This window comes from Anguilla rostrata, chromosome 3 (assembly GCF_018555375.3).
Source record: "Anguilla rostrata isolate EN2019 chromosome 3, ASM1855537v3, whole genome shotgun sequence".
NCBI lineage: Eukaryota > Metazoa > Chordata > Actinopteri > Anguilliformes > Anguillidae > Anguilla > Anguilla rostrata.
The window spans coordinates 19,879,058-20,167,415 of record NC_057935.1 but is presented as its reverse complement, the minus strand read 5'-3'; the positions used below and the strand labels follow the sequence as shown (position 1 = coordinate 20,167,415).

The window sequence follows — 288,358 nt, the reverse complement described above, 5'->3', positions numbered from 1 at the left end:
CAAAGCCCCCCCCCCCAAAATAAAAACATAACTCCACTCAATCTCTTACTCTCAATTTTTGCAGCGATAAGTGTAAAACAGGGAGAGCATCGACTGAACTGTCCTCTTTGTCGGGTGTGCTCTTGAAAAAGGAGGCTGCAGATGCGATCGTACAGTCTTTAAAGAAGGGAGAGAGTAAACGGCCAAGGGAAAAGAACGCCCATTTTCCTCCTTGTCGCTACGCACCACCCCCCAAAGCACCCTTCCTCCAGCCGCCCCCCATCAATCGCTGTCTGCCAGGGGGGAAGCCCGCCCCTCCCCACGGCGTGCCGGCGCGAGATTAAATGCCGAGTCGGCGACAGGAAAGAGACGGAGAGGAAGTGAGGAGCACCGGCGCGGACGTAGGTATCTCCGCGGCGACAGAAAGCCGTCCTTCAGTCTCCGTGCCGTTTCGCAGAGACCGAGTCAGGCCTTTCGTTTTAACAACGCGGTCCTCCAATGGGAGGTAGCGATCAAAGCTAGCAATGCAGTGGCCTGTTGGCTTCATCGCCTTCTGTTTAAGAGAGGGATTTGTTTCATTTATCTCTGACGCTGCTCAAAAGGAATAGCATCTGCGCTCAATGCTAATCAAACAGCCACATTGCTTTGAAGTCCAGTGTGTAGAAAAAAAGAAAAGCTTTCTGGAGGCACTTCAGGAGTTAACGGAGCAACTGGAAGTCTTTCCTCGGTCTCCATTTCCTTCAGTTTACATTGTACAAGCCATTTAGCCTGAGAGAGCCCTAACCTGACCGGCGGAATAAATATGACTTCCGGTTTAGATGATGATTTGATACGCGCGCGGTCGCTGGGGATCCCTTAAGCCGAGAGGGGAGGCCTCCGGAGCGGCTCTGAGGAAGCGGGGAGAACAATGCTCTTCGGCTTTCGCCGGAGCGGAGCCCTTAATCGCCCGCCGCGCGGAAACACTAGCCCGCGGGCGGAGTCGCGAGGCGGGAGGGGAAAGCGCGGGGGTTTCCGCCGAGGCCCTCGGCTCGTAAAACGCGGGCCGACGGATCAGGAGGACCCGCTTTCTTTCCCGCTCTCGTTTCCGTCCGTCACCGCTCCCTCCCGGGCCGAAGGTTTCGGCTGCGTTAACGGTAGCGGGCCCTCGCGGAACGCGACGGGTCGAACGAGATCGGACCCAACGAACGCAGTCCGCACGACTAAACCGTTTTCCCTCAGACAAAAGACTAGAAGAAACAACAGGAGGACGAGGGCCCTTCGCAGACATTTCCGGAACACTTCAGCCTTTAGCAGCTGCTCTTGCAGACTGCATACATGATGCAATTTCAGATTTAGTGTTTCCACACTCGTTTTTCGAAAGTCGCACACTTTCTGTCCTCTATAAAGCCTTTTTCAATTATGTGGTCCGGTAGGGGAGGGGAGTCATAATATTGGCACCAGCGGGAGATTGTCAACGCCCCCTCCCTGCCCCTTTATGGAGCTGAACTAGGCAGGTAAATGATTGCATAAATGAGCTGCGGTCGGGAGGGGGGGGGTGAGGCTGGGGGGAATCGGAAGGCAGAGAAGAGAGGAAGAGAGGAGAACAAACAGGCCGGAGCACCTATCTGCACGTCTGTTACCCCGCCGCTGTCAGGCTCCGAATCACAGGGGGGGTCGAGTGCAGGGAACTCTGGGAGGGGGGCTGACAGAGGGGTGCTCGGATCAAAATGTCTTTCACGTACCGGTGCCGCTCTCAGGACTTAAGGAAATACTTTGTAAGACACAAGCACAAACACACACAAACACACACACACACACACAAACACACACGCACTGTATTCACATTCATACACACACATACACACAGTGCATATACATTCATACACACAAACACATACAAACAGTGCATACACATTCGTACACACAAACACATACACACATACACACAGTGCATACACATTCATACACACACACATACACACAGTGCATATACATTCATACACACAAACACATACACACAGTGCATACACATTCATACATGCAAACACACAGTGCATATACATTCATACACACAAACACATACACACATACACACAGTGCATACACATTCATACACACAAACACATACACACATACACACAGTGCATACACATTCACACACACACACACACCCTGCAGTTTCACGCGGTGAATGCTTAATGCTTATTCATCTGTGTGATTAACAGGGGAATTGCCCCGCGCATACAGTAATGCAAAGCGCCCTTTTTTTTCGTCGAAAAATATGCATTATACGGCTCTCCCATCCTACGGTGATTTCATGAACAATTTCGCATTTGTGTAGCCGCGTTCGCTCGCTCCTCTTTCGGTGAGGAGGGGGGGGGGGGGGGTTAGCGGTTTAGGGGGGGCGCGCGAAGCGACAGCGGGCAAGACGAAAGCGAGGCAGGTCGCCAGCTGCCGTCCCTTTATAAAGTGTACATCAGTCCTCCCCGTGGAGGTCTAAGACAGATTTGTGGGATGCGGCCCTGTTTGGGGGCTTTGTTATGCTAAGTTATTTTGCTACACGGTGACCCCAGGCGAGGCGGTGCTGTTTTGTTTAACAGCTCCAGTTAAAGATTAGGTGTTAAAGAAAGGTGACTTCAGGCCATCAGAAGGCCCCCAGGACTCTGGGTTTTAGTGAGAGGTCCTGTCAGCCAGTGAGGAGGGATGAAAGGGTTCTCAGAGCCCCGCCCCCACCCCCCACCAAGGTGAAGCACATGCACTGATACACACATTCCCAGACTCTCTCTCTCTCTCACACACACACACGCGCACGCACGCACACACTCACATACACTCTCGCACACACACTCTCTCTCTCAGACAGACATACGCACACACAAATTCTATCTCTCTCTCACACACACACACCCACGCTCGCATACACTCTCGCACACACTCTCTCTCTCAGACAGACAGACACACACACAAACTCACTCTATCTCTAAGACAGAGACACAAACACACAGAAACTCTCTCTCTCTCTCTCTGACACACACACACCCACTCTATCTCCAAGACAGAGACAGACACACACAAACTCACTCTATCTTTAAGACAGAGACACAAGCACACACACACTCGTGTGACTCAGCAGACTCGCGACTTTGAGATGTTCATTTTCAGAGCAGAGCTCTTTGATATGTGTGCTACGTGTTTCCTGTTCACCTGTGGGCTCACACACAACGCCGCGTCGTTCCGTGCACAGTAACTGTGGCTGGACCTGCCATGGTGTAGGCAGCAGATTAGGGCCCTGAAGAGGGCCGTGTGGGCTGGCAGGGAGGGGTTTAGCGGGGGGAGGGGGGGGGTCCCTGCTTTGCTGTGATTAATTGGGGGCCGGTTACAGCGCAGGCGTAGTGACAGCGAGGCCCGGGGGTGTTCTCGCGGGCGGGGGGGGACAGCCGTCCCGCATCGGAGGAGGGCCGAAGGGATGAGGATGGGATGAAAAGGGGTGGGGGGGGGGGGCTGTTTCCTGCGGCTCGTTTCGTACCTGGCGGGGGGGCCATTCAGGTGACAAACGTCCCGGCGCGGAGAGGGGAACAGATGCGACTCGCGCCCTCATTAGCATGTGAAAGGGGCCTGATCAGATTTGGATACAGACTCGGGGAGGGGGGGCGGTCCTCACCTGGACACCAGCCCTCTGTTCTCTGATCTGGGTCCCATCTGAAGGCTCCACCCCCCCCCCGGACAGTTTTATGACAGTAAGTGCTGTTCTTCCTTCCTTCGCAAAGTTTTTTTACCTCTGCTGTGTTTTTTAAAGAAGCACCAGGAAAACACTCCCCTGCTTAGCTCCCCCCCCCCACCCCCATTACATGGAATCTAAACTCCGCTCTTTGGCTTGGAAGTCTTCCAGCACGCTGCCTTTGCCAGCGAGACCCCCCCACCCCCTCGGTTAGCCACATGGACACATTTCAGACTGAAGCTGCTTTTAAAAAAAATGTATTTATTTGATTATTTTCTATTTGCGCGTTGAAAAAATGATAATACCTCTTGCCGAGAAGGGCGTGAATTAAGCGTCGGTGTTGTTTAGGCTGCCAGCGGGCCGTTTACAGGGGAATTTGAGAGAGAGAATTCGACGGCTGCCCCTCCTGCGTACCCAGTGCCCTCACACCGTAGTTTTATTGCAGTTTGTATTTTGACGCGATTAATTTGCATCGTCGAAATCGGGAATCGGAGGTTCTCAGAAGAAAAAAACAAAAAACGCGAACGTGATCGCTGCTTTTTGAACGGTGCTCGGTTTGAGTAGACGGTTGTGTTTTTTTTACGCGGTCTCTCTGCGGTCCTCGTTCAAACGCTGCTTTGGGCAGATTTTAGAGCCGATTTTCGCATCACTCGATCACTAAGTCTGTCTGGTAGTTTTGGCTAGTTTGTCTTTTTTTTTTTTTTACAGTCCCGTTTGCAGAAGTAGAAGACATCGCCATCAAATTACTTTGTTACAGCGTGTAATTACGGTCCTGGTTCTGCTTAACTGTTATTAACAAAAATGTACAGTAATCTGTTCTGCTGCCGCAATATGTTATTGTAGCATTCTAATTAATCTTACAGGAAGTGTAATAAATTTACAAAGTCAGATTGAAGCAGTACAGTATATAGATTTATTAATGCTTTTAATCAGTTGTGGCAAAATTAATTTTGCATTGATTGCTTACATTTGAATTTGCATACACTTAGCGCGAGTAATTCATTTTTATGGATTCCCTTTTTATTAAAATAGGGGTATTTGGCCCTTCAGCAACAAAACATTGCTGATTTCTGCAATGAAAAACCTGAATGTTTTTTTCTGGAATTTTCCGGAATATGCAGACTGTGAAAGAAATTTCATTCACGGTGTTCACAGGAAAGCTGTGTAACAGAGTTAGAGAAGCTGTGTAACAGAGCTGGCAGAAGACGCACGGTGCAGTGCGGCCTTCTTGCACAGTTTCAGGAGCAGCCCTTCTCCCCGCTCGCCGTAACTGAAAACGGATTTCGGCGGACGAGCGGCGAGGGAGCGGAGGGAATTCCGCGTTTCCCCCGGGGCCTCCGCGTCGGCCGAGACGGGATGAAATCGCCCCTTCACGCCGCGCAGGTTTGGTACGTGTTGCTCAGATGGCGGGATCGCCGTCACGGCGATGTCCCGTCAGCGCTCCCTGACTAATGCGACCGCCGTCTGACTTACGCGCTCGATGCGCCGAAGAAAAGCAGGATCACCAGAGAGCGCCTGTTCTCTTCTGCCCCCCCACCCCCCAACCCCCTGCCTCCCACCCCCCTCAGACGTCGCTGAAAGTGCTCTTCTGCGCTGGTAGTGGAGCGTAATTGATAAAAGCGGAAGGTGAGCAAATAGAAGTACAAAGTTCGGTGTAAATAAAAATATAGTGATTGAGGTTAGCGGTAAGTAAAATTATGAGGATTGAGGTTAGCGGTAAATAAAAGTATGAGGGGGGCGTGATGGAAGTGAGAGGGGGGGCGGTGGTCACACGGGGGCAGGGCCGGCGCATGAAACGCGTTGGCGATGACGTCGTGCTGCGATCGCGTCCTAGCCGACAGCAAGGCCTCGGCCGACTCAAACCTGAATAGGGCGTGTGCGGTACTGGGGAAGGGAGGGGCTGTCCCTCAGTGGCTCATTCTGGGGTGGCCAAACTTGGAATGGAGTTCAGAGAAAGAAAGAAAGAAAGAAATAAATAAAGAGAGAGAGAGAGAGAGAGAGAGCATTCACTGATAAGTGTCTGCTTACAGTGTTATCCTCTCAGGCATGAAGAGGTTGTTGCAGACATGTACAGTACATGATCCTGCTCCAGGGAGCAAGCACACAAGTACAGGCAGAATACTCTCTCAAGCATACTGCAAATCTGAACAATCACCTGACTATATTGTGTGTATATAATTAAGAATATGATTTGTCAAAGTCATAACTAAGTTCAGATGCAGCCTGCCTGTGATGAATCCATAATTTAATTACTAGCTGCACACAGTCTTTTTACTCTCAATCCTTATTCAGATGTTTTGGGACAATAAAAATCTTTTTTTTGTATTATTATTTTAGGATTTAAGACTTGGTGAAAAAATGAATCGTTTCAAGGTATAAGAAATTGCATTGTAAACCGGGACTTTTATAGAAACTTGGGTGATATACAGTATTTTTTTTATTGCGTGTCTGACATTTATACCTGATGTAAAATGTTTACAATGAGATTTAAATCAGCGCCGTGACACAAAACAGTTTTGGAAGTCACATGAATGTTTGATGCGTGCGCTTAATTCCTGATTGTTAAGCAGCGGTTTCAAAACCTCTCCGATCCCTCATTTGAAGATGGCAGATTATCCATCTGGACTGTTCAGAAAGTTGCAGATTGTGTTTGGCAACTCGCCACGTGAAAATAGATTAGAAAAACGTCACCGGAGTCCAAATAGAAACTCTGATTTGCAGGTGCTCTTCTCTCTTTTGTGTGGTATTTTCCTTTTCAGTGTATTCAGCGCTGCTTGGGTTATGTTTTGAAGAGCGCACAAAAGGGTGTTTAACTGAAATAGTTCATTGCGTTCGCTGGAAGGAAGGAAGTTTAAAAAAACATAAAAATTAGCCTTTTATTGTCGCAGAAAATTTGAAATTGTCCTCCCTTTTGTGCGAGAGAAACGGCAGTTAGATCAAGACTCGAACTGAAGCCGTTTCGACCTCCAAAAATGTTTTATGTTTATTCGGTTAGTTACAGTAATTACAGCCAATAAGTGACAGCCAGAATCACTCAAGAGAAAGTGAAGGCTGTTTTCTCTCACCAGGCCCTCGCTGAAGAACATCTGCTGAGAGATTTGCATATTAATTAACCCATATTAACTCTAATTATTCGGGGAAATGATCAAATAAATTACATTTTCTAATTTTAACCTTTCTTTCGGTTTAACGCCGGCGAGAGCGGCGTGAATCGGGGACGCGGGCCTCACCTGAGCCGCGGTCTCCGGAGGTTAACCTTTTATTGTCGGCGTGGCGGGCGCCCTGTTGTTTCTCTCCCCGCGCGGGTCCCGGGCACTGCCTAGGGAGCTCTTGTGTGTCTTTTCTGCGTGTGCAGGGAGGAGGGGAGGAGGGGGAGGAGGAGGAGGAGGGGGCTGCGAACATTCGCAGAGAGCAGGGGAACATGTGTGCAGGGAGGCACAGATGGCGGACCCGTCCGGGGCGAATAGAGGCGGACCCGCGGAGCGGTCGAGCAAACCTTGGAGCTCTCTTTTTCCAGCCTGTTGCACTGGCCTCCTGCAAGTAAAAGGGAGTTTAATTCAATTAGAGTCCGGCTACTGTGAGGGACTCATGGCTGGAGTTATTGAACATAACCCCCCCATGACACATAACCCCCTTCCAGACACACACACACACATACACAGTATACACACAGGCACACACACACACACACACACACACACATCTCTTTTAGCATAAGATTCTGTGTTCACTTTTAGTGAAGTGCATTTAAACAGCGATAATTAGGCTATGTCCAGTGATATCAATAAAGATTAAACTTATGAAATTAAGTCTAAACTCTTTTTTTTAACAACTTAAAGATTTTAAGAATGCTATGATTTATTTGAATAGTTGCTTTTATGTAAAAAGGGTTATTTTTGCTCTCCCTATCTCTAATAATGAAAGTGGACCAAACCCACCCTGATACAAGCCAGATTATTCTTCGAACCAGGGGGGACACAGCTGCTGTGAAAATAAATAAAAGGTCATTGTTAGACTTCCACCAGTCTGTGGCCACAAGCCAGTGACCTCATTTCCACCTTAGGGCACCCACCAACCTCACCCCGCCCCAACCCTCCACCCTCACCCCGTCCAGCCGCTCAGGTGATCCGCTGGCGTCAGCAACACAGGACAGAGAGAGAGAGAGAGAGAGAGAGGATCCGTCGTCCTCCAATAGGGACAGTGCCCCTCCTCGCCGCGAACACCGCGCGTCACCTGGAGGAAAAAAACAACCTGCCGCCGCTAGCGCCGCTCACCTCCGCCAGAGCCCGCTCGGGAAGCCCAGAAACCGCGCTCAGGGAGGGAGGGGGGGAGCCTTTGGATGTTTGCCGTTTTCCGGGCACACCTTTATCCATTTTCTGGGTACCCCCCCCCCCCCCCTTTTTAAACAAAAAAAATCGGTCTGGTTGTTTTGGACGGGGTTCTGAGGGGAGCGAGGACGCACCGTAGCCCTGACCGGGATGCCTAGGAGGCTGCGGGGAAGCGCCTTGTGAGCGCTGCGTTTCGTCTGCGCGCCCCTGAAAGGTACGTCCCTGTCAGCGCGTCGGACGGTGCAGGAACGCATTCCGCACGTTCGCTTTTGTTTGGACCCGTGTTTCTGTCTGCGAGGATTTAGTTACGTATTCAGAAAACTTGACCGAATCTTTAAAGTTGGTCGGACTTTTCAGAGTCCGGCAACTGTTGACATAGGCAGTGATGGGAACAAAAGAGGCTCCTAGAGAGATTTCTCAGTGACTCTAAAAAGAGTTGGTTGTTTCTGTTTTCTACCTCGCTCTATTTTCTATACATTTACATTTTCTACAGGGATAAACAAGAGCCATTCATCCATGTACCCATTCATTCATTTGCTTTATTTTGTTTATGCGTTTATTTGCTTGCGGGCACTTTTGTGTAGTCCACAAACAAATTCGGTCTCATTTGGCTCTTGTCCGGGAGACATATTCTACAGATTCAAAGGGCTCGGCATTCAAAGGCTTTTACTGTTAAAGAAATCAAATGTGGGGAACAGTAACACTGCCCATTATTGGAAGACAGAACTACTTTCAGGGGCTATTAAGGCTTTTTTTCCCCCCTTTCAGCCACAAATGATTGTAAGATAGTCTTCATTAGCTTTCGAAGACAAGACCTAGTGTAACAGGAGAAGCATTGTCCAAAGGAGTTTCTTTTCTTTGTTTTTTTTTTTTTTTTTTTGAGGACAAAAAGTACTTAATCGGCCTCCTGTTCTTATCGTGCGAACATCAAAAAGATGACTCACACACCCTCGTGCACAGGCTGCCATTTTGGAAGGTGCCAAAGTCATTGTAATCAATACAGTGTCTGTTATTATCAGCTACCCTCTTTAGTCTGATATCTGACAATGTAATGCAAAAGTCATCAAAGTCTTAACTAAGGAAGGTCTATGCCTGACATTAAGCAGGACAGCAGCAATTATAAATGTCACACTAATTATCTATAGCATTCAAATGAAACAAGGCGCCTTTTATTTACTGGAAATCCGGGAGTGAAAGGGAAGAGAAGAAAAATCAAACAGGTAACATCAGTCAGAAAATGTCAGAAGTAATTGCCTTTGTTGGATGTGACACTTAAACTAAGGGAAGAAAAATGGAAAGTGTCAGATGTAGGGAACTTAAGAGAATCCCGAGAAGTAAACATTAACATCTCTTTGTCTGTCGCCCCCTCAGACGAACACAAAAGATTGACTAGAGCAGAGGTAAGGAACAGAATAGCGTCCCGGGCGACATTAGCAGGTTGGAATTACTGCGATGGGGCAGCACAATGGAACGTGGGAAGGCTCCGCTCTCGGCGTCTGTCAGAGACGTCACTGAAACAATGGCGGCTTTTTCTACTTTGTGCTGCGCGATTGTGCTGGAGAAGTTGTACTTGACTTCTTTCTTTTTTTAAAAGCTGATTTTGAATTAAAGCAGTCCCTGTCGCTTCAAAGCGCACAACAAAAAAAACTTGACCCGTTCAGTAGTACCTGAAGATTTTTTTTTTTTCAAGTTTATTCCCTTGATGTTACTGTTGTCAACCAGAACCTCGTGCGAGCATTAACTGGGATTTCTTTAAACATCATTTTCTGTATTTTAAATCTGAACAATATTTCATGGCAACACCGCTGAATTTTTAGCGTTCCCGCAAGACCATGCGCTACTGGGCTCGTCTAAAAAAGAACAGAATAATATTTGGTTGGTGCATGCTAAAGGTGAGGCATATTACAAAAATAAGCGCTGGAATCCTGTGGGCCCGCGCGTGAAACCTACTGATGGTGGACCGGCGTCTGGCTGCGGCCTCCTTTAAATGAAAATGGACTCGGGCTGTGGTTCCAGTCGCGTTTGTCTGGTAAAATGGAGATGTGCTGCTTGACCCTGGCGACCCGCGGATAAACAGCGCTAGGCGCGGCTTTTGAGCGAGAGGTCACGGTCTCTCTCTCCGCGTTTTTTTTTTTTTTTTTGCAACTGCAGCAGCACTACAAAAGAGCACATGCAAGAAGCGAGAATGCCCACGGAACCTCAACCCCCGTCCAGCTCTCCCCCCCCCCCACATACACACACACACAAACCAGAATAAATCAATACGTGTTTCACAAACTCGGACCTTTTCCAAATTCTAAATATCAGATGCGCACCAGCTCAACATGATGCAGTCTTCAGGCATGTATTTCTGTTTAAAAGCTGCCATATTTATTTATTTATTTATTTGTTTATTTATTTATTTATTTATTATGAACCTTTTATATCCTTGAGAAATTAGTATCATGCCAAGACAAACTTTAATGTTCTTACAAATAGAAGTCTGTTTCTATTTTTATAGCTGCAAAGTGATTCCAACAGGATGGAGGCTGTTTCCACATCTTTATTAGTTTAGGTATACTGGATAATCAAAAAATCTATTCTAATCTGGCAGTAGGTTGATGTTGTTGCTGCACAGATTTTCTCACAGGTTTTGGTAGTTGATGATTGATTGGACCACTGAGCGACTTATTTAATTTGCTGTGATTGGGAGAGAATGTTTGGGGAGAGTAAGGGGAAAGTGACATGTGTTAACTCTAGGCGTTGTCGCTGTTATGAGGCACAAGTTTATTTCTTGGTCAGACTGTTTCGATACTCGGAACCCCAGCAGTAGCCTCTGATCCATCGTCCGTCCTCTCTTCCTTTCTCTCTCTCCTATCCCTCCACCCCTTTCTGTTCCTTACATCCCTTATTCTTTTCAGGACCCCCTAATACTGAAGTCAAAGCTGGTGTGGACGGTCATGTTTTATTCCGAACGGCATACTGCTAAACCCAAAAAGGCCAAAAAGGCCTTTTTTTTTTTTTTTTTTTAAACAAAAACTTATTTTCATTCTCTCCTCCTGGACCCGTCTTTATGTGCATTTTCCTCTACTGATCCGTTTTTTCAGGAGCGGGACCGTCCATTCTCTGGCCTCCCTTTGTTGCCTGAAGCCCCCCCCCCCCTCCCCCAATACACCTCCCCCCCCCCAACTCCCCAGAAACCATAGCAAAAAAAGGAGTCACCCACACGTTGCTAAGAAATGGTTAAACCTCCGTTACTACTGGAGGAAGGGGGGGCGGCAAGAACACAAAGGGAAATAATATAGAAGCGCATTATCAATTGTGCTAAGGTATACGTGGACCACACAGCAAGTTTGAACGTCTCACTTTCTTTGGATTTCTTTTCTCTTTCTTTTTTTTTTTTCTATCTCAGAGGGCATTACCCAGCCTGAACTTGCCTAAACCCTTGTGGTCACACCTCTTGAATAGGTTTTGTTTCCCTCGTCAATTGGTATTCAGTCCAGGTCAGCGGATTCGGCTCGCTCCATCTCCACAGCCGTTTTCATTTTAATTTGCACCTGTTCCGCAGTTGTTGGGAAAAGGCAAGTGCAGACAGTGGATTATACAAAGATCATATTATCAACACATATATGCAGCGTAATCTTTGTGTCCCTGGAATAACTTGTCCAAAGATATAGCCTTTGTTTTTTTTTGTTTTTTTGTTCTTTCTTGCCTTCTTCTCAGAAAAAAAATGAAGATATGACTAAAAGTTCAGCAGTGAACCCGTCAAGAAAAGAAAAACAAAAAAAAAAACAAAAAAACAATTTGAACATAAACGCACCTAACATTTTTAGCTATCTTCCTCTGCACCCAGGGCTGGCTACAGGCTCTAGAGGTATTGCATTTGTTAGCGCCGAAAACAATTGCTTTATTAGGCGTACCTACAGCTTGAAATGACCCTTAAAATTGCCTGTTCTTTCTTTCCCACCGCTCAGTCTTGAGAGTAGTTCCCATGATGTCATTGCTCCAGGTTTTTTTTTCTCTCTCTCTCTGTCTCTCTCTCTCTCCCCCCGCTCTCTCTCTCCACGTACGTGTCTCTTAAGTGCGGCGCTAGCGCGCTCGGCGGTGCGGCACGCCCGTGCGCCGAGCCGCGTCCCCCCCCCGCGGCCGCGCGAGCGTCCCCGTGTTTATTGCTTTAATCTCTCCGGCGGCTCGCTTAGAGCGGACAATTTACGTCCCGGCCCTGGAGGCTGGAGAGTCCGGGGGAGGGACGCTGGCTAATTCACAAACAGCCGCCTTCGCCCCGCGCTCACGGGCTAATTTACGGGGGCCTCCCGTTTTAAGAAGAGCTGCCGTGCGCCAGCGAACCGGTCCGGTTGCGACCCGAGTTGGTCATGACCCCATTTCGCGCTGGCCTCCGTGGCGCGATACTTTGATTTCCGCAGCTTTTCCGAAGCGCTTGAGGGGCACGGTCTCGGAAAGCGGCGGTAAACATGCGGTCGATGTGGGAGAAATTGAAATAAACGGGGTGTAGGTGTCTCAGATTTTCTTGTTTCTCGGTCATCGTCCCTTAAAATCTTTGAAGGCGGGTGTGCTCTGTAGGTCTAAAGACACGGTAGTTATGGCGTAACTCTTCACCTCTACCAGCGATAGGTGCCTGATTGTCTGGAAAAGTTGAGTAGTGCCCTTTGGAATTCACTTAATGTCCTATAATGTTAATTAATGGCTATATGTGGCGAGGCTTTTTTTAGTCATGTGAGTTATGCGCAAAGCACTGTGAGCAAATATCAAAACTGCAGGGCATGCTAGACATCGGAAGCCTGCTCTTGATCCAGATTCCCTGAAAGGTGCAGCTTGTCGGCATCTGAGACAATTTACTGCAGCTGACAATTAGAGGCTATTTCTGTGCGTCTGCATTGTAGCGGACCCGGCATCGCCGCAATGGCGAAACTACAGATCCCAGTTGGGTTTCGGGTCAAACATACAGTGGGGTCTGAAATGGCAGTGGGAAGGGGGGAGCAAGAAAAGACGGTAACACGATGGCTTCTGGGACGCTGATGGTGGTTTTTTTTTCTCTCTGGCAGTGCTGAATTACGAGAATGTGGTGGACGCGGGTTCGGAGACCGACGAGGACGACAGGCCGCTGGTCTCGGAGGAAGAGCAGTGCCTGCTCAACGGCGAGAGGGGGGCGGAGGGCAGCCCGGCGAGCGTGCCCAACCTGGAGGCGTCGCCGCGGGCGGGCCAGGCGCCCGTGATGAAGGAGGAGGACGACGAGGAGGACCTGAGGGACGGCCGAGCGGACCACCTCTGGCACAACGGCGACGCGCTGCGGGCGTCGCTGGACGGCAACGGTGAGTGGCAGCCGCTTGCCGCCTTGGCCCCGCCCCCCTCCCCGGTATCGTTCACAGATTAGAGCTCTGGATGGATTTCATTTTTCAGAGAGATCTGCACGAATCTAATAAAGTAGACCAGGGTCTGTGTGGAGACGTATGGTGATGTGACAGGTAAGGATGGGCCATTAAAAGGCTATCAGTGGTCTATTGCATTCTCTCACTCTCTCTCTCTCTCTCTCTCTCTCTCTCTCTCACCCACACACACACAGTCACACACGCACACACCCTACATGTGCTGGCCAGCCTCAGAAAGACAAGCATTTCAATGCTTCCTGGTGATTTCAATCAGGAAATGGCCAATTGGAAAATGTGTAACTCATTTCAAATGAAATTCTGGGGAACTGCGTAACAAAATAGTGGTACTCCAAGTGCACATTGTTGAGAGGTACAAGAGGTTTCTACTTCATCCAAGCATGACTGACTTCCCACATCTCTTCAATAATGATTTATTGCTGATGGTAATGGGCAGGTGTTATTGGCCTCTGTTTTGTATGTTGCTGCCCTCCCCCTCCCCACACCCCAGGATTAAAAAAAAAAAAACCTGTGCTACATGCAGCAGGAGGAAGGGAAGCTCACTAAGGCAGTCGTGGGTGCTTGAAAGATAAATACTTTTAATTAGGGGCAGAGGATAATCATTAAAACAGGCCAAGCAGCTGCAAGAGTCATTAACAATCTTAAATGAAATTTTTATTTTTATGATGGCCATTTGCATGTATAATACGATTCGATGATTCTCGGAGTCCTGTGACAGAAACAGAATGTGGCGGGTGAGTTCCTGTGAACCCCCCCCCCCCCCCATTTAAACCAGCCAATTCATTTCTACTAATGAACTAGCTAGGCGCTATGCTGAAAGGGGAAATGGTATACCATTTTAATATGAAGAAAGAAAGTACATTTAGTGGAGAGTTTGATTTGGATTATCGTCATCGTCATGGAGGTCCTTTGAACGTAGCCAGTGCTGGACACATCTGCCATGTTTGCTCATAATTAAAATCATAAAAACAACAATTTGGAAATTCGGGCATGTTCTTTGACATTGAAGAAGTGTTGAGCATGTTGAGTATTGATACTGTAATAGCCTATAAAACACACACATACACACACACACACAAAGTGAGGACCAACGTATTCCTCAGGTGCTGAGGCATCCAGCGCAGTTCTGGCCGCTCGCAGCGCGGCCTGATTGACGACGTTGAGAACGGAACCGTGAAGCTTGTAGCCGCTTTTTATTTATTTTTTCAACATGGTGCCTCCCTGTCTACACCGATGCCTCCAGCACATAGCTTTGGCCTGAGATAAGCGTGTGCTTTTCTCCCGCGCTGGATTCGGGGTTTTATGTCAGGAATCGTCCCTACGTTCACTTCTCCCCCGCCGCGGGGCGGAGCGCACCGGCGCTGGGCGCCCCGCTACGTTGTAAAAAAAAAAAAAAAAACGAGGAATTTTTATACCGGTCACCTGTGTTCTTCCTTAGCCGCGGCGCTGTTTTCCTTTCCTTTTTTTCCCATTCGAATATTCCTGAAGGAGTAAGAAATCGGGAGGGACCGCTTGTTTTTACTGCCCTCTGCTCCAGAGGTAATGGGGTATGAAAAATAGGAACGCTTTCAAAACAAACTGGATGGATGACGTTAAGTAAACAGGCAGCGGCGAAGCAGACGAAAGGTATTCTGGACTCCTACCGAGCCAAAGCAGAAAGGGGAATATTTCCCTTTGGTGGGCGGGGGCCTCCTTTATATACCAGTCTGATTTATCAGGTACAGACAGGGAGAGCCGACATTCGGATCTCACCAGGCTTTCGCTAGGAAAACAACGTTCCTCAGACCCATGGGAGCCAGCGTGCCGGACAAAGAGCTTTAAAAAAAATGACCTAAACTTTTACTCGGGCCCCAAAAAGTGAAGAGAGATATCGGGCTTAGTCCACCGCCTAGTGGACGGATTCTCACCAGTCCCTTTACCAAGGAAAAGCAGAAGCGTCCTTTCGAGTTTAAAGTAAATAAATAAAAAAAATATTTAAAAAGGGAAGAGCGAGAGGACGTTGCGGCCCGCCGAACGGAACGGAAACAGAAACCCGCTGGTACCGTTTTTACGGTCATTCTGTTTTCTAGGAAAAGAAGCGAAAGATCCCTTAGCAAGCAGAAAAGCAGAGCGACGGCAGTCTGTGTGTGTGTGTGCTGCGCGTACCGGTGTTGGGGAGAAAATGGAGCGATATTTACAGCGCGCGGGTGACGTGTGACTGCCTGCATTCCACCAGTGTGACTGGTGCTGCGTTGCTAACGGGCCGTTTCCTTAGAGCGCGGCCCGGGGCTGATGTCATCGCCGAGAGACGGCCGGCGCTCCAAAGCCTCCGCATAATCGAATGCAAAATGGCTGCCGAGCTGCCTCTTCCCGCGCAGCTCGGCGTCGGGGGGAACGCGTTGTGCTTCTCGCTCCACCTCTGCCACAGGGCCTGCCCTTTTATCAGCTCGGTGCAGAGGGAAACCGAGCCCTCGCAGAATAATTAAAATGTTTCCAAGGAACCGTGAAAACAACAAGAACAGAAACCTCAGACAAAGTCTTTCAGTTTTTCTTTGCATAAATTGAAACTTTATTCATCGACAGGACCAAAGTGCATTTGAGTATCACAATGTTAAGTTTGCTTTTAGTCAAATCTCACGTTGCTTTGGAGGGCATAGTTTGTAAAGTTTGATGATTTTGTACAAATTTATGCTTTGAACATGTGTAATATTTGTTCAAGTTAAAAGGATTGGCTTGTTACCCATTTTATCCGCCGTGCAGACTCAAAAGAACAAAAAACCCGAGTAGTTCCTTCTCTTGCAACTGGTGGTGAGACGGAAGGAAGCCTGGTGGTGTTACTCAAACAAGGAGGAAGAAAGACAGGGCCGCACGCGGTCATTCTCTTCCTCCCCGCGCACACAGGGGTGGTGGGGTGGGGGGGGACAGCTCGTTACACTTGTGACTGCCGAGCGGGAATCACATGAGGGCCAAGAGAGAGCCAGGACGGCCAAATTTACGGCAAGCCGCAGCCTTCACGGAAATACCTTTATTTAATTTCCAAAGCCGGGCGGAAGGAGCAGCGGAGGCGGGGAGGGGGGGAGCCCCCTTAAGTGAATTGTCTGCGCGCACCGCCGACAGTGCCCTCTTGTTAGCCGCGCCCGGAGAATTCCCCCGGTTGTCACAGGCTGTTGTGTCTCCGTGTTTTACGAGGCGGGCCTGTCGGGAGGCTCTCGTTCCTCTCGGGGGTCTTACCTACGCCGGGCGCGGGGATGGAAAGGGCCGCGGCGTCCCCCCGCCGCGCGCGTGGCTGTGACTGACAACAAACAGCGCGGCGCTCGAGAGATAAAGCCCGCCGTTGTGAATTTGAGTCACGTGATTGCCCCCCCCCCCGCTGTGTGTGTCTGAGTGTGTGTTCAAGTGTTCAGTATGTGCATGTAGAAATAGGTGTACAGGTTTGTGTGTGCGTGTGTGTGCGTGCATGTGGGTGTATGTGTATAGCTGTGCGCGTGTGTGTGTGCGTGTGGGTGTTTGTGTATAGCTGTGTGTGTGTGTGTGTGTGTGTGTGTATGTGTAGCGTGTGTGTGTGTGCGTGCGTGCGTTTGGGTGTATTTGTATTGGGGTCTGTGTGAGTGTGTGTGCGCACCCTCCCCTGTCAGTCCCAGATTGCTGCATTGTGTCAGAGGGGGAAAAGCCAGGCCCCTTTGTGCCGTCTCTCAGCTTTGATTGCTCAGGTGGACAGGCTGTGTTGAATTAATTTGTCCATTCGGGGAGGCCTGCTCCCAGGAGTGAGAGACAGAGCCTTTCTCAGCGCTTTTTCTCTGCTGTTTAAGGCAAATAAGTCTCTTTCTGGTGTAGACGATAGCATTCATTAAGGACGGCAAACAAAAGCAGGCCAAGCTGGGGCCAACCAGTCCCTTCATTTCCCCCATCTTCTCTCAAGGCCTCATTGTAAAGCCAGTTTGCTTGGTACACTCCGGCACTGACCAACCCCCCTTCTCTCTGTCTCTCTCCCTCTCCCTCTCTCTCCCTCCCTCCCTCTGTACTTTCTGTTTTTGTCCTCAGATGAAATGAAAGATGGGTATGACACCATGGGTTCTGAAGCCACTCTTGAGTCAATTGGAAATGGTACAGGTAAGCCAACTCCAAGTGTGGTACTGTGTGTATGCATTCATGTTTGTGTTTGTGTGTTTGTATTTGTGTTCCTGTGTGTATGTGTACACTTATTTTTAGTCGTGGTCCTGTTTGAAACGGAGGAACAAAGTCATACCTGCCATCTTTAATTAAGCGAACTCAGCTAATACCCACCTACCAGCCCTTTTGGGGATACTTCCCTGTGCAATGATGTCATCACTGGGGCCGCTGATTGGCTGTGGCGCCTCTGAAGTCACTGGCATACCCGTCTCTCCTCTGTGACTGCTTGATCCCTCGCCCCTCAAAATTGCCACATCTTTTTTTGGAGACTGTTTGGTTTCCATAGAAATAAATATCAGTTAGCTCTCTGTCCAGGATCTGAAAACCCTGGGAAAGGAAGCAGGGTTCTTGTTCTGTTTCTGAGGGGGTTTTGTTTTGGAAACGGATCGTTAGCACAGCTTTGCCGCGACGCCCAGGTGCGGTTTCATCAAGGTAATTTCCCTAAAGTTTCATTTTGTGCTAAATTTGACCTGTTTTGTTCATGTGCCATCAGATTTTACTACAGCGCATTATTGAAGTTTTTGCTCTGAATCACAAGCACGGCCCCTCTGTGTCTCCGTCTGCATGGGCCTGAAAACTGCTCTGTGCAAGAGCGCAAAGATTTTAAGTTCAGTTCCTTTTAATGAGAATGAAGGAAGTGGCCCAGCTCTGGTTTGCTGGTGCGCCGTACAGCGTTGAAGATCCGCTGACAGACTGACATTTTCGAGCCTTTTTTTTTTTTTTTGCCGGTGACACAATCCACCGGTTTGACCTTTAACAAATTGGAACATAAAATGTTAACAACCGTACAAAAACGCAAATCCTCTAGTTTACCTTTGCTCCTCTGTGAGGAAACAATCAAATTAAAAGGTAGCTTGTAAATATAAGTCAAAATCGTATAGAATGTAGCTCGTAATATTTCGATTAATTGAATGAAAGAATGGCAGCCCGACGCACGGGAGGCGGGGGGAAATATCCATGGCGGCGACATTACAGTATGATGAAAGCAGAAGCAAAGTTTGGCAGGAGGGGGAGTTTTGGGGACCGTAATCTGCATGTGCCAACGAGGGCCCGTAATTTCCTGGCTGACGGTTGTGGGTTTTTATTAGCGTTGTTTCGGGCGCGGAGTAGCTATCTCCCTTTTGCACCTTTGGGTTCCGTGGAGAAAAGCAACTGTACAGTACATTCTGAGGCACACAATGGGTGTTTTCCGCAGTTAAAAAAAAAAAGAATTTTTGTTCTTCCTGTAGATTTCACATTCGGTAGCGCAGAGCATTTGTGCGGCACGCGTTCTATGTCAAGCTCCATTTCTTAATTTAAATATTCTTTAAGCAAATAGAGAAGGAAGTTAGATGGATAGACAGAACACAGGTTTTTTTTTTTTTTTTTAAATAGAATAGCTTGGCTTGAATAAGTGCTTGGCTGCCAGGCTGAACCTAAAGATTCAGAATTTAAGTAGCTTTGTCATCAAATTCCAGTTCATTTAACCTATGACAAGGGAAATAAGGGACAATATCGGCTACCCAGGCAAAGCTGATTCCGCACCACTTTTTTAGTGTAACTGATAATATTTTTATTGTAAAAATGTTTATCTTTAAAAGCTTTTTCCACCATTTCTGACGGTGTTCTGCCAAAATGAAATCGTATTTCTCGGTTTAGCGGCCATTATGTGACAAGGCAACACATTAACTCAGATGTATACTTCCCAAACTACTACCATAATGGTTTTCTCAGCATGCTTTCTCACGTTTAGAGCAACCTGTTTTCTGTGTTTGTTATGCCACCATCTTATGGTGTTGGGAAACAGCCATATTTCATCCTCTCTCTCTCTCTCTCTCTCTCTCTCTTACACCCTCCCTCTTTCTTACATGCTCCTACTCCCTCTCTCTCTTTCCTCTCTCCATGTTTTCAGTCAAGAATGTTGATTGCGCTTCAGAGCTGGAGGAGTTCTTCAGCAAGCGGAAGCTGGAGGAGAGGGAGAACCACGCCGTCAGCATCGAGGAGTACCTGCAACGCAGCGACACCGCCATCATTTACCCAGAAGCCCCTGAGGAGCTGGGCTCTCGGCTGGGCACGCCCGAGGCCAACGGCCAGGAAGAGAATGGTAAGAATTTTGGGGGGGGGGGGTGCGTGAGGGAGAGGGGAGGGTGGGGGGCAGCTGTTGGGTTTGCGGATTCGCCGGATGCCTCTGAATTTACCTTTGGACTCGAGCAGCAACAGCTGTGCGGGAATGAAATCGGATAGTCCTCCTCCGTCTTTCACCCAGGAAGAGAGCAAAAGGAAATGAGATGATATTGGGTGGAATGGGATAGGATTTACGAAACATACTTTGGGAAAGTGTGATTAACGTGGCTCCGGAAGCCAAGCAAAGGCGAAATGAAACCCTCTGGAGGCATTTAAGAGTGATGAGGCTTTTATAACAATGATTCCTGGGGTTATGCTAACAACCATCACATGCCCTCCTTGAAAAAACTGTTTTGACCATGAAGTCAAGTGAGTTGAATATTACCATCTTCCTGCTTAAGAATGGGAATGCACTTGCCATTAACCCACAGTCTATTTGTGCCATTATAAACCCCGCCTCTTTCCCTGCTATGAAAATAGCTTGTACACTCACAACCTAATGAGTTCTGCTGACTCAGACTTGTACTGACTTGTCCTGCGAGCGTGGGCACGCGTGTGTGTGTGAGTGTGTGTGTGTGTGTGCCCGTGTGTGTGTGTGTGTGTGCGTGTGCGTTTGTAGACAGGCACTTGTGCCAGGCCTCTACATGACGGCACTCGGCAACACGGATCGCGGAGATGCCTCCCGAACCAGCCCGGGCCGCTTGCCCGCTCGCTGCCGTCGATCTGCCAATCATTTGACACACGGTCCCCCCCCCATCCCCCCCACCCCCCTTTCACAGACCTGCAGCCTGGAACCCCCGACGCGTTCGCCCAGCTGCTCACGTGCCCCTACTGCGACCGGGGCTACAAGCGCCTGACGTCCCTCAAGGAGCACATCAAGTACCGCCACGAGAAGAACGAGGAGAACTTCACCTGCTCGCTCTGCAGCTTCTCCTTCGCCCACCGCGCGCAGCTGGAGCGGCACGTGGCCACGCACAAGCCGGACCGCGAGCAGGTGAGATGCTACACCCTCTCTCTTTCCTACACCCTCTCATTCTGAGCCTCAGTGCACCCCAGCGTCAAAACCTGGAGGTGCGCATATCCCTGTAATGGTGATTGATCTGACTGAGGTGTAAAGTGATGTTTGATGGCAGCCCTGAGAAAGTAGAGCCTGTCTCAGGATTAAATGATCGTGGTAATTTCCTATATCAAAATTAAATCCTTTAACTGCCATTTAGCCTTCCTTAAAATCAGGCTTGCTTCTCAGAAACTGCTCCTCCTTATTCATCCAGTCTACAAACTCATATTCCAAAGAGTTTTAAAAGTTTTTTTTTTTTTTTGCATTCATGTGAAAAAAGGTTTACATCACAAGGTTTACATCATAACAGCTTTGAAGGTAAAGGATAAAAAGTAATGCTATTCCTCACTTCTGCAAATGTAGATACCAATTTGTATTAAGTCAAACATAGCCTACTTCATCGGTACCTCACACGTTTTGTAGAATGCGGTGCTTCATCTCCCCTTCTCTCTGTTGTAAATTACGTTTGCAAATCAAGTTGTTGCTCACAGTTTAAAAACAATCTAAATCACTTAACATGTAAATACAGACTTCAAACCCCTTAACCAAGCCATAAATACAGTGTGCTCTTTGTATCCTTAGCTGGTTTATGTCTTCCTGAATGGAATTGGATTTTACATCTATTTTGGCTGTGTTCTAGCGTCTTGCTAACAAGCCGCTTCACACTGCATTCAGACGAAATGAGATGGGAGTGAAAATGTTTAAGAAAATCTTTTATGAAAAAAAAGCAGGGGCTTTGATGTTTCTGGGCAGCTGCCAATAAAAGCTTTGAAGACACTTATGAAGATAAGAAAATTACCTGAGTGAGTTAATGAGTTACGAGTTAGAAGTCATTGGCTTTCATTTCCTATGCATTACAGAGGGACTACAGCACTTTCTGACATCATAGTGCAAGGCAGTAGGTAAATTGTAAAGATTTCATGATACATTCCATCATTTACAGGGACAGCCAGACACAGATATTAAGCCGCGTTGCTTTAAGTGACATAACAGCCCTTCTCTGAATGCAGGGGTGAATCCCACATTCACAGAAGGACCCTTTTGCATGCTAGTGGCTTTCCCGGTTTGCTAGTCGCATTGAAAATGTTATCGCATTAGTGGCACCATGAATGAAGGTTTCCAGCAGTACTTGCAGGGGTGCAGGGGCGAGGGACAAATAAGGGGGTAGGGGGGAGGTCGAGGGAGAGGGGCTAAACTGGGGGCAGAGGGGTGGGTAAAGCAGCTGTTGCTGGTTGTTTATGCAACTCGACAGCACACAAACGACGGGGTCCCGTCCCCGGTCCCTTTCGCCTGATCTTTGAAGGTGGCTGCTGCTGTTTGAACAAACCCTCCCTCTGTCTGGAGAAACACCATCTGTCTCTCCAGGAATGTGGGCTGAGCCAGCGCACCCCAGCAGTTGTCAGCCTCGGATGGGGGGGGGGCTGGCATCTACGCCGCTGAGAGATCTTTTGTGTTTTCCTAACCGTTTAACATGCTCACCTCCCACTCTGAATTAATCGCGTACGCCTGGAGTGCAGGGCGTTCGCTCGCTGTGCTGCCACTGTTATTTGTCGCCGTCCCCTCTGCCATTGCCGTCGTAATGTTTTGATTGCGGGGCCTTGTTTGAATAGCACATGTGGGGACAGGTACCTCTGAAGAGTGTATCTAGACCCAGTCTACATGGTGTAGTCCAGATTTATCAAAGCGACCATTCGGAGATTTGAATACGCTTTCAACTTGCTACTTGTTAGGGAATTTTTAAGAATCGTGTATACATTACTTGTCTTGCTTACATCCTAGTTCTATTTGTCTTTCCAAAGCTGGGAGTGCCTTTAAAATTTTGTGAAATTTATCGTAGACCTGGCTTATGATAAGTGAATTCAAGTTGGTCGGCTTGTTATTCCTAAAGAGCGGGACATTCTTTTTGGGTTTTATTATTGCTACTTGTCAAATGCCCTGGTCTTCTGCTCCAGGAAGAATGAAAAAGGTGTGCGATTGGCTGTATTATCATCACCACTCACCACTGTTCTTTCTCACTTGCCATTTTTTGTTCAAAGACGAAAGACAAGGTGTTCTAAAACAATTTGCACAATTTGAACAGCTCTTTCACAGTGGGGCGATGGTAGATATTTGCTGTGAGATGTTTGCACAGAGTTCACACAAACACTGTTTCTTTCCGCAGCACCAACTGCTGACCCAAGGGGCTGGCAACCGCAAGTTCAAATGCACAGAATGTGGCAAGGCCTTCAAGTACAAACACCATCTGAAGGAACACCTGCGGATTCACAGCGGTGGGTAGCAAGAGGGCTGGTGTGCTCCTTTTGAATATTCATCACCTCAATTTGAATGTAGGGTGTACAAAATCGATCGGATTAGCATTTCTTTATAAATTCCACCCACTGTCAATCAGTGAGTCACTCTGCTGATTCTTTGTCACGGTACCAGAATCTCTCTTGTACTTAGTTAAATTAGGGGAATATTGTCACAGAAGATTGCCTTTTTTTTTTTTTTTACTTTAGTTCTTACTTGAGTTAGTTACTCATGTATTCATTATTCTGTATATTTTTGCTAACTACCCCAAAGAATCTGCTTACATCGAATATCAAATTAATAAACAGTTCTTGTTTTCTGTTCCTCCTCAGGTGAAAAGCCATACGAATGCCCAAACTGCAAGAAGCGCTTCTCCCACTCGGGCTCGTACAGCTCTCACATCAGCAGTAAGAAGTGCATAGGCCTGATCGCGGTAAACGGAAGGATGCGCGGCGGTGTGAAACCAGGGTCCTCGCCCACCTCAGCCTCCTCCTCCCCCACTAACTCCGCCATCACCCAGCTCCGGCACAAGCTGGAAAACGGCCGGCCCCCAAGCCTCCTCGACCAGGCCGGCCACCTTGACATCAAGACCGAGCCGCTAGACTTCAACGACTATAAGCTCATGATGGCCTCCCATGGGTTTGGAGGGATGTCGGGACCTTACGCCAACGGGATGGGGAGCAGAAGTCCACTGGGCATCCATGGTACAGCCCAGAGCCCCATGTCCCACCTGAGGATGGGTATGGACTCACCCCTGCTGGGCTACCCAGCTCTGGGGAACAACCTGAGTGAGGTACAGAAGGTCCTTCAGATTGTGGACAACACCGTGTGCCGGCAGAAAATGGACTGCAAGCCGGAGGACATCTCCAAGCTCAAGGCCTACATGAAAGAGCTCGGATCCCAAATGGAGGAACAGAAGCAGGAGCTGATGTCCTCTGGGGGTCCTCCAGGTGCACTTCCAGTGGTCAGCCCCAATGGCACCACCAAAAGCATCATCGACTACACGCTAGAGAAGGTGAACGAAGCCAAAGCCTGCCTCCAGAGCTTGACCGCCGACTCCAAGAGACAGATAAGCAACATTAAAAAGGAAAAGCCCAATCACGCGCTAGACTTCGGCATGGAGGACAAGGGGCACGAGAGCAGCATGATGTTCACGCCTTTTTCTTGCCAGTATTGCAAAGAAACCTTCCCAGGTCCAATTCCCCTCCACCAGCACGAAAGGTACCTGTGCAACATGAATGAGGAGATCAAGGCAGTTCTGCAGCCAAACGAACCCGCCATGCCCAATAAACTGGGGGGTATTGGCGAGAAGCGCCCCTTTCTGCTCTCTTCCATGCTATCCGAAAAGGGGCCGGCAAGCCCCCTGCACCCCTACAGGGACCACATGTCCGTGCTCAAAGCTTACTTCGCCATGAACATGGAGCCCAATTCAGAGGAACTACTGAAGATTTCCATAGCAGTCGGCCTCCCTCAGGAATTTGTGAAAGAGTGGTTCGAGCAGCAGAAAGTCTACCAGTACACCACCGCCAGGACCCCGCCATTGGAGCGGAGCAGCGCAGAGGTGATCCTGGCTGCTGCCAACTACACCCCTAGTAAAGACTCCATGGCGGCCAGGTCACCCGTGTCTTTGGTCAAGCCAGCCGACCGCATCACTTCACCTTCCATAGCGGAGCTCCACAACAACGTCAACAACTGCGATGCACCCCTCAGGCTCTCCAGAACCACCCAGCTGGCCATCAGCAAAGTGGCAGGTGATAAATTGGACCACTCCAGGAGTAACACTCCATCCCCTTTGAACCTTTCCTCCACGTCTTCGAAAAACTCCCACAGCAGCTCGTACACTCCTAACAGCTTCACCTCGGAGGACCTTCAGGCTGAGCCCCTGGACCTGTCATTGCCAAAACACCTCCGGGAGCACCGGCACCTCCCGTCCTTGAAGAGCAGGCCCAAACCCAACAGCGTCTCTGTCGACCACAACAGCGTGCCCTCCTCTCGAGAGGAGCCTTTGAACTTGGCCTATCTCAAGAAAGAGTTCGCTGGCTCTGTCAACGGCGGCGGCAACGGTCATGGCCACAACCTGGACAAAAGCACTAGCCCCATGTTCGGCATTAACCCCTTCAGCGGGAAACCTCTGTACACGTCTCTCCCGCCGCAGGGCGCCTTCGCTCCGGCCGCTTTCATGCCCCCGGTCCAAGCCAGCATCCCGGGACTGAGGCCGTACCCAGGGCTGGATCAGATGAGCTTCCTACCACACATGGCCTACACTTACGCGGCCGGCGCTACTTTCGCTGAGATGCAGCACAGAAGGAAGTACCAGCGGAAACCAGGTTTCCAGGTAAATGAGACGCTTTTGGATTGAAATCTTGAAGCCTCTGTTTTGTTTCTTTTTTTGGTTGTTCAGTTACCTGCTGGTAATTATAACACACTCACAGTATGAAGCATCATGTACAGGTAAGCATTCAACTGTAGTATAGTGAGTGAAGAGGTACACTTGAAGGAGGTATCTGAGTGTTCTGTGATGATGACATGAGACATGGGTTCCGCCAGATCTGTTGGGCTCGACAACATCAATTCGTGAGCCAGTCTTTTTTCTCCTTCTGTAGAATGAAGGAAAGGGTCCCCCCCCACTGTCATTTTCAGTCCGGTTTGGTTTCTCTCAGGTGTCAATTAGTGAAAACCGAGTGGGTGACAGCAGTCGTTTGTTAACCAGCATAAGGGGTCTGTGCCTAAAGAGTGGAAGATCATACCGTCACCACATCTCTGTGGCGTGCTTCTTTCTTCTTCTTTTTTTAAAAAGAGGGAACAGCCAAAGTGAGTTTCAATATGCAGATGAATAATGCACAGGCTCCAGTGTTCATTACTGTTAAGTGCTGAAGGCTGTTTAACATAGTGGAAACCATTTCTTTAAAAATAAAAAAATTAAAAAATATTAATAATGTTTCCAATGCTAAGCTATTAAATTAGATTTTAAAATACAGCTACAGGCGTTCGGCTCAAATTGATTGTGGAATTACAGTGTTCTGTTCTTAAAACCAGAATCATTCTGAGGCTGGGGCAAGTGCTTCTAATGAGGGCATTGGTGCTTTTCAATTTTGGCAATTTAGTGTAACTCTTGATTTAATCACTCCGAGTTGAAGGAAATGAGAAGACTGTGGAAATATGCATGGCCAAGACCTGTTTTCATTATTGTGACCTTACAGTAATATAATGTTTCCCCCACCCGTTAATTTACCTTAGCCTCTTGTGTTAATCTTTTTTTTTTGTGTGTGTGTAAGAGGAACCAATAAACATATAATTAACACTGGTATAAAATTCAACCAAATTTGAATGCAAATAAATGGAATATGGAAATATTAATGATATTCTGAATAAGGCCTCATTCATAATGAGAGCTGGAGTTTTCATATAGCCTACTTATTTCTTAATTGGAGAACATAAAATGTTTTTGTTTTTTTATCTGGTAACCTAGCAAACTTAAAAAAAAAAAAAAAAATCTGAACATATATGTGTGCGTATGTGCATGTATGTGTGATTACGTGTGTGTGTGTGTGTGTGTATCTGCTTGTGTTTTTTCATTATTCTGTGCATGTAATTATTCTTAAAACATATCATACTTTGGAAACCACAACTCCTATTCAGAAGAGCACACACTTTTAAAAAAGATATTTCCCAAATAATAAGCTTTTTTGAGCTTCATAATGAGACCAGAGTTGTATTTCATGAACACTGTATTGTAATATTTGAATATAAACTACAGGATATCTTATTGGTTACTTTTATTTAATGCATACTAATTGGCAAGTAAATGAAAAATGTGGTCTTCTGTAGTTTCATTAATGGAATAGCACACCCCTAATTAACATAAGGTGCCTAAATGTAGGTGGCAGGTGTGTATTGAAAAAAAAAACAAACAAAAAACGATCTGGTTATCTTATAGGGGGAGCTGCTTGATGCAACAGCAGAATATATATCAGGCTTGGAAGATCTGACGGACCCTGAGTCCTGTCTGTCCCGGAAGAAGATTAAGAAGACAGAAAGTGGTATGTACGCGTGTGACTTGTGCGACAAAACTTTCCAGAAGAGCAGTTCCCTTCTAAGACACAAATATGAACACACAGGTATATACTGTTCCAGACACTTTATTTTACCCCATGCTTTTTCTCTCTCTTTGTGTTTTGTGTTACGTGGCCCTTTTTTCATTTTGAATTCTTTTTCCGACTTCTTTTGCTGTTTCTTTACATTCTTTTTCAGTTGTTTGTTCCCTTAAAGGGCACCGAGGGTATTTCTCTGAAAAAAATTGAATAATCACTCATTAATGTATCCATTCATTAATCAGCATGCACTATTGAAATATATATTATTGCCTTGAGAAATTAACTGCAACTTATAAAATTGGTTTTTAAAAAATAAGCATTGATGCGGCTCGGTAAGTTAAGCAGTTTTTTCAAGGCTAAATTAATATTTTTGAAACATCTAACCGAATATTTTTTAATACTTAGCTATTTTTAAAATCCCGAGTGATTATCATCTTTAGCATTTAGCTGTGTATCTTTTCAGAGAAGTCTCCAAGGTGCTTTTTAAACCCAGAGTTCTAACATGTTTCTTTCCTGGTGACAGGGATAATCTGATATGCTTTAAATCAGGTAGCAGCAAAAGAGTGAAAGTGGAATATAAGGTGATACAGTGAATAGACCCGGAGGTCCAGTTTGGCCACAGAACATACCCGTACTTATTCTACACTGACTCTCTTACCCAGAGCAGAACAGCCCATTTCACTTACAGCTCTGAGAGGAAGCAGAGAAAGAATTCAGAGATGATATTCATATATTCTGCTGTTGTATCTCAAATTTTCACCATCAAATATCTATGCATGTACAGCATGCCCATCCAGTATTCCCATCTCATCTATGTAGAAAATATTTTTCATTATTATTGGTAGTGGTATTATTATTATCTTTTTTTAAATACAGTTAAGGTTAACGGTTTGAAATTATAGGAATGTATGTCCGAAGAGACAAAGATGTGGTTGGTATGTAGTAATTCAGTGGGAGGGTGGAGAAAGTCTTTCGCTGTGCATTTTCAGCCTGTTCCCTCAGGTGCTGTTTTTTTGACCCCTTAATAAGCCTTAATAAGATAAGATTTATCTTCCTTATAAAGATCTGTGTGTATGGAGAGAGGCCTCCATCTTTCCCCCATAATAGATGATCAGTTATTCAGTTATGCGCCACTCCCGTGGAGGTGAGGTGAGGCTGTGAAGTTTGTCGCCACACGCCAAGCGACTGGAATTTTGGATCGGAACGCAATAGTCCCCACCTTTTTATTTTTAAATGTGCAGCTATGTGTTTCATAGGGTTGCATCATCTCTCAGTTGCATCTTCACTATGCGCCCGACTGATGGCCAGGGAAGAATCTGCTGTCTCCTGTATTTTTACTTTTTTTTTTTTTTTAGGGGGGGTGAGGGGTTGAGCATTTGAGGATGGCAGCTACAGAAGGTGTGGAGGGCATTCCAGGGCTATTTGCAGACGGGGATTGGCCAGATGTGTGTGTATGTGCGCGCGATTGAGTGTGAGTGTGTGTGTGTGTGTGTGTCAGGGGGAGTTCTATCACAAGCTGTTTGAAATGCCAGCAGAGACACACTGGCCTGTTATGTGTGTCAGGCTGGTTGCTGTATTTCCGGATGTGCTGAGCTGTAGTAAATCTGAAGGGGGGCGGGGGGGTGTGTGTGGGGGGAGGGGGGGCGTGGTGAGGGGTAGCTCCTGCTTGGGCATGCTTTGCAGCCACGGCCAACACCCTCGTAGGGGGGGACTTTTACTCAGTAAGTTAATTCAGAGGCATGATGTAATGAGCTCATGCTCCAACGACGAGGCCCATCCCTGGTTTCACCTCGCATGTCACGGCATCCAAAGCATCTCAGCCGCTGTGAACGGTGCTCAGACAGCCCAGAATGAAAATGAGCTTTTCTATCAGCGAGTAGCTTTTGAAGTTGCTGTAGTAGTTATCAGATTCCATTTATTGTATATTTTTATTTTCCTCTCATAGCTTTTCTGTTAGTTTTTATTTCGTTTAATACCTTTTTTTGGGTTACATTCTTACAGTGTCACACCTGTGCTTAAAATACTTGTCGGTGACTTGATACATCCTTACATAAAGACTAGAGGGAAGTTGAAAGTATGGACACAGTATACCAGCTGTGCACTTTGGTTTTGTGTGTAGTCTGTTGAAGAAGCAAAAATCTGAATTTTGTTTCTCGATGCAAATGGAAACAAAATGTAACTTGAGATGTCGCATGCTGCTTATTTTTATTTTGTTTTATTTTTATCGTTTCCCTATTGTGTTTGTCCTTTGTTTTCTTCTTTCTTCCTCCTGACATTTTCATTTTAATTTTACAATTGAATTATAAAGGAGCGGATAGTTCTAATGTCTTTTTTCCTGTTTGTTTCCCTTTTTCTTTCCCCCCCGCCAGGTAAACGGCCACATCAGTGTCAGATATGCAAGAAGGCGTTCAAACACAAGCACCACCTTATAGAGCATTCGAGACTGCACTCTGGGGAGAAGCCGTATCAGTGCGATAAGTGCGGGAAACGCTTCTCCCACTCCGGCTCCTACTCCCAGCACATGAACCACCGCTACTCCTACTGCAAGAGGGAGGCGGAGGAGAGGGAGGCGGCGGAGAGGGAGGCGCGAGAGAAGGGCCATCTGGAGCCCACGGAGCTACTGATTAACAGGGCCTTCTTACAGGGCATCAATCCTCAGGGCTTCTCCGACCTGGAGGACCGGAGCGACATTATGAGGGGCGGGACCGAGGGCGGGGCCAGAGAGCGTCAGACGGAAGTGGACGGAACGTACGCCAAGATGGGCGGCGGGCGGGACGAGGAGTTTGAGTTTGAGGAAGAAGAGAGCGAAATCAAAAGCATGGACACGGACCCGGACACGCTGAGGGACGAGGAAGACAACGCCGAGCACTCCATGGACGATAGCTCGGTGGACGGGAAAACGGAAACCAAATCAGACCACGAGGACAATGTGGAGGACGGCGTGTGATTTAACTACTGCGTTCGAAAGCTTCCCACCTTTCTTTTCCTTTTCGTTTGTTGGTTTATTTGTTTGTTTGTTTTTGTTTCTTACTGTTGTTGTTATTTCAGTTTTTTCCAGTAGTATTTGTTACCTGCTTGGTTTCAAAAACACGCTGCTGTGTTTAAGCTGTACGTGCACGTGCCTGAAGCTTCTGAGAAGCTTGTATTGACGGACCGGGTTTTGGGGGGTGGAGATTCTGCCAAGAGAGATATTGATTGAAGTTTGGGTTGTTTTGGGAAGGGGTGGAAGTGGCGGGGAGTGTTTTAAGAAGCTGCGATATGCAACAGAAGGAAAAAAAAAAAGGAAAAAAGAAAGAAATTAATTTTAAAAATTGTACAGTATTAAGGCCTAAAATATGTGTGGTGCTAACATTCTAAAACCATGTGTTTCATCGTATCTATAGCACAAACTAGCCACTTGTACAAATTGCACTCTGCTTCTATTATCACTACAAAAGTTTAAAAAAAAGTATTGCTTATGTATATTTATACAGCTTTTTTTAAAAATGCAGTAGTGTTTGCACTACAGTTTGTCAGTATTATTACTTATCTACAACTTAATGTGTTGTCTAGTTTGCCCTTTTTTCAGGCCAACTAACCACACTGTTCTAGGCCTCAGAATTTGTATAAATGAAGTTAAACTTATATAATACCAGTGTGATTTTAAGATATTGAAGTCTTAAAATGGCTGTGAAATGAAGGAGTGAAATGGCATGAAGACTCAGAGGGGAGAGCAGTGTGTACAATGAAGGAGAAAGCCTTTGTAAGGTGGTTTTTCAATAAGAAAAAGCCTTATATGCAAACCTTTTAATCTGTGTGTTTCTGCAAGTGCCATCCCTGTACAGTGTAATGGAAGGTGACGTGTGTTACCTGAACACCAGCTCCAGTATTACGAAATAGTTCACCTTGTTCTTTGATGCACCCTTGTCAGTATTAGACAAATAGGCAGCAGTTTCTTAGTTTACATGTTTGTGCAATTTTCTGTATTTTTTTCTTTAACTTTTGTCAGTATTACACCAAACTTTTTTTTCTTTTTTTTAAATTTTATTTTGGAACAGCAAAAATTGCATTCATTTTATTTGTAGGTTAAATAACATTTTATTTATGTGGCTCATTTTGTATTTCCTAATTTTATTTATTTCATACTGTAGTGTACAGTATAATAGTTCTTCAATATATAGATATATTTTAGTAAAAAGGAACATGGCGTTGACGATTGGAGCAGATTTTACGTAAAGAGAACATTTATTGTGTTTTGAAACATTAATTGTGAAATGCAAATTTTCAATTTTGTTATATTAATTGTTCTGTTTCTTTTATTTTCCAGTTACTGGAAATTCCAAATTTGGGATCTTTTGATACAATATTGTGAAAACACTGTATTTTCAACTGAAAAAAAAATGAAAAAAATTCCACTTTCTTCATTTTTTAGCTAAAAATGAAGAGGGACTGTTAAAATACAATGTATGTTGCCATGAAAGAAAAAAAAAATGTTTCCTGATATGTCTTTGTAAAAGTATTATTGAATTTTTAATTTGTAATTCTTTCTTGGAAATGACCATGCTCGAATAAAATTAGCCAAATTTAACATTGTGTTTTTGGTGATTTATTTAAAAATATAAATTACTTGAATCTGAGTGGATACATAAATAGAAATTCAAAGTTTATTCTATAACTGTTATTAGCAGTTTCAACATAAGAATGCACACCTTGATTAGAAACACACTGATTGTAAAAAGGAATTTATTCAAAATAAATCATTACATCAAACCTGTTTCAGATTAATGATTGAAACATGCCTTGTTTTCTATTTGGATTACATCTCTCTGGCTGCTCATGCTATTGAACATCTACAATCAACAAGTATTTTCATTTTCACATTTCAGATAAGAAATATTTATTAAAATGTTATCAAATAACATAAATCCAACACAACATTATGGATAAACTCGTACTTGAACATTAAAAAGGCGTCCAGTACACGTGTACCGAATTTGCTAGACGTTTGAATTAAGAAAATCAAGTATTTTGATATAAAATTTCGTATAAAAACAGGAATAAAATTGGAGCATATAAAGAAATGTATTAGTTGCAAAGAAACTTTCATTAAACTGCATAATTAAGACAGAAAAGCGCGTTTATTGGAGGTTTATAATTAACTATTAAATGGTTATACTGAAGGTGCAGATTAAACACCATCAAAAGGCAGAGATAAAAGGCTTGCGAGATTCCAAGCAACACGAGCTTTGCACGTTTCTATTTTACATCCTAAAGCCATTTGAAGTCTTAACCTTATCGCTGATAATTTTAGCTGATAGAAGGATATGCAGACATTAAAGTATTTAAGGTAAACGCTGAGAAAAAAAAATAGAAATAACACGTTTTCACAACCAAACTTTAAACGATGTAAAAGTCTGTTATTCTAAAAATACATTTACATACAGACATGGTGTTCTGCAGTAAAATTAATATGTTATCTAATTTTTAATTTAAAAAAAAAAAAAACAATAGCAAAGGTGGGCGGACACAGAAGAACTATGCCAACAATAATATAATTTTGGTGCAATTGGTGCAAGCCACAATCCGTTGTGCGTACACGTGGGTGTTGTATTGCGATTAAGGTTTTCTGGGATTTCTCTCAAGATCATTGGAGTAGTCTGGATAAACCCACGAAGTCATTAGCGGGACAAGTGGTGAAGTTGTCACGTGTTCGTTCCCTTGCGTAAACGGTGTAAGATTGAATGCAATCCGCGCCATGTAAGATGCTACTCTATTATCAGACAGATGTCCATATTCGGCAATGGCCTCCCAGGTAAACGACAACCCAGACACATAACATTGAGGAAACAGCGCAGTGGAGATACAAATACTGAGAAGAGGTAGAAACACACACAAGAGACAGTAGCAAATGACACATTGGTAATGAAACTAATTACTGTCGGTAATTATTTAAATGTCATACTTCTTCCGGTGGAGAAAATAAAACCAGCAATTATGAAAAAAGATCGATATCTTATAAAAGCGGATGAAGTTTTATTTTGGTCCTCCAGATGGGAAAAAGCTCACAGTAGTACACAGTTTTGTTTATTAAAACTGTTAATGATATGCTGTCAACAAATAACACAGTGCCTGTGGTTCATAATAATCATGGGGCAGTGTAAATTAACATTATTTATGTATTTGTTTGTTGATGGTACTAGACATGTGAAGCAAAAGGGGAATGCATAGAAGTCATTTTCAATTGCATTTTCAGAAAAACTTAATATTTGAAGTAATCAAACGTTAAACGTTTATAAAGATTGTGATAGGCCTGTTCATTTTCGCACTGCTCCGCGGATTGTTTTTGGCTACTTTGCCGGCCAAATGTTGCGATTTCAAGACTCATAGTAGCCTATTCTGGCTGATGATCGCATTTATCAGCATATTGTTCCATTGTCTCAACTTCCAATAACATTAGCCTCCCAACCCATGCACATACAAATAACTTAATGTTTTCATCCTCATACCATTTTTGATAAGTTTAAGGAAACCTTTCCGCCTTTGCCACATTCATTCAGTCTTCCTGTGAAACGAAAACAGCGCAATCATTGCTTCTCCGCACTGCATGGATTTAATAACCCAGTGGTTGCTGTTTGGATTGAAAAAAATACCTGCTGCACAGATGTGAATCTGTGGAGGTTAGTCTCTACTGCGGCACTCATTTACAAAACCTTGAAATATTTGCAGCCTAAACTGGGCCAAGTATTTAATTAAAAGGACTGGCTGCATTCAGCTAAAACAGACTTTGAAATGGTTACAGGTCTGCGCTGCAGAAAGTGTCAGTGCTGCTGGGTTAGGCTGAGTGAGGGTTGGGTTTGGTGGGGAATGATGGAGGAGCAAGGGAAAGGGTAGACTTTTGACCCCATTAAATTATTTATATATCCCCATATGCTCCACACATTATTCTCCGGGCACATGAAGGACGGCCCCTGTGTTGGAGGCACAATCCTGGCACTAATTGAGAGAATGTTCATTGACAGGCAGGGAGAATGAGCACAAGTGACCAGCAGGGATTAGCCAATCAGAGCCTCAGAAGAGTGGCCAGCTGTTCCGTCTGGCGGTAGCAGAAAGATCCCTGGAGCAGGTGGTTCACTCGGGTGCCAATGGAGAAACTGAAAAAAAGAAGAGAAAAAAAAGATAGCCTGACCTCGCCAGAAGTGCCTCTCTCTATGTGTTCCTGAGACATCTTTTTTTCTCTCTAAAAGTAAAGGTGGACTTTCAGATTTGTGCTGATTGTTCAAGTGAGGGACTTGTTCTATAGCATGGGGGGAGGTGTGCACTTCTTATAATGAGGGCAATCTCTTTTTAGGCCCAAATACATATGCCAGTAAATAGAACAAATTATATACCTTGATTATTTTCTTAATTGTCTTGAAATGCTTATGTATAAATGAATGAGACATTTCCCCCAGTTTTCAACAGCAGCGAGGATCAGAAGGATTTTATTAAGTAAATTAGCATGAAACCTCCCCCACAAGGACATGTCAGCAGCCTTTACTTTCACATAAAAAAATTTAAAAAAAAACATAAGATGCGCAGAATAATCACTCCTTATTAAATAAATATTCACTTTTTATGTTTTGCGGTATGCCCATTTGAAGGGATAATATCCAGGCCCAAATTAGTTAGAACTTGCCTGTTTTATATAAAGGTTTTAATTAGACTGCAGTCCTCTCTTTGAAGATGGCATTTTTGGCTCACCACTAATAATTGCAATCAGCTGCTGATACTGTCTTGGCCAGGCTGGTTTAAACAATATTTTCACAAACTCTGCAGCCTTACTGAAGACTTGTGGCTTAAACAAAGATAAAGCTAATAGGTCTACTAACTACTACAGGTCTACTACATACATTGTACTTTTATAACTTTATTTGATTGTAGGCTATTGCTATTATCAGGGATTATGGACTGGGAAATATATGCTACAGAGATGAGATGACAAACAGCAACGAGTCAGTCGCCGAATGCCACCACCCCCATAATCAGCTGCCGAATCGGAGGCTTGCTTGACCTTCTGCATATGAATGCGGCAGGTGCGCGGCGGGACTACAGGCCACCAGCGGAACGACACAAAGACAACAATACTGTGTAAAATCTACGCGGGTTAGAGGTAGTGTGGGAAGGGTCTGCTAAGCTTTTTCTTCACCCTGATGCTTTTATTCATTTAAATTTGATCCAGTACCGTTGCACGCGGTTGACAAATAGCCTATTACATGATTCGAGTGTTTATCCTTTAACTGTTTGCTCGACAAAATGACAGACCACACTAGACTTAAAAGCGATATAGTTGAAAAACTTCTGGGTTACTTTTAATGGTTTTGTTCAAAATGCAAGAAAACCAGAAACTCTGAACCCCAAATAAAACAATTAGGCTATCATAGCTCCACTGTCCAACAGTGAGGAAAAAACGTAACCAGGCTACATCCAACATACGCCATATCTGGTGCATAGTGGTACAGTAAGGTGATACAATTTATATTATGTAAATTTAAATATTACAAAACCGCCTCGTATTAACAAATTAGGGTATTTATTTGCCGATACCGAGCCGCCCCCTCTTCCCCGCTGGTAAGGAAAACGGGACAGCACACTAGCTGCATGAGTAGGATGTCGTCATCACGTACGAAGTCTTGTCCACCTCGCGACAGTGACGACACAGCTCCCGGAAGAGGTGAGTTCTTGAATTGTTGACCATGTGAGAAAGTCGATGGTGGTCTTATCAGAATGGGAAGGATGGATAGAATTTGCGATATTTATTCTGGTGTTTTATTTTTCAGTATTACATTTAGACAGGAGGAAGTATAACATACTTAAATTAGTAGTTTTTAAAGCGTGCGCGATGTGCACATGGTGGATTGACTTGGTAGCTGGCTAGCTAGTTTAGCTAACCGTTAACAAGCTTGTTACTTCTGGACGCGAAATCGACTAATTAATCACCTGTTAGCTGACTATCAACCGAAAAAAAAATAGAATAGAAAACTATTCGCGGATTGTGTGGAGGACACGTTCGTTTATTTAGCCAATAATTATACGCCAGTAATCGCAGAGCTGTCCGATATATTGTCCGATACAGTAGCTAACGGGACAATTCAGTATGATTCGTATATTGGCAAGTAGCCTGGAATTCTGTCCACAATGTCACCCAAAGCAAACAAAGGGGAAATGCACATTGCATGGTGTGTTGGCCTAATGAACCAGTGCTTCAGTTCGTGGCATGCTAATATTCGCCATTTATTACTACAACTTTATGAATGCAGTTGCTATTTTGTTCAGGGCTTTCCAACCGGCGGTACCAAGGCAGGTAGCGTCCCGTAGGTTTTCAGTCCAGCCCTAAGGCACGTGTGATTCGAAATCAAGAGATCTCCTCGAGTTGCTAATTAGAATGAGGTGTGCCAAGATTATTTAAAAGAATATTGGTGCAGCAGACAACACCAAGAAGCTTGCAGTTAGGCAGTCCCTTGATTTGTACTTGACCAAAACTAAAGCCTTTCAGGATTGCTATTTAACAGGGTAGATGGCTATTTATTCATGTGCTTGTTTGTTTATTTGTTTGCTTGCTTCTGTTGTTGCTAAGCATCTTCCTTTAGTTTCTTAGACTGCCCTACTTGTAAAAATCTTCAAAGATGACAAATTCCCAAAACTATGACTTTTGAGTAGAGATGGTGTCTAGAGTTGCCATAGCGGACTCTTCTGAACATTGCTCTGCACAGACCTGTCATCACTGAACTCCATTCAAGAGGCCGCTTGTAATAGTTTGCTGTATACCAGTGCTATTAAATGCCACATCAGGGCAGACTTTTGTTAGAGAGAGCATGCATTTTCTGCATCTGCTGACTGAAAGGAAGTGTGGAATTCACATATGACTCATATTTTTCAGAAAGTAATTTTCAAGCAGTCGTACGTTTAAAAACATGAAGCTGTTAACTTAGCCAGTACAAATGGATAACTCTCAAACAGCCTCCACTCTTTCAGTTTGTAATAGTTTTCAGATATGGTTCAGTGCAGTTACATTTAAAAATGCCTCTGGTCAGAGCAATTCTGGAAATGATACATTACTCTCTGGCCAAACGATGACTGTATCGCTTTCAAAGAATAAGGGTTCATTCATTTTCTTCTTTGGATTAAAGCAGTTGTAACAAACCCTGTTCCTGGAGATCTACCATCCTGTAGGTTTTCATTCCAGCCCTAACAGCACACCTTATTCAACAGCTACAGATCTTGTTGAGCTTCTGACTAATAGAATCCGGTGTACCAAATTAGGGTTAAAATGAAAAGCTACAGGATGTAAGATTTCCAGGAACAGGGTTGGTTACCACTGGATTAACGGATATCTTTTAAGTCAAATAAATATTAGCCGCAAATTGGGGTCATGGAATGAAATGTCCCTACTAAATTTTCCTTATAACTTACTCTGCCTCTAGGCCAAAGGGTTGATTACAGTTCTTGCTCATCGGAAAACAATCTACTGTACATAGCCTTTTACCTTCCTTGCAATTTTTAAAGTTTTATTTAGGTGTGGGGAAGGGGGTGGAGTAAATGGTGTTTAAAAATGACTCCGGATAGGGATGTGCTAAATTTCATTTGCCAGTCATGCACTATGTGAGTGGTTCTAACAAAGTTGAGTCACACAAGGACATTCTCGGGCTGTATTGCCTGACATTTAGCACTTGCTGCTTTGAGCAGAACATTGTATGAGTGCTGATCCTAAACACCATAACAGGGCCTCAATTAGGCCTTATATCCAGGTGCCAGAATCACAGACACGCATCTAAAATTAATTTTGGATTAAAATATAGCTTTGTGTACATGAAGCATAGTGTTACCAAATGCTGTGATTCAATATTTGATTTAGTATGCAACAATAAGTGTGACTATGGTCAGATTTAGAGATCTATATTTAGAGATTGGAGAGTTTTGCTTTCTGTCTGGAGAGATTTGGTAATGGTACTGTATTCAGCCAGGTAACTCTGCGGTCATGGATTTATATTAGCCATAAAACGAGGGGCAGCAGGTTGGGGAACAAGACATGTAACCTAGAGGTTGCATTTTCAGGTAAGAAGCTGTTGTTGTCCCCTTAGATACCTAACCTGTGTTACTTCAGTAAATATCCAGGTCTATAAACGGATCATATGAGAATATATAAGCTGTGTGAATTGCTTTGGCTAAGGGTGTTTGCTAAAATGCAACATTATGTTACATTACATTACAGGCATTATGTCACAATGGAGCTGTTTTGATCACTGGAGTGGGGGTGAATTAAAAGTACACTTCCAAAAGCAATGAGTTATTTATTTTTTTCTAATCGACAAGACAATGCCCTCACTTGTGTAGCAGTGGGTAATTTATACTTGAATAAAATAGCTTTAAACTCCATTATAACACTCGATGAGTTTCTAATTTAATGCAAAAAAAAAAAAAAAAAAACCATAGTACCACGATCAGAAAACTGGTAGGCTTGTGCGATTTTTCATTAATACGAGTAATGTGGACATTTACTGTGCTCCAATCCCTAAACTAGAGAGATTACCACACACTTTTGGATACGAATAATTAGTTGTATTTCTTTCAGAGGGAACTTCTGAAATGATTAGCCTTAATACAAAGCCAATACTTTGTGATGAACGAGGACACTTGACTCGCTCAATTAAAAAAAGTCAGTTCTCAGTCACTGCTGCTTTGAAACGGTAATCTGGAAATTTCGGTTTCCTCCCCTTTTGAACGGGAGATCAAAGACCTCGCGGAAAGTATTATTCTACCACAGCCCTTTTAATGTAAAACCGCTGAAAGTGGCATTGTTGAACCGTTAGCGCTTTCATACAAAAAGACGGTTTTGAGCTTTTATTACCCACTTATTCACGGGCAGAATATTATGTGCATACTAATTTGCATGTCATTTCAGGTGGTAAGAACTGTGTTGAAGCGGAGGAATGTCTTTTGTAATCCGCCTGCTAAGACGTTTATAAAATCGGTAACTGCCGTGTTTTCTGCGCCATTTATTTGTATATGTAGTGCATGGCATTATGCCATTAATAGGATGTAAATGTATGTGCGGTTCCACCCCACCAGTGTACTGTTATGCTACTCTAAGCATCTTCTTTGAAATTGTTTTCTCTCTCGCTTTCTGGATATTTTAATTCTACAACTGTACCATCAAATCAGTTTGAAGTTATTCCTCTATTTACGTTTGCTTTTTTTGTTTTGGAGACAGAAAGTATAACCCATGTTTATTTGAATGCATGAAGGAGGCACTGTCTGAGTCCAGTGGAACATTCCAGACTGATTAAGATACGCATGGATGTGGACATCCAGCACCTTTCCACTGAGTTTTAGTTGCTCATAGAACTTAATTCCATTTGGAATCATAACCTGTATCTGGAAGATTTTACATATATTGCCAAAAAAAAAAAAAGAAAAAAAAATTAAACGTTACAGAAATGAATTCTGCTGTCTTAATTCATACCAAACTCTCAGTGACACTAGAAATGAATGGTGAGAGGTTTGTGGGAGACTGGCAAGTTTAAAACCTGGAAACCAGAAGAAAAATAAATGTTTGTTGATTGAAAATGAGCTCTGCCTTTCCTTTAATGACTCCCCACTCCTGTTTACCTTACTGGCATCTTCAAGCCTCCATTTGGGCATCGGTCTTTCAAGTTCATTAAAAATTGGCTTGGATAACAGGAAATTTATGGGACCGCTGGCATTTGAGGTTTGATTCCACATCATTCTCCACTGAAATGCACGCTCATTTGTCATTCCCCTGTGTAAGGAGTGTAGAGCGAGAGAGGGATTCTTAGGAACGGTTGTAACCTGGAGGTTGCAGGTTTGATTTCCTAATACAGAACTGTTGTCGCACCCTTGAGCATGGCACTTAAATTGTAATGTAAATTTAAGCTAGATATGAGTATGGGCCATTTAACATAGCTCGTCTCACTGTAAATTTCCCCATTGCGTCCTGTGTAATGTGAGACATGTCTTTACAGGAAACGCACAGGATCCATATTCCTGTGGTGCTCTGTAATCCCCTTTTGTGCATGTAACTATAGATGCATGTATCAGCACCCACACATTTAAGAAAATATCAGAATATCATATGTAATATTGGTATGCGGTATTGGCAACCTAATTTCAGCAGGTAACATCGAGTGTGTTTCTTGTCTTGAAATTTCCATTCAAAAAACGTATAAACTTGTAAAATTGGTAAAATATGTACAATCATGGTCGGTGTGTTTTCTACCTAGACTGTAGGTAAGCCCCTTCATTCACTGGGTGAATCTGTTCGCAGTGTTTTTGATAAATGTTTGCCATCAAGGTCTGATACATATTTTTTGCTTCTGCTTTTAGAACGCTTAACAGCCCAAAGATTCTTCACATAATTTCTGAAATGTTTTTCATTGCCAGCCTTTGTTTTCAGCAGTTTCATAGCACAGCTGTAGATTAAATAAACAAATAAATAAATAAAACTTTTATATAACAAATTAAACTGCTTGTGTGGCAGAACATACAGCCATCTTAATGGCTGTTGCAATTCAAGAGATCCAATCACATTTGGCAGGCTTCCTAGCACTTTGGTATACATGAAACACTGATTTAAAAGTAGTCAAACACTTCTCAAATGCAGATTCCATTACCGAAAAAAAAGAAAAAAAGTTGATGTCGGGTCTGACTGATTGAATAATCAATTGAAACAGATATGAATTGCCTTGGTCTCCCCATCAGAGGAACAGAACCTGGCCTTAACTGAATACAAAAAAGGATGAGGCTTAAGTACAGGGTGGGACAGGGCACCCGGAGGGTCAAAATCCAGCAGGTTTTCAAGTTCTCCTTAAAATGCTAACACATCCAGAAGTGGGGAGCGGGGTTGAATGGGTTTCGTGAAGACAGTGATTACTTGAATGAGGCGGTTGAAGTGGATGGCTTGAGTGCAAGCCCGCGGATGCTGCATCCTCCAGCTTCAGCAGTAAGGGTATATAACAGTATAAGGATCGGACATGATATAGGAAATGATTGCACCGCCTTTCTAATTACTTAGGAGACGCCCTCTTCCAGGGGAGTTGCCCACGGCAGCGCATAATTGAGATGTCATGTTTGCGCTGCTGGGTATTCACTGATGTAATTCAAGTTAAGTACCTTGTTCATTGTAATTAAGGTCAAGTACCTTGCTCAGAGGTACAGCAGCTGCCCTCTGCTAAGGATCCGATTGGCTTTATGTAGCAGTGCGTTGAATCTGTTCCAGCTACTGAAAGGCTTTGCCCTTGAACTGAGTGCTCAGGTAGGAGGTGAACATTTCCATTAGTCTGACATAGATTTGTGTTGCGTGGTATTAATATGCTAGGAGTGGGTCTTTCCCTGTTGCAGACCCGCTGTAATTCAGACACTGTACAGCACTTGTAAATTGCTCCAGTTATAAATTCAGTGGTCCTCTTGGCTTGGCAATCTGTAACAGCATTTGGAAGGTTTTTGTTCTTGCGAGATACACCTATGATGCAAAATTCAAGAGAAATATTATTCAAGGCAATATAACTCAATGTACAGTTTATTTTTAATTGTATGCAGAATTTAATCCAAGGAAAATATAGTTCTATCAGCCAAAAATCATACATTGTAAGTTCAGTCTTACATTTTCGGGCACATTTTTTTTTCTCAAAATATCTTCACAGACGCTCTGTAGACCACACATGGATTAATGTGAAATATGAAAATTGTGCAAATGACACAATCACATATTTTGTAGTTGCTGAAGACACTTAAGATGTTAATGAGGCTACACTCGGTTCCATTTGAGTATAATTTGAGAATGGAGTCATCATTTCTGTTTAAACCATTCGCTGTGGTCTGAAATTCTGTGAAATAAAAAGGGAGCCTGACATCACGGTTTTGCAATGATTGATCTCTCAAAGGGGTTCACTGGTCACTACCAGAGTCCAGTAACTTAAGTTGGTTTAGCTGTGACAGCATTTAGGTTCTGTAACGCCGAACTCAGCACAAGTTGTTTATTTTGCATTATTGGAACAGTCGGAGAAAACCTTGGAAAAATGGGCCTGTGCCCCTTTCCGTTTAATGGACCGACTCAAGACGAGAGGCGATGAATAGGAGTGTCATACTCGGGCTAGAATGGAATGATGAGCGGGGCTGGGACGAGGGGCTGATTAGGACCACGCCGAGGTCGCTTCGCTAGCCTCTCCTCCGACCTGATTAGCGATGACACCGGAGAAGTAGGTCCCAGCTAAGTGGCTAGATGTGACTTCCAGGTCAGCGCTAGCCAGGACATTACCGTCATGGCAACCCTCGAACAATCGCGCCCCTGAGGACCTAGAAACTAAAGGTGCTTAGCGCGATATGTTTGTCCGTTCTGATGAGAACTGAACTCCTACTCGCTAGTCATTGCAGAATGCAGGTACAAAGTTTCTACATCTGAAACCCATGGCAGCTTTATGGAATGAGCGTGTTTATAGTTCTGTGGCGTGAACCAAAGGAGTTCCTAGTGATAGTTTCATTAGTCAAGAATGAAATGTCAATGACTAAAACTTCCTCAGTGTCTATTTGCACAGTTGACCATTTGGTGAATCAATGCAGGAGAGCACATGATTGTCGGGCTCAAGCCCAACAGCACTTCTCCCTCTCATTTAACCTTACATTTTTGGTTACAAGCCCAGTTCTCCAATAACCTTGCGTCTGCTGTGAGTAAGTAAACTTCAAAACTGAAAGTACCAATGGAGGTATATGAAACAGCTTAGCATTTCAGTCCCAGGTTTTTGGCTCCCAGTTGCTATTCATATAGTGAACCATGACATGTAGTTTAACTCGGGGCCTGACATGTACGAAGTGTAAGGATCAGTTAGCTGATGTGCTGCCTTCCGAAAAGCAAAAATACTCCTGACATATAATCACACACAAACTTGCTAATGAAGGAAGAGGCTTGCCGTTAGGTTTCAGTGTCTGTCAGTTCAGTAGTAGCTGTAATTTCACACCCACGTTGAGCTGATGTGTCTGGGCCCACAGTTTCCCCCAGTGGAGATCAGAGAACGGAATGCAAGGTGGCGGGCTGCCGACCCGGTCTCCGTTTCACCTCCATCTCGGTTCCACGTCAGGAGTGGAATATTCTTCATCCTCGTTTCCAGTCTCTTCACTGTGCACTTGCTCCTTTGGTTCAGGATGCCAGAAATGTCTGGAAATGCCATTCGCAGGTCCAAGTTGAAGCGTCCCATTAGTTATGTTAAGAGGTGGAATGTTCTGTTGGGTGACCGCATGCCTGTGTAAGTTCATACTTCAGAACTGTGTAAGTGTGAGATGTGACATTGAAATGCAGTACCAATTTCATTCAGTTGCAAGGATACCTCAGATCTGGCCTGTAGCAAGCAAGTCAGTGTCTGTTTGCATAGATCTGTGGAAGCAAAATGTCATTTATCCCCTCAGCCGGGCTTTAGGTTCCCGAAAGGCTTGTTTCACATTACTGAATCACAGACAGAACCATTCAGCACAGGTTGACTAAAAGGTAGTGCCTATATTAAGTCTGCACGTCTCTCCATTTACTGAGGCAATTCAGTTATCATAAACCACCCATTGAGTGAACAGAGGTAGCCTTGAGTCCATATGGAAGTTGAGCGGGGAGCTTGAATCGCACTGAGAATAGCAAAAAAATAAAATAAAATAATTTGCAACCGTGGGGGTATAAAGCCTCAGATTCCACACCCAAAAGAGTTTTGAACTGCAGTCAGAGGTAGGCACTGATTAAATTTCACTGCTGAAGATTCCTAATTCACATTGCTCATTCCTTTAATATGCAGATCTTAGGTATGCAAAGTGCTGCTGCTTTTATTTAAGAAATACATCCTCGGGTGATAGCGGGATGCTTCTTGGGAGAATTCTGTTTTTAGAATAAAATAAATAGTTGTAAAAAGCATCAGATGAGTTTGTATCTTAGAAGATGAAAAGCTAAGGGGCATGAATAATTTATCATGATGCGATATTTTATAGAAATCAAACATGGAAGTAATAAAATAATAAGTTTGAACGCATCATCTGAAAGATGCATCCATTATGATGACCTCAATTCATATTCATTAGAAATAATTTAATCTGGATTATTAATGCACTTGACACTGATTACAAGAACCATCATGAGGTGAGCGAGCAGTACTTACCAGATCAGCGTGTGGAAAATATTCAAATGCATAAAGATATTTTCCCCTTTTCTTTAAAGGAAGCTGAACTTTATGCACTGCAGCTGTTGGCCGTTTTTAGAGAAATGCACCATCTAATATGAAGACTCAAAATGAAGCAGAACTTAATTTCAAATCCATTTTTCTGCCCATTATGAGCTGCTGAGTCTCCAGTGTGGGTTTGTAGAAAGGTTTCAGGCACCATTTCTGAGTGGGTGTTTGTGAACAGAGAGAAGTGAGTGAGTTTGAATGTTAAATAAAGGCTATCGTGTGAATGCACTGTCAGTACTGTACCTACTACCTCATATTAATCAGCTAAAGTCGGAATATCCATCTATGCTTGTTGCAGACAATGAAATGCCCCTCCTAGGCTTTCTTATGTTATTTATTGCTATAGCAAGTGTCTCAATCAGGTCAAAAATGCAGTAATAATGAACTGCAAAGTGTAAAGCTTATCATTACTTTTAATCAATCAAACATAACTTTATTTAAAAAAAATAAACAAAAAAACTTTTTGCTAAAGAAATCTGCAGAACAATATGCTTGGTAAGGAAATTACTAAACAAATTAAATGAGCGCATGTTTAATTGATAGAGTAATGATATTCATGTACTGTATTTGTTGGGCATGGATTGTTTCACAGTGCAGTCAAAAGTCTTGGATATACATATTGTAAGGCCATGAAGACAGCTGTAGTGGAAGGCCGGTATTTTCCATTCTGGTGGCTCCACCCCCTTCCAATTGCCAGCTCCGCCCCCTTGTTAAAGTAGGACTCAACAGCCCTGATGACTTAGTGATTTAAAACAGTTTGAGAAAAACTCTGAAATTCCTGGAGATGCATATCTTTGGGATCTACTATAAGGGGTTATACGGTTTTGCGTCAGAGGCCTGGTGCATGATGGGGGATTCCCAGCCGCGTCCGCACGTGTAACAGCACTGCGCCCTGGGAATCCCTAGCCTCCACGCCTCGTTTTTCGGGCTAGCGCTGTACACACTGAAGAACTCGCCCACGGACCAGAAGCAGAACATGGCGAGCAGTTACACCACATTTACGGAAACCCTGTCCATTTAATAATGAAGTGGGCTGCTGGGAATCCCCCTTATTGCCTTTTCTTGTTTCGAAATGTGAAGTTGAAACTTATTTTTATCAATACTTTTTATCAAAGTTCTAATTTTAAAACGTCTGTGCTTTTGTAGTCCTAACCCCTTAGTTTTATTTAATTTTTGTTTTACAGTTACACAAAGTTAGCTGGTAGCATTTAAAAAAAAAAAATTAGGCTGCTTCTGTTTATGAATAGGCATTCTCCCTCATGACATCAAAAAACCCCAAACCAAAAACTTGAAACTTCTTAATGCGTATTGTCATTTGCTTCAAACTGATATTTCGTTCTATGGATTTCATGGGTACGTTCGGTGTCTGTCTGCGCCACCCCCTCCCAGCCTCCCCTCTCCCGCAGGGTTTCGGGCATGAGTGTGTTGCTGGTTGAGGCCTTCTACGGAGGCTCTCACAAACAGCTGATTGACCTTCTCCAGGAGGACCTGGAGGACTGCGTCACCTACACACTGCCAGCCAAGAAATGGCACTGGAGAGCCAGAACGGCGGCCATATATTTCATGCAGACCATTCCAGCCAGTTCCTCCTACAGGTGAGAGCATTCATCAGTTAAACACCCTTTATCACCTTATTCATTTCAGTTGTGGATGCCCATAACCATGGTGAGGATTTGGAACTGTAAGACTTCGGATGCGCTCACTTTTCCCTGTCGCACATATTTTTTACTTCTTTGTCTCAGTAAGACCTGCATTTTAAAATATATGCATTTATGTTTTGATCAGGATGGAAACAGAGCTACATATTGGGATGCTGTTTTTCCCTCCTTGGTATAGGTTTGGTTTTTGCGGGGGACAAGGGGGTTTGCACTTCATGTCAGTGATGGGGTGTGGCCACTACTGCTGGAAAACTCTGATCCATATTTTCCTGTGCATCAGAACTACTTGTGATGCTTACAAATTAAATGATAAATGTTTATTATTATTGTTGTTGTTATTATTATTATTATTATTATTATTTTTATTTTTGTTTGGTTCTTTTATAATAAAATGCAGTGGAAAATGCTGAAAGTTTGTTTCTTTGTGTGGTGTACATATGGTCAGTTCAAATGGGTGCCTAGTATTTTCCACACGTCTTTTCGTGTCTGTTGACCCATTGCCCTTTAGTGCATCGTAAATATGATCAGGCGCCTTAATATCTGCGTATGACATTACACTGAACGCGTTTGGCATGGGATTAGCAGTAGCCCATCAAAGTTTATCGGTTGAAATGGTTTTCCCATCAACTCAAAATCATAACCCAGTTGAGGCTGTGGAAATCACTCAGTCACCTTGAGGTTAAAGCTAGGCTCTCTACACACCAAATGCCTGAACAACTTTTAGTTTTTTATCGTGTTCATTTTGTGGGTAACATAACTATTTTGATGTAAATGTTGTTATGTATTTTATAACAAATTGGAGGGACAAATGAGTAGGCTTATCCCGCTCTTGGCCTGTTAGAATCTGTCATTCCCCCCTCATTTGGACAACGTCTGTGATCTAACCGGAATTATTCGCCTATCTCTGTGTCCGTAAGTGATATTATTCTAGCCCAGGTGTAGCTCTGAGATCCTTCTCAACGATAATTAAGATGATCTTTCTTTCTCTCTGGGCCCTCCTTACACACAAAGCCACTCTGTGCGGCGGTGTAGGCCATGTCGATACCACGCAGGGCGGCTGCCCTGTCCCTCGTCATTGTCTAATTCTTTTCAGTGTCGGGGGAAGAAAAAAAACACACTAACAAACTGAGGGACAAATAATGCTTTCCCAGTCTCCTCAGTATTCTTAGGAACACGAGCCAAGTGGAATTAAAGTAAAATGTTGGCGACTGATAAACTCTGTTCGAAACGTTCCTTCGGGACGTTATTATGGCGAGATTAAGTTCTTTAATTCCATAAAATGGATATGAATTTGTCGGGTCAGCCTGCTGGGAGCGTTTCTTTAACGGGAAGAAAATATTAATAATATTTTAGATGTTGTAGGGTATGGATTGGGCCATTTTTCACCATCTCACAAACAAACTGCAGAAATTTCGACACATGTCTTTTTTTCTTTTTTTTTGTAAAGCAGCATGAACATTTAAATGTGAAACTATTGTGATTCTGATTCTTACTGTAGCGTCATGAAGCATTTCCAGTGTGAATGATTGGCTGACTCATGAACTTTTGATGGATTATATTGTTGGTGGCAGCAGTGATTTAGATTTCTGTGTGTGTGTGTTTGTTTATGTGTGCGTGGGTAACTGAATCTCACCTGCGTATTAAAAATAATTAAACTTTCCCTGCTTCAGTAATGGGTTTTCCCAGCAGTTGAAGTTAACACAACATGGCCGCCACCACAGATGTTTACCGCTCAGTGGCAGAGCGATTGCACGCTGCTGTCCGTAATTGCTTCTACATGATCAAAGCGCAATCATCGGCCCTCTTCCTAAATGCCGTGGGAGTTGTTTACTCATCAAAACGCTCCTCTTTGCCTCGGGCCTTGAAGTTCAGCCATCGGTTTGCATTTTATCTGCCACCCCCACCCCACCCTCCACAGGCGTATGGTAACATACAATACAGACTTTATTTTTAAAGCATACTTCCAGGGACTTTTCACCGTCATCATTTTTGTACTAGTACAGTAGGAGGGGAAAACACCTGTGTGCAGAGCTATTCTTTATTGCATAATGTAAAGCTGAGAGGTGCACGATCGAAGGGGTCGAGTCATTATCACAAACTGGGCATTCTGTTGGGTGTGTCAGTTTGTGAAGAAGACATTCTGGTAAATGCCCTAAGCAGAAGAGCAACTGTCATTGGCTGTAAAAGGGATTTCCTCTAATTATAATGCAAGACCACAACGTTTGAGTGGAGAAACTCACTGGAGGTTTTTGGTGGGCTCAGCCATGGAACTTTGATGCTGGGTAACTGCAAGTATCGTCTGTGTTTTGTAACTTGGGCTGTACTTCTTTTCTTGGTGTTGTTTTTAGATGCAAGGGGAAATATGTTGATGTCTGTTGTGATATATGAAAGTAAAGTGGGAAAAAAGTGAATGAATAAAAATAGCGTAGGCACTGGAACTGAAGCAAGTGCTTGTTTGTGCCGACTCATTGTCCCAAGACTGGGTCCTGTACATGAATTAGCTAAATGTTTCAATTATCTTAATGATTTGAGAGAAGTGTCAATTTTCCATTGCGAGGAACCTGCGAACAGTCAGGAAGTATGTGACTTTTTGCCCAGCGAACACCTGCTACCTCAGCTCGATTTACTTAAGGTCGACAAGAAGTGAGCCATGACCTAAAAAACAGTCACCTACATGAACAGTGGCTTCAAAGGTAGCGTGAAGCTGTCCAAAAAAAAAAAAGAACAAACAGTTCTGCATTGGCTGCTCACACGAAAACCTGAAAGAGCCAATCCTCCCACTTGTTTTAGAAGTTTTGCGCACTGCATTCTCACCACTGTGTCTAATTCTTGTCCATGACTCTGATACCAGGGCCTGCAGGGATGGCTGAGTGCACTAATCTCTTTTGTCAAGTGCTCACTGATTGAAAACGTCCAGTTTTGCCACATTGGCACAAGGCCTTGTTTACAGAGACCAGGCTGTGTCTGTCTCTCTCTTGCAGCCATCAGATGCTGCCTTTGCCCAATTTGCTTTAATGTGCAAGTGTTCTTGATACCAAGTTAACAAACTAACTGCCCGTCATCTCCATGAGTGTGCAAGTATGTGCGTCAAGCGTAAGACATAATTTGTCTTTGCAGACATTTTTTATTTTTTTTGTCATTTACTAAGGTACAACGACTGAGTAACTGAGTTTAAGAGTATATTGTAATGTATGTGAGTGGATCCTTTCAGGAGAGAGAACCACCCTGTTAATCATTCATTTTATTAAAATGGTGCTTATCCCTTTAGAAATCACTTTAGACCACAGAAGTGTAGGTGTTATTTGCAATATTTGCATTTTATGATTCACTTAAATGGCATGTAAATGTAATGTGGGGAGGTCCCACTGTCAAAACAGCTGTTCTGTGCAGGGCTATGAAAAGGAGGATCTTTCCTGGCAGCACAGTGTCAACCCCTATTGACACAGAAGCATTGATAAATACTTTTTAAACACCCCCCTGTATTTGGTGAAGACTGCAAGTCTTATGAGTCCTAAAACATATTTTAGATTCTAGCTACTGTTTATCTGTTTCAGGATTCCTGTTGACAGGCCACTGGACAATCACTATAGATCTTGCTGTCTGTCTCAGTGAAATACACTATATGACCAAAAGTATCTGGACACCTTTTGGCATGGGGCTGTTTTTCATGGTTTTGGCTAGGCCCCTCAGTTCCAGTGAAAGCAAACCTAAATACGACAGCATATAATCATATTCTAGATGATTCTGTGCTTCCCCAACAGTTTGGACCAGGCCCTTAACTGTTTCAGCATGACAATATTCCTGGGCTGGCAGGAAGTTCCATATAGAAATGTTTTTTTTATTTTTTTTTAATTTTTTTTTTTGGTGTGGAAGAACTTGACTGGCTTGCACAAAGCCCTCAACCACATCCAACACTTTTGGGATCAGTTGGAAAGCCAACTGCGAGCCAGGCCTAATCGCCAAATCAGTGCCCGACCTCACGCATGCTCTTCTGGCTGAATGGAAGCAAATCTCTGCAGCAATGCGCAGTATAAAGTCTTCCCAGAAGAATGACAGATGTTATAGCAGCAAAGAGTGGACCAACATCATATTAATGCCCATCATTTTAGATGAGATGTTGGATGTTGGTGTCCACATACTTTTGGCCATGTACTGTATGCATCTGAAGAAAAACATATTTTCAACATACAGAAATGCCAAGTTACTCTCACTTACAAAGCACTGTCTATAAGTAATTAATTCAAACTCGCAAAATCTAGGCCTGTCATTAAAAGTATTGATGTCAAAATTAGGCAGAGTTACATGAAACACCATTGGCTATCTTGGCTCACTGAAATTAAACTAGCTGTATTCCGAAGCAGTGCTACCCAATGTTTCCTAGTAATTTGTATGACAAATAAATGAAAGTGTCTTGGTTTGTATGCTGTGTAAAGAGTATCTATAGGGCTAGCTAACATTTAGAAATGTGCTGTTGCAGGGTAACTACAGTAACCTAGTTAAAAAGTAGGCAACATGTAGAAATCTCTCAGCGGAGAACTCACTTGATGAAAATCGATATACCTACCGTGAAGAAACCATTATCTTTTCCCAGTTGCCATGCTACCGGTAACATTACCTACTGGACCAAATCGCAACGCAGATTTCAGAGCCATCTATACAAATGTTTATACCCTCGGTCTGCAGCAAGGTAGCTAACATTAAACTCAGTCAAAATGGCGAATGCAAAACTGTCTAAAGTGTGGGTGTATTTTATTTGGATTTCAGAAATATAAATTTCCCCCAAAGATTATACAGTTGCAAAAGCAATAGTTTAAAATCATCAGGCAATTTTTCGCTAGCAAGCAAGCCAGTTTAACGTGTTAAAACTTGTCTGCAGCTAACGAAGGATTTGAACCCGTGCCTGTCCAAAGGTTTCATGGGCAAACAAGTTACTCTGTAAGCTTCTAGTGAAGTAGCAGCATTTGTGATAAATATAATCAGCAGGAAAAAGAAGGAAAGAAGGCAAAATCCCCAAAGTTTGGGGCTTTATTGTGTGGAAGTTGTTTGTGGAATTCTGTCTCTTGACATGAGGTCAGAAGGTACAGAAATGAATGTTTCTAAGGGCTGAGAGTCTGTTGTCATTGTGGTTATTTCTGTGGGAAATCCTGAAAAGTGGCAATTTATAATTTAATATAGTTATCTTGTTGGAATTCCCTTGATTAATTAGTCTCAGTATTTCTGTTCTTAAGTATCCCCTGGAACATGGTGTAGTTCTAAATATCACTCACTTGACTGGCATGAAAGCATTGACTGGCCAACCCAACTTTCTCTGGGTCTGATACTGCCTTTTAACTTTTAAACAGCTTTTTCACTTACCTGGAACATATGTATAAAACATATTTAAGTTTTGTCCTTCTGTCCTTATGAGAAGAACAACTGCTGTTATGTTTTCCGTCCGCAGTGGCAAATCAAACAGCTGAAAAGTGCAACCTCAACCTGACTTTGAAGTTCTACCAAATCTTAACAGAGACTCCTGGGATTGAATGCAGAAGATTAACCTCAATCTTCATGAAAAGTTAAATAAAATTATTAAAATGTGAAATGATGAATAAAACTGCCTCAAATGCAACAAAGAAACTACCAGGTTCAGTCTCTGTTTCTCTTGGCTTTATGTGGCAGTCCTTTGATCAAGTTTTTTTTTTCTTTTTTCCACTGAGAGCCACATTTTAATCAGATTAAAAGCTGAGTGGTATCCTCCTGGCTCACACTCAATCTGTTTCTTATTACATGACACTGTAATTGTTTCTGGTTTACAGACATTTAAGAAGTCTCTCTCATGAATGATCACAGGTGTGTATTTTCAAGGGAGGCAATAAATAATAAGCTGGTACAGAGGTTTTGGTATATACCCTCGAGGAGAATCCATTACATTACTCTGAAATTGGTCAGTATTGTACTTGTTAAGTACTATATTTTTTGGCAGCTAGTACAGCAATAAAATTGTGCCTTTTTTCCCTGTGCATGGTAAACTGCAGAGTTACTGACTGCTACGATTTTGCTGGTCTGAAGCTTGCCTACCCAGGATGTGTGAGGGTAGGCTTGGCAGAGAAAGGTAAAAATAGAGATTTTTCATCTGGTTTGAGTCAGGTCTCTTTATTACTTAGGGGTGCTTTTTTTAGTTTTTTTTTTTTTTGATCGAAGCTCAAGACCGGGCCAGGAAATGCGCAGAATGGCTGCTCCGAAGATGTGCGGGTGACGTGATAGCGCTGCGGCGCGAATGGCTTGTGGCGTTTCCACATGAAAGGCGCACGAGCGAATGGGGCAGATGACTGGGGACTGGGTTAACTTAGCAAGGCCATGAGCTTCAAAGCCCTCTCGGGTTCAACTTGCACTCCGCCCAGCTTAAGAACGTGCCTTTTATTAATGGAGTCCGTCATCTCGTGGTTTTGAACTCACTGTAGTGACTGAGTAGGGGGGGAGGAGGCCTGGGGGGGGGGGGGGGTGGTGTAAGTGTGAAACCATCTTAAATGTAAAGCACCATAAGCGATCCTTTCATACCTGGGAAATGCAGTTTCATGGCTCTGCAGTGCTGAGATGTGACCGGAACGGTGCACGTTTTGGGATTAGAAGATGCCTGGAGGCTGTGCATTTAGAAGCACTCAGATCAAAGTACTCAATAAAGGTGTTTTTTTTTGTGCATGGGAAGTAGCTGGGAATTAATTTATCCTGCGAATAACCATCTCCATGCTCCCATTGACCTCTTAACAACCCAGAGTTTTCTTTGTTCCTGTCACATCACTGATGGCCCGGGTGGGGTTTGGACCGAGTAGCTGCCCTTGTTCCAGTTACATCATTGGGTGGGGATTTGACTCTGGGCTGAATGTTCCTAAGGAGCATTTCTTTCAGTCGTTTAGGTAATGTTTCACTCAACATACAAAACTATGACAGCCATTTCCTGATTGATTGGATTTGTCTGTCGCAGTACTGAGAATCTTCACCAAAGGCCTACAAAAGATTTGTAAGATTATTGACTGTAAACTATAAACATTGAGAACATGTATTTCTTTCAGTTTGTGAAGTGGCATTGACAGTTATTTTAAGAACATGAAAACACTCAATTAGCATAGCATTATTACAGCTTTCAATTCCTCATTTTCATCCACTGTGGCGCACAACTTTATCAGAATTTTAGATCCTAATTTGCATATTATTATGATGTAAGCACTTCCCAACATTCTGCTCCAGATTTAGTATACCCTCTCTCTCTCTCTCACTCTATCTCTCATTCAGTCACTCATAATTTTACTGTGAATCTGTCTTCAAAACTGTATTTCAGTTGCCAGTTGCAAGTCCATGTTAGCTTAAAGTCAGTACTCTGTCTATGTCAAGCTAACAAACAACCAATATAGACTTTATCATTAGTTATAAATGCATTTCTTTGACATAATCTGCTTTAATCAGTGCCAGGTTTATGAATGTTAATAAACGTTCAGCCTCACAAGGCGGGCTCATCATGTGTATGCTTGTAATAATAATGTCTGAAAGGGCTCATCATGTGTATGCTTGTAATAATAATGTCTGAAAGCAGAAGCTTTTATCATTGTGTTGCACAGGAGTTGGTGGATATTAAACCTTTCTGAAGGAATAATTAGGATCAACGGCATTTAAAATGCAGAATGCTGACCATGGTATTAAGTCTGTGCTAAGCCTGTTAACCAACGAATTAGCAATTAAAGGATTGAGTCCCCCCATAGAGTTAACTAAGGAGTTGCTACCTGAAAATTGATTATGCCATTCAGGGATTGCATTGTTTGCTTGGAAGGCTGTAAACTTGCTGCATCTTCATTTGAAGAAAAATGTTTCGGGCTCATCATTTTTAAGGAATGTTGTTGTTTAATCCTGGGACACCTAATGGTTTTAATCCCCCCTTTTCCTCTCTAATGAAGATTGCCTTCGATTTTGACGACATGAAAAATACAATTAATGCAGTCTTTAATTCCTCTACGTAGCTTATTTTAAGCTGGGTCAACTGCAAAGATTTATTTTTATTCAGGGCAATGATTTTTCTCTATTTGTGAATTTGTTTTGCTGGAATATGACAGTGAGGATATTTATGATAAATTGAGACTTTGATAGAAACGTGTACTTTTCCACAGGTGTACTTTAGACTCAGTTGTCTTTTAAATGATTTTGAGTTCTTACAAGGGGTTTTATAGTACCACTATATATTAATGGCTTTAATGGAGTCAGTCTAACACTTGTCATGAGTCCACATGTTTTTTAACGCATAGACTGTACTGTAGTGATGATTCAGCCAGGTGAAGCTTTTAACACAGGTCATCTTTAGAATATTTAGAGCCCTGGACATATTCCACTGGCACTCCTGCACTTCAGGTCCACTAACATCTGAAGGGTTTCCAGTATGTTTGCCAAATACAGTAGATAGTCGCTGGCTTGCAGCTCAGGCAGGCCAAGTGAAGCTAGCTGCTTTTATCCTGTATGAGATATCTGAGCCTTAACTTGGCTTTTCACTATTTTTCACTGGCCTCACATATGGCAAAGTGAAAGGGTCTCTTTCGAACAACATTTTTCACTAGAATGCTGACTAGAATCATTGCTAGATTTATTTATTTTCTGATTTATTTTCTGTCAATGCTCTTCCCAGGATACGACTTGCCCTTTATAACCTATTGTTACTTGATGTTACTTATTTTAATGGTTACTTTATTTATTTAGCAGAAAGAATTTTCAAGCAAAAGAAATCGCATAATAACTACAAGATGAACTCAATGCAACCTATAGAGGAACCAGCATCCCTGACTAGAGTGAAATGGATGCTTTAAAAGAATGTGTGTCTGTGAAAAAGCCCTTGCTGCTTGCTGTTAACATGAAAAAAAAGACTCTCATAGGCCAAGCTCCATCAACTCTGGACCAAGAAAGGTTGGGAAAAGGCAGATACACAAGCAGCTCATAGTTTCACTGTAGTCAGGGAAACTGGTTTATCTCAAGTTGCGTTGAGTTCAGACTGTAGTTGTGCGGTTTCTTTTGCTAGACACCACAAGATATTTGTCACCTTCCTCCCACCCCGCCACCTCCCACTTTGCAAAATGATTGGATAGACTGCCAGTAATTTGTTTTGTTGTAATTAAAGTTAAAAGAGGATATTTTGAGGAAAGTCAAATATATTTTTTTTGTAAAACGGATCTTTTTTTGTGTTATTGTAGGTAGAAATTGAAAAAAGCTTTATTTTTTGGTTGGTTTCTTATTCAATGAATGCTCATCATTAACTGAATTCTTCTCTACCTAAAGTAAAAAAATATATTAAAAAAACTGAAAACAATTGAAAATTGTTTCTGCTAAATAAATAAAGTAGCTGATGGTCCTTTAATTTAATCTAGTCTGCATGGTCTTTCAGTGCACATCCGGTGGACCATCTCGTAGAGTCATAAAAAAAAATATTTCCTTGCGTCATCAGTTTCCCCAGTTTCATCCTCCAGAAGGGTATTATTATGAGTAGTCATAATGTTCTTGTCTTAACTGATCCACCGTTGTTCTTATTTTCCTTTGTAGAATTTCTGGCCTTGTGTTTTTTTTTTTTTTTTTTTTCCGTCTTGACCTTCAACCTTTCTGAAGTCTTAAGCAGTTCCTGTGGCACTGACACTTGCATCTTAACCAAGAAATTTGTGGGCAGATGTTCTCGCAAAATGATATCCAGCCACCACTGGGAAATCTGTTTCCCTTTTCATTGCCATCTTTTAGTTTTTATGGAGTATTTTTTATTTTTATTTTTTTGCTGTTTTCATGTTCTGGAAAAAAAACAAACTTCTCTTTTGTCTTTTGTGTCAGACTTCAGAAAACCTCCGAGGCCTCGCTACAGCTTGAGTAAGGGAGGAGAAATAAAAAATCATGAAAAGAGTCCAGACTTTTCTTTCAGCGCCTCCCTGGCAAGATCAAAACCCTGAACTGGCGGGGCCCGGTGCCGAAAAACGGCCCTGTAGGGAGTCGGGCCTGTGGGTTCCGAGGGGCTGGGCGGGGGATGAAGGAAGAGGGCGTTTAAACGCCGCGGAGCCGCCACGCTGACCCGCCTTTCGTTTCCCAGAGTGCTGTTGGCCAGCTCGGTGCTCAACCTGGCGGAACTGGCCGCCCTCCGACCCGACCTGGCCCGGCTGAAGAAGGTCCTGTACTTCCACGAGAACCAACTGATCTACCCGGTCCGGAAGAGCCAGGAACGGGACTTCCAGTACGGATACAACCAGGTCCTCTCATGGTAAACGCACGTCTGTCCTCTCTGCCTGTCTCCTCTGTGCAATTCTGAAGCCCTCTCCATCACCTGCTCTGAAAGTTAAGGCCTGTAATTTGAGTTGATTTATGGAGTCGTGCTGCGTGTTTATCCCGCCCGTAGCCTGAATCATGAGGTCATGTTTGCTAAACGTATTACGTTCGCATCGAATAAATCCTGTTTAATGAGAATACATGGAGGGATCCTCATAAATCGTGCGTGCTGTATCGTGTAAGCATCGACTCGCCTTACCTCCGTCTGGACCTGGAGTCCTGCAGGGAAAAGTTCTGGTACCTGCATTAACCTGCATCAGCAGGGTGGGCGCTGCTGAAGGATCGGAGGTCCGCGCACGCATTCATGAAAAGCGTGCCTGTGAGCTACAGAAATATCTAGTGCTGTACCAGTCTGTCTGCTGCATACACTGCTTTAAAAAAAAGGATAACAAAGTGAAATGTTCTGTTGTTGTCAACTGATGATAAACACGGTCTTATGACATTTTCATTTTTTTGTTTTAGTCGGGACACATTCACACTCCTGACAGAGCGCCATATTGAATTTTCAGTTCCAACGGTTTTTGCCCCCTGAATCGTTTATTCAATAAGGGCAATAAATGCTTGAACAGCAAACACATTTAAGCCACAGAAACACTGGGGAGGGACGGCAGGCTACTTTTCAGTTCCTGTAATATTAAGCACATGCACAACCTACCTCGGCCTGTGTCAAAATAAAACAGAGAATCAAAAGTGAGTTACGCGTTTATGCAAAAGAGGTACTGTAACTGTGCCTATAAATGTGCACATCGGTGCTTTCTAAAAATCCCTTTTGAAAGCGTATTTGTTTCAGGAAGCACAATCAGCCCATGGTTTTCTGTCAAAGGCGTTTAATTATGACAGCCCGAATCGGTGCTGTCTGTTTGGGTGTATAGCCATTCTTCTGGAGAAGCGGCATCGTAATTAATCACAATAATGCAAAATTAATATGCAAGAAAGAGGAGCACTCCATAAAAAATTATTGTTGATTTCCATCGGGCAAAATGTCAATAACTTTAATTTTCCAAATTACCCATTCAATCAAGATTTAATTCATTAAACCAGATAGAGATGGCGACTGCCTGACCTTAGAAAGTAAACTTTGCAAAGTAAATTATTCATTAAGAAATGTTTTATTGGATTAAATTCAGCATAATGTTTCACCACTCTTAAATGTGATTTAATGGTGCGTATAATTTACGAAATAGATCAGCTTATTTAGAGTCCCAAACAATGTCTTTATTTGCATATTGTGTTTTTTAAAAACTATTTGAAGACAGAATAAAACAACGCATTTGAATAAAAACAACACATTAATACTAACAAAAATATTAGGAATAAAAATGGCCGCCATGTAGCTGTTCTCTGAAAGTGTTTTACCTGAGTTGTTTGATACTTGAATCTATTTTTAGATAAAATCAACTTCATCAGAACCATCATCAAACGTATTTCTTGAAATGAAATGTGAACAAAATGGTGGCAGATGCATATCTTTTCTTCTTACCTTGATGTGAATTTTTATTCATCACCATCTCTGAGTCATGCCGTCTCGTTGTGTGGGAAGAGGTGTCACACCAAAGTAACAGAGTTGGTGGAAAAAGCATGCCGTGGCAAACTTTGATAATTCTGTCTGCAACGGCTCAAACTTTGGCTGCATTTTAATTAAGGGGGGAGGGGGGGGGGCAAAAAAAGGAACTGAGAAAAATGACCTAAACTGAAAAGGGTTAGAAATGATTACGCAATCAATTTTTTAATGACAGTTTCTGTATACACGCTATGCCATATTGTACACAGTGCCTTCAAACAAAGCTGTTATTTCTTCAGAATGTTCTTGAAGAAACATCCTATTTTTCCTTAAGTTCAATATCGTTTTGCAAACTCTGCAGTTCCTTCTCCAGGTTTACTTAACCGTCGCTTACATCAGTTCTCTTTATCTTTCTTTTTTTGTATTTTCTCCATTTTGCAGCTTGGTGGCAGATGTAGTGGTGTTTAACTCTGCTTTCAACATGGAGTCCTTTCTCACGTCCATATCTGCTTTCATGAAGCTGATTCCTGACCACAGACCTAGAGCTCTGGAAGCGCTCATCAGACCCAAGTGCCAAGTGCTCTACTTTCCTATCGAATTTCCCCATGTCAAAAGGTTGGTATTTTTCAAGCTCACGCAGAGACAGTAATTTGCCTTCCAGGGATAACCACACATTGATTAAAAAGCAGCGCATTTGCCTCTAATCCCTCCGTGGCAAGCTGCTAAAGTTTAGGTACCCAGTAAACAAGGATCCGGAGTAAAGTCTCAAAAGTGCGCGTCGAAAGACGGGGCGCGTGCAGATGTTCGTCACTCGTTTCGAGGTCAGCGTTCTGGCTGTCTGTCCACTGTCCTGTCCTGTTCATCTGTCGGGTGTACATTATGCTATTTGTGTATCATTTCCACCTCATTCTTAATCCGGTTTTAAATAAAGTTCAGCAGTAACAACATTAGTTCTGTTTACCACACCTACTTACCGTTGAAATTTAAAGAAAGAGGTTCACTCCTATTCAACAAATCTTGATTATGAAGTTTGAAAGTTGGGTTTTGGTTTTAGTTTTCCAGTAGAACAAAGTACAATAGAGATACTGTGCAGAGCGGAACAGAACAGCATCTTTTTATTTGTAAATTGGGATCTCGGTTCGGTGGCTAAACAAAATCTTTTTTTCCTTTATTTGTTTGTTTTTCTTCCTTGCCAAAAGAATCCAAAATCAGAAATGTTGCAAAAGCATTTTCATAGCACTGGTGTGCTTCTCATTAAAGTGAAAATGAACACCAGCTTTTCCTCGATGCAAATGTGGTGACATCACAATAGAAATGGAATTATAAATCGGAGGCAAAGACAGAAAGTTCCTTTTCTGTTAGGCTCTGAGTCAGATACCTGCATTTCCAGAATGAACATTTTAACTAAATTATTTTAACCCATTTATATAAAGTGCGCATTTCTTTTGTGTTGTGCTGTTGAAAGAAACATGAAAATACAGTGAATAAAAGAGTTATCAGATGAGTTTTGGTTTTACAGCAATATTGCTATATTCTGCTATTTGGTAGCAGTCTTAATCTTGTATAAGTACACAGAAAAGTACCGTCCATGTAAATGTATATATTTGAACACAAACAAAAAATTATTAAAGAGTAGTTTCTGAAGTTTGGTCCTAGAGGACAGATCATCACTGAAAGTAGAAAGCTGACAGAATCTTTGCTTACAATAATTGTGTGGTTAAGATCTGGTCTTTCCCTCTGTGTTTGTGTGTGCATGCATTTGTGTGTGCGTGTGCATGCATACGAGAGAGAATAAAACTGCATGCATGTTGACCTCCGATGAAAAGAAAATAAAAAGAAACAATCTAAATGCAAAAATCTGACCAGATAATTATTATTATTATTATTATTATTATTATTATTATTATTATTATTATTATTATTGTAGTAGTAGTACTAGTAGTAGTAGTAGTAGTAGTTGTATTTGTAGGAGTAGTATTAGTATTTGCTTTGCTGTGATGTAAGTTTGTCATTTGAAAAAGAAAGAAGAATGTTGGAATGTAGATCATGTTCCAGCATCAGTATTTATTGAAAGCATATGGAACAAATGACAGGATAGAAATGACTGTTCTACAGATATCGTTAACACTACAACATTATGAGATAATTTTCTGTTTTTATTCTTTGTTTTTTTTTGTATCTGCACACGGTGGAACATGCATGCCTGTATGGTCCAAGCTGTGGGTGGGGGGACCCACTGGTGGGTTGCGAGTGGCTTTGAAGTGCCTCACAAGTTGCGTGTGAAAAGCACATTTTTTTAATCCTCTATAGGCATTCAAACAAATCAGACGTACACTGCATTGGCTGGTTTGCGTGCAATTATTAATGAGTGCAGGTTTACATGTGCAATGTAGAATGTATTATAGTTTCATTGTACGCCCTGTGTCAGAAACTCAAACGCTTGAATATTCGAAAGGCTTATTAGAAACCATGTGTGATGGTACGTATGTGGAAACAGTTTGCGAAAGTACAGGAAGAGATTGCTGCATTTCTGTCTTTTTTTTAGACATGAAAAAAAGGAAAACTATATTTCTCAATGTGAATCTCTGTCTTGCATACACTGGAAACTGGGGCACAGGTGAACAATGTTTTTTTTATATTGTTCTCCGTAGCACAACATAGAGTGGGCCTCTAACACCGTTAGAGATGTGTCTCTGGTGGGAAAAATGTTATTGATTTCAGGGACAGAACTGAGAGGGGAAAAATTATAAATATTGTTAAATTTGTGCCTGTACGTCGCGCACGCACGCACCCCCGCCCGCGCATGCGTGCACACTCCCACAGCGGAGCTGGTTTAGGTAAAACAAATAGTTGAAAATAAAACCCTTTGTATCCTTTTGCCTCGGCGCGCTCATTAATCAATCAGCGTTGGAGACATTGACAAGCGGTAATTGAATAAGGACTGACCCCGGTTAGCGGGCGGCCGCGGCGAGACAATGCGCACTCATTCATCACCGCGCGGCCCGGCTGCACGGGGTGTCTGCTTTCCCGAGCTCCGCCTTTCAGCGCGCTGGGACCGGCAGCTCTGACCCAATCGACTGCGCTCGCGACTAGCAGGTGGCTAATTCAGGGGAGCCGCGGCGTTCCGTCGCGCCGGCCCGAAAAACGGTCGGCTATAGTTAGCGTTTTGCCTTCGGCCGAAGCGCGGCCCGCTTTAGACGACAAACGTCGAACGACGGAGAAGGCTAACGGGGAGGACCGCAGCCGAGCGCGCGCGGGAGATTAAACGACGATCCGTCTTTACGTAACGATCCGTGCGGACGCGCGGGCCGCTTCGCGAGGCTTAAAACGTTTCGGAATTGTCAGGCGAACCTGAGACCGTCCGAGATCAAAGACGCCCTGTTCTGGTTTTTGGACAAGGGGATCTCTTTTCACGGAGCGTGCCAGAAGTACAGCGAGCCTTTCATGCAGAATAAAACGCGTTGGCTTTTTGAAGTTTGACGCCTGCTTAAATGCAGAGAGGGGCTGGAGTTCAGGGTTTTCCCTTTCACCAGCTGCAGATGATCTGCCCTCACTAGAAGATAATCAGCAAAAAAAAAGTAGCTCAGAAAAAAATCTGTGGCCACCTCTAGCACGTGGGACCTGCAGTACATTGATGTGCCTCTCAGGGACCAGTGAGGCCCTCAAATGACTGAGTTAATATTGGAATGCTTCCGTAACCATGGCAGCTGCCAGGAAATCGTGCTCAAAACCTTTTTCTGTAAGAAGCGCAGAGGTACTGCAAGGTACTTTATGCATTTGATATTAATTTTTTTGTTTAATAATTTAGTAAATCAAGGGCTGGAGAATACTACTGGGTTTTCTTTTCCTTGTGAAGGCAGTTGGGGGGGGGGGGCTTATAACGAGAGAGGAACAAGTGAGACCTCATGAAAGAAATAAGCAAGAAAGAAAGTAGCTGAGGATTGTTGAAAGTTTTTTTCTTTTTTCTTCCTTTCTTTTTTTTCAGATATTGGCTATTTGAAACATTTCTCTCCTCACCAAGAAGCATTCTTTGGCAATGTCTCTGTGGCATGTGAATAAATTAGCAAGAGACGACGACAGTTGGAAGTTGGAGTTTGTAAACCGCAACCTTATTTGTTGAGTACATCAGGGCAGAATTCTGAAATTCATAATGTCCTTCCTGTACCAAATACTCTCCATGTGTCACCAGATATAATGTTTTTCAACCGGGAAATTAATAACACTCTTTAGAAACACAACAAACGTCCCAATTTCATGAATCTTTAAATAATTAATGCTGCGAATTTCCTTTTGACTATCTTAGCCACTGAATCGGCAGCCTTTCATCGGTATTCTATAAAAATGTTTTCAACAACAAACAAACAAAAAAAGTCTCTTTAAAACTGAAATGCATTGAGGTTTTTTTTTTTTTAAGTTTAGGCCTTGGCCGCTGTTTACTCCGAGCTCCCCATCCTCAAATGACCCGCACATGCACTCTGATTACTCGACTGCCCGTAGCCACGGCGACGTGATCGAGAGGAAGCTCTCCCACATTTTAATCAGACTGTTGTGATTTAAGCGCTTTGGCCAGAATTGATGAAAGCAGCTGTCAGTTACCTTTTCAGTTATTTGTTTTCTGGTTTGTGTCTGCCGCGTCCTGGTTCTCTGCCGTTTCAAAGAGTTCCTCCTCTTACCCACCGTTTGTTTAGGAGACTCAAAGAAATGTAAATAAATAGCAACAAAGGCAGTGGAAAGGTATTCTCTGCAAACTTACCATGCTCTTCTCCCGCACAGAATTGATGGCAATGGAGTCCATATGGTCTCGGGAAGTTCTGAGAAATGGACGTGATCAGTTGCGGCTGAATTAAGGATCAAAAACTGTGCCTGTGATTTGATCTTAATAGCAAAACTGGAAAGGATTAAGGTATGGCACCGAAACCGTGTTTACAAACAGTGCCTCCCTTTGATCGGGTTAGGTTGTGCTCCCCTATGCTCCCCTATGCAGGTTTTTACAGCCCTATACTTGACTTACCCACAACTTTTGGAGTCATAAGTTCTCTGAAGCACGGAGCAAGGTTTGTTTCTTTTCCCGGAGCTAGATGGAATACTGTTGTCAGCTAGTTGTTATTCATATCTGAATAGAATCTCTGTTGCATTCTGAGTCTGCAAGACCAACAATAGCTGAACACTAATGGTGGTCTTTTACAAATAGTTGTGAGTTTATTATGATTTGGCACAGTGCAATCACTTTTAGATTTAATAAAAACTCCCAAAAGGCTCTGTATGAAAATGTCTCTGAATCTTCTGGTGCTTTTTTGTAAATTCTGAATTTCAGAGTGTTTTTTTTGGGGTGATTTTTAAATGTTTTTATTGAAACATATTGATACTGAGATTTTGCATGCAGGTCATCATACTACCTGCATGTGTTTTTGTATTTTCCCCAACAAACCGATAAAACTTGAAGTGTCTGATCCTTTCATTTGGTTAGAATTGTAGATTTACTGAAGGGTTGAATAATTTTATGTGATCTAGTCAGTGGAATGATCGGCCCATGAAGCAGAATACACAATTTGCTGAATCTGTGCCCTTAAAATACAGCCTTTAGTTTCCTATTCTGACATTGGCATTGCTGGACCAGTGTTGTGACAGGTCTTTTTTTTTGTTGCTTGAAAGACCTGTTCACTGCATGTGAAGAGTTATTTTTATTTATTTTTATTTATTTATTTGGATTGTAGCATTGTGGATGGCTGGGTGCTTTCACTTGTGTGGAATGAGTGCACTCAGAGGATGATGATGATGATGATGATGTAAGGTGCGGAATGTGATATCAGCAGGATGCAAAACTATAATGATGACACAATTATCAAGGAGGGTCTTTGACATTTAGGCCGTCATTCGTTAATAATTGTTTTTATGTTTGACTAGCAACAGCAAGGTTTCATTTTCCTGTACAAATACAGTTTGGCAAGTTCAGTAATCACTGAAACAAACTGGTCAAACTGAGTTTGAGAAGAAAAAGTGCAGTGTTTGCATTTACTTTGTACAAAGTGAAATTTAAGGCCAAATGTTGATTGAATACAGGCCTTATTTGTATGTGTTTTAGCCAAAAGTGGAGAAGTAAAACTCAGCATTTTGCGGTCACTTGCGGGGCCACAGAGATTGACTCAGTGTTCCTGCTTACATCTTCAAAGCATTTCTCTAGACAGTCTAAAATCAATGTGATTTTTTGATTGCTTGAGATGTGCATGATTATTACCAATAAAGGGAATTGCATCACATGACTTTTTTGCTTTTAAATTTGTGTTTAATCAAATTAAAGATAAAGTCATCAGTGAAATTGCCGTTGATTTATAAACATGATAATTGGAGGCTTTCCTCCTAAGTACCTTTTGCTGGTGCTGAGAGTTTAGTTTTATTGCTTAGTCAAACCAGTTTTAAAATTGCCTATTGAATGGAATTCTCCCATGACCTGCCAGATGCTACCATCATTAATACCTTTTCACAAGAACCCCCCTCTCCCCATCCACTTCTTAAGTAGAGCAGAGCTTGGCAGGGCACTAGTATTTGCAGAGTACATAGTTTATCTCTCCCAGTATTTCTTGGCTTTTTACAAATTAAATTTTGTGAGTTCAAAATCTTCTTAAAACTCCGTAACGTTTTGCGTACATCAAGCGGTTTTACTGGGGCTTGTGTTCTTTGTTCATTCAGGCTCACAATTAATGGTGTCCAGTTTCTACCAACTCAGAACTGTACAATCAATCCCAGCAAATAGCAGTCTATAGGCAATCTCATGTATCGACAGGCTGCATGGCTTCTAGCATACGTAATGGATAACTCCAACATCATTCCCTTCATTATTTGTTCCAGCAAGAAAAAAAGACCTAAGCCTTTTCTCAGCGAGCCCAAATCAGTGTCCTGTATCTGACTTGATAAAAAAAAAAAAAAAATCTTGCCTTAAAAATTCTGTATTTTCACATGTGCATACCCAGTCAACTCTCGCATCCTTGGCTGTGTTTATTTAGTTGTTTCTCCTCTGCTCTTGTGCCTGTAGCGGCTGAACTCTTGAGCTGGGCACACGATAATGCTTACACAGGCTGCATTGCTGAGCGTTCCTGTGCCGCTCGCTGCCTTCGCGAAATGCGTTGCGCGGTAGCGTAGGCCCGTGCTCTCGTGCGATCTGCCCTCCGTAGCCACGAGTGCCCGCCAAATTATCCAGCCAGCACAGCGGGTGTCAATCAACTCCACCCCTCTGCTCTCGAGTATATCAGTATTACGTGCAGTTGTTCCTTATTCCAAATCATGTAACTGAATGGTCTGGTTCCAAAGTGACACAGGCCAATTTACATGCATTCTTTTAGCCCCTTTTGATTTCACATTGGATCTGCTGCCTTGTTGACATGAATGCACACCAGCGGCATTACAGTGAGCTTTGCATCTACTTCTCCGTGCAGAAGCTGGAATGGTACCCCATTCCCAGTGTGTGAGTACCCCGCGCTTACCTGATCTGTTATGAGTTCTAACGATTCCTCATGCAACTTCTTGGCAGTCAGTTCCATAATCTCTGCCTCTGGCCATTACATTATGTTAAATTAAGTTGCCGGATTGGGTCCCAGCAGCCGCGTCTTCTGGAGTCACTGGCAGTGTGCGCAAGTCTTTGTAATAGCAGAGCCTGGTTTTAGTGCTTCGGTTGCATTGTACGTGAAGCTGGAGATTCAGATTCACCAGTGCACATGTTAAAGGAAGCCTTAGGCAATGTTTAGAAATGATTAGCAGTTTACCCTATGATTATTATTTAGCACACACATCTAATTGGAGCTTGAAATTCATTGTAAGTGTTCTGAGGGTATGGGGAAAAAAAACTATGATAATGACTTTGAAATTGAGTATGAGAAAGCGCTTAGTTAGCCATGCCAAGCTGAAGTCAATGGCCCTCACGGGGGTTATTTATAAATACTCCGTACATCCAACCGACCAACCAAACCAATCCCCTCGGGAGGGTTAACTCATTGAACAAGCATAGTTATTATGTAACATGTATTGTGATGTAGCAAAAATAAAGCCTCATTTAGAATGTATGTGCTACAGGCTTTGTCAGTGAAGTTTTCCCCTTGAAATGCAAGGCTAGAAAAAAGGATAGTCCATCCTTCTGTATATTGGGTGGGCGCTTTATGTACAGCTGGTAGACTGCTTTAGGCTGTGGTCTGTGCCTTTTAACACTCGATGCCCAGCTCTCAGCCCTTGCTTTTGTTCTGCTCCGTTGAGGAGAATAGTAGGAATGAGTAAGCAAGCTTGACTCCTGCTCTCGAACCAAAGCTAATTTGACAAAGTCTACCGCACAGCCCACAATTATATTACCTCAGCAGTGCTGGGACCAGTGTTCTATATGTGAAGTGAGAGGAGGAAAAGATTAGCTGCTCTACACTTCTGTTCTGTTGACCATCTTTATAGATATAGATTGCTTTGACAGTTCTTTCTGCAATTTGCCTCATTAAAGCCAGTTCTCCTTGTGTTTTCTGTGTTAGCTCGGAATGTGTTGGGCACCAATTTTGGTCTCGTTGAAAAAATAAATAATTGGAAAGAGTAGTAATTGAGCGAGTTTAAATATGACAGAAATACAGCTGTTTGGCTTGTGTTATGTGCCCGCCTCCCCAGTCCCCCAACCCAATTGAAAGTTTTTACATTTTGTACACTGCAAGTCTGAAAAGACTGTATTTTTTTATTTTATAAAACTCTAAATCCAAAATAGGAAATTAGTCAATTTATGTGTGTGGGATGACCTGTTGTCTTGACCACACATGTAGTTACCAACTGGCTTCATCTGAGTTTCCAGGAAACATAATTGTTTGCATTCATGCTAAAAAGTCCATTTTGTTCTGCCCAGCATGTCTTCGGTAAATATTACTATCCATCAGCGTGAGCACTAAAGTAAAAGATGGTTTGTTTTCACACTTAAAGGAGACATGAAATAGTGCCCTTAACTTAATCACCACCTTGTTTTACTGCATTTGCATACATTTGCATATTAATTGGACTTCAGATTAAAATTGGTTTTGTAATTTTAATTAAGTGTTCACAAAGGTACATGATTAGAACTGTTTAAAATACAGACATAACTTGAAGCAAAGGCTTTGGTGCTGTTTTTCTTGGTGGTGGCGGGGGGAGGGGGTTGAAGGGGGGGGATTAGTTACAGGGAATGTCTGTTTTATGATAGTAATTTTTAATCTTTAGTAGATTATGCTGCCAAACAGACTGGGGGTGGGGTATCAAATTTGTTCTTGTCTTTAAAGATTCATTTCACATTTGCGCTGATTTGCGGCACTTGACGCAATTCTTCTGTTGTGCTTTCCTGATTGTAAATGAAGCATTTCAGACGTGACTACGGAGAAGAGAATTTTGATGTTACACTCAAAGCAGCCAAATTATGTAAATGCGTTTATGAGTTCATAATAAAATATTTACATCTTTATCAGCGAGATTGGGAAAGTATGACAGCATCTCAAGGCTCCAGTCGGCCTTGCTTCGTTAGCTCATCTGTCAAGAACCACAGGAAGTGTTCTCTGCCCTCATTGGTTAAAGTAAGCGGGCAGCGATAAAACATCTCTAAAATGATTCCTGCTGTTCAATTAACCGAGAATTCGGAGGTGAGAGGTGTTGCACCCTGCCCTAAACTCTCTTGATAAAAATCAAAGTTGCTCAGGGTTAGACGGGTTAGGCTGTTCTCCTCGTACAAAATTGCACACTGTTTATGCGAACACAAATAGCACACTATGTCATACAGAGACTAAAGACCAAGTTTCTGATGCAATTACAGTGAAGTCAAGCTACCATGATGGAGACTCGGAGGGAAACATAATATTACTATAGCATTTCTTTGGTGTGGTTTTGGAGTTTTCTGAGAAACATTTGGAAGTGTTTTTCTCATAAAATACTTAACTATTAGAGAGTTAGGATACAGTTTCCCTGTATGACTTTGTGTTCCCACTGCCCTAGAGGGGGTTTTCATTTTTGTTGCAAAGTCCACAACGGTTTTTTGTTTATTCTTTGGTTTAAAAAAGCTTTCGGGATGTTGTGTGAGGGATGAAGAGCAGTCATATTGCCTTAAATGAGATTTTAATCGATCCCGTTAGCTTCCAGAGCTTTGCTGCATCTGAATGGCTGGGGCCTGCAGTACTGCGTGCTCAATATTACGGTGGCAGATGGTGCTGTGTGGGGCTCACGCCAACAGCTTGTCTTGAGAACTTTGATCCGCGTGATTCTCCATATTACTTACTGTACGCACTGAGGTCCACCGGTCTGGTCAGAGTTAGCATGAAGCAAAAGGAGTTTTGCGCTCAGTGCGGACACACAGATGATCAGCTTTACCTGGGACAGTCCTGTTACACTACGGTGTCAATATAAACCAAAAAAAAAAATCTCTTCTTACTAAATACCTTTTTATATCCCATAATGCAACGGGGTCCTCTGAAGATGCTGGTGTTTGTTGCAGCTCCGGTGTTAATTGACTGTAGCCATAGACTGCATTGAATCATTCATTCTTCTAGTGTGGTAAAGCGCTACCTAAAGCCTTGGGCAGGGGCAGAGGCCATAGTCCACAAAACCAATTATTGCTTTTCATCCAGGTGATCTTGGTTAATTGGTGGAAATGGATTGACATAAATGTGTCTTTCAGTGGCAGGTTATTGGCCGCCACCCTGGCAATGCCTCATACCCCCCTTCTGATCACGCACCCCACATTCTTTTCAAAAGCCTTGTTTCAAGAGCGACATCAGTTCTTTTTTTTCCCTTTTTCTTTATTCCCTCCTTCATTCCTCTCTTAAATTGCAGTTTCTTAAATTACTAAGCCACCCTAATAGATACAACCTGTTCTGGCTCTTAGTGGGTTTTCTTCGTCGAGCGGAGCGAACATCTTCGCTCGCTCTCTGCGAGTACGGGGATAAAAGCTATCTGCGGTGTTCGACGCCACAGAATCCAGATCGCTCTCGGTCATAAATTCATCTGGCCTTCAACGCCAACTTCGGTGCCAGCTCTTCAAATGTGGTTTCTATTCCTTTGACTTTGACATCAGAGTCTTTCCATCCTCACTCTTTCTTACTCTTCCCTCCTTTTCTCCCTCCACCCCCCCATCCCCCCACCACCAAAAAAGAAAATAAGCTGACAAAAGACTGTACAAAAGCATTACAGTATCTCTGCTTTTTGCTCTCCTGTTGCATTTCACCATTAAATATCCATCACTCTGATGAAACATGGAGTTGGCGTTGTGTGGGAATGTTAAAAAAAAGTCACTGCGTAGATTTGGCGTGTTATTCCATCGTGATTTCACTCACAATAACAAAGTGACTGAAAAAAGTGTGACAACGGAAAGATACATTTTGAATCGGACTGAAAGTGAAACCTTTGCGGCAAATAAGTCTTCCTGAAGAAGTTGAACGAGGGGAAAAAGGACTGTCTTGCTGGTTGACGGAAAGAAGCTACCTTGAAACTATGTTTTTTGTAGGAAAATGCATTGCCCTACTGTACTCAATACTAAAGTAAAGAAAAAAAACACAAAAGATAAAATACCCCGGCAATCCTGCTGTGATAATTATGATCTGTGGATGAGGTGTGTATACACTATGTGCAAGATTGCTTTTGTGCATGTGTTTGTTCTTCTGGGACAATGTGAGGTTTTCTGCTGCTTTTCTGAAGATGAGAATGTGGCTTCTATTTCACTAAACTGCTTTTTCTCAGGTTTTTCCCGGCACACAAGGAAGAGGTGTACGCTGCGGAAAAGGGAGAATCCCTGGCCATACCGAACCAGGCCAGTCCCCGGAGCTGCACCGAGGGGACACAGCCGACCCCAAAACATCTCTCGGGATCCCCTGCGGGACCCCAGGAGGAGACCCATGACCTGAGCCAGCAGGGGGCGGCGCAGTATGGAGACCCTGGGGAAGGGATTCCTTGCCAGGAGGACGATGATGAGCTAACTGAACTGAAACCCTGCAAAGTGGAAAAGGACTCTGATGGAAGCCCTGATCAGCAGAGACCCCTGCACATCGTTTGGCCCCATAGGTGGTAAGGGATTACTCTACTGCCTGTACATTTCTGCAAGTGCAGGTCCTCACCATAGAATATTATCACTTTTAAACAGTGGTGTGTGGGCGGGGCTTCATGAACCAAAATATGGATAATGCTATCTCATGTTATCAGTGGCAGCTGATCTGGATCAATCACTGGATTTTTGGGTGGAAAATCTTTTGATTGGATCAGGCAAGTGAGTGATTGACTGATGTCATGTGTTGGCTCCACCCATTATTTGGATCCAGCTTTGCTTTCCCATCAATATTCTGTAGTTGCTATATGAGTGAAGTCTTTTTCATTTTAAGTGACTGCCAAACTTGCAGTACTAAGGGTGGATAAAAGCAATGCTGTTTTGCAGTATGCTTTACTCAACATTAATGAGAAACCACACTGCATTTGAATTATATTTGCATTCACGCAAAACAGAAATCACACATGGAATATAAGCCTTTTTGCTCCTTAATGGAATTTGTCAAAATTAGGCCCTCTCACACTTCAACCATTGGAAATGCTTGGCTAAACACGTTTGGCCGTTTCCCTCCCAGAGAAATTTACCATTAATTAAGGGTAAACTCTTTGGAAGTGTGTGAAATGTAATAAATATAACAGTGTAAAAAAAATGGGCAAACTTTCTAGGAAACAAGGAAACATTTTTGAAAAAAAACGCAAGTACTGAATGGATTAGCTAATCAGTTGAATTCACAAAATTTAGGGCCATAATAAGAATCTTATGAATCCCGAGAAGAAGGGTGCTTCTGTGCATCCAAAAAGTCTGATTTCCCCATCTGCTGGGGCAAAGAGGCACTTGGCATCCGTACGCTTCAACTTTGTTCACTTTTCTGCCAAAAAGCTATTGACAGAAAATCTGCCCCCTCAGCAAAAAACATGTTATTTTCCTGTAAATCCAGACTCTACAGGACGGCAAGACACAGATCCCCCACAAAGCTTGCCGAAGGGTGTCTCAACTCAATCAATCAAAATGTACTTGCTTTCGTTTTATTCTCAAAATGCATTATGGGAATAAAAGACACACATAGTTCATGAAATGGGATTTAATGTTATGTTGAAAGGCAAAAATAAAATAAATTTAAAGACAGCTGTAAAAATAATGGCGAAATGATTAACATTTTAGTGCATATATTTACCTGCTCACAGTATGTTTAAAATAAATGCTTAGACAATTGAATAGACAATGCAAGTATTGTTTGCCATTATAGTTTGAGACAGTTCTTGAAATGGAAAATGGTTTGGTTTGCTGGAGCTGGAAAAAATAATAGCTTGATGGGGAAAGTGTTCAGAGTGCCGGAATCTTCCACCCGTTATATCCGGTCTTCCCTCCCACCTGCTTGAAATATCCGTAACCAAAAAAACCCGCAAAAAACATACATTTTGTAATCTTCTGCAAAACAAAGATGGATTATCACCGCTAACATCCCCGTCCTCGTGAACTTTGGTTTCATACCGGTGGTAAATTAGGATTTAAAGCGGTAAAACGGTCTGATAATCTCCTCGTGGGGCAGCACTCGCGTTTCAATCTGTTTTTTTTTTTCTTCTTCTACCCTGTTCTTTTACATGATTATTCCTTTAGGTCCGTTAATCTGCATGTGGCCTGATTAGAGGTCGGCTTCATCCCCAACAGATTAAAATGGGGAAGGGGGGGGGGGGGGGATCAGTAGGCCTGTGTGGCTTTTCATTTGGGGAGGGGGGTGGGGGGGTGGGTTGCAGGTGAAGATGCGTGCCTGCGCCGCGCCGCCGGGAGCGAAATCGCCTTTGCGGCGGATTTGAGTCCCGGCGCATTAAAGCTTGCGAAAACCTGCCGCCCCGCTGATCGAGAGCAGCTGCTGGCAAAAGGGGATTTTTATCTTCTTTCTGAGATACTGCAAAGTAAATACAAACAATCAACAAACGCAAAATGGCTCCCCAAAAGAGAAAAAGGAAAATGAGGTGACCGGCGGCGACGGGAGTTTGCCCTGAGTGCACGCCTGTGTTTCCCATATGGTGTACGCCTCGGTGATTCGCCTCCTGCCCTCCTTAGTAACCGCTCCTCGGCCCGAGATGTGACAAACGATTCCGAGGGGCTGGTCCTCGAGGCCATGCTCTAGGCGTGCACAGTATTAATTGTACACTCCCCTCGAATGCTCAGACTCTATTCCCTCTCACCATTTGTAGTTTAAGAATGTTTTTGGTTTGGTGGATAGTGTCAGCTTTGAGCCTGGAAGGTTGTGGGTTCATTACGAATCTGCATGGGGCCTGGAACTGCAACGTAACCTAGTTGGTTTTGGGGACAGGGCCCTTTTATAGACTGGTCCTGTGCAGGGGAACTTCGTCCTGCATTAAACCTTTGAACTCAGAAACTATCCAGGCTTAAACATGAACATTTAAGGAAAATGTATTTTTTTATTAAAGATAATTGTACATGTATAAAGTGTCAAGTAAAGACACTTCCTGGCATTTTACTTGCCATTGGTATATTGTGATCAACAGATTAAGCTGGTGAAGATATAGTACATTTTATTAATATTTATTCAGGTCACACACAGTTTATGCTTCAGTTCTCGTAACACCACAGAATTACAAAGATACTTTTATGCTAGATTTGCAACATGGAAGTTTCAGGAGGAAAAACTAATTTTTAAATTACACACAAATACAGTCTTCCAAAGGAGACTCAGGACACATGAGGAATTTCCCAAATCTTAATTCACGTCATAGTCACTGTACCCCATCATGCTTTATTTCCCTAGGGCTTATTTCTTGGGTACCTGGGGTATCTGTTCATTTCCCCTCTAGATACTACCCTGCAGCCAATACAGAGAGTACCGGATTTCAGCTAATCCGCATTTGTTCAAATGCGCACAGTACATCCGCATTGACCTGCATATGAATATGTCATAACCTCTCCATATGGTTGATGCATTATATTTTGAGGATCTGATAAAACATGTCAGATCGGATAGATGCATTACTGTCTATCCCGCTGGATTAGCATCTTGTTCTGTGTTATATGTAAAATGGCTGTCAGGTTTTGTGTCTGTAATGTAAGGCATGTAGGGCTTTAAGATTTCTGATTTCTTTCCTCAGTTCGTTTATCGTGGAGTCATCAGCACTCATTATCTCTGACAAATTTAAATGCTTAATAGTTCACATCATAGCATCTTTGAAAAGGGTATGTTAAAGGCATACTATGCAGGATTTTTTATTTGAAAATATAATAAAATAACTACGGTACGGCTTATCTATGATGCACTGTCAATCTCAGACTTTACTGAATGAATGCAACTTTTGCTTGTATTTGTTATTCTAAAATGTGTTTAGGATGTTTCTGGGCGTGGCACTCTTTTCTGTGTGGGGAGGGGTGGGTGTGGCTACATAACCTGTGGTTTGGGATCAGATTCCAACAATGTGTTTGTTGCTAGTTTGCTGCAATGTCAGATGCTAAGAAACCTAGATACAGCTAAGCAAAAAGGCAAGCCAATAGAGCTCAAAAACTAGAGTCAACCTTGAAATTATTATTTTTTTGATGGCGTCAGAAGAAACCCCCGTTACCATCTATATGAAATATGAGAAAAAGGAATATAATGTTACCATACAATATTCCAATGTGCTTAGGGGTGCACTCGGTGTAAAGTTCATTATAACACTGAATGATTACTGTTACCATCGATATGGAATCATTCATGTTGCTAAAATGATATGTTCAGTATATGAATATGTGGGTGGGGTTGGGGACTAAGGAGATGTGAGTGGGGTTTACAAACACAGAGTCTACAAGGACCACAACATCCTAAATAGTATACCTTTAAGAAACACCTGTTTTATAGCAGCATTTCAAAATTGGTTCACAGTTAATGAAATCACAGACACGTTACAATATTCTCCTTCACAGCTTGGCGAAAATGCAATTTGTAGTGTATGTGTGTGTATGGAGTGTGTAAAATAAATAAATAAATACATAAAAAATAATAAAATATGTAGGGCATATATAAAAAATGTTGAGTTTTACACTTTGCATTTCATAAAACCTGCATGTAACAAACTATTTCATGCAAATGTTATCATTTAACAAAAGACATTCTTACTGCACAAATACATCAGTCCCTCAAAATAATACTGCATATGAAACAAGGATTTTTTTTTAATGACAAAATTTGCCATGACCTGTACTAATGCAGTTAGGAGTGGCAATGAAAACTTGCTGGAGAGTTGTGGGTGGAACCAGCGAGAAGGGGGGCTGGAAAGACGTTGTGATGTGTGATGAGCGCTCGCTGTAACATATTCGAGGCCAGCAGGACCCCTGGCCCACAGCTGAGAGTCGTTCAGTGTTCACACAGCGAGCAGCAGCATTAAACAAGCAGGAGAAACAAACTCTTAATACTACTGTGAGCCTATAACCATCTGTCACTCCTGGCCTGAAGACGAGGCCGACAATTACAAGGTAAAAACAGCCCCCAGGAAGAGGAAAAAAAAAGAAAAAAAGATGCTGTCATGGACAGTAATCTGTAGCCAGGACTGCCATGGATAAATGACAGGAAATATGGTGAAGAGTCTGCCGGGGTCCTTCATGGAGTCAAGATGATGGTCACAGAGGTTATGATGACAATAGTCCACTTCTTCACCGGGTTGGGAATAGCATTACATTGCGGCATTTCGTAGAAGCCCATAAGCACATCAACTTACGCAGATTACATTTACACACAATCCATTTATATAGCTGGATATTTTTACTGAAGCAATACAGGTTAAGTGTCTTGCTTAAGTATGATTCCAACTGGGAATCAAACCCACAGGCTTTGAGTTATGACCCCAGTTTCATAACCATTATTCTATGCTGCCATCTCATGCTGTTGCTCCTTTGATGTACACTGATATCTTTTTCTGTTTATTTACTATGAAGTAGTCTGTATTCAGGCAGTTTTTCAACCTCTGATTTGTTGGTTTTAGAAGTTAGCTCATGTAGGTACGGAACGAAAGGTATTTGGTTTTGGATGGTGACGTAGTCCTTGGGACGGAAGCAGAATGGGCGGCAGGGTGTTATAGATGTCTGACAGGTTGTTAAAGACTAACTGCCTAAATAAATACAGGCATCTTTGTACACAAATGCACAGGATTTCATGTTCATGTCTCTAATACCGATGCCCTGAACTTGCTCAACCCCATCATTGACGTTTGTCCTTTCTGACAACTCAGGTTGAGGGTACCGTCCTGAGGCTCGACTGACAGGTTATCTCATCAGGATGGGGAGGGGTTTGGGGGCTTGTCTGTAGCGTCGTTCCCTGCAAGAATGACAGTTTATTTCACTGCTGGGGTGTTCAGTAATAGCAGCCATAACCTTAACGTCAACCGTGGCCTTGGTACCATTATCACCTGTTTTTTTTTTTTTACTTTTATTCAGGTTTTCTGAAAATCAGACCGCATCATTCAATGTACTTTAGAATTCATCAAGTGCTGTTAGATGTTCTAATGCATGGTTCTTGAGAGAATCAACATTTTATTTTAATTTTTTTGTAACTGAAAAATATAGCAATTATAACTAACTATTATACTAGAAAGTGATTATACATTGGATGTATGTATATACATATACTTTTGAACTTGAAATTGTTTGGGCTATTGGTAGATATAAAATCCTTACAAATCTGACATGCATAATGATTGGTTCGTCGGTCCAGCCTAACAAATTCCCTGGGTTTTATTTTCTTATAAAACTTGAACAATTTCAACAGTGTCTCAGTACAAAAAGGTGGAAAGCAATACCGATTGCTGAATGATCATAAAGACACACAACAGATGTCTCTGTTTTGTTGATTACAGCACCTTTAGAAAGCTTAGCCAGCTGAATTTATGCTGTAGTATACTGTAACTTAGTTTTGTCATACTGAATATCAAGTTAATATGCTTGTAATATGCGTATCTGTATTTTTAATGTACTCTTAGATAAATGCTAATATGAGCAACACTATCAACCAGTCTGTAATTTTATTTCAACTTTAAACTTCCCCTGTTATTTTTGATTTCTTTATTAAACCCAATGGCCATTTTCCAGGGTTTTAAGTGTCGTTTTAATTAGGTGTCTATATTTCTGTATCTTGTTAATTAATTTATTTTATATTGTACTTTATAGTAAATAGTGTTTGAATTTTAAAACGCACCTCTTGGGTGCGACATAAAGGAGAATTTTTAATCATGGATTTTGAAATGAAAGGATCTTGTGTTTTGCTGTAAAAAAGGGGAAAATAAAAAAAAATCTAATGAGTTTTCTGGTTCTAAAGCAGATGCATGTTTCTAATAGTTTTCTAATATAATATAATAGTTTTATTTCGCCGTGTATGTCCCCCGTCACCGTGGCCAAAGTATGTCCGACACATTTGTGTGGCAAAAAAGGATGAGGAGAAAGCAAGGGAGGAAAAAGAAGAAATGAAACTAAAGATGGCCACAGTTACGGTCCCCGCTTTTCGCTGCAACAAATTTATTTATTAAGGCAGTGGATGACAAGTGTTAATGTGCTTCATACCTGCTGTACAACCAATTCCACCTCCTCATCCTCAGTTGACAATTAAGACCCGGGCGACTGTAGCCAGGGGTTAATGTTTCTCATTAAAAGAACTAGGTCATTAGTGTGGTATCAAGACTCTTATGGCATCGTACTGAGGGCCGGGGGGGCGTGGGTGGGGGTGTGTTGAGAGAGTAGGCTGGGTGGGGGCGGGGGGCGGGGGCATTGTAAATTCAGCATCTCAGCGAACACTGTTCTTACATTAATTAACCTCCCTCTTTCTTGTCAGGGAAAAAAAAATCTGTTATCATATACGCGCATGGCCATATCCCAATTAATTGCGAGAAAAAGAAGCTGGTTTAGCACCATCCCAGTGGTGGCCTTGTCTTCCTGCGCGGGAGTTCTCTTATTTCGGAGGGGGGGGCGGGTGGTGGTGGTGGGGGGGGGGGGGATCTAGTGTCTGTGTGATGAGCAAAAACAGGGTATTAAAATTAAGAAGGGAAATCGTGGCAGAGATCAGCTTTACCGCGGGGACACGGAGCAAATAAGAGCCACGGAAATGAAAATAAATAAGCCCTGCTAATACCTCACCTTAGGAATCCAGAACTCTGGTGATTGTCGGGGTGGCGTTTCTGTTTGGAGAGACGTTACCAGAACATCATGGCAGTGCCATGCAGGCTTTTCTTTTGACCTTCAGGAAGCAGTATCTTGGTAAACAAATCCACCATCTTCCAGAACAAAAGGCCAAATTCATTTAAGTCACCATCACCTGAGCAACAGGAACTCTTGATCCACACAAGTTCGTTTTAGCAAGTGATGGTAGAGAACTGTAACCTCATGGAGAAAAGAGTTGAGGAGGGATTGGTAAATACTCCTCAATGCATGGGCACCAGACTATTGTAATGTGCGTTGTCTTTGAACATTTTAAGTTAAAATAGAATAAAGTAGGTAGAGTTGAATTGAATTCACTGTCCTCTTGTGATGTGTTGTTGTAACACGTTCAAAAGAGCCTGGCGTTCTCCATTTTTATGAATGAAAAGGCGCTCAGTGTGTTTCCATCTGTTCCCCCACCTGGGCTTTGCTGAGCAAATCATGAATACCGTCTGTCTTCTCAGGTCCTTGTCTACCTGTATCGTCTATAAAAACATATAATGGAACGCTTTATTGTGTAACTGTACAACAAGGTGAATATTCTTGATACTTCATTGCCTACCTTTGGTGACCCTTGTCGTAGGCACAGAGGCAAACATCGTCCTTCGCTCCTCTTTCTGTTTGAACAAAGGAAAGACCATTTATTACATTTATTAAAATGCATACGTGTAGGAATAATTAAGTAAGTAAATGAGGTGACAAATCTCTAGTGATTGAATGTAAAGGCTGGCAGTCTTCCTGGACCTCATTCATAGGTTATAGCACACATGTTGTTACTGATCAAAGCATTTGTACATTTGTATAGTTTTTTAAAAATGGATTCTATATCTACCATAGAGGTTTTTTTTTACATGTAAAGAACATTTTGATTTTTTTTCTTTTTTTTTTGCAAATCAAGAGTGAGATTATCCAAGATATCTACAAATGTGATGGTGCTTTTAATCTACTCCCCCCCCCCCCCCATTTCCTTTAATGACTCGTTCTCCTGTGACATAGTGCTTTGAATTTAAATGATGAAGTGCTTCAGTATCCTAATTTCCCCAATACATATTTAATCTTTGGGATTATCTTTCTTTCATGATACCTTAATGTAAAAGAGCAGCCAGTGAACAGATGTATATGTGAAAAATAGCAGGTTTCTATTATCTGGACAGCTGGCTTTTATTTATGTGTTCAGTGTGTTCATACCAGATAACATGTGTTCATATAGCCTTTATATGAACATCTTTATCTTACACCGAATAAGGACATTTTCTTTCCATTATGGAGTTTGGTTATTTATAGATATGTTTATGTCTGTTTTGCTACCAACATAATAGTGATACACAGGAATGGTGTTTGATGGTTTTCTTGTCTGGATTTCCTAAGACAATCTGAGGCTGTTTAAATTTCCCTCACATTATTTATTTTTTTTAGATGAAAGGTGCTTCCAAAGAAGTCCTTAGCCAGTGCTAAGGAAGTATAAAACATTAGGGGTATCTGCAGCCGAACGCATCGTGTGTGAACATTGGAGTTTTCTCCGCCCCAATGCTCTGCTATTGTGCCGATCACCTTCTTCAGTGTCGCCTACCTTGATGACGATCTGAACATACGCATTATCACCTGTCTGGTACATAAGTTCTAACAATGAAAGCAACCTCAGTTTTAAATAAATTTTCCTGTTAATACACACTTCTGTGCTTTGTGCACTTGTTAAATATTTTAGGTGCCGTACTTTTGTAATGGCACATGAATAACATGTCGGATCAGAATAAACTGTGGCGGCAGATATGTATGGCAAATATAAATTCCATTGTTCATTTAAAAAAAAATTGTTTATGAATTCTGTCATGTCTTGGCCTTAGACAATGCATGATAAACATTGTGATAATCTTTGCGAAGTATGAGTGGGTGAAGCACAGCTTCATTCTAATCTGAATTTTAAAAGGCATGTTTCTGCTATTTGTTATTACTGCGTAATGTGCTGAATGATTTGCACCATTTCAATGCTGGCAGACATCTTCCCCATCTTCACCACTTTACTGATTCGAAAGACGGCTTATTAGACTCATCCACAGTGCTCCGAAGCTTTTGTAATGTAAGGCCTGTTACTTTCAGCAAGGAAGGTGGAGAAGGTGGAGCATAAACAGTATGATTCAAGTTTTTGGAAATTAAAAAACAAGCAAGAAATGTGAATCATTTATTTTATAACCATCAGCATACAACACCATTTCCCTGATGAAGGCGGTATGCCAAAAAGTTTGAATATTTTAGTAATCTTAACTAAAAATGTGTGTGGATCTTTACTGAATGCAGTAGCTGGATTTCTTAGAGTTTTTAACTCAAAGGGGCTGAAATAAGAGCCACGTCCATTTCTATTTAAAAGTATGTTCTCCAGTGGGTCACTGCTGAGAGGAGCTTCAGCGTTGACTGAATTTCATAGCCGGACTGCTTCTGTAAATACCCAGCTGTATTAACGGATCAGGCGCACAATGAACAGTTCACTTTTGAATTGCTTCGCACATGTGTGTGTATTACCGGCGTTTCCGATTCACAGTGCAGATGTTTTATGAATGTAGCCACCAGGGAAGTGAGCCTGCGTGCTCCCGTGTATGAGATTACCCAGCATGCCACGCTGCCCCTCGTTCTGTCTGCTCAACGCTTTGTCTGGCCTGGTAATCACACGGGCGGTCAGTGGGTTGCCACCTCGTAGACATTTTCGCACAGGTGCTAAACGAAGCTAAACGAAAGGTGCTAAACGAAACCAACTCGTATCTTTTAGTCAGTCCTCCTCTTTTGGTCACGGTCAGAAACACTCGACTAACGGACGCTGCTTTCAAATCACGTCGGAAACAACTCCGCCTCTCACCACAGTTATGTCTTTTTCTTTTGTTGGTTAGAACCTTAAGCAAAAATACACTGTTCGTGTGAGCCTAAAATTAGATCATGTAACTCTGCAGTAATAGGATGCAATGCTGGAAAACAAATGGAAGGCCTTGTGAAAAAATCACTAGCGATTGTAGTCTTAATGAAAGTACTTTTTACTGTGTTAGCACCTGTCACAAAACCTTGATGGGTGGGGGATGGGGAGGGGGGAGCGGTCAATGAATTATTCTGTAATTTCTTCAGCGTTTGTGACAAAATTTGGGGGAGAAAAAGTTTGAGCGCAACCTCTTAAGACCTGGGTTGCTTCAGATGTTTAAGCACTTCAATGCAGGTTCAGAAAGGATGACTTCGGCTGTGAAGTCGAGGCCTGGGCTTACAGTAGGGAGAGAGACGTCTGCCTTCGCCCGCCTGCGTTGCCAATCAAAAGACCTGAATTCTATTTGTTTTCGTTTCAAGGGAACACGACAAAGACCCGGAGGTCTTCTTCAAGACGTTACTGAAGCTGAAAGAGAAGGGACTGCGCTTTCAAGTGTCCGTCCTTGGCGAGACCTTTACCGAGGTGCCAGGTACTGCGCGTCACACCCGCCCGCCCGCCTGCCTGCCCACCCGCACGTGAGGGGCGTGCGCTTTTGATGTCGAAGCGTTTGGGGCTCATTAATATTCCGAAAGACAGGTTTATTTTTTTCCTACGGTGGACAGATATAATGAATCCCGCTTAACAGGGGAGAAGCCATTTAAGGTCGTCGAACGAGAAGCCTGTTGGACCCAATTATTTGTCGTCGCCTTCCCGCCTTTTTCCTTAAAGGGAGTAGCTCCCCAACTCTGAAAATGCCTCCCTGCATCAGGGACTTTTTTCACTCCGCAGTCTTCCTTAAAAAAAATTTTTTTTCTGTCTGTGATGACTGTAAACCAGCCCTGAAAAAGCTGAATTTGCACACAGACAGCAGAGAAGTCTCCGTAGGTCCAACTTTTTAAGTGAGTCTGCTCCAGCGTTTTATTACTAATTATTGCAAATATATTCTGTAGCTGAAGGAAGGGACAGGCGCCTCTGCTCCAACGTGAGCTCTGCCACTGTTTTTAGTGTAAGTGGAGCGTCCCATGATTTATTAAACGTCTCTGGTTTTAAGTAGGGTTCAGTTCACCTGGCAGACCGAAGCACTCAGCGCTAGCATCCAATTTTATCAATTAAACACACTCTCCGTTTGAGTAGATGATGGCCTTTTAATGCTTTTGGACACGCAAGGATTTTCGCAGCGCTGAATTCGCTAATTAATCCTAAACGGCCACCACGGATGTCGGTACGCTCCTCCCCCCCCCAACCCCCCTTACAACCCCAAATCAAAACTCAGAGCAGGACATGTACTCTCGTATATTGGAATATTGAGTTTTATAGTAGCATAAACCGAACGGAAAGCCCACAGTAAATTTTACTCGTAATTTAAGGATCACCCTCAGGGCTGCTCTGTTGGTAATTACTTTTAAACCATTTTAATCTGGTTTGATTTTCTTAATAAGGACGCCATATTGATTGTTCCTCTGTTTTCACGTCGTTTTCGGCCAATCCGGCGAAGGCCCCGGTCATTTTTTGGACTTGCCTGAGTATTTACGGCGGAACTGGCGGTAATGCTTTGAGCGGGACGTCCTCCTTTGTTATCCCCGCAGACGTTCAGCCCACTTCCTCTCATCCAGTCAGGGACCGGAGTGAGCATCGTTCAAGGATCATTACTCCTCAAAGAAATTTAAGCGCGGAGCGCCATTTAATTTTTCCCAAAGTTGTCCGTCATGAGGAATCTTAGCTGTCAGAGCGCTGCCGTTTTTGGCGTGATGTGTTTGTTGCCTCATTTCTTTTAATTTTATCTCCATTAGGTTAATTATTTTTTAATATTTTCATCTAAAGAACTTTACAGTCCATTTTGTTTCAGTGTCTGCTGACTGAGTTTTATGGAGCAGGCAGTCGGCTGTGCGTGGATGGACGTGTGTGTGTCTCTGTGTGTGTGTGTGCCCACATGCATGTGCCCACACGTGTGTGCATGTGCGTGTGTGCATGTGCATGCACATGTGTGGGTGTATGGGTGCATGTGCACGCACATGTGAGTGTGTGCACGTGTATGTGTTTTGGGTGGGAGTGGACACCCTGTTTTGCAGGGTTTTTCCAGTTAATTTGTAGGCACCTTAGTTTGTGGTTCTGCTTCTATGCCTTGATTATACAAGCAAACAACTACAAGAAGTTCATTAAAAATAAGAGGCAGTCAATTAACCTGACCTTCAGATTAACCAGTGCTGCCATCCAGGATCAGTTTGAAACATTCAGTCAAGGTTCTCTCTCATTCTCTCTCACACACTTGCTCTCTTTCTCTCTCTCTCTCTCTCTCACAGATGTATTTGCCGAAGCCAGAGAGAAGTTGGATGCCTGCGTTTCTCATTGGGGCTATGCACCTAGCAAAGAAGACTACTTCAGGGTGCTTTGCCAAGCAGACGTTGTCGTTTCCACAGCCAAGCACGAGTTTTTTGGAGTGGCAATGTGAGTTCTCCTCCTTCTTTTCTTTGCTTGTTCAGGTATTCCAGTCAATCCGACATCAAATTGAGTCCAACAAGCAGGAGCGGTTTTTTTTTTTTTTTTTCGTCCTGGGGCATTCTTTGAAAGATGAAAAAATAAAAATAAAAAACAGACCTACAACATGACCTGATTATGTTGTGTGGTGTCAGGGCTGGTAAATCACATATGAAATGATCAGATTGCTTCTCCGTACAGGTGTGTTCATTTTACTTACACTGTACCAAGCAAAGCACATGGTGGTGCCATCAGGGATTATGAGAAGCATGTTCTATTAAACAATAACTTTTCTAGCACATACAGTATGCTGTGAAACCTCCATTTGATGCTGAGTCTGTTAGAAGAGGTGGTCAATTTTAATAGCTGGGGGAAAAAAAAACATTAAAATGAAAATAAAAGCTTGTGTCCAATAATAGCTGGAAAAGAGCGAAAATGCATCACCCTGGTAGCTAACAGGCAAACAGCTTGTCAATTTCCTGCAACCGCGCGGTTAACATACGTATATAATCTTGACATCTGACGGTATTTATATGTTTGAGTCCCTACAGTAACAACATTACCAATCCCATTCTTTCCACGAACTGCCCTTTTGTGGCCCTTTGTCAGGTGAATGCAGTGGAATGTATACACGTACAGGGTATTCCATTTCACATTGTGTGGCGGTTTAAAAAAAAAACTAAAAAAGCAGCTTAGCCTTTAGGTGCCGTCTGAGTGGAACAGGAAGTCAGGTGGGTCGTCATTTGCCAGGAACGTCCCCCGTGGCTGCTGACAAAGGACGTGCAGCCGGGATGCCCGGAAGAACCGCGCACAGCCGGATTATCGTCCCCTGTGAATTACCCAGAATCCCCCTCACCTCCGCTCATCTCGGTGTTTAATTACTCGGGAGGCTAAGAGGTTCCTCTCTCTAGACACGCAGCCGTGTGTGGCTCAGGGAGGGGGATGTTGCGTGTGCGTGTTTAGTGTGTGTATACGTGGGGGTGGGGTGGGGGGGGGTGCTCGGGGTTGTCCTGGTTTCCTGAAGAGGATCTTAAACATCCCCTCCCCCACCAGCCCTTGCCCTGCCCACTGAATCTTACAATGGACCCTTGGGGTGAAGAATGAGCGGAGCCCACTTTCAACCGTGCGGCTCCATTTCCCATTGGACTGGTCCAGTGCAGTGTGGCATAGTTAGCAGTCTGAACAGCAGAATCAGAAGCTGGTCCACAACCTGTTCCCAGTGGAACTGTACCTGCTGCACAGCACAGAGCAGCGTTTACCCTCTGGTACAATATGTTTAGCGTTAGCTTTGTGCCTACTGTGTGTATAATTAAACAGGCTATCCCTGAAGTCCAAGGTTATGATTATTTTAAACAGGTGCTTGTCATTGGCTGTGACTACACTGTTAGCCGTTAGCCTGGATTATTATTCTACACAATATAGGCCACATAGCCTGCTTTGCATTTTTCCAAGTGATGGTTCAACCTGCTGGAACAAAAAAAAAAAAAATTATATTATATCAATCCAATCATTTGTAATGAAGTAGAAAATGTATTTTATTTTAGTAATATGAAAGTTGAGGAGAATCTGTGTTAGGATATTGTAAAAAAAAAAAAACTGCACCTAAACAGTTTGCCTGTTACAGAAATAAAAAAGGGTAGAAAAACATTTTATGGCAGTCGGTTAATTAAAGGTATCATTTACTACATTGCTGACATGAAGCGATTCGTACCAGGGTTATATTCTGAGCTGGAGTGATTGCAGGTATTATTTTAAATGACAGCTTAAGGGAACATTAAACCCTCGGGTCACGTTTGATTAACTTTTCATTTTCAAGTGGCTTTCATCACATTTGTGGCTTGTTTATGGCTGATATTGCTGCAAAGATAGGACGGTAAACACTGGCCAGTATTTCCCCTTCAAAAGTGCGAAAATACATATAGGCATTGGTTTGTTCAAGTCACAGTTCACTTTTTCCTTGAGCAGTCAATTTAACTTTAAAGCAACCATGGAAAGACAGCACATTTTGTATGAAAATTTAAATCTCATGTACTGTAAGAAACAGAAAGGCAGAATGGTTGCTTAAATTTGCTCTGGACTTTAAAAAAATAGACGAATGTATTGATCCGAAGGCTTTGAGGGTGTAAATAAAATAAACTATGGAGATTGTAATTAGCACAATTTTAAAAATTCTAATGTGATGCGTTTCATGGAGACCTGTTAATTGATTGAACATGTCACATGATAACTGATCAGTTTGTCCTGCAAGGGGTGTCTTGCAAGAGACAGGAAAACTGAAGAAACACATCAAGAGATGGGAGCTGTTTGGAGTCTTGGGGGTGGAGTGCAGAGGTTATTTCAAAATCTTGATCTTACACTCCCCAGTCTGTCTGTCTGTCTGCATTTGCCCTAGGCAACGGTGTCTGAACCAAAAAAAAAAAAAAACGGGCGTAGAGTGCCTGATGGAGTCTTGCCCTACAACAAGAAGAAAGGGAACCTGGGTTTAATATAAGTATAAAGTCCCGGCCCCCAGCATAATGGAGGTTACTGTGCGCCCATTATTTCACAGAAAAATGTGGTCCCCTTATGAGTTTGGGAATCGTGATGTTCCCTCAGAAACTCACTTGCCAGCAGTGAGTTACCTTTGATGGCCTCAACCCTGTGTTGGGGGTTGGGGGGGCAGGGGGTGGGGGGGGGTCGATGGTGGTGGGGGGCCGCGGCCACCCACTCCGCTGCAAACCCCCGACCCCCCACCTCCCTTCCTCCCTCCCTCTACTGTGAGCTCCAGTTTTTGGTGGGGATTGCCGAGAGTGTGGAAAAACTAGGGAGAGGTGGGGAGGGGGGGCTTTTGAAGTTAAAACATTGTAGCATAGCAGCCGTCTGAATTTTTGTTTTTTTCTCTGCAACCCCTCACCCATGCACCTCCCCCCCACCCCCAGGCAAAACTGTGACCCCAGATACCATGGTCGTAACAGCCACTAAGCTCAGTTTTTCACTTCTCTTCAGTCTCTTCCATTAAAAAAGAAACTGCACATGCTGTATAGTGCCACAAAATATTACTACAAATAATACTGCTATCTACTACTAATACTACTACTACTAATACTACTACGAATAATAATAATACTGCTACTACTACTAATAATAGTAATAATGATAACAGTAGCTACATGTATATCTGAGAGTTCTTTACATATATATAGTAAAATATTTCATTCTATATGCCGAGTGTGGCAACACTTAAATCCAGTTAACAGGCGAAACGAACCGCAGCTGCAGAAATCGCATCGAGGGATGTCCTGTCTCCATGCAGAGCCAGGACCTGTACCCCCCCCATCCCCTGTTTTTTTCCCCCTTTCTTTAATAAAGAAGATGTTTTAACACTTACGCCATGTCTTGGAGCAGGATAGGCTGCTGTCAGGAATGAGCAGATCGCTCGCGCTGGCAGAATAAAGATGTTGCATCGGGTCTTTTTCTCATTACTAAACTAAATGGACTTTGGCTTGCATTATTCAGCGAGACCGAATCAAAGTCCCTCTCCTCTCCGAAGGAAAAAAAAAAAAAAAAAAGTAATTCAGCCAAACAAAATTATCAGCTAATTATGTTTAGAATCAAAGGCCCAGTAACTATTTGCATACACATTATGGGACTTGAATAGCAAACTGAATAGGCCCTTAATATTAATCTTCATAGATTTTTGTCGACAATGCCTTAATTGGAACAGGAGTCATTGTCTTGCCGTTTTGACACCAGATCAGTTAGAATTCAGCGTAGAATTTAATAAATAACGCCGGGGTCAATTTTATACGTTAGTTTACTGGTACAATAGCAAACCTTCAAATAAAAGCGCTCTGTAGAAATTCACGATCATGTCATTGAACCGCTGTTTTCTTCTGCTTTTTGAGTGAAGGCAGAAATGTATATCATGATCATTCAATTTGCTGCGGTGCGCATTTGCAAATAATTGGAAATATATTGAAGGAATTACCACCTTGTGATTTCATTTTCTAATTTATATTTTTAGAATTTCAGATGGCTTCCTTCCATTTGCTGGGGTGCATTTTAATTGAATTTCATTATATACTGTGCAATTAACAGCCCCAAAGGATGCATTGAAAATTACAAGTATAGCAGTATACAATGGCGGTGTGTGAGAATCTCTGACATAGCAATGTTGGTATTAAAATCTATTTTTATGCCATTTTAATGAAGGGGTATGGTTTATCTCTGTTCTGCCCTCTTTATGAAACAGTGTATTTAAAACAGTAGATTATTAGCTGTACACCACACATGCAAACATACAGGCAAAGGTGATCTGTATTTGGTTAAATGCGTTATTTAACCTGAGCTCCACACTAAGGAAACGTCTCTAATCTACCCTATATAACAGGAAGAGTGACGTGCTGACAATCTAGAGAAGCTCTGATCCTGTATTCTCCTTTCATTATTTAAAATGAATTCAACCAACATCTTCATACCACTTTAAAATGTAGTAAATACCCACAAATAACGTTTCACAGAATGGCAGTTAACAGCAACCACTTAAATGATTTGTGGTCTTTGGACAAATATTTCATTCATTTTCCACAAAATGTACCATATGTTGAAATTTTACTTGATGGTGTGCTAGCATTTTCATGAAGATGCTTGTTTCATTATTATTATTATTATTACTATTATTATTATTGTTATTATTATTATTATTATTATTATTTATCAATAGGCACACATATAATTTGCATTTTTTAAAAATCAGTTTAAATGCGTGGATCTGTAGAATAATTTACTAACTAATTCTTGTTAAATCCATGTGTGAATATCATATGACCGTAGTGCCCCACCTAAGGATTGAAGCAGCAACCTTGTGATCATCAGGCCAGTTCACTACCTCCAGTTTTCACAGACACAAGTGCCCGGGCGATGCGTTATTTTTATTTATTTTTTATTTTTATTTTAATAGATAATGCGAACAATTTCAGTCATGCGAGCATGCCACCCTCCGTCAGCTGTTGTGCTGTTCAGGACGGAAATAGATCAAATCGCAAATTTATCTTGTATGTCTCAAGTGCTTATATTTAACTGCTGCTCATTTATTAAATTACCCAGAATTGCTGGGATAGCACAAATCTAGCAACATACGTAGCATACCATTTATTAATAACATTAGTCATGTGTGGGGGGGGGTGGGGGGGAGTGTTGAATATTGAGGTAATGGGACATCAACACAAGGCGCAGCATCAGTAAGAGACATGTGACATGAACCACAGTATTCCTGATTGTCAGAATTATTTTCAGTGGTTTGTTTACAGCCAAAATGTTTACATCCCCCACGCTTAAAATAAGACATTTGAATGAAAAGGAAAAAAAAATCTCCAACGAATACAAACGTGAAGCTGGTACCTTCTGTGTTTCGCTGGGATGTCTGGAAACTGTATCCAGTTTGCAGAAGAGGATTCTCGCTGCTGTTTGTAATCTTCAAAAAAGGGAGCAAGATCTGAGCATTTTTCCCTAAAACAGCTGTTAATGGAGACCAGATCCTTGCCTTTGAATCATTCAGCTCAGTGTAAACATAGATGCCTTGCTGACGGCAGCGTTCAAACTTTGCAATCTCGCTGTACGGAGAGAGAAACAAGACTGTCAGTCCTTTTTGTTGAGAAGGAGTTGGTGGTTCAGTGTTTTTTGTTGTTGTTTTTTTTTTTACTTGATTTTATCAGTCAAGGTAAGAACACACGTTTCTCCCTCCTGTGCTTTTCATGTTTGTGAAAAAGGGTCGTTGCAAACTTTCATGTGTGTATTTATTAAATTAGGTTTTATGTGGTGTGTACCTGTTATTGGAGGGCAGTTCGATCCTTTCATTTTATAATTGTGGAATCGTCTTCTGTTTTGTTTTGTTTTGTTTAAGGCTAGAAGCTGTCCATTGTGGCTGCTATCCACTGTGCCCGAAGGCTTTGGTGTATCCTGAAATATTTCCTGGTGAGTATTGAGGATACTCCCCTGTGTGGATACCCCCCTCCAGTCAAAATGTGCGTTATGCCTTATGCTATCAGTGTAAATGTGCGTGTATGCTACCAGTCTAAATGTGTGTGTATGATATCAGTGTATGTTTTAACATATTCAGAAGAGACACGTATTCCATGCACATCTTAATCCGACATCTACACTAATAATTAAATGATGTGTATATATATATATATTCTGACAAAGGTGTTCAAAATGCACAAAAGGAAATGAGCCACGGGTGGCTGAGGTTGAACGCGTTCTCGGGTCTGTGCTAGTTTCAGTTATTTTTTTGTTGTTTTTTTCTCCGTCTGAAGAAACCGATCAGTAAATTTATGCATATGTTAGATTTTCCTGTTTTCCGTTCGGCGCGAGGCTGTTAATTTACCCGAAGGAAATGAGCCTTGCGCACGCAGACACGGCGCAGGACTGCTTTGCATTAAAAATCCTTTTTTAGCCGGAGTAACTTCGAAAAAATTCGCACTTTAATAATGTACAACACGAGACGCCACCGAGCAATATGCATTTTTAATTGCTAAAGTGACTAATATCTAGGTTCTGCTTTGAGGTTTTGTTTCATTAAATATGTATTTGTGCTTTTTTTCCCTTTTCTTTTTTTTTTTTTTCCTCCTGGGAGCTGAATATCTTTACTCGACACCTGAACAGCTCTCTAAGAGACTGCAGGCTTTTTGCAGGAGGCCCGAAGTCGCAAGAAGACATCATGTTAAGGTAACGACCTGTCACTCTTCAGTGCGGCACAGTCGGTCGGTTGCTAAAGGTTCAGGAAGTAAATACAGTGAGCAGTGCATGCATTACGTAACTAAAGATAAATCGAAGGTCTCTGGCACATGAGGTGAGTGGACTTCGTTTCTGACTGCCTTAGCTGTTGGTGGAAAGGCATAAGAATTTACGCAGTCAGCGGGTAACTTGTGTGATTAACAAGGTCTACATTCTATGGACTACACAACTGCAGAGATCATCAACCTGTTGTTTTTTTTTTTTTTTCTCTGTTTTTCCTTTTCTACATTCGATTTGTACAAGTCAGTTGTTTATAGTATGAGACTAATTTAGGTGTAAATATATGAATGTGTCAAGCATTCTTTTGAAACGACTCAACAAATATGAGATATTTCCTGAAAGTTTGAATATAGGAAACATAGTATTTCTTGAAGTGAAGGAAATGCGGTTGAAGTATTGATTTTATCCTTTATTCGTATCACGCAATTAAGGATCTAGCCCTATCCCGCAGATACATTGCCCTCCAAAATTATTCACACCCTCTGGTAATGATGAGCAAAGAAGGATGTATGAAACAAACATAACATCCGGTTACAATCCAAGTTCCAGTGTTGACATTGATTGGAACCGGGTGTTATTGTCAGATGAGACCGAAATCAAGTTTTTGGCCGCAAATCATTGGACAAAGGATGCTTGAAAGGACGTCATACCTACATGGAAACATAGCATTTGGACGTTTGATGTTACGGGGTTGTTTTGCATCTTCTGGTCCTGGGGCTCTTGTCAAGGTCAATGGAATCATGGAACCCAAGCAAGTGCCAAGACATTTTGGCCAAAAACCTGGTGTCTGCCTGCCAGGAAACTCACGCATGGCCACACATGGATCTTTCAGCAAGACAATGATCACAAGCATACCTCGTATTCAACAAAGATCAATGACTCAATCAATGAGTACTGTTATCTCCGCAAAGGGAGGGTGAACAAAGTTCGTGAAACAGGGATGTGAATAATTTTGTGACCTGTAAAATTGTGACATATGTTTCTGGAATATTACTTGAGATTTTTTTTTTTTTTTTCTGAGCAATTGTTTTTGAATTTAGAAATATATTTTTTCCCATTTTTGAGCATCCAGCATAGCTACACCTATACTGTTTATTTTATACAGCCTTTTTTTTACATCTGAATTATTATGGTGGACACTGTGTGTTTTTATGTAAAAATTGTAATTGTATTGAAACGTGTGCAAAGCCCTCTGGTAAAGAGTTAAAGTTGTCAAGCAGACAGAAACAAAAACTACATTTTATATGAATTATTCTTCACTAGTTAATAACCAATGCCACAGAAATTGGTTTGTAAAAGTAACATTTTTTACAGCTTGCCACTGTATCCACACCATTATGGAGTTACAGGCTTTGACTTCAAAGGATATTACTGGCATGGTTCTAGCCCTGATGTGACTTCAGTCTAATTTTAGATATTATCATAAAGTTTTTCACCCCCCCCCTCCAAAATAAAATAAAATAAAAACTTGGGACTAGAAACCAAAAGAGAATAAAATGAATCCTTCATAGACTTTAAGTGTGCGTTACTGGAGGGAGGGAGGGATTGTACATAAAATTGACTCGACACTAAGCTGAGATTTTATAGTTTGCTGACACTGTGAAAGTGAAACAATTTAATGGAAATTTTACTCCCTAAGTGTTTTCTGTGTGGCTGCTTAATTTATTGGGCCAGGATTACGTGTTACTGAGAATATATAGAAAGGTAAAGGGAAAAGCTGTTGCAGATGGACTGAAATGCCTGTTCTCAAGTGTGCGTGATTCCACAGTTTGTGATGCTGTTGCGATACGTAGGTAAAAATTGTATGTGAGTGCATTAATAAGCTTTAAAGTGGCTGATAGGAAGGTGGAGGTGACTGTAAGCAAATGACTTTAGGGGCTAAATAACTGATCCCTTTTGGAAAGGAGATAGGAGATCACAGTGAGGGTAAATGTATTCACGGTATTCTTTTTAAATGCCTGCAATGGACATAAAATTGAATAAAGGTAATATAAATGTGGGCTGAAGTGTGGCATAGTGTTTTGGGAACTTGGTCTAGTAACTGGACGCTTTCAGGTTCAAGTCCATCATGGGGCAATGTCACAGAGCCTTTAGTCTTTAATTTGACCTGAACTACTTCAGTAAATATATCCAACTGTAAATAAATCTGACACATCGGATTGATCATGCATGCAAATCAACACAAAAAAATGTAATAGTACAGAATAGACATCATATATATATATATATATATATATATATATAAACATTTTATTTTATATAGTTCTTTATCTGTATAACAGACTGGTGCAGAAAAGATCATCAAAATGTTCTGTCTCTGTGTGTGTTGCAAAGAAGCCAGGTCACCTGTGTTCATCAATTCATTAATTCATCAGGGACAACACTTGAATCTTGACTGATAAAGCCAAAAAATAAATATATATATATATATATATATATATATATATATATAGTGTGTGTGAAGTCCCCCTAAATTTGCTCACTCAGCTGCTATGTCTTGGCCAAAGGTCTGAGGGAGTCGTTTGCAGACTAGTGTTTTTCTCTTAAGCTACTGAGTGCAAAGTCCGGGAAATTTGTCACTTCCTGAAAGTGTGGCGGGCCAATCACTGCAGACGTCCATCTCGCTGTCTTTAAATGTGTTAGGACCCCCCGCCCCCGAATCCCCCCCCCATCCCGTTCCTTGCGTGATCCACTCCCAAAGCTACTTCTGACAGGCGTCGGATTCGAAACGTGAGAATCTTGCATGAGGCGAGCTAGTATTGATTCCATCTCGACTCCCTGCATTCTGTAATGTTCCTACCAAGCCACCACGATGGAACAATCCATACCAAAGGGGTTTATGGCCCTCCTGAACTTACATTGAGGCTGTGTGATTTTCATTAAAGGTAACAAGAATTTAACCAGTCCCAAATGATGTGCCAGTGTCCCCCAGTTCTGACTTTCATTAATCGTGTCTAATACGTGCCAAAGAAAACTTCCATCATTTATTCTGTTACTTTTTATATGAGCTCCATTCCTGAATGCATTTTCTCCTTTCAAAAAAATGTAGGATTTCCAATGAAGTGTACAGCGTGTTCTGTTAGCCATCTGTTGCTGTTAGAGTTATTTTGGGTTATTCTCACAGTATTTATTTTCATCCTTTTACCCCTTGTGACTTAGCCTAATTTTCAGTTACAAAAAGAACTGCTCTTTGAGGTGTAGATCACACAACTGCAAGAAGGATGGCTTCTGACTGCATATTTTCACAACGGGAAATGGATTTGGACAGGACAAAAGCTTAAAAGAAGGAAGTCGTTCCACAGGTATTTCCTGTGAGTGTTCCCTGCTTTCCCATTGGCTGTCGTAACTCTCGCGTTTCCGCTTCGGAACTTTGGTGTGTTAATAAGGTCAAGTGAGTGGATTTTGTATTAAGTTTTCTCGCTTCCCTATCTGAGATTTATTATATGCTGAGTGACAAGTATGCTGCTTTTCTTTGATTGTTTAGCGTGTTGATTTTTATATCGCCATATATTTTTTCATCCAAATTGTGAACGCCCGATTGTATTTGTACCCCGTTTCCATTATAGCGGCACTTCTCATCTGCGTAGGGGTGTGTGGACCAGCCCCCACATCCTCGCAAATCTGTCTGCAAGACAATAGTTGAGTTGTGCTGAACGCCGCTGCTCACACTGTGAAGGCAGCCTGCAGTTGCTTATGTCCCCAGAGGGGGCGCTGTAGCGCAATGAGTCAATGAGCACCAAACTGTCCCAAATGATACTTTCTTGGATGATGCTATGGCTGGTTGTTTGCCTCGGCGTGAGGCCGATTGTCCCAGCCAGTGCAGGTGTGGAGAGAACTCAAACCTGGCTCATCACTGCACTGAGAAAGAGCTCTTTAAAATCGGCATTCTTCAGTATTACAGAAAACCATTTTTGGCCTTTCAAGCTAAAATAACCCACTCCTTATGTATTTGATTATGGGTTTTTAAATATGCAATTCAGTCTGTTTTTTAATATGTCTGTTTATTAATTTTTAACATCATCTGTTCATTAATGTAATGCATTTTCTGGAAAGAAGTGAAGTATTTTAAAATGAATCCCATGTTAAGTGGATAAGATGCATGCCAATCACTGTCACTTCCGTGGCCCAGGCAACCTTGAATTTAAATGGCTGGTAAGGCCAAATGAATACTTTTTTTTTTCTTGGTTTTATTTTCTCAGGACTGCGCGTCGATGTCCTGTGTGATATTTCACGATGCGAGTCTCCATCAGAACTCTTTGGTCCTTTTGCGGGCTCCATTGTGCAGCTGATGCGTGGCATTTCTGTCCTTTTTTGGTATATCAATAAAGCACAGTTTGATTTGAGTGATTTAGTGATGTTATTCATGGCTGCTTAGGGGACAGACATCGCCTCTCCTGCGCCGTACACAGAAAAACAGATCTTTTCAGCGCAGGCTGGGCTCCCGCGCTTTAAGACGGGATTTCAGCGTTGAGAGCTTCCCTTTGAAGCGTTTGCTGTTTGCGCCGACTTGAATTCCAAACAGAGGGATCGACAGCTTTTGTGCTACCAGGCCTCCAGGACACAGTCCTCCGCAGTAGATGGTATTACGCATTAAAGGAAACACTGAGCCGTTTTTAGGAGTCCATGACCACACAATAATTTACCTTGCAGTTATTATATAACACGTACATGTAATTGGACCTTGAAGTCCTGGGGTGGAAAACCCATGCGCATTTAAAAATGAACCTCAGGGAAACTGCTTCCTTAGACATGCCAACAAACCTAAAAAAAAAAAAAAAAAAATTTTAAATGATATGTTTTGCATTTAACTAAAGCATTCTTTTTTAACAGAGGGCTACAGTTGAAAATTACTGTGGAACCTGGGAGATCCATAATCCAGTAATGAAGGGAATATTCCTGGTCTTTAACCTCAGGAAACATTCCGTAATGCCACTGAAGGACTGACTAAATGTGCTGCGTGAGCTTGCTACCTCACATTCACTGTCTTTCTCCCTTTCTTTGTTTCTCTCTCTTTCTTTTTCTGTCTTTCTGTCTTCTGTCTCCTGGTTTTCTTTTTCTTTCCTCTCTCCCTCTCTCTTCACCCCTCCCTCTCCCTCTTGTCCCCTCTCTCCCTCTCTCTCTCTGTCTCCGTCTGTCCTTTTCTCTCCTTCCTTCCCTCTCTTCCTCCCTCCTTCCCCGTTTCTCCTCTTCAGGTTGACACATCTGCTTTTTCCTGGGCTGTTCTGAGGAAGAAGTTCAGGTCCCTCCTGGATGCCGAAACCACCGGAGTTCAGTGACAGATGCGGCGGAGTCACGGGCTCACAGCCCGAGGCGGGATCCAGGTCCGGAACCTTCCAGAGCCTGTCGATACTCACCTGATCAGAGAGGAGCAGGGCAGGGCGGGGCAGGCTAGAGCGCTGGAAGGGGTGGGGGGGATGTGGGGGGGGGGGGGTTCTACTAGCCCAGCCCGACTGCCTGTCACAGCTGACACCGAGCCATCTGCCCAAAACCTGTGGCGCCCTCAGATCTCCCCTCCCTGTGGCGCCCACCCCCGCCCCGAAATTAAACCCAGACTTGTGCGCACGTTTCCATGGCTGCGCATGTCCCCGAATTCCCAGACAGGAGACCTGTTTTTTTCATATAAACTTTCTTTTAAAAGTGTATTTATTTTGTACCTAGCAAAAAAAACAAAAAAACAAAAATGAAACATAAAACGCATGACCGCGGTCGTGCATCCCACACGTGTGGTGCCACGTTCCCAGTTTATGGTCAGGTCTCTTTTTGTCGTCCGCGCCGGAATTCTCCTCTTCCCTCTCCCGGCTCCCGCTGAGGCCGAGATCGGGCACTCCAGGCACTCCCGGCGCTCCTGCGCTCAAGTGCGGCGCGGCACCAGATTGCCAGGTCGCCATGGCGCCCTCAAATTCGCAAAGGGGCCTACGGGTGGCCCCTCATGCCCTCTCGAGGAAATTTGGCACCTGTCCACCAATCACGGTTTCGGCAGCGGGAGCACTTGCGTTCGCCGATTGCCCTCTTTAGCCAATGAGTGGCTGTGGAAAAGGGGGGTGGGGATGGGGGTGGGGGGTGGGGCTTTTCAGCTCAGGCATTAATAATGAGTGCTCTGGCAAAAAAGGGGGAGGGGTTAAGGTATGAATAATGAGGGCTCTGTCAGGTATTCCCCGGGTTTGCGGTGTAACATTTGCATTTAATTAATCTTGAAGAAAGCGGCAAGACAAACAGCTGTGATTCAGATCCGCACTGGGAATACGCAGCGCAGGGCCTGCACGCTGATGAAATCAGAGCCAACATGTTTGTTCATGTTTGTTACCCCCCCCCCCCCCCACATACTGTTGGGTATGCTAAAAACAGTCACCCCAACAAGCAAGTAATGATTCATAATTTATTTACCATTAACACCGTGAGGCCCTTTCATGGAAGTGAAAGGATTAATGAAGTAGCATAATTATAATCTTAGAATTAAATACATGCTTCATGAGGTAATTCGGGCTGTGAAAGTAAATTACCGCGCGGAATTTCATTTAACGTACACGCCGCGGCGGCCGTGACAGAAGGCGCAGGCTACAACATTTGACTACACCCCATTTGTTACCTTACTGTTTGTTGTTTTTCCGGCGGGACGGGGGAGAAGCGCAGTTGATTTCCATTTTGTCTCAGGCTGGGCTCCATTTTGCCTGTCTGTGACAGCTTTTCTGAAGTTCACATTGAGTTCCCGAAATGTCATCATATTCGCAGAACTGAATTAGTGTTACCGTCTTCTTGATGTAGTGTTTTTACTAGGATTCAGCAAATAAACAACAAACCTGTGCACTGTTTATTAAATGTTTATTTTTGCAGGAAATGTCTGAATTGCATTTTATGGCTGATTGCACTGTTGCATCGCACAAAATGTTTCCTTTTTGTTATTTCTTATAATATTGTCTGATTTATGTTTATTAGTGGTTATGAATGTTTGCAAATGACATGAAATGCTATGTTTCTAATCCCCCCCTCACACCTGTTTTGCGGATTAATTGAAGTGATCCGTAGCCTAGCTCTAAATATTATGCATACTTTTATTGCACTTTTTTATCAAATTTAGAAGGCTAGTGGTGTCACGCCAGGCAAATACAAGCAATGAAAAGGTCAGTCAGCAGAGAGAGTCAAAGAAAAAGAGAGCGGGAAAGAGAGAGGGAGAGAAATAAAAGGATTCTTATCTCGATAAGACGTAATGAATAGCTCCGGTTGGAGCCAAACGTTAAACGCGACGCAGTTTATTGGGAGAGGGAGATACGGGGTGGGGTGGGTGTGGGTGTGGGTGTGGGGGGGGGGGGGGGGGGCGGGGCGCTTAACTGCGATATTAATAGACTTAGCCGGGGTTACGTGGGCCCCCGGGTGCATCACAAAAAAAACTGTCCTCCTACACAACCAGGCGCAGCTGCAGTTTTCTGCCCGAGGCTCCCCTACCCACAGTCACTATCTAATGTATTTTACATTTCCACAGCTGAAAAAGATGGGGGGGGGGGGTGGAGTGCAGAGGAGGAGGAGGGAGGGGGGGGGGGCTGTGCTATCTTTGTTTCCTTTGTACCCCTCGTCAGCTGACACATGGAAACTGTAGGGTAGGGGTTTGTTTGCCTCTAATCTGTAATTAGGGATTCTGTGTACAGGGCCTCAGCATTGTCGCTGCCTTTCCAATTGACAAATATTAGTAAGGGATCATGGTCACCGAACGCCGAAACCAGAATAATTATGTTACTAAGGCGCCGTTCGGCGTCATTCGAATGATAAACAGCCCCGTTTTGAGCCACGCTATTGTCCCTTTGAGACCTTCTCCCAGAGGAGACCGGTAAAATCCAGTTTCTCTTTTCACTTCCCCCCGTTGAGTTCAAGTTCCACCTCCGACAAGTTTTTACCAATGCCCCAGTATGTAAAGTAATTTTTAAGAATTCACAAGTTTTAAGTTTTTGCAGTACTTTTTGTCCTCGTATGAAAAATGAGGGTGGTGTGATTTTGCGGAGATGTGTAAGGTTTTTTACTTGGGTGTTATTATTTATTAACTTTTCAGGGAATTCGGAACAGAGCACACCAAAAACTTGTGTGTGTGTGTAACTAATTTAAATGTTTCTTTTTATCATGACACAGTCTCCCATCTGTCTCATTGGTAGATGCTCTGAGGACCCCACACTGAGGCAAAACAATTAGCTTTGTTTCACAATTCCAAACTTTCCATCCCACTCAGCTGACAGATATCTGAGTTTGAGATATTACTAATGAAACTCGGAGGGTGACCCCTTGTAGCGCTTCTTTTTACAGATCATGTTATTTTGGCACATGAGAGGTGTGCATTTGTGTGTGCGTGCTGTATGTGTGCATGCGTGCATTCACGTGCATGCACGCTTTCCCGTTAAAGTTGAGGAGAATTTTGTTTGATCACCATGAGTCATTTTGGGAACCTTTGTGATTGTGCCTGTGATCAATAATGGCAATTTCAGGCATTAATTACAGGTTTTCCCCCATTGTTCCGTTCAATGTTCCTGCAAGAAGGTTGAGATCATTTTACTACACGCTAATGTTTATGAGCTCTGTATGGGATTTTCTGGAGACTTTAAGAAGTGTAAAAATCACTAGAGAAGCTTGCTGAAATGCAGAATACGTCTTTGAGGGAACATCAGAACCCAATTATTAACTCTCTTAAAAGACACACTTTGATATATTACAAGATCCATTCGAGGGGAATAAATTCAAATAAAAACCCACATGACAGTATGTTATTAAAAACGTACTCCTTGGCAGTGATAAAATTTGATTGGCACCTTGAGTTTCACCCAGCATGAAGCTTTTTGACCAATGTGTTTTTAATGGAGGAGGGATGAAAAATCCCACAAGTTTGGGACTCAAATAGCAGGCGCCTGCGTCCACCGCTCGCGAAGAATGCGCCTTCCAAACCTGCGAGCCGAACGACGGCGAAATCGTATTTCCCGTCAGAATTCCAGCCCTTCGGGCCTGGTATGTGCCGTCGAGCTCCCCGTTTCTTCTCATCAGGACTGCGTCGCCCCCGGCCGATAAACTCTTTAACTCCGGCCTCGGCAGAGCCGGGTCTGCCGCTCGCTGCTCTGCGCTGCCAAAATACTCACAGAGGCAATTAAATTCTTGACAAAACAGACACCGCTAAGCCTGAACTACCGCCAGATTCATCAGGCGTGCAAACTCAAACAGATCCGCAAAAAGACAAACCTAGATCCTGTTTGACCTGTAAACTGAAGAATAGAGACTGTCCAAATATTAAAAAGTGTTACCACGCCGAACATCCCCCCCCAGCCACCGCCCGAGTCGGCCATCTTGTACTTGTAGGGCTCCCATCTGGTTGAACGCTGAGGTTGGCGCCAAAGTCTAACTATCACGGCACTTTGTCATTTGCTCCCTGTCGCTAGCACGTTCTTTTGATTCTTGCGCACATTTTTTAGTTACAGTGAGTTCAGCGACCGCTGGAATCGATTTTAAACGCTGTGTTTCGCATGTCAAATAAATTAATAAATAAATGCAAAGCTTGCATACATGCATTTCTCAAAGTGAAAAGCACCGCAGGGGTCAGATGGAACTCCATCCAATGAATGCCATAAAGTAGGGCACTGTGACAAATGTATAATCGCTTCAATCCTGCCAAAGAAAGTGATGTATTCTGGCCATTACACATTGGTAATACTTTTTGTTCTATAGGGCCTTCCAAGGTTCTTAGCTAGGGAATCACCTGCTTCTTACACCTGGCCACATATACACACACAAGGTTGGATAGTCTGTAGTGAGCTTCATAACCAGATGAAAGGATTTTTGATCACTGACCTCTCATCTTTATCCTCTCCTAGAATGTTACCCTATGGTAGGACCTAGCTGTAGAACTCCACGCATTCCATTATCTTCCTTTGGACTGAACCATTCAACTCAGGGGCAGGTGTGCCATAAAATATGGGTTTTCTTCAGAAAGAAAATGGAAATTAAAAGGGTATATAACCCTTGGACCTTTGTGCCAGCTATTGGCAGATTTGAGAAGGACCCAATGCGCAATGCTACCTAAATGCCCTTTGGACACAAGGACTTAATAAAAAAGGTCCTGTGAATCTAGTTTCACCGCTGCAGTGCTTGGTAAATTAGATATTAGATTTAATAGGGTTTATTTCCCCCACAGTCATTTTTACCATTTGCTTTAAAATTTCAATTTAATGTCAATTGAAGTGCTTCCCGTAATGCATTAAACTGCAGTATTATGGCAATTACAGCAACTATCACCATTAAATGAAAAGCATTCGCATAAAATTTGACTGTAGATAAGGTATTTGAAATCACATGCTGAGATATCATTACAATAAGTCCGATGAGTCAAAGGGCATTTCCCTCAAATGTTTCCTTTTAATATTTTGAAATATTTCACATTACATATAAAATGAAATATGTATTCAATTGGTAGGTTTGTTTTTAGGAAAAAAATTGACCTGCAATAAGTTTAAACCCCTGGAAAGTGTTCAGCTGGCATTATTTGGCAAATTGTTTATGAAGTTGAATGGACTGGCATCCATGAGCTCACTGATACAAGTGAGCTGATCGTTTTCATTGGTTGATCAAAATCTTCAGTTCCATTCAGTATTCTGTTCATGAAACCTTTGTAATTGACTTTGTGTCAGCCTTTTTTTACCTGGCAAATGTGGAATCATTTTTTCTGCTCACATGTTTTTTTTTTTGTCTTCGGAAGCCAGAAAACGTGTATTTTTCCCCAGAAAGAGATTCCCGGTCGCAATCAGCTTCAACATCAGAGGAACTGCCTCCAAGCTAAATATGCAGGTGATTCAGATATTCACATTTTCCCACATACTCACTTTCATTCATTTTATTTATTTAACCTGGGGAGTCCTGGACTTCAGAAAAGGAAAAACAAGGCAATGAGAGCAGGAATCAAAAAGAACAAAGTTAAACACTTTAATATAAATGACAATTTCACAAATGCCATGCACACAATCCAACTCACCAGCAAACACTGAAGAAAGTGTCTGTTACAGAGGTCTGTGCAAGTTTTGCAACTCCCTGCAGTTTGCTTTTGTTGTCATTTTCATACACTAGAGCATGATAGAAAAAGAAAAAAAAAGTTGTGTGAGTCACCCTGGATAAGCATCTGCTAAATGCCTGTAATGTAATGATAGGAGGTCATGTGACTGTGGTGTGATCAGTGTGTTCGCCACCAAAAGTGTTCCTGCTTTTGTTAGTTGCTATCATTAAGCTTGCAGTCCACTGAGGGAGCAACTGGACACCATTTTGAATTCATACAGTCTGTCCTGTGGTGGTTTTCAAAATTTAAATTTGTATGCAAAGAAATGTATGCCAGTCTGAGATAAGATGAATTTATATTTCAAATATTATGTTGTTAATGCTGGATTTACTGTTGATCTGAGGCTTCATTTTCAAAATAAATAAATAAATAAATCATCTAACCATTGATAAGACATGACATCATCATCTCACATCATCAATATGTATTGGCTGGTTCTTTTTTTTAGAGTTTCATTTTCATAGTAATCAGAAATTAGATTATAATTCCAAGTTTCAAAATGGCATCATATCTGTCTCTGCACTGCAGTACCATTAGCCAAATAAATACTAGAGAGCCTCCTTAAAATAGCATATTTTACAGAAATTTTCATTTTCAGATTCTTTAAAATCCAATCATTGCTACATCAACCAGTTGATATGAACTCAGCTAGAAAGAAATTCCACTTGCATTCACGATATCTTGAATGGGAGGGCGCTTGAATGAGAGGCTCGTAATCATTAAAGATTTATTCATTCGCGTTTTCCTGACTGCAGCGCCCTGTTGCTGCGTTGGGCTAATCAAGCTGAGCTAGAGATGAGATAATTCTGCATTAAGTGATAGAGTAGCTGTTTAGCTAGGAAAGATAGCAGTTGGTGACTTGTCAAAACACACAAGCGATATCAGGTCCTGTTTGCGCACTTGGGTGATGTTGGACGTAAAGGCTTTAGAGCCACCAAACCACTTTGATGTTTCTCCCACCTTTCAGCAATGGTTGCCAGTATTGTGCCACACAGGCATAATTTCAATGACAGCAGCAGTCCTGCTTGGTTCTTGGAGAATGACTCACTCTTGCATAAACAAGCTGTGAACAAACCCCTGGCTGCAGTTCTCTTTCAGCTTCAACAAAGCCAAATATTGCAGGGTACCAAGGGTTTCGAAAATCCCTCTCTAAAGGCTTGCTGTAAGTTGGAATTCATATCTCCGACAACAAAAATTCAATAACAGTAAATCAACTGCCCTATTTTTCCTATAAATCTTTAATGCACTGAAATGCTCTAGAAGAGAATGTCAAAGTTTGAAGTGATACTGAGAAGTTAATTTGTAAATTCCTGAAGCAAGTTTTTATGGCATTTGGCAACTCTACAGCTTATTTTTTGGTAAATTTAAATTGGCACAATCTGTCCCAATTTTGCTTGAATGTCTATACAGTATGCTGGTGTCGTTTCTGACCTCTGCACCTTAAACGTGTCTGTGACCTCACCGAGTAATCAGCCGCCACCCTTGTGTCTGCTTTATTTAGATTTCCTCGCCCTGAAATGACTCTGCGGTGCACATTTCCAACCCGGGCGCGGAGCGAAGCAGAGGGAGTCGCGTGATCCCGCGGGCTGACCCTCGGCCAACGCCGTGCGCGTGCCGGGTGACATCATCCGCCGTTTGGCTACGGCCGTGATCTCTTTAGTGCTCCTTTAGTTTCACCTCCCTCAGTGGAACCACCGTGACCCGTTTATGAAGGAGTCTCCTTCCCACTTACCCAAGCGCTCCACGGCTTCTGTTTAAGTTAGCGTGCTACGGCAGAGCTGGGCCATGACCTAATGAAGTCTATAAAGCACACGATAACCTCCTGCTCCCCATATCCACAGCTATCCCACTCGTAGTCTCTGTGACCGTGGCATCAGTAAACAGGCGCAGTGCTTAGCCAGTCTCATTGCCCCTGCTGTTTATGTAATCCTGTCTCTCAGCCCCTGTTCGTATTGTTGTGCTGGGCGCATATTACTGGGTACCTGAAGCATAGGAATCCTGCAATGTCATTCTGTCATGTGGCATCACCTCTGAATGTTTCAGACACAGAGTCCAGTCACATTTTTTTTTTGACCTTGTTAGCCTAGCCCTCTGTGTTGTTAAAACCGCTCCGGGCTGGTTTTCGGCCATTTGGGTGACTGGAGATGGCCGAAATCCTCCGAGCAGTCAGGGAAGGTTTGTCTGGAGAGCCAGTGACTAAAATTCGACCTCTTGACAAGGGGTTGGGATGATGCCTGTCTGTTTCTATCAGCAATACTTTAAACATTTTCTTTAGTGGCAGAGTACGCAATACCCAGGGTCCTCTGGTTCTTGTAATACTCTCCTGTTTGATTTTAAAGAGGAAGAAAGCCATACCAGTATCTCAATAGTAACTCAATTGGCTGGTTTCGTTGTTTTTGAGAAATATAACAAACTAATTTTTTTTTTTCTCAAAGCTGATGTAAAAGCCAAGTCAGTGGTCCAGGAACCCACACCGCAAAAACATGGATCTCTTTCTCAACACTGCTGATGCTGTGGAAACTGTCAGCTCTCGTTGGGCCCTTGGTCAGGGTCAGTCCTGCAGCCAAACGGCAATATGAATTTAACTAATATACACTGAATATATGTATAGATTTTGGCTGTGATTCAATCAATATTTTTCCTTAACTTTAACTAACAATTAAAAGAAGAATTTGATTTTTTTCACAATTCAACAAGTTCTGTGATCACTAAAGATGACTCCCCAAACACTAGCGTTTAGTCAAACTTTAGGACAAATGTTTATTGAATACAGTCCTTTGTTTTGATTGGCTGGGATTCAATCAACATTTCTTCTTCAAAGTAACAACTATGAGCAAGAATAGTCTTTCTCTTCACAAACACATTTTGGCTAGTTCAGCAAAACGAACACACCAAATGGAGTTTGTAATGCTCGCGCTTACTTGTAAGTCAAAGTTAAGGACAAGTGTTGATTGAATCCTGGCCAACGTCTCTGGCAACCCTTTATGTTATCTGTAGCCCTTCTCTTCATGCTCAGAAGACTTTAATACCAGCATAGCCTGTCCTCGGGTGCTGACCACTGATCTGCATTCATCTTTTAATGTGGAACAGTCGGGAGCAGAATTTAGATTTGGGGGCAGGAGGGCTGATCTCGGAGCAGTTGACTGCGGCCTCAGATCCTGTTTTTTCAGGTCGCCGGGAGATGGCACTTGCGGTTGTAGGGCCACAGGATGTTCCGAGCGTTCACTTCAAAGCTGGATTATGCCGGCATGCGGGGCTCCCAGAGGGAAACGTTTGAAGGAAAGCCTCCACTACCAGGCCTGCGTTTCATTTGTCCAAAGTGGATTCATTCTCCACGCTGGAACTTCTCTCTAACTGTCCGTTAGTGTGAAGCACGTACCACTTCCTGTTCAGCACCCAAATCCACCTTTGAGTTCTTTTTAATCGTCCTTTTGGAGTGAGTATCATTGAAGTGCATTTCTTCTGACAACCTCACACACCATTAATAGCTCTTATGGGTTTTAGTTTTCCTCTAAACGTATCACAGCGATGTAGTTTCTGTCTGTTTGGCTGTTGTCTGCTGTGACAGACCGAGAATAGCGTGATATTCACTAAAGGGACACCTGTGCATGTGAGTGCAAGCTATACAACTCCCCCAGAGAACAGGGTGAATGTGGCTAAAGAAAAACACTGCATTCATTATCATAATTAAACCCCCATCAATTAGAAAGCTCAGTCGTTACCCCTTTCCCAGCCCCCTCGCGCAGACTCTGGCATTTGTCATAGGTGCCAAGCCATAAAGAGACTTAAAAAAGAGAGGTGGGGATTTCTTAGCCAGGCGACCAAATAACAGGATTTGTAGATGGTCCTGGAGGGTCACCTTAAAGCCACTGGGAGTGATTAGCGCTGGCCGCCCCTCTAAAGAGATACAGTTGCGCTTTGCATTTCAATCGCTCCCTCTCACGCAGAGGGGGCCGCAGCTCTGATGTGTGTTTCCTGACTTTTAGGGATTTATTTTGATGACCCCCCCCGCAACCCCCCCCCACCTCCCCTCCTTCCCACCACCACCACCAGCACCCCCCATGAACCCATTATCGCGGGTAAACAAAGAGCAGCATTCTAACTTCAGCCCTCTTCATAAACAAGGAGGGGGCCACCAGCCGAAGAGAAGTGACTCAGGGTAAAAATGTTCATTTTTGTAGCAGGTGAATTTGCATACAAATGAAAAGGAAAAAACTATGGATTTCTGTTGTTGTCATCAGCATCACACAACCCATCAATCCCCCCCCCGGACGTTTGGAGAGGGTTTATTACTCATGATGGGGGGGCACCATGTTCCTCATTACTCTACTGTTCTGTGGGTCAGCGGCTTAGTTTGCTCAATGTAATAAGTGGTGCCATTCGTTTTTTTATTTATTTATTTTTTTACAGAATTTGGTTTCTATTGCTTTTTATATTTTATAGAAGGCAACCTCTCAAAAGGAGAGGATAAGCTTTTTAAGTGCAACAAAGACAGCAAGTGAGCTCTGGGAAATAGTTCAGAGGAATGAATTACTCCTGAAAGAAACGTACTGAGCCTTTTAGGTCAGTCGCCGTCTTTTTCTTTTTCTTCAAAACCCCAGAAGTTCTGGAGAGATACCCTCTCAAATCATTTCCCCCCTCTTTTCCTGTCCTTAGTTGGATTGATTGTTTTGTCTAATCCATGGAAATTACTTGCAAAAAAAAGGGGCCGTGTAATCAGCACTGAGTGTGACACTCATAGGGAAAGTGACTTCCTTTCATTTCTCCAGTGAGTCCACCAAGTTTCGGCTTGTAAGATTCTCTCACACTGTCTGCTTGCCCGGATATATTCTTCTATCACCTTCACCCACTTGCTACAGCCGAATAATAGAACTAACTCTCTGTGTGTGTCTGTACGTGTGTGTGTGTGTGTGTGTGTGTGTGTGTGTGTGTGTTCCTGAAATCTCATTGTAATGTAGCATTCTCAGGTTTTCTGTCATGCCCAAGTCCGCACCAGTCTTGAGAAGACACCCTGCAGTGTATTATCCAGTATTGCATTTGGACATTCGGTGAACTTTCATTGACCAGCAAAATAATAATAAAATGCATAAATCCCACAATTCTCCTTAAAGAGAATAGCAATGGTGGAATGGTGTTAAACACAAATTCCTGACTGGAAAACCTCTTCCCTTGTTTAATTTATTTATCTTCTCTACTGTGAGCTACATCTGCTGAACTCCTATGGGCTGCCACATATATAAGTGGAAGCATTACCCAATGCTGCTTTCAAATGTGTTGGATTCTGAATTTTTAATTATATTGTTTAGAAATATGTCTTTGTTAGGCTCAAGAGGGTTTAATGGACTACCAGTTTATCTATTTTGGCTTGATGCATATATTTACTTAAGCTGTTTAATATTGTATATTATAAGCTATTGACAGACTGAGAAGATTGAAGAAAGCTTAATCAGTGATCCAAAAAAGAAAAGGCCTATATGAGCTTTCCCTAACTCGTCTGCAGTCTTTGATGCTTTGCTGATGTATACGCTCATTAAGTGTTATTGCTGTGGTTCAACACATTATTGAGTGCTGTGCAAGAAGTGGATGATTTCTCTTTCACAGCATAACTGTCCATTTATACATCCACACAGTGCAGCTTTTAGTGGTATATGCAATCAATCCGCAATTTGTTTTGCCCATAACAGTACATTATATTACTGGCATTTAGCAGATGGTCTTAGCCAGAGCAACTTGCACAATGTTAAATTTTTTACATAGTATCCACTTACACGGCTGGATATTCGCTGATACAGTTCAGGTTAAGTTGTTTGCTCAATAGTACAAGGGCAGTGCCCCACTTGGGAATCAAACCTGCAACCTCAGAGTTACAAGCCCATTTTCATTATTATTATTATTATTATTATTATTATTATTATTATTATTATTATACTCACACGTTTGGAACAATGAGAACACAATTTAGTGCTTATACAAGTCACTAATGCTCAGGTTGAATATGATCTGTAATTTCATTTGTCCAGAGTTGGAAAGTCGGCACTTTCAGATGGGGAACGCGCTTCAAATGAAATACCACAGGATGTTCTGAAGCACAGATCAAGATCTCTGCACCTCCTTCAGAAAAAATGTGATGCTGTAAAACTGTTTGAATTCCACATTTCAAAGACGGTAGGCCTGTGACAAAAGACAGTTGAATTTTCATTCAGATATCATTATGGGATGTGGAGACTCAAGGCTACGACTTGCATCATTAGGATTCATGCTACTGAGTTTCTTCCGGTCCTTGACGGGGAAACGTTCCGCCTCACTGAGAAGGAGCACAGCGCGTCAGTTCACCGAAACGTGCTCCAGCTTCCTCAGTCGCCGGGGTTAAAAAAACGACGAGCCTTTAATGGCGGCCCGCAGGTGTCTGCGTTGATCTCCTAACCGATTCCAACTTTGGAAAATGTGCGCTAATGCTAGCAGCAAACTTTGTCAAAGCGTCTGGTTTCATGAAACTTCGGCTATCGTCATGGCAGAAGTCAGAAAGGGAGAGAGAGAGAGAGAGAGAGCAGGAGAGACAGACAGATAGAGAGAGAGAGAGAGACGAGGAGCCAGGATTTATGCAAAGCAGAAGCGTGCTTGTGAGCCATTGTTTGGATCTTCATGCAAAAAGGCCTTTGTGATTCGTGGACTTTATCCTCGGCGGGCAATAGGGGAACAGGGTATTGATCTTAACAGGAAGGAAGGATGGCTTTCATCGCTGCTCTCACCTTCTCCCTCGCTCCGAGGAGTGGCAGGAGTTGAGCACCCACGTCTGGCTGCAAGCTGGAGATTAGGTAGCGCTAACCTTTACAACCCTAATGAGCCATAGGTGCCCAATGAGGAGTCTAATTAACGGTGATCAAAGTCGGGGAGTTTATCCCCAAACAAACCTGCGTATCGGAATGCAGAAGAGCAAAGAAGTCCCGGGGTTCTGAATCTGTCTAATACCTTGTACTTTTTAATGGGATGCAAGCTTTCATCATAATGCTTGCTCTTTCTTTTTCCACTCTCACTCCCTTCGTGTTCTTCCTTTTTCTCTCTCTCTCTTTCCTCTACCCTCTGTAAAAAGAAAGAAAAAAAGAAAAATGAATGCCCAAGCATGGTTCTTTTGAGCCTTCCCTGGACGTGCCATTATGTGATATTATGGAAAGGCAAGTCTTCATTATATTGGTAAAAATCAAATCACTGGCCATGGATGTCCACCTGGTAGTCCAATACATTAGGGTTAGTACATCCTTCATCTGTGAAACTCTATCCATAACTAATTGAGCATTCAGTTAATTTAGCAATAGGTTCAAGATTCATTCAATCTATATCTAAACATGTATCTACAGCATTAACTGGTATCTGCATGGGAAATGCTATTATTGTTGCTGTTGTTTTCAGGGACAGGGGGGTGTTTCACAAAGCAGGATTACTGAGTTAGCTGAATAACTGTGCCAAGTAAAACCCAGAACAGCTGGTTTTACTGTAGTCCATGTTCCAAATTTGGGAGGGTTCCGGGTTTTACTCAGTGCGGTTATCCAGCTAACTCAGTAATCCTACTTCATGATACAGGCCCCTGGTCTCAAGGGTCCAACAGCAACAGTAGAGCCCCAACCGAGACTGGAACCTGCAGCCGTCTGGTTGAGGCCGTGGTCATTAAATGAAAACTTCCATCATTCGGTTAACCACAGCTGTCATCTCTTCGCTGCCCTGACCTTTTCCGGTGTTTGGCAAAGCCTCACCACGTCTGTTACTTCAGCGGCCCGGCCAGTATCAAACGCAGCTGACCGTTGCTAGCTCTCAATGAGGATATATTAGTAATTAGGTCATGGAATTAATTAACTCTTGGCCCTCGTGCTATCATTATGGCCCAGATGAAAAGCCAATCAGACGTGACACAGAGGGATCCCGTCACCTGAACAACAGCATCATGTTAAAATTTCAGCAACTGTCAAAAACCCACTAAAAAGGCCACTAATAAACAGCCTATGTGATCTGCTCAATTTTATTGGAACTGAATTGTATAGATTGTATGAATAATTCTAATTTAACTGGGACTTGCTTAGTTTTGAAAATAAGAAAAAATAATGCAATTTCTTTTTTTGATGGCAATTAGCATATTGCTTATCGCATTTTTATTTCATTTTTTTGCTCCAAGCCACGCAAAGTTTGGGGCAGTCCATAATCTTAATGAAAGCTGCGGTACGCTGGCAATTTTGGGAGAAATTTTATGGTACAATTATGCGCCTGCTCGCAATCATTTGTCACGAGCCTTTGGCCTCTAAGCAGGAAGCATCCATGACTGCTGCGGTGCTCCATAGATAAGTGAAACTTCATAATTGCTACCCAGTTTAAAGCCAGAGAATTGACTTGCCCATTTATCAGGCCTTTAATTCAAATGAACTCCACCGACAATGTTGACCCGAAGCATATGCTGTAAAACTTCCCCAATTTTTTTCAACTGCCTTTTTTGAATTTTTATTTTTTGTTCGCATCGCATGCGCGGCATTTTATTGATCACACCAATGATAATTGTGGCAGTGAGTAGCTTATTTGATGTGTGGTGGATGAAAAACGACTCACGACAAGTAATTTTGCGAAACTTCAAAGCAGGGCTGTTTATTTGCTCTGTGTTTCTCATCACGGCCGGTTACGTTCTTGTTCTTTAAGCCGATGACAAACAGGCCTAATACAACTGCACAGTAGCAATGCTAATGCCGTGAAACAAACAAATGGCTCGTGAGAGAAATGTGTTACGGTCTGACTCCTGTGGTCAGAATTGCATTTTGTTTGTATTAGGCTTCCTTGTAATTTCTTGTTCATTGCAGTCATGCTGCAAATGTAGCATGTGAAATTGTTTTTTTTATTTTTTTTATCAGTAATTAATGACATTCTAGTCATGGGAGAATCAAACCGCAATGCTCTGTGTTGAAGAGGACCTTGAGAAAATTCTCCCTCTTTTCCTTGGAGCTCTTGAAAGTATATAGTGGCCAAAAGCTGAATCCTCCAGGGTCATGAATGGTCATCGTTTATCACGGTATAATTTGTCGCAGCGTTGTGATGAAATTAGGCATCACTGTTTGTTTGGTTATTCAAAATCCTGTTTAAAAACTCTCATTTTCATGAGTGTGGGCTGTTGGACTGGGGTTGAGGACGTATGTGTGTGCTGCGTGTAGTATGCTTATATGTGTATTTTATTTCATAGAAAGGTTTTGTTCATTTTTTTCTTAATTCCCTGCTCCCCCAAACACACACACACACACGCACACACACACACACACCCATTTGGTTAATATTCTCACTTCTCAACAGTCGGCAAAGGTGCAAATAAAGCCGTCCTCTGTCCTCCGAGCTCCATGCTAATTAAAGTATTACAGCTGACCAGAAGCTCAGCCACTGCTTTTTCCATTAAATGCACCCACCCCCCCCCCAACCCACACACACACACACACACACATACACACACACACCCCTTCAGGAGCTGGAAATAAAATCATACGGGCAGGTGTAACGTTACCTCAGGATCAGGACTGTACTAAACGCCTGCTGAGCGAGGGTTGGGGAAGGGGGGGGGGGGGGGGGCTATGGGGGGATTGAGAGCTTTCATCGCCTCAGTGCATTATCCATTCTCTCATCCAAAGAGAAAACCTGACCTAAATATGGCAGAATGTGAAAGAAACAGCGTGTTTTACACAGCGTGCCCTGTCATAGCCCTGAGCCATAGCAGGGACTCTATTAACGGGAGAAAGCCCAGATGCTACCAGATGACCGGCATGTTGTCCAGAGATGACCCGTGCATAATTGCACACGAGTTCAATACTCCCTGATTCAGGATTTAATTGCATTGACCACTGATTCACTACTGTAGCTACTGTACTCAATAGATTTAAGGTGGAAGTTTTCAAAAGGCTGGCTGTGACTGGCGGCGGCCATGTTTTTTTTTTTTCCTCTCAGAAATGTGTTTCTGTAGGGCTATGCTACACGGGCCTCGCCTGAACAGTGTATAAATGATAATGGCAGTTGGCTTTCTGACATTAAAATGCATGGGACTAATTTCAAAGCTGTTTTTATACAGGGTGAAAAAAAAATCACATCATGAGTCTTAATACTGGATGCACAGAGCCAAAACATTGTACTAGTGATGTGTATTAGAGTATGCGTTTAAATGTGCGTTTCACATGCATTATGCAAAGAACAAACCAGTGTGCAAAATGGCATTAACCTAACGTGGGTAATGTTTCTTTTGGAAATGCAAATGTGCCCATTGGATATGAAAAGAGCTGTCGGTACTCATTACCCGCTCCGGGGTAAATGGGATCAGTCGAATCGCTCCGCATCCCGCAGCTATTAGCAAAACCGGATCTCAGGTAGCGCTGGGGGCTTGTCCGGGCAATCAGGCGGCGTGCTAGCGGCCGCTCGCAGATGCCGCGTTTCATCTTCCTCCAAGGCACTCGCGTAATGTCGCCGCTCACCGTTACCGGTTTTACACGCTTTGAAACCGATAAAACGAGAGGAATAAGACAACGAGCCATTTAAAAAAAAAAGAATAGTGATGGACTAATAACTGATCCGTATTTTGTCCGGGTTTTCTTTGAGCGAGCTCGCTTGAATAATTTGGTGGTTTCCGGTCTTATTTCAAATACAGGGCAGAGTTGGAGGAGAGGTGATGGGTTGTGGAAATGAGCCACTGTCCCCTTTTCAGATGCACATATTGTAGACAGCTAATGGATTGTTCCAGTCCACCTTAATTTCACGAAGGCACACCCCATCTATACCAGGTTGCTTGAATTTATTTGTAGACAGTCAATTCTTATTGATCGTAACCCGACCTTCAGCAGACTGGAATAGATCATTATCGATCATTATCAATATCCATGTTCAACCAGCTGCAGCCCTTCTTGGGGATGCGAAAGTAAATGGGGATGGTGTTAACGTGGAATATAATGTTGCCATTTCTAATTTCTTACACTCACCCCCAGAAACGGAGACAGTCGCAAAACTTAATAGTGCAAAGTACACTAAAGTGAAAATATTAGCAAACTGTCCTTTTGGCTTCCAGGAAAGGATGTCCTAGTTTTCCATCCTTCAGTAAGATGAACAAATGATACCGAAACAACATAAAGCTTGGAGCATATTCAATGAATTATGCTTCAAAATATTACACATTATCCCTTTGTGGTCCTCTTGTATTTATAATTGATGTGTTATAAATACACTTGAGAGAATATAGGGAACTTTTAGATGTCATTGTGATAGAATAATACTTTGGGGGTATTTATAGCTAATCTGCAATTTTGTAAAATGCCTTTCATAAATCACTAATAAATAATTTAAGCTTGCATATATGCCTTTGGTTAACTTGCTTCTTTATTACATATGTAATACCAGTTGTGTTTGTAATGTCACTGAAAACACCAACAGATTTCTGTATTCAAAGTAAAGGGTTATTCATGAGTTAAGTAATTTACAAAGAAACTAATATTCACTCATGGGTTTAGAGAAAGTGTGGCTTGCATGTTGAAAAGTGGTAGAGAGATATCACAGCCAGTGCACTGCACAGTTGGTTTGGGGCTTGTGAGCTTTTTGTTTTATCAGCCCAGAACAGTGACAATAATTTACATTCACTGAGCAAAGGTCTGGAAAATGCCACATTATCCTGGTTTGGGGGTAGTTTGAGGTGGGGCTTAAAAACAGCACTCCTAACACCCAACAGGGGTGTCAGCCTCATCTCAGTGAACTAATTGCACGAGTTTCAGCTCCAGACTATGTTTAATTGGCCCAATCATCCACCCAGCTAACTCTTAGCTGAAGACTTGTGGTTTTTTTCCCTAAGTTCTACTGTAGTGCTGTGCTTTGGGACACAATGAAATTGTAATTTACGAATTACTAATTTGGCAAATTAAGTAATTTGGCCAATAAAGCAACAGGGATCATGGTAAAGAAACCTAGCTCATGCATAAGGGCACTCAGTTGAGTATAACACACTGTAATGCAGGGTGTTCCAAAAGCAGAGAAACACAGTGTCCTTTTCTGAAATTCTCATGCTCCACTTTCTGGGGGGACCTTTAACCCTATCATCAACCCCACTGATAAAATGATAAAATAATGAGAGCAGCAGCGCTTGCGAGGTAGTTCTAGTAAGTACAGTAAACTCAGCTTACAATGTACATTTGAACTTGCAAACCTCCTTTGTAAGTTGTAAAGGCAATGTTTGTTTTAAGACATAGGGCCAGATGTACGTACATAAAACTTGCAGTTCAGAATGTGAGGGTATGTTGGTGCGTATGCGGTCTGTGTGAAATCAACGTCTTATCAGAGAAAGCGACTGCCTACTAATTGCATCGTGCGTATGAAGCAGATGCCTTAAAAAGGTGCAGTTCAAAAAACTCCTGTTTAGTGCATTGAATGTCTTCATTGGGTGTGAGGAAATTGAAGTATCTTCTGATACAACATACTGTAAGAGCGTATCCAGAAATATGGACAGCACAGGACAAAATGGGGGCTGTGATATTCCAGCTGTGGCTGCAATTGTCAATTGAATTAATCCAGATGCGAGAGTGTGATATTGCATGGAAATTCACTGGGATGGAATCGGAGGAGGGAGGTGCAAGGTAATCTTTTGTTTCTCCCAGAAGAGTATTTATTTCTATGGCTGAGTGTTTGTCACAGAAGTCACAGGTGTGACGGATTCCATGATTTTTGGCAATTCCCCCCTGGTAACTATTATGTAGCCTGCAGTCAGTTGTTGTACTAAAATGTTTAACAGCCCCTGTCAACAGTCTTGATGCTCCTTGCTCCTTCTCCTGTAGCTATGGAAACGATGTCAGTGACAACAGGTGCTCCATCAGAGACTCAAACCTCACAATATAGGCTACAACATGTACCATGTATAAATAAAAACAAACACAAAGTAACCCTGTTTTTTTATTTTTTTATTTTAGTAATTGTGCGTGCTCTGTTTCTAATGTGTTCTGTTACAGTAAAGGCAAAAAAGCATACTCCTTCTGTGATGGACAAAAGCAATGACATGTATCAATGTATTTGCTTGTCTTTTTTCACTAGCGATAACTGCCCACTAATTTTTTGAAACTCCAAGCACATGTTTCCGTCGCTATAGTTGCGCACGTTACTTCAATCATTTCTCACCACTCCACATACGATCTATAGGTAATGTTTATAAATTCACTTTTTCTTTTTTTACAACTTTGCAGTGACTGCTCTGTGACTTTAGCCAATATTTTCAATGACGAACACCCAGCTTTAATTATTGCATGGCTGCTTAATCCATACCATTTTATGAGTTCTTGCTTGGGGAGTTAATGTGGTGTGATTGTTGCTGCAAAGATGATCTCTTCTGCATGTTTGAGGCCTGTACCTGTGTCTCTGTCTTCCTTGCACCTTCATTTCCGCAGAAATTGTCCCTTGTTAATTGCATTAACACCGGTAAATTCAAGGGAATACATAATTAAGTGAGCTTATAATATCTCCGCCTGTTATTTGCATGATCCTCCCTTGACTGCATATGCATTAAGGAGAGAAGCGCACCTTGCTACGACTCAAGTAGATACTGCGCTACCAGCCCTGTGCGCCTGTTTGATTCATAAGACGCATGTTTCTGGGGCAGAATGCGTCATATCTATGCCTGAAACTAGTCACAAAAGGCTTAGTAAATCTGGCCCATGGAGTGCAAAAATGTAACTAGACTTTGATGTTATATCTCAGGCAGTATATAAACACATTAATGCTAATGGTAATCCACAATGGATGAGCTAAAGGTCTAGAAAAACAACTGTTTTCAGCTTAATTTGATCAGTCGTAATCATTTTTTGAAGATAACGATTCATCAAAAGATTCCGGCAGTTGCAAAAGGCCCCAATCATTAATAATAGAACAAAGTGTCAGGAGACGTTTGGGGAGTTTGGACCCACGTGTCATTAAACAAAAAAGTAAAAAATGAGCACATCTGAATTAATATTATTTTTTTTATTTCAATTGTGAATAAAATTCATTTGAAATGAGGCAAATTTGCATTTCTGAGAGACAAACCTCCACACTCCGGCTGATATTCAAAATGCAGAGTTTTTCCAGCACTGGGAATACGTGCGAGAGGTTGTCGTGCCGAGCAGGGAGTCTGTCTAGGTCTGCGGTGGAAAATAAAGTTGGGCGTCGTATGAATGTTTTCGTGCTGCTGGTGTTTTGGTGCAGACGCTTAAGATCAGACCCAAATGCATTTGTGATTAACGCAGAACAAGTGCATGGACACTGTGTGAGATCAGAGATTTCATAGCTTTTCTGGTCAGCTAAGCACAAAAACGGTATGCTATTTCACCATCATTTCATCCGTACTTTCTTCTTTGCAGCCAGACCCACTGTCTAAAGTTCTCAATCCAGTCTCACAGTCTGCTTGTGTTTGGTCAAATCCTTTTTCTGAAATGGAATGCAGTGATTAACTGCTCCACCTAGTTCTCCCATAGGAGGTGTAACTGGAGCAGCCAGAAACAAAAAAATGGGGTAATGCTTTTAATGGAAGCAGGCAATGGCTATGGCATCACTGAAGAAGTACCCTCTGCCTCCTTGTGGTTTGTGTACTGGTGGGGTGATTTTTTTAGCATGTACATTGCCCAAATTATCCCATGAATAGGAACATGAATGCACTTTTGTTTTGTTTATTTATTTATGTGTTTGTTTAACGTTGCTTTGGCTAAAAACATCAGCCAACTGACTTAAATTGAACATTGTAATTTTAAATTTAATAGCAATAGTAAACAATCAGACCTGGGGAGGGCAAATGTACAAAATACATGATCCAGAGCTTGGGTCAGTTTGATGCAAAGATGTCTCACAATTAAGTGTCATCAGGCAACTGTGTTATTTGATTGGTTTAATTTAGGTTTCTATTCTATTTGTGGCATTAGTGAGCTGTGTTAGCTGATTTGCTTTATTTTGTATGTACATTCTTTTTGTGACATCAGTGAGCTGTGATAGCTGACTGGCTCTGTTTGGAAGCCCACTCTGTGTGGTCAACAACACCTAAGGAATATACAAAAGGATTAGACAATTTTTTTCTGACTGAGTGTTTTTGTTTCTTTTTCTTTTTGCACTCCATGACTTGAAATCAAATCTCGGACTATATTTTCCATGGAAAATGAGACAGATAGGTATCAGGATTAGTGGTATTGATCCCACTTTTTTCTTTCTTTTCTTTTTCTTTGAAACTCCTAACATATGGAGTCAGTCATTATCTTCAGCTTTGATTTCTTTGTGGCTGTGCTCTTGGTCTTAGAAAAAAAAATGTCCTCAAGTGACATAACCATATGTTATCAATGTGCTGGTGTATCATGTTCAGAACAGCCTCCACTTTGACAGGCTGGGTGGTTACAAAACTGCCATGTACTTCACAGGACCACAGTGTAATTATCATTTCACTTTTTAAAGTTACATAATTTTATTAAACCAAATGGAGACATTGGTTTCCATGAAGTTCTTCCAAGAACACAAATCCGACCTCCATAAAGCCTAGTGTTTTATAGTTAGTGTATGAAATAATTAGAGGTTGAATGACTTTGCTCACGGACAGCAAGTAAAGTGCCAGTTCACATCAGCAGTTAGAGACAGACTTGTCGCAAAAGAATGCCAAGCCTCCAGAGTAAATACTTATGGGTCACATGCAGTTTAAATGTTCATTATAGATGTCAGAGTATGACATATAACTGTGGTCTACATGTTTGAAAGGCAGTCATTCAAATGTCATGGCCAAGACTTCATACTGTACAACCCAGGATATGTGACAATGAAAAAACAGTGGCCTCGGTGGTTGGTATCCTCCTTGGGATGAGATGGTGAACTGCAACATTTATTTTCATCCCCCCCCCCCTCCCTTTTTATTCCCTGAGAGCTAAAGGGAAACACAGAACCACAAAGTTGGTCCATGTCACTCTTCCTTTAAAGTCAGCCATCGTGCCAAAAAATGAGACATCGGATTGGGGTTTTTAGAGAGAACCAGATGAGGAAAAGATGCCATTCCCATAATTATAGTCTTCATCTTATCTGTGAACTGGAAAGAACATCCCAAACAGCCAAGTCTTCACATTGGCGGCTTAGAAAAATGCGTAAAAGCAAAGGTTCTGTTCAGAGCTGAAAATATAGGCTGACTCTGATTAGAAGCTGTGTTAAAACAGTCATACTCCACACCATAAAATCAGTTTTTAACCTCCCCATATATCTTAATATATTGGTGAAGATACAGGCATGTCTTCACAATAGCCATTTAGTGAATTAAAGTTTGAATTAAATTAAAAAGTTTAACTGTTAATGCAGGGGTGTCAAACTCCAGTCCTGGAGGGCTACATTGCCAGCTGGTATTTGTCGTTGCCTTTCAATCAGAAACAAATTATGGTGTGTTTCTGTTATATTAAGACAATTATTTTAGCCAATCAATGACAAAATAATTGTTTCACAAATAAAGATAATAATTAAAAAAATATGTTTTTGCACTCACAAAGAAATCTCTCCCAAACAGACAAATGTAATGATATATTTTAATTTCTTGAGACATGTTTTTCACCTGCTATGTTTTTGCTGAAAAGATTTACCAATTACAGGCATCCATTTGACAATGACGCTATGACCATATGTATCGCCTGGCACGTATAGAATTGCTTGCATTCATTGATGGACATTTTAGACAATCCTTACAGCTCTTTTTTTTTCTCACTGAGTCTACTCTAGCCAATCAGAGTTTAAAACATCCTTTCGTCAACACCCACATTATTCCAGCCAGTTGCAACGCGTATGTGCTCACTTCAACCAATCAGCTCTTCACATAGTCTTTCACATATTTGTGAATCAATTGTTTTTGTTTCTAAGATATAAAAAAAATATCTGTGAATCTCATTTTGTTTGTGTAAGGTTCATATTATTCATTTAATGGTAGCCTATATGAGACAATAATGCCCCTATAAATTGCACGCCTACTGGTGACTGAATTAACATGGATCAAAGAAAGGTGTGTGAGAGGGTCTGGGAAGCCATTTTGTAAGAACTAGGTTGGGGTTACAGGTTCTGTTTTCAGGTTTGTAAAATAATTCCCAGCCCTGCTTAGTACTCCATATCTCCAAAGGTTTGTATTTATTTTTAAATTGCTCAGCAGAACAATGGTCAGTTTGTCACAATATTGGTATGCATGAGTGAGATGATTATTACATGCAGAACATAAGCCACATTGCCCAGTCTCAATAATTCATTAGAATGCTATTTAACTGCAGTGTTTTTAAATAAATCATTTCACTGTTCATCCATGCTGGCTTACAAATGTGTGACAGACTGTGCTGACTAGTTTGTTTACTCCTGCATTCAGGCTTTTGAATATTTAAGTACACAGCCTTGGGAGGCCACGTTGTCACCCATCGAAAAACTGCATATCGCTCGGTTTGTGAGAACAATGCCCTCTCGCTGAATTCTCTGCTTAATTAATCTCTCGGTAGCACTTAATAATTAATTAAAAGTGACTGCGATGTGAATAGTGAGTCAGGTGCACTTAGAGTAGTTCCCTTTAACTGAAAACTGCCATCTGTCTGTGGTGCCACCAGGGACCTGAACTAATAGACCTGTTCCCTTTGTGGTAAGCCCTCCCCAGATTGGTTTGATCTACTTACTGCCTGACACTGCAGATGATCCCTGATTGTACCTCATCTGTCATTGTGTGATGGATATCAATACGCAGGCTGAGATTTATTTCCAGATTTTTAACACAGGTATTTGAATTTTTCTCGGTTTCCATCTGGAGCAGCTGTTAGCTTCGTGGGCATATTACCCATGCAGATTGGACCTTTTTCTCCCGTCTTTTCTAAAAAAAGGCTTGTTGTGAGCGGGAACGTGCCACGTGCATCTTTCTCTGTGGCAGTTCTGTCAATCCTCCGCTCCTTTGCCAAGTCAAACCTCGCGGTTTTGAGAGCTGGCCTTTGCATCATCGGGGATTCCGGCTTCCAGCAATAACAGTGGTTTTCGAATGTGTTGGCGTGTTTCAAGGGAGATGGCGTGAAAGATTACAAAATGTTTCCACTTGTCCCTGACCGTAAAAGTAAAATCTGCACCCCTGGAATGATCTGAGGTTACCCCTATAACACGGTTCACAAGTTAACCAAAGAACAGTTCATATTTTCCAGTTTCTTTAATGGAATGAGCAATAACAAAAACTACAGTATATAATTTAAAAAAAAAAAATAGAATGTGTAGATATGTTTATATCATAAAAAAGAATGACCTACAATATCAAAATTTTATTTAAGCTTTTATGTCTGATCAGCTGTGAATCACACCGGTTTCACAGTGTCCCTTTGTCTGTCTGCCCCCTCCTTTGCTATAATGATTTGAGCATCCACACAGTACCAGTAAGTAAACAAACCTGGTTGTGAAGCAGGTGACAGCAAACTTCTGCAAAGACAAAACAAAATGAAAGCCAGTTTTATGTGTATTGTAGTATTTTGTGGAAGTTATGCCGAGGAGATCAGCACAATGTTGTCAACTGAAAAGGTAACTTTTCTTTTATGGTAAAACATTTTATGTTAGCATAATATTAACATTTTAGGAAAAAAATATCTAGCTGGCCAGCTATAACAAATATAATCATTTTCATTTCTATTTGTAACTAGCTAGCTAGCAATCTATAGTTTAATTTATTCAATTTATAATGACAATAACTAGCAGATTAATTAATTAATTAAACATATTTACCTTGTGAGAATTTGTCTTGCACAAAATTAACACGTGATACAAACCTATCACAAAACGCAACCTGAGAAAATAAAGTAGTAGCATGTGTGCTGTGTGTGTACGTAGCGGATCATGATAAAGGCCTAGCACTGCCAACTTCACACAGAACCTTCCATATGTGCCAGACAGCCCTGATATTGGCATGCTAGCTCATGGAATCCTTTCTTTATTTCTGGTGTAAGTACGAGAAATATTATTTTAGAATTTGAACTTGTTTAAACATTCTAAAGCCAGTCGGCTCTTGCTTGAGCAGTTCAGTAATTGTACAATAGGGCAACCAACTTCATAATTCATTGTGAACTCTTGTCAGTTGTGTTCAGTGCAGAATGAGAGAACCGCAGCATATCATTTACATTAATAGTATTAGTGATGCATAAAGGAACTTGGACATTCTTTGCATAAATATTCAGTGTATCACAAGGTTCTAGGAAAATACTTTTGCGTTTCATGAAATTATCATGTCACATTAAGTAATAATATGACATGTTGTCATAGCAAAGTGATTATGCAGGCCAGGTCACATCATTTATATATATAAAAAAATATTCTTTTAATTTCTTCCTTTACAAAAAGTTCCATTTCATCTTATTTTTAACAGTTTTTCTCAGTTTCTTCTTTTGCCCAGTTCTCACACAGCATATGACAGAATCTCTGTCATCTCAGATAGAAAGCAGTTTGATGGTAAGTCATTTATATGGAGAAGCTAACACGTGACATTGTTTTGCCTACAGAACAGTTTTTATTCCATACAACAGGAAGATAAAAACTCAAACATTCTGTTTTATGAATCACATCTCTTAACACTGAAGTGTGGGTAATAGCAGTATATTCAATTAGGTAGCAATGAGATTTGCTTTGCTTTGGTCAAATGTGCTTGGTTTTTTTAAATAAGTAAGATCTAGGTGTCGATTCATAATATGTTCTTTATGACTACATCCAGCAAGTCGCATCACACACACACACACACACACACACACATACGCACACACAGTCTCCATAAACACCCCCTGGCTTTCCAGGATTGATGCTTGAAAGAATTTAAAATAGATATTGATTTTTATTTCCTGAACACAAAATAAATGGTTTAAGCCATTGCCACAAGCTTACTGTTATGTAGATTGAGAAATAAATACATCGAAAAAAAGGAAGAAAAAGGAACAGACTGGTGCTGTACCTGTAAACACCATTTGGATAAAAGAACACGTTTTTTACAGATGGCTCATGGAAACCTGTTTTTATTGGGGGAATTTCCAGATGGGGTTGAAGATGTGACCTCAAATACCCAAAAAAATGGAAAGAGCATGGCTTTTTACATTTGTCTGCCCACCAATATATAATCTATTGCATATTGCAAAGATTTCCTGGCTGATTCCATTTGCTTGGCCTATAACCATCCAATTACCTTTGTGCTCATCAACTTTTATCCCCCCTGGGTCCTTAACATGAAAAGTGTCGAAACCCATCCATGTAAAGCTTCCATAATTCATTGGGTACTAATTAAAACTTGACCGTCATAACCTTACATCTGTTCTCCCCAAATTTATCCACCATTTTGGCACCACTGTGCTGTGAACTAGCATGTTGGCATATACTCCTCTCAAGCCTTAACTTTATATCACTGAAACCAATTCTTAAGACCAGAGCTTGGCTTTGAGAATACACGATAATCAGTTTAGGCATGAATCAAAAGATAAATTGAATATCATTTTTGGTCATTTTCTCCAATGCTGTAACAACCCCCCCCCCCCCCCCCTTGCCCCACACACATACATTTTTATAAAACTATCTGTATTTGTTTATTCATTTGTTTACCTATTTATCTGTTTGCAAATTTATTTATCTATTTATTATTTAATGCATTTAAAATCCACCAGAGAACCCGGTCGATGAAACTTTAAAACATTTACAGTAGTCTTGAAAATATTTACACTGGAGCTGGCCTCTCTCTGAAGACTCTCCGATGTGGGTTAGAATCGCAAAGTGAATATGCAAATATGCAGATTACCTTATCTGGTGGGATTCACAAACAACCATCATCCTGATTGATTTAATAAACTGCTTTTATCTTTCAAAGTGTTAATTAGGCAAGAGGGGCTGTGCTTTGAATCTTTTCTCCGTGTGCCACTTAATCAAGCGCATTAGACAATAAGGATTTTTTTTCCTTGCTTCAACCTTCTCCCCATTTTCTTTTTTTTAGCTGAAAAACATAAAAAGCTATTCTAATGAGTTTTAAGGGGAGAAAAGCCCCTTACCAAAACCAAACGAAAGATTTAATGGACTTAAAATAAACGTGCAGGGGTGTTTTGCAACTGTGCTGTGTTACTGAATACTCAGCAGTTAAAACTTAGCCAGCTTCAACATGTTTGTAAGTCATTCCATTTGGACTGGTTAAGGACAGTTTGGAGACATTTTCTGTGACATAAGGGCCTGGATTCAATAAGTCTTTAACTTAGACTCACAATTGAATTCAAATGCTAGACTTTTTCAACACAAACATGAGCGTGCCAAGTTGAACAGTCATCAAAACGAATGAAAATGATGGCGCTTGCATTGTAAAGGGGGTAAGCCTTGCATGTGCTGGAATCGTGAGCCAAATTTGAGGACAAACTCTAACTTAATCCAAGCCGTGGACTGGTGTGTGCACAGGCAGGTACTATATACACACAGAAATCTGCCGTGGGGACGTTAACTGTGGATGTTAACTTCACTCCTTAGTCCCTCTTGTCTCGACTCATCAACAAGGCCACAGGTATAGATCTCTGCAGAAGAAGTTATGTCTTTGCATATTCTGCAGACCTACAGGGATGGTCTGGAAAAAGGCAGCCGGTAGAACCACAGACCAGCAGAAGCCGGGGCAGGCACGGCACTCTCCTCTCCTCCCGGTGACGCACGTGTTCTGGCAGCTCTCGCACGCGGCATAGCCGCCGTCACCGTGAATTTTGATCTCACCCAGTCGGACACTTCCAGGGAATATTTTTCTCTCCTCCTTCCCAAAGCAATCTGAATAATTTTTCAGATGCATATTTTAATTTACAATCTATCTTTGATGTCTTATTCGTGTGATTATTTCTCCCGATACGTGCTCGCTGTCAGCGACGGATTGCAGTACGTACGGTTGGGACTTTTTTTTTTTTTTTTCACAGGGATCAAAGACGAATCCCTCACACGTAGGTTCTGGTAAACAAGTTTCTCAGAAAGGATGGAAAAAGGGCAGAAGCAAACCTAAGACACTGGGGTCCTGATTCAGTCTATCTACAGCAGGTTTTATTAAGTAGCAGGATAGTAAAACAAAAAACGGCTGTCGTTTTATTTTTGTTCTTTGAAAATGTGAGTTTGGCGGTCTCTGAAACACAGGAATTTGGGGATGTATACACACACACACACTCACATGCACACACACATATATATACTGTGTGTATATATATATATATATGAACTTTTTTTTCCTGTTGAAATTAATTACGCAAGTCACTTTGCAGTTCGGTGCAATCAATGTGGTTTTGAAGGAGTTCTTGAATGCAACATGAAACCTACAAGGTCATGACTTGTGTCAACAAAGTGATGGTTCAAAATGAGCTTATAGTGAACTTTATCATTTAAGCGACCGAGACCTGCAGTGACGTATATATTCAGTGAGTGCTACTGTCTCTCAAGAAATCGATGCAGTGACGAACATCACAGCTGTACTTATGAAACCTGTGAAAGCTCCTGAAAGAACATGTACAGCTCAGGGGAAAAACCCAGGGAGTGCTCCACCTCTAATTACCATCTGCCCTCTGGACCCCTGTAAAAAATCATCATAAGTCTTTTCTTGAAGCAATTTGTCTCCCCCACCTGACATTTTTCATTGTTACTAACTTAAATGAACCTTCTGTTGGCACATTTGTCTACTTGAGGCTTTGCAATGGCTAGTACATTTTTATGTGGAAGCAAGTACTATGTAAATATTTGGCATTTTCTCTCCACAGGAGCCAGTGAAGATGGTTTTTAAAATTTATTATTATTATTATTATTATTATTATTTATACAAATTATTATTCCTTATATAGAGTAGGACTAATAACAAAGCATGCAAATGGGCCTCATAGCAATGGTGACAGGAACAGGATTACCCTTTACTGAGCATGCATACATGATGCCAGAGCCTGCCTGTTTTTTGCCCTTTGTGTCACCTCATTTTTGCTTGTTCGGTCGCTGTTGTCGCATTGCTCTGGTTATTATTGGATTATTGGTTTGTTAATGGTTTGCTCTCAGGTCTCGTTAGTTTCTAGTCTCACCTGTTTGTCAGTATTGCTTGTATTAGTTTTTAATCATTGGTTTCATTATTGTTTTGGACACTTATCCTGATTAGTTATTACTTTTCACCTGTGTTGCTGTGTATTTTAAGCCCTGGGTTTCTGTGTCTTGTTGCTTCATTTTATTGTTTGTGCAACACTTTCACCTGCCGCTTGTGGTTGCTGTTCACCCTGTGCGTTCCAATGCATATTCTACCTGTTTGTTGCTTTTGCTCTCTCTGTTATTATTTCAGTTAATTTGTGTCTCGTCTCTGCATTTAGCTCCGCCACTTTGGTCATTCCGACGCATACAACTATTTAATCCAACGTGCTGTAAAATACATTGAATGTACTGTAAGAGCTATAGTTTATAGGGAAGGTATTAAGCAATTAATTGTGGCATTTTTATTTTTTTGCTGATCATATTGATCACACAAGACTAAATATATGGCATAACTGATCTCATATTCTTTCCCTTGAGTACTTAATGCATTAAATGCAATTAAACGAATTGATGTAGACCAGGGGTGCCTAATCCTGTTCCTGGAGATCTTCCATCCTGTAGGTTTTCATTTAAACCCTAATTTGGTAAACCTGATTCTACTAATTATCAGCTCAATGAGATCTCTAGCTGTTGAATGAGATGTGCTTTGTTTGAATTGGAGTGAAATCCTACAGGATGGTAGATCTCCAGGAACAGGATTGGGCACCCCTGATGTAGACCAAATGCATTAATGTGTTAAAGGTACTATGCATTGTAGAAAAGGTAAATATAATTTAATCTAATCTTATCATGATTTCTAGAACTGCCACCTCTATGCTCACCAGAGAAAGGTCTCTTTAAAACTCCCTTTTTATTGAAAATACAAAGCACACAGAAGATGGATTTCCTAACAACCTGTTCATATCAGTATCTCACTTAGTGCAGAAATTAGGTGCCGGAACACATAATGAGAACATTATGGTCAGTGTAAGCACGGTCCATTTTCTAATGTTCACCATAGAAAAATGACTTTTAGGTACTTATTAAGCTTATAATGGAGACCAATTTAACAAAGTGTTGTCTTGGCTCTGTGGTCATATGTTAACGGATTCATAAATGGTTTATATCCGTTGAATTTTAATTTTGCAGACTAATTAGTCAGCATTCCACGATTAATGGTTTGCTAATAGTTGGTTTTCCCCAAGTTATTACTGGTTATTTCATTTGGAATGGTTAATAATTCAAGAGTAACAGTTGGTTACTCAAACTAAAATATATCCATGATAAGGACAGTTAAGTGGTAATAAACCCTTGCAAATCGTTTAACTATTTGCAGAGCAGTTCACATGAAATCAGTTTTTTTAAAGTTATTTTCCATAAATCAAGGAATGTTGTTTTAGTGGGAAAATAGATTCTATACTTTATTACTATATGCACTATTGGAATGAGTATGTTTAACTACCCACTGTAATGTCCATCTGGAAACTTTGACTCCCTAAATATAACATTTATCACAATTTATCATGTTGGCAGCACTACAATAAATTTAAGAATATAGTAATACATATTTTATTTAGTTTAAGTTGGCCAAAACATTGTGTTAGTAGTGTCTGTAGTGTTGGATTAAAACACTTTGCCCCTTGAATTTTGTGGGATTTCTGTGTGTGCCTGGAGAGCTCCCCTTTGCAATGTCATGGGTGGGTTACAGCAGTTAAAAATTTCTTCAGGAGAAAGTCTGCCATTGTTTTGGTTGGAATGAAATGTCAAGGTCTGGAATGCACTGGGGTGGTATACTGTCACTTCTAAAAATTCCTGGTACGTAATGGTATGAGTAATAATGGGACAAGTGGCCCACATATTGCTTTGCTCATTTAGAGGGAAACGTATGTCTCATATCACAATGAAACCTCTTGTCTGAGTGGGTATCGACAGATTAGCTGCTGAGGGGGTGTGTAGTTGATATGTGTTTGATTGATGGCACAGAGAAGGCTGCAAAGTGTTTAAAAGGTAGGGTACGATCTCTTTGATCTCTTTAACATAACCTGTTCACATGTTTTGCTCCAGGTCATTGAAAATGGGTGATTTAAACATCATGTATCATGGCAAACATGGCTTTCAAAACTTTTCCCAGGATGCACTGTGAGTATAGCTACCCGCTATGTTTCCCAGGATGCAGTGTGAGTGAGCTTGCTGTTATTCCGAGGATGCACAGCGAGTACACGCACTGTCTTTCCCAGGATGCACAGCGAGTACACGCACTGTCTTTCCCAGGACGCACAGCGGGTACACGCACTGTCTTTCCCAAGATGCACTGTGAGTGTACTTGCAGTTATTCCCAGAATGCATAGCTCTGGCTACATTATGTTTGCAAAGCATTTCATTTTGCTTTTAGGTGCTTTGTTGTTTACCTTGAAACTTATTTCAAACAAGTTTAAATTTCTAATTACATTTTTTTTTTTTTATTTAATCTGAGATTTAGATTTTATTTTAGTGATTGAAAAATTTAAAGGCCAAATCACCACTGTGGCTACATTGAATCATTATAATGTATCATTATTTATTTATTTATTTATTTATTTATTTATTTATTTAACTATCAGACTTCTGTGGTTCTATCTAAAGTTTTGAGATTCCAAGTTTCTTTTGATAATTGGCTTTTTATAATTGAATTTATTGAAGTGATATTACAAAAACAATATCAGTTCAAGAAAATTGAAAGTCGAATGCAATCACATATTTCAGAATTTATGTTGGCCTATTTATGGTTTTGCAATTAAACTTCGGAAATTAGTTAAATGTATTCTCACTTAAATATACATTATATCAATATTAGACTGGTATTGAAAAATCCTTTTTGAAGTGCACACAGTGCAGTTAGAATATAATTTCACTTAAGATCAATGAAAAGAAAGTTTGGGGCTATGGAAAAAGTTATAATGGAAATGTATTTATTCATTTTTTATCATTACAATGTAAATATAAAATCAGTGACTAAATGGGTTCCATTTGCTATTGGATCAAAAGTTCTATTGGATTTGAATATTAAAATAAATACATAAAAATTTTGAAAGGGGTAATTTTTTTTCTTCAGAATATGAAGGTTGGGGGAAAAGTATTGGGGAATATTAAAAAGGCGTAGAAATCCAAACAAGCAAGGGAGGTTTTCACACTTTCGCGCAGTCCTTTCAAACTGCTGCTGCTCGACATCGCTGCCGCTAAAAGTGTTACCTTGAGCAGGAAGCGGCATAAATAAAAATAAATAAATTTCAAAGGCTAAAAAGTTGACTGCCTATCCCTTTTGTACTTAATAATCAAGTGTTGTGCCCAGACACCAAACTGTCAGATGATAATGATGCAATCCGAAGTCTCCTTAATCCTCAAGTATATTGAAATGGAGGATTTCGAATGGAGGTGTGCCCGGCCGTATGAAAATTGAATGCAAATAAGCCTTCAGCCCTGCGATACTTGAACTGTTTTCTCTTTGATAACCCAATTATTGTCTCAAGAGCTGTGTCAATTGCTCTAGCGATCCCTTCTTGAACAAATCACTCCTGTAACCTCGAGCACTTTCGATTTGATTCTGCCATTTTTTGACAGTTCAAAGCAATCAGAGGCGGGCTCACAAGGACGGGAATTGATTTTGTGTTCTCGCTTATCATGCTAATTCTCCCGAAAATCAGCCTTTTCATCCTCTCTGTCTGATTACGGCTCTGTGAGAGGGCCCTGAACTGCACAGTCTCCTTTCTGCCTGGGTCAGGACTCCCCCCAATATCAGCCCCTTATTGTACCCCCACTTCACACTGCCTCTCCCATCACCTGAAGCATGCAGCCCGAGCTCAAAGGCTGAACTCTGGGAGTTTGCCCAACTTTTCTGGGGCCCTTTCTCACCCCATATCTTACTTATCAACAGGTTCAGGACACTCTCTTTCAGTCAACATGATGTATAATATATCTGACACTACATAGCATTGGGATTACACATTGCTACATTTACATTTCAGCACTGAGTTGATGCACGTATCCACAGAGACATATTTAGCTAACTTACAATCATTTAAACAGCATATTTTACTGAAGGATTTCAAGGTAAGTATATTTTCTTACAGGTGCAATGGCAGTGCCACTTTGTTTGAGTTGAACCCGCAACCTCGGTGTTACAAGGCCAGTTCTCTGACCATTATGCAATACTGCCTCCCCTGGCACAGCTCTGCCTCTGGTGTCAAGTGTCCTCAAATGGCCCTGAGTACATTCGGCTGTTCAAGAGAACTCCATGAAACAATATTCAAGAGGACAGGGCTTCCGTTTCACTTTGCTGTTATTTATGGCATTTACGATTGTCATAGATGTAGTTCTACGCATTATGTTCCCATGGTAAAAATAAAAATAAAAAATACAACATGGCCACCTTTAGATCCACAGGATTGCGTCCTGTGTTTGGGGCAAGGGCTTGTTGGCAACCCTAATTTCTTCCCTACTTTTGTTTTACATTTTCCCCAACATTCCATCAATGACAAGAGTAGGACGGACCCCAATGGCACCGAAAACCGACAGAAATCACTGGGCTAATGCAGGATCTATCAGTTAATCACATTCAACATTGTGTGCCATGTACCTACACAGTTTGTGGATAAGTTCTGCTAAAAGGGCGGTACAAGATATGTGGTCCCAAATAGGACACATGGGCATGCTGGAAATGAATCATGCTTCATAAAAGTGCAAAATCTGTAAGGATATTGTCTATCCAAACTTGCCAAGAACAGAACACTACTCTAAGAGTATGAATTGGGCTCTTTGAGAGAAAGTTTGAATCTTAAGCAATCTGCCCAGTGGTGAGCATATGTTGTTTGAAGTACAGTAGACATATACAGAGCTGTAGTAGTTGTCTAAGATCTGTGCTGATACCCCTTTGTGGAGAGCAGGCTGATGTTAGCATTAAGGCTGATCAATTTAACTTCCTCTCTTTAGAAATGCAAACATTTCACCTTAAACATATTATTTTTGTATTTACTTTCCTTCATTTTTGCCCTGGAATGTTTGCATGTAACCTGCACTGGAAATATCCATATTACCACTGTTTGAATTCTGTGACTCATAAACATGTGCTGAGTATCTTCTCTGGTGGTGCTCTGCCAGGCCTGTACAGCGACCATATTCAGCTCTGGCTTTTTTCAGGGGTTAGTTGCCTTAAGTTTTTTTCTTCAGCATATAAAACACATGTTCTATTGGATTTATCCATTCATCCATCCATTATCTATGCCCGCTTATCCTGAGCAGGGTCGCGGGGGGTGCTGGAGCCCATCCCAGCGTGCATTGGGCGAAAGGCAAGAATACACCCTGGACAGGCCGCCAATCTATCGCAGGGCACACACACCATTCACTCACACATTCTTACCTATGGCCAATTTTAAGGTCTCCAATCGGCCTGCCTGCATGTCTTTGGACTGTGGGAGGAAACCGGAGTACCCACTGCACCACCGTGCTGCCCTCAGTTGGATTCAGATCGGGTGAATGACTTGGCCAGTCAAGAATTTTCCAGTTTTTGGCTTTGATTGTTTTAGAAACATGTTTGGTATCGTTGTCCTGCTGTAGGATGAAGCGCTGTCCAATGAGTTTGGAGGCATCTGGTTGAACTTGGCTTCTGTACACTTCAGAAATCATTTTAGTGCTAATCAGCAGTTACATCATCACTGAAGACAAGTGAACCAGTACCTGTGATAGCCATACATGCCTAAACCATAAAACCTACACCACCATGTTTCACAGATATGTGGGGGGAAGGCTTTGGATCGCAGGGATGGCTAGAGGGCTTTGCTCTAGCCATCACTCTGATACAAGTGAATTGTGGATTTATCTGTCCGCGGGGCCTTTTTATAGAACTCTGCAGGCTCTTTTAGGTAGTTTTTGTCAAACTGTAACCTGGTCATCTTGTTTTTGCAGTTAACTAGTGGTTTGCATATTGCAGTGTACCCTCTGTAGTTCTGTTTGTGAATTATGCTTTATTTTACATGAAGCACAAATTAGCATTCCTGTGATCATTATAAAACAAGCTACAAACCAGGACCGGTCTTTTCAACTTGGCATATTCTCACTCAACATTTTTTAGGAAATGCATCATGGGATTTCTTAACCATGGATGTGCACTTGCAGCAAAACGTGGGGAAACGTTGAGAAGTTTTCCATATGCTTTAAAGGTGGCTAGCAATTAAGAGACCCACAGAGGTCAGGGTAGAAGTTCAGATTCAGAAAAGTGAAGCTTTTTAACGCCCGAATCACACAAGACCCTAAACTTGGCACTGTTTTAATTGCATGTGACCTTAGAAGTCCAACTCCACAACACAGTCCTGTAAAATTAAATATGACAGGCATTCAAAACAGGTTTTGTGATTATGATTAGACTACAAAGACTGTGCTTTCCCCTGTATTCATTTTCAGCATGATGGGCCTTTTTATTTAGGGAACGGCTTCGTTAGTTATTACTTTGATGTCTGTTATAAAAATAGTCGGCAGAAACCTTCCTTTCTTTCAACAGCGCATGCAAACTTGATGAGAACTTCAAACTCTGAACTTCCTTCACAACAGTAACATTCAAATGGGCTTCTTAATTGAGGAAGTCATTTATAAAGAATGTCTTACTAGTGAATTGCTTTCATATAAAACCCCTGTGTTTCAAGAGGAGGAAGAAGTACTGACACCATTTAATGTTCAAATGGTTGCTTCTTTTTAAATGTAATTTAATAAATGCATGGTTTAAAATCTCACAATTTCCACAAATTGTTCCACTGAATGAAATAATAAGGAATTGAATTTTGGTTAAAGTAATCAATCCTAGGGGTGGTTTTTAAGTGTTTTGGCTTAAGCACATTTTACAGTCCCTCCTGTTTTGATGGCCTTCATTTATATTTATTGACTCCATACTGATGTCTGTGGACATTTTTTCCATGTTGTATAATGAAATCATTAATCTGTGCCGGTTTGACAACAGTCCTAATTGCTTAAGTGCACAAATTTCCCAGAAAATCAAATAACGTATTAGAGCCTCCTTGATGCCAGACATAAAATATTTCATTTCTAAATGAAATTGAGAGCTTTATGCAAACCATTTTTTTGTAAACTTTCTTGTAAGCTTTTTTTTTTTTTTTTCTAGAAATGCCTGTCTCCTCATTGATGAAATGCAATACGTGCAATCTTTTTGTCTGTGTTGCCATGTTGTACCCTTGATCAACAGAGAGTTATCTCTATAAGGTATACATCATGGACTATTGCTTAGCAGTGTCATTCTTACAGTACACACACAGTACATAACCCTTCCAATGTGTCTTCACAATCGCATGATTCTGAGCTGAATGATGGTCATAGCCACACATATTTATTTACATTTGTGAAAAGATTATCTCTGTATTTATGCATCTCTCTGTAAAATGTTTTCCAATGGCCCAGCCTTGGCCTGTGATTCCAATTTTTAAAAAGCCTGTAGCCTTTTTTTGTTGTTAGAAAATGTATTATTTATACGAAGCAATGCACACTTTTATAACATCTTATTATGTTATTGTATGAGAGCTTTGTTGCCGTGGGGATGAACATGTGGTGCGAGTTTGCTTATTTACTTTGATTGCCTGAATATTTCAGTAGAGTTTGATACAGACACTATTACAGAGACCAGACTTTGAGAGGATGGTCTATACTTTTGAATCCAAATCTGAGAAAAAAGCTGTGATTTTGTTGTTTATAGTAAAGCAATGTTTTGGAAATTGTTGGCAAACCATGACTTGCAAAAGCCCCGCTGGGATGTTGTAACAATGTTGCAGAAACATCCCCCACCCCCGAAGATTTGAGAGCACAATTTAACAGTGTGACCATCTTAGTCAAACCTGTGAGTGTGGATGAATGGTGGGGGCAACTGAAACCCCAAAACAACAGTCCAAGATCCAAACCTGAACACTGGATAACATTTTTTAACCATAAGCTGCTGCTATTATTTTATTTCATTTTTTATTTTTCTGAACAATATCAGAATACTGGGATACAGTCATCATCTCTCCTAGTGTGACACAATTGACAATTAGTCCACAATAACACAGTCTGAGCATGTGTTTGGTTAAAGTATAATGTGTCCATGTGAAAAGCTACTGAAAAGCTCTCTTAGCACTGCTAATATTAATAATAATAATAATAATAATAATAATAATAATAATAATAATAATAATAATAATAATAATAATAATAATACTACTACTACTACTACTAATAATAATAATAATAATAATAAGCAAAAGCACAAAATAAATATAAATAATAAAGGTGAATGTGCACTGCAGTTAAAATATATTTCACCTGGGCGCAAACGCAAGTAGAGACACACAGCGAAGTGCGTTATTAACGGCTAAAGTTTTCTCAGAATATGTGTGGTCGTATTTACACCCTCCCCGTTTCATATTGATCCGGTGCTGAAGTGATTTGGTAATGAGTGTGCATGTGGAGGCCACACTCTTCCCCCTGAACCGTGAACCCAGTACTAAGACTGCACTTCCCTCCGCAGGATTTAAATTGGGTAGATACTGCTTTCTTGTCAGGACTTGCTAGCCGGCAGGCGTTAGTAGAGATAAAAAAAAAAAAAACACAGCTCTGAATCTCACATTGCCAAATTTTGATTTGCGTTGGCAAGAAGGAATTCATGAATTTATATCTGGACAGGAGTCTGTACAAAAAAAAAAAAAAGAGAAATAGTAAAGCGCTTTCTTGTGTAACTGGATTATAAGGACCGAATAGCCGTACACGCAGGTGATTGCAGAAATGGCCCCGATTAACAGCTTGGGAAACAATCTAGGCTAAAATAATGTTTGTGGAGGAAGATTGGGCTCCTTGTTGGGCATGCACTCAACCATTAAAACACCATTATTAGATTTTTAAAAGAGCATTACTGTGATTATCAGCAGTCAGGCATTTGAAGTAATTTGCAGTATGACTGTGGGAAAACTAAAACCAAGTTTCAAAGTTTATAGAGGCCTCTTTTGCTGAGCCTGGGATGCTGAGCTTTTGTGCGACACTGCCCTCTGCGGCAGCCATCTTGGCCTGCTGTCACTTCACTGATGACAATCACTTACTGGACATTCTTTTCTCAGCACATTTCTGTCATAGTGCTTTTTGGTATAATAGCAATTAGATACCAAGTGAAACTGCCGTGATGTGATTTCTGGTGGTAACAAATAAATGAGCTGTCATCTGAGTATGTTTGATGACAAATGTGATACTGTTGTGCAACCACAATAAAAAAGCTCCTAATTTTCATATTGTTTATTTTGCAACTAGAATGAGACATGGGGCACTTGAGTTACTTGTAAAAGAACATTGTCTTCATGGCATTTTGAGAGGCCATAGTTATGAGCACAATTCAGGATCGTCGTTAATTAATTTGCTATGACAGATATTCACAGTGATTAACAGACTAAATCTTTCATACTTTGATTGATTGAAGTACAATGTTCCCATGCCACACCATCTCTTAAAATCCAAAGGCTAACCTTTGCTGAGAGTAGGAGTGGAGGCAAAACAAGAGAAAGGGGGAACACCTTAAATGTGTAAATAATGAAGGTGCACAACTTAATCAAATAAAAGTTTATTTCACAAAACATGAACATATTAATAGTCCTGCCAAAAAATGTACCTTGGTGGCTTCACAAGCCTTTGTTTTTTTTTTTTTGTTTTTTTTAATTTACAGGTAACTGGAGAATTTCTTTGGCAAACATTGGAGGGACACATACGCTAGGCCTTTTCTAAATCAGAATGCTTTGGGTGGCACTGCATCTTTGATGATCAGCTGCTTATTTCTCTGACATAGAATCTGTTTTCTATACTTGTAAACAGTAAGTCTGTACTGCAGCTGAACTTGGCCCTCATTGATCCAGAATGACCACAGAAGTAGGGCTTCTAAACTACATTAGTATTAATGTGGTGGGAGGAAGCAAGACTGGCTTTTAAAGTGGTGATTTAGACTTCCTTTGGCAAAGAAGAATACAGATCTATCAAAATCTGGTTATTCAACTTCAACTATGGTTAGGCTTTTTATTCCAGGGAGTACATTGGTTGAGAGGGGAGACTGATCCATGGATATTTTGGCCAAGGCAGACAAAAAAAGAAGCTTTTATGAAGGAATATGAACAAAAGTAATGGAAACACCGCTGGTTTCACCTCCAGAAATAACCTTAATTGTGCTCTTTAAAAAAAACTGTGGTTCTCGGTTGCCTTCCAAACTAAACTTCTGCATGTTTACGTCAACCTCTGCAGCAGTATGCTAGATAGCGAGGTATCCCAGAATGCCCCAGGAGAGATGTAATATGGAAAACCCCATGAACGCTGTGTCGGCATGCTTGGAAACGGCATCAAATAGACCTTTTTTAATGAGCCCATCGGATTTACTGCATTTTGAGTACCGTTTGTGCTGTCAGCAGTGTAAAGGCTGAACATCATAAATCAAAGGTTAGCCAGCATTTTCTATGGTGTCCCTCTATTATGTTGTATTCAGAGAAGTTCTGAATACAATACATCATGATCCAATTTCCAACAGACTAGCAGTGATAAGCATCATTAATTTTGCTCTTTTATGCAAAGCAAAGCAATAGATGTGAACAGAATAAAGTCTTTATTCACATATTACACACAGTCCAAGATTCTTCCAGCAAACAGATGTGGTAAAAAAAAAAAACTCTCTACACGTAAAATGTAAACAGTCAAAATTGGCAAAATACTACCCAGCAAAAACAGTACTACTTTGTAAATGAAGTACAAGCCACTAAAATCCTAACTATAAACAAACAAAAAAGTAAAGTTTTGACTACTGGATCGGCTACATAGGCATTCTACAGAAAATAATATTTTTAAAGGTGTTTAGTAATGATTTACAAGATGTCTGGAGTCAGAGGATGTGATATGGCTATCTAACCTGGCTATTAGGATCGTGTGAATGCGTTCTCTAAATCACGGGAAGAAAAACACCGAAGCAATGACAGGAAACTTTGTGACGGTTCGTGGGCCTGGGAGGCCGTGCCTGGGAGGCCGTGCAAGGACTTCCTCTACGTCCTCTTCTTCATTTAAAACTCCAGTCAATGGGATATTTACAGAACATTAAAACCTGTATCTCATTTCTGTTCCTGAGTGATTTAATTATGAGAAAAAAATTCAGTCTTCGCCACAGAAAAGAAGCGATTTACCCTGATAATTACCATGACACTGTGGATATGTTTTCCTTGCTTTAATAATTTCTAGTAATTCCAAATACACAAATAGAAAATGAAAGGGGAAAGAGCTAGCTGATTATTTCAGAATTATCTTACATTTATCCTTTGGATAAGGACATTTGTTCCAAAGGCACCTTTGTTTAGGTAAATGGGAAAATAGTTTGACATACAGTATCTGAAAACCATCTTCTTATGAACTACCATTCCATAATGTGTACTTGGATATGTGTTGTACTTGGATCAGCTATCTGACAGTTGTTTTCCCTTGTTGTTGAATTAATGTACTCTCATTTGCTACTTCCCTGCAGGCCCGAAAATCTCTGAACACTCGATGAGAATGAACTCTACAATCTGGTTCTGGTACACCATGTTGAACGCCATATTCCCTCCATCCAGTTCAGGCCACATGAGTGTTGGGCCAAACACAATCCCAATGCCCTGCGTTGACATCAGGTTCTTCAACGACTTGGTGAGAATCCTGAAAGAAGAACAACAAAACGTTGGAAATTACAATGATTTCAAATGCTATTAAGGTAATAGCAATTATAATCTGAACGAAACAGAATTACAGTGGTATTTGAAATCGTGTCAAGTTGTAAGGTGGAGAAAGGCTTTTATGCTTTTTTTATTTGTCTTGTATTGTGTAGTGCTGTCCTTATTTATTGTTTTCTCTGTTGTGTAACATAGATCTTCTTAGTCAAATTCCCATTGGAGAAAGTAGTATGATTAAGATGCTATTAGTCAGTGCAGTAGCTTGTTTCTTTTTTGGTGACCTCACATATCCTGTTCAAGAAAAACAGAACAGTGTCCAACCCCCAAAAAATATCCTTGTTTCAGCTCTATGTAAGAAAGCATAATTTGACAAGCAGGGGCTTTATTTTACAAGAAGATGGGCCCTGTGATAACCTTTTAATATGAGACTGAAAATATTCTCTACCTCAAAACATCTATTCAGGCTTTTTATTCTTGGATAAGTGCAGATGTTTTGACTAAAAAGGCAAAACCTTGACAATGTACATATTCAAACACAGATACCAATCACATGTGATTTCCTCCATATAACAACATCTGCATGCATTTTAAGACACTTTTTATGACTCAAGATTCACAAGAATATACCATTTATCCTACTGAAGGAGAGAGAATAAACATCAGATATTAACCGTAACATTCCAGCAAAATATTTATAGGGAGACACAAGGCTTTTGTCCCAAACAATACTGACACAATCCAGATGTGTTTTTTGTATACACATTGTAAAAATGAAGTGATGCTACAAGTCACATGTTCCATTTGGCTTCATGAATGTCACTTTAACCTTTTTTGAGCCTTTTAAATGTATTTCAGAAACATTTGACCTCATTATACATTATACCGTAATCTGAATGATGAAGTGGCACTGTAGTGTTGTCACATATAGGGACCTTGTTATGTTAAGTTATAGATTACACAAAAATGCATGCTTTCCAAATTCAAACTGACCAGACTGCTCTGTCGGTGAATGTTTGAATCCCTTCATATCTGTAAAATGGATCATTTGCGATTTATAAAGTACTGATAATGAATCAGGAGAAATGGTCAGCTGTACTCTAACTTTCCAGCAGGGATAGCAAAGATCAAACTAGAGTTGCCAGCTCATCCTGTATTTGAACTTTTCTATTTATTTATTTATTTATTTATTGTTCTTTAATAAATGTGTGCACCAGGTGGGCATAGCAATGCATAGTAATCAGTCGTATGAAAAGCATGAGCCATCCCCAGAGGTAAATCTTCTAAAAGCCATGTGCAGTCAGAGGAGAACATAACTGCTAACTACAGGACCGGCGCCATCAGGAGTCGGGTCTGCGGTCTCGCAGGCTAAGCCCAGAAAGTATGGCTTCACTACGGTAAAGAGAACACCGCGGTTACCACGGTACCCACGCCCTCTCCAGAGCTCCCAGATTTTTTTTCCCCCAGCTCTCAAGCTCTCAGGCAGCGGTCAAGCCCTAAACTCAAATTCCAAACGGATGTTCCGCGCTCGAGCTCGCTCAAACCACATCACACGGTGGCAGCGTGCCGAAAAGGGCGTGGGGTGCGACTCGGGTACCCGAAATGACCAAAGTCGGCAGGGCCCGCTTTTGCAACAAAAAAAAAAAACAGACCCCTGGCATTCCGGTGCGATTACGTGTTCAATAACCGCGCTCGTTAAGCGGACGGGCCGATTGAGGGAGACACTGTAATAAACTGGCATACGTAACAAATCGTGTGTCCCCATTCCTGAGTAACAAATGCTGGATTGATTATATACAGACTAAACATGAAGCGTGTCGCAGACAAGCCGGGCTTTTCCCTGGTCCTCACATTAAAAAAGCACACACACACAGACACACACACACGCACACACACACGCACCCACACACAGATACACCCACACGCACCACATACACACAAACACACCCACAAGCAACACACACACACACACACACACACACACGCACCCACACACAGATACACCCACACGCACCACATACACACAAACACACCCACAAGCAACACACACACAAGCACAAGCGCACACACACACACACACACACACACACATGCCCACACACATACGCACCCACACACAGATACACCCACACGCACCACATACACACACGCACAAGCACAAGCACACACACACACACATACTCACTCACACACATGTATGCGCACACACACGTGCACAAGCCGACACACACACTCACTCACACACATATATGCGCACACACACATGCACAAGCCGACACACACACACATTCTCTCTACACTTAAAAAGACTAACTTACAACAGACCCCCATTAAACATTTTATGTGAATACCACAATCACATGCAAACTTGCCAGCCTGGTTATTTTATTTTTGTCCAGTTAATTAGCCGGCTTTGTTATTAGAAAGCAAATTTTCAGGATCATTGACACATGAAGCCATTAGGGATGATGAACATGTATGGATTAACAGGTCGTCTTGAACTATGCTGCTGTACCAGCAATAAGCTACTGAATAAGCATATCAATGAGCGCAATTTGAATGACTGCCTAGAAACTGGTGCTTAAGCCCGAGGGAAGAATATTGGAAAATAGCTATTAATAAGATCAGAAATTGTGATGAAAGCCAAGAACAAAGTGTGCTCTGAGCTACACGCCTTGGTTTATTTTGCGCTTACTGTAAAACTTGGTGTTTTTCAAGTGAAATGAAGCTGAGAGATGTACCTTATATGTGGTCAGACTTGTAGGAACCAATTTGTTGACGCGAGCGCGCTTCTGCCAATGTAAAGCTTGAGGTAAAAAGCAATACATCTGAGAAGTCAGCGTAAGGAATGCACGGCCTGAAAGCCATTTTCCTTAAATCAACACCCAATGCCAGCTTGAATGTGATCTATCTGAAGCATTTACTCTAGTTTTTTTTTTTTTTTTCTTGGCATTTCAGATTACATCACTGATGGAAAAAAAAAAAGAATCGCCACACGCGATGCGTCTTCTCACGAGATGCGTGGCATGCGTGCGGCGGACGCCGCCTCACACTCGTTTGACCCTTTCGGCGAGAACGCGGCCGTTACTTGCGGAAAACCTCGGAAAGAAAATGGCGGTTTGCTACACGGGGCGATGCGGTTCCCTTCGTGCAGGGTGACATGTGTTCCTGCATCGCCTGGCGCTTTTGCTTTCAGAAACTCAAAAAGGTATTCTTTATTATACGTTGTATAAATAGGCCTGGTGCAGTTAGGGGCTTGGACCGGGCCCGGAGAATGCCTTGGAACGTTTCTGCCTGAACTGAGGCTTGGCTGAGAGACAACCACAGCCAATACAGAGGGACTCTAGGGGAGCCAGCGTTTGGCACCAGGAACCATTAGAAACATTACAGATGAAATTGGAACACAATAGAAGCTTGCGGTGGGGGCTCCGGTCCAAGTTGTCAGGGCCTGGGACAAACTATTCTGATTAAAAGCAGCGAAGGAGTATCGGGTCTTCCCCCTAAACTTATACCAGTCAGCCCTCTCAGTGGCTAATTGCGTCCAGCGCTTTATGGGGCCGAACTCAGTCGACTTTGTTGTGGCGATCAAATCCCTTGTTGCAAGGGGGGGGAATAGAGTTTGGGTGATGCTATCGGAACACAGCACATAAAAACACAGCTCATAAATTTCCAGCTTTCAGGAAGTACTGCGTTCACGTGGATGTATTGCGTGTGTACTTTTCAAAAAAGAAAAATGGGTCCTTTACCAAAAAACATGCGGCGGAGGTTCAGATGAACAATGTTTCAATGTTTCAACTTCATCCCAGTGGAATGATCTTAGCCATGAGGTCTCAGTGAAGCACAAGTTATCGTGGAAACCTTGTTCTAAAGATTAGAATAACCAAAATCAATGTGGCAAACCTCCACCAAAAGCGGGTATAAACGTGACCATGCAGTGCTCCTGTAATCAGTCAAATGAAGGGCACTGCAATGACTAGTGTTGGGAGGAGGGGACGGGGCAGGGGAATGAAATGAAAAGGGCTCTTGGGTCCTGTATCTAGTTTAGACAATGCCACTTGATGTAGTGATGTGCCCAGGTATGTGCATTTATATTCACATTTAGCAGGCATGCTTATCCAGGACAACTTGCATTAGTGCATTCATACAGGTTTAGGTAACAAACAGCGCTGACGCCAAGTCATCAGGATCATGTTAAATAGTACAAATCAAAACATTACCTCACAAAGCAAAAGTTAAATGTAGTAGTACGGGGGAGATGAAGATGGGGACTGCAGTGTTATTATGTGAATGGGTTAGAGGGTATAGTTTTAGATTTGGCGTAGGCAGGGCTAGCAAACCAGGTCAGAATGCTCAGAGTTCAAGACTCATTGCTCCTTTCCCAAACTCCATTCCATCGCTTGGTCACATGACTGCCGTCGGCAGTGTGCAGAGAGTGAGGGTTTCGGTCTGCTCATTTGCCGGAGTTGTATAAATACTCCATGGCACGCAGAGAAAAATAACAAATAGCACAGTGAAAAGGAGCAGCAGCTAGCCACCATTCTCCTGGTCTGAAGAGTGAACATCGCTTGTTGTAGGACAGACTAACTACAGAAACCGGGCGTTGCAAATGTAGAAATGAGAAAAAATCTTTTCTCAAGGAGAAAGAAATAAGGATTTATCACGTCGGATACTGCATACGTTCAGCAGTCCTGAGAATAATGGTTGTGTGGCTTCAGTGGCTTCCATTTTGCTATGAAAAGTCACTAAAAAGACAGTCAACTAGACTGGAATGTGGACCGGGTATGTTCCCGTGTTCTGAGAGGAAAATGTTGCTGCTTCTCTTGTTAATTACATTTTCCTCGTAAGGTGGAGAGGCAGTGCCAATGAAGAGCCTTGTCAGACTTAATGATAATAATAAAATGACAGATGAGCCATCAGGTTAAGATTATTCCAGAAAAAAACAACACTTTTAATCCTCTCTCTAACAGTCCTGGAGACCAGACAAGACTGGGTTGTTGTCACACGGCCAAATTGATGGCTGCCCCAAACACTCACTTTCCCGCTTTTGGCGTGTAGTTAATTTTTTTCACTCTGAAAAGACACAAATGACTGAATAAATAATTAAACAACCTACACCATAACCCAATATACAGATGAAGAGAGCTCATGATTTTACACCCGTGGTACACTGCAATTTTTGCACTTAGAGCAATATATTTTAGGCAAGGTTTTTTTTGTTTTGTTTGTTTGATTATTTTGTTTTGGGCCCTAACTTGAAGGCTATTAGTGTAATTATCATAGTATATGCTATTTAATATCAATTTAATACAACTGTACAGTATGTGTGTATCATTGTAATATTTTAACGATACGTGTATTATTTTCAACAGTCTAGATTGACAATTAAAACAATTAGTTGCTGGACATCATGACAGAGGTCTTTGTGTACATATGCTCATCATGACGCACTAAACAACACTGGAGTGGAAGATATATTTCCTTTTTTTACTCTTCAGCAATTTGAACAATAAGATGTGAAGGTAAATAAGATTTATTACATAGATTTTCCCGTTTAGTTCACCTGTAGGCAATGGTATACCATCAATATATTTGGATAATAAAATAACAATCATCATCATCATCATCGTCATCATCATCATCACCACAATGGGTCTTTAAGAGCTATATTAATAAATTTAAATTTGAGTTGTTTATTGCATGTTTTGATGAATCAGTGCATGCTTGATTTATTACAGGTTGCACACAGCACCTTAATTGCTTGACTAAGATCAATACGGAATGTAAGCATATTATTTATCGCTGAAAAATGAAGAAAAACAAGTAGGTGATTAGAGAGAGGGAGAGACAGAGAGATAGAGAGAGAGAAAGAGAGAGAGATGGCTTGTGGCAGTGGCTGGACAGAGGACCTGAATGTTTGTGCTATTATTGGGGTGCTCGGTTTGATCAGATAACAGACAAATAGGACCTGACATGCACTGCTAAAGATGCCAATGATAATTAATTAGCATCTCATTTTTGACCGGCGAGGCAGCGGGATACAGGAGCTGGAGTTCGATGCCTTTCCCCCCCAGGGCTCCTATATTAGGGTCAGGAATCAGGCTGTTTGACCTGGGGATATGGCTAATAAATTGAGGGGGCGGTGGGGGACATGTTGACACTCATGCACTCACAGTACCTTCCCTGTCACCACTCCCAGTTCCCCTCCGGCTACAGGAAATGTGTCGAGCTTCACCATCTCCATGGATACAGGCCAGACATACTACAACCTGGTCACTTTGATTACCAGCAAACCTGCCATCATTTCAACGAGGACAGACCGGGATTTAAGATTTGGATCCGCCTTTAAGAGACTATGACTATGAACACGACTGAGTCAGCCATGGCGAGACACATCTGACTTCATCTCAAAGGTTGGTTAAAAACAACATGGGTCCCTCATGTGACTGCTACGTTAGCTCCTCCCAGCGGTCCAATCAGAAGCCCATAGTATAATGGATATCACCAGGTATAAATGTGCTGCTAGCCCCTGCGGCCTGTAGCATTGCACGGTCTTTATGGCGTGAAATTATTACTGGCTAAAGCAGTCAGGGAGTGCAGAGGAGGACATGTGATTCAGCTACAATGCTCTTGGCAAACGGTTGCAAAAGGCTCGGTGGTAAAAGGAGGGGCGTCTCTGCCAATTTCACATTGGAACAAATTTTCACAAATTTAAAAGTATAATAATAAAGAAATATATATATATATATATATATGTCATTTCTTTAAACACACACGCACACACACACAGACACGTGTGCGTATATATTAATTTCAACTGGATTATTGCAGGTCTCCTGTCAATCAACACCAATGAACTTCTCTAATTGGCGCCAGGGAATGATTTATCTTAACATTTGACATTCTATTATCTTGGCTCGGTTTCTTTTTTACTGCTTTGAACTGAGCTCAGCTTCCCACAGCCAACCGAGCTGGATCAGAGACATCCATTACGGAAAGCCAGGAATCACAGCCTCAGTGAGCGGCAAGCTCCTAGCGTGCTCGCTGGTGGTAAAGCTGAAGAGACGGGTTCGTATTCGACGTGACGCACCCGATTACAGGGTTCCCTCCGAAAACGACCGACCCCGGCAATTACGCTCCAAATCCAGGGTTCATTTTACCTGACGGATATAGACCAAACAACCCTAATCCCCTCTCAAAATGTGTGTATAATTTCTCAAAGCGGGCTCCCTTTGTACTCCTCCAGAGCTATTGCGGATATTGCAATCCAGATGAAAACCAAAAGGCAACAATAGCAGGGACTTTTCGCTTGTGGACAGATTTCCACTTCGGGCCTCCTGCTTTGACTCACTCCTACCCTGGCTGCCTCCTAAGGTTTCAGGGTTTATTTTCCGAAAGTTCGGAGAGAGAGAGAGAGAGGGACTTCGGACAGGCGAACAAAAACATAACGCGCAGACCTTCGAAAAACCAATGCGGTGAATTACGAAAGAATAAAAAAAAAAAAGGAGAAAAAATGAACGCCACTCCCAAAACACCCACGAGAGAGGAATAAATAGCAAAGTCGAAACGCGAAGGTACACTTAGGAAATCTGGTTTCCTTGACCACATCGTCACAATATGGATATACACGCGCTTATTGAATCCAGGCAATGCGGATCAGGAATAAAGAATCCCGGCTCTGCGAGAGCACTAAGTTAACCCACAACAAAGAGCATTTAGAGACAAGCTTCAGAGACTTGTGCTGCGCCATTCGGGTGCCAGGGTGTATAAATAGAGCTCCTTATTGAAATGATTTTTTGTACAGGTTTTTTTTCCCTCTCGTCTTAAAAGCGAACAAAGGAAAACTCAGTTTTTATGATTCACATGAAAACAGGGGAGTTTGCCGCTGTTTTCTGACATTATGTGCATGCATGTACGTGCGCATGCTGAAGTGAACCACACAGGCTCATTTTGGTTTTCCTTGATGCAGGCCCTGCTCGTTCTCCAAGTTTGGTCACTGGCTCTCTCCCAGACCTCTGCGTATAGTTGTGGGGGTACTTCTTGTTGACGTGTCCAACGAACAAGTCCAACTAAATCTGCACTCAAATTCGGACCATGCCAGTGGCTACAGTAGCAGCCTATGAGTGCTATGATACCCCGTGTGATTACCAGGGGTAAAATTTAGGATTTCTTTTCCACAGGCAGTTAATGGAGACTAATTACCATCTATAGCACAGGATGTGTAATGGCAGACATAACCAACGCTTTTATGAATCTCTCAGCCCTTTAAAAATCACCAGCACAACGACCTTTCACCTTTCATGATCCTTCTTCCAATAGTATCTTCTAAGAAAAAGCTGCTATTTCAAACACAGTGGAAATTGAAAGACTACTGTACTGTTTAGACAAACATATAACACCGCTTTTGCTGTGCATTTGGGTTATATTTCACTGTTAGATTGACAGTTTTGTAGCGATGCACCACCGCAAAGTAAACACTCTGCGCTGGCCTGCTGCCTGAGGGCTTTGTGGCTTTTTGACGATGCATCGATCCAATGTCGGCATGGAAACAGCTGAATGAATCCATCGTTTTTCTCATTGAAAGTTTGTAGTTCTCAAGATTACGGGATCAAGGAAGACTAAATTTCCTCTTAATGTCACACTTGTCTCTTTTTCCTATGCGGTATTTAACCTTTAGTTAGAGAACAAGTTTGGAGAACCTGTTGTCATTTAAAATGTCGACAATTTCTGTGAGATACACTAGTGTTTGTTCAATGAATGTCAATCACAAATAACAGTCATTAAGAAATCATAATTGATGTTTAATTAAGAAAATACTGAGATATAGAAATGACAGCTGTGTATAGAAAATGTATAAATAATAATAATTTGTTTGAGTTTACCTAAGTTTACCTTAACTTGCTATTTACATCAGAATGAAACTTGTAATACTAAAAACAAAACCCCAGGAAAGTCCAATCAAATATTTTCACAAGGTTATATTTCCAAGAAAGCAGTTGTTATATAAACACAGGTTATATCCATTTTACAAGACTTGCCTGTTATCAAAAACGTAATCTTAATCACAAGCAAGACTAATTTTGCAGTTATTCGAGGTCGAGTTCACTGAATGGTTGCCATGTCAAAGGCAGGTGCACATTTTTCATGTGTTATTCTTCAGTATGTGTCATTCTTTTCAGTCTGTTAATCAAACTTTCTGCCAAAATGACATGTCCAATTTACATGAAGTAACAGATAGGACTACTACATTGTACACTCAGTGATGACACCTGAAGGTGGGAGGACTAAATAACACATAGGTCAAGTATTGAAAAGAGGGATCAAATAATCACATTGCTACTAGATGGTTAAAACCAAATCAAAAATAAAAAAAATAAAAAAAATCATCCTCATTTGAACATATGCCCTCCAGAGCTTTCTCTCCTGTATGAAAAACAGGAAAAAAAAAAAAACCTTTCACATCCACAGATGATGTTAATTTGGTGTGGTTTAGAGAGTAATTTATATCAAAAAGATCCACAAAAACCAGGCAGTTTCTTAATTAGGCGCCTCTGAAGAGAGGGACGGAGGAAGAGAGAGTGATGGTTGAGGGTGGAGGAAAGAAAAAAGATCACATCTGTATATTTGGGTGTGGTGTATACAGCCTATGACTTTCTCTGACTCTGACCTGCACACAATCCTGTGAAATAAAGTATACGCTGTGTCATGCTTTTCTCTTTGACACAGAATAAAAGTGCTTGGTGAGAAACGTTGATTTAGAAAAACACCTTCCCTGGAATACAGCAACAAAAATAAAATGGGTCAATCCATAGATGTAATGATCACTTTTGATGTTGTTCCTGGCTATATTCTTCTCGGTCGAGGTACTGGCCGTGTGCCAGCCTATGATATTTATCCATTAGTGGCATCTTCCCCAAGCCATGCTTCTTTTACAAGGATTATCACATGAGGTGTGCAGTGTTTCTGCTCGCAACCTAGGATTAGATCGCGTGGAACATCCAAGAAATACAACAACAACAACAGCCGCGGTTTGATTAGTTAACAATCTGAGTAATAGAGAACCTGGCAGGGCTTGCCAAACAGACGCTACCCCTCCCCAGCCCCACAACCCCCCACCCACCCAGCGCACGCCAAAGGGTACGCTCCACGGTGCGGGCCGGCTAAGGTCCTGAAATGAGTCATCTGGGGGCAGTGGGACCACCTGCGCAGGAGGTAAACGCAACATGGAGAGAGGGTAACTCTCCCCGGGGAGAAGGAGTTTGCCACATGGCCCGCGCACGCTGCCAGCCTGGCCGACGCCGAGCGGGCCCGGCGCCGGGCCCTCGAAGCTGGCGGATTAATACGCCGTCGTGTCTGCCGGTGAGAGAGAGCGGATACGAGCGATGCCTTTACCGCCGAGCGTTTTCTTTTCTGAGCCACGCGTGATGCCCACCCCCTTTTCAACAGAAGAGGAAAATGCCCCATCTTATCAAAAGCATGAATATTTTGCAGTACTTTTTTAGCCATTAGGTAGACAAGACTGTCCCAACATGTTTTTTAAATATGATGATTTCTCAATATCATATCAATCAATCAATATCACTAGCAATCAAATGGATGGGCGTTGGAGCAGTGTTGTAGACTTTATGATTAGGTTAGTTAAAAAAGTAATGCGGTGCCATTATCGACCAGTCAAGATGTTATTCCTTTTGGCGTTGTCTTGGTGACCATTCACCTACTATGGCATTCATGCTCACTGAGACCAGAGACCAAATGAGAACCACTTTTTATGTCTTTAGATTTTCTTATTTTACAAGCTCCCATGTTTGAGGGAGTTGTTGTACGAGCGGTTCCTTTCAGTTTGTTTTTGACCAGCCGGAGCAACCGCAGCACAGGTTATTACACACCACATTTTAAGGTTGATTCTGGCTTTTCTGTTCAGGTTTTCAGACCTGAAAATATACTGCATTTAGCCAATGATGTCATCCCTTTGCACGTGAAGACGATGGAACTGTTCTCCAACAAAAGCAATCATTTAACATGCGCAGCATGTAGGACTGGGGTTCGAGATGACGTTTTGGAAAAGACAAGACGCGTTTTGAACATGAGGAAATGAGGGAAAGCTCTTTCTTGGACGTGACAATTAATGTGAAAGTAATTACGAAGTGACCCGTATATCCAGCCAACCCCTCCCCTTGGGTCTCCAGGGTTTCCTTTTCCCAGGAACAATCCAGGAGCGGTTGATATTTGCAGTCCCATTTGCCTCTTGTGGGGGATGGTGCCTAAGACTGCCAGTGGTAAGAACTTCCCAGATGTAATATGTATCAGGGAGATTCAGAGATTTATCAGCTCAAGCTGTAAACAATCCCATAATGCATCAACTCTGCGGCAGCAGTAACGGTAATCTAAAATGGGCTCTACAGCAAGGAGAGAGTTTCATCACTGAGCTGTGACTGATGGCTTTACTTCAACTGCTTTGTTCTGCATTCTTCGGGGAACAAAATAATGGAGAAGCGCTATTCTGGCACTGCAGGACAGGCAAAGTGTGGACCAAGCAGTGAAAACCGCAGTATAAATGTTTTTGTTCACATGAACAGGCATCGTTGGTGAGGGAACTGACGTCCTTTTTTTCATTCAATGCTTCATGTTCTTTTGAGGTCATGCAGGGATGACCCATGTTTTTGCTTTTATAGGCAGAACTATTTAGATTGTAAAATGTTTCCTTGGAGGATGTGAACTGTTTTGGTGAGCTGAATTGTTCCGATAGAACAATAAAAAGGCAATTATCAATAGTGGCATAGCCAAGAACTGTGAACCCTGGAAGTGAAGTAAATCAAACAGGGCAGAGTTGCTGGTTCCTTCGATCTTCCTAATCACACGGTGAGCCTCACAGATACACTGACCTACAGTAACTACAAGCAGCCTCCGGGCAATATTTCTAAGATCCAGTAACTCTAGAATCTCCAAGTGTAATTTCAGCCTTATCGATGGGCCTAATGTTAGGATTATTTGAATATTTCAATCGAGCTGAGGATATTTGTCTAAAACCCCCTTGGGAATTTTAGATCCCCTGCGACCTTTAACTTGAGAGAATTAGAGGGATTTTATTACAGGATGGTCATGACTCTCTCTGTCTCCTTAGAGCTACGCCATTATGGATTACTATTACATGAGGTTTAAGGGTCAATAGCCGGTGAATTAGATTCAAATCAGTGCAATTAAAATGTGTAAAGGGCTTGGGAGTTCTGGATTTATTTTTCCTGTAGGTAATTATCGCTCCAATTTACATCTTTACATGCAATGAAGGAAAATAATTATCACACAGGGAAAGCAACTCTTTGACCACAGGTATTGTTGACTTCACAGTTTTTTTTCAGTTTTATTTTTCTGTTCTTAATAATATGCAAATTGGCAAGAAACACACAAGAAGCAAGTCATGCCTTTTGAGCGGACACGTTATGCACCTTAAGTGTTACTCACACTTTACACATTATCAATGGATTCATTTTAATATGTGGTGATTTACATGGGTCAATAATAATAATAAAGCCAATAATGGCCAAGAAACCACCAAGGTATCAGGATGACATCACATTCCTGACCTAGCTACAGTCCAAAGCTTTGTTGGAACAACCCTTTCAGGAGCAAAATGGAGTCCTAATCTAGGAATACGGGTCACATGGCTTGGTAGCCTGGCAACAGCTCCATGTTGCAGCTCCTCTAGAGTACCTTACGTGTAGCATTCGATCATTCATTTACTCAGCAGATACTCCTGTTTAATATGACTTGCAATGCATTTTTTAACACCACAGACTACTAATGCACTTAAGGTTACTATAGCTGCCTCGGTCAGGGCAACAACAGCTGTGCCATTCTAAGGTATTAAATGTGAAACCGTCCAGTTACAGTAGCCATTATAGTGACCCTCTGCATCTCCCTCTCTTAGCCACCATTCTGCACAGACTTGAATCCCATAATGCATCTACTCTGCAGTAGGCAGTTGAAAGAGTCAAAAGTTCAAAGAAAGAAGTAGACAGTCCCAATACCATTCCCTCCTCAACCTTTTACAGGAACTTCATAAAATTGTTTGTAATTTCACGCGATTCACCTTGCAGTCTCCAGCATCACAGTTGATGCACAGCAATTACTGCTTTCATGTGAGAGTAATTAAAACAGAACTTAGGGAGCTGCCGTATCTGAAGAACTGAGATGTAATGCAAGTCGACACGGTCATTCCATTGTTTACGGTCGCCGGGTTTGAAGCGAGGACGCTCGTATCACGGTTTTCATATCCATTCGCTCTTGACTGAGGCTTGGTCACTGTGCTTAATTAATTAGCAGTGCTCCCCAGGTTCTGAAATGGGGCTGATCTTTAAAAAGTTATATCTCTGACTTTCAAAGAGCTGGAAATAGAAGCAGGAACAAAGCAGTGGAGGTTTCTGAACCGTTAGTTCAAAGAAACAAGTTAATTAGTTTTCTCATATACAGCAGATGATATGATAAGAATGTATACAAATACATTCAGTGCAGGATGAACCAGGCTGTGTGACACATTACTGTACAGTGATACATGAGCGTTGTTAGTGGTCTTTAGAGAACTTTCTAGATCAAATGTCTTGCAGCAGAAGTGAGTACAGACATGCTCAAAACTGTCATGCACAAAAAGGAGTAGAATATGGGAGATCTTGCCTTAATTAAGAAAATAAGTATACTTTATTAGTAGAAGGTGAATGACTACATATTGGAAATGTAGAAATATTCCAGTTCTTTTGGGGTATGCAAATTAAGTGGCATGCTCAGTTTCACACATACTGTACCCATGTGTTTATGCTACACAATGCATGGCCATCTATATATCGCATACTTACCACTCCAGTAACCAGCTCAGGGTTTTTTTCTGGCAAACATTTTGTTCTCTGCTGTGACCTCTGACTTTTTACATTTTAATTAAAGTGCTCTGGGTTAGTTAGATGAAAAATGTACTATATGTGCTAAAACATTGTGCTGTATTATTTTTTTTCTGTGATTTGTGTTAAAATATTTATTTGGTATATAGGTGGTTCAGAACAGAATGGTAAAATAGATATTATATAGGTGTGACACTGTAATATAATGGTTAGGGAACTGGGGCGAATAGCACAACGTTATACTACGTGAAGCTGCTTTTCTGCAATTCCCATATGTGTATCTTTGAGCAATAACAGAAGCTTCAGCAAACCAACCAGTTATATGTGTATTGTATGAAAATAGTAATTAATGAATTAGTCTGTGTAGGTTTCTCTGGATAAATGTTGTGTGTCAAGAGCAGTGACAGTATTTGGGGTTTGGACTTACTTCTGCAGGTGTTTGAAGAGAAGTTTCATTGTGTCGTGGTTAGGCTTGGGAAGCTGATGTACCAGCTTCTTCATGGCTTGCACCCGTTGTTTATCATCCTTTGTTTCTGTTAAGAAAACCACACTGAAAATATTAGCAAGGATATTACAGCACAGTTTTAATCATGAGCATTCATCCATATAATAACATTGCTTGTATACAGAATGTCATTCCCTTAGACCTCAGAATCAAATCTGGCCCCTGGAGGCCTGTAGTGTTGTTGATGTTCATTCCTCCCCTCTGATCACGGATGCATTTAGACCTACAGTAGCAGGGACACCAGGTGAGTGGCATCTCTGGCCAATCAGTGACTTCAATTAACCAATCAACCAATTAACTATCAGCAGGGGCGGCTCTAGAAATGATTTGTGCAGGGGAAAAATATGAGAAAGGGCCCCCACACACACGCAAGCAAGCAAGCAAACACACACACACACACACACATACATAGCTGGTCCTATAGGGGCCCTCTGGACCTGCTAGTGGGAAAGCTTTCTCTGTTATACCGCCTTAGCCCCGCCCCTGACTATCAGGTAGAAAAGAACACCAGCAGCCCTCCTGGCCTTCAGGGCCCGATTTATCTATCCCTTCCTTAAAGCATGGGGATGATGAATCACTTCAGTTTTCTTTAAGGAATAGTATGTATTGTAATTTGTCGACCTACAAAACTATGTTTGGAAGTGTGTGTGCGTGTGTGTGTGTGTGAATTTCACGAATCTCAGTTTTGAAATTTATGTTTCTTTCCAGGTGAGGGAATGATAGCAAACCCAATAAATCACAGCCCATGGCTTACACCATTAAAAAATGAACTACCGAGCAAGGGTCTGGCACGAGGCGGAACCCGAACCTGTTAATACACAACAGCTCGAGTCAGCGATTCAGAGCCCCGAATGACAAACCACACCGCCTCCCCGGCTACCTTTATCTCTGCCCAGATCAGTGATTACTGCAATACAGAGAGGTATAGCAGCCATTATCATCCAGCGAGGACCAAGTAATCATAATGGTTCTCGAAGTAGCTACCTGCAGCACGCTAGCTGCAACATTTATCACGATTACTTTACAGAAGGAATCCTACCCTTTTGTAAATCTGGCAGGAAAATCACAACAAATTATTATTGACAGCTATGTAGAAAATTGTACCTTCTAGGGACCATAAGATAAGATAAATCAAAAAGTTGCGTCTCACCTCACAACCGCTCAAAGCTGCTGAGTGCGGGGTTCCCCCCCTCCCCCCCCCCCCAACCCCCTGTCTTTTTCATATTCCCTCATTTTATTTTTTTTTTCGTGAGGTAGTGGTGAACATTTCTGAGCGCGCTCCCAGAGCATGAATAACTGTCATGGCCTCCGTTCGTGCCGCTAATGTATACAAATGGGGAATGACTGGCGCGAATGCTGCGCTAAGTTAGCAGGCGATGAAGGGTGAAAATATATTGTTTTGGATTCTAAAGAAATAAATGCTAAAGCTAAGTAGGCCCTTTTTCCATGGGTCACTGTCGTGGTAAACTCTGTTATGCACTGCAGAGTTCTCAGAATTTTTCCCACGTCATTATTCCAGGACGGCAGAAAGAGTGCCTGGGATTTGTACACATCATGCACCGCTATCAGGAAACAAAATTGGTGCTACCAGAAAAAAAATGCAGCTCAAAACAACATTTGGGTGGATGCAGCAAGGGGATATAATTCAGCACTTCAAGGGCTGTTTACTTGTTTATTTATAATTGTGCACCTAAGTACTTTCCCTGGCTTTTATGACAAAAAATAAGTCGCGTACGTATGAACTACAGACATCTCAAATAATTCCCTACGTTTTGGGAATATGAGAGAGATTTCTCAGCTGTCACTCTTTCTCAGGAATACATGCCTCTCTGTTGATCCTCATGTTACTCTCTTTATTGCTGTGTTAGAGTTATTAATATTAATGCGTGACATTAATCCAGCTGAACACGGCCCTCTCGGACAGGCTTCTCTTTGCCTGACTGAGCACCTTGCTGTAGGTGCCTGCCAGCTTTGATTATCCGCACGCAGCGATGCCTCTGTTCTAAATGACAATGATCCCTGACAAGCCAGGCCACAGCGTAGCTCAATACATCAAGTCTATAATGTCAGATAATAGGAATACTGTTACATACTGTCTGTTATTACAGTTCACTTCTGTCTTGTAATCGAAGGGTAAAAAGCAGCTGCTTCATGAATGACTGCTTGGACAGACCACAATCTCATCTCACATTTTTTTTCTACAGATATTTAAAAAATAAAAATAAAAAAAAAGCTATGAGGATCACACTATCATGTTTAGGCTCATTTAATCATCCCCAGGATATTTACATCTATATAAAAAATAAAAATGGTGGCTCTCAACTGAACTGGTGGAAGTGAACTGATTGAATTTAACCATACTGGTGTGAGTGAACTGATTGAATTCACCTGAACTGGTGGAAGTGAACGGGACTGAATTCACACAAACTGGTGGAAGTAAACACACTGAAATCAACTGCCGTTAGTTGTATTTATGCCCATGCCTTGCTGTGTAATATCCTGAGCTGACTGCTCTTTGATGGATTGGAACAAGAGGCTAAAAGGTAACAGGGTGTCGAGAGACCTACTGTCCATTCAGCCTGCGAGACATTTATAATATTGCTTATTGCAGATTCAGCACCTTTTCTGTTTGTGTCCGCTTCCTGCAATCATTTTCTGCAATCTATAGTACTTTCTCACCTAAACATAATACAACCTGGACAAAAAAGGAACATTTAATCACTGTGTAATGACAAGGGGCACGTGTCATGTTTTAGATCTTAAGGATTAAAAGCTACAAGCCCACAGCATTGAGTGAGCTTCACCCCAAAGCCTTAGTTCTTTTTACATAAAAAATATTAAGGGGACCTATGGCTGTTTACCAAACAGTTCTAATTATCATTTAACAATTGATAGTAATTGGATGCAAACTTAATTTAGACTTTTTGGAAAGGAAATATGTGGGAAAAGTGTTAAAGCGGATGTGCCAAGCACATACTGGTCAATTGTCTGTTAAAGGATGTTTCATGACTTCTTTATTTGAAAAAAATTCAACAAAAAAAAATTCAACTGTGAGTTATAACGTATTGCGAAACAGTCTTGGTAGCTCTGAAAACACATACAAAATAAGTAACAGTGCCTGGATGTGAAAACATTTAACTGGGTAATCGGATGTGGTTCTGTCCAAGTGTGTGCTTGCAAATGGTGGAGCAGGGTTAAAGAAGAATGGGGGTGAAAGGGGGGGGGGGGGCACTGAGGGGTATCCAGCCCAAGGCTCAGTTAACATTCATCAGTCTAGCAGGGTAAGGCTGAGCGGGTTTAGATTTTCACAGCAACACCGCACCAACATTTCCTGTTCAGTTAGCTCTCCGATCCCTGACATCCACCTTCCCCCCTGATTCCTGCCCTTACCTGACCGGGTCAAACACTGAGAGTGCAGGGAAGCTAGCGAAGCGTCAGACTCACACCATGGAGGGCCCACAACAGATGCTCATGGCATTTGGTGTGTTTTTTTGTGATAGGCTGATAATCGCTGAGAGTAAATCTTGGGATTTAGCCCTAACGGCATCGAGGATTTGGACAGAGCGTTGGTCACGTGTCTTTTTCCAATTTACAGAACCTGGGTGTGCTGGCAAACCCAAACAGATGTTTGCGCTTCTCTTTCTGTTTTTTTGGACTGAGGATTGGTGTGTGGATGTGTCGGTGGCAGTGGGGTGATGATATTATCTTGGAACATTCATTACATCACCACTGGTTCAATTGGTAGACAGGCACACTTGCATTTCACTAGGATTAATACAGATTATTTAGAGAAAACTAAACTCGACAATTGTCCATTTAATGAATGTCTAATGAGTATGGGGATCATCAATGAGTAAGCATGGAGCACCTCACAAGCCTGTCCTCTGTGATGTCTTACATGTCTTATACGGATAGCTGAAATGTTTATTTTTATTTGGGTTTTGACTTCGTTGTTTGAGCTCCTTGGTTTGGGTAGTCCAGCAAATTTAGAAACTTGAGAGGAAATTCTTCCATGCCTCCTGTCACTTCAAGACAAGCAAAGTAGACAAAGGAAAAAAGGTCTACCTTTGACACAGGTGAGCCCTAATGGCCCCACAGGGACTGCTTCCATTGCATGAAGGCTAATGGCTAGACAGTAAGCAATTCAAAACAAAACCCACCCCTTTCCTCCCCAGTCTGGAATGTCTGATTGTATTTATTGGTGCTCATTCCTGCAATATGCAATACTGATTCAGGAGAGCAGCGACATGTGTGTGATGTCCTCTACAGCAAGGGAAGTCAGCTGCCACTTCTCCTCACACTACAGTCAACGAGTCAGACTCGCACGGACAGGAGTCAGAGGAAGACACTTCATGCATAGTTTTAGCAGGCAGACTTTTGTAAATAGCCCCGTCTGGCCACAGTCAGCACTGGCAAGGTCCGACACCAGACTGCGGGGCCTGTCCGTGCGCTAGTACAGTGCCTCAAAAGGACGAGCTGCCATTTGGGCCTTTCTGACTGAGGAACTGGCCAGAACCCCCCCCCCCCCCAAACCCCTCCAACCCCTCCCCCACCCTTGGCACGGCCCAGTCAAGTGCTCACTTTGAACCACCAAGACGGGTGATTGCAAGTGCCCTGTGACCTGGCATTGCAACAGGCAGCAGATGCCCTCATAGGCGCCAGGTTTCCAGGTTGCCAGGTTTGCCAGAACACGGTCTGTCATGGAAGGTGCAGGGCTTACCCCTTGCCAAAGGTGATTCCCAGCAGAATATGTCACAACTTTGTTTCTGTGTAATGATTTATTTATTTATTTGTTTTTTTGGTATGCAGTTGGCACTTTCTCCCATGATGCATCAGGGACTTTGGTCAGAGTACAAGATTAATTACAAGAATTGGAAGATTAGTAAGATGTGTTATTTTACTATTTCTTACTTTATTAAATATGATTGTGTATGATATTATACAAACACTACCACCATATAATGGAATAGTGCTCTCCACCCATAATATTTTATGGCAATGAAAGCCCTCTTGAATATAGTTCTAAGCAACTGCTAAATTAAAGAAAAAAAACAGTTATGCTACTTTCTAATAATAACATTTTACCCCTTCTCGCCACATTGGACACCCTTACCTTAGATACATAAAGATCAACTTGAAGAGGAACTAGCAAGTGAAACCCCATGTGTGCCAAAAGGGCGGTGCTCAGTTCATGTAACGAGTCTCCACATGGCAAATTATCACCGACTCATTTCCCCACTGTTCCCAAAGACAGGAAAGAGACCACAGAGGAGTCTCTTGTTCCTCTGGCTTCATCCTTTGGAGGAAAGGTCTTGTCTGCCTAAGGTAACACTGCTTTCATTTGCATCAAGACCACCTGTGGGAAATGAGCCCATTCAGACCCAGTGATTCATAACGAGCTCCGACTGAAGCTCTGCGGTAAACACGCACGGAAGGGCGCCGCTAAGATCGCATGGACGCGCCCGCATCTCATTAGCGCTCCAAACGCTCTTCTCTGTATTCTCCTTATTGAACAAGCAGGGCTTTTCCCTCAAGCTCTGGGGTGGAGCAGCTCATTCTTGCTGATCTTGGGGAAAAGGCCTCGAATCAGCAGCGATCAATCATCTCCGTCCCACTATGCAGTCCAGCCCGGCGCAAACCGTTCCATACAGCACACGACCAGCCTTATGCCGCTGAATCACTCTGTTTCTCTCAATCTCAGGTAGAGAATGTTAAAGAGCACTTCTGTCTCTGCAGCCAGACACACGGATTCACTAGCAGTCAGTGGATCTCTTGGTTCGGATGGGTTCATACTTCTTCTCGGTTGTTTCAAATTCTTAAAAGTTATGTATTTTCATCTCTTTCAGTGATACAAACATTTCATAGTTTCAGGCTACCTCTGTTCCCGATGTGTTCTTATTTCAGAGCGCGTGCCCTAAATTAGAGGACACTCTCAAGTCAGTTCACTGTTCTCTGCAGTTGAAAAGGAGTCAGAGGAAACCAGGAAGAAGTTTCATTTATTTTGATTTCGCTTCACTTAGACTGGTTTCAACTGCAATTTTCCCATGACAGAAGCAGGTAGCTTGCACTGTTTCAAGCAAACAGAACGGCCAGTCACTTTCTTTTGAGGTTTTGATTTGGCCCCAACAAAGAGTCCACGGCCAGATTAAAACCTCATTTTTTTCATCTCCGCTGCCTGTAGAACGGACATCATCCATTAATTATTCCTCCACTGCAGCCAGGCACGAACTGGAGAGACCCCTCTCCGGACAGATGGCGAGGACATCCTTATTTACATCTATCAGGCCTCACTTTTCAGGCCAGGTTACTGCTCCTCAGACAGATCTCTTTCCCTCAGCCCGAGACCCGATTGCGTTGTCAATACCCGAGGAGTGAAAAGCTGCTGCGTTTGCCATTTGTTTTCCTTTTTGTTTTTCATTTCTATTTTTTTTTTCTACTTCAAACATTCAATTCTCGGGCATTTGCTGCGCTTGCTCTCTTTCAGAATCCATCGGGGCTTTTCTGTTTTTCCAGAGTGTTCGGGGTCAGGGCTAAGGCTGCCACAACTGCTGATGCACACCGGCTTCTACCTTTTAACACCTATGACCATGCTGCTAATCTCCACAACAGGCCTCTGAAGGTTACAATATAAATTTGGGCCTTGTGAAATAGAGAAAGGATGCTATATTCCATTGGAAGATGTCCAAAATTGTATGTGGGAACTCGACTTATGATATTATACTGTTCTTCAGCAGTGCAGCGATATTAAGAATTTGAAATATCTATATAACTTCTAAGAAAAAAATGTTAAATTGGGCTAAATTAATTCTGACATCCTTTGGCTGCAAGTTCAGAAAACAGAAAAATGGGCTCTGATAAAAATCAAACCCTTTCCCCAGCTGCCAATTTCAAATTACAAACTTATTGCTCATTTGCAGATAAGCATTTGGTAGAAACGTCTGGCACATCCAGTTTTAGTTTTGATCATCCTTTACGGTTCATAATCACCCGTCACCTTTCCTCTCCTTTCATACGGTTTGAAATCATCCCAAACATTATTTGACCTGGTTCACTTGCTGCACTGTGACCTTTAACTGCCTATGAAGAAGGGCCATGCGTTCCCCGACACACAGAGATCATAGAAAAGCTCATTCTCACCCCTGTATTAGCAGCTATCATTAGTTATCTCTTCACGTAAAATGTGCGATTCAAGTGATAAATGAGCATTGCGGTGCCAATCTTATGGGGGAAATGGACATTTTTAGTCAGCTTCCCTGGGTCCACAGTATGATCAACAGCTCAGCTGGGGAAACTTAGCTCAGGAGGTAAGAGCGGTTGTCTGGCAGTCAGAGGGTTGCCGGTTCGATCCCCTGCCCTGGGCGTGTTGAAGTGTCCCTGCGCAAGACACCTAATCCCTAATTGCTCCCCATGAGCTGATTGGTGCCTTGCATGGCAGCCTTTCACCATTGGTGTGTGAGTGTGTGTGTGAATGGGTTAATGAGAGGCATCAATTGTAAAGCGCTTTGGATAAAAGCGCTATATAAATGCAGCCCATTTACCATTTAGCTCACTCAAATTCTCCACGTTTACAGAAATGGACCTAGGCAAACGATGAAAACAACTTTTACTAATAATGGTAGTAGTAACAGGGATCATTTTCAGTACGATTATTGCAGAATATTTTAACAATGAAACACGGCATATTGGTTTACATGGTTTAGATTCTTGGATTCATGGGTTTTTCCTGAGTTTAGTGTTAATGGTGATTTTGAGTTTTTCCACCCACTAACAGGGACAAATGCATTTCCATGCTGAGACTTTTTCCCTGATGTGTCATGTTTATCCTTGTAACTATCTCGGTTTTGTCGATTATTATCCAAAAAAACTACAAAAAAATCTAAAATTGTGGAAAAAAATTCTAAACGGCTCTATGTGGTCTGTGAGTTTCTTACCAGCAGTTAAAACCACTGTATCAGCCACCAGTTCAGTTTCTCAGCTGATTCATGATTTGTTATGGCCCCAGACAATTAAAAATGAGAAGGGATCCATTCTTGGTGTTCGTCTACACCCAGGTATAAAAACACCATTTTAACAAATATTAACAGTGCTAATCCAGCATAATTCCTAAACTCATAGTGATACATATTTTCTTTGAATGTTGCATGAATGTGTATTGATACTTAAGATAATTCTGTTAAGATGCCTGAATGCAGTATTAAGATAGAGAAATATAAAATATTTTCTTTTGCCTGTCAAGGTATGCAGATATACTGTGGCAAAAGGCTACTGCCCACTTTAAATTGAGTCAATATGCCTCATTAACATATGATGTTGGTATGTAAAGAGCCTTTGGACATCTGTCAATTACAGCAATTTTACACTACAAGGTAGGTGAAACCTACAGTGTTTAAAGTACTTCAAAAATTGTGCTTTGATATTTACAAACATCTTAGTTATCAACTGATTCAAGCCCTATCATGCTACCTTATTGCAGTATTAATATTGGTCCATAATTACACATTCAGTGTCTAAAATGCTCTTGATTTTGTTCTATAATATGTTTTATTTTTAAAGGTAGTTATTATTATTATTCTTATTCTTATTCTTATTATTATTATTATTATTATTATTATTATTATTATTATTATTATTATTATTATAAAGCTTGTTGAATAACTTGTTATTGAGTTTAATGCTTCCATCCAGGCAAATATTTGCAAACTGCTAATTACCTTGCAGGTAGTGATTAAGATTTGAAATGTGCGCTTTTTTCTGCTTTTAGGAAATGGAAAGCAAAGTCTTGGAGGATCTTAGTTGTAATTTATTAAACATAAAAAGCTCCTTGATAAAATATAGAAATTAGATATATTTTGCATTTCAAAGATTGAAGCTGACAACATTCTTGCATGCAAATAAGGTTGGGATTCATTAAAAAAATATATTTGAAGCCAAATTATTTCTGAATGCACTTACTATAATAATGTGGTACACAGATAAGGGGGTGCAGAGGCTATTAAAAGCCACTGATGTCTCCAAAGTGCTGAAATGAGTTTCTTTCTGCCATTGTGTATTAATGCTCTTCTAACAGAACGATGCATATTAATAAATTAACAGAATTGGTAATAGATTTGTTAATTACAAATTTAAGAAGCTCCACAGTGTTGTTTTCCCAATATGTTTTTCCCCCTCTTAATTCAAAACCAGAATTGCAGATGCATTGATTAATAGTTAATATGCAAATATGATGCTGAAAAACAAGCAAACAAAGAAAAGAAAAGTTTATCACTTTCTCCTCATGCGTTTTGCACAACGACTCCAGTTATACAGCGTATATTGTGCTTTTCTGTTCAGACAATGCACCTATACGATGAATGTGCCACATTTGATCCCTTTCATTCCTGTATTTTAATGGCCAATTTGACACAATCAAATGTTTTTTTTATTAAATCTGTTTGTGTTGGGGGTACCAATATGTTAGTTCAATAGGAGGCACAATTGTCCTCAGGAAATTTTTGTCTTGACTTTTTGGTCAAGACAAATATTCATTAAACAAGGTTTGAGTAACCTTGAGTGACACCAAATATATTTTTGCTGTGCTTTGTGCAAACAAAGCTAAATGAAAACATAGTTTACTTCAAACTAATCAATTAGGCACCAGAGGGCCTTTTCAGCCTGATGGTTTGTTGAAAATAATTTAGCAATAGAGTGGCAGGAAACAGCACTGGCAAATAAGATGGCAGAAAAACGCTAACCGCTGATACTGATTGATGTTGTGCGCTAACAATCATCCTCACCAAAAACCCTTCCTCTGAGAGCCGGGGAACGAGGCGTCTCGAATCCTCGCATTGTCCGTTTTCGCCAGGCAAATTTTGACACCGAAGCCCTTGCAAACCCCCCCCCCACCCCCCCACCCCCCCTCACCCACCCACCCCCACGATATCAGCGCGACAATGTTAGTCAGCAACGCTCGTAAATACCCAATTCATCAACGCGGGAGTAATTTCGAAACGGGGCGCTCACAAAAGGCCGAGCTTGTCAGCGAGAGAGACAGGTGGTGGCGGATCTCGCTCTGATACGGAGCGATATGAATAATATATTCCGCGGAGGAGCGTGCCAGAGCCCAGGCGGTAAACACAGCTGCTTCCTCTCTCTTCCAAAAGAACAGCTTGGCGGGACGGGAACCAGGGAGCCCATCCCACCTGAGCACCGGGGACTATTAACTAATCAAACACGCGGGCTAAGTAGTGAAGGAGGAGGGGCCGAGAACAGGGGCGGAGCTAAAGGTATCCGCTTGTAGGTCTACTGGACTTGCCAGCCAGGTGGACCAGTACGCGATGGGAAAGGATGAAAAAAACTTTTTTAGCAGCTCGATGGAAAAGTCGACATTGAAGCTAAAATGGTTGCTTGAATGGTATTTCTGAGAAATATTATTTCAGAAATACAGTCCTAGGTTTAGAGCTTCCAAAGCTGCTTGTTTTGACATTAATGTCTTTCCAATGACAGACACAGTAACAGGAAGCCAAAGGTACAGAGTGAGTACTGGCATTATGAGTTGTCAGCAACTTTCTGGGTTAACTTACACCCATGATGATCTGCTGAGGACAGTAACATCCATACAAAAAAGTTTTTATATTATCATTTTCACAGAAACAGTGAAATCCCAAGAGTGTATCAGTAACTCTGCAACAATGGAAAGTGTTTGTTTCTTCAGGGGATGGGTGGTGGGGGGGTGGGGGGTGGAGGGTGCTCAGGGACAGATTTTGATGTTCCAAAAATCTATAAATCTTGTAAAGGCCATCTGTTTGGTGTGAGCTTAGTACTTACGACCAGGAATTTACCCAAGGGTCCATTTTCTTCTTCTTTTTTCTTTTTCTTTTTTACATTTTTTACAGGGAACTTCCTTCTAATTGTAGACCTCAGGTGAAATATTATTGCAAAATAATAACGGCAGGGTGATCTTATGATCTGTGACTCATGACTGGGAGTAAAGAGCACAGTGCGTCAGTGTCACGCAAAAGTTCTTGTCTTTTTTTTTTTTTGGTATCATGTTTTGTCTCTTGTCCAGCTCCACATACTGTAGATATCTCGTAACTGTTTTGATAAATGAAAAACTTTTTTTTTTTAAATGCTGTTCCAATGAATTCCTTCTATTTTTTGGAAAAAGAGAAGATTTTGTGCAATGCTGACGTATGATAACCCAAGGAACCTCAATAAACTCTGAACTATCCCCTATTTCATCAGGACAGAAAGATACATGTATAAAAAATACATGGGATTCCTGTAACCAGCAAAGGGAGTGTGGGTTTCATCACAAGCGATTGCTGCTGTATTTTGTCTTGTCAAGTTATTTTTTTTTCCACCCGTAATTTCCCTTCATATTCTCACCCATATTGCAGATTGCGTTGGGATCGCTGCCATAGAAAGTCATAAAATCCCTGTCATCGCGCAGAGCTCTGCTCGATACATCAGAGGACAAATGACCGCGGTCCCAATTTGGCAGATTTAATTAATGGAGGAAAAAGGGCGGGAAAGGTCGAATTAAGTACAATATCAATTCTGAAGCAGGTTCTGATTCCCATTCTCATTTCCCAGTCCATTTATTGTAAATGAAGTTGTGCGCTTGACCAAAGTAGGTCCGCGTCCCTCATCAGCGTAACGACTTGGCGCTACCTCGTAGTCCATCCCTGAAATTGTGCTCCTGACTTTTTTTTTTTAAGGGGTCTGTGAATACAAACAAAATACAGTAAATTAGGACAGATAGAGGCTCTTCCTCTCTGTAGGGTAATGTTTCAGGGTAATCATGTATAGTACATACTTGGGGGGTTGGAGGAGAGGGGGGGGGGGGGGGGGTGGTTGTGATGGGGATACTCTTTAAGTTCCTGGAATTACAGTCTCAATTAGTGACTTGCAAATGGACTGCTTTCTTAATCACCCCCCAAAAAACTGGCCCCCGGGAGCTACGCTAATGTACCCCATTAAAATGGCCATCTACAGAAGGCTTCTAATGACAATGATCCCTCGCCGTCATCACCAAGAAAAGCCAAAGTTTTGTCTTAAATGAGGAGTGATGAATGACCGAGGGTGGCCGTGTCACAGAGCGCTTTATTAGCGCTGACATGGCGGCCAGGTTTTGCGTAAACGGGACATCCTGTCACGTCGGAAATTGCGACGGGGAAGACGAGACTTCCGAGAAGCATACTGTAAGTAACGTAATTTAGGTTAGATTCCCACCTTCCCGTCCAGAAGCTCCACAGCGACTCCTGCTGGCAGAGATCGCATGTGCGGCACAAAACAGTGGGGCCTGTTGTGCTCACTGTTATTCTTGGATGTTTTCTTAGGGCGGTTAAACTTGAGAAATTTGTTTATGAAATGGGCACTGCTCCACACACAAACTACATAATTAACTGTCATTGAACTGCTTTCAATAAGTTAATTTAAAAAAGGCTTTTAATTGGAGAAAAAGCAACCCGTTAAATTATGTGCTTTTCAACTGTTTCTGGAATGTGATGCTTATTTAAAAAAATAATAATAATAATAATAATTTTTTTTTTTTTAATATATGATTAACAAGTACACAACTAGCCATAACTAACTAACTATATTCTGCATTTCTGCTTCATAGTTTTTTTTTTCCTTTGGTAAAACTTTGAGTAAATATTCCATCACAATTCAGGGAAGAAGTATAGGAGAACAAAAATGCAATCCATTTCTTAAATTTATGTTTAATTTATTTGATTTAAAAATGGTTTTACTAATAATAATAATAATTATTATTATTATTATTATTATTATTACTTTAAACATTTTAAAATATGATAGATTTTAATTCTATGAAAATTCATCCTGACATTTGCTTTGATCTGTGTCACTTAAAGATTTTTTTAAAAAGATGGGTAAATCCACCTAAAAAGTCTTCAAATCAAATCAAATATATATTTAAAATTAATTATTATTACATTATTGATGTTTCATAGACCTATGCTTTTGTTTTGGGTTTTAATTTCCTTTGTTGTGATGTACCCAGAAATAACAGAGAGTGTGTCTCTTAATTTTTCCTAATTACAGATTCTGTGTGCACAAGACTGCTGTGTGTTATCAGTGACCCTCCCCCATTTAGCTGTGAAATCAAGAGGAAAGGGTTCCAGGTAAAGCTAATTATGTCTCCTGCTATGCAGGGACTTTGCAGTACTAATTAGACGCCTAAACTCTGAAACTGATCGGCACTGACAATCCACGCTCCTGCTTTTCTGTGTAATGGGATGTGAGCAGCCAGAGTACAGAGGGTATTCGGTCCTTGCATTCGGTGTGTAAATATTCATTGATATTCATATGATACTTGGGAATTGTCTTGATTTCGCCTTGTGGTTTGGCACAGCCAAAAGCGTTTCGGAAGCGCGGGGTGAGGGGTATATTAATTTCCCAGCCTTTATGTAAAATTAGATCGTAAGGGCATTATGAATGGCTCAGAAACCCGGCTCAAGGCTTGCTAACGGCAGGAAAAAACAAACAAACAGAAATCTTATTTTTCTGTTTGTTTGTGTTCTAAACATCTAAACATCTGAACTAACTCCCACCTAAATCGCGTGCAAAATTACCCTGGCTGATATAGGCTAGACGGACTCAAAGAAAAAGAGTACGACAGGAAAAGACGTAACGCAGCAATGATCACAATTATCTTACTTCGTTATGGTAACACAGGTTGTTAATGAGCCTAATTAAACATTTTTCCACGCTCATTATGATTGGCTGGCTCGCGCGTTCTGGAAAAGAGACTCTATCCTGGGATGCGGGTCCACAATGAGACATGTGACCACGGTCCTCAGCCTGTCAGATGGACCGCATTGACGTGGGGGCGAAAGTGGGGCAGCCGGACAGCCCTTTCTCCCAGCAGACCCCCCCTCTCTCTCTCTCACACACACACACACACACACACACACACACACGCACACACATGCACGCGCGCGGGCGGTCGGGTGCTCAGACACAAACTTCCCTGGAACCTGAACAGCAGGCCACAGATGGCCCTCTCACCATTCCGAGCTCCGGCACGGCGAAGATCGCGGTCTTTGAGAGCCCACATGATTTATTCATGGTGCTGGGTGACGGTCAGGGGAGTGAGGGCCAGAGAGTTTCTGGGCACGTCCATCAGAGACTGATTGAGATGAGTCAAAAAAAAAAAAAAAAAACCAGGGTGACTCGAATTGGACAATCTGGTGACAGCGTCTGTCGGGGTTCCGTGCCTGGCTGTGCCCTTTCTGGGGAGGCAAAGCCCCCTCCCCAAGTTGGAGTGAGATATATGGGTGAGCTAGTAAGGAGGGGGGGGGGGGGGTGCAGGTGGTGGAAGAGTCTTTGGCTAAGCCTTGTGGACAGGGCCGGATGTATGAAAATAACACTGGGGCAAAGACAATATATCAACAGGACCTACCTCATCTGAAAGGGAAATGCTAACATACCTGGTTCTCTCACAATATCATTATGATTCCTGTCAACTTTTAGAGTTAATTCAGACCTGTAAAAAGGCTTTGCTTTGAAATATTTGCAAATTCATTGGCAGATCAGGGGGAAAAAATAATTCTGAATTTTTTCTTACAAGTTGTTTAATAAAGTTATTTTAAAGATCATTTGATTATATTTAGAAGAGAAAGAAAGAGGGGGAGAGGGAGAAGAAGAGAGAGCGAGAGAGAGAGAGAGAGAGAATGCAAATCTGCTTGTTTGCTGTGGTTTGGTAGAGTGGTTAGGGCTGTGTCCCCAACTTCCTGCCCACAGCCCAGAGGGTATCGTGGGAGGAGAACGACACTGGGGGGCATGTTTCAGGGGCTCCAACTGGCCTGGCCTGATGCCTCTTAATGCTGCCCAACAGGCAGGAGAAGGCCTGTGTCTTTTCATGCAAGAGCGAACAAGCTTTCATACCAGAATGCCAACCACCGCAGCATTGTGCAGCTTCTTCCTTTGGTCGGCTGTTTTAATTTTACAGCAGACAGAATGCACATTGTTCTTTTTCACTACTGATTCCATTGTAACAATGTGCATAAATACTGTATTTAAGTGTAATTTTGTTTACCCTGAAAACATAAGTAAAAGGATTATGTTTGCTGACGACACTGGCAGACTTGTTATTGGGCATAAATAAAGCAAACCTTTTAGCTCTTTTTCCACAGTGCTTCACTGGTGTGCTTTTATGTGGTCACAGCCCCAACTAAACGAGCAGCGATGGATTCAACTGATCTGATTCCAGTCGCAGGAAGCCAGGGAATTTAGAGGATGACAGATGAAGTGAGACAGATCTCCTTTTACAAGGGATGGCAGTGAGGTAATCTGTCCTGTACCCCAGCATTCCGTGGGAAAGAACGGAACATGTACACAATTACAGCTAATAACTATAAGAGCTTCCTTCTCAGCATGAACAGCATCTAATTTGATCGGTTGACAAAGCTTAAAATAAAAAGCCTTAGTCTCAATGGAAACATTTTACAGCAAAATAAGGGCTACCAATACTGTCAGTCCTCTGCATTTTACCATCGCAGTACTAGGCAGCTCTACAAGTGAACAATAGGTAGCAGTTGAAGACAGATAAAAAAAAACATAATCATAATCAATAATATTTAATATTCAAATAGTAGTTCACAATAATGTGATTCGCAAATAGAACTCCAACATTATATATTTTGTTGCTCCAACAGGCAGACACCAGAGCCAGATTTGTGTATCCCTGGTGGAGGCTATTGGTTAATGGACTCAGCTGAGGAGTTACAATTGCACAAGTCTCTCTGGATAAGAGCATCTTCTAATTTATTGTAATGTAATGTAATGAGTAGCTCTGCAGGGCATAGGGTGTAACTGCTAACAATTAGGAAATGAGTCGCATCCGGCTCAACCCCAGCATCATTCTCCAATGGGCGAGTGTCTGGGCGTGAGAGCCCTTATGGATTAAAGAGAGAAAGTGCCAAAGCGAAGGCACTTTATGCACCCAGGGCATATTATTACCATGAGAGGAGGGTGACCATTGGTCAGATAGTTCTGGTAATTTACCTTGAGGGAGCAGGAGGAGCAGGGGGGCATTCCATAGTGAGAGTTAAGCTAATATATGATCTCTTTCTGACCAAACCCACACCCCGCTGCATAATGAATCACTAGGAGTTTCCGAGATTAGCAGCCTGGCGCGGAAAGTTTTAAGGTGTAAAATTACGGGAGGCGAAAGGCTAATGTTAACAGGATTAGCTTTATCGGCCACACGCGAGAGAGCTGGTGCGCTCGCATTAAGGGCAATGCAGATAAAACGCATGAATATGTACAGAGCCGAGGGTCTTCTTCGGAACCCGCGTGCATGTGTGTGTGTGTGCGCATGTGCGCGTGTGGGGTTATGGGTGTGGGATATGGGGTGGGATGGGATGGAGTCGGTTGGTGGAGGGGGGTGAGGGGTGGAGTTTGATGGCCGCAGCATTTATATCTTGGCTGTTGTCCTCGTTTGAGATGCCTGTTCATGTGATGGCAGACTGGGAGGATGGGGCTGAATCTTGGGGGACGGGATTATAAATAAAAAAATATGTGGAAATTTCCAGAACTTGTATAAGCCTTGGTTTTTTTTCCTCGACTGGGGAATCACCCTTCCCCCCCCATATATATATATAACTTAACACGCCAATATTGAATACAGCTGACCAATGGGACAGGAAATTAAGGAATGACAAAATTTCATAACTTCTTAAAAAAAAAAAAAACTGGAACTGAAAAAGTGTCAATGGATCAAATTAAATTTTAATGTACACCCTTCATGGTGACAGAGAGCAAGGTAAATAAAGGTGTTCTCTAAATGAAGCATATGAAGGAGAAATTACATTGTTTAAGTTGCTTTTTTTTTCCTCCCACTTCGAACCAGATATCTCAGAGTTATTTGAAATTTCCGCATGCAGATGGATGACAGTTTTAATTTTTAAATGGCACAAACATAATCTAGCGGGCTTATTCAGGATGTTGATTTATAGATAGGGCTCGGGAAGCTAATTGCGGAGCACGGCTTGATCAATCACGGCCTTTGAGGAGATTTCTAAGCTGCTGCGTGCTTATCTTCGACTGCTGTTTTGGAAACTAACAATACATTCATATTTGCACAACAATTTGTTTATGTGTGTTTCTCAAATCACACACTGCTGCGATGTTAGAAACAAAAAAACCCTTTCCCCTTAGTTATAATAAATGCACTGATTCCCTTGTAATGGCGGTGAAGTAGTTTGTTTGCACGAGACAGAGTAATCTGTGTTTTCTGGGAAAATGAAAAGGAATGTATATGCTTTTCCTACAGGCTAGCGAATCAGGCGAGCGTATGTATGTGATCTGCAGTTTATTTGAGGTCATTAATCTTGATTGGATGTACTGTGATTATCTCAGGGAAATGCTCTTTGAGGTACTGAGAACAGATAAAATGTCACATTCATGCCCAAATTATTTAGTGTAAAGCAAGAGTGGGTGAATGCCATCTACGTGCTGTCACTGTTGTTTGTTCCCACTCTGATCCCATGAGAAGTGCGCCCCCTCATGGATCCAGAGAGACACAGCAAAAAACATTGAATCATATAAAAATAGAAACAATAAAATAGAAAAAAAAATATACAGATGTATCATATTTAAACATCACTTGTAATGGTTTATTTAAATGATGTTCTAAAAAAGGCTGAAACTATCAACATCCATAAAACTGACATGGCTTATTTATTTCAGATAAATATTTTTTCTCTGAAAAAAAAAAAAAAAACAAAACAGATGGAAGAGAAATGCTTTTGAAAAATGATGAGACAACTAATGGAACATTATCACATTCTCTGCTTTAATGTTTCAGTCGGAGAGCATTGACTGAACTTTGACTGAACGAGCAATCGCAAAGCGCTGTCTGTTGCCCTATAGGTTCTTATGCTGTTAGTCAGCTGCACCCTGTCTGTTTGCTGCACACGTTAACATCTGCCCCGCGGTTCCAAACCCAGGCCCCGCTCAGCTTACAGCAGAGAGTACACCGGTCAGAGACCTCACAACAACCCCAAATCACCCTCACCCAAAACGAATTAAAAAAACAAACAAGTTCATGTAAAAATCCTCAGGTTTTCTAACCAGCATAGAAGCACAGAAAATAAATAAAACTCTGTTCTGGTTATACTGAGGAATTTTTGTATAAATTTTTCAATTTTTAAAAATATCCCCACTGCAATCAAAAAGACTTGAATAAATGAATAAATAAAAATCTTTGAAAGTCCCCAATTCATGCTCAGACCAAGAGCCAGCCAGTTAAAATGACAAGTGCTGATAACTGTAGATTTCCAGCCTTCACCATCTCCTGTGGGTTTAATAAGGACTTCCTAAGAGGAATACGTTGCTAATACATTCCTGCTAATATTTGGATGCTAAGCTATCGCATTTTAATGAAGTTCATTGCGTTTACTTAAGTCACTCTGGACAAGAACATCTGCCAAATGATGTAAATGCAAATAGGAAAATAAATACACAAACAATATTGAGGCCTACTCACTTATCGCCTCCACGAACGGTTCGAAGAATCGGTACGGAAACAGGGGCTCCGGCAGCTCCCGGAAAAACATCTTGAGCGCTCCGGTGACCACGTGGATATCTTCCCACTGGCAGTCGTCCAAATTCAGCTCGTCTTCTGGGAAAACAAGGGAAGCGATGGAACAACCGCTTTTAATGAAACAATTACACTGCACTAATTATTATGTTAATGTTTGCCGACTATCATCAGCCAGCGCTAACAGCCGAGCGCACCTAGAGGTTTAACGCAGTGCATTTTCCCTCTCCTTTTCTCTCCCTCTTAGGAAAGGGGAATGCCATCTGCAGAAATGTCTGTCATCTCTGACATAGAGTGTCAGGTACATGTAATTCCCACAATGCACTGCTTTAAGACACTGGTAACAGGGTAAAGCAATTCATTGCTATTAGTTTTAGGTACTAAAAGATCACTGTGTGGTGCTCCACCTCTGGCTCTTGATACAGGCCTTGACGTTCAAAAATAAGACATGAGCCTCTTGTGTTTAGCCTCATGCTAACATTAATTTTACAAGAAAAAGCAGAATTTTTATGAAGTGTTACATTGGAATAACTTTAAAGGAAGGAAATTCCAGCAGTCATGTCACCCTAGATCCTACTCATATCAAACTGCTAAAGCTAAGCAGCCATACCACGATGTACAGTACCCTTCTCATGGCCAAATTCCTGGACAACATGCCCAGTGCGTTTTCAAACAATAGTTGCACACTCTTCACTGTGTATAAAATAAATAGATATGTTTTTAATTCAGAGGCAACTGAATACATATAGTAAAGTTGGGGAGCGTTTAAGTGCCGGGGTGTGAGACTGCAATCCTGGAGGGTCACACTGTCTGTTGGTTTCCAGTGTTTCAGCTCTTCTTAAGTGATTGATTTAAGTCATTGATTGGTTAAAGAGCCCAGACACCTTCTTTCAAGGCTTAAATTGGCCACTGATTGAAAGGAAACCACAAAAACAGCAGAGAGCACGGGAGTTTGACATTCCTGCTGAAGTGTATTACGTGAAAGAAATGTTAGGGATTTCGGTCAAAGGAAAAAAAATAAAAGCATACAAGTCTGTTATTCCACCAAAATCTTTTTTTTTTTGATGTGGAAAGAGAAATTATTCAGAAAATGAAACTTTTTTCTTTATAAACTATTTTTCCTGCCTCACAAGCCAGCACTCTGCTATCCCCCAAGCCCCCTGCCCCGACCCCCAACTGCCCAAGTCACATTTGATTGAAACCAGTTAACCAATGGCCCTAAATTTCATGGTATTAATTTCATGGGACTTCATCCTAGTGCCAGATTTGAATGCGCAATGCCTGAACAAAGACACCAGCCACTCCAGGGAACTCATAGAGCTGCATACTGAAAGACACAGGAGGGGGGGCTTTTACTGATGTCTGTCAAATATGTTCATACCACCCCCCCAACACACACACACACACACATACACCGGGATGCAGCCAACCCCCCACCCCCCCCAAAACCAAAAAAAAAAACAAACAAAACAACAATTGAACCTCTTCCTTCTTGAATTGCCTTCCTCCTGTGCTCTCACCAGACCGTTATGAAGGCCCGTCATTTCCACCATCTGAACAGCTGCAGTCCTTCTCATGGTCCCCCCCCACCCGCCCCCCCTCCCTTGACCTGAAGAAATTAACTTACCCTTTCTGTGTGGTCTGAAAGGTTCCCTTAGTATGACACCATTTGTTCTAACTGATCTCAGTTTAGCAATATTATATAGAGCCCATATATTCACAGTTGTGTACTGTCACAGGGTTGACATTATAGTCATAAACATTAATGCTGAGTATTTGCTAAGAACAGACATTAAGACATTGGCCGTAGCTCAGCAAGAACAATGCATACTTGTGCTTACTTATGTGTAACGACTGGTATGCTTGTGTATCCCTAGCTCTAGTGGAGTTTGCTTACCACTTGAAGTGTACTTTTTAAAAAAGTCGCCTTGGCTAAAATCCTGTGCTAAAAACTGTTAAATTTTAAACTGTAAATTGTAAATTATTTATATGTTTGTTCCCAGCAAAGAAAGAGTGGTTTGGCTCTGAACCACACTAGTGGCCCAGAAAAACATGGAATGTGAATTTTTGTGTGAATTTTAGCAGCCTAGCTTTGTTAGGGAAAATATCAGATATTTTGGATGTACAGTGTTTGTGAGCATGTTTAAGGCACTATTAATTCAGTGGTGCTCTTGTAAAACACTACATAAACAAGTAGTTTCTACATGAAAGTGCTGCAACTGCAGCAAAAGAAAAACTGCTGCCTCAGTACTGCTAAGGTAGAAGACACCACAAAGCTAATTTAGTAAAGATGATAGCGGGGGAAAGTGAATGTTTTTATGAAAGGATGAGTGGATCTCAATGATGGGTGTGTTGAAGAGAGATCTGCCTCCCTTTAACAGTCCTTCTTTGGGATACAATGAGCAACCAGCCATTCAATTAGCTTGCCACTGCAGACTGACCACTTGACAGGCCCAGCTAAATGTTAATCTGTCCATAACGGATGTTTTGTGCAATTAATCATGTTCAGCCCAGCAACAATGGGGCTTCTCAGGCAACCTGGAGTTCTGGGAAGAGTAGACACTTCTCCTACTAGCTCCACAATTCTAATTTGGAAGTGCATTCAAAGCTTGTTTGGCCTAATCGTTCACCTTAATGTTGACCGCGTTCGAGTACATAAATTGTCTGTGTTCGTTTTCTCTCTCTTTCTTTCGGCGTAAACGCAAGGACAATGCCACCGAAATCCCAGAGAAACCGAGGTCTGGAGTCGCTCTGTCCTTCTGTGATGTTCGGGGGGGAACGGGTCCTGGGGGGGTCAAGCACCATTCATCATCAGATCGAGCGACTTCCTGCCCATCCCCCCCGAGCGCCCCTCCTTACCGCCCCGCTCTGACCAGCGGCTTTGTCGAAGGAAGAGAAGAAAGGTATTCTTTGAGAAAAGAGAGGGGAGATTACAGGCCGGGCTCTCCGAGCGCAGGAGGGATGAATAAGAACACAAGGTGCCACTGTGTCGGAATCATAATGCATGCAAAGTCGATGATGTCATCCTTATTTTCCCTCCTCTCGTCTGACCTCCAAAGTCACAAGGCTGGGCCGCAATCCTGGAAGCCAGGCGCCCCTGACAGAGGCAGAACCGTGCGTCCGCTGAATGAATTAGCCGTGACCCATAAGTGAATTTTTTTGCGCCGCTGAATTATTATGATTTATATCTGCCTTCTGTCTTCCTGTTCAGGGGAGTCGGATGGTCAAACAAGACGGTCTCTTGTTCTCTTGAAAGGAACCCCAAGCTAGAATTCCACAAAAAGGCCAAATTAGATAATTTGAGCAAGTAGACATAGTCCTGGGGTTTTTTTCTTTTCTTTTTTTTGCCTCCCAACAAAAGCCAGATCTAGACTGCCCTTTCACAGTGTACATTTCTGCCCAGTCGCCCCACCCCCGCCTTTGGGAGATTCCATCAATACTTTCTTGAAGAATTTGCATGTGTTCAGCGGTATGTCTTCCATGCCAAACTTCCACTTACATTCAATGTAAGGTATTCCTCCCATTTTGTACTCAAGAGGTGAAATGCAGCACTTCACGGAAAGGAGTAATTATTCCATAATTTAATTCGGCCAGATTTCAAAAGAATAAATCTGCCTGTTCTTCCACAAAGTCAGAAGGCTTCCTAATTGAATGATTACTCAAACAGAAATCCCCTAAAATATGAAAACAATAAAGATTTTTGTGTGTTCCTACATTTGATTAAATTGAGCAATCCCCTGATGTTGGATGTTGTTTTACACAGAATGAAACTAACATCCGTGTTTTGAAAACATGAGTAATATTTTATTGACAGTTTGTAAAGAGTTTAACGAGTTCCCCAAACCACTATTTCATACGCATACCACTTTATTAATTTCTAAACATCGAAATAAGCACTAAGCAACAGATTCCACTGTTAGAAGAACGTACAGATGATTGACATTGTTCCTCAGTTGGCATGTACTAACAGAGAGGTGTCAGGACCAGGAACTCTCCTTACTTAAACTTGGCTCAATGAGACGCTGAGCCTAGTGGGGAGACTGCTTGGGTCTGAGCATTAAAATGAGTCACCAAAACAAAGCATCAAACCTGGCCAGCCTTGCCAACCGCCACATCAATCTGGAAGAACCTTAACACCCTACACAGAGAGCCAGGTCCCGTAACTACGAGAACGGAGAGACTCCGGCTCTAGTTTGGCTGTTGCCTCAGGTGGTCCCTGCCCGCGGACAAAGGGGTCGTCGCCGTTGTTTGGATGAACTGGACGCGCGGGCGATGCCTCGCAGCGCTCCCATCTAAAAATAAAAGGGTTGTTTTTTTGGCAGCGCCCCGAGATAACTCCCCGGCACTGAGCAGCGGACACTAGCCTTTTTGTCCCCGTGTCTGCACGACCTCGATGAAGAGGGGAAGGGGGGGGCATCGAAAATTCCCCGGTCACGTGACTTGGAGAATGCCCCCCGTGTGTCAGTTGTGGACAGATTCCTTTCTGTCTATTCACACAAGCCCCGCAGGGTAGGACCCTAGGCCGCTAAAGGCCTGCTGCATGCTTGTCCGTCCGTCATAAACGGTAAATAACTCATTCACGAAGCTGAGCTGAGATATCACAGCGGTTTTATTATTAGTCGAAGAGTCCTGAGATCATGGCTCTGAAGTCATCGCGGTCTTTCATCAACTTTTAACATGGGGCTCTTGTTATGACACTGAAGATATTGCATTAAACAGCCGTGTAGAGTACTGTAATGAATTCTGTTAGAGATTGTTTGTGTGTGCGTATGTTTGTGAGCATCCGTGCGCATGTGTTTGTGTTCTACTGCTGGAAAACTAAGAGTAGTAAAAGGTATTAATTAACCATGTACTTTTTTGTGTTTGTTCATATGTTTTCATGGAAAATAATGTGGTATTAAATGAATGAATATGAAAAAATCTTAATACCAATATTATTTCCAATGAATACAGACATATAATTCTTCATAAACTTAAAGTAAACATACACATATAAATGATTTAGTCTCTTAATAGATATATAGACTTATATCAGTAATTTGCCTTCCAGTTTCCACTAAAGAGATATGTTTAGTCAGAGTTCAACATTATTTAAATTGAAAACATTTTACAATAGACTCCTTCTACATCCGAGCACGCATGTTGCCTATTGCTTTATTTTATCACTAAACCACCCTGCGGCCAAGTGATGAAATAGATGTCCATTGAACACAGGGCCACTGTTAGAATCCAGCGCCATGCAGCGTGACATTTTAAATCCTTGGGGTCACCGCAGACACCCACCCCACAGCCCACCACCCACTCTGCACTCATGTGAACGGGAAATTCCTGCCATAAAAGAATCACGAACACTGCCCCTCCCCTCCCCCTTTTCAGTCGCCAATTTAGACGAAAGCATACAAAGGGTTTCTATCGCATTTTTTTATTTTTGGTGGCTCATGGAAAATGTCACGCTGACCTGCGTGCAGTATATCTTCCCCCATACACAGAGGAAATTCTTCTCGAGTCTTACGATTTTGAAATATGGAATTGCGGAATGCAGCCGCCAGGAGGGCGGGGATACCTTGGAGTGCCAACGTCTCTTCTTAAATTTCCAGCAGGTCAGTGGTTTTGCTCTGGGAGCTATCTGGAAGCTATCTGGAAGGCCTTTTCTCAGGGTGTGTTGTAAATTGGGGAATGCGAAGGTCCGTGAGGAATATACAGGGCATTTTATTCTGGTCTTCACACCCGTTCCACCTGTCCGTTCCCTTTTCCTCAAGGAATCCCCCGCTTCAAATAGCCCCGGTTGAAGTATTTCAGAGAGGTTCATGTAAAGGGCAAAGCCGACTCTTCTCCCAGGGAAACTGGTCGAACACACCCACATTTAAGAATCGGCCACGTGAAGTCGTGTACTTGGTAGGCCCTATCAAAGACGTTATTTCATGCCGTCACTGAAATCGCAAGCTCTTATTTAAATCGGGTTGGATGGATAAAAAGTATGAACCTGAAGTGGGGGTGGTTTAATGTTCATTCTTTGGAAATTTAAATAAGAACATTTCAGACCATCGGAAGTTCGTATTGTGGCCAGCTTCACACTGCCGATAACATGCAGGCCCCTTGGCAAATTTCAGCTGATGCCACAGAGAAAAAGCGATTCCAAAGTTAACCCTAGTTCTCTCAAATGAGCCCTGTCGGATAGTCTTCTTGCTTCGCTGTATCTTCACTTCTTCGCTAGCTAGCTCTGAAACAACATCCATCCCTCCCCACACAGAAAACAGCACCACACCCAGAAACGTCCGAAACATATTTTAGAATAACAAATAAAGGTGCACAAATTCAACAAAAGTGCATAAATAAAGAGATTGTCAGCACATATCATAATTATGCTTAAGCAGTTATTTAATATTTTCAAGGTAAAAATCCTGCATAGTATGCTTTTAAGTTTTATTACAAAATGAGAAGCCTCAAATCAGAACTTCTATTTTTGAGTGAATTTATAAAATGATTGTTCCTCTCAGCAATTAAAAAAAAAAAAATAGTTGTCATTTGGAACAGGATCACCCGACCACCCGCCCCCCTCCACCCCCCAATGATTCTCAATTAAAAACAAAAAGAGCAAACAGAACAGCTTAATTAGTTGATGCATTTACTAGTCTTAGTGGGGTCATATATAGCAAATACACTTTGTCTTTTTCTGTTAACTATAGCCCCCAGAGGAACCCCACTTCTGGATGCTTTCATTCAACAAGCTCTGAAGTGATCTGACGGACCAAAAATTGACTTAAGCATGTCTGTGCCTATGAAACCACACCTTGAACCAGAGAGGATGATGTTGGGTCTGGTTTCTCCTGAAGTTACTTCCCACATGCCATCCAGTGGAATCCTTGCCACTGTAGCCATTTTCTAATAATGTGTAGCATAGTGTGAAGAATTCTTTGTAAAATGGGCTATATAAATACAATTTCATTGATTGCTTGAGATGGTAGCCTGCACAGCTCCCACTGATTTCCTTACACTGCTGTACTGCTGACACATATTTATACTTTACCGCCATTTAGCAGATACCCTCATCCAGAGCAATTTTCCTTCAATTTTCAGCGATCTTAAAATGTCCCCACAGTACAAGATAGCTTGATAAACACTTCCGCGTATGAATTAGGGAAATAAGATTTTTGTTTATGTGGAAGGCTTCATGGCAGGAGCACTGCTGACAGATGTGAAACCAAACTTAAGCAGTACAACACAATCAGCCCAGTTAAAGGCTCACAATGTAATTTACTCTCTCTGTTCCCTGTGCTGGCTGGCTTCACAGAGAACTGAGACGCAGGGAACTCTGAACAAAACATAAGTCTCAGACTAACACTTTTCTTGAATTTGAAAATTGTAGATGGCAGGAAAGCATTGTGGGTGGAGAATTGTACTTGCAATCAGAAGTTTTCAGGTCTTATGCCCGGAAGAACTACTGTCATTTTGTTCTCAAATGATGCCTGATTTGCAGGAATGTGGGCATAGTAACAGCTGACAGCATCATTATAAACGGTGCATTCTGGTCAGACCTGACAACTGCGAAGATCTACAGCCAAAGTTACTTAGCGAAAAGTCCCCGCGCAATCAGTCAGATCTCTGATAGGCGGGGTTCTATGCGCACGACTCCTGTCAGAACAGATATGGCTGATCCCAGGCAGTTTCCGTGGGCAGACTTATCCTCCGTGATGTTTCGATGTCCCCACAATCTCCCCGAAGGCGCTGTGCCGTTGGAAACCGACCGGGAACCGATCGCGTAATTTGAAGAAGTCATCTAACGCGTACGCCTGTCTACCTTAATACCAAATAATTAGTTGTGTCTGCGCCTCACTGGGAGTATGCCCCCCCTCCCCCAGGGATAAATCCCTCCCCCCCATTTGATCGTCAAGTTAATTAAATTTGGCTCCGTCGCCGGGGATTTTCAGATCAGACAGGTAGGTGCCGCGTCCACCTCCGTGAGGATTAAAACACCCGGTGCGAATAAGTCCTCAGTAAGGCTCTGGGGCAGACGTTTAACACTGTGGGGTGGATGGGGGGGGGCACAGCTTGATACTGCCAGACCTACGGCATCCTTTGGACACTGCCGTGGACCTCCCACTGGGGACAAAACCAGAGGTGCCTTCCAAAAGTGTCAAAAGTGTTTTCAGCCTACTTCTCCACTAAGTAAATTATTCCAAAATGATTGAATATTGATGTGCACCCTGTGTTATTCTCTGATGCATGAAACATAGACCCTACACCCAGCTATTACACACTTCAAGTGCTTTAGGTTCACAGGTGTCACTGAGAATTAAACTTGGGAAGAGTGCTTTCATGGATATACAAAGCACACTTGAAGCAGATACAGAGTTTATACAGCTGATGTATACATACATAGCAGGTCTAAATATTTTCCCTGAGTACAGTTTCTGATTTCCAGAGAGTTGCCCTGTGTGCCCTTGGAAATTCTTTGTCTTCTCACTGGGTGACAACATTGCCTTAGGTAATGCAAAATTAATTTCTTGAAGATGAAAAAAAACAGATACAGTATATTTCAGTTATCAATTAAGGAACATGCTGTGACCAACAGACAACCAAACAAACAGTAATTCAAACGGCTGGTCCTGTTTTACCAATGGGGGGTTGTGTTAATGATGATACATTCTCAGGTGAATATCTCCTTAATTATCTCCTGGTGTTTCAGAGATGATTGCCCCACATGGTAATCTTGTAAGCATTTTAATTTCGGTACACAGCTGGCACGTAGACCTATCGCCACACTGGCAAAGGAAATTCGCAAAGGAACGATTCTTTTATCAACATTTGAGCCGCGAGAGTTGTTCATCACACACAAAACACAAATTCCTTAATACGTTGCATATTGAGCTGGCATTCATATCCATTTACCGTATTATCGTGAAAAGCAGTCACGCTGTGTTAATAAAGGCCCCTGGATCAGTTTAAGGACAGTATCGACAAGTTCAACATGGTACACACAGGCTTTTCACCAGAAAAGACAGGTGTGAAATTTTACCTCCTTCAGAAGAACCGCGTGTGTACTGCAAGTGTGCGTAAATACTACATGTTTGTGTTTGAATTGAACAGGCTTGTGTTTGCTGTTTACATCGAAGGTAGAATTGCTGGTTTGAAATGGTTGCAATTCAACGATGGGAATCCTTTGTTCGTTTACAAGCTCTGTTTAAAACGAGCTCGTTTCCAATTTCATAATTAGCAGCTGAGGGCCTCAGATACAGGGGTGTGATGCTAATGAGGTGTAATTGAAGGAATGATTAACAACTGGGAACACCTGCTGTAATTATGGAGCTCCCTTTAGAAACAGGTGTGCAGGAAAGCGCTCGCTCGCGTCTGCGTGCAACTTTGATGCTATGTTGCGCGCTGTGAATGATAACGCTGGAATATTTTCTTTAAAAAAAACAAAAAAAAACAGATTGTACTTTTATTATCCATTGCAGAATTCTTCAGTCTCTTCTTTTATACCTGCTGCATGACAGGTACAAGTATCTATAAAGAGATTAAGGCCGCTTGAGTGTCAAAACAAACCGTTTAACGCTGTCATTGTTGCCGTTCTCGTAAGCAAAACTGACACATCATGCCAACGACCTTATACTTTGTAATTAGTCATTTCATCTGTCATCTTTTTTCTTTTCTTTCAAATATTCATAAACATTCACCTACAAATGTGTTTTTTTAAGCCTTTTAATTCATAAAAGGACAGATAGACAAGGCATTTAAATTACAGTCCTTGGAGCAAATCATTTTCAATTTGTGCTGTCACATTTTAAAGGCATTAGTTATGCTCTGGCAGGAAGAGATCATGCCGTATCATCTCTGATTCGAAATTAATGCCATCTTGTATCCATACGGAAAGTTATTTCAAGTTAGGGGCTCTGTCAAGACTGTGAAGGATGGGGTGATTACGGAGTAAATTAACAATACTTTTAAATGAGCATTCACTTATCTTTTCAATTTAAACCTTGTTGAACAATTTCAGAGAGGGTAATGGTTACTCTTAAGGCACTGACCACGCAGGCCTTCCAACAACAATTAATCAGGCATACATGTTCTTCGTTAAATTAAGTAATTCATATATCACGTCTCAGTGCATGTACATGCTTTTTAATGATTAAATGAGCACCTTTCCCCCTGCAATCTCTCAAAGTTTGTAACTGAAATATACAATTGTGTCTCATTATATTGAATTTTGTAGTGCGCATAATTAAAATCTTTGCTTAATGATGCTTTTCTAAAATGAAGACAGATACGGCATATGAGCACATAATGACATTGTCTTAAATTTTATATTTTGTACAATGTAAAGCCCAAGAAATCAGAAGAAAACTATATGGCCTCTACAGCTTTCTAATTCTTGTGGGCTTTCATGGATACTGAACTGTTCCTCGTTCTCGTAATGAGAGGATACTGTAAGCGAACAGAATTGAGTGATTTTGCTGATGGGAAGAAATTATCTGTCAAAGCAGGGGTGTGGGGTATTGGTTAGGGAAAGGGGAACTGTCATGAAAAGGTTTCTGGCTTACATCCTAACAGAGGCGTGCTGGGACTTCCAGGAGTGTGGCACAAACCAAATTGTTTCAGGTATTATCTAGCCATATAAAGATAATAAAAGTGCTGTCAATTAAGCAGATACTATATATATCTGATGCCTGCATATAGACTGTACTGTAAGTGCCCACTCTGTTTAGTAAAGCAGGTACCTGGAGCATGCACAGTAGTTTGGGGCTATATATCTGCACTCAATGCAGGTAGAGAGCTGGTTGAGAGCTCATTTTAATCAGGTGGACAGCTACTCTTCTGCTAGTAAATGAGGTGGCATTCTCCTTTAATGGGGGCTCTGTAATAACACATCAATGCCACAAACGTATGTAAGTAGAGATTTCAAATACTCCATGGTAGTTTGACAAAGTTGACAGAAAAGCCTTTTGACAATCCCTAAGATTTAAAATACTCCTTGCTTTCCCCTTACTTCTCCCAGCCCTCTCATAAGACGTTTAACAGAATCATCTGATGGATTGTGGAGAGCCTCCTCCCCTTTCAGAAGGCTACTGTCTGCTGATGACCTTTTCAAACAAGATGATTTACACTGTGGTCAGAGCTTCTGCACTAATGTACATAAGAGATGACCAAGCAGACAGTGGGCAGGTGGTTTGGGGCCTCTGCTATAGTCTTCATTTCTCTCTCTGTCTGTCTGTATTTCTGTCTGTTTGTATGTCTGTCTCTCTCTGTCTCTCTTTCTCCCTCTTTCTCTGTCTATCTCTCTCTCTCTCTCTCTGACACACACACACACACACAGTTGAAAACCTAATGGTCTCGGTAATTGTACACCAAGGATGTGGAATTGTCTGAACCATATGCAGTATAGTTAATGAGTCTGTTAGAGCCTCCTGGTCTGGTACATAACCAATGTCAATAAAGGCAATTTCAGTTGAGTTTTACACGTACACAGTCCCCTCGAAGAATTCATAGATTTATCATCAATCTTGCGCCACCACAGTCATTATAAAGGGAAAGATTACCTTGGTCAACTAAGAACCGTAACTTCTGGATAGTCGCCAGGTTACCGCTCACTCTGTATATTCCGTCTGCTTCCAGACCTGATGACGGAAAGAAAGAATGTCAAGAGTGAGATCATCAACACAGACTGAATACCCACCTGCAGCATGGCTTCCTTAGCCAAAACTGACCTCTTCAGATATTTCCAGAACGATTTGATGTATATCTGCCAGTTATTTGACTACTGGTGCCCTTCTGTGTCTATGTTGGTCTCATCTAGCCTTACTGTATGCGCTACTCTTTAAGCTGCTCTGTGAAAAGATTTATGATAAATGAATGCATGTGAGTAAAAATGGGTAGATGTTCATTTACATGAGACCTACTCAATTGCTGCAATGGTCTAATCTCAAAATAAAGTCTTGAGAATTACATCTGAAAGGTGAGGTAAACTACAACTATATTGTGCTTAATGTATTTACATTGTTGTCACATTTGTGCATCACTTATTTTGCCTATTGCAGATGATGCAATGATGCACAAAATGATGCACAAAATATAACAACAATTCTATATCAAATAAAGTACTATATCTGTGTATCATAATGTATTTAGGCTGTAGTTAGATAGCCCCCGATGCCTACAGGCCTGTTGATACAATACAGCAGTCAGTCCTCTGACAGTATAACACACTGTATCCTTTGTAGAACTTTCATCTGCATCATTCCTCTGCTTAGACTTTGTATGCTGACACTCGGGCTGACTCCGTGGCTGGAAAGGTGGATCCATCTTGGATCTATTTTAATGTGAAGGAAATCAAAGACTTTCAGAGGAATGCTCCGATTATAGTGTTCCATCAGATTTTTGGACCCAAGAACGTTGAGACAACCCAGCCAAACCAGAGCTGGATCCGAAGCCCTTCATTACTTTGAAAATTAAACGTGTCTCCAGGAAGTAAAACAATGACTGTTTGGCCTTGTCGATTCTATGAGGATATTAATCACCTGTTGTGGCTTAATAACAATCTTGAGCACTGACAACAAAAATTACCCATATATATTAAAGTCAAAGCGATCCTATATCCTACATAGAGAGGGAGAGAGAGAAAATGAGAGAGAGTGAGCATGGCATGGGTTTAAAGGAGAAATGGTCCAGTTGTTAAGAACCTTCTCATCACCATGGGATCACTGAGACCTTCCCCAGTCTTACTAAAATACTTTCAAGTGCCTTTAAAAAATCACAAGATATGAAATTCTCTTTTTTTGGGGGGGGGGGGAGTGTCATTCTACATGATAGATCATGCTGCTATTTGTGTGACTGGAGATTACAGTACTATTTATAGCGCCTTTCCTTGTTTCGTGGCTGCGGAGCCATTTGATGTCCATCCAGCAATGATGAGGTGATTCTGATTACATTAACCACAAACCTCGGGATGGCTTATAGGACAGCTCTGATGGGGGAGAAAACATTTCAGGAAAAGAGTATATTTGACAGCTGATTTCACATGTACATAAATATAATTACAAGAGCTTTCCTGTTTTGTCAGTTTAAGAAACAAAAACATTTAATTTCTCATGCATTGCCTTTGAACTCTGGCGAAACGGGGATTAGCCACATGTGCGTTGGTTAATTATGCCGTTTACCTCAGGTATGTAGTTCTGAAATAAACATTATTCCCTCCTGTGTATTTCCACAAAAAAAGCTTGAATTCATTATGCATGCAGGATAGAGGCATCTGAGGAAGTGCATTTCCAAGATGATTGTGAATTCATTTACGCGACTCAATGTTTTGCTAATCAACAACCCCCCCCTTCTCAGCCCCAATCTTAAATTGTTGTCTGCTTTCTGGGGTCCCTCTAATCAACTGCTTAGGGTAGCCAGTGCTGACAGCATCAAGGGGAAGAGTGCAGAGTCCCTTTAAAAGAGTTTTCATGAACGGGGACGGATTTGCAAATGGCAGAAGGGCCATCGCTGAGTCGCAGAGCATAACGCGGCATGTAAAATGATGAGCTTCCGCGGAGCGGGGTGTTCAGATGCGCGGTGTCATTCTGTCAGAGTGGAATAAGATGCTATATGATGGCAGGGGTCTCTCGGTCTCTTAATCGCATTAATGCTCTGATGCCTGATCCATTTTGCGCGCCAGTGGACGTTTGATATTTACAGCAGTCGCCAGCACAAGTCCGGAACGCCGCAGTTGATTTGAAAAGTAACGAAACGATACAAGTTTTACTTTCAGCGCGTTCATTTGATGCGATCGTCACGGGCGAAGTTATACTTTTGAACTTTGAAACGTCTAGACATTTAACTTCCCCCCTCCCCACCCCCCAATGCTTTCGTTACAATGTAATCAAATCTCCGCAAATTTCCCCTCCACGTCAAAGTCGAAATGTCTTCAACGCGCCTCTGGAAATCCCAGGCCTGGCCCGTCTCGATGAATATGCAAACCCTGTCATTAACATCCTCTGCTATTCAGTCTGGGCACTCCTTTAACAAACTTAATATGGTAACAGCCTCACATGCTATGGAAGTGAGACTGTCATTTGCATATAGTTTCAACACAAGGGAGAATCAATTACAGCCTGTGCATTAAAGTTTTTTTGTCGTCAAATATGAATGTGAGCGTTTTTATCGTCGTAACAGTTGGTATTGGCAAACCTAGAAACATAGAGTCACCTTTATTTTTAAATGTAGGTTTATTTTCAACTTAATACCTATGGGTACTGTGAAGAACACCTGCTTTTTACCACCAAATAAAGGTGTGTGTGCTCTCCCAAAAAAAGTCTGATGAATTCCATGTTTGGGAAGACTGTCATTTTAAAACTCCTACTCTTTGAGCCTACGTTGGTTTTGTCTTCTGCAGATGGGTATTTCTGTAGTGCATGTACCAAAAGCAAGCCAAGTCTTGGAAACACTTAAACAGTTTGCAGGCAGACCTGTTTGTTTTGAGAAGAAGGAGAAAAAAAAGGCTTTAAGCTTTATTCCTTTAGGGGCATATATTTCAGGTCACAGTAATTTTAACCAAAGATAACTAATTGTTCAGCGCAAACACTCGACCAAAACCCACAAAAGGAATCCGTTACACAAACATATAATTCGTGCACATTTTTAGAGGGCTGTAAACAGACTGAAAGGGGATGCGAAATGGGATGGGAATCAAAGTGAACATTTTTTGCGATGAAAAAGCGCTTCGGCCTCGAAAAGGTCAGTCCCTTCGCCTGGCAAAGGAGTCGGAAAAGCCTGGGAAAACTGCTGATCGCACATGTACAGAGGGAATTTTTAAAGCCAACAACCTCAACTCTTTTTTAAACAGAGATCGGAACCTCGAACTGGGTCCTGTCAAACAAAAATATGTCAACAGCGGGGGTGAAAAAAGGAAAGAAAACATCTGCTGAGAGATTAAACTGGGAAAGATAAGACTTCATTAAGGATGGACCGGTGCCAAACAGGACCAGGTGACACGCCAGAACTCCTCTTTTTGGCCCAGTGCTACGGCTTCGGAAAGATGCTCCCATTGTTAAGGTGTACTTATTGTTTTCCTGTTTGGATCAGTGAACATATGAACCCCAGAGAAGGTCTTTGATTGTACGCACAAAGGATTTATGAATTGGCTTTCATCAGCTATCAGTGGGCCTCTGAATTCCAGCACACCTGAGCCAGCCAAAAACTTTCCCTTGGTTTAATTTCAAAACATGCTGATTTATGTCAAGCTCTAATTCGATGATTTATTAAAAATGAAATTAAATGTCAGCTTATAGGTAACAATTGGATTATCTGATAGTTTACTTTCTTATCCTGTTCATTCAAAATTAGAGGGTGCATTTCCAAAACTTATTTTCAGTACTGGAAAATGTGAAGCCTTCTTCTCACTGTACACAATTCAGAAATCCAGGCGAAAGCTCTTCCTAGGAATTACAGATTTCTTCTGAATCTATCAGTCAGATCATCTTAAAATAAATTCCCCTTCCAGAACATCCCAATTATGAGTCCACCCTATTTGTCATGTGAAGAGGAATAAAATGTTTTAGAAAAGGATTCCCCTCAAAGTAATAGCAATTCATCATTCTATTACTAGATGCCAGAAGGACCAGCAGAACATCAACAGATCTTTAAAAATATATATTATGATATAAAGTAATATAAAAAGAACAATTTTTTTTTTTTCCCCGAGAAACTGTATTAGTATAAACTAATAACATTTTCCTGTCTTTTGAGCATGCAATGCAGCTCATTACCTGTATAGTTTATTTCATACAGTCTGCTTAGCTTGTCTTTATCAAGGGTGTGAATAATTCTAAACAGCACTGAGTTCTTTTCTGGAGAGGTACAGAAAAGGCTCTATATTTCTACCCCTATCCCATCCCACAGCCCATTGCGACAGGTGTCATTCAAATGATGCTGCATCCAAAGCTCTGTCCCGCCCACAAATTGCTCACCAGGATCTGACAGGAAAGATCCAATGCAATGTTTCATAAATATAAAAGTCCCAATTTGATTTCCGAAACTCCAGCATGAAAATGTGCACTATGGTATTTAAATTACAGTTAGAAACTGCTGTTTAATTTGTTTACTTTGCTTGTCTTACCTGGTTCACCTGTAAATACAGCAAGCTATTTCCCCTTGTTTTTAAAATATCATGTTTTAGCAGCATGCCTGTAAGTTCAGTTTAAAATTGTTTACCCACACATTAATATTTTAGATGTTATTCCACATATTCTAAACATTTCTTCATGTTTGTACCAACCTCTTTTTTCAACTGCCTGTACACACTTCTCTACGAAGCTGGGGATCGTAGTTCCCTCCCTTGCACAAAGTGTCAGCAGGTGACATCCAAACACACGGTCTGTGAAAGAGAATGCGCTTTTATGTTCTTTTCACTTTAGTTCGGTTAACACAAATTTAGAATGAAAGAATAAATTACAAAATGGTCGTCATCATTTCTGTATTGTTATGGGACATTGTATAAACATTCAGAACACATTTTGTGATCCACTGCATTCGAATTTACCCAAAGGCTCATTTTCAATAGTAGTCCCTGACTTCCTGGGTAGGTGAAATAATGTCTACATTAAATCAATCTCTCAAACACACACCCACACACACACATGCGCACACACACACATGCACATGCACACACACAATTATACCATTTTGTAACCACGACACAATTTAAGCTCAAATACTAGAAATAAATGGTGTGAATCTAATATTTTTCTACAGTTTTTTTTTAATTTTTTTTTTTAACTAATATGCAGCCAAAACGTACTTAACCACACTAACTATGCTCTCCCTGACAAGGTCATGCAATGTGAATGACCTCAATGTAACCACAGAGGTCAGTCTTTGAGTGCAGTCTCGGCTTTGCCAGGTCTTTCATAGCAATCGATATTCACATATGGGTTAGATGTTTCCCTCAGGCCAAAACGGTTCATCCCTGCTCCATGTTTCTCTGCTGTCTCTTTGAAAGGTTTCTTTTGACAGTTTGTCCTCCAGCAGGTTTGTCACATCAATTCGCAGATACTGAATGGGAAGTTAAAGGCACAGTCGTGCTCGTTGGCTTGTCCATGCAAAAAATAAAAATACATTTTAAAAGGCCTGAGGTAAATTAGATATAAATCAGGCTGACTAGGAAAATGATGAGCAAGTAAGTACTGATATTATTTTTGGTTTTGCAAATCTTTAACAGCCCTGTTCATTGGAAGGAAACTATTACAGCTGAGCCACTTGGGACTCTTCGGAGGGATAATTCCCGACTCCCACTGTTTTGTTTTTCCCCCACGATCTTCACATTGCAACTCAGAGTCCCAAGTCACACACTGTTTACTCCCTAATAATAACATCTAATGATGAATCACAGGCTTGCTGTTTTATTCCTAACATTTTTCCCATAGACCTCCAGCCTCCTTCTGTAAGTGTCACAGTGCTAAACAAAAGAACACATTCTTTTGCCATATTTGTACGCATTTAATTTTTTTCCCCCTCCCTCTCTCTCTCAGCTGTTATCAATTCAAACTCAGTGAAAACTCCCACACTCCGTTTGAACAGTCGTTTGTAATACCTCAGGGCATCTGTGGACATTCTGTGTTGTGCCACAGACGCGGGGCTAACGTGATAAGCTGCAACAGTAAGTCAGCATCACGCTGGCAGTACAAACATCGGACAAAGATGGTCAATATTAGGGAATGGGAAATTGAAAAGGCCATTTTAGAGCAGGGGCTTATGTTCTACATCTAGGCCCTCACTGCTTTTCCAGGGAAGCACATAATGCCACGTTATATCTGGAGGATTAAAGCAACGCACAAATAAATAAATTATTCAAGACTCCTTTCCCCACAACATAATTGAAATTATTACTGTAAAAAGAAAAATAAATAATAACGACAATAGTCACTCACTTTGATCCTGTGTATAGCCTGAGTAACATTTAAAGGTTAATTTAAGATACGGTCAAACTCATAGCCTGTACTTTTATATTCCAGAAAGGGATAACATTCTTTAATATTTGAGGCCTCACTTTATACTGCTTCCAATAAAAAAGATACCTTGAGTTCTGTAGATACCATGACTTCTGGTGTTACACAAATACACACAGAATATGAAATAAAGCACTACTATGAAATGTGCACAGCACATGAACGTCTGCTACAGTGATGAAAAGTTTTTTTTTCTTTTTTTTTTCTGGGCATTAGTTTCTCATAGAAGCACCTGTGCCAGGGCGGAAGTCTCTGTGATTGTGAATATAAACTTGGGTCACCGAAACTGACAAAGAAAAAAAAAGGCAAGCTGTGGCTAGCATTTGAGATGTCTCAAATACAACTGGTGAGGCACCAGGGAAAAGAAACACGCTGCATTGGGCATTATAACATCAGGGAGGTTGCCAAAGTTACCATGGTAAAATATTACATGCACAGTGCATATTACATGCATAGTGCATTTCCTGCTATTGTCTTTTCCAACAATGCTCTTTGTGCTTGCTTCCACCCACCATGCTCCTCACTGGAAGGCAACAGGTTGCTATGGAGGCATATCGCCTCTGATGTCACACCAATTTGCTTTTTACAGCTGGTACTCATTATTGATGGCCAACTTGACGGATATGGTCATAATATTAATGTAAGACTGAAAGATAACGATGGAATCACTGCAGCCGTTGTTTTAAAGCTGACGTTTATTTGGCTTGTCTTGGACAGCTGTGCAAAAATGGAATTTGATGGCAGCCGTAAATTAAGCAGGTCTGATAGAACGTATACACTGTCAATCTGTCATCTAGCTTTCAGGTTGAATCTCTCCTCCGTAGTAAGCACTGAGGTAATCAGGTTTGGTTGGGTGGAAGTAACATGTTTACAAACATGTCAGCTATCACTGGGCTAATAATTTGAACTACAATTAAATTATCTGTACTCCAGCACCTTGTATTTGAAACAAAACAGTGAATGTGAGGTTAAAGTGTGTCAGATCTAATTTGAGAGTATTGACATCCGTGTAAGAATTAGAGCCCTTTTACAGAACCCCTCATTTTAGGGGACCAAAAGTAACTGTATTTCACTGAAAAAGTGAGCTTCGGCACACAGATACGACACTCTTACAAGCAAGCAGTTGTGTTTCCTAGGTACCATTCAGTGTTATGGTCATCGTGATCATACACAAAGGTGACTAAAGTGACTCAATTGCACGTCGGTGTCAACTGAGCAATGAATTTAAGCACAAATTAAATTTATTTGATTCTGAAACATCATCATGAGTTTGGCAGTCTTTGAAATTAATGGAAATGAATCAATTGTATTTAATGGTGAAACAAGAATGCAGTCAGTCCTTCTCATAGCTAAGGACAAAGCAACAGTCAGATTTGAAATGGCCCTTGCTCTACAGCAGTGCTCCACTGTAGGTTCTCAGAGTGAGGAACCAGGGGACTTGACCTGCTCACCTTTGATGATGCCTTTCTCCTGCAAAGTTTTCATGGAGGGCCTCCTGGAGATGAACTTTTTCAGCCGGTTCTTCACCCCGTTTTTGTCCGCAGTGTCTGACGCGCTGTAGTTCAGCTTGAAAACTGGGGCAGGCGAGAAACCAAGAATCACCTCGAGGCATTTTGGAATGATGGCAGCATAAATCAGCAATGAAATTCACATATCAGAAGCTCTTGAACTCTTAAACTGTTCTTAAACTATATCACCGCGTATGAAATGCAGTTCACCCCAACTGTAATAAAAGCAGTACTCCAAAATATTTATCTGTAATTAGTTTTCAGCAAGGTATAAGATGGATAATTTTGTTAAGCATTATTTTGAGCAGCATAACAATAACCACAGACGCATGAATCAAAAGCAGGTGCACCGGACAACTTCACCCCTCAAATTGAAACAAAGAAGAAGGAAGTGTAAAAATTGCTGCTGAATGGATTGTGACAATACTATCATGATGAAACCTTTCCTAATTACTTCTATTGTGTAGTTATAACCACAACAATCCACTACAGCAGCAACCACACACAGAAGTAATTGGCTGACAAAGAAGAGGCAGCATCCAAATTGTTTCTTGCACACTTGTCCATGGAGGGTTAATGTTAAGTTCTGGCATGTGAGCATTTCAAAATCTTCAACTACCACCCCCCCCCCCCACCCCCCACCCCCAACACTAAAGGATAGATCCCACCACCAAGTGTTTTTTTTTGTTTTTTTTTAACTTGCCTGAGGACACAAGATTTTTTGCAAGCAAATTAAAGCAAATTCATTTCAGAGAAACACACCAAAATCAATACCTTCAAATACGCTTTGAACTTTGAACTAGCGCTTCTGACATTCAGGCGAGTATGAAACGTACATATACAATTTGGACCATCAACAAAATACATTTTAAAACATTTGTTTTGGGGAGGGGGGGAAATGGCATGTATTTTGTCCATATCATTCATTTGATGCCTGGGATTGTCCCCAGATCCAAGGGTCTTACATTGTGTCCACTGAGCTCTCATTACTGCTATTACAGATAATGATCTTTGTGCGCTACATGCACCCTGAGGCTGTTCATCACATCATTGTTTAGAAAGAAAAACTGGAGGTAGCACAGTTTGAATTGAGCCCATTCTTTTATACAAGATATAGATAAACTAATTTAACCAGCGTCTAGAATATTCAGACCACCAATCAGGCATTACATTTGTTCTGTGATACAGTGGTTAATGTGTTATGCATATGTCAAAGCTTAAAACTCCCAAACACATGACATGCAATAACTAATAGTAAAACAAATAATACACAATAATAAATTAACTAAATGCTTAATCTCATTGAACCATAAACCACATTGTGTTTGCATCTAGAATAATAATCTTCTAGATTTTACATGTTCAATAGTGGACACAATGCTTGTAATAATTTCTATTCAAGTGTTATTTAGTCTTTGTGGTCTATTCAGTATTCAACAGTGATCTGCAGTTTAAAAAAAATATATATATTGTGAAAACCTAACATAGATGTGTAAAATTGCATGTATGCACACTAAAGACTGCAAACTGTATCAGTGTGTGAGTGTTTTATGAAAGGTGGTTTATTGAATAAATAAGGGCAAAAAGGAATAGTCACAAAAAATAAGGACATGGTACTGTATCTCTTTTTCTCATTGCAATATTGTAACATTTAAAATGTTCTTTTTTCAGTGCAGTTACACATGCATTTTAGGATTTTTATTAGTAACATAATGCATTTAGCTACAGGGGAAAACAAGGCCATACCAAGTAGATATTTTATCATGGCTGTTAACTGTGTTCACATTTTAGCTCCAATTATATATGCACGTTAATTAAGTGTAAGCATTTAATTTAGCTTATTTAACATTTATGTATTTTTATGGAAATACCTTGTGGAGGCATCTCTTATATCTAACACAATACAATTGTTTCATAAGCCGCTTCAAAACTTGTTTCAGCAGTTAGGTTTAGTGAGGCACTACAGAGAATTCACGATCAGGCTGTGTTGGCCATGGAAGGGGCTGAGATGACAGTTCTTATGAAACTCATATATCTGATTCCCTTTAAAGCAGGGGCTGTAGACTTACACATTAAAATAAAATTATCCTTATATTTTAATTACTGTATTTTTCCCAGGGATGTTTGCACATAATTTCCTTTAAATGAATACAAAGTATTTCTTCCAATAACCTACCCCCCTCCACCTCTAACACACGTGCCCTCAATTTACAAAGCTACCATCCCAGGAGTTAAGCAATAATTAATTACCACCAGTGTACACTAGAGTGCTTTTAACATATGTAGGAAGTATTGGCTGTTTTTGAAGAGCTATCAATTAAAGGGCATCTGAACTGGACCGATGTGAATTGGCAGTGCAGATCAGGGGTAAAGCACTATCGACTGCTTTGCATCATGCGTATAGCAAAAGCAATTTATTTCAAATGCATTTGCTTGGCTGAAATATATTGAGGCATAGTCCTTAGTCTTGTCTTTTATGTTTAAATGTGTTCTCCTGTGAGATGTATGTATCACAGGAGTACAGAAATATATAATAGCCTAATAATTTTATGGCTTCTCTCATTCCTAGAAAAGACTTGATCTGCTTTTGATCTGCATTCATAAAACTGATTTAAATTTCTGCCGAACACATATGACACTGAATGCCCTGAACTGCCTTTTCCAATAAGAAATGCAGCAGCAGCAGTAACAACACAGCAAAGCACACAGCAAAGGATAACATTGAAAAGTGACACCACATATATGTGGGACTTAGTTTTCCTGAAGATTGTTACAGCCAATCACAACCACAGATGGATTGAATACTCATGGTTTCTTCTACCCTTTGTACCTGTCACTGTGTGCTTTTTATGCTGAAAGAAAACCACAACAACCTGTAAACACTACAGCCCTCCAGGACTTGAGTTGACACCCCGATCGAAAGGATAACGTCAACATTAATTGCTATTCCACTTAGCTTCTATTGCAGTATGCTTTGCTTTATAATTGAACAGTGTGTGAAAGGTAAAGTATTTCCACATGTGATTGGTCCAGAGAGAGCTTAAACAGAGCACTGGGGTCAGGCATCGCAATGTGTTGACTGGGTTTAATAGCTAGAATAAAAGGCATTCCCATGATTCTGAGAGGCGTTTGCGTTTGTTTTCATTGCGTGTAAACAGTAGGGAGACGTTTCCCACAGGACCGGGAATGACTGACCTCTGTAAGGGCTGCTTCTCCATATCACCATCAAAACATCAGTCGGGCTTCTTTGCTACTGAAGCCGTTCCAAACGAACAAGTAGAGGAATGTCGCTGACCTCACTGATAAGAACAGAACGCTCATGCTAGTGGTAATTTAAGGCGATCCTTATCAGGACTCCGCAGTAACTTACAAAACGCTTCCCACTAAACCAGAGGTGTAAAACTTCCTGCTGTCTGCCGCTCTATGTGACATCCTTTCAATCAGCAGCCAATTAAGGCCTTGTCATTTAGTGCCATTGTGGCGTAATGGTTAGTGATGAGGGCTTGCAACCCCAGGGCTGTCGGTATAATTCCCAGGTTGGGTACTAATGTTGTACCTATGAATTGCTTCAGGAAAACATCCAACTGTAGAGGAATGTAAGCTAAATTATTATTTACTATTACGGTGTGCAGATTCTTTAGCCAATCAATGACTCCAATGATTCACTGGTGGTGAAACATTGAAAATCAGCAGCCATTGTGGCTCTCCAGGATTGAATTCTGACACCCATGCTCTAAACTATTACAAGGTGCATTAACGTAGCTGAACACACATTTCGGCCTTTTTACATTTGGACTGCAGATAACAGGAGCGTCCATTTAGCGGAGCGTTGTTACGCGGCGGTGTTTGTGGATTGTTTTTGGTGATTATTTCTTTTTGAAAGGATTAATGAAACCGTACACATCTAAACATCTGATGTTGTGAATTGTGATTTGTGCTTTCGCAGCTTATTGTGCGTCCGCTAAAAGCATCAGAATCTGTCAAACATCTGGGGTCTCGCTCAGCTGTGCCATTTATGCAAAAAAAAACGCCATGTTTAGACGGAGTTTGTACAATTGTGTGTCAGATCATCTTGTGTTTGGAAGGACTGTAAACACAAAGCTTTCAGCTTTTCGTTTATAATTCAAAGGCTTTTAGTGATTTTGTCTGATTCTGGGAAGCTATGTTGATCTGACAGAAAGCATACTGTACAAGGTTGCTCAGATTTTTTTTCTTCCATTTTGCTAAGTTTTAAAGAAAACAAGTGTAAGAGATTTAAATAAACTATTTATGATTCCCTAGTCGAGCAATACAGTTGTACCTTAATTGTGGCAATGCTGTAAATATACAGTTGTTTAAGTTCAAATGTTATTAATGTAAGCCACTGTTCAGTCACTTAAGAATATGTTCTCATTAATTTACTCATTAATAAACTTAATTCCCTAGTGCTGTTGTACAGTCTTGCATATCTGTACCTATTACCTATCTTTGATTGACTGGGGTGTATGTTGGAAATTCTGATCACCTGTAATGAGCATTCATTCTGATCACCTGTAATGATTCATTCATGTAAGTCAGACTCTCTGACATCATAAGGTACTTTAACAATGCTTTTGGATTTGCTGAGTTTGTTGTATTTGAGGTTTTTGTTATTTTTTATTTATTTATTTATTTATTTATTTATTTTTTAATGCACCCATGACGTATTGAAAGACTGTGACCCCAGATGAGGGCACCTGTGCAATCTTCCACCTTACGTTTTATGTGTATCTATGTTGACTCAACAGGTGTGCCAACAGGTGTGCCACACTGCAACACCACAGTCAAGCTAAATCTAGTGTCATTACATCATGGCTACAGATGTGCTTAAATCACATGTGTTCTTTGAATGTTCTGGATTGCATAGGGTTGGATTTTAAGGCGTACTTCCTACTTACTGAGTGACCGCCTGTTTTCAGGTTTGGGTTCCTTGGAGATGGGCGAGTCAGAGCCATGCCGGGACAAAAATTCTGTGCTGTTTGCCTTCCGGAGAGTGGGTTTCCCCGGAAAGACGCCTTCCCATCCCTTTGCCTTCTGAAAACACAGTAAGAAGGAATATTTCCATGTCTTAAGCAGCGTATCATATTGCTTCCACCACCGGTAAAACTGTCACGTTATCACATCCACCCTCATTAAGATAGGGGGAAAAGCAGGTAACTGTACAATAGAGTACGTGCAAATCTGTGAACGTTCTGCAAATGAATTTTAATCAGATTATGCAAATCAATGAAGGGGACATTCTGAAATAAGAGAAACTGATTTAAAAAAAGAAGCGACTACTCACCAGGCTGTCGGCTGTTTTTTTAATAGCGTCATGCCATTTACATATTGTTGTATAATTGTCAGCCTGGAGCAGGAATTCGTTGCCAGACCTAGTTGTTATCTGTAAGGAATGCAAGAAATAATCTGGTGTCAACAGTGAATAAATGTTTTATTTTCTGTCCGATAAGAGCAGCAGTGTTTGTTTTGTTAATAAGGGAAATAAGCTTGCACAGCGGCCGATGTTTGCGATGAGGGCAGGGATTCGCCGCCCGCCCCTAATTGTCAACAAAACGTATCAGAGTTTGAAGTGATGCGAAACTAAGAGAAGGATGATATGATATCAGCGGTACTCCAACACGTGGTTGTCCGTTGTATGCTTTTTGGTAACACGCTGTTGATGTTAATATTTGTTTGAGGTGTTGCGACAAATTGCGGTCCGTGTATTGCCACTGCATTATCTAAGTGGCTTGGTTGTAAAATGCAGTGTGTGTGTGTGTGTGTGTGTGTGTGTGCATGCCTGGGGGGAGATCATGATTGCTGATCATCTTTGCTTTCAAAAAAGGAAAAAACAGTTAGTGCGATATTTGCCATCTAAATATTGGCCCTGTTTGTTGTCTTTTCAGCAGAGCGATGGACATTTTTGGCAGCGTCAAATGGAATAACTGTGGCCGTAATAAAAATGTTTTCCTAAATATTAAGGTCAGCGTTGTCAAACAGTTAGATTTTTCTGAAAGTGGAAAAGGTCTAGATTTGTGCAGCATAAATTGTCACTCCAAATCCATTAAAGCAAAAAACTGTAAATTGTAAAAGGGGATGACATGTGTCCTACAACAGTTATAATGGTCACTGACACATGATTCAACCTTTTATTCAGTGGTATGGTCTTCATTTTTTTCTCTCTTTTTTACCTCTACAGAAAGCTGGTCATAATATTAATAGTCATCACAATTATACTTTCTTGCTGGTCTTGAATCAAACAGGGGTTTAAAACCCTCCTCATTCTAGTACACACTGAGCTACTGAGAGCAGCTGTATGATAAAATGAATACCCTTCCGTTCATTTCACCCTCTTCTTTAAAATGAGCACAATTCAGCTTGAGCACATTGGGAGGACGCTGACAGTCCTCTGGTCGCTGTTGAAAAAGGGTCTGAGTGGATAGCTGATGGTGAGGAGCTTATTCTGACTGCACTATGCTGCATTAATACAAGCGCACTAATACGATGCGCACTATGCTGCATTAATACAAGCGCACTAATACGATGCGCACTATGCTGCATTAATACAAGCGCACTAATACAATGCGCACTATGCTGCATTAATACAAGCGCACTAATACGATGCGCACTATGCTGCATTATCAACGCACTAATACGATGCGCACTATGCTGCATTAATACAAGCGCACTAATACGATGCGCACTATGCTGCATTAATACAACGCACTAATACGATGCGCCTAGCTGCATTAATACAAGCGCATTAATATGATGCGCACTATGCTGCATTAATACAACGCACTAATACGATCGCACTATGCTGCATTATACAAGCGCACTAATACAATGCGCACTATGCTGCATTAATACAAGCGCACTAATACGATGCGCATTATGCTGCATTAATACAAGCGCACTAATACGATGCGCACTATGCTGCATTAACACAAGCGCACTAATACGATGCGCACTATGCTGCATTAATACAAGCGCACTAATACGATGCGCACTATGCTGCATTAATACAAGCGCACTAATACGATGCGCACTATGCTCTTAATACAAGCGCACTAATCGATGCGCACTATGCTGCTTAATACAAGCGCACTATACGATGCGCATTATGCTGCTAATACAAGCGCACTAATACGATGCCACTATGCTGCATTAATACAAGCGCATTAATATGATGCGCACTATGCTGCATTAATACAAGCGCACTAATACGATGCGCACTATGCTGCATTAATACAAGCGCACTAATACGATGCGCACTATGCTGCATTAATACAAGCGCACTAATACGATGCGCACTATGCTGCATTAATACAAGCGCACTAATACGATGCGCACTATGCTGCATTAATACAAGCGCACTAATACGATGCGCACTATGCTGCATTAATACAAGCGCACTAAATATCGCACTATGCTGCATTAAACAAGCGCACTAATACGATGCACTATGCTGCATTAATACAAGCGCACTAATATGGCACTATGCGCTTATACAAGCGCACTAATACATGCGCACTATGCTGCATTAATACAAGCGCACTAATACAATGCGCACTATGCTGCATTAATACAAGCGCACTAATACAATGCGCACTATGCTGCATTAATACAAGCGCACTAATACGATGCTCACTATGCTGCATTAACACAAGCGCACCTCCGCCTCTTACTCCAGAGCTCTGAGAGCACTGCTTTAACTCATGGTTTACCACACATTCCTGTACATTTCCACTTCATTACCTCACTAATGATTGCAGGGAGTGTATACGTCAATTATTGTTTAAAAGAGGCTGGAACCTTTCAGAAATAAAGTGAAAAAACACCTTTATAGGAGATCACCAGAGGACAATGTTATTTTTTATACAAACAGGACCAATTTTTATATTGCAGCTGAACACTACTCCCACAGTACTTTCACACATGTATGTTACATATACATTACTCCAACTCTTACACATTTACTCATACTTTACTAATTTCCTGTATATTACTCACACATGACTCTCTCCCATACTGTATCTTACACACTTTACTCACACACATCATTCACACTTAATTCCCAGTCCCATGCATTACACTCATGTTACTCCTATGCCTATACATTACCCTCACATTACTATCAAACCTGTACATCGTTTATCATTACTTTGCTCATATAAAACTCCAGCCAATAAATAGTTCTCACAACATTATTCCTTTATATAACGAATTGTTCTCTAATTCAAATTAGTGAATTTTTTAGTGAATAAAAATATGAATTAATGGTTCACAAATATATGAAAACCAAAAACTTTCCCAAGGTGTTTTTTTCTTTTTTCTCGCAAAACCACCCAGACCACAGTGTGCACATTTTAATGCTGAGTATGGTTGATTTAAGATAATGATCTGATTTAAAGGTGCTGTACAGTGCATGCATGTGTCACACTCAAACCTTCCCCTGATATTTGAATAATTTTCAGTGTTTTAAACTTAAGAAGATTAAGCACACTAACAGCTGCAGAGAAACAGAGAAACTCAAAGCACTGCAAAACCGCTGGCACTACCGCTCTGTTAAAAGGTTACTACTGCTCCCTACAGTTCAAAAATGTCCTAATTTTATACATTCTCCCTCGCTCTCTCCCACCCTCCCTCTGTCCCTCTCTCCCCTCCCTCCCACTGCTTTGAGTCAGTCACACCCAGTCACTTAATGCCAATCAATGAAAGCTCAAATACTTCCAAGGGTTCTGGCTGGAAAATCCCGTTTCATTTGAAGTGTGGATATTTCCCATGTTGATGTGCTTCCTGCTTGGTAAATGTGACTTGGACAGCATTTCAAAACCATAATTGCACTTCAGACTATCAAGTATAAATACCATTGGCAAAAGGCATTAATTAAAGAGAACTCAATCTCCTAAATGTACAGGAGCAACAGTTTCTGACCAGTCTTAAGACCTGTGCGGCTAATGGTTTTTACAGAAAGACTTATCAGCTCTAATAGCACTTTTTGCATTCCGCACAACTCTTTACAAACTCTAATCCAGGCGTATCCAAAACTGCCTGCAAGCAAGTTTCCAGACCTCAATGTTGTTTTTAGTGGCTTGTGAGCAGTAAGGTTCAGGAATCATGAGAGCAGAAGTGTTCTAGAAAATTTAAAATGACCACAAAAGTTAAACTTAATATTAACATAAGTCAATCCAGGTGGTAGCAGGCGCCTGCATATAATTGCTGATGACTTTGGGCTGTGTTTATGGGCTGCACGGAATGGCTAATGAATAACGCGGAATGACACCTAGTGAGTCTGAGGTGATCACTGCGTTTACTGTAGGCCAGGCTCGCCCACCACACATTATGTCAGTCTTTTATTATTATTTTAATTTGCAAATCCAAAAAAACTTTTAAATGCCATGTTAAATCCACTGTCACTGTCAATGTGCAAGTCAAAAAAATGTATTTTTATTTTTTAAAGCTACAGTTTCTTGCTACTATATGTAGCAGCTGCTGACAGTTCAGGTAGCATTTTTGGCCTCAGTTTGTCATCACGGTAAACTGACAAATTGGTTATTGCAATGAAACCGGCTGTTTTATTTTGACTCAATTTAAGGCTGATTTTGCTGAGAACCATTCGCTCCGCCACCAGTAGAACTTTAATTTTTTGAGCCATGACAAACACATCTTTCCCAGCCAAAAAGACTGCAGAGTTGTACGCAGATAACTTTGGGATGTCACTACCTGTTAAACAATTTCTCTGCACACGCATAAGAAGAATATTTCTAGGCGCAATCTGTGTCAAAATGCATTTGCTATCTTGTACTTTTATTCCCATGAATAAGAATGCACTGGCATGTTCTGGAAAGTTATCTTTCCCGGGGTTGTTCTTGGAAGCAGAGACAGCAGGGTTAGCTTTGGGGTCAGAGAGGACTGAAGACTCACGAACGTCATCGGGCATTTGCCTTCGTTTAAACCGGTGAACACGAGCTCTTTTTGCAGCGCATCCGCAGACTGGTAGGAGAGGAAACAGTGGCCCCTGAGAACAAGGTTCCTTTTCAGCTCCGTGGCCTCGGTATTAATCCCCTTCAGGAGCCGGCCTGCCTCCTCAAAACGAGGGCGCCGCGGCACGCAGGGACTGTCAAACTTCATCCCACCATTTTTGCGCGCCCTTAAAATAATCAAATAAATGTGATGAAGCTTGTTTTTCTTACGCGGCGAGCCGTACACAAATCACGAGGCGCGGACCACTCGGAGATGACAGTCGTGTTGATGTACGGTTTGGTTTATGTGCTTGTTTACCATTCGGAGAGCGAGAATGGTTCAAAAACAGGGGACTCTCGGCTTCGGATTCGATGATTTTATGGTTATTTGAAAGCCTTCAACTAAAGCATTTCATGGTGCCATTAATAAAATATGTTTATACGACTATGAATCAGATTGCTTTTGAATACAACATAATGGAAATGAGCATCGGGACATTAAGACTATATTCAATAAATATTTCTTTTTTTTATTTTTTTGTTTTATTGAATTGTCTATTATGTGCTCCAAGCTTGATATTTAATGATATTCAGCCCATTAAACTGAGCGCATTGAAATGGATGCTTTGACGTTTGCGTTGCATAAGACTCTTCTTTATCCATGGGGCGTCCTCTTTAGTGAGACCCCCCCGTGCCCCCTCCACGTGCGTACAGGCAGTTGGATAAAATTTGCTAACATACTGAGCGCTCGCACATTTAACATTAAGGCGTAATTAGGATCATTAAAGGCTGTTTATTTAAATGCCGCTTGATTTCAGTTTCGATTTTTTTAAAAAAAGGGGGGGTGGGGGGACTGTTTCCATGAACATTTTGATGGAGAGACAGGAGAAAATGGCGTGCTTCTGGAGTCGTGGCAGTCTGCTTTTTTGGCTTGAAGCACCTCAGATCTGTGACATATTTACGCATTCTTGCTTTTGTGCCGTTTGAGTGGCATATGGAGGGGGGGATGTGTAGGAGCTGCCAGAATGATGTATGTCGGGGTTCCATGTGCTCAATAATTAATTGGTTTATGATTTACATGAGAGGCTTGATATGTGATACGTTGTTTTATTATTTTATTGTGATTACTTGTCTTAATGTTGCTTGATATTGACTGCTTTTGAAAAAAAGAAGAAGCTATATTCTGCATTGTTTTATCAATATTTAGCGCATGTATATGTATTTGTATGCACACAGCATTTCATAAATCCTAGATGTATGAGAATAACGCCAGTGTACATTTATACATCTGTAAATGTTATACATTTTACCTTTCAATAGCTTTGGGATTACTTTAAATTAAATAAAGTGAGAAAACATACTAGATGTCCTAACAGATTATGAAACTCAAAGTATGAAGCGGAGTCACTGAATCAGAAAGGAATCAAAAAGTTACAAGAAAGTTATAATTCCTCTCAGTGTTTACAGTCCTCTCTAAATTTGATATGCTTTCTTTACTCCCTGCATAATCGGATTGGCTCTATCACGTCAGTGTGTGGACCCCAAACAGATCAGATACGTGGACTCGCTTCCCGCGTCCAAGTTTTGCACAGACATAACTGGCTGCTTTGTACCAAGTCCGGCTGTGGTTTTTAAGTGCAAACCGTCACTGGGTAGGCACACATCAACAGTAACTACTGCAAAGCCCTTTATAGGATATGAAAGCAAATAGCACTGGGATGCCAACTCGGCTTCACAGATTTGGAGAGGTGTCTCAGTCCTCATTGATGCCCATCCAAAATGTGTGGTATATTTTTAAGATGGTGTTAAAAAAAAATCTGTATTATCATGAGATGCTTTAGATAACTCATGTCTGTTCATAGCAGCTACATTTCAACACATGAGCTTAAAAAAGAAAAGAAACAAATACAAAAAATGAAACTTGGCCATACAGTTTTTGGCACAAATTGTGTGTGTGTACCCATGTACTTACTGTATGTGAAGATGTACTGTACTGTCCATCTGAGTGGGTGTATGGAAAAATCTGGAGAATACCTCAGCTATTTAGTTATGGTTCAGTCATCATACAATCAGCTGCTCTGAAGCACATGTAAAGAACTCTATATCCAGGCACGAATCACAAATTTGTCCTTTCACAGATTAATATGTGGGCAACGCTGTAAAGTGCGGTTAATCGCACAGGTCAAAACTCCAAAGAGAACATCTGTCAGGCAAATCTCCTTGAAAAATATTACACAAAAAAATGTGACCATTTGGCAAACATTCGCTCATGTCCAACCCTTCAAAATCACTCAGAAATACGGAAATACAGCGAGATCTGCGATTCATTTTTGAAGCAGACTGAGCCGATGCAAAACAAGTCACAAATTTTTACCGACATTGCAAGACAGAACAGAGTTTGTTTCAGCCTTGCGTATCGGGTCCTTCTGTTGACATGCGAGTCCAGAATGATTTCATATTTGAAAAATAGCCGGGCAGCTGGTGTTCCCACAGCCCCGCTACAAATTGTCCGATGGCGTACTGTAACCATATCTGCTCCGCACCTGGACGACCGCCGTGTCAGGTGTCACCTTCGGCAGAGGCGCAGAAAGCGCCGCGAGTGAGCAAGGATTGTGTGTGTGTGTGTGTGTGTGTGTGAGAGAGAGAGAGAGAGGGAGCATTTGGGAAAAGTGAGATCATGCCTTTATATTCTCCCTGTTTTTCTAAAAATATGTTAGCACCTGTCGTGCTGAAATTGCTGTTAGCAGCATTCCAAATGACACCCCCGGGAGAGTACCCCCATGCCAACTGACCTGAGGGAGCCTGAGAACGAGGACAGCATGAGACTCCACTGATTCTCTCTCTCTGTACCCACACACACGCATATACACTCACAGTCACACTCACACACACACACATACACAACCGCAAACACACACAAACATACAGTGTAACTCACCCACACACATACACACACACACACCCACTCAGGTACACTCAGACACACACACACACACACACACACACACACACACCCGCCCCCCCAGCTCACAGCCTTGTTTGGTAGGGTGTCTGTAGAGAGGAAAGCCAGGCATGTAGCACCCCATCTCTTTCAGCGGACCCTGGCCCTTCTGTTCAGATCTCCCGTCAACGCCAGAGAGGTCACATGTAAAACATGTGTGAAAACATGTTGCTCTCTCGCCCACAATTCACCACGCTTGTTACATATTCTCTTATTTCTTTATTTAGTCGTTCATTTTGCTCCGGCATAAGTCCAAAAACACCCTCCGCATATCTCATAGGCATTTACTTTAAGAATGCTTAAAACAACCTGTTATAGTGCATAATTGTAGCATCACAAATAAAAATACATATTAACCGATGTCGACCAAAAATGACACGTAATGAAACTGCGAGCAAACTGCATCGCCCGGAGCCACGTTACCAGACGATGGAGTCTGTGTAACGCACCGTCCGGCTCTGAAGATCAGAGCCCTCCCTCGCGTGCTCTTCCATCGACAGCCGTGGGATTTATTTGGTGTGCAGAGCGTGCCAACGCGTTGCCAGATGGAGAAGCAGTGCTTTGGTAAACAAAATCACACATGCCGTTAAAAAAAGGGGGAATAATGAGAGTGGGGGGGGGGGAGGGGGGGGGGGCACACCTTTCCATTCGTCTAAAATTATTTAAAATATGTCTCTCCATAGACTGCGGACTATAGCTGCAGTTCACATCAATAAATAAATAAAAACATAAATAAATTTACTGTTTGGCATCTTTCCCTATGATGATCAATGGACCTTTGAAAAGTAAATCATTAAATATATTGTTTAGTTTGAAGTACCAAGTGAACATAAATTCAGCTGGTTTTATTGGAAAGATTCAGCGGGTTTTACTAGGCAGATTCAGTGAGTACTACTGGGTAGATTTGATGGATATTACTGGACCTACAATGGCTGCCTTTTCAAGTTATGGGAAAAAAAGGGCAAATGGTGCTGTCTATGGAGTTTAAGCACAAGTCTGGAAAACAGCCAAAAGGATACAAGATATTCAGATACCTCAACATCTGAATATAGCAAAATATCTAAAAATACAAACCGAGTAAGTTTTTTAAACTACCACTGCCCTTCTCTCAGGATTTGCTGTGTCTTCTTGTGCAACCATTTCGCCCATTAAATGGAAGCATAGAAGCATCATGACAGGGTTCAAACTGAAGCAACTTTGATTAAATCTTCTGTAGGACAAGCCCAGAGTTCACAAACCCATGTTTTACTCCTCATACACAAAGCACTCATGTTCTGATATCTGGCTCACGCCAAAATCTATTTGTCCAACTAAGGAGAAAAATACTTTTCCTCTGAAGGTTGATCAAAGACACAAAGAGACAGCTTAAATATACATTAAGCATCTTCTAAAAGCTGGGAGTTAAAGATGCGATAGTGTGGTGCAGATTATCAGAAGTTTGCAGGGCATGACAACCGATCTGCATAAAGCACTGCAAGTCTATTCATTCCGCTAATGAAAATCGTTCAATAAGCTTCTTCCCAAACATAATGCCATATTCAGAAGCTCATCAATCACAGAGTGAAAGTACGGCTCCCTGTGTGCGTAGGTCTTTAAAATCATGCATCCATGTTGACATTAATCCTGATGTGTGTGCGCGCTCTTGAAGAGGGACCAATAGTGTTTAAGGCTCTGATGAGTAGAGTCATTTAATGAGGAGTATCGGACAAAGGCCAAGTATAACCCTGCTTCCACTCTGCTCTCCCAAGATCGAATACATCAGGGTCTGGTTGCATAAAAACTCCCCAGGACTAAGGGTTGTATAAAAACTCTCCGGGAGTAAGTGCTAATGCTGGATGTTCAGTTCACGAGTTTGGGTGTTAGCAAACATCCACCATTGCTCAGAATTAAAATCTATGCCAAATACTGAGTAACAGTGGGTGATTTTTTTAACCAGATCTCCTGTGGTCTATTTGTGGGCGTAACATTGTTTGCTGCAATAATTACAATCCGAGCTTTCTTCTTCTTTTGATTTGTGTTTGAATTAATACATTTGGACAACAATACATCTTTGCTTTGAGCAAAAAAATCAATGAGCGTCTCCTTCAGAAAAACATGGTTTTCTTCTTGGCTTTGCCTCAACCATTTTATAAGAAACCAGGATAGTTTAGCAGGATTCAAATTCGGTACACACTTTTATCTAACTGACTTTGCATGTCAACATCTGTTGTAATTAGTACCTGCCAACATCTAGCTGGTACAACGAACATCAACTTCAGTCTTTTGCCAGACATACGTCTATTGTAGGTTGGGACTAATAGGGGGTAAATAGGGAGTAATGGGTGGTCATACAACCAACATTTACCCAACCAGCCCTAGATGTTCAGCATGGTTCATTAGAATGTCTTTTTATCATTGAAACATTGTATGAACTTTTTTATTCCACATAATTTTTTTTTTTTAATTGCACGACTGCTCAAAAGAACAGCAACAGAAATCCAAAATGAAAAATAAAATAAAATAAAAAACCTTATTAAAGGGTGTATAAAATAACCATTAAGATCACAACCCCTTTTATTCAGGTAAAATGAGTGCACCAATCTGAGTAGAAATGGTAAAGAAGAGGAAGGCATTTCAGAAAACACTTCTAACATACCATTCCCCCAAGCTGTCCAGCCGCCCAAAACAAACACATCTGGCTGTATCTCTTTAAATTAATCAAGCCCTTAGCAAAGACATGACATCTGACACCTCAAGATATGGAGACGGTAGAAAATATGACACATAATTAACCCATTAAGGTCCAGCGATGTACTTGCCCACATCAATCAAGCACACGCACATACACACACACACACACACACAAAGGGATTTTCATGATAAGCAGAATATGACTTCTACTGTATGTGCATGAAAATATGAGAAGAAACATGATTACATACCCATCTTATCCTGGTAACTTGTGAGTATACTTCATCATTGCAATTGTTTTCCACAAACAAAGCATTTCGGGTGATACTGTTATAATCATAAGAAGAGCTATCATAAAAGCTTGGATATTTCATTTCAGTACCCAATAGTTTATTTAAAAATCTAGCTCTACTTTTAAATGAAGCCATTAATATTTAAGTAAGCAGAGCAGTGAAAAGATGAATAATATTTGCAAGCTAAAATTTTGCATTTTACTGTTAAATAAAACATTAATTACGCCGCTTCATAAAGGAACAATGTAACTTTGAAGCCCACTAGATGGCAAAGTTAATTATTTCCAATTAGCAACATCATTTCTGCAGAGATGTATCAAACCTTTTAATATCATGCAATGTTTAATAAGCAGAGGAAAAGAAAGACTAAAACAGGAGTTGCAGTTGTGTTTCTTGAAAACGTGAGGGGAATACTAATTTATTAGGAGTCGTACCATTTCTGATGGAATGTTCGTCATTGACGCTGCATGCACACTTTTGTAATACTGATACAAAAACATGAGGTTTCTTATATCACTCATAAATTTAAAAATTGTAAGCTTACAGACTAGTTTGAATGCTGAGGTTACGGACCAGTTTAAATTCTGGGGTTACAGACCAGTTTAATCACTGTGGTTCGAGAGCAGTGTAATCACCATGGTTACAGACCAGTGTGAAGGTTGTGATTACAGACCAGTGTAATCGCCATGGCTGTAGACCAGTGTAATCACCGTAGTTATAGATCTGTGTAATCACTGTGGTTACAGACCTGTGTAATTGCCATGGTTATAGGTCAGTTTGAACACTCTGTTTAGAGTGGTTCACCTGAGTCAGGAGGGGGTGCATATGAACCCTGTTAACGCGAACAGGCTGTGGATGCAAGTTTTCACTCCATCTGAATTGTATGCCCATAATCCCCCCACCCCCACAACCCCGCCTCCCCCCCCAATCTGCTCCTCCTCATCTTGTAATGTAAGTGGCGAGACGGCTACATGGTGTGGAAAAAATTTACTACAGCCCCCACCTGCTCTACCGGAACCTTCCATTGCCGCTTCACCCACGCACAAACCCTGGCAAATGGATTACAGTAAGAAGAGAACCAAAGGCCCGTAGCTCTCCTGCATCATCTGAACTCAGGCTTAGCAACAGGTTTGAGGTGCTCAGTACGAATGCTCACAAACGGATGCTGCTGAGGTACTCTTAATTCGAGACTTGAAATGTTAATTTCTGTCAATTCAAGAAATGTTGAATGTTTCCCTGGCACTAGAGTCTTTGATATAACCAATATCACTGAGAATGTTTTAAACCTGCTAATATATGAAAAGGTGGGCACAATTATGACACAAAGTGTAAGGGAAACTGAAACTTTGAAAAATAATTTTCCATACATCCTGTGTGAAACTTAAAAGTCTCAGTAAGTAAGTCCCTCAGTTCCAGCATTTAAATCATAACTTAAAAATACCTTTTTAAAAAGGCTTTTAATTCAGGTTTGTTTTACTTCCTTTAAACCCTGTATGGAGTATGTATTAACCTATTAGCTGATATTATTATCTTATTGTTTTTATCTGTTTTATTGTATTCCTGTGGTGAGGAGGGGACTGCAGGGGGAGTTTTCCAAAAAAACATATTATGCATCCCTGTTTTATTTAGCGTTATGGTTTTATTTAATTTTCTTATTTCTATAAAGCACTTTTTGCTAAAGACTTGAAAAGTGCTATATGAATAAATAAATAAAATGAATAAACTCCCTCTGTATATACCAGTAGACACATTTTTCCATAGTTAAGTCTCCTGGTTTACCCCTAAGAAGCTCATTTTAAAGTTGTAATCCCCCCGCAGGAAATGTGGGTCTAAATCTTTGCCTTGGCATGGTGATTCATAAAATGTGTGTGTGTGTGTGTGTGTGTGTGCGTGTGCGTGTGTGTATCCATATGTGTGTGTAGCAGTTTACTCAGTGTAACTTTGTAGGTTCGCAAGCTGCAGGTACCTTTTCTAATTTTGGGATCAGATTGCTTTGTTGGCAGTGTATGCAATTTTTATTTTAAAGAGGAAAGCAGCTGCTAATGCACTAATATCAGAAATTAGGATCAGTCATGTGGCTCCCCAATAATGATTATATTATGACAGCATTTTGGCCTTCCTGTTCTATCTTCTTCCAGCTCAGTTCCTCAATTTTCTTCCTTCCGTGGATGTGACAGGGTGAGTGATTGGATGGAACCAGCACAGTCTGCATATAAAACCCCAATCCCCCCGTCTGTTCAAAAACCAGGCAAAAACAAAATAAAATACATAAAAAAGGGGGTAAAAGGAAATGTTGTTCAGATAAATAAAGAAATCAAGGCCGGGCCTTAAACCAAATTAATTTGGAAGCTGTACTGTGCCAGCCATCTCCATCGTTTAGGTTCTGATTAAATCTGCTGCTCGCAGGTGATACCCCCCCCCCCATGCTCCCCCCCCAGCATTCCTGCTCCCTGTGGGCTCGTAGAACAGGCTTCCCTCGGTGCCTGTTAGATTCAATCAGGTACTAATGTGGAGGGACAGAGGATATAGCACTTGGCAGATGGTAGAATAACCTGGAAACCTTGCCATCAAGGGATCAACCAGCAGCTGACAGGTATTAATTCATAAAATGAAGTCTGACAGGAATTTCTAGTACCCAGTGCAACCCCCTGCCACCACACAAACACACACACACGCACACAAGCATGCATGCACGCATTAATCTGAGACCCAGTAGCGTAACACCACTGATGTAAGGACAAATCTGTTTTGGCGTAAACAGAGGGAGTAAATGCTTTTTGATGAAGCCCTTCATAAATTTTTAAAACGGGCCTTCAGTGACCGTAATGTGCAGTCCTCCTGCCTGTCCATATTTCATAGGATCAGAGTCAGAAAAATACTAACAGGCCTGTGCCTCACTTTACACGCAGTGAAGAGTATATATATATATATATATATATATATATATATATATATATAGTTTTTAATTTATACTTTGAGCACCTCAGAAATTATAGCAGGATTACACATAATGACTGAAGTGTAAATATTGAGTAAATTTGGTTAGTTCTGCATATTATGGATGGATAAATATCACAACAGCAGTGCGGTACTATCAACAGGATTCAAACTCGCAGGTCCGGGCTGAGAAACTGCACCAGATGGAAAGGCAAAAATCCATTCGAATTGGGGGAAAAAGGCGAAAAATCATAGCAATAACATTCTTGACAAAAAATAAATAAATGCACAGGAATTTTATTTTCACATTGTGAATGACTTCTCAGAGGGCAAGACACTGCAAAGATTAGAACCCTTTCCCTTCATAACAAGTATACTTCTCCTCCCACTGCCAGCCCTATGTAACAGTACATGTGATAAGCATCATGCAAAAGGCTGTTGTTCTGCGAAGGCTTCATGATAATTTTTGAAATCTGTGAGGGCATGTGATTTTGCTCGCCTCTCTAAAACTAAGTTATCCATGCATGAAGCCTCCCAGCACCATGTATATCCCCACCACCACTTCATTATTTTATTTTTAGAATTTAATTTTTTTTTTATAATTACAATATTTTTGTTGTAAACCCACTTTGCCAATTAAACATACTGTATCAAGAATGTTTAATTTTCCTGAAATTTAAGAAAGCTGGCATTATGCAAATTGCCGGAACGTTCCCGTTTTAGCACAGAGCAGAAGTACTGCAGCTATTGGATTAATTAGGAACCCAGATTCCGAAATGGCCACATTACTTTCTTTTGGATGACTGGAGTGGTGAAGGGTAAACCGGAGAATAAGTAATTAACTTCATGTGTTATCAGAGCCGTAGGTGGCAAACGCCAATTTCCCAACTTTGTCCGCTTTCTCCCTGCAAAGGCAAGCACACTACTTTTCCTTTAATTGATTTACAGCACTTTAAAATGTGGGTCTCAGAGAAGTCAAAGAATTAGCTGCACTCCAGGGCCAATTAGCAAGACCTCTGCTTTGCTCCCAGTTTCTCCCAACCATCTCAATCAATCCAAATACCCACAGGTGAAATGGCCGACCTGGCAGCAGCTCAGCCCCCATGAATTCCAAGGCCCGGCACAGCCCTCAGGTTATTTCAACCTACAATATGCTGCCCTACAAATGGCATGGCAACTTGGTGGTTTTCCAGTTTCTCAGAATGATCATTTATCTCTCGCACGCACGCACACACGCACGCACTCAAAAACACACTGCAGTATGTGGTGATGTTGCGTTTTTGAAACTTTTGTAAACAGTTGCAGTGCTGTGTGAAGATAATTTGTTTAAATGGACACATATGTATGTTATACTTCGCTATATAACTATATTTAGCTACACTATATTACTATATAAATGAGTGACTTTGTGACTCCAGGCTTCCTGAAGGGTTTTCCTTTCACCCACATTCAAAATGCATTGGACCAAACTATCTACCACAATGTGACACAGAATAAAATGAAAAGGCAACGTAATCAACACGGCTCAGAGCATTTAACGTCTCTTCTCTCTGCTTGCTACACTTAAATTGTTCATTAAAACAGTACAGATGAAGCCCAAGGATATAGTCTTCGTGTGTGATAATAAATGAAAGACATTTTGTTGAGGGTTTCATAGCTTTATAGTCATTGGCTACTACTCACCGCTTTTCGAAGGATACGAATGTTAATTTTTCAGTGGATTTGTCATCTCTTAGCATTTTATAACACACGGCGGTACGGTATTTAAATGATGGGTTACATTCATCAGCATTAGACAATGGCATCTTCTTGAATAATTTCCACCTGTGCTCGTATTATGTCAGTGCCAGGATAGTTCAGGATAGTAGGACTAACAACATTACAGTATAGAAAATTGTATCAAAAGGTTGTTTTTGCCCATATTGTACTTTTCCAACAATGGAAACGAGCCAATATTGCAGTAGGTGACAAGCTCAAGCTCGTTAAATGACTACACATTGTTTATATGCATAGCCAAAACTACAAATAACATTACATATTTCCATTTTAATAAAAAATAAAACTTAATATTGATGAAATATTTTGCTTTCTCTCATGCACCGCGCAGGCATTCAAGACAAAGCAAGCAGATAAATCAAGTGAATTATATTAGCTGTCTGTCTGTAATCGCTTCCCACAAGGATGCATTTTTCTTGAGAACAGGGTAATGTTGGCTAAGAATGGCAAGAAACCATAGGAAGCACTCCACAATGCTACAATTAAATTACAGAGTTACCGACCACATTTAGAAATTTATTTTGGAAGTCACTGTCTTGTCTAGTAGTGGCTAGATACCATAACACAGAATGGCGTGTGCACACCTGACTGTAGGATATCAACCAGTCAGAAGTTGTGACTAGCCTGCTAACTAGATATAACATGTTATAGTCGAGTGCCACCGAACGTTTGTATTGTTCACAAAAGTTATCTAGCAACACTCTTCTCCTGTCTAGCTAGCTGGCTGGGACTAGCCAGCAAAACAGCTCAATATCTAGCTTGTGGAACATTCGTTATTTTGTTAGCTAAGTAACCGTAACTTCCCACTGAATTTCAGTCTTGCTAGCTTGCATACCAGCTGACTTTTCCAAAAGTAAGGACTACATATATTGCTAGCTAGCTAGCTAATGTAATGTTCAGTCCAGTGTTGCCAAATGCTTCCATAAAAATATCGACTACCTTATTTATTACTTTAACTTGCAGAAATGTTAGAAATGCCTTGTCACAATGAGTTGTTTATTTCCACAAAATCCTGTAGCTAGCCAGCAAAGTCACAGTTTGTCAGACAATTTGAAAGCTTTTTCTGAGCTCACCCCCACGGGATATCGTCATTGCTCAGTGTTTACCATGACCCTTCACATTTAGGTACCAAAGGTGCATACTCTGGAGGCAAAAGCCCCATAGTCAAACATGGCAGCCTCCATGAATTGGCTTCATGCACCATTGCTCCCATAGGAATCCATGGAATTGGTAAGGGGAAGATGTCTCCAGTTCTTGTATGTAGCTCAATGCTTTTTTGCACAAATGGATTTCGATTTGTGCAGAGAATAACTGTGGCTATTCTGTGGTTGATAATAAGCTATATAGTTCCATGTTTTGTTCTACAACATAGATTACATTGTTAATTGTAACAACTTGGTAGCAGCTTACTATTTAAAGCACATAATAGATTCAAAATCAATGGTTGAGATTTTAAAGAGTGCAATTTATGTCATCTAACAAAGTGTACTATTAAGCTTACATTAACCACTGACCTTATCTTCTGTAATCAAAATCCCTATGGAAAAAAAAAACCATTGGAAATATGCCCCTTATTGAATGATGTAAATTTGGGGGGGGTCGGGGGGGCATTAAAAGGGTTCACCACTGTAAGGACGACAGTATTTTCAGTATGGTTCCTTTGCTGGTCTTATGAAACAACGAGTAAATGTAATTTTATGACAGTATAACAAAATAGCAATCGCTAGCAATGACAGATAACTACGATAGGTCCCCTATTCAGAGCAGTGATAGACACCAGATTATTATCCCAACCGATGGCTCCGCCCCCCTGACTAGGATGCTTTAACGACTGTATCTGAGCCCGCAACTGGATGTCCAAGCCTATTTCAGTATGTTCAAATATACAGCTCTATCTGGCAGACAATTTCAATTATTATGTTTTCTCTGAAATAGGGGTGTAACATTACGCAACCCAAAATAATATTTATTTCTATAGCCATTAAATTTGATCTATGTGGAAGTGTAATGAAGAATAATCAATCAAATTTAACATCCTAATTTTTATATACCCTGATATTCAGTATAACAATACATTGGCCCAGCACTACCTCAATTTAAAATAGAAATAATTACTGTAAATAATAACTGATTTTTAAAGTAACATGCTTATTGGTATTTCACACAGAAAATGCACATGCACAGTTGTGATTTGTATTTCATCCTGCTTGCTTCTTCTTTTAATTAATAGGCCATTATAAAAATCTTATTTTTCAAGAACAGTATAAAAGTTGTGAAAACCTGGATAAAGCCCTGTCCTAATGGTAGCATGATAAATTGTACATAGGCGATGTTAAATCCAAGTAGCTGGGATTTTCTGCTTAATAAAACTTTAGAATGTTCATTATGCAACCTGAAGAATAATCCTTATAATCCTGCTATGTGCTACAGTATCAGGCTCTACAACAATCTGTTTTATTCTATCGTGTAATGAAGGCCTGTCAACTTGAAATATTGGAGCTTAAAGTCTTCCTAATAACTGAAAATTGTCCCAAACCTGTTTTTTACTTTTTGTTATTTGTATGATTAATAAATTAACTGTTAAATAAGCATCACCAATCAGCAGATGGTTACTTGTTTCGGGCACAAACTTTCTTGTTGTCCCGCTCTCCCTGTGACAACTAATGGATCCAATCACTTCTGGAAGACCAAGCCTTCTTGTGCGTGGGTGGGAGAATTTGGTTCTTAGCCGAATGTAAAAGAGGTTAGTTTTTGGTGCAGCGGAACCGACGGGGCAGAAATGACCGGCGCGATGAACCTTCGATCCCGCCGAGGTGCCGCGACTCATGGTCTCTCGCATCGGGGCCTGGTGCCAGGCTGTCCTCAGCTGGAGAAACACACGCCAGGTCAAAAATGTGCGCGAGTGAGCGGCCCAGATGGTGATTACACAGAAGCAGTCCAGGGCCCATCACATCGATGCCTCACAGGTTTGCTGTTCGGCAGCATGGCACAGTGGGCTCTTCCTGTGTGTGTGTGTGCGTTTGAGTTTGTGATATTTCACGGGCTTGACATTCAACAGGTTATGTTACCTCAGAAACAGTTTATCCCATTGTCTCTGTGAATAATTAATCAACGACTTCCTGTAGTCACTGGAGCATATGAGAAACAATCAGAATTATTATTCTACTGTTTAATAAACAGTAGAGGTTATGTAAATGGTGAAATGTAGAGGTTAAATGGAATGAAATATATATTTAGTTGGCCTTACTGTTTATTCACTGCACCCAGAGCAACATTCATTTAATAGAAAAGGTTTACAGGCCAGACACTGTCTCGCCGTGTGTTATAAAACAGAATTATCACAAATTTCTGCATAATTACAGAATACAAATCCTTCATGTTATTTATGCCTCCAGTGTGTCAGTTGGTTTAGAATCATTCTGGAATGATTATCTCACCCCCCCCCCCCCCATCCCCCCCAGAGCACGTTTCAGACACAAATTCTAGCTGTCCCTCTGAAAAATCTGTTTATCTCTGGTTGTTTATCCAGAAACTGTATCTAAAACAGCACTTTAACATCTGCACATCATTTAGGTGCAAACACTGGAATTACAACAGCGTCTGTTCGCCTCTCTCTCCGGCCAGCTCTCGCAGCTGAGCTGCGTCACCCAGGTTTGTGGGGCTGAGCTAACTGGTATTGATCGAGACTTTATGTGACCGCAAGCTGTTCCCTTCAAGGGGGCAACATCGGCGAACCCCCTCACCCCCTCCATGCCATATGTGACAGCGTCCAGTATCCCCCCCCCTCCCCTCCAGTCCCCGTGCCATGTGTGGTAGCATCCAGCGCCCCCCCTTGGTCATGTGGTGTCCAGCGACGGGCCGAATGAATTTCACGGGCTTTAATCACAAAGGACAGATGAAAGCAATCAAACCGGGAGCGCTTAAGACGGATGGTATTAACTACCCGGGTCAGAACACAAGGGTCAGCTGCACGTCAGAATCTGCATGTCATCCGTGAGCGTAAAATGATTTGTGTGTGTGTGTGTGCGCATGTGTGTGCGTGTGCGTGTGTGTGTGTGTGTGTGTGGGGGGGGTTGGGTTTGTACGCCATTATCACCGTGGTTACGCGACTTATTTATATCCTATTATCGATCTTTTACAAATATTTTTCCAAGGTATCTTAATTACTCTCAAGAAGCAGCGCTCTGGCCGCGGTACAACACAAACAGGCTCATTTGCATTTCTGCGCCGCGAGCGTTTCTGGCAGCGGACGCGCCCGTCCAGATTGTAACCCCTATCTCTGCCTCCAAAATCTGCCTTGGAGGACTGACCGTGCGGGGATTGGGGATTTAGTGGGGAAGGTAAGTGTGACTACAAGCCTTGGCTAGCCATCTGCTCCCCAGCACAGCTCAGGCCAGCCCGTTCAGCCCGGCAGCAAAGACCCGCGTGCCTCGCTAAATCCGGTCCTGGCCAAACCGGCCCAGGCCAGCCAATCAGCACCAGCTTCACCATCAGTTGTAAGAAGCTGTCTTTATTTAGATTTTTTTTTTCTTTCTTCCTATTTTTTTTTCTTTCCTTTGCACAAATGGAATTTGTGCAAGCACGCTTACGGTCCAGCACCAGTTGAGCGTACCCTGAATTAAAGCCCTCTGCTCTCTCCTCCTGTCGTCAGAATAATCCGCGAGGCCTCGGCCCTCATGCATCCAGTAGGCTGTGCTATAAAATGGATGTATCAGGCTTTGAGGACACCGCCCATCTCCCATCCCCATGGTTACAGTAGTCATTTATTTAATGGTGACTACTGCTACAGGTGGGCTTTGGTCCAAGCTGGTTCAGCATGTAAAGGAGACACAGACCGCCTCTCCGTTGCAGATCTCCAGAGTGAGAAGGTCCCTCGAGAGAAATATGAGAGGGCGGAGTAACCCGAGCAGCAGGCGAGGAGGGCGTGGTTTACGGGTTTGTGAAGAAACACAACGATCGTTATCAAATTGCAGCTGATGCCATTGCCAGGAATCTATTTCTTATCATCAATTATTCATATTTTATTTCAATAATCCAATACCCAGGTGAGGTGTACAAAGATGATGGAATGGATTATTTTGAGACTTAGTAGTGAGTGGAAAATAAAATATGAAACATAAATTTACATTGGCCACACTAACGAGAGGCCTGTACTTAATCTGTCCAGTTCAGTGTTTATTTAGCATATAATACATTATTTTGCTTTTGGGCAAAATGGTTTTGTGTTGCACTCTTCATATTTAATGTCTGTTATACATGCTGGTTATATTTTCAATGTAAAATGTGAAAATGATTGTCATGCTATTTGCTAGACAATCATCAGTATTGATCATTTCTGCATGACAATTCTGAAAATATACTGACCTGAAAAGTCAATGTTCAGTCTCAGAAAATACAAATAAAATAGTCAGACTATATAATGCAATTTGCATTCATACGTTTATACATTAAGGTATTCACAAATGTGAGCATTAGTTAATTTGCATGTTTATACATTTATTTAATCTGTTTATTCTTTCAAATACAGTGCAGTTTTGACGATAACATATATGTGTAATATATAAAACAAAGTTAGCACATATTTTCGCATGTCATTTTTATTCTGAACTTGTTTTCTCTATGTCATGCTAAAGTAATATTTTATTAAAAAGTTCCCTCATTCAGAGCTGAGGGTATAAAAAATAATAGTTAAACTTTTAGTTTAGAAAAATAGTTAAACCTGTTTAGCTATTTTGTGCAGACATTTTGAATTGGTTGTCTGCGGGTGTGTCTTTACATAAAAGCAATTTGAAAAGAAAGTTCCATTTTTCTCTATGGTAAATAATAAACTTTAATAATTAAAGTTTCAGTTAGAAGCCTCAAATGGTCCTGTCACTTCATCTGAAATGAGTACAGATCTGCAGTAAGGGTTCCAATCGTTTCATTTAAAAGTTTTCTAACATCTTTGAACACTTGACAGACAATGACCAAATAAAATCTGGGTTCCTAATAAAATGTGACAGGGGGAATTTGTGCAATTTATAGACATAGACATATTTCTGGCATATCACTGAGACCACAGGCAAAGTTCTTGTCTTCTCAGAACTAAGAAACAGAAAAAGGAACTTCTCTTCCATATGTTTTCACAATGTTTCACAATTTTAACTGAATAATTATTCCCCTGTGAGAGATAGCATTCCCTCTCCTCATCCTCGAAAACGTGAAAAGTTTACCTGCTGTTGGCTAAGAAAGTGCGCAGTATAGCTGTTTTAGTGCTTTTCCTTTTGCACCCCAACCCCCAACCCTCGCCCCTGCCACCCCGCACAACAGTATATGTGGTGGTATATTGGAGCGGTTACAGAATTTGACAACCAGAATCTTCCATGAAGCACTGTGCTAACGCCTCTAAGTAACTGTCCTACTTCAATTAAAGGTAAATATTCAACAAAATAAAATAGAAAGATTACGAAATAAACCTGATGCAATGCTACAGGTTGAGTAACTGCATGAGTTCTCCTGAGAGAGGGAGTCTGCTCTGTGAGTAAATCAGGGCCTTATAAACAGCCACTCGTTTCCCAGAGTGTTCTTGTACAACAGTACCTGTTGTTCTTCAGAGAAAATCTCCACACGGCAGATGAATTTCAGGATGGAACCATTTGGCCTCTTTCCAAAGCAGATGGGCGATACTTGTCAACAAATCGTGACGTCACTCATGGTTGACCACACCAGCTGTCATTTTCACAAATGAAATACACGTTTTTTTCTTTCGGTTTTCTTGGCACACTGCACTGACTAAGCGTCACTCCCAGCAGAGAAAACCTAACGGTATTCAACCAAGGCCATGCGCTCACACACAAACAACCGCAATAATTTAGGGATGGATTCCGCTTTGAGGTTTGTCCTTAACTTTGCCTCTAATAAATTCTGTTAAATTCAGCTGCACACCAATAATTTCAGCAATAGCAGAAAATTATAGAAAATATTGCTCAGAAGGAGCACTAAATGGATAAAGGTGCATCATAAGCAATCTAATGTTTGTTATTTTCATTTACTTAATCATACTGATTTCATTCCGATTCCCTTTGCAGTCAAAAAAACTGAAACTCCATTGGATTTTGATATAATCTTAAAAACAAACACAATGTATACTCTATGGTGTGGCAATATGGGTAAACACATTAAATACAATATTATTTACATTATTATTTAGATTAAAAAATGATTAGCGAAAAATATTTATTTTTCAATGCAACAGTAATTATGCCACAGAACATGTTCTGTCCTTAATGCATTTCACTCATCCCTAATGCCTGGTTAAAAATGTGCGGGTCAAGCGTGATGCAGTCAGATTTGCACCCTCCAGACACTAAGCAGGTTTGTGGTCAAGTGAAATGCATTTGGCGCAACATAATTAGCCCTCGCCAAATTCCCTTTCTGCCAGACCCCTGGCACAGAAACCTCTTTGCCCGACAACTCGGCTGGTCTCATCCAAACCTCTCTCGTCCTCCGCGGTGCACTGACATAGCCACATGCCTCCTAAAAATCTCCCCACAGACGCGGGCAGCCAGCGCACAAATTAGTGGCCCGCATTAGCATCAGCCCCTGGTGCCACCTGCTCTTTGCGTGGTCATTAAAGGTTGAGAACGCTGGCGGAATGCCAGGCGGGCACCTAGCGTCCAGGAGAAGCATTCCCGAGGTGTGCGCGGAAAGGTCAGAAATTACCTTCCCGTTGATGTAGTCCCCAGATAGGTTATAATTAGAGGATTTTGGTCAGGTGACAGGAAGGCATCTACGGACAGTTCCTGAAGAAGAGCAATACTGCCTGTCAATCCTGACAGGACTGCGAGAATAATAAGGCATTAAAAAAACAAAAACATTTATTTCAGGGGGATACACAAGCAGAGTGTACGAGGCCTAACCTTTGCACAAATCTGTAAACATACCTATTAGTTAGAGCTTTTACGCTGTCTCCTCCCTGCTTCTGTTCCCTCTGGAGGTATTACAATATTCATGTTTATTCAAATGGACAGTTTACAAAGGCAGAGTGTTTCACAGTGCTATAATAGACAAAGAAAACAGCATTTGGGCTGTTGCTCTGCACTAGTCAAACTCATATTAACTTTATATTTAGCTGGTTACAATTTAAATAGTTACCAGACCAGAAGAAAATGGCCGCACGTAAATGCAGGGAGGTGCTCAGAAATGTATGTTTCAGTTTGGAAACAATGATAAATAAATTGTAATGCTACAAAGAATACACTACTAGAATAACTTACCATTGTGTGTTTATTTATCCCCCTGTTTCTATATCATAGCTTGCACCTGAAAAAAAATCATTCACAAACTAAGGAAATCTCTTGTGCATTGACCCTGCCCCCATCCCAGAGACTACCAGCTTAGTAGTGTCAGTCAGAAGGGAATATATCATGACCTCCTCCACCCCGTCCCCCTCCAGCTGTTCTGTAAATTTTGATTACACAAGACATGGGGTCTAGCCTTCCTCCGTGTTAGCGCAGTCAGCCATTAGCCAGGGGTGAGAGAGAGAGAGAGAGAGAGGGTGGAACGGCTTGACCTGAAGTTTTTGCTGACCCCAGAACGGGATCAGGAAGAGATCTGGCTGTAGGGGTTCCTCTGACGGCCTTTTCTCCCCTCATCTCTCATAGAGAAAAAATCATCAGAGCTCGCGCAGTGGGAATCGCAGACAGAACCGCCCCAGGATCCGGGGAGCGGCTCGACAACAGCCGAATTAGAAAATAGTTTCAGGCAAATAAATATTTGCGGGGAAAGAAAATTAAAGGGGTGGAAAAGAAGAAGAGAGAGAGAGATGAGATTATGCATATATTTTACAGCTTTCATTACAGAGGAATAGATTCCCATCGCAAGAGCAAAGCGAGCTCTGGGGTCTCGGTATGGCATTGCTTAAGAGACCGCCACGAAAATGTGGTTCGTGTCAGTGAGCTTTATTGCGTGGAGAGGGACTAGCATGTCGTTTGAATCTCAAACGTTTCTGGCAGCCAAGCCATCGAAATGTCTCTGTTTTTTTTTTTACTTACAGCTGTTCTAAATTCTCCAAACATTCTGACAGAAGGCCTAAACAAAACCTTACTTTTGTTTCGTATGTTTTCTAATAGACAGACCAAAGACATGCCAGAGCATCCCGAAGTGAGGTGGCCCTGAAGCGTTTTCTAGAGACAATAGCTACACTGAATTCCCAAATGTGCAAAATCTAACAAACGGCAGTAGTTGTATAATCATTAGCATTTGCAAGTTTCAGTCTAGCCATAATATGCTTTCTCTATAACTCTGACTTGCAAATTTAAGTGTTGCTTTTCGGTTTATGCGACCACATGAGCTAAAAAAAAATTGTAAAAGTAATTACTGAACTGTGTGATTTTTGATTCAGAAGAAGAGACCTTAAGGCTGCATTATACTTGATAAGAAGGCAAACGTGAACAGAACTGAACCGCAGCCAAACACGGCGCCACATACAAACGTGTGTATCCTCATTGCCACTTTTAACTGTTCGTTTAGCGACATTCCACACCAGTGGGGGACGCAGATTCAAATTCTGCGGTCGTGGTAACCACAGGAAGCAGTGGAAGTCACTATGTCTCCCACACCAAAACAAAAATGGCTGTTGTGAAGGAGTAGAAACTTTGACAGATGGAAGTCGATAATTTTGAAGACGCCTTAGTTTATTTCGAGCTGCAGAGAAAGAAAAGAAGACAGGGGACGAGGAACATGCTGTGTTCGTCTGCTCAGTCAGACAAGGTGACGGGACATATAGCATGCTCCACCCAAGTTATACTGTAGATCAATTGCATGCAATCTGTGGAGTTTCATTTTTATCCACAAATGTGCCTTTTTAAGTCGATTACTTTGTACAAACGAGCCAAAGTTTGTTTCCGTAGCATGTATACTGCCGCCTTCAGTTGGATACTGTGAGTAATCATTAACAAGATAAGCCTGGATTTTCAAAATTATAAATTTGATTTGCAATTCTACATTTTGGGGGTTTTCTTTTAATAATTCCAGCTTGAGATAAAGTACCTAGCTTAAAAAAAAAAAGTAAATGTCAAATTCATAGTTCAAATATGTGACTACTGAGTTAGGTAAACTGATATGGGACAGTTGGATTCTAAAGACCTCCACTTCCACTAGAGGAATGAAAATCTTGGAATGCCTCTGCCATTTGCAATGCCACTGAAAACTGAAAAAAAAAACGAAAAATGTACTTATTCATTTTCTTTTCAATCACATAAATCAGTGCTAACCTTTTTTTTTTGGATGTATAAGTAGAAAAAAAAACAGTTTGGAGCTGGTTGTCGGTCAAAGCTGGGTCTTTAAAAAAAGCTCATTACTTCCTAGCCTGAGGCCTTTTTCACTCGCCTGAAATATCTCCATGTTGCTTCTTTTGTTTTTGCATCTGTATTTTCAATTTTCTGAAGTGCGTTGCCGTGGTGAATTCTGTAATGTTGCAGTGGTTCGTTCGAAATAGAACAGCAATCCCCCAGCAGGTGATACCCCAAACCTAATCAATTATTGAAGGGTGTGTCCTAAAGAAAACCTCACGACCGTTGCATCTGACGAATGAAAAGGAAATCGAGAGAAATGGAGGGACACTGCATGTGTGTCCTACTTGTTTATGGAGACCAGACTTGCATCCTTTTCTTTTCTTTTCTTTAATTTATTTATGTGCTCCCCCCCTCCTCCTCCACACACATTTTTGACACTTGTTTTATATGCATGAGACAATATGAAAGATGCATTTGCTCCTTTTTTATTTAATGTGCAGAGGCGATGTTGCTAATCTTTTGATTGTGGGCCGTCTCGGTCAGGTCAATTGCGGATGTGTTTCACTGTGATTCTCACCCCCTCAGGCTGCTTAGAAGTCCGGCTCTTTTCAACTTTCCTCACTCTCTCAAAGCGGAGAACATACAGAAGCCAGCCGGTTTGATTAATAAATGATAATGGCTCTCCAAAGACAAAGACCCAGTGGACTCCCTCAGTGGGACTGACATGAAGACGATGTAAACCCTACCACAGCTCCTCTCTCTCTCTCTCTCTCTTAGTCTTGAAATATTAATGCCTATTTTGCTGGGTGTTTAGGAGCAAGTGATCCATGGTGGTTGATTGCAATCAACGTCAGATTGTGCTCTCTCCACTCCAGCCCACTTCAGAATTCAGAGTTACTGATAACCGCAAAGGTGTAACGCTCAAAATCTATAACATGCCCGCTGTTCAAAGAAGCGGTTTGCAGACAACAGGTTTTTGGATAGTTTAGGGTGCGAAAATCAAAGTGAAAATCATGAGCATTGCTGTAACAGGAAGTGCTAATATCAGACAAATGTGGGTAGACTTTATTTTAAAGTAGGTCTCTTTTCAACAGGAATCTCTCACTTAGCTATGCCACAAACTCAAGGCCTTTTCTATTTTTTTTTATTGCAGTTTGCAATTTTGCTTTAAGAGTAGACGTGTATGCGCTGAGCTGACAATTGCCAATGTGAGGTTCCTCTCTGTGGACATTCAGTGAACCACAGAGAAAAATACATCTGCAAGACTTCAGATGGCATTTCTGCCCAAAATAAGTTTTCAGTTGCTTCACTTCCCTCAGAAATAGAACATAGTCCCATCCGTGTGGTCGTCTGGGTTCGGAAGAGGTTCGAGAGAGTTCTCAAACACCACTCACAAACAAGTGCCTTTTGAGAAGATCTAGAATCGAGATGAAGATCTCCAATTGACAATCAACAATTTCATTTCAAATACGAGGCCCGCACTCAATTTATAGATTTTTGATGGTACGGCGCAGTACATCTGGATGAAGCCGTTGCCGTGGGGACGCCGCGGTTTAAAAACAAGTTGCCGGATCGCGCTTTTCCGGCGAGCTGCACTTTCGCCCTCTGCTCTCTCGCTGTGAAGTTTTGCGAGTCTGCGCGGCTGCGGGTTCGCCTTCCCTCTCCATTCCCACAGACGCGGAGCCGTTTCTGAGCGGAACTCCTCGCTCGCTAATTAGGCACGGAGCATTAGCGCGGACGGCGGAGACAGGTGCGGCCGGCCTGCCGAGGTCACGGTGTTCGAGCCGGCGCTCGAGCCGTTTAAAATAACAGACCGGAGAATAACAAGACGCAAGACATGCTCACTTCGTTTCCCATCTGCTGTTACGTAACCCCCTGCCAGCGTTCTGCACGGCGAGGAAGAAAAAGAGGAACACGGGAGCGGGAATCGGAGCAGGAAGTTGAAAACGTGTCTGTTCATTTATGAGATAAGCCTGTCCTGCGGCATCCTGAGATACAACCTCATTTTTATTTTTTTTAATTAAGTGATTGACTGGGATGCAAATGCCAGACTATGTAAACGAATATAAAGACTAAGTTATTTTTTCTTTGAATTCTTGTCTAAATACATGAACATACACACATTGGATACATTCACCTTCTTATAAAAATGATATGCAAATGAACTGATTTGGATGTGTTGTACAGTATAGAGTATAGAACACATTTTTTTACATTACATTTATTTACTAGATACTTTTATCTAGTAAATGTAAGTGACATACGTTTTTAGTGCTTTTCAAGATGAAATAGAATATAAAACTAAAATTAAATCCAAAAATGGGCTGCGTACAGGTTACCAGCAGCACTTAAAAAGCACTGGTCTAATCTAGAGTTATATTTATGATATTTTTCATTACATATTTATTGGAACTGTTACTTCAGTTTGACTATATCTTAGGCCTAGTTGTTAATTATTTTCAGATATGAATTAGATAGTTGCATAATGTCTTCGCCATAGAGAAATATAGGCAACAAAGAACCTTTCAAATATGTATATGTGTCATAAATGTAATGGCTCAAACTTAACGTACACTGGAAATTCACGTGTGTGGTGGAAACCAGTGGAGTAATGGTGACCAGCCCATGTTTCAGGCAACATGAAATGGCCCCTTCTTTATTCTGGTGACCTTTGACCTGAACAAGACCGGGAGAATACCAGCAGGACGGGAAATATCAGGCTTCAGGGCGCATATAGCAACCCAACCATCTGATGATTGACAGCTTTTCCTGACAGCCTTCTCATATCCCTGTAACTGCTTTGAACTCAAATTCATTCCAGGAAGATGGCTTAAGTTCCGTGTGTCTGTGCAGTGTGTGTGCATGTGTGTGGAGCACAGACAAGCAGGAAACTCTGTGAGGTTTCAATGCAGAGCTGAGTTTCTTTCCAATGCCAGGATTCACTGTGTCAACACAGCAGGTCATCGACCCGCAGACAACGCACCGCGCTTGGCCGGAACTTCCAGTTCTGCTCGGAAAACGGGAAAAAGAAGGAGATGAATCTTTCACCTCCTCCTCGAACATGTGGTCCAGATCCCAGCTCAGGGCAGAGGTGGGATTCTCTGCACTCGCCATTGCCAGAGTATACACACCGACAGATTCCACACGGCACCTCTGGGGCGCTTCGAAACGTGCCCTCAATTCATTCAGCTCACTTGTCGGTTAACAGCAATTCATGATGGTGAAGAAGCTGTTTTGCAATACTCGGGGACTTGGATTAAGGAAATGAAATAGTCAAGACTCTACTTTTTGGTTGGAGAGTGAAGGTCGATGATAATTATTCGCTTTTTTTGGTTAATATTCCCAGAAAGCCATCTGAATGCACCTGCTCACTGCCCATTGGCCAGAGGCTCACAGTGAAAGCCAGCAGTGCTGCAGGCCTGCCAAAATAACCCCTTCGGAGCGTTCCAGAACATTCCACAGCTTTCGTCAGTCACCGCTACACAGCTTCAGCTAAACCTTTTACTCATGTATATGAAATGAACCAAATATTTGCCCTTTTGACAGACTGACTTCTGTGCCCCAAAAACATCTGTAGTATTAAGTATTGTGCCCCCCCTCCCACTTTGAAAACAATGGACTGTAAAACAGGTGTTCAGGGGTCCTGGTGGTCGCGGCACAAAGAAACACCTGCTTCCGAAACCTGAGCTCGGAGTTCCCACATTCTGCCACTCTACTTTTCAATCGCTCCCTGTTCCAGCTCCTCGCATAAATCCTTCATTCTGCTTGTTGCTATTATACAGAGCTCCATAATGTTTGGGACAAACACATTCTTTTCTTGATTTGGCTCTGCACTCCACAATTTTACATTTGTAATCAAGTAACTCACATGTGCATGTTATGTAAATGAAAGTAGTCATGTATAATACTTTGCAGCATATCCTTTGCATGCAATGACTGCTTGAAATCTGTGAACCATAGACATCACCAGGTGCAGAGCATAATCTCTGGTGATGCTCTGCCAGGCCAGTACTAAAGCCATCTTCAGCTCCAGCTTGTTTCAGGGGCTAGTTGCCTTAAGTCTTTTCTTAAGCTTATTAAATGCATGTTCTTTTGGATTCAGCTTGGGAGAATGGCTCGGCCAGTTGAGGATTTTCCAGTTTTTGGCCATATTCCACAGATGAGGGTGCCTTGGATATTTAGCAGTTCCTTTTGGCCTCTGCATTTTGCTCTTGCCATCACTCTGATACAAGTGAATCTTGGTCTCATCTGTCCACAAGTCCTTTTTCCAGAACTTTTTCCAGTTAGCAAACTGTAACTTGGCCATCCTTTTTTTGCATCTAACTAGTGGTATGCATCTTGCAGTGTAGCTTCTGTAGTACTGTCTGCCTCCTGAAGAGTGTTCCTGACCTGTCGGACAGGTGTTTGGGGTTTTTTCTTAATTATGGCAAGACTCTTTTAGTCAGTCATACACTGTAGAGTTCTTCCTTATCCTACCTGGCCCTTTGTGATTACTGAACTCACCAGTGCTCTCTTTTTTTTTGTTAGTGATATTCCAAACTGTTCAATTTGATCAGCCTAAGGTTTATCCTATACCTCTGACTGTTTTTTTCTTTATCTTATTTCTCAGGCTCATAATGGCTTCCTTGACTTTCCTTGGCAAAACTCTGGTCCTTGTGTTGACAAATACAAATAACAGACTCCAAGGGCAATCAAAACCTTAGAAGCAAGACTGGACACTGAAAGCTTGTACCAAGGAAGCAACAGAACACACCTGACTAACTGGAAACATCTGTGAAGCTATTTGTCCCAAACATTATGGTGCTCACTGTATGTGCACATTATGTCTGCTGTGTACATCAAATATTTCCACAATAACACCTGCCTAGCCTTCTTGCAAGCCACTGATCAGTATGGATGTTCCTTTAATATTATACATTTGTTTACATTTTTTTAGCCAAAAAGTGTTATTTAAGAGAGTCTGATTTAACAGAACATCTGCTGAAAAAACAAGCACTCAGAATGCATAGAATGGAAAATTTACAAATACATAAATATCAAATCAAACCTGATGCATGTTTTCAATAAATTTGTTTGATCCCCACTCCAAATAAATTCTATCATATAAAGGCTCACATGACTGCTGGACCTGTCTGCCTGCAGGTGGAGCCGTGGAGTCCTGCTGTAATTAACTGAATGAAGAGCACCTGGGCAACTCCATTCCAGAGGATAAATGTAACCTGTGGCTCTCAGCAGCCCATTTTGTCACTGGCTTTCTATGGTGCATCTGAACTTGCACCATAGGCTTTTCCATGGGCTTTTCCCCTTTTCTTTAGTGATTTGTTTTTTGGTGAGTTTGGTCATAAAAGGCAACTTTCAGAAGACTTTCAGAATTTTGAGAGAGTGGGCTATCTACCTCTTCTGAGATCAGAGAGGTAGTTTTCTAGAGACTCTGCTCTGGTCTGCTCATTGCACACTTTGTGCTTTATTATTTGATTAATACACTTAGCTGTCCTTTTTTGTTACGTTTGTGGTTTTTGTTGTTCAACCTCAGGTTTAGTTAACATTGCTTCTGTAGTTGCGTCTCTGGCTGTTACAATTCAGGTGGACTCTGAAAGGTAATGGATGACATGCTAGATGTAAGTTCTCAGGGTACTGTTGATTGTGACAACTCATTTTTAAACACATTTGAACTCCTGACCTGAAGGAGGTGTGGCGGGTTGGCTTACGGGCACACGGCTGTGCTGTGTAAGGTGTAATGGCACAAAGGGGCCTTCTGGGAGCAGGCAGACTGGCACTCAGCTGTTGGGAGTGCGGCTTTGAAGATTAGGCAAGGAAGTCCTCCCGGGCCAGACAGAAATACAATTCGCATGAGTTCACCATGCTGGGAAAGCGCGCAGCAGCGCAGCGAAAGCAATGGAGGAAAAAGTGTATGGTACGATAAGCGGCCTTCTGACCGAAGCGCATGGCAGGTTGTTTCTGAAAAGGGAATCAGGATGACCTCTGACATGTCGGCCTACTTCCTGTCCCGGTGTCCTGCAGAAAAGCTGACGTTGATGAAACTGAAGCTGTGTTTAGGGTATCGTAACAATGCCCGGCAGTTTCGCATGGAATGCGTCTTTGGTGGCTGACTACTACGTTTTTTTTTTTTTTTGTTTTCTTTTGTTTTTGTCCCCCCCCCCCCCCCCACACACACAGATTCCAAGCATGTTCCAGGATATATATAAAATATACTCCATACTTAAACACTAATGCTTTGAAAAAATGATACCCTTTATTGTGATCAACTTGCCAGATTTCATCTTGCTACATGCTGGAAATCTGAATGAAATATACATTTTAAAATGTATTACAAGTTTCAAATATTTTTTTTTATCATTATTTTTTCTATTTTATTTATAATATCAACTACTCAGTGATCCCTGTCCTATCTCTCACCCCCCAGTTTCCTGTGAGACCTTTGTATCCACAGTGATATTTTCCACAATGCATATGTACAAAAAAAAAGGAAAAGAAAGAAAGGACACAAAGCGCCTCGGAGAGGTGAAGACTGACGGACGGTGCGGTCCGATGCTTCCCAGGTCTGGACCTGGCTTTCACACGGCAGTTTGATGGTGACAGCGCCATCCGCTGAGGATCGGGAAACAATGGGGACGGCCCCACTGCGCATATGAGCGGAAATATCAGCCGGAAAGCCCATTGAATTAATTATTCCTTCCTCGACGTTCTGAAATCCCTGTCACTTTAATGGGAATGGATGTGTTGGATCATGGATGCTGCGTGATTAATCCAAATGAGATGTACTGGGGGGGAGGGAGATGTCTTAAAATGAAGTGATTCAGTACTATTTATACTGGTCACATTATGGCTGATCATACTTTGTTGTTTTACTTGCTTCATCTCTCAGCCTTCACAAACTAAAATGCCTTATGTGATGACAGTGATACAATAACGCAGAACACAGAACTGGGCACAAATTTTACATAGGACAGTAGTAGAAAAATAATAATTTAAAATACAGTATTTTACATACAGTATTAGAATTGGTCATAGAATTGGGAAAAGGGAGAGACAAAAAGGGAAAGATGGAGAGAACAGTGCATTTTTTACGTTTATTAACTGACACCATTATCCAAGAAACCTCAAAGGAGAGATTTATTTATTTTAAATAAAAATTTTGCCTGTGACTCTATCTTCAATGCTGTTCAAAGGAAGAGACACTAGGTGGCAGAACTGCGAGTTTGTTGTCTGTGGATAATTACAGCAATTTCAAACCTGGAGGAGCTGGTGGATTTTAATTGAAATGCGGTAATTTAATGTTCAGTAAGTGTAAGTAATACTACCTCGCTGTTTCATGACACATCATAAGTGTACTTAACTTTTGTGGAATGTAAGTATTCCAGAAAATGAAATGAATACCCATGAAAATGTTTATGCTTCCTCAAATATTTGATATGCAAATGACAGAAATAAAATAAAAAGCCAGTAATTCATGTAATTTAATCATTATTACTTAATCATTATTCATATCTATTTAGTGGCCTTAGAACAGTGAACTTGCATAATAATAAAAATAATAACAATAATAATAATTTTCATAAAAAGGGGTTAGTAGAGTGAATCATACAGCTGACTATGTTGTAGACTTTAATATATTGAAGGAGATTCTGTATGTAACATTGAAGGAGATCCTGATTGTCAAAGTGTACAGTGCAGTGTGTCCATTGCTAGCACTGAAAATGGTAAAAGGCATACTTAAGTCACGTCACTGCGCCACAAGCAAAAGATTACATACGTTAAGATGGTCTTAATCTAGCCCTCCCAGCTTTGACATGAAAGGCGCTCTTGACTGCTTTCTGCTTTCATCGTGGTTTTCGTTTCTTTCCCACACTCAGCCCACACCATTTTGACTTTCTGACCCCAAAGGCTGCATGCCCTTAAATGCAGGCTATCCGTTTCCTCACACATTTTCCACAGAATGACAACTGTTGTGGTTCCTGGGTCAAGGGTGAAACTGTATACTGTCACATCGGATGACATTGGCGCACAATGCTACAATGTCTAGGTCATCAGCAGCTTCACATTTTAGCCTTCTGGCTCTATCTATTGCAATTCATCTTTAATCTAAGTCCTGAATCTGATTATCATGTCATTTGTTATTACAGTCATAATTTTATTTGAGGTAAATATATGACTTAGCCACTATAATATCTTGGTCACTCGTAAAAGTTAATCTGAACTCTAGGGAAAAATATCACATCAAACATGTAGTATAATGGCCAAATAATACAAACAAATGTGTAAACCATTAAGTCTTAAACACAGACTATTGCATTTATGTGCAATGGTTTGTACATGATAGTGGCACTTAATTAGCCCACAGAATGAATATCATTCATTTAATTCAGTTTCATATCCAGTGAAAGTAAGAGTAAATATATTTCTTGTGGTTCCAAAAGCATAATTATTTTACACAATACTTTAAAAATCAGATAAATTTGTTTTTCCACCAGTGAAATTCCTGAGAAAAACTGACAGACATTGCTGAGGGAATTTAAAATCTGTAAATTCAAATCTAGTCTAAAAAAGTAATAATAATCATACAGCATGACATTTTTACATCACATTACATCTTATGAACCGGGCACACAATTAAATAGAAATATAAATCTTCTTAGCCTTGTCTGTCTCATGCGTGGACTTTGCTCCATTGGCTAGCTAGCCAGTGCTTCAAGAGGTACAGATTTTAAATAATACCCCTACAAATGGCTTCTATGTGTTAAAGAATGGTAGATGTTAGTACCAACCACTACGCTATTTGTAATCCCACCATTGACTGACAATGTTGTCAGACCTCAGGAAGTGTTGGTGTGGTTCTTATCGTTCTCTCCTTGTCTGTAGCATTTTGGATTATTCAAGATTATGTTGTAATACCCTCTTAATCCTCACTGCATTAAGATTTCAGTCAAACTCGGTAAAGAACCACTCAATGCCAGAGAAGTCTAAGAGTGTTATGACATCCAAAGGCCAAGGTCTGAATTCCTCCCCCTCCCCCCCCCCCCCGCCCCATTTCATATTTCAGAAAGTAATTCATGGTTGATAAAATGAACAACAGTTTGATTTCCTCCCAGGGTACTTTCTTAGAATATTACTAGATACAAGATCATTGCTTTTTTGTCTGAAAGCAATGCACAGTCACTGTAATAAGGGTGAACATGATACCCTTCCCTCCCTGAAGCAGTGAAATCCTACAGGGAAAGAAGGCAATGGCCTCACAGCACACGCTGACAAACACAATCTGACCAAAAAACTCAACGGCTTCTCTGCTCTAGCTGCTGGCTGCAGTCCATCTGACGCAGCAGCTAAGCTTTGCAAGAGTTTTCGAAATTTTCCTGGAAGTTTTTTTTTTTTTTTTTTTCATAAGATCGGTGCGTGTTTTGGACGAGCTATGCAAACAGCACATGATGCTTTGCAGAATCGCGCTGAGAGTCGTGATTTTCGATTACGTCATTGCAAAAATACAATGTAACCTTTGAGCGACAAATTAAAGCATGCAGGAGAATCAATGGGCAAACATCTAAGTCTGAGTGGAGAAAAGTCCCAAAGGACACACACACACACACACACACACACATTGAGTGATAATTCACTCTCATAAACTGCTTTAAACTCTATCCTAACCCCACATCCCCCAAAATGGCAGATACTAATGAACTTTGTAAATTTAACAATCCTAGGGAATCGACAGATGGAACACCCTTGCATAAGGACACCATGTTTTTTTTGTGGGTAATAGGTTAGAGCTTGCATTTGAGACATTTCAGCTCCTCTCTGTTAAACTGCAGGCCTGGAACAGAGATACAGGACAGCTTCTGCTGCTAAGACCTATTTCTGAGGGAGGGGCAGCTTCTACTTAGTGAGATTGCTGCCATTGGCTTTGTGGCCGCCAGTCACAGTGCAGGTCACTCTAGACAAACTTAAAAATGCTGCAAGCTCAAACTCGATTCTCAGCCTTTATTTCTATCCTGCATTCATTTTCTCCCACATTGAACAAATGTTTTTATTTTTGTCTAATATGGCTAATTTTGTTAAATCTTCATGACTGACCTTTTTTGCCACTTTTCTACATCTTAGATTATATTTTGAAGAGATCTAGCATGCATGACCAGTGGTCAGAATGAAGTAAGAGATTCATTTGGGTCTTTATAAGATGATGTGTTGATAAAAACCAGCAGGAAACTGGTGCAGTTGGGTTGCATTTGTGTGCTATTCTCCATAGAAATGTATGAATACATATGTCATACTGTATAAAGTCAGAGCAATTTATAGACTCATTAAACATTGTGATGAAAAAAAAATGAGACGGATGTCCGCTTATCCCCAAAAATAAGCTGAATCACGTGGTCATATTTTCTTCCAAATCTCACGTTTCTGTTTTGGGCTGAGTTTCCCAGGATTAGAACATACTCTACAGATGCCAACTCCATTGCAAAAGCAATTTTGCTTCCTCAGTTTACAAAACGCACATTCCACATCAAGAAACGCACACAGAACATTACAGAAATACTGTGTCAATAGTCATATACAACAAGCTCCTGCCAGAGCAGATGTCCAGAATGATTCCAGTGTTTTTTAATTTTTTTTTTGTTTCTGAAGTTTGAGCAGCAATGGCTGCTGAAATCCCTTTCAAACAAGAATCTGCACTGACTGCAATTCCCTGGTTGTGTGTTTACTATAGTCTCAGACTATAGTTGGACAAATAAACAGGAAGACCACACTTGGACAGCTTGGACAGACACCACTTTCCAGGACAAAGTGATATGTGGACTGAAAGTGATGCACTTTGGGATGTCTCAAAAAAGATAAAACATGCACGGACACACACCATATAACTGTACAACGCCACACTACAGTAAAGCCCAAAGCCCTATAACATTTCAACATAGTCTATCTGTGTCACCACTGATTATCCCAAAAAATGATGGACTGGGCACAATCAGCCTGCCCTTGCAAATAAGTACAAGTGTCCATTTGCTGCTTCACAACACTCAAAGTTAGTTTTGGTTGTTTGAACTGGCAAAACTAAAGTTGGTGGAGAACATTTGCAATTGCCAGTCAGAGTTTACTGATAAATGTTTTCAACAGAAAACCTCAGATTCCTGACCTGAAAGACGTTCTTCCGGCTCGACTTATCCGGTGACCATTCAACGAGAGCCCCGCAAAGATCGATGCCTTCTGGCTTGCATCCCGGCTTCTGAAGAACAAAGAAAGAGAAAATATTTCCCGTACCCTGCATCAGGCAGAAAAAGAGGCGCTTGCATTGCGCTGTCACAAATATGTAAGGATATAAAGGTAAACTGTGGTGTGACAAATTAGCTGCCTGAAAACGGTGCACAAACAAATGAAGAAGCAGAGCGATAGATGAATTATAATTTGCAGTCATCCTCAACCAGTAAGAAATCAACCCACCAAAAAAGGAAAGGAAGCCTGGTTTTGTTTTATGGTTCACTTTTGGGTTTATATGTCAAAAATGCATTTGAACATGGGTGCAGTCCCTTAATGTGTTTTCCTGGGTGTTAATCTTCATTTAAATCGTTTTTATTTTAATGTTTTAGTCACAGCTGAAGTATCAACAATAGACTGCACAAAAAGCTTTATTTTATTTAATGTATGAATGCTGGTAATTGTTCAACTAAATGAATCTGTTCCATAATTTTTATTCTGAAAAAGCAATCTCGAGACACATCATAGCTAATAACTTGGAAGTGCATGTAAATACAAATAAACGAATAATGTATTTCCTGCAAATAAATGCACAGGAAAGCATGGAATAAAACAAATGAGAATTAAGAGTTTTCAGATTGCATGTTCCCAGTATGATTCTGTGATTTCAGCAAGTAAAGTCAGGCATGCTTTCCACAGGCAATGCTGTGGTATTCCCAAATCCCAGATGACAGGAGATTGTGACAAATGACGTACTTTTTCAAAAGAGTGCATTTTTTTATTATACGAGAAAACAGCAGGAATGTGCTCATGCTGTCAGTATTTCATGGGTGTGTCCAAATCACCAGTTGATATAAGCGCCAATTCACATGAAATCCCCCGGTGAAACCCATAGGAACACACTTGTATGCCGCACTTAACACATCCCCGCAGTGCTCCATGCTGTTGAAAGATGGGCTTTGAATTTAGTGATTTATATTAACTCTTGGATGCACCAGCGTTTCCAAGGGGCCAGGAGAAATATTTAATGTCTAAATAAACTCTGGGGGGAAAAGTGTAAGAAACCCTTCTTTTGCAATATAAACTAGTCTGTGGACACACACACAACCGGTCTGCTGTTTATTATTGGTTATCTTTTCCAAAGAGAATACGAGTATAGTTACCTACAGTATGCTGAGACAAAAGTAAAGGCTGTCCATTTCCTAAAGGTAATAACTGTACAATGATTGCCCATTGCCCAAAAATGTAAATAAATAAGACCATAGATATGAAACATATTTTATCTAAATGTTATATAACACTTTACCTTAACCTTGTAATGCTCTTTGAGGGCATCATACTGACAGTATTGTAGACAGCTCATTTCAGTCCCTGTGCCCTCTATAAGTCAAATGGTCTGCTGATTTTTATTCTGACCTGGATTTTGGCAACCAGTTCTGACCCAAGAAACAAACTGAGCTGGCTAAACCGCTTAATTGTCTGCTTTAAGCTATGGATTGAGAAACCCCTGAATCAGGCTTGGGAACCCATGAATTATGATAAAGCACTGAACATGACCAGTTAGTGAATTCATAAATGAACTTCATGGACAAGCCAAGTCATGAGTGGGTCAAGGAAATGGTGGTAAATGAGCTGTAAACATCAGGGAATACGCAGAAGCGCTCTGTTTTAACTTTTAATCATTATTATTATTTTTTTAAGTTCTATCAGTGAATCAGATTAGATTTGTATGTGTGATGCATCCCTGCTTTTTAAAACTACAATAAATTACCAATCACTAGCCTCTGTGCTATCAGACTGTAAGACCTACTCTAGCTACTTACAACATGGAAAGCTACTTACAATGTGCCTCCTGAAGACCTCTCCCTAAGTGGAAATCAAAAGTGAAAGCCTTTGAAAACGGTTCTGTCCTTCAGTAAACGCTCACCCCAGAGACTGCTGTTTTTTCCAACCAGGCTACATCAGAGACCGGAGGGATTAAAATTGTGAGAATTAAACATCTTCACATGCTGGTAAATATTTTGATTGCTTTTTTATGGGGTGATCTCCAATCCTCTATATCAAAGATAATTATATTTGCCTGTTATGAATGAGAAGACCAAAGAAAGAAACCGTATTAAGTGTTAACATCAACTGAAATATGAGAGAGATGTTTTCATATGCTTCGACATACATGCACAGTGTGTAGTTCTTGTTAGTACCATTCATTTAAGTCTCAAAGAGGTCAATTATATCTGCAGCACATCAATAATAGTTCAGTACATCAATACTGATAATAATAGCAGTGATTTTAACAACATTCAGTTTAAATTACAACACATAAGTGTAATGCCCCATTTGGAACAGTTTACAACAAATATAACATCTGCAGCATTCAGTGGATGAATATGCAGAAAAGTGAATGTCACGTATTGATCTGTAGCTGGTGTCAGAACATTGACATCATCTCATTTTACAAGAGAAGGAAATCAGCTCTGAGGCTAATTAGATCCGTTCACTCTGCCAGTGGGGGGACTGCTGTGCCAGGAATGCAGGCCTAGCGAAATGCCAAAGTTGATTTTACTCATTTTCTGGAAACGGTGGCCGGCCGGCCGGCAGACCTTAACCGCTCTCGGAGCGCGTGAGGGCGTTGACCACAAACCTCAACGCCTCGCTCTCCTGTCGCTTCCCAGAAGCGGCTACTTGAACCGTTCCGGTCCAAAACTCTGCAGGACCAGATCTGTCATTGCAATGCACTGTGTCTGGCTGCTAATGTGTTTATTTTTTTAGCTATTATCGATTAATGTTTCAATTGATTAGTACTAGGTGAGAGTACTATAAGCCCATTTGGGCTTTTTTTTTTTCTCAGCTGCACACTCAATTCAATGCTGTTGTGTCTGTGTGTGTGGATGGTTTCCTTGCGGAAATTAAATTAAAAAAAAACAAAACAAAGAAAAGCAAATATTAACAAATTATTTCTTCTGTTTTATCCCCAAAACTTCTAGTTTTAATATCCATTTAAGATAAGAATCACTTGCACTCCTCTGCTCTTGTCTGCTCATGCTGGACAGAAGGGTGTGTTTGTACTTTGGAGAGTCCAACCCTTGCCTGAGCTAAATCAGAAAAACAAAAACCTTTGTGTTGTGATGGGAGAGAGAACCATAAGGTGGGCGGTGCTACACAGTGCTGTCAATCACATCTATGAACAAATCAAAAGCACTTTCTAATTGCATAGAACTACATTGCATTAATTTAGCAGGTGCTCTTATCTTGAGTGACCATATAATATAAACATGACTGGATCATGGAACCAGAAGATTGCTGGTCCAAATCCCCAGAGGGTTGCTGCTATTGTACCCTCAAGCAAACACCTGCTTTGAGAAGCAATACATGCTCTGTGAGCTATGCTGCCATACAAGCCAGTCAGGATGAGAAAAAAAGTGAGAGACAATATTAAGCTACAGTATTAAAGCCATTCAGAATCATAAAACCAGCTGAACAAAAACTGTACTCTAAAATGAGAGACAGAAAGGAAGAGAGGAAAAGGCAAAAAGGGGATCCCCAGGCTGTAAGCGTGAGCGATTATGACTGAGGCTCTTCCCTCCACTACCTGTCAGGTAGTTATAACAGGAGCTGTCGTAACTGCACCACCTCCTGATGGATGACAGGCGGCAGGAAGGATCACACACACACACACACACACACACACACACACTCCTCTGAGCCTGCTCTGTCATCCTTTCCCTGCTGTTGTTACAAGGTGAGCTGTGCTGCCTCCCCGCGAGTTAACATCTGTCTGGCTGCTCCTGGGACTGTCACGCTGAACACCCCCCCCCCCCCCCTTTCCCTCCCCCCACCTCTCACCCTGTCCCCCGGGGACCCTTATGACATTCACTCAGAGTATTTACATGACTGTCTGTTTGCACTGAACTCTGCAGGAGATGAGGAGATGTACCTCTCCTAAATAGCTTGTTTAACACAAGGTACAAGGCTACCCTGTGAAATTACCTTGTGCTACCATGAGGGAGAGAGATAAAGAGACTGCGGGAGAGAGTGAGGAGGCTGGGAGAGAGCACTGATAGTGTGTGTCCTGTATTTTTGTACTGAGGTTTAGTCACTGAGCTGTGAGGTGTGGCTTTCTGTTTACATAAAGGCACACATTAAGATTAAAGTATGAGCCAGACACACACACACACACACGCACAACACACAGGCGCACACACACTCACAGGTAATGAGCAGAGAAATCTGCGAAGGGTTCTGGTAAATAAATCCCATATCTTAATTTCTTTTGTCCCACCAAAGAAACGACTAAATCAAATCCAGCTTGATCATATCAGTCCTGCCGGTATCTCCAGCATGACGATCAGGAGATCCCACCACTCCATCTGTCACACCGTACTAATTCTCTGACTGTTCAGGAATAGGAAATCTATGGATAACACAATTACATTTGTCATATATCTGACAATCTGATATCTTAGAGGCGACTGATAGAAATCACACAAATTGAGATCAAGTCAGAATCCAAAAATGTTCGGGAAATGATCCACCTACCAAATTTGTCAAAGCCTCTTGCTTGCTTTCTTTGTAAAACAACAGCTGGTTAACATCAAGGACAACCCATGTGGAGGTCCAGTTCTTCCTATGAAAAAAGGAACGCAAAAATAAATCTAATTTAGAGATAACATATATGACATAAGGCATCAAAATTAAAGATTTTTATTTTTTATAGCAGATCCTACATGAAAGCCAGATAAAACAGTATCTATGAATGTTTATTTAATTCTTAAGAAGGTTTTACGTAGTCACATGTAGAAATACAAGGGTAGGACACTTATGGATGCCATCTAAAAAAAAGGGGTCAATCCTAAATCTTACATTTATGATGTTACAAACTGAACTTTAGAAGGGCATTTTAAAATAAATTCCAGAGTGGGGTTTTGGACACAAAACACACTGAGCAAACACGTGGCCTGGTCTTTATTTCATCACGTCCAGTGCCCTTGGCAGCAAGACACAAGAAGATCTATCTAAGTAGGTCAAAGCAGGAAACTCTGACCTCAACTGCATGCTGATTGGCTGTAATCCTGAATCTGTTTCAATCCTGTTCTGACATCTCTTCCCAGTATTTGGACAAATTATTTCACACATGATTACACTGTTCATTCCTGATCTGAAGTTTGTAATCACCATCTTTAATTTTACATTAAGGCCGATAGCGTTTGACAAACACAATCTCCCCTTTCTCAGTGGAAGGATTACGATGAACAGAAGTTAAGGCCTTCTCGATAACACGAAACTACCCTCTCTGTTAATGAATAAAGCTTTTCAGGGCAGATTATAACATCTTTAACCTCCAAGAAAGATAAGGCAGTCATTACTGTCATGGACACGAAATGCTAATATGAATCGATGATCTTTATTTTTGGGTTGAACATGAAAGGAAGTATACATCTGTTCTTTGAAAAAAAAGCTATTTTAAGCTAAGATCAGGGATTATATGAAATTCAGAGATCTCTCAATGTGTTAACTTCATCCTCCGCAGCATTAACTTTAGTTGAAATTGAAGATAATGTTCAGTGTGGCATGAGCCTATTTATAACAGTGTATGATCCATAGTGTACTCAGTAAGCTCCAAATGATCATAACTATATAACTGTCCCCGTGTTCATTGTGGTATTCCTTATTTTTGCTCCTATCAATTTAGGTTTAATTTTCTAAAAAACTTTAAACACAACTCCTGTATCGGACTGTACTCAAACATTAGCTAAAGATACATGCTCAGCCTTCTCTGCAATAGCCCAAACCATTTAAGAATAATTGAGCAAGCATTTAGAATAATATATCAGGACAATATTTATTTATTTATTTATTGATTTATGTATTCAATAATTTGAAGACCTTTGTCCGAAAATTCAATTTCTGTGAGTGTCCATGATGCATGTTCCAAAACTACTGGCCACATCAATGCTGGACAGTTGTTTTTAGCAATATCTATATGCTGACAATGCTACGTGACTAATAAAATAATGTTAACCAGTTAGAATGAAGGACGGATGTGTAAATAAAAAAAGTCAACTATACAAGCTGACTTTTTGTGATACCGCAGTATTTTCCATCATTTGCTCGTATTTCTAAAACAGAAGGAAGCATTTAATTTTCAGCGACCATGGGAATGTGGGCCATGTTATGTTTGTTCAGATCTGTTCCATCATTTTCTGGGTTTCCATCCCCATCCTCCCTCCAGGCTTCTAATGACCACCGAGCTTGGAGCGTACCTCAGTTTCTTGCCTCCGTCTGCTATCTTGGCTTTGTTCAGATATTCACCTTTGAGGATGGTCTGAAGTTAGGAGAAAAAAGAAACATGTATGCAAAATTGTTACATTTACAATACAGAATTTTGTTCCATAAACCAACATGTGCAATAATTACATAATATCCTAAATGAGGATTATACCCATGTTCAATTTTGCAGTTTGTTGTCCTTCATTCTTACTGTAGGTTAATACAATACAGCAACCCATACCTTTTTGCAGACTACTATTCTCGAACATAGAATAGAATTATTAAAATAAAATTAGCTATAAAGATATGCTGAGTTATGAGTATAAATGGCCCAATGTCTGACCTGCATAAAATGTAATTATCAATGTCATCAATGCGATGACATGCTTAATACATCGAGGACAACAGCGAGGGTAATGTCCTGCATAGAGGGTAAATCTAGAACACAAATTCACATCTAGAATTCCTTGCTGGCATGGCATTTTTAAGGAATTTCTTTTTTTAAATATGAAACTTGCTGTTTTACCTCTTTTCCCAGATGTTGGCATATTACACAACTTTAGTACCTTCCACGCATGAGGAAAATTGCATTTGAAGCGCATTTGTAATGAATGAATGGAATTCAACTGGCGCAAGACAATAAACATTATTTATGTAAAGATTTCAAAATAAAATAAATGGGCTTTGCCTTCTGTAGCCAAGGACAATACAAGGCCTTAGGTAGAGATGAGAAACAGTTGAAATGAGAAACTGGCCAGGAATGGGGGTGCAAACAAGGCAAAGAGTGATTCCCTGCAGACCCCCCCCCCCCCCCCAAAGGAGAGGCATAAATGAGGTAGAGCCAGGTTAAACGCTCAAGAAAGCCAACGGCTGCCCTCAGCAGAGTTCCTGTCAGATTCCACCATGTGCCATCTGACAAAACAACTGTCCAAAAGGAAATGTTTTTAAAGCAGAGGGTCAAAAAAAAAACAACTCCTACAAGTGAGAGCCCTTCAGAAAATAGAGGGGAAAAAAAGTTGTGAAAAAGAAAGAAGAATGCAGTTGTACCGGACCTGACCCACAAAGGATAAACACTGACTTTTCTCTCAACAGTGTCTGAAATCCAAGCATAAACGACCTAGCCCCTAAAAGCTCCGAAATTCCGCAATTTAACTCCGCGAGTTAAAAAGTGCCAAAACTATAACTGAAATCCGGACAATAAGTTATGCTAAACAATCATTATTAATGATGGGACGCTGCATCACTGAATAAACAGGAGAACTCTTTGTTTTGAATACGTGTACGAAATTAAAACAGAGAGAGCAATGTAATAAAAAAATTTAACAAATAAAGAACAGCTGACCTGCCAAGGTTTTGAATTAAGATGTTTGTAGATCCAACTAAACGAATAGAACGCTGTCTTGCACAAAGACCATATATAATGATAATTTTTAAAAGCATAATCATTATAAGCCTAGATAGAGCGTTTGGTTTGTCTGTGGTCTGCGTATTGCAAGCACATGAAACAAACACAACTGCAGGAGATAGATGATACCACAAGTAGAGGGTTACAAAACTGAAGAAGCTTTTTAAGAACAATTAACTTGCTCATTTATTCTTGCATCACTTTAAAAAGTTCCTATACTGAAATTATTCAGAGGATAATTTTCTGAATAAAAGGCTTCCCCGTATCAAATCATTTCATTTGTAATTTTTATTATGTCTTTAATAAAAATGACAAAGCCTGCCTTGAAGGATAGGCACACATCTAGTAAGCTGTCCCCACATACCTGCTCATTGTTGCAACCCATCGCTTTACCCAGTAGCCTGTTTTCTCTTGTTTGCAGTACAAATTAATGAGCTTATAAAAGGGGTTCAACAGAGAGGTATCAAACAATACCAACCCAGATTTTTTTTTTCTTTTTCTGGAGATTATTTAAACATGAGCATGTTATCACTTATGTTGAAGGTTTTCATATGAGGCCCACATTTGAATTGATTGTTGGTGGATGCTTGGTTATAAGTCAACCCCATTAACATGGAGCCCGGAAGACATAGCCTGGTTTTAAATACACACCATAGCCTGGCACTATGATCAGTTCCGTTACCCCAATTGCTGCACTGTGTGGCATTAGTGGAGTCAATGGGCATACTTGAAATACTTATTTTGCTATTCATTTTGAACCACAGCCCTGTCTTATCATACAGACAATGAACTTCTGCAGAATACTCTTGTGGCTCTGGAAGTCAATTAAACATGATGAAGAATTATGTATTTATATGAATGGTTGAGTGATGAATGGTTTTGTGTGAGGCATGGAAGGGCAGTTTTGTTGGTCTCTCTCTCTCTCTCTCTCTATCTATCTGTCTACCTCTCTCTCACACACACACTCATATGCATATTTTTAGACTTTTGATTTGGCATGTTGCCTGATAATTCATCCTATTTCCTGTTTTTCTTTCAAGTGCCTTTATGAAAACTGAATTTAATTAAATCAATGATTATTGAACTGTCTAAGGTTTCATTGGACATTCATTGGACATAAAAGCAGTGAACCACCTTTGCCCAAAATCAGTACTCTTACAGCAGTATAAGAGGAGTGGCCAATGACATTTCTCAGGCAAGGACAACAGAGAGGTCATAATGTTCCGTTATTGTGATGTAATGCTTCCTACTTCCTGTCCCCCACAGCAGACAGATGGCGGTACTCACAGGATGGTCCGTTGTGCTGATGTCACTCACGTTATGCTGAGATTGATTCCTCCGATGGCGCGTTATCTGCATCAAGGCAGAGAGGAAGATGTAGTTGCATTTCCTCATTTAATCAAATCTCAGACTGCAGATGGAAAATGTTTCAGGAAATTATGTGAATATCAAAGCAAACTGGTGCTGAAGAACTGCACGACCAAACTTGCGTTTCACAAGCGCTTGATCTGGGCTTGCACCTGCTGCAGCTTGCGTGAGAGAAATTTGTGTGCTTCCTTCCTGCTTTCTGCCTCGCACTCCCTCCACACATGTAAATTCACGTTTTCTGTTTCCTACTGCAATGTTGAAAGTGGCTGTTTGACACATCAACTTAACAATGTGAGTCATGGACTCTCAGTTTGATCGAAATGTACCTGCTATTTCCTGTTTGCCTCATATAAACTCCCAAAATAAATTTCTTTTCTCCCTGCCTGTACCAGCAAAACCAAAGGTCACAAAGGTTAGGGAACTCAGAGACTGTTGGTTTGATTCCCAAATGGGGCCTTGTCCTGATGTTTTGGTTGATTTCTTTTTGAAAGCCATAATGAGTATCTCAGGTGAGGATGTTTAGAAAAATACAAATCTGATTAAATCTAATCTAATACAAATAAAAATAAAACAAATAAAATAAAATAAATATATAAAATTTAAAAAAACTTCAGATATATTAGGAATTCTTCAAAGAAATTAATATAGGTACTCATCTCCCATTTAAAACTGAATTGTGGATATTGGTATGTTCTTTATCAGCCTGTGCTCTAAAAAAACCAGACAACTGAAAGTATAGCAGTCCTCATTATCCCTTTAAAACTGCAGACATGTATCTGTTGGACGATAATAGATCATGCTTGTTTCTTGTCTCAAGGGAAGGATAGCTTAGCCATAGGGTTCTAGATAGAACTTCAGGTTCATTGCACAGAAGATGCATCAACTGGAATTGCAGCCCAGTGAAATGCACCTCGAGAGCCAGAGGAGATTGTGTTTATTTCAGAACTCTTCAAAGAAAATACATCTGCGGGTTCCTTCTCTCCGATGACTACAAAACATGTTTAACGCAAGGTGACGCGAGGATAATTCTGCACACGGGTAAAACGAGAGCAAGTTCCAAAGAGCTTGAGGTGAAAATGATTTGGAAGCCACCCATGCTTACCTAACCCTCGAATGGGGCAGCCTGAACACCACTCTTGGGGAATAGCTTCCAACCATAAAAAAGATGTACACTGACAAACCCTCATTGCCCCGAGGTGGGGATGCCAAAAACCGCACAGTTTCCTCTGAAAGATCTTTTACCGAAGGTGGCGAGGATTAAGAAGAGAAACCACTGCAGGACACATCTCTGTCACCTACCATTAAGCAGCCCGTATCTCTCTTCTAAGCGATACTTTTCCCGAAAATAGGTCAAGGGGAAGAAACAGGCTTTGCAGTTGAGGCTCTGAGTTGGTCTACTTCTCTTTGCAGTGTATGTTTGTGAGGGAGACAAGTTCCTGCGGTCACTTATGCAATTAAGCCCCCCCCATGCTATGTGACATGTGACAGAATAGGAGGGTTTCCCCAGAAACGGACAACCAAGCAATGTGCCCTGGGGGGGTGGGTGAGTCTATACTCAGAACCACACTGGTTGCCTTGCCTACTACCTCTTGACTGTTATTTTAGTTCATTTTAAGTGAATTTTACAACCCTTCAGTTCCTGACTATGGAACAGCAAGACTTTCATAGTGTATTAATACAGTACAGACTAAATACCTTGGCATTTTAATACACATACAATACAGAAGACTTGCATTTGTTTGCGTACAGCAGATAATGAATCGAAGAGCATTCTCATGTCAGGATATATGTGGTGTGGATATACAATACTGTGAGGTTTTGTTTTTAGCAACTGAAAACATAGAATAATAAAACCTGCACAAACTATGCAAGAAGTGTCACCCTGTGACTCAGTGTCTTGACCTCATGTGCTTTGGAGAAGAGCTTGTGTTTGTGTGTGCTCTCTTAAAATGACAGAGGGCTACAGGAATGTGCATAAGCCCAACTGAGCATTCAGAATTGAGGGTAAAAAGAATGTGTGTGTGTGTGTGTATGTGTGTAAGTGTGTATTTATTTATTTATTTATTTATTGTAAGCAGAAACTGTTACATTTTTACACTGTTTATTTATACATCTAGATAGTTGCATTTCTAAGTACTGGGCTGGTGAATATTACAGCTTTTTTATACCAAAAATGTATTACACTTTTTGTCAGTTATAATGACAATTTTCAGTTGTTTCAATACACAGATTTCTGGCAGCTAATATTTCTGCATACTACCAGACTCATTCTCAGAAAATATTCTCGGAAAATTATTGATGTGATTAGCTCACCATAAAAGTTTGGTGAGTGCTCTATGTAAAATATTTATATAAGACAGTGATAAAGAGGACAGAAAGAAGATACATATCACTCCATAAAACCAAGAGTGATATAAAACCAAGAGTGAAATAAAACATTTAAAAAGACAAACCCATGCAGCAGAAAGTGTTGTATATTATTTTACTTTAATACCTAATTCCTTTCACACACGTTCAGTCTCAGCTTGTCTGTTGGATTTCCTTTACCATTTCATTACTGTAAGTGTGGATGATTTGCTTCTTAAGTGAACAGAAATAGCCTGAAAATCTGTTACATATGAAATGGTTTTAACTTGAAATGAGATTTTTGGCTTCCAGGGGTACTTTCATACCAGGTACCCCCAGGGCAAAGTCTTTGTCCTAAGCTGATTCAATATGGTTTAATGCAAAATTCCAACATTATGTATAATAATGCCATGTAAAGGAAATATATTAACTTGCATCATGAATATTCAAAATGATTCATAAATGCAGTCTAATCATATGCAGGCTGCCTCTGAACAACCTCTGTGCCTCTGTGGAAAAAAAGCATATTGTATACAGAATCAGTACTGTTTTAGGCAAGCTATCCAAAAACTTGGAATAAACACTCAGCACAAATGTTCAATAAATCTAAACCCTTTTCAAGGCAATTGCAAATACCTGTCAGTAAGGAATGGTTACACAGTGCTGACTGAATTGAATTTGTGTGTTATCTATACCGTTTGTTTCACCTCACAATGCTTATTTGCTCTAGTCCTTTTAAGGCACTGCTTTTCGCTGAATTAACGCACCCTGCGGTCGGCACAGGACGGCACATAATTGCTTGCAGTGTTGCCTGTATGATGGGGTAAGGTCAGCGGCAGCTTTCAAACAGCTTCCTCGCGACATAACGAGACATACAATTAGCCCACCGAGCCCACGACCAATGGTCCCCAGCTAAGGCATCTAATGTACTTATGTCTTCTCCTGTAGCAGATGTTCACCTGTTATCCCTGTCTCCGGACCCCACTGCTCCTAGGCATGGAGAGTTTGGCTTGGGGGACTTTGAGTGATTCCTGGTCCTTTTCCCTCCCTCTGCTGTAGCTGAAGCCCTTTAGTGAGTGTTTGCCTAGCTGGTGAAATCTTATGTGCAGGGAGGGGGATGGGGGGGGGGTGGATTTAGTCTCAGTGCTAGGGCACTCGGCCTCACTGTGACACTGGGTACGGAACTAAAATATTTGGACAGAAATATCATATTCCAGTTACTGTAATAATAATAATAATAATAATAATAATAAATAACAACTTTACAAAAGATTTTTCTTGAATTGTGTCAAAAGCCAGACTCATCAGAGAGAGTACACAAATTCACAAATTATAATTTATCACTCAGCATGCGAGAAGTTTATAAAAGCATTTCAGTGCTCTTTCTACATGCAAAACAAGGTTTTAATGGGACCTTTCAGAATTCCAATATGATAAGCAAACAAAAATACATGTCAGACTTTCAGATTTGCTAGCTGGTATTTAAGCGTCAACTTGACTGAACTTTATGGAGAATGACTGGCTGGATTTCTTTCCTAGACAATATTACTATTTTCACAAAAATATAATTTACACAAATATTCATATGATTTAAATTACAACTCCTCAAGTGACTTAGACCTTTTTTTTTAAATTTAGTTTACAGTAGTTCTAAATTACATATGGAAAACGTACTGTTTGCAATTATGTATTGTCTTCTGGAGAAACAAATTAAATCCAGTATCTTATATTTAAAGCAAACAAAATAAATTAAACTTTCAAGGAATAAAATTTGCCAAAATGTATATAAAATTAATAAAATACTAATATCCTTCAATGCACACTAACTAAAAGTTTTTTAGCGATAGGATGGGCCAAACAAAAAAAAAAATGCAGGTAGGATATGTTCATATACATGTTAAAGGTATGTGCTATGGAAGAACCATTGCTGAGGACATGGAAATAGTACAGTGGTATAGTTAGTCCAACTTTGTAGAGGGAATATGTTTTCATATTTCCCTTTACGACAGTGCTGCCCTGCCCTCTACTGTCCCTCACAGAGCACTGCATCTAACGGAGGAACACGGCGCTGTGACTAAAACGCAGGGCTCCTGCCATCTCTCGCTTCACAGATGGGTTCAAGGTCAGTTCCCGGCTATTTCCAGCTCGTCTTCGCTTTGTTCGGTGTCACAAAATGACAAGGTAACGCGAGCCGGGGTCAGCTGCAACACAGGGGCACTCGCACGCATCGGGAAGGTGGAAATCAATCCTGGCTGACAGTGTCTTTAGGATACGAAGGTCTTACTGTCAGCCCCATCCCCCCCCCCCCCAGTCCCCAGTCCCCAGCTTGCATATACACCCCTCCTGACCACCGCAAATCAAAAACAAGAAAGAGCTGTCAGTCCACATTAGCAGAATCATTTTCACTCCTGGCAAGGTAAATAAACCTTTCAAGAGGGCACTCGGTCTGATGTTTTATGGAAGCCGTCCAACAATGTGCCCCACAGTTGTCATTTCTATTTTAGTTTTTCAGGCGTGATACAAGGATTTATCCAATTTACAACCATTCAGGATATTTTCTCCCTTCTCACTATCTTACTCAACATTGCTTACCACTTTTCACCTACAAATGCAAATGCTAGTTTTTTTAAATTTATTTATTTATTTATTTTGTACTTGAAAAACAATTTGGGTAGTGATTTCTGAACTTAACACATACATTTAATTGTGAATTGTGAGTTATGGATAATGGTTAATTGAAGCTGTTATTTTTTCAAAGAAATAATTGTTTTCTGTTTAATGCAAAACCACACCACAGCTTTGTCAGCCAGTAATGTTATGTTAATTTGCATTAAGCTTAGTCATATGTATCTTATATGTATCTTATCTCTAAATATGTTTTATATATGATAGATCAGGTCGCTGTTAATATTTTTTATTGTTAAAATTTGAATAAATGCTATTTATTACATACCATATTGTGTTGCTTTTTTTGTTGGCCAAACTACGGTCAATTTTCATTTCAGTGAAAATTCAGCAATGCAACATTATCTGTTTTCTTATTAGCTGCAACTATACAGTATGCATGCCCCTATTCAATGTAGCATTCAACCAACATGCATATAGCTGGACATGTTCAGTTCAGGTTAAACGTGCTGCTAAAGGCACAGCATGGACCATCTCAAACCTACAACCTTCTGGTTTCCCCATTGCTGTTTTACTGCTGTTTATAGTTTTTCTGGGTCTCAGTGAAAAAATGAATTGAGTTCCAAGTTCACACAATCACATTCATTGATCTTGGGAAGAAACCACCCGAAAAGGAACAACAAGAGGAACGATTCTGAAACCAACGCGACCGCATCACTGTGTCATTTCCCTTCTTTTCAAACTGCTGTCTCAGGATTTTAATCGCCTCTATACTTGCGTGACAATGCCTGGACTGGACTAGCAACCCGTTTTTCTCTCGCGCGAGTCATTGAGCAGCCTGGTTAATTACCGCACGAGTCGGCTGTTTTTCTCCCCTCTGGAAACACAGGACCGATGAAGACGGGGGTCTGACAAATGTGGCGTCTGAATAATTAGCCAGGAAGCAACGCATGAAACATTAAAGCGCGCTGTGCGCTGAGGACGACAATCAAAACAATTAATTTGTTGTCAATTATTCATCACTTTGAAAGTCCTGAAACGGCTTGTTAATATGGAAATCAGCCAAGATGCTGGTAACAAGTTAAGAATATCTGATTTAGGCCCAGAATCATTTGAGTGAATTAACTATTCTTCTTTTCAAAAACAGTTATTTATTTTTAAAAAATATAATTATTTATTTTTTTATGGCAACACTAAACATTATTTTTTGCTTCTTTGCGATAATCAATTTATAAACCAGTACGGCCGTTATGAAAAAAGAGACTTAATCAGATTATAATGGATAAAAAAGATATGCGATGTTAAACTGGCATTTGATGGTTATAGTAGCCTATGATTGAAAACAAGGTAAACGGTCACGGAGAAAAACGTATCTGCTCTGCATTATCAAACTTATATTTGCATGCGAGGAATGGAAGCTCACTAGTTCAGGTGAAGACATAAATTGAATCTTACGAAGAAAAAAAATGCTACTAGATCATCAGTGTTGCATTTTAATGACTTTGGTCTCAGAACCGTTGCAAGTTGACGTTTTAAAATGTTTTTTTTTTTTAATTTTTTTTTAAAATATATATAAAATAAGAATTTAAAAAACGACAGAGCCTTCTGTTCGAGCCGCCGTTCCGCTCTCCGCGATTTCGAGGACCACGTGTTTTACAAAAGTCTCCGACGGTATCAGTTTAGCCGCCGCGAGCCACAGCGATCTGGCACACGCAAACGCAAATCAATGTTCACCTCCCGGTGTGTCTCAGGAGGTGCACTGGAACCTCCCCGAAACAAGCTCCCTGCCAGCATCCAACCGCAGCTTATTCGAACTGTGAGATAGTTCAACGTGTATAATTTACTTAATAATAATAATAATAATAATAATAATAATAATAATAATAACATTATTTGAATCCGAATCAGACAATTCAATGTCTGATTCAACAATACACAGTTGCTCTAAGCACTGATAATTATACGAGAGGTCCACCAATTGGGTTACGCTGAATACAGTTTGTAGGCTACATGTTATGAATTTCCTTGTAACCCCGTAACCAAAGTTATCTGATAATGGTTTTGTCCTATTTATTTATTTATTTATTTAGCCTATTTGTGGCAAAAAAGCACCCTGATGAAGGCAGTTGTTGCTGAAGTGTCAGTGTTTTTAGTCATGATTTACCCATACAATAAGATTAAGTGCCTTGGAGTTTTATTTATTTATTTATTTATTTATTTATTTATTTATTTGTTTTGTGCACATTTTTAGGTTATGTGTTGGGGGACAATTTGAGGGTGGGGGGAGGGGGGGGAGTGGAAGAGATTAAGTATTTAAAAAACAATTAAAAACACCTGATGCAAAAATTGCTGTCTTGCTCATTTCGAATATATCCCGTCCCCAAACAGTGACAAATGCAGCTGTTTTCCCATTTGCCAGCTGGGCATGGGGGCGCTTGTTAGTTTGCTGAGGAGGTTAATCCATTCGGTTTTTTGCATATTGATATGCCAATTATGGCTAACTGCAGATGAGTCATCCGTCAAGGTAATAGCGCATAGAGGCAGAGATGCTGTGATCAGGCAATTCTGGGGGTGCTAATTGGAAAGTGGCTGCTGTAGACTACTGGGGTGTGCAGTGAGTAAAAGGGTGGGCCACTCATTATAAAATAAATAAATAAATAAATTAAAAAACCTAATACTCTTAAATAAAAGTTGTACCTAATAATAATTGAAATGGCAATAGTAATAACAATAATAGCAATAATAATAATAATACTCCTCAATTTGATATTGCACTGTCCTCTGCCCTAAAATACCAGATGATTATGGAGGAGGGAAGTGAAAAGAAGGCAAAACATGCACAAAATTGAAGGATCACAGCACTGATTGGATTAAGCCTTCTGGAGTGGCGCATGCAGCTAATGCAGTAGGCAGTGATGCAGTGATGCAACCCCTGGCCTGGATCTTAGCATGGCCTGCAGTCTGCCTGCAGTGAAAGCAGGAGAGTCCTTAGGTACAAATACTGTGCAGGTGAGTAGACTGATTGCAGAGCTAAATAAGATGAATGCGCAGCTGAGCAGTCTGACTGCAGGGTGAAATAAGATGACTGCGCAGCTCAGCAGACAAACTGCAGGGTGAAATAAGAAGACTGCGCAGCACAGCAGACTGACTGCAGGGTGAAAAATGAATAATGGCTGTCTATGTGCTACAGAGGGCATGCATCCTAGACCCTCACTGACAGAGGATGTTGCAGTAATGGAACTTTGAAATTATTATTATTATTATTATTATTATTATTATCTATACGTGCTTATCCTGGGCAGGGTCGAGGTGGGTGCTGGAGCCTATCCCAGCGTGCATTGGACAAGAGACAGGAATACACCCTGGATAGTCCGCCAATCCATTGCAGGGCGCATACACCGTTCACTCACACACTCAAACTTATGTACAATTTAGAGTCTCCAATTAGCATACTGCATGTCTTTGGACTGTGGAAGGAAACCAGAGTACCCAGAGGAAACCCACACAGACATGGGGAGAACATGCAAACACCACACAAAAAGGCCCAGGCCAGATTTGAATTCAGGACCTTCTTGCTGTGAGGCAACAGTGCTACCCACTCCACCACTGTGCCACCCCATTGTTATTATTATTATGATTATTATTATTATTATTATTTAGTCATATGTGCAAGTGATTTTAATTGTTTAAGGATGTAATGATTTGGACTGCTGCTGTTCATATGCCAATTGATTTATTAATAATATGTTCAAAGAAAATTTCTTATGTATATGTAATGGGTAGCATTGACTTAACATTTTGTCAAAAAAGGGTACTATTTCAAAAATATTAGAGTGCAGTACAGGCAATCCAGACATTTCTATCATGCCAGATTGTGAATTTTTATATGGCCCAGAAAATGAGATCATACAGATTATGTATGGATCATTCTTAACAATTAAAAAAATAATATGACAGATTGAAAGGTTGTTGCATTGCATTTTCTATTTCACAAATATCCCTTTACCTTGGATTGCATTTCTACTGAGAATATTTCAAATAGAATAAAATGTTCAAGCCAAATGTTCATTGCTGTCTAGCAGCTAACAGTAATCATCTTATCAAATAAAACTGCTTGGGAAGTCATAGTAATTACAATCAATTCATATAAATGGTGTTCACCAAATTCCAGAAAAACATGGCTGATTAAATGATGCTTTCCTAAATAAGACACTTACTACCAGCATTAAGGCAACAGCTAAATAAATCTGAGTTGCTTTGATTAAACACATTACCCAAGGCACAAACAGTTTCTGCTGTCTAAACACAACATTACACACCCACCCACACACACACACACACACGCACACACACCAACGCATGCACACACACACACACACACCCGCACACACACACAGTTTCTTCTTCTTTGGGTGTAATGTGACATAAGGTGACATTTGGCTTTTAGCATCACCTCCCTCCTTAATGTATTTCTTTTAAATACTCCCTCACCTCCATCTTTAGCATGTAATACCAACCAAGTGATCAGTTGCTAGTACACAATCCCACAGTTTTCTATTACATTTGCTCAGTGGTATATCACCATTTTTGTTCTTAATTTAAAAATAATCTTAGTTTTTAATAATAAGTACATGAATAACAAATATGTACTATATACATTTATTGGTTCACTCATTTATGCAATATTTCTGTTAATAGCTTGTTTTTATTTTGTTGTCAATTCTGTATTAATCATATAATGCTTGATTTGGTTATTACAGCTAAAATGTATTGGTACATACAAAAGACAATTTCTGTTTAATTATCAATGTTTCCATTCAGGCAGTTGAGATTTTCATATCAATTTATATTTAATCTCTAATTGTTTTCATTCACCATTGAAGGCTTCATGTTATATGATCTGATTCCAATTTGCATCCTCATTTTTAATAATTTCGCTTGATACATTCTCATTTTTACTTCATATCCTTGTGACATGCACCAGATAACATGTTCTGATGTGAACAGTGATACAAGATATGAACTCCAGCAATGTGGGGCTGTTTCTCTTTTGCGTCTGTAATGAATGACCTTTGCATAAGTAATCCTTTCATGTTGGCTGTTTACATCATGGTGACCGTGTTGTAAACTCCATCAACTCAAATGTTTTTGTGCCATAATTCTTTTTTTTTTTTTTACTGTCTTATAATTAGCTCCTTGAAGTTGTGCTATAATTAACAGTTGGTGTTCCAAAACAGGAATGCCTGACAATAACTGCATTAGTAGATGAGGTCTGACCCCATTGAAGGTTGTTGAGCACTGTTCCTTGCAGCCCATTGGCTGATGACAAATCTCTGGAGAAACTGCTAACAAAGAGTGCGCATGCATTCGCAAACTCTTTACAGTGTCCTGATCCTGTGCCAAATACTACCGTGAAATGGGTACTCACAGGTTTCTGGGTCTGTCCAGGGTCTGGTATGACCATGGATTTGGTCTGGCTGAGCCGTTCCCCGGGGCTGGCGGAGGTCTTAATCCTCATCTGAACTGCACCAGGACCCGGGTGGGCCGGACTTCCCAGAGGAGTTTGTTTTGTGTAACTTTGCATCCTTGTTTTTTTTCTGTTTAGAGTTAAAAAAAAAGAAATTAAAAAAGACATGAATTCATTCTCCCTGGAGTTCATTCTACGCTTCTTTGATGAGCATGGACAACATGGTGACAGCATAAATGATGACAGGGTATAGTTTGAGGGAAATGGCTATTAATTGAGTCATTAACAAACATATAAGCAACCACATATTGTATATGAAGTCAGGAATCTGCACAAGCAGCAGTTTTGGAGAAACTCAAATTAACCTTGAAACAAGGGATTGTTTGAATGATTAATGTGCATTCTTCACACGATTGATTGTGATAATGTAAACTGTTAGATACATCTATCCCAAAATAAATATGTTAGCACATATTTCAGTGATGTACTGTATCTTCCCATGCACTTATAGCTGCAATACAGTAAGATACTGCTGTCTTTATAAAGTATGCAACTTGATAATGTGGTAATTTCAAACTGTATGCAGTTTTAAACTGCAACGATTTGTAAATATATACAATTAATCACAGCTCATGCATTTACTTTTATAGAGATATACATATCATTACATATCATAATTGTAATACAAATGTGTATTGCTTATTGGGAGGCATTTCTTTATCAGTCTATCATGTATATTAAGAACAAGCAACTGAGTCATATTTTTGCTTTGTGGTAGGTATTCTTCAGCTTTCAGGTGCTTTAAAATATTTGAATCTGCGCTTGCTTTCTAGGATAACTCCACATAAAAGGAAGCAAAATCATTCTCTGGAACTCAAGTAAAAAAACAAACAATCAAACAAAGAAAAAAAAACAGGAATTGAGTGCCGCCCAACCAATATGATCAGTCACACTAGAAATTGTGTTTTCATTGAAACACACAATAGATTTCTCCTCTTTAACTAGAATTTGTTTTTGTAAAATGTACAATTGGACAGAAAAAAAGATTTTTTTAAACCTGTAGATAAACAATGTGATGCATTCTGCAAGTATTTTAGTTTGAAACCCATCTTTTTGTCATGCTGATTGTCATTTTAAACACTCAACCCTATATGCTGAAATCAGCAGATATTAGTCATGAGCCTGTCACGAGCATGTTTTTCACCTGGTAAATCTATCAGTCTAAAAATAACTATAGTGACTAACTTATAGACACCACTTGGCATCTATAACAAAGGCAACTCAAAGTTGAACTCAGGATGTAATGTGTACATTACACCTTCCCATAATATGTCTATCAAACCAAGAAGAAAAAAAAACACTTGTAAACCTTATGAATACACACTGTGAAAATAATTTAAATATAGAATAGGAACGTCACGTTCACAGTCACTTTTGCAGAGCTGTGGTCTAATGCACTGTAAATGCTTTTCTGTCTTGCTGCAACTGCAGTGGGTTTGTGTTTGTAATGTGTTTAGTACTATTACATCAATACCCATTCAGAATTAATATCTCATTTCAGCATTCTCATTTCTCATCACCTTAAGTGTGGAACTGCACAATGGTATTTATTCAGAGATTATGTGCAGGTGCTCTGTGGCTTTGGAGTCGCAATTTGTAAGACTCCTCTGTTTACAAGAATGGTCTCCAACTGTGAACATTAGAGCTACAATGCAAAAGGCCATCTCAACAGGGACAAAATACTAATAGAAAAAGTGTCATGAGAACGTAGGCATAGTAGCATCTTTACAGAAGTCCCCCAGTCTTTCTACATGAATGGAGTCATGGATTCATCCACAGAGATAGGACAAACACAAAAGTGAATTGTTAAACTGATAGAACTATTACACATGCTCTCAGTTAGGAACTGAATAGTTTACAGCAACTTGAATTGTGGACAATGAAGCCATCGTGCCCACTGAGCAGCTTGAGCCAAGGAGGTTCAATGAGTACGACTATAATCAACAGAGGAGGCCCATTGCCTGCATAGAGAAAAAAAGCCAAAGACTTGGCTGACCCTGGAAATACTAACAAACAGAAGCAGAGACCATATAGACACGGATAAAAAGTAATCCTCCATTTTTATATTGAGTGCAGTTGGTCAAAGTACTCTTACAGCCTTGGAGTGACATTAAAGAACCGATGTGACAATGAATGATGAGTCATACAACACAAACCTTGACAGACCGCAGAGCTAACCTAGAACACGTGGTCTCGCGTACATGTTATCTTAAGGATCGCCAGTCAACAGGTTAAAATGCAGGGCATGACAAAGCCTCTTGTAAAATTTTGACTTCAGAAACCTGTTGCTTAATGTGGTCAGTACAGTAATATGCCCCTTGCAGTTACCTCACAAGCCATATTAATAAAAATGTTAGTACACATACTAATGAGTAATGACCAAGGATTAAATCTCTTTGCAGCACTGGCATATTAAAGATAATCCTGTTACAATGTGGGGTCTGTTATTCCAGGAGGATAACTCTCACCATGGAACAGTTGTGTAAAACTTGCAAAGAGCTCTTAAAATAAAAATAAAAACTATTTAGCTGGCACTTTTAGATTACAATGGTCCAAAGTCCAGGTTCTGCTCAGCGCTACATCCAGAAACACTGATATTACAGTTATAGTTCTGTGAGTTTAATGGAACTGGTGAACAGAAAAAGATGGTATCAATCACAGAATTGCCTTAAATAGAGCAAAGGAAGCTACTATTAGGGCTATGCAGAGATTTCAACATTAAAAATTAATTTATATATGTATGCCTTCAAATATTTCTGACAATTATTGATTTAATGATTAATTTCAAAATTTATGTTTTATATATTTGCATGAGGACACGGTCCTTCATACTGTATGCAAGTATTCATTTCATACTAATAATACGATCCATATGAAATATACAAATAACTTTCACATGCCAAGACAGAAATAACGACTACCAACAACATTCATGACAACCAGACCACAGGAGCTAAATGAAAAACACATCTTGAAATGCATTAAAGTGCTTAATGGTATCATTCACAAAGTTTACAGTCCAAGTATAATAGTACGTTAATCAGTACAGTACACTATGTGTCTGATGCACTGTCCTAGTTTCTCTTCACTTCAGACTATTGTAAACCATCTCAGTTTGAAAGCATAAAAAATTACCCGAAAATGACAAAGTCTGTGACAAATAAGAGACTGGACGTGCTGTTTAAAATTACGGCAATAGAGTTAAAATGACCAAGTGCAATCATGTACATTTTCCAGTGACTCATAACTTGCACTTGCTCTAAAAGTTAATATGAATACGTGGGGGAGTCTTCAGCTTCTGTTCACAGACGTATGCCTGGAATAACAAGTAATATATATTTTGTACTCCTGAACACCTTAACCTATAGTAAACTGTAAATCTTAATACTGTTAAGTTGGAGCCACTACAGGTATTATCAATTTTGTCTTCAGGCAGCGATGTGGAAGTGACAGTAGGCCCCAATAAGGCAGCCGTTACAGGAAACAGTCCGTGTTTCCTCTTAAGACTCTTGTTGTTGTTCAAAACCACTTTTACAAGCCTCTCACAAAAACCAAAAAAAAGTAAAATCCCACCTCTATCAAATGTGAACACGATCGTCGTTTGGGCTGCCTCAAACTGCTTGTTGCCCTTGAGCGACGTGCTCTTGCGTCCGTTAAAAGCGGTCGATCGTTAAAAGCCGGAGCGCGAGCTCTTACCTTGGCCCGCTGTGCCTTCTTGCCCCTTAATCCGCCGGCGATGGGGAGAAAGCCTTCTGCGATAAGGGGAAGTTTCCGACGTGACGCCCTTCCCAGCGCCGTCGACTCAAACCCGCCAGTCTTTCTCAGGCCCTATCTGATATGAGTATCAGTTCTAACTGGATTTAAAAATTTACGACCGCACCACTTCCTGGAAGTAGCTGTCTGCGCAGAAATAGCGGCGCTCTGTCTGGTCGACCCTCGGAAATGACAGTCAACAGCGCAGTCAATGCTTTGCAACAGGCTGCTTCACTCGGGAAGATGAAGCTTTTGCAGTTGAAGCAGAGCACAGCTTTTTACTTCTGCTTTTTGGCCTGTTTTTAGTTCTCATTTGCTTACACAAACATGGCTTCAGAATAAGTACTCTGTGTCTTGAAATTTATTTAATTTATCTTTATTTTTTGCCTTGAGCCGTTTTGGTGATCAGAGATTTTCCAAGCCGCTCTGCACAAATTTAACAGACATAATACTTTTGGTAATATATGAGATTAAGACAATGGCCTGTATCTCAAATAATAATTTTGGAGAGGAGCATAATCATACAGGAAATGACATCATAACAGACTCTCAGGTGGCGGTTAGGGGTGAGTTCCTGTAGCGTGCATGTCTTGCCACAGCATGTAACTTGTAAAGAAAGCATATCAGCTCTGCTTGGTTTCGGTTTTAAGCGGACATAAATGGTTAGCTCTGGGCTAGTGCTGCTGAATGCTAAACGCTTAGGGCTGGCTTTTGATGGGATGCCCTTCACAAAACACATTCATTCCATGTGCAGTTCTTCTGTATGCTTCACCTGTCTGTTTGCACCAACAGCCTTGCTGAAACATCTTAAATTTAAACAGCACACTGCAGTGGGGAATTTTAGAGCTGTGCTTACAGAGCCTGAGTTGGCTTGCAGGTCCACAATTCTCCAAGGCAAAGCAACCGGTATGCCTTGGGCGATGCACCAATCTGTCACAATCCTCCTCTTTGAATTCTGAACATCAGCCAGGGTGTGCATTTTTGTTGTGGTCATTTTTGTGCATGTCTGGTAAAATATAACTCCATAGCTCCCTGTGGAACTGTAGTGTCACAGCATGTAATCATGGAGACCAATCACACTCCAACCCTGAACTAAAACACATATGAAGAAATCATAAACAATCTATCCACCCAAAAAGACAGCTTCAAAGTGATTTATTTTATTCTTTGGACAGATGATGTGCATTTGGGTGAAAAGAGAAACCATCCCACGCCACTCTACACTGCTATGGGAACTTTGGCAGTTGGCACTGTGAACCTGCACATTTGCTCCCTCAGAATAAAAACCTGTCGCAACAAAGATCTGTCCCATCATGAATGGCACAAGCTTTCGATATCTATTCACTTCACTTACAATGTTTTTAGGACCTTGATCAGACACTGAGAAATTGTTTTTATTATATAATTCCCCAAAGATGAGACTTGATTGAATTACTGAATAAAATAAAAAGTCATCCTGTAGTTTGTGACTGAAGACACAAACACAGCATTTTCCCCCTTTTTCATGTAAGGTTGATGAAAATTGCACTGGTTTAAAGCCAAGTCACACTCATTTCACAAATACACTACATGGCCAAAAGTATGCGGGCACCTGAAATCATCTCATCCAAAATTATGGGCGTTCCCACTTTTCTGGGAAGGCTTGGTATTAGAGCATTGCTACAGGGATTTGCTTCCATTCAACCAGAAGAGCATTAGTGAGGTCAGTCATTGATTGGGCAATTAGACCTGGCTTGCAGTTGGCTTTCCAACTGATCCCAAAGGTGTTTGATGGAGTTGAGGTCAAGGTCCTGTGCAGGCCAGTCAAGTTCTTCCCCACTGTTCTTGACAAATCCATTTTTGTTTGGACCTTGCAGTGTGCCTGGGAGTATTGTCATGTCAACAGCAAAAGGGCCTTCCCCAAACTGTTGGGGAAGCACAGAATCATCTAGAATGTGACTATGCTATTGCATTAAGATGTGCCTTCACCAGAACTAAGTGGCTTAGCCCAAATCATGAAAAACAGCCCCCATCCAAGGGCTGTCCAGATACCTTTGGTCATATAGCGTAGGTGGAAGGGATTGCAATGCAGACACCAGTCAGGGATATCAACAGAATCTGTGCAACTGCGGGACTTGCATTGCAGAGTGCATCTGAAAAATGTGAGTAGGGAGCAGCTTCATTCCACCTAAGGTTTTCCGAAATGTGTCACAGGACCGTGACCTGGAAGCTGGCTACATTGGTCACGGTAAACGGAGGTCCCCGGGTGCTCGCCCGCCGGTCGGTCGCAGTCACGCGCTGAGCGGGAGGTCGCTGCTGGCTTCGAGCGCTGACCCCAGCAGGTGGACGAAGCGATGCACGTCGCTGAAGGAGTTGTAGAGCGGCACGGGCGCGACCCTCAAGATGTTCGGCTCTCTCATGTCGCACTGAAATCACAGGAAAAAAAGGAGATCGGTTCAGCTCTCCTGCATGGCTTTCCTTTACACAGGGGCCACTCAACCCTGGCTGTGGTGAGCCACAGTGCTTGCGGATTTACTTAACCCTGGTTGTGAGGGCCACATTGCCTGCAGGACTACTCAACCCTGGCTGTGGAGGGCCACAGTGCCTGCAAGTCTTCTCAACCCTGGTTGTGAAGGGCCACAGTGCCTGCAGGTCTACCTAACCTACAACTGGCCAGAGCGTGTGCGCCCTAGATGTGGGTTAATGTGTCATTTTGTGCCAAAGGTTCACACGAGTGCATTCCCAAGAACAGCAAGCGTATTTCACACTATATCCGCATCAATCTTTGTTATATAATTACAGAAATAGCCCTGACACTGGTAATCACCTTGACTCTAATCAAGAGCCCATCTGTAAACCTCATATACAATAATACAATAAAGTTTATTTAGGATGTATTTAGTGCAAACTTTGAATTAATAATACCCCTAGTTACCCCTAGTCATTTATTGGTTATAAACAGGAAATAAATTTAGCTTAATTTACTTTCCCCTGATTTGACACCAGTTGATACATCAGACTGCATTTATAAGGAAAGAGGTGAAGAAAGAAGCAGGTGGCGTCTTCGCCCCTCGCTGGCCCATCATAGACAAAACATCCGTGTGAAAAAAAGGCAAGCGGAAAACCATCTCCTCAAGGGAGAACTCGAGCAGAGCGGCGTACGGGCGGGGACTCGCGAGCGAGCGCGGCGGTAACTCACGGCGACGCCCCTCTTCTCCAGCTCTTTGAAGACGGAGCGGATGGGCACGGAGAAGGACAGAGACAGCTGGCAGCCGCGTTCCTCGGGGTCGGCCGGGGTGATGATGCGCACGTAGGGCTTGCCGGGGTGGGCCTCGTCCGGAGTGTAGTAGTGCTTGATGAGGTACTCCAGGTAGCCCGTCAGGAGCTTCGACTTCTTCCTCAGGGCCTGCATGCTGGTCTGGTTGAAGACCTGGAGAAGGCCAGAGACAGCCGCAACTGAGATTTCCCCTGTTCACAAAATTCTATAATGCTCTCACTTCTGTTGATTTTTTTCCCCCCCACTGTGGGAGAGTAAAGTGAGGGAATTTCTATCGGTGGAGAAGAAAACGCTCTTCCATTGGTGGATTCTGAGAAGCCATGCGATTCTATTGGTGGATAGAGTATTAAGAGTGCAGTTTAGTGAGTGGAGCAGTAGTGCTGCAGTTGTATCATGGATAATGTACTGGTAGACATGGCTACTAGATGCACATAATTTTCATAAATCATTGTTATTGGGACATTAAGCGTTCATAAAACTCAAAGGGTGTAGCTATATCGCCACACGCGTCAATAATCGACTAATTTGACCCAATTATAATGCATTTCTCTCCATAGAAAAACCACATATTACATGTGGAGTTCATTTTTGAATACTTTGATTTTATTTCCAGGAAACAAAATGCAGCTCAAGCACCATTAAGTAACAATAAACGTTTAAAAGCCCGCCCCCAAAACCTACTCAGAGAACGGCTCATGGTATATAATTAAAGGCATCGAGGGACACTAAATGAGTCACTATCCCACTTCTGCATGGCGTGTGAACGGCCACTGTTAGCTGCGACCGCATCACCTCTTTTTAGCCTAAACCTTTTTGTTTTTTTGCGTTTGTAAGCGTCTCTCGAATGGCTTAAATGGAAAGTGAAACTGCGGCTCCTCTATGTATAAAATCACCACTCCAAAGTGATGCCGTGAGCCAGTTCTTTCACCAGCATGCCATTCTCTCAGAATTACACAGTGAGACGCAGCATTTATCTATAACTTCTGACAAAATGGTAGCAAAACGAGAGGTGTAAAGTTGAGTAGAGACCCAAAATACTTACCTCTAAACTTGCCTGCAGGGTGCACACCAGTAGAATAGGCTGGTTTGAGAGCCTGAATCCACTTATTCCTGGGAGTAGATCCATTACTGTGGAAGAACATGCATTTTGGTTCTACTCCTCATATTAATTCCAAACAGACAGTGAGTGGGCTATGAACAAAAAAAGGAGTTAGTTCTATTTCTTGCAGTTCAAAGCTTCTCCATGAGATGGCAGTATGAATAAGCCAACCGCAAAAGAACTCACTAAAAAAAAAAAACTGGTTCACCGGTAAATGCAAGGTTCAGACAGAGAGCACACAAAGCTCCAAATTAAATTTAAATAAATTGAGTAGCCTGGTGGTTAAAACTCAGAGAGAAATGAACTTGACAGTGATAGCTTTTGCAATTTCAATGATCAGAATACAAGATGAAATAGGAACCTGTAGACATTTTAAAATTTGTCATTAATGGGCAGAGATACTCCAAACTGTATTTTATATTTTTGGAAGCCATTTTATAATAATCTGTTAACTACAATTAAAATGGTGGAACATATTCAGGTGTATGAACCATACAAAAAAAGGAGTTGAGAAACCTGTATTACATATGAAATAAACACATGGGAATACATATTCATCTGAGCTGCACACATGCCAATGCATCAAACACATGTATTCAAAATACTGCTCATCGCTGTTGACGAGCATCAGAGCTGCACAGGTACTCCAAGTACCACATATTTATACAGCATCTGGAGGAGCTAATCTGTTTCCATGAACATACTTTACATACACACACACACACACACAAATAAAGGGATCTATGTTGTTGCCAACCACTTAATCACACTAATTAAATTACTATCCACTGTTTACCTCCACAGCCACTAACTGAACACACTGCAGTGCATAGGTGTAGGTATGCGCATTTCTGGCCAATTCTTGTTGGCTGGATTTAATGTAATGTAGCATCTGATAAAAATGCACAAGTGAGAGCAAGTCGTTTTGCGTGGGAATTTGAGGCAGGGCTGAGTGTGGTGGACCGAGTTTTGAGTGAGAGAAGAACAAATCTGTAAGTGAGCATCTAATTCTGCATACTCAGACTGTTGGTACTAAATTGATGCCACACAACTATCATCTGAACTAGCATCGATCTGCGATGACAGGTTTAGATCCCACACTAAGGTGAGTGTCACTGTGGCCCCGCCCATCCAGAATCACATTTTGTCATTGGTCCACCGATCTGTCATTAAATATATTACCGTCACATTAGGGTTGATACCACTGAAGCCTCAACAGCCGCCGTCAGGCACCTGTTGATCGGTTTATCAATATGCGACCGCGTGCAATTAGGAGCAATTAAACGCCACAGACAGTGACTCGCGCTGCAGTGAGATTACTTTTAATGATCGCTCGGCAGCAGGTGGCTTCGAGAGAGGGCTCCGCCGCATCCACGTACCGCTGGGACGACTGTGCCATACGCCGCAAGACTCGGTCCCCGAAAACTTCCCCCGCCCCCGCCCTAATTACAGACATCGGCGTGCGCGCCGTGTGAGACAAATATCAACAATAATCATCGCGGAGGGGGCGTCTCGAGTGTCGCGACGTGGGCCAATTTCGTTTCGTTTAGAAAGGAAGACGCGTTCGTGTCGAGCCACGCCGCGAACGCGGAGAGCAGGGGGAGGAGCGGAGCGTACCGTTGTTCATGACGAATCTCGTCTTCAAGTCGTGACCCCACCAGCCCCACAACCTGCAGCAGAAAAGACCAGCAGAGCCATTACGGTAATTTCATAAAATACGACACAGACACAGGGAGACCAGCGCCACAGGCTGCTGTGGCTGGTTTTGAAATGGACCTGTACATCCAGCACAAAGGTACTGCGACTACCTGGACTCTTAACCAAAATGACATGCTGCAGACACTGAGAACCTTCCGGCAAACTCAATCTGCTGCCTATCACAAAAAGCCTTATTCCGGGCATCCAGTCATCTTAGCATGTGCCCAGCAGTTGCCAGGAACAACTACTAATTAGCCACTGAAACACACCTGTGCATATAAAGCATACATTCCGGTTCTGAGACGGCCTTTCGGCATGGATACAATATAATGCATGCGGGAAAACAATACGGCGGAGTTTGATGTAACGTAAATACAATCGAATTCATGCATCTATAATGTAATGCATGCATGCATGCCATGGATGCTAATGCTATATGATGAAATTTTATGTACTGTGGGTACAATGTAATGCATACATGGCTGCACTGTCTTGGAATGTAAATGGCCACTGTTTTACACTGACATAATATCTAGCATCTATTTTCAATGCTGTGGAATAACTTAAACAATAGCACGAACGGTGATGGAAACAAATTGAAAAGTAAACACGAGACTCCTCACAAAATATATACACAAAGGAGTGTGTCTGGGCACGACAGGGTACTCACGCTGATTTGACTGTGTGGGCATGTTTTTCATGGATGAAGGCCCCGGCCAATCCCCCGGCCCCAGAATTTAAATACTGCAATCAGAAAACAGAACCGGGTCCTTCACAGATCCACCGAGCGCTCGGCTAGCCCTTCAGCTAAACCGAATAAGCTCCGGTGCTTCACTCTTCTTTATTACCCTTGCAACGGAGAGCTGCAGGGTTGTCATGCACCGCAGAGTCTAAATGGCAAGGAAGCTATTAATTATGCCAATTAAAACCGTAACACTGTGACAATCGCTGTTTATTAACTAACTGACAGGCAGACCGTCTGAAAGAGATTTCTGTGTTTGTTCAGTGAAATGACAAGAGCACGGCATGCGGGCCCCCTGGGGGCCAACTGTAGACAAGGGGCCGGCGTGCTTAAAGGTACGGAGAACGGTTCCTTCTGGCACGGCGCCGCCCACCGTCCAATCCGTGCCGTTTGTTCCCTGTGGGGGGGTGGGCTTCCGTCGGACAGCCAATGAGAGCAGGCGGAATCCCGGCGCTTACCTTATAGGAACACCAACAGGCGAAGTCCACCCCCCAGTCGTGCAGCCGGAGCTCGGCGTTACCGACCGCGTGCGCGCAGTCGAACCCCACAAAGCAGCCCTGCGGGAGGAGAGGGCTACAGCGTCAGACCCCTCCAGCAGCCACACCGCCCTGTAGCCTTCTGGGGCCCGTATCACAAAGTGGGATTAGCAAGCTTGCTGGATAACTGCACTGAGTAAAACCTGGAACCATCACAAATCTGGAGCACGGACCGAAGTAAAAAGAGCGGTTCAGGGTTTTACCCAGTGCCGTTATCCTGTCAGGGCTATGTGTAGGAGAAATGCAAACTGACTCAGTAACCCTGCTTTCGACACAGGCCCCTGGATGCTGCTGAAAGATGTGTCGGAGGGCCAGTAGGGGGCCCTCTTCCGTCTGGACAGAACAGAAACCCAATGCCCCAGCATAGCGGTGCGGGCACTGCGCTGAAGGGGCCGTCCTTTTTGCCAGGACGATAAACCAAGGTCCTGACTCTGCTCATTAACGACCCCATGCCATTTTTTTGAAACAGTATGAGTTTCAGCCCCAGTGTCCTAGTTAAATTCCCTTCACACCGGCTCTCTAAATCTGGCCACCTAATCACCACCCGAGTCCAACTGGCTACACAGTCCCTTGCACTGGCCACCCTCATGAATTCCTCAAAAGAAGAGTTCTCAGTTGACCTACCCAATTAAATAAACGCTACTTATTTTAAAAAAGAAATAAGAGCGGAGTCAGGCAGGAAATTGTACGTCTGCCCAGTCTGGACAGGGGAGGAAAGGCAAGATAATTCCGCTGCGCGAGAGAAGAATCCGAAATCTCTCCCGCCGTGCGTTTGCTGTAACTTGGCTGTGTGCACCGCTGTGCGTTTGATGTAAATTGTGTAATAGCCACATCTGGACAGTAGGGGGAACTGTGGCTGCACGTTCAGTCTGCGCACAGGACTGTCAGGGCTGCGTGGGAAATGCAAACAGTTCAGCCAATAAACCCACATTGGTTTCCGTCAGTGATGCTTGAGATTTTCACAGCTATTGTTTATATGTGTAAACAAGTAACTACGCACACTATTCATGGTGCATCTGCTAAATAGCAGAGCGGTTTCTTTAACCCATCTGCTTTATCAATTACTATGTATAAATGAGAATGTCTATGGATTTCACACATCTCTGTACCTCTGTGTCCTATTGTATTTTAAAAGCCTACAGACCTCAGAGGCTCCCTATACTAAAGGTATATGAAGAGACGTATTCTGGGAGTATTCGCCCACACTAAGAGACCCCTTTCCACCCCCGCTCCAAAGTTTGGCGAGTTTCCAGTTCGTGAGGGCAAGGTACAAATATATTTTTGCCATGCCAGCTTTTTGATGACAGTCGAACAAAAATCCCCGTCCCCTACCTTCACCTCCTGGCATTTGACGTGATCTCAGTGACATAATGCGGATTTGCACTGCTGTTCAGTCTGAACAAAAGCCCGCCCCCCCCTCCTGATACAGGAACTATTCATCAGTAACCTCCCCAGGTATCACTCCAGTACAAGAGAAAGACTGTGTACCGGCCAAAAAGGTACAAGCCGCATTTGTATGTTAAACAGCCCTAACCATCTTTAAATTCAGCTGTCATGCCCTGACAATGGCTCAATCTGGCACCCCCTTTGTTTTCGAAAGTGTTCTGCGTCGTAGCGTTCGTACGAGCCGCCCACCAGAGGGCAGTGCTGTCACGGGGAAACAACGCATGAACCGTGACCTATTCGACATCTCCCCGACGGCACCCTGGGTAAACACAGCTTGCATTTCAAGAGAAGGGATCAACTCCCGGAATCAAGCAGGGCAAGGTCTGAGAGAGAATGGGATATAAAGAAAGAAAAAAAAACAGGAGCGCACAAATTGCATCAATATGGTGCGAGGCGAGAACTAACTTTTATGCAATTTAATAGTCTCCAATGGGGGGGGAGGGCAGCATGACATCACCTTTGACACCAGTCGCCGTGGGAGACGAGAAGGACATCGACTGGAAAAACTTCAGCAACATCTAACAGAGCTATACTGGTTTTTGTCTGTCTTTCTAGGGTTTACCTTGCTCTGGCCAGCAGTGGTGATGGCGGCCATGTTGAAAAGTTGCCCGGTGTAGTACTGAACGCCGCTGAACAGGACCACGGCGATGGACTCTCCTTCCTTCTCGATCATGGCCAGGATGTCCTCCGTCCGAAGAGTCTCCTCCCCCTGGTGGTTTAATGAATTGGTCAGATGAATTGGGGGGGCTGTGGTTTTTTTGTGACACACAATAGAGCATCCCTAATGAAAGAAACCCCCTCAGATACACCAGACAGCGGAAGTATCTGAGGGGAGAAGCAACGTGTGCGGTCTTACCCAGTGCTACTGGAACGAGGTTCATTTAATGCTGTCTCAGTTATCTGACTCCAAATATAATGCTGTACCCTTCCCTCTGTGCTAACAGTGCATTAAAGGAGAGTGAAAGTGATCTGCCAGTAGTGTCTCCCTATATGGATCGCTATCTATCGTAGGTAGCAGACATGTACGTGCCTCTGACGTGTGTAGCCTGCGTAGATACAGTAGTGTATCTTGCTCCGGCACTAAGTGGTGTAGGCGGGGTGCAGATATCCCCAGAGTTCTATGCCTATGTTAAGACCCTGAAACTGCTAGACGTGCAGCCATAACAGTTAAAGGAATGTCAGGTTAGTGAATGCAGTTTATTTTACAGTTTGCGTAATGACGATAATAAACAGGTCCAAAAGAGTGTGTAGTGAGATGGCTATTCGCATATGCGCAGGAGGTTGTATTGACGAGTCTCCCCAAACCACTGTACATTTCCCCTTGTATACAAAACGATCAAAGCAAAACACCAAGTCAAAGAAAGAGACAATCATGGCAAAACAATATAGATCAATGATCTTGCTTGCACTACCTCTGTAAGCATATTACACCGAGTTAACCTTTGTATCTGGCTGGGCGCTGACCCATAGGTACTGTATCAAGATCTTTAGTCAGCACCCCATCAAAGACACCAACTTGTTCCCCATGATGTCAATTTTCCAACAATACATGATTACATTGTATTACGGAGAACCTAAAGTTCACATAATGCTGATCCAGTCAAATGTTTTGCAACTGAGCACTGTCTCTTAATCACAATTGCTGACTACCTGTTAGCACAGTAAACAGTCAGTTTTACTTTGAGGGACTGATAAGAGGCAGATTTCTGTGAACTGCCCTACACTAACAAAAGCCGCGTTTCCACCGCAGGAACTATACCCCGGAACTAGGAACCTTTTGAGGAACTCAGTGCGTTTCCACCGCAGGAACTAGGGTCTAAATTTAGTTCTGGGGGCTTTGTTTTACCCCCCAAAACGTTCCTGCTCGGGGGGTAGTACTTTCCGAAAGTACAGGAACCTTTTGGGTGAAGCTTGCAGCGCTGAACATTTCTGATTGGTCGAGTACTCGTAGCATTTGTGTTGTATTTATTTTCCGCCATTACCCGCCATGTTTGAAAATATGCAGCGGCAAACCAATTTATTTTCATAATAACTTCAAATCAAACTTGTATGTTATGCGGCGCAGTAGCCTACTTTTGGTTATAGCCTGTCAACGTCTTGGAATTATAACGTGTGCTCTTCTGTTCTTTTCTTGCTTTAGTATTCGTTTTATAAAATGCTAAGCATTCGTGCTGGGACAGCATATTACGTAGGCTACCAAAACATTCAAACGGATTAATTCGGTTGCTGAATATTTTCTTCCGGATTTTCTTTGTTAGCCCGTTGTAATTGACTCAAAACGTTTGATACAGTTATGTGAGGTATGCGGTAGTTCTGCATAATTAACATTGGTGATACAGTACAAGCAAACTGGAAACCACCTTCCGCACTTTTTATCCGGGTAAAATAACAGGTTAATTCTAGTAATCTTCCCTTTAGCTTTTTCAGACTGCCGTAATTTTACTCAATTTTACTGCCATTTTTCAATTCCACGAAAAGACCAGGAAGATTATGGACTCATTTATGGTGCATGGTTCGCATCTGGAGGGCACACTTCGCTGCTCGGCTAGCAGTCACTTCGAAGGAAAGCAAACGGTGGCTGTACCACTACTAATTTACATTTTCACGCAAGTCCGAGTTTTCGTTCTATTCTTGTCATTTTGCGATTAGCCTATATGGAATTGACGACGAGAAAGTAATAAAACAGCAAATTGTTTACAACGTGTGCATGTTTTCTGCTGTTAATGAATGTGTTTGAGAGGATATATGAAAATCAATAAATACAAAAGTAACCATATATAGTCATTGTTGGTAACCCGTTGTATATAAGTGGAATAAACCCCTCCGGGCTGTCCCGGTTATTAGAAAATAATGTAGGCTACTTCGGTGGTAGTATGGTGTTACAGAAGAAATCATATGACAGATGGACCGACGACAACGTCAGTGGGCTAATTTGCCTAATCTCCGCGGTACTTTAGACCCCGGTGGAAACGCAGACAACCATTGGCTGCAGGAACCTTTTAGTTCCTGGTAAAGTAGTTCCTGGGACTGAAAGTTCCGGGTAATTTTGGTGGAAACGCGGCTATAGACCTTCATTCCAGGCCTAGACATAGGACTCTTTACAAAAGGACTGTGACAAAACACTTCACAGTATATTAGCATGAAGATGTCCAAATAAGAAATTGCTTCCAGAATTCAAGTGATAGTTGATAACTAAAAGGAATAAGAGATCCGGGTAACGATAGCAACACAATGATAAAAATGATAGCTGCACAATATAACCCTAATGTTCCTTTGTCGTGAAAAGATTCATATGCTGTAGAGAGAGAGAGAGAGAGAGAGAGAGTGTGTTGGTTCATTTAGTGACCCCTGGTCAATGAGGCACTGGTTAGTAGGCACGTGGCATTCGGCTGACGAGCGCTGATCTGCTCCGCCTCTGAAACGGCGGAGGCAGGGGAGGGCGGGAGGGTGAACCGAGAGCCATGGCAGACGCCAGGAGACCTTACCGCTCTGGATTTCATTAGCAGCAAGCTCTGCTGGGGGTCGAACCCACGCAGCCGGATCTGGGACTCAACGGCGTACTGAAGCGGCCGCATGCAGGGAGGGAGGGAGGGAGAGAGGAGGGGAGAGAGAGATGGGGAGAGAGGGGAAGAAGGAGAGAGAGAAAGGGAGAGAGAGAGAGAGAGATTAAGAGACAGAGAAACCTGAAGCACAATCACCAGGACGCACAAATGCCAATCAGCTCCAGGAGGTTTCATTTTCAACCAGCACTGGCTTCAATAAGTCACAGCCCTTCGCTGAACGAAACAAACAGCTCCTCCCTCGTTCTGAGTTTGTTAATCATTTAAGGATAACTGAAGGATTATGGACCCTGAGGGCCAGGATCAGTATATCACTGTTTTATTTATCACAGTCAAGGGATCCAATGCGCATGCTAGCTTATTTCCTACTGACCAAATCGGTAGATATACCAAAAACTAACATTTCTCTTTCCAATGTTCATGTACGTAGGGCACAAATTAAAAACAAAAATAAAAATTGACGAAGCTTCTGTTTATATGCCTTTTTTACAAACGCATCTCTTCCCGCAAATTGCTCATGACAGTGCTGCACCTGAGAAGATTAATAATCCAGGTCATAATTTGATTGACATCTCAGTCAAGGCCATTCAATATAGAGGAACCAGCAGGAATGAAACCAAGTAACACAGCCTAGGAAACACCAGCTTGTTATGAAACTGCAAAATGCTGAACCTTTTTAAATAAATAAATAAATAAATGAATGAAATGGAGGAAGGCGCCATTATTTGGCGATTACTCACGTGGTCAGACGGAAAGGCCTTGTCCTCGATCAGGATTTTGTGACGTTTCTCCGTCGGCCTGTAGAAAGACAGCTGTGCGGGGCGAAATTAGCGTGCGGTTACTTGAAAGAGACCCGAATCCAACCAAGAGCACTGATGGAACCAACTCCCTTACCGCAACTTACCAGCAACAGATGCAAATTAACTGTTAATCCGTTCATTATGGCAACCTCTTCAGGCTTGGCACCTGTTCAAAGAAAGGAGGGGGAAAAAAAAGCTATACGATGAAGGCTTGGCAAGCTCCCTTATCCAAAGCTTTTAATATTAAATGTTATCCATTTCATGACAAGTTGGATATTTACAGCAGCAATTTGACTTAAGGACTTTCCTAGAAGGTGCAACAGGTCACCTAGTGATTAAACATGCACCCTTCTGGTTAAAAGACTTTCGAGCTCCCACTGTGATTCTCATTCAGCCCAAACAGGAAAGCAATATAATAGTCAAAGGGAATGTGTGGGCCAGTGTACGCCTAGGTCTGTGCTATAGCTACGTGACTAGACTGCAACTCAAAATCAATAACAAGAGGGATTTCATTGAGAAGTAGAGTCAGTTTTTAAGGTCTGTCAAAACCCCAGGTAGAAGACAGTTTTATTGATTTCGTTTTTTTTTTTTTTTTTTTTTTTTAAACCGCAGTTCAAATGGTGAAACACACTGAGGCTTCTCATTTAATTGGACAAACTAATTGTGTTTTGACTACCATTGTCAAAATGTTGTCAAATGCTCGGAGAATTGCTGTGCTGCCGAAGCACTAAATTGACACTGATGGTGGAAAAAGAGACTCGCAGGCCAGTGTCTGGGGATCGTTCTGTAAGCTGATTTTCTTTCTGACCCAAAATAAATCAATTAGGCCTGATTGAGCTGTCAATCAAATTTCGATCAAATACTTGACATCTCTTGGTAATCTGCTGCAAGTTATTTTCGCAAAAGAAATACATGATGGAGACTTTCATGTCATAAACACACAGGGGGTGCTTTTACGCCTTGTATTTATAGCACACTTAGTTCTTATTGAAACGGACTAAATGAAATTGAAATGAAGATGTTGGTAAGGAAGGTAGCCTACATAGTGGCTCACAAACACAATGGTGGAGAAACGGACAGACTGCCGACACGTTTGCCACCATCGCTGAGGGAACTCTCACCGACAACGTTTGCCATAACATCCTCGATTGTATTCTCTGCATAGGCCCACGGCCGGTGGCCTTCCATGTGTCCATGGACCCCCCTGTAAAGGAAAAGCACCTCCACTCAAAACAAAGCGGTTCAACAGCAAAATGTGTACTGTAAGATTGGGTCCTCAATCTTATCCAGAAAGGGCCGGTGTGGGTACAGGCTTTTGTTCCAACCAAGCAGTAATACACCTGATTCTACTTATCAACCCCTTGGAATCTTTGCTAAGCACCTTGATTAGTAGAATCAGGTGTGTAACTGCCCAGTTGGAACAAAAGCCAGCACCTACACCAGACCTTTCTGGATAGGATTGAGGACCCCTGCACTACAGGCAAAACAAGTGACTGTTTCCTCCAGGAAAGCAAGTGACTGTTTTACACCCAACAGGCAAATACAGCACTACAGGTGAGCCAGTGACTATTTTATATCCTACAGGCCAAACACGGTACTAAAGGACAGCAAGTGACCATTTTACGCCCTACAAGCCAAACACTGAACTACAGGACAGCCAGTAACTATTTTACATCCAAGAAGCCAGAGTACTATAGAAGAGCCAGTGACTATTTTACACCCTACAGGCCACAGAAATACTACAGGAGACTCGTAACCATTTTGCATTATAGGACACACACAGTTCTACAGTAGAGGTAACCAAACCAACCCATACTGAGATGAAGATAATTCTGTCTGGCCGCCCCAGACGCTCAGTCATGGTTGGTTAATGACACACACCTTACTCAAACGCAACGGCTAGGCTACAGGTCGCAGCCAGTAGTCTCGGTAAGTGGTTTTAGTAAAGATTTACAGTCTTCTTACAAATGAAAGATGTCTTCGGGGGAGCAAAGCGACGCAGCGACTTACGTTTTGGCCCATTTGTCCAGCTCCTCGTCGATATACTTTCTGGCGGATTTTGGCTGCAGTCCGAGTGAGTTTCCCACAAAGTAAATGCAGTCCTCCGTGCCTTCCACCAGCGTGAGGTCGGCTGCAAGGAGATTAAATAAGCATTAGCGCAGCTCGTCTGTTCTCTCACGCTGAAACCAGGTTAAACCAGGGATACTCAAATCTGGCCCTTGGGCCCAGTAGTACCTGCTGGTTATTATTCCTCCCCACTAATCAGAGAGCAATTTAAACCTGACGCACCACAGGAGTGCAATCTCTGGCCAATCAGCGATATTATAGGGCTATGAGGGCCACATGTTCCGCTGATTTCCATTACAGGTCAGGCCTCATTGATTTATCAGCAATCACAATTTGAGTAAATGTTCAAATCAGGTTCCACAAGGCTGCCCCCACTCTGTGTGCGGTTTAACAGCCCAGGAGAATGAGTATTTCTCTGCACATCCACATTCTTTGCAGTATGCTGACCTATGGGCGGCAGTGTAGTATAATGGTCTTGTAACCTAAAGGTCACTGGTTCAATTCCCAGGTAGGACACTTCTGTTGTAGGGTACATTGCTTCAGTATATATCCACCTGTGGCCATCTTAAATACCTAACTCAGCATGGCTAGAGGTTGTTTACCCTGATTTGGTGATGATTTAATGTGTAGGAGAGAAGGGAAGAAGGGTCAGACTAATTTATGACAAGGACTGGCCTACCTAAAGATTGCATTCAAACTTAAAGCAAAGGGAAATGTTAGGCATGTGGCCATGCAGGGTCCCTGACCCCTTATATCAGTGGTTCTCAACTCGGGCCAGAAAGGGCCGGTGTGGGTGCAGGCTTTTGTTCCAACCAAGCAGTTACACACCTGATTCTACTAATCAACCTTTGGAGTCTGGACCTTGATTAGTAAAATCAGGTGTGTAACTGCTTGGTTAGAACAAAAGCCTGCACCCACACTGGCCCTTTCTGGCCCGAGTTGAGAACCACTGCCCTATATGGTGTCCTGTGTCAACTGGTTTGTCTCTTCTGAGAAAACCTCTGCCAGAGGTGAGACCCATAGATCGTCTGCCTTGATTAGGATATCAGAGGATTTTAAATTGCCCAGTCACATTTGCTTTGGTCACATTCTTAGAGGGCAGGTCACATTCTTAGAAACAATATAATATTGTATCAAATTTACTGTTTCCCTCTCTCATAATCTAAGCACTACACATCTGACAAATGTAAATGCTATGTTTAAAATAAAAAAAATAAAAAATAAATAACATAAAAAAATCTGTAACTCTGCTAAATGCCGGTAATGATAATAAAAGGAATACTTAAACCAGTATCTCTATACATTCAATAGGGTAAGGAAGCTTGGTATGGCAGTGTAGAATTCAGCGGATTTGTCTCGGGCACGCCTGCAGACAGAAAGAGCACACGCACCTGGGTTGCGTTAACTAATCAGCCCAGGTGCTCAAAGGTGTGCTCCTCTCCACAATATGGAGCCGAGACCGGGAGCATGCACCGAGCCTGTTTTGGCGTTTCTGTCGGAGCACGGAAGACGGAGAAAGAAAACACTGCTGAAAAGCAGAGGAGATGGTCAGCTCAAAAGCTGTCGCTGTGTTTTGCTTTCTTTTGTCCTTGCCGTTCCTTCCATTTTTCTTTAAGTTTACGTCATGTTTATATTTTCCAGCTTGTCAGCTGTCACTTGCTCATTAGCCCCTGTAAGCGGTTTTACTTTGATGTGACAATCTCCTAGCATACAGTTTTTGTCTTATGTGCATCTCTCATGTACATTGTCTAATGATGATCAGGTGAGCCTGTTGCACACTTACCTGAACTGTTTTTAAAATGCTTCGTTGGCCATGGAGGTAGGTTGATTGTTTGGGCTGTTACGGCATCAAGTTTGGTAATGATCAATGCTCAATCTCATTGCTCCTTTTGAATTGTGTTGCCCTAACGCACATAGACTAGTGCTAAGTAAGGCAGTGGTGCCCTTTTTGGGGCTTTGGTTGGATTTCGTTTTGGCGCACAGAGCAGACGACAGCGTCCAACGGCCTACTACAGGCTGGCCTTGTTTCCTCTGAGTTATATTTCTTCTTTTGGCCCACTTGTCCACATAGCTTGAGTTTTTGATTTTGTTTTGAACACAGCACACCGCGCATCCCTTGTCCTATCTCCCCTGACTGGCTGACTTTTTTCCCGATGACCGGCGCTTCCATGTTTATTTGTAAAATCTAATTAACAGAACAACCTCAATCTTTGAGACAGCAGAACACCTGGGTCCATAAGTAAACAATGTGGTTTTGGTGATCCACATTGTAATGTTAGCCAAAGGAACTTGAAACTACTTGTTCCCACAAGCCTGTTCAGGCCATCATCAGGCTAATTATTGTCACTAAATCATAAAGGGCTAGCATTAATTGGAAATTAGTCACACTTTCCATTGTTCAAAACATCAAATCATTAAATGTTGAATCTCAGTATAATAAAGGTTTTTTTTTTGCTGAAGACATGTTTCCACACTGCATTAAATATTGCTTTGTGATATTAGCCTTATGATTTATTCCAGGTCATTGGAGCACAATTGTGGGTATTTTTAACACTGTAAAGCAGTGCTCAACACATTTTAATGGGATTTTTTTTGTTTTCAGTGAGAAGAACAGTTTCACACTTTAAAATAGATAATTATGAGTAATAACTGTTCATAAAATACTGTACTCCAAAGAAAACCAATCAATCAAAAAGCCCAATACAAATTGAAAGAAAGGTCAGCTGGAACTAACCAGGCATGTAACAGGTTGAACACTGTTCCTGTACTTCAGTATTTGGGGTTGCCATCTGCTGATTTGCAACCTTCACATATAGGCATGTTCTTCCAATCACTGGAAAGGGATTTTCAAATCGACTGCTCGTGCAAACGGCACTTTGCCCAGGCACATGAACTCACTGGGGGGCAGGTCACCAACTCTGGGGACCAAAAACTGTGTGCGCAGATGTTGCAATGGGTCCCGTTTGTCCAGATACAAGGCCACATTCCGCGAAGTTGGAGTGCAACCCAGCTCTGCTGCCACCCTCTGCAGAACCTCGTGCGGAGAATCAGAAGGGGAAGATTCCATAGTGGTTGTGGTTGAAAGCTGTAGGCGTGGACGTTACACAAACAATAGGGTAAATGCTTTCTCCATAGATCTTACTTGGATGTATACACACACAAAGCTTCCTGATATCAGCTGGCAGGACAAAGTCATAAGTAGTTCAACAATACAGAGATGGACAGTGATTGGATATCTATCTTTGATTACCCACACCCCCGGACTTCAATTCCCAACCGTACTCTGAAACCTTGCCCAGTGAAGTGTTTCACTTCATAGTTTCGCTTCTAGAGAACTTAAAAAGGGGAATTAGACAATACAAATTAAACACATGCTGAATTCAATATTTCTAAGCCATAACTACTTTTTTAAAAATGTATTTCATATCTGACACACTTAAATTATTTCCTGAACACGTTACATTTAAGTTTACACTATTCAAATTTAAGTTTACAATATTCGTTACCTTCAATTTCGTTCCTGTTCAGAACAGAAGAGTTGGTGCGCGTTACGCAATTTTCAAACTGGCGGTTTACTTCAAAAGTACGATTTTAAAACGAAAGACACGTTTAACATAACTTTGTTATATAGTGAATTAATAGATACCTGACGAAGATTAAAACAGGTTAACCGCTAAAGTTCGTTTGATTCCATCAATACGTGCATCTTTTTTGCAATTGGTAAAGAATGTTAAATTACAAAATTGAGATGTAAACTCCCCGTCAGTTTAAACCGAGTTTCTACAAGCAAATTAAAAACTCGCAATGGGGAAACTCGACTACCTGTACCTATTTTACAGGAAGGCAAAATTCAGAATACTTACGTCACTCTGTGGTTGTTATATTAGTAGTAGAATAAGCTAGTAGTATTAGTATTTTCCTCGGGGGTGAAAGAAGCGCGTGATATCCTTTTCTGTTCCCTTCCAATTGGCAAGAGAGCGAAAGTAAATCCTACTGTATGTGTATTTAAACGTAACGCCCGCTAACCCTTCTCGCTTAGTGCAACAGTGTTAGCAAGTGTTGCCCACTTTTCTCGCACAGGGAAAGTAGGTAACCCACTCTCAAAAAGCCGCTGAAAAACGTCATGCGTCAATTTACATATTTATGACATCAGTACGTACATATTCGGAATTGCACAACATATTCGGAAACGAACAAAACAAGACATTTTTAAGCTTAGGCTGTCGAGAAGATATTCTGAAGAAACTGTGTCAGTTGTAGTGAGCATGTGGCATATTTATTTTGGTGGCAGTGTGTGAAAGAAGGGGATTTGTTTGCTGTGAGGGGCCAAAGACTTGGCCGAATCCCTCCCGTCTCTCTACTCTCAGAGGGAGCGCAGTAGAGGAGAAAGCCTATCAAACCATCGGGGACAGCAGAACCCCAATCTGTAGCAGACAAGAAAAGGAGAAGGAGAGAGAGACATCAGCCCCATAGTTAACACCATTGCCAAAGGGCCTGAGATCAATATTCAGCTGAAGTAGTGGTTACCTGTCAGTCAGTCACTTTTAAAAGGGCCAGACAGGACCAATGGATATTTTATAGCCTACAAAAGATGAAAACAAACATCATGAAAAAGACAGTGATGTGCTCTTCCGAGAGAAGCAGAGTGAGACTTACTATGGGTAATGTAGCTTTATACAAAGGTTTAGACAATGTATTTACAAAAAGTTTATACGTGTATTACAAAGGTAGACCATAGTGAATTTTAACAGAAATGAAATTAAATAGGAGCCATTCCCAAACAAATTAAGCAAGCTCAAAAGAGTTGTATTGATAATTATTGCACCTTTTATGCACTGTACATTGTAGACTGTACATGCACTGTACAGCAGACAGGATTGCATTTGCCAGTAATGATGAGGTTGTTTAAATCTTCTTGGATTAAAATGTGCTTGAAAATGCATTTGCATTGCATGTACTGTATACATGTATAACGAAAAGCAGTTTGCCAAGTTGAGGTAGTAGCTTAATGGGTTGTAGAGGGATTTAATAATATAATGTTAGAATGTGTTAAAAATGATGTTACACTTCGAGTAAGCTAAAATCGCATTGTGGATAAAAACTCCATCTTATCCACACAAAAAAAACTGAAAAAACAAGAAGAAATTCACTTGATAATCCAATGAATGCAGCCAAATTCTACAAAGTAATTTGGCTGCATTCATTACCCAGAAAACTGCTGTTCTGTAAGCTGGATCGATTTTTCCATCTATTACAGGCAAAATCACCCCCCTTGAAATTACCAGGAATATGGAAGACACCACCCCAGCTGCCTTCTCACTCGAATGCTGTAGTGACCGAACAGCCCTTGATACTAGAGCCATGTGTGTTCTATTACTTTTGTGACATACACAGTGTGTGTGTGTGTGTATATATATATACACACACACACACACACACACACAGTTTTGATCTGGTGACTGCGAAGGCCATGGCATATGATTCACATAATTTTCATACTTGTGAAACTATTCAGTGACCCCTTGTGCCCTGTGGATGAGGCCATTTTCATCCTGGAAGAGACTATATCGGGATAGAAATGTTTAGTCATAGGATAAAGGTGATCACTCAGAATAACTTTGTATTGATTTGCACCGAGGGGTTCCCGCTAAGGGGACAATTGGACCCAAACAATACCAAAAAAACCTGTATGGCTTTGCACAACTGAACTCTCAAATGTGCATTTGTCTTTGCACGAGGGGTTAGGCACTGTAACCCTTTTATGATATTCCTATCTACATAATTGTCAATCGACTTTTCTTGCTGACTTTTCTTGTTTGATCATGTCCTGCATTGACATTCTCACCAGAAAAAGAGTTGATCTTCTGTTCTACTAATGCACAAGCATCATGGTTATTGAATGTGTGCTTTCAACCCCATTTTCCAACCCTATTTACTGTTGTCTTTCCAACAGATCAAAATGCAGATGTCACTCACAGTCACTGTTCCTCTTGAAACACTAACCAGTTGAGCACTGACTGAAGCTGCTGCCATCCGTGCCCCAATAATGAATCCTCTTTCAAAGTCACTTAGATCTTTTGGCGTGGGGTGGGTGCTTTGGTTCTCGGGCAGTTCTGATACAAGTGAATATTGGACTCATCTGTCCACAAGACCTTGTTCCAGAACTCTGCAAGCTCTTCTAGGTTCTTAGTAAACTGTAACCTGCTCACCTGTTTTTGTGGCTAACTAGTGGTTTTCCATCTTGCAGGGTAGCCTCTGTAGTTCTGTTTGTGAAGTCTTCTGGACAGGTGTTAGGCGGTTTCCCATTACTGAGCTCACCAGTGCTCTCTTTCTTCGTAATGATGTTCTAAAAAGTTGATTTTGAGTAGTCGAAGATCCTAATTTCTCAGCCTCATAATGGCTTTTTGCCTTGGCACAACTCAGGTGATTAACTGAGGTTAAGTATCACCCCAGTGACCTACCTGGGAACCAGCCCTGTAGCCGTACGTTACATGCCCCATTCCTTAACCATTACACTACACCGCTGCCCCAGTGTAACAGTGAATCCCCTATTAATTCCAGCCACCTACCACAATTCATTTCTGTACTAAAAGAGCAGAGTGCGGGCAATAAAGTTTATGAAGTGGACATGTCCCTAGGGGGTTGAATGGAAGCAAATTTCTTGGCAATGAGATAATGGTCTTGCCACAAGCCTTCACCTCCTTTTCTTGGGTGATTTCTAATGGCTTATTATGCTGCAGCCCACCATACAACTTCTGTTCTTGGCGCTGAGGTGTTTCAGAGTACATTGACATTTAATGGCTTCTTTTTATGCGATTTGAGACCAGTTGTCCACTGTCTAGCTGTTGAGAATGCAGAGTGACACTCGCATTTATAATGTTGATGGAGGATCGATCCTTGCTGGACTGTAATTTGTTATTATTTTCTTGCTTAGCAAACATCCCTGTCCCAGCCCACTGGCTTTTCCTTTTTACGTATTATCTATTTATAAGTATAATGGAGTTGTAAAAACTTGCTTGTGGTGCAGCAGAATTTCTCGTCAACATATACATATTTAGCTCATAGCAAATCACCTATAAATTATTCTAGGCTTGTAAATTAAAAACATATATTATAGACCGTAAAATCATGTGTGCATGCATCGGTGTAGTTAATAGAAAATGACATACACATTATTTCAGGCTTGTGAAATAGAAACATAAATTAACAGACCGTGGGATTATGTGTACATGCATCTCTTTAGCTCATAGCAAATCACGAACACATTATTCACGTCTTGTGCATAAGAAAACATAGAATAATAGATAGTGAGATCATGTGTACATGCATCTGTTTAGCTCATACCAAGTAACAAACACATTATCCAAAGCTTGTAAATAAAATTAAAAAAAACACATTCATATAGTGAGAATGTGTACATGCATCTGCTTAGCTCATAGCAAATTACATACAAACTATTATGTCTTGTGGATAAAATAAAAAAAACACAGAATAATAGTGAAATGTCACTTGCTGCAAACCCATCAGTTTCTACATCCATCCATACAGTAGTGCTGTTCACTGATTTAAAAAAAAAAATCAATCAAATGTTACCAGTGGCTGCATATATGGATAAAACTGTTCATGTTGTTCATGGTATTTTTTGATATTGTCTAAAAATAACATTTTCTGCTGTAAAAATAAACTGCAATTTACTCTTTTGGTTAGATGTGTAATACACGGGTCAATTTTGATCATGTTTTTGTTTGTTATGTCAAGTCATCAAGACAAACAAAATATATTGGAAGTGCACACATTCTATAATAAAACAAAGCATATGCGTTCTGTATCTGTCGTGGAAAATATAATCAGTAAGGTGCATAAAAATGTGTGTTAAGTCATGAAAATGAGTGGTGTATCAGAAAAATGATTATATCTGGATGGACTGTTAAGTGCATAAAACATTAATCGCAGTCATTGATCACTGACTAGGTGGTAGGTAAGGTAGTTGTTATGACAGCTAGGAGGTGTTTGAACCATACTGGGCCAAAATTGACCAAGGAACATAACTGATGTAACTGATCCACGAACATAACAGGAGGTTTAAGCAAGGTACATTAAGTGCTTCATAAACATCCACTGTATAGTGTAAACGGATAGTTTGCGTAGCATTAAGCTAAATCGGATTGAACATAACTTTGTTAAAGGTATCTGCGAGACACATAAATAATAGGCCAGAGCACATGAGGAAAAGGATGCTGTGGGATGCTGGGTTGTTAAAAATATGTGTGTTTCAGCAGACAGAGCACTCTGAGAGATGGTTTCTGTCTCTCGTGGAGAGCTGCCGTTGAAGGGGTCAGTCATCGATTCCCCTGTTATCTCCAGAAAGGCGCTAACAAGGCATGCTCGGTTTCCCCTGGCGTTAGAAGCCTATGCTGGGTCCCCAGCATTCACGCCGTCTTCGGGGAGGACTGTGCACGACAAAGGAAATGCATTATTTCTGAACTAAATATTTATGGCATCTCCACGAGGTCCCAAAGTCAGCGTGGGTCTGCTGAGCCGGAGGACTGTTCAACCGCGGCCGGTGCAGCCAGACCACTGCTAGTGAAGCACCGGCAGGGAGTGGTTTTGTCTGAAACTCTTCTGCATACCGTAAGGATAGACCAAAGGAAACTAAATATGAAGTCTTTACATTGTGCACCTTGTCTCATATGCACAGCAGGACAGTAGAATCACAGAGAATGTGTTTGTTGTTTGGATGGTAATTAGCATCCTGTAATTTGCTTTGAATTCCGACGGAGTCAACAACGTTCTATTCTTAGCCGTTGAAGAGGTAGGAACAAAAGGTGGGTAAACTAGCGAAACACTCACCTCAGCAATTCACGCGATTAGAGATATAAACGAGAGAGAGAACGCGTTAATCAGTGGAAATGGGCCAAACGCAGTTTCGCCAGGGAAGCAATGCGCATCCAGTTAAGTGCGTAAGGGTACAACAACAGTGGCTGTCTGGGTATTTTTTCCCCCTCCTTTGGATGCAGCTGCCGTAGCCGGGTCTTCCAGTGAGCGGCTCCGCTTCGGCCAGATACTTTTCAAATTATGTGCGAGTCAGGAAGCCCCAGGTCGGAACCACAACAATTCCTGTGTGGTCTAATTATTCCAGCTCATTTCCTCATTAGAGCCACGCAGTCTTTAGAGAAAAAAAAAGAGAAAGAGCCATGGAAACATCTGCATGCCTCCTCATTACCTGCCAAGGCATCAAGGCCAAATACACACAGACAGCAGGTAATGAGGTGTCATCCCCGGGCCTGACCAACTGCGCCATTGATTGCTGTGACAGCGGCGTTAACGCACGGGAGCCATTTTGAAAAACAGCTGGGACTGAATAAATAATAAATAAAAAAACCCAGAAGGAGAGGCATGCAATCTTGTGACTGACATCAAGTTTTAAATGCAATTTTTTGTTATCAAAGAGCACCCCCCCACGAGATGAGAATTGGCATACACTTTTCACCTCATACTGAACTTGTGAAGGGGGGGTTGGGGGTGGGGGCTGCTGGTTGGCTCATCCTTTTAAGTCACTGCTCCACTGCTTGGATGGGCCCCAAATTCTGGCAGCAAATCTAGTCCGTGGCAGTGCCAACCAAAAACATTATGAATAAATACTAATGTGAACATAAGATGAGAATGTGTGGGTTGGTGAAACTAGCGGGGTCACACCGGGGTATCAGTCAAGATGTAATTATCTTGTTTTTGCCCATGACAATTTTATTGTCAATCCAGTCTCACCTAATCATTGGTAGCCGAGAACTGGGGATATAGATGTCTGCACACATAAGTTTTCCAAAAATAAACATGGGAGACATCATTAGTCCGGACTCTGGCACAACAGTGCCATGGGCATGTGTGTGTGCTGCTTCTACGAAGTTAGTTTGGATGGAATTGTTGAAATAACGCTGTGCATTTGCCAGGGATTTTTTATTTATTAATTTTTTTTGAGGTCTGTTGGAATCAGTCCCAGGAGTGGTGTCGGTACAAATAAATGCTTCCAACTGAACGCTCTCTCTTTCTCTCTTTCACATATAGCAAGGCCAGAGAAACAATCAGAAACAACTATGGAACTGAGAAATGATGTATTAGTAAAACTATTTTTCTATCCACCTAGTCACCAGCCAAATGGATGTTGTATGTGCCAATTCTCTGTATTTGTCTCCGTTCTGAAGAACACAGTAAAAATTGATTCAATTTCCTGCATTAGGGTGGTATTTGCATAGCTCGCATATTAAGACAAGTAGCAATGAGATGGTAACTGCAGCATGTGCAGGTGGAAGCACAGAACAAGGCCATCAATAGGAAAAAGCTGGCAAACCACCACATTCACATTAAAAACAAAGGCTGTTCATTTTTTTTTCCTTTCAGAATGTTTATGGCAGCTTGGATGAAAGAGCCAAAGTGCACTTTCTTGCACAAGCAGCAGTTCCTACGACCCGAAGGCAATTTTCAATGAAGTAATATAAAAGGCTGTTTCAAATCAGTGGCGATAATACAAGCTTTACCCATTGAGTCGGCTCCAAATACCGTCTAATTACAGCAATGCATTGGCTGTCATCTCTTTGTTTTCACCCCGTTCTATTTTTTTTCCAACGTAATTAGTCTTATAAATAATACTGAAAACTGGTTTCTAAGCGTAAATCTTCAAGTCGTAGCCAGAATTATTAATTCCCCACCTGCAGATGCTTGCTTTTTCTTTTTCTTTTAGTTTTTTTCTGAGATGCGGTAAAAACTGAAACATGAACTATCAAATAAAATGTACCCGTGAGCAGGCTGCCTTTGTTCTATCTCTTAAAAGGAGGAAACTAACTGTATCCTATTATGGCCAATTGCTGTCCAGGGTCTCTGTGCCCATAACTGAAGAATTTGAGCCTACTTTGTTCTGAATATAGAGCCGCAGAATGAAAATAACAGAAAAAGTGCTTCTCTTTAGCCAAGAGTTCATTTAGACAAATATTACCACTCCATGCCAGATGGAAAATATTCCTGGTGCTGATACCTTCCCCTGTCCCCCATTTTGGTGCATAAGCCCAATAACTGATCAGGGCTTCCCTGAGATGGGATAGCATATCATAGACATGACTTTCTACTTGTGATCCTACAGGTGGGCACATATAGCTGTTTTGTTAACCTTGTAAACACCACATGCAAATGTCCATGTTATGTATAATTCTCATTGCATAATTATACAGAATGAAGAAATTGATAATTAAATACCCATACTAAAATTGCACCATAGACAATGAACTAACTTTTGGCAGTTTTTTCGTTTTTCATTGCATCTCCAGTGCTGTATTTGGTATTATTTTATTTATTGATTTTCCAAGACCACAGTGCCATGAATAATAGGCTACACCTCAGTGTTTTCAGAGAAGTGAGGCTTTCTAGCTGACTTGCATGTCTGAGTCCCTTTTAAATCCTTAATATGTAGCTCACAAAAAGACAACAACTGTAGTGACCCTATCAGGAGTTTGATCTTTCACCTACTAGGCCATTGACCTGTGATAGATCTTTAAAGACTTATTCCAAATCCTGGTTCTAACAGAGTTCAGTGGTCTTGTAGTCTGAGGTCAAATTTTGAAATCAGTAAAATCAGGGACCTATAAATACACTATACGACTTGGTCTGGGGCTGTTGTTAATGGTTTGGGCTAGGCCACATAGTTCTATTTCATTTTACAGCAACAAAGTTGAGCTTGTTCAAATTTCATGAAAAGATGATAAATCTTTAAGCAGAGCAGAAAAGTCAAACAAATTGTATTTCTTGCTGATTCATCCAAGAGGCCAATCGGTTAAAAATGAAATGGCACAATTGGCTTCTTTAGCCCTTTTGCTCTGTTAACTTATTAGCAACTGTCAAAGTCTTAGCCTGGGTCAAATATATCCAGGTCATTATTGAAATTGTAAAGCAATACAGAAATAAAATGAATGAATATATGTGAAAACATATGAAAGAATATTAAAACCTATGAGAAAAATCTAAATATGTATTATTTTTATCTAAGTTATAAACAATACTGCATATATGGCTAATGGTTGCCCCTGCTTGTTCACATTTAAAAATGAAAGTGTTGTTCTTATTTTTTGAAGATGTGATTTACATAAATATATCCACTTTCTACCGAAAGCATGGGTACATAAATCATGTTTATCTCTGAAAATTGAAACAAGGTTTTCATGTAGTAGATTATTGACATTTACTGTTTTTAACTGACATGCTCAATTATTTTTAATCTTATATTCAAACAAACCATGTGGGCAAACATAAATCAAATTCAGATGATGAAGAACAAATAGAAACACAAAACAAACAAATCTATACTGGTTATGAAATACAACTCTTAAAAGTGTGAGTTCTCCTTTATTACTAAAAGTTCTAAACGGGACAATTTGAGCCATACTGTACAATGGTTGTCCCCATTAAACCGCTAAAACGAAAAGAATATAAGCAAATGAACCAAAAAAATATTTTTTCAATTGCAAAAAAAAAAAAGCATTGAATAAAAAATTTAACTTTTTTACATTTATCCAAATAAACATTTTTTATCCGTGTAGTAATGATCTGATTTCTTTGAGTGGTTGTGTTTAAAATATTCTCTCAGGAATAGAGTAAAGTATATATAATAAATAAAGTCTTTTGGCAGTTTCCCTAGTAAGTTTCCATGTGAGGGTTTATAAATGTATGTTTTGCTCCTATTTGCTAACAATTTGGAATCACAAACTTTCTGCACTGCTGCTTGTGAATGTTCTCTATGACTATGCTATGCGCTATGACTGCACATGCATGAGGTCTCTGCACTGCAACAGCTCTCTCCTTGCGGCTAACTGCTACTAGCTGTCACTAATACAGTGGCAACCTGAGGAGGCCTGGCCACATTAAAACCACCCCACAGCAGCTGGATGGAGCAAATTGTGTTGCGCTACCATGGGCTTCTGAACATCATCTGCTCGTGACATGGCCAAGTTTGCTAATTACACGGCCGTTGCCAACTTTTCAATCTTGTTTAATGACACATTAGTTTTATATTATGAATGAATCAAACAAATATGAATGTGTAGTTGTCACAAGTGAACATGAAAACAGTTGTTTTTTTTTTTAATGGTTTGATTTTGAAAACCTTGCCTGTTACTAGCTGAAACATTTGTTTCACTTCCACTTTTCTGGCCATTGCTTGATAATGTGTCCGATACAAACTACAATAAACTGCATGCTTTAGGCTTAGATGCAGGCTTCCCTATATCCTGCCAGCAGACAGGCAATTAAAGATGATTGTTTTCAATCTAAGATGTTGCACTGGCTTTAATTATACAATGCGTACAGCAAACCTACACCAGGAGCGTAGGAGTGAGTTTTACATTGGGGAGGGGGACGACGACACATTTGCTCCCCAGCCCCTAACCACCCCTATAATTAGTTAGTGAAAAAGTTCATTGGTTCCACAAGAGCCAGTTATAGGTATTAAAGATGCAGACACATGCTAGCCTCATCCATTCTCACCTGTAAGAGCTGGCTTTGTTGTTCCTTTATTGTTCTGTATGTATGTGAGATACAGGTATCTCCTAGTCAGTAATAGGCTAACGGTAGGCACCCACAAGAGGGCACAAGACCGAATGTATCATGTTTAATCAGCTTAATTAAACCATATTTAAACCTATGATATTGAAATGCGTGAATTAAAAACATTACTAAACTTTATCTTTTTAGATACATAACTAAATGCACACATGCACAGAGTGTGGGGTGCAGATGAGGCATGCCAACTGAACAAGGTTGAAGAGCTACTCGACACCTACACCTCTACCGACGACACATATGAAATATATCAAAACTTGTTCATTTACATTATCAAAGAGAAAAAAAATAAGATGGATAGTTTGTCTTGAAAGGAAATTCTTTATCAGTTCATTTATGTTCAGGCATATGAGAACATTCCAAAAACATAACACATATACAAAAGTCTTTGAATTTCCCTTTCTCTCTACCCAACTTTCACAATAAAAAATAATTAAAGAAAAATATCTCAACTAGATTTTTTCACTGTATCATGGAAATGCTGTTCAGTGTAACATTGTGTAAATATGTAACATGTATGTGTGTCAAACATAGTAAAACGATGCATTGAGCCAGATTAACGTTGGACTGGATCTGTTACTGGACTGCTTTTGTTGCTGAATGAAGGAATACTGTAAATTAATTAAATGAAGACTGCCACATCAACCACTGGGCTGTGTCAAATTACCTCTAGCTATCCAGCTACCTACATTAGGTGGGGTAGCTTACTCGGCCGAGTGGGTGGGGTTGAAGATAGAGGAAACGTCTTTGATTGTAAACACAGGTTAAGAAATCCTGCATAGTGTGCCTTTAATAAAAATAACTCAGGTCGATAATCCTTGGTTTTAGAATGCAGAGTTTGAGGGTATGGTGCATGGTGCTGTTTTTCTCTCACAGAGGCTTATGATTTCTATGATTACGCAGGACGGTTCCCTCATATCTTTCAAAAAAGTTACTGCAGCTTTAAATAAAAGCGTCAAAGAGACAGAGCTCGTCTTGATGTCTGCGGCATTCCAATTCTGTGGGTGTTGCTTTCATCTACAATTGGAACAGAGACAGCAGGTAGGAAATGTAATCTAAAAATGTAATCTTTTTATGCAATGGTATAAAGGAGACAGGCAAACGGTACATCTGCTTGAAGCCCTGAAATCAAAAGCGACGGAAACAACTTCTTTCAGCGTGCCATCTCTGGCATCATTCCACACACAGAGCAGTTTATGCACCATGCATAAACCATGTTTATGTGTCAGTTTATGTACCAGCCTGCATTTATCAGCTTAGATTTTTTTTTTCTTCAGGACCTGCAGAGAGTTTCTTTTTGAAATTTAAGAGGAGTGAATAAACAGAAAAATAAATACAATCTAAAATGATTATAACAAGGAATACAACAACAGATATTTGTTTTCTTGTTTTCATATCGCAAGCCTTGTTTAAATTGATCAAGTGTTCCATATGAACTGAAACTGATCTGCAGTGAGTAGCGAGAACTCATTAATTTCACAGTTGAAATGCGTTAATGTGCTCCTTGGACCTTGAGGTTGGCTCCACAGTGCATTTGAAGTTGTTTGACCTAATTTCCTATAAGGGCTTTCTTCATGTCAAACCAACCCGCCCCCCCCACCCCCCCCAAAATAAAATAAATCTACACAGCGTGCACTGTGTACACGCAGCGTGTTAACTCCCACAAGACCACCACCACAGCCTCTCAGAACAAGTGCTTTGATGGCGTTTGCCCCTTTTACCTCTGAAGATGAAGAATATTGTCACAGTGCATTATTATGATTATTTATTATGAAATGTATTACTTCTCCAGCTGGTAATACAAACACTATTCATGAACATGACAGAAGTAGAGTTGTTTTTTTCCTTGAGTAATGAAATGTAAAATGCAATGTTTACTCTGGAAAAAAAAGAAAACATTAATTTTTTCAGTACTGAGTAATGTCTCTCATTTTCATACACTTGGGTTGTCTCTGTGATTTATCAACTAATCAGCATATGTGCAGTGCTGTTTCCTAGTGTCATTATGCAAGATTAAAGATTACATTCACAGGGCCTTTGTATTACAAGAGAGCACTTCACCATTTTTTATTTTTTTATTTTTTTTGCATTTGACTCTCAAGCTCCAAAGCTAGACCAAGGCACACAGCAATGCTGAGATTTGGCAAGATCATTAATGCGTGTGTGTGTTTAATTAATTAATTAATTTATTTGGGTTTTAGATTGAATCTAGCATGTCACACTCTTCATACTTTCCCTATCCTATCTTAGTGCAGTCAGTACTTGTCACTACAGTATATCAGACATGCATCATTTCTGCTCAAATCAAGGGCCCAAAAACAGCTTGCTTGAGGTGTTCAACTCGTGGGAAGCCAAAGCACCTTTATTTTCTCTCCTTTGGTAGAGTGTGGTGGACAAGGTGGCAGAGGGGTTGATGAATAGCCGCGTTTGGAGCACGAACCCCCCCCGATCGCACCTCCGGCGCCGACCTCACAATAGGAACGAGGACACAGAAATGGAATTAGAAGCGCTTAATATGGCACCTGCAGGGCGGTCGTTTCCACGGAGGCTCGTGAATATTCATGAGCCTGGCTGCCGCCTCGGCTGGAGCTCGGAATTTTTTTAAAAACCCGGCTATTTCCCTTCGTGAGTGTAAGTGGGAAAAACCGACAATGCAAGTGAAGATGCCGCCTGGTTAGCTGCATGCGCTTGGCGGGTCCGTAAAACGCTGTTCATATGCATAAAGAATTTCGGCATTAGGCTTAATTATTGACTTATATTGAATTATTGATTTATTTCCCCAAAGTGATTATGCAATGAGCGCAAGCCTGCTTTGAAGCGCAAGTGGAGAAACCCACCAGTGGGTATAATGATGAGGCTGGCCTCCTGCTATCGAGATAATAATATATTCATAGGGGTCATATTTCTCCTTGCAGTTAACTGGGTGAACGGTCTATGTTCATAGAAAGGACAGGGGCTGGACAGAACAGCCAAAGCCTACATGTTTTACAAGCAAAGAAAATTAATTCAAAGAAATGTGCATCTAAATATCTGGGAAATAACTAACATGTTGCAACTGTGTATTTACATTTATATCGTGCACACTTGAAACACATGGTGATGCTTGCTGCACAGACAGTATAAGAAAGGAAAATTAAATATTGCATGTACTGTTTATATCCATGCTGCATATATTTTAAAAGGAGCGTCATACCTTGTATATCTGTTATGTTTATTTATTTTTTTTAAGTAGGTATTTATGGTATTTGATACTTCTCTGGAATTAGATTGTAGCTTCAAAAGTTCTGTAAGCTTTATATTGGGAAATCACTGTTGTACAAGCCCTATAGCTGTGGTAACCAGCCCTGCGCCTAGAGATCTACCATCTCATAGGTTCATTCCAAACATAACAAAGCACACCACATTTACCAGCTGGAGACCTTGTTGAGCTGCTCATTAGTAGAGTCAGGTGTGCCAAATTAGAGTTGAAATGAAAACCTACAGGATGGTAGATCTCCAGGAACAAGGTTGGTTACTACTGCCCTAAAGCCTATGAATTTGGGTAACTCTTTACTTTCATTAGTGAAATTAATGGATAGTTTTCTGTATCCACCCTTTTGTAAACAGATAATGCAAATCAGCTTCAGTTAAGCCATGGTAATTATTCTGAGCAGCCACAGAAAGTGTAAATTAAGAGAGGTGAAATGGCACAGGCTGTAGATGGAGTGGCAATTATTTTGTAACATTTCCATAGATCAATTATAATTAGGATTCAATTAAATATTACATTTTAAATGAGGGAGTTTGTCAATCAAATTTAAAGTGTAAGGTTATTGTTAAGTTCCTCTTTATTTTTTGATGCTTAATCTATTGTTTTGCAGAGGTTACCACTGTAGAATGTGTGCACTGTGAGAAGCTCTGCATAGATCATTTTAAAAGAGGCAGTTTTGACTCTTTGATTTTTAGATTTTTTTTTTTAGTATCAATAAATGTTTGTGGGCTGACTAATTTGTTACTCTATGACTTTTGGCTCTGATTTTCCAGGCATGAAAATATGCTTGGCATCTGTATGGCTGTAGCTATATGAAGCTATAAGGTTTACTTGATCTTTAAATGTAAATATCTAGCTTGAATGTACTGTTTAGATTTCCAGTTAGATGGTAAATACAATAATTGACCATACATGCCCCTAGGTATGAATGTGTGAGCGAATGGTGTGTGTGCTCTGCAATGGATTGGCGACTTGTCCAGGGCGTTTTCTTGCATCTCACACAATGCATGCTGGGATAGGCCCCAGCACCTCCCGCAACTCTGATTACAAATAAACGGGTATAGATAATGGATGGATGGATGTTTACTTATTTATACATTATTTGCGATGAAGCTTAAATTTCTATACAGTGAAAAACTACAGATCATTCCTCCCCTCAAAGAATGACAGCCACCCTTAATGCATTTCTCATTCAAAAAACTCAATCATTTTAATGATTGAAAGACAAAGATAAACAAGAATAAACATTCCCATGCTCCACTTTTCCTGCTCAGCGATTCACATTATGGCAAAGATCAAGCTGATATGATCTTGCCAACCCAACAACCAGTCGCGACCCCCCGCAGACACACACATATGCATGCGCATTCTCTCTCTCTCTCGCTCTCTCTCTCTCACAAACACACACACGAGCATACTTCTGCATAATGCTCACTACTGGTAGATGCATGAAGCAGTTTGTGTCATTAGAGTGGAGAAAATTTCAGGCCATTACGAAGGTTCATTTAATTCCACCAATGGCATTTCATATTTCACAAAGTAATAAAGATTTAATTTCTATCATAATCCAGCTGACAGTGTGTCCTGCTGCTATGCTATAGCAGTAACAGCATCCAAGTGAGATGATTTTATTAACATAATTGGAAATATGCAACCAATACCAATCCGAGACGGTGTCCATGGGGGTACAGAAAGGGTGACAGTGAGACATGAGTATGGTGGGATACACTGACTTTGTTAGATTTGTTTTTAATCAACTGGGGTTCCCAGGCCTCCAGAGGCATCAGTAATGGTTTTTTTTTTTGTTTTGTTTTTTTTTGAGCCATCAGTGTCACAGATAATGACTTTGTGTGACAGTTAATTACACCAAGTTCTGAGCTCCCAAAAATGTGGTTAAAAAAATTACCATTAACACATTTTCAGTAAAATCTTATGCAATGTTTTTAAAACAATCCAGAAAATATAAAAAAAAATATTTTATTTAAATGAATATGGATACCAAATAAACTTAGACACACACACACATACACACACACAGAAGGGTATAGGGCAGTATTGCTGCTTAGCATCAGCAGTTACCATTAGATGTGAAGAGCCAGTAGGCGTTTGCACCATTTTTATTTATTTATTTATTTATTTATTTATTTATTTATTTATTAGACTTACAGCCATCCAGCCCCACTGTAACAAAGCAGGGAATAAACTGATATGGCACTTTTGATCAACTGTCCATATTCATCAAAATCATTTTCATCATCAGAATCTGCTCCCCCTTCATCTCTTGTTGACGGGAACAAAGATGATTCCCCCATGAATGACAAACGGCCTATATAATCTTACATATCTCAGGAAGTAACAGGTGTTTTGCAAGTCTAGGCTATGCCTATAATCACATTGAGTCAAATGTGGCCCTTTGCTATGCAGTCACTGCAAAAGATTAGCAATTTAGCAAATTCTTAATTGCTTAAACTTTATATTCAGTATAACAAATAGTGAAGGGTTTATGCAATTCCTAAGGGTTTTAAATTATCACACAGCTTTAGGTTTGGTATATACTGAAAATATTATTCAATCCAGAAGGCATGCTGAATATTGCAAATACTGATAAAAAACTAATGCATTAATCAGTGTGATTTGCACTTTTTTCTTACTGAGTAAAGAACTCTTCAAGGATATTCCCAAATGTTTTACATGAATGTGTTACTGCACCATTCAAAAACTCTCTGTACGTGTAGAAGAGCCTTTTATTATAATGAGCTAAGAAGCATATTGAACTAAGTGTTTGGGATTTCATTCGTTGGATTTCATTCGTTCATTTGAAACAAATGACACATGCACACAAGATATTGGCAATTTTAGCATGCTATCGATGAAGCAATGTTAAGCCTGATTTATACTTCTGCATTGAATCTACGTAGAGCCTACGCCGTAGCCTACGCAAGTGGCCTACGCCGTTGTGAGCATTAAATACTTGTGCGCTAGTCTGTCTGCGTTGCTCTGCAATACACCATCAAAACGCTAGTTGGAAATGCGTAGGAGGAAATGCGATGCTACCAAGCGGACCAATCACAGTTGTTGCGGTCTGCGTCGCCACGACGTGTAGTTACATTTCTGGAGAGGTGCATGTCAGGCTATGGCGTAGGGAACGCGGCTACGCCGTACCTACAGCGTAGATTCAACGCAGAAGTATAAATCAGGCTTTAGCATGGTGCAATGTTAGCATGTTAGCAAATGACTGTACAATGTGTCTTCATCAAAGCTTAATGCATGCTTTTGTATAGAGCTTAGTAGATTCCAATTTCTTAGGTTCCTTCAACCTCCATTACACACTTGTTTTAAATAATTATTGGAATTAAATTGCATTTAATGAAATGAGGGGTGCGTGGGGGGTGTTAGGGGGTTCAGCTCCAGTGTGGTCTTCTTACAGATGTATTTCAATATGACATGCATTCTTACCTAGGTTCTAGGTGAACAGTTGTTGACTCCTTATTTCTATTGTTTAGATCAGCTA

At 41.3% G+C, this 288,358-nt stretch overlaps 4 protein-coding genes and 3 long non-coding RNA genes across 15 annotated transcripts in view; 5 read left to right on the top strand and 2 right to left on the bottom strand.

Annotated features, from left to right (window-relative positions):
- The window catches only part of LOC135250418 (zinc finger E-box-binding homeobox 2-like), a 75,724-nt gene extending 44,077 nt beyond the window's left edge, over positions 1–31,647 (top strand). For 2 of the 6 annotated variants that reach the window (XM_064326666.1, XM_064326664.1), the window contains 8 exons: positions 13,044–13,313; positions 17,409–17,477; positions 19,429–19,620; positions 20,420–20,634; positions 22,859–22,967; positions 23,319–25,321; positions 26,924–27,104; positions 29,450–31,647. In XM_064326666.1, the coding sequence (XP_064182736.1) occupies positions 13,044–13,313; positions 17,409–17,477; positions 19,429–19,620; positions 20,420–20,634; positions 22,859–22,967; positions 23,319–25,321; positions 26,924–27,104; positions 29,450–30,027 (3,617 nt within the window). In that variant the 3' untranslated portion in view covers positions 30,028–31,647. The remainder of the gene's footprint in view (positions 1–13,043; positions 13,314–17,408; positions 17,478–19,428; positions 19,621–20,419; positions 20,635–22,858; positions 22,968–23,318; positions 25,322–26,923; positions 27,105–29,449) is intronic. The other 4 variants (XM_064326668.1, XM_064326667.1, XM_064326665.1 and 1 more) reach the window with 4 other exon arrangements.
- A 3,517-nt stretch (positions 31,648–35,164) lies between these two features.
- On the top strand, positions 35,165–95,980 carry gtdc1 (glycosyltransferase-like domain containing 1). Its single transcript, XM_064326663.1, has 10 exons — positions 35,165–35,769; positions 45,715–45,903; positions 56,045–56,212; positions 58,220–58,393; positions 69,485–69,808; positions 80,277–80,386; positions 82,197–82,341; positions 88,253–88,323; positions 88,985–89,076; positions 94,338–95,980. Exons 2-10 carry the CDS (start codon positions 45,725–45,727, stop codon positions 94,419–94,421), a joined length of 1,347 nt encoding a protein of 448 aa, XP_064182733.1. The 5' UTR covers positions 35,165–35,769; positions 45,715–45,724; the 3' UTR covers positions 94,422–95,980.
- Positions 95,981–123,466: 27,486 nt separating this feature from the next.
- On the top strand, positions 123,467–130,490 carry LOC135252024 (uncharacterized). Of its 2 annotated transcripts, none has more exons than XR_010329265.1 (3): positions 123,467–124,030; positions 125,312–125,386; positions 130,392–130,490. It is a non-coding gene; the product is annotated as an uncharacterized LOC135252024 (long non-coding RNA). The 2 variants fall into 2 exon arrangements; XR_010329264.1 differs by lacking the exon at positions 130,392–130,490 and adding an exon at positions 125,451–125,585.
- Positions 130,491–132,844: 2,354 nt separating this feature from the next.
- Positions 132,845–252,862, bottom strand: arhgap15 (Rho GTPase activating protein 15). 2 transcript variants are annotated; one of them, XM_064326658.1, is made up of 14 exons: positions 252,738–252,862; positions 248,943–249,111; positions 238,463–238,528; positions 235,764–235,825; positions 234,040–234,127; positions 229,445–229,534; positions 192,691–192,789; positions 192,305–192,440; positions 187,332–187,454; positions 184,152–184,250; positions 179,437–179,514; positions 167,849–167,983; positions 149,278–149,383; positions 132,845–134,956 (listed from the first exon to the last, which is right to left on the bottom strand). In XM_064326658.1, the coding sequence occupies exons 2-14, from the start codon at positions 249,096–249,098 to the stop codon at positions 134,773–134,775; spliced, it is 1,422 nt and encodes a 473-aa protein (XP_064182728.1). In that variant the 5' UTR covers positions 249,099–249,111; positions 252,738–252,862; the 3' UTR covers positions 132,845–134,772. The 2 variants fall into 2 exon arrangements, with proteins under 2 accessions (XP_064182728.1, XP_064182729.1); XM_064326659.1 differs by lacking the exon at positions 238,463–238,528.
- Positions 134,872–141,706, top strand: LOC135250415 (uncharacterized). Its single transcript, XR_010328925.1, has 2 exons — positions 134,872–135,011; positions 141,164–141,706. It is a non-coding gene; the product is annotated as an uncharacterized LOC135250415 (long non-coding RNA).
- On the bottom strand, positions 252,738–272,100 carry kynu (kynureninase). Of its 2 annotated transcripts, none has more exons than XM_064326660.1 (14): positions 271,862–272,100; positions 270,897–271,083; positions 267,942–268,062; positions 267,053–267,135; positions 266,036–266,097; positions 265,872–265,943; positions 265,057–265,131; positions 262,134–262,280; positions 260,048–260,146; positions 259,518–259,591; positions 258,767–258,819; positions 257,093–257,178; positions 255,973–256,203; positions 252,738–255,199 (listed from the first exon to the last, which is right to left on the bottom strand). In XM_064326660.1, the coding sequence occupies exons 2-14, from the start codon at positions 271,063–271,065 to the stop codon at positions 255,065–255,067; spliced, it is 1,407 nt and encodes a 468-aa protein (XP_064182730.1). In that variant the 5' UTR covers positions 271,066–271,083; positions 271,862–272,100; the 3' UTR covers positions 252,738–255,064. The 2 variants fall into 2 exon arrangements, with proteins under 2 accessions (XP_064182730.1, XP_064182732.1); XM_064326662.1 differs by lacking the exon at positions 271,862–272,100 and adding an exon at positions 271,505–271,821.
- On the top strand, positions 267,376–285,571 carry LOC135250416 (uncharacterized). Its single transcript, XR_010328926.1, has 3 exons — positions 267,376–267,485; positions 282,501–282,638; positions 283,981–285,571. It is a non-coding gene; the product is annotated as an uncharacterized LOC135250416 (long non-coding RNA).
- Positions 285,572–288,358: the final 2,787 nt, after the last annotated feature.

What these genes read in the sequence shown, in the direction of transcription:
- gtdc1 (XM_064326663.1), top strand. Translation starts at nt 45,725, where the DNA reads ATGAGTGTGTTGCTGGTTGAGGCCTTCTACGGAGGCTCTCACAAACAG. An exon ending in GAGTTTTTTGGAGTGGCAAT is followed by an intron (nt 82,342 to 88,252) that starts GTGAGTTCTCCT and finishes GTTTTGTTTAAG; the next exon opens with GCTAGAAGCTGTCCATTGTG. An exon ending in CAAGAAGACATCATGTTAAG is followed by an intron (nt 89,077 to 94,337) that starts GTAACGACCTGT and finishes TCTCCTCTTCAG; the next exon opens with GTTGACACATCTGCTTTTTC.
- kynu (XM_064326660.1), bottom strand. Translation starts at nt 271,065, where the DNA reads ATGGAATCTTCCCCTTCTGATTCTCCGCACGAGGTTCTGCAGAGGGTG. An exon ending in AGTTGGTGACCTGCCCCCCA is followed by an intron (nt 268,063 to 270,896) that starts GTGAGTTCATGT and finishes ATCTCCTTGCAG; the next exon opens with CCGACCTCACGCTGGTGGAA. An exon ending in CCCTGCAGGCAAGTTTAGAG is followed by an intron (nt 256,204 to 257,092) that starts GTAAGTATTTTG and finishes GGCCTTCTCCAG; the next exon opens with GTCTTCAACCAGACCAGCAT.
- arhgap15 (XM_064326658.1), bottom strand. Translation starts at nt 249,098, where the DNA reads ATGCAAAGTTACACAAAACAAACTCCTCTGGGAAGTCCGGCCCACCCG. An exon ending in TCAGCACAACGGACCATCCT is followed by an intron (nt 235,826 to 238,462) that starts GTGAGTACCGCC and finishes TCCTAACTTCAG; the next exon opens with ACCATCCTCAAAGGTGAATA. An exon ending in ACAGGCAGTTGAAAAAAGAG is followed by an intron (nt 179,515 to 184,151) that starts GTTGGTACAAAC and finishes TTCCGTCATCAG; the next exon opens with GTCTGGAAGCAGACGGAATA.